We start from the raw sequence: 251,862 nt of genomic DNA on the forward strand, positions 1-251,862 counted from the left end.
AATTAGACCGATTCGATTAATGAGATATTTATCCTTTTAATGAATTCCTTCAACAGTTTTTAAAAGGTTCCTTTTTTAAAAAAAACCTCTTCATTTTATGAAATTGAAATTCAAGCCTTATTTCAAATAACCACAACTTTATAATTTCTTGACTATTTTCTGTAATTGAGGTATCATATTAAATAGCACATATTGAACTTTTTGAAAATGTGTTTTTTTTTCTTTTGAAACCCAGATACAGCCCGCCAGATTACTTTTTGGTATCACCTCGTCAAATTGTTTTTGCTCACTCATGCGTGAATGAGAAATAATCTACGTAATTTCAGATGAAAGTGGATATTCTAAGTTTTACAATGGTAGGTCATTTTTTGTAATCAAGTTATGATAAATCATCGATATATCTCGGTTTCGTTTTTTGTGGGACGCACTGTATATGGATATATATAAATATATGTGTGTGTGTGTTTGTGGGGTGTGTGAGTGTGTACATGTATGACATAAAAAGAAACAGAAATTTATCCTTATGTTCATATTTTATTTACGAATAATGCAAAGAAAGATGGCTAATTTGTAATGAAAACATAGAGGTTTCATAAGTTTACTCTGAAATAATGAATGTCATGAATAATGTATTTAGGGGTCAATTAGTTGAATAGATGAATTCTTGATCAATGATTGTGTCAAAATACACGTTCATGGTGAAATTTAGATCAAATAACACTTCTTTGTACTTATCTTGCAATGAAAAAAGTCAGGTAAATATGAAATAATTATATCTCAAGTAGCAGCATTCATACATCATAATATCTAAATCAAGTAGTCGTGTCTTTTTCTCTCCAACGATAGGTCACTTACCTGAATGCTATAAAAAAAATAGTTAAAATACTAGTCTTATCTTCGTCAAGTCACTTGGCGGGCTGTATCTGGGTTTCCAAAAGAAAACCCCATTTTCAAAAAGTTCAATATCTGCTCTTTAATGTGATACCTCAATTACAGAACAAGTTGAATACCTCTGGCTGTCTCACCTGCATCACGCGATTCAATATTGCAACAGTGCTGACTTTGAAAACTTCTATAAAATAATTATTCACAAAAAAACACCATTCATATAATGATACAATACTACGTTCATTGACATTTGACCTTGATCATGTGAACTAAAACTTGTCAGTGATACTTGATTACCCCTTTATCCACATTTTTTATACATTATATCTATAAGCTTTGAAAGTTATGACAACAATCCAATAATTACCTCTAAAATGGTCACAGTTCAATGACCTTGGACTTTGGTCATGTGACCTGAAACTCGCGTGAGATGTTCAGTGATACTTGATGACTCTTATATCAATTCAACAAATACCCTTTAACTTGACCAAAGTCCATTGACCTTTGACCGTGGTCATGTGACCCAAAACTCGCACAAGATGTTCCGTGATACTTGGTTACTCTTATGTAAACGTTTTATGAACTAGACCAATACACTTACAGAGATATGATGGTAATTCAACAAATACCCCCAAGATGGCCAAAGTTCATTGACCTTAAATTACCTTTGATGTTGGTCATGTGACCTGAAACTCGGACGGGATGTTCAAGGATACTTGATTACTCTTATGTCCAAGTTTTATGAACTAGGTTCATATATTTATAAGTTATGATCACATTTCAAAAACTTTACCGTAGGTTAAGATTTTGATGTTGAGTCCCCCAACATGGTCTAAGTTCATTGACCCTAAATGACCTCTGACCTTGGTCTTGTGACCTGAAACGCATGCAAGATGTTCAGTAATGTTTGATTAACCTTATGGTGAAGTTTAATGAACTAGATATATATACTTTCTAAGTTATGATGTCATTTAAAAAGCTTAACCTTCGGTTAAGAATTGGTGTTGACGCCGCCGCCGCCGGCATCCATCTTTGAGAGCAAAAAATGTGCACTTCCCGCCCCTTCGTCGTATGAAACTCTTATCACTCGTAACAAAATCTTGATAACTCGTTCATAGCTCGCTTTAAGTCGTGTAAAAGTCACTGCAACTCATACTAACATGAATAAGCTCGGTCTGACTCGTTTCGCGCTCGGTTCACTCAAGCATATTCCAGAAAAAAATGTAAATTTCACGCGAGCTTGTGCGAGAGGCGAGTTAGAGCTCGCGCAGCTCGCGTATGACTCGCAATTCCAACTCGCCAAAGTGGAAACCTTGCTTTTAAGAAATTATGCACTTTGACACCATGGTCACCAGCCTGTAATATTTCATCTGGGAGATACCATTATACAGTATATGAAAACGTCATTGACCATTGACCTTGAAAAAAGCCCCTTTCCAGTAGCTACCACCCATACCTACTCAAATCTGTTGAACAACCATTTCCAATGATTTTATTCCAGATGGTTACTAATTGCGATATACTAATGGAGAGGAATAGTCTGCTGATGTGCCTATCCTCCTTTCATGTTTAGGGTCTGAATTTGCAGCCTATAATGCCTTGTGTGTGTACTATGTTACTGAAGGTCATCTCGCTCCAGTAGGTTGTATAATGTCCTAGTCTTTGCGTGGAGACCCACTTGTTGATCAAGGTTTCATTCAGAGTCTGCGCCTGCAGACTAGGAGGGTAATGCCAGATTCAACCGCAGACAAAAGCCTTTTTGTGTTTTTCATTTTTCATATTCATCCCCACCCATCAATTCAATTATGCATGACTGTTTAAGAGAAGATTTTCAATAGATTCATACGCAGCAAACATATCAAAATTCGCCCCCGCTAGATGAACCAGTTAAATCGTAGCATGAAAATAAGGAAGTAACTAAAGTTTGGAGCTTATACAAATTCAATACTTTCTCAGCATTGCGGGGAAGCGGATGTGAGTTCAAGATGGAGTGGATAAAGATTATTTTCTTGATTGGAATGCTCAAGATTTTTCTTCTTGGAATGGCTACCGGTCAGAAGAATGTTATCACCCTGAATGATGGAGGTTATTCGAATGTGCTCATCGCAATCGACAGAAAAGTGCCAGAGAATCTGACCATCATCGAAAATATTAAAGTAAATATGATTCACAGTTCACGTTTCTAAGATTATAATATTCATTTTAATCAAATGTTAGTGCTTTCTAAGAGAAAAGGGAGGACGAGATATGACACTGAAATTCTGATCAAAATCAATCAAGGAATAACAAAAGTTATGACACTTTTTATATTTACATTATTTTGGTGAAACAGTTGTATGCATGTCATCAATATTTATTGAGCAAACTCATGATGTTATTATCCATCTTGTTCTTTGTGTTACGATACTGCAACAAATAATTAAACAAATGTTTAAAACAATTTTAATGAAAGTACCTTTTCTTTCCTATTTATTTACATACAACAGGTAAAAAATTGTTAAAACCAAATATTAGATAATGAATCATCTTACATATCTTGAAAGTTCCACTGTGAGTAATCCAAAATTATGATATTCCTGTATAAAATCCAAATTGGACTGCAAGTCCACAATGCAGGCGATGATGAAAGTTATGTTGAAACACGATGAATAATCACTCTAACGATTTGAATTGTCCGTAAAGACGAAGGTAATGATGATAAACAGTCAATTTCAGCAATCCACGGGTTGACAAAATGTTCTGTAGAAAAGATTGATGATCTTGATGAGAACTGAGAATTCCTCTCTCAGAAAAACTGCAAACAATTCATTGACGATGTGCAAATAATTCCACAGAAGATAAATGTTATATTTCTGTAGGAAATAAACTATGCTCTGACATGAAGTCTGGTGTGAAACTCCGAGTTCTGATCTGATGTGATGATCTCCTTGTAGAAACTACCAGTTTTATGTACATAAATTTATACTATCCTGGAAGCTTCCAGTATTGCCTTTGAAAAGAACATTCTCCTTCTTTCTAGAGCAGTTCAACTTCAGAAGACTCTTAAATTACCTCAGTAAAATTAACAATGTAAACAGCATGTAGCCAATCCTATATCGTACCCTGCTAACAGTCTCTATTGTCTATTATCATGATTATGTTTCTTCTAATTTTGTCCAAAATGATGATATCAACAATGGTGGTTTGACAACTGATTTAATTAGGCCTAATGCTTTTATATTCGTTGCTGCAACTTATTTTATTATAAAGGAGACATATTTTATGAAAATACGAACTAATTATGATGAAAAGTAGTAACAAGAAAAAGGAGAGCACACTGCAAAAACGCCGGTTTATTTAACACCAGCCTGATATCTGTATCAATCTACTCCAGAGAGGTGTTGAAACACCAGTTTGCCGTTAGGCTAACATCAGTTTGGCATTTAAGCAACACCAATTAGTGTTAAACCAGTATCGGTTTGATTCGTAACTAGTGTTGTTCCAACGCTTCTCTGATGTAAACCGATATAGATACCAGGCTGGTGTTAAATTAACACCGGCGTTTTTGCAGTGCAGGGACATATCATCAGCCCATCTAATGAATATTCATACAGCTGAATGTATATCGCTAATTTATATAGCTAGTCTTTAAAATTCAACAAATTTATTATTTTTTAGCTTATTTTGATTAAAATGTTCAGAATTTTGCTTCATGGATTTTACTCAATAACGTGTGTGGACTATCTAATTTCACAGAAATGTATATAGACACTAAATCAAGGTGGTTTCAGTTACGGCTCATTCATAGCAGTTTGGGAGTGAATATATTTCTTGTAAAAAATCAATACAATTGATGCAGACATGGCCCTGGGAAGCGGGGGTGCTGTGTCTATAACATTCTCCTCAGAAAACACCTCCTGGAATTCTTGTTGGTGTGAAAAATGGAGAAAATGTATCCAAAACGACCTACATTTTGTATAAAACACCCTCTTTGCTTGTCAAATTACTCGGGACCAAAGAAACCTTCATTTTGTTGTTGTTGTTGTTGTTTTTTGCTTATCATATTTACATCAGCACCCCCTTTAAAAAAATTCCCAGTGCCCCGAATTCAGGTTTATGTTCTTTCTGTAAAATTGAAGAAAAACATTAATCATTTGTTTGTTGGAACAAAGTTATACAATGGTTGAACGAACTATCGTATTTTATGTTCAGTTTGATCGGGGATTTGTGTTTACTTCCATTCAGCCGATTCATAGATTCATAGGCGGCGGAAGCGGGGGGGACGAGGGGGATATGTCTCCTCCCCCCCCCTGAAATTGAGGTGGGGGACGCCCCCCCCCTAAAATAAAATAAAAATGTTGATAATCTTTTTCTTTGCTTGTAATTTTTTCCCCTGTGTCCATCACAAAATTTTAGGTGGACCCACCCCCCCCCCTAAATTTTTGGGCTTCTACCGCCAGTGAGCCGATTTAATTTCGTTGCTTTTAATACCATCTTTTTAATCCCTCGTTTCCATATCTACCAAAAATATGTAGACGAACAACCCCAAATCAGATCTCCTTAAAGGTGAAGTAGAAATATATTTTGATCTTGAGGGGTATATTTTTGTGAAAAAAAACCAACGTGAGAAACTCCGTAATTATCATCACTAGTGCTCTTTCATTCACAAGAATATGTTAGATTATGGTTTGAAGAAAATATGTAAAAGAATCCGATTCGTTATTATTTTTGTTCCTTCATTATGAAATAAAATTTCTTTTTGATGTTTATGGAATAACAAAAAGGTAGGAGAAAGTTAACTCTTCGTTCACTTCTTTAACCCACTCTCTGTCAGACTATGTTTACATCAGCATCTCAGTGTCTCTACGATGCAAGTAGGAATCACGTCTACTGGAAACACATCAAGATCCTTGTCCCAAACACCTGGTCTAATCTGAGCCAGTTCAAACCTTTCAGGACGGAATCGTTTCACTCTGCTAATATCATCGTGCACCACTTCCGAGATGATGAGCCGTACGTTGAAAACTTTGAAGGATGCGGAAAGGGAGCTCTGAGCCTGATGCATTTAACGCCGAAATATATTCTGAATCAACAATATAGGGAAGATAAATTCGGAGAAACAGGTAATTGTCACATTTTAAGTGTCACATCCATGTACCGATATAACATGCTTAAGTGAATATCACGATTATAATTGATCCGACCTTTTTTTGCTCACTTCCTCATTCAACCCTCGAGTAAAAACTCAAAGTAATCTGGAGACCACAAACCCATAACCAGGGCCCAATTTACCTGTGATATGTATTGTTTTCTCTTTTTGCCATATTGATGACGAAGGGCCTATTTTGGGAAGAAAAACAATAGGATCAGTGAACGGAAGCCTGTATTTTGCTTGGTCATTTATGGTGTGCATATCATAATGCACCAATGATGAAAGGTTGGACCCATATAGGTCCGTATTCTGAAGTCAGGTTTGACTTAGACCATATGGTCTAACTCTGTGCTAAAATCATGGAAGCCAAAGGTGTCACAATTTTTATTAACTTGATTTTTTATGTTTATTGGGCTCTTTCCTGATTCTTCAATGGTAAAGAAAATCATCTATTTATACTTCCTACACAATTAAGAATGATTTGAGAGCCAAAATGAGGTGAAAGATTATATCTCTACTGTTAATGATTTATGTAACAATTGGTTATCGATACTTAAACCACAACTGTAAACCGGAGTTTAAGTTAAACCCGACTTCAGAATACGGGCCACAGTCTCACAATATTCATAGTAGCAAAATATTCTGTTATGACATATAACAAGACCGCTTTTTGACTTAATTTGATATTGCAAAACCAAATTAAAGTACATGTTTTAAAGGGGAAGTTTACCCTGAAGAAAACTTTGTTGTAAAAATAGCAGAAAAAATAATAACAAATATTGGTGAAGGTTTGAGGAGAATCCGTTAAAGATTAAGAAATTCATTAGAGTTCAAAGTTTTGTATTTGTGACGTCATAAAGGAGCAGCTGCCCCATTATGTAATAAAGAAAATGCGTGAATTTCAAATTTTATGGTTCCTGGTGACTTAATTTTGTTTTCTATTTATGATCGGGTGTGAAATGATTTGTCTATTGATATACAAATGGTACAGTGAAAACCATTTTCAATTTTCTGAGAAAATGACATTTCATTGATTTTTTACCATTCGCTATGTAGGAATGCAGGTCGCATATGACGTCACAAATCAAATAATTGAAATTCTAATAACTTTTTAATTCTTTGATGAATTTTTCTCAAACCCTCAGCAGTATTTTTTTCTACTATTTTTACAATAAACTTTTTGTCGGGGTGAACTTCCCCTTTAAATCAATGACACTGTGGCAATCATTATACACACTGGCGGACCCAGGGTTACAATCGCAATCAAAATTTCTAATGTTAATATGCCATTTTTATCCACATGGGCCTGCCCCCTCCTTTGGAAAGTGAGGATCTTGTTTGGCTTGTCAAATTTCTGCAGACGAAATGACCGACAATTTTAGATGAAAACTTTTTTTCTTTTGCTAGACAAATTTTCAGCGGAAAAATGCCCCATCCATTTGGGAAAATCCTGGATCCCGTATATTATCACGACAGTGTAAGAAGTAACCATAGCAATAAAAAACCAAACTAATTGCTGATAATCCAAATCATAACATTATTTTTTGGAGAGAAAGTCAACCTTTTGAATACTCTCCTGATTTGGACTTGTTTTAACTGGATCCCTACATTTGTGTTGGTTCATTTTTATACCAAGCCTTTTAATAAGGATTGAGGATCTTGCTGGACAAGGATGGTGCTTTTATATGTGTTATTTCAGGAGAACCATCAACTTTTTGTTTTCTGACTCCTGTTCTCAAAGCTACATGGTAGCCATACTTGAATTTCACCATGCACATTTACTTTGCGCTCCACAACCTATAGCCTGCATTCAACCTTTAAGAGGATTACCTGTGTGATTACCTCTTTGTGAACACAAACAATTACATTCACGATCATTGTTATCTCACTTTCACAATGGAGTGGTTAAGTTTCTTCCTTTTGTCATCCTGACCATTTTTGTGTGTACTGGACTACAAGATAATCAAGTAACTCACTACTCTTGTTCTATGCATAATTCAAGTACCTTCGACAACATTAATGTGACCAGGCACTTTCGATCTCGTATACCCTACTACAGTAATACCACTGCAACTTTTCAAGTTGCATTACTTGCTTTTGGTGATATACAGTCAAACCCAGGTCCCCCGGTCAACAATGAAAGAGATCATTGTGTAAAATCACATAGCACTATGCTAAACTGCCGACTGCTTAATGCTCGTAGTTTGGGTAACAAACTACAGGAGTTACAAGTCTTGGCTAAAACTGAAAACTTGGATATAATTTGCATTACAGAAACATGGTTAAACTCAGATTGTCATGATAGTGAGCTTTTAGACACGGATGCTTATCAAATCTATCGAAAAGATCGAAATCGAAATGGAGGTGGAGTACTATTTGCTTGTAAATCTGACTACCAGGCCACTCGTCGGGAAGATTTTGAAATACCCAATTGCGAAATGCTGTGGGTTCAAATTGCTATGCCGAATTCTCAAGGAAAATTGCTGATTGGGGTATGCTATAGACCTCCATCTTCTAAGGTGCAATTTAATGAAGCTTTTGAAAACTCTCTCAATCGTGTTGTCCCATATATTTCTTCCTACAAGGCAATTCTCTTGTGTGGAGATTTTAATCTCCAGCTACCGATTACGACTTCTGAAGATGATGTACCTAATTTGAATAAAAAACACAAGGGAAATTATAGACATAACCTCCTCACTTGGCATGTCTCAGTTGGTATCCTTTCCCACTCGTTCTGATTCCCTACTAGATCTTGTTTTCTGCAACGACCCCGATCTGATATCCAATATGAACCCTGGTCCACACATTGGCAATAGTGACCACGAAGACGTTTGTTTCTCTATCAACTTTCAGCATTCTCAGCAAACGCTTCCTCGTCTGTTTCATCAGTTCCACAAGGCTGACAAGGCTGACTTTCAGAGAACAATAGAATGCATCCCGTGGGATCTTTTTTTTTGACAAAGATAATATTAACGATACGTACGATAACTTTAAGTTATTGATCCATGCAGCTGTTAAAGATGTTGTTCCCATAGCGGTATCAAAAGGGAAACGCCGAACTCCTTGGATTACCCAAGAAATTGTTAACCTCTCAAGAAAGAAGAAACGTGCGTACAGAAAAGTGAAGAGATGTAAATCTGCAACTGGAAATCCTGCTGTAATTGAAAAAAATAAGAGACTCTGGACTAAATATCAAGAGATTTCTCGAGAAGTGAAGCGCGTATGTAAATTTTCCTACAATGACTATGTACACAACCTTGCCATAAATGCCAACAATGATCCGAAACGGTTTTGGTCGTTCGTTAAGGCGAAACGTCGAACTTCTAATGTCAACAACTTTGTTTATAATGGTAACTCGTATGATTCTGCTGATATGATCGCAAAGGCATTTAATGAGTTTTTCTGTAGCAATTTTTCTGATTGTACTGGATCTGTTTCCGATGTTAATGACATGACCAATAATTGTAATGCCCAACATGTTGGTCTAACCCCTTTCTCACAAATTCAGATTGAAAATGCAGATGTTCGAAAATCAATTGAGAATCTTAAATCTTCCAAACCTCCTGGCCCAGATGGTGTTTCCCCGGCATTTCTCAAACTTGCCGGTAATTCAGTTGTCCCCATTCTAACTCGCATTTTTAATCTCAGTTTGAATCTAGGCAATGTACCGAATGATTGGAAAGCTGCTCATGTTATCCCTCTGCATAAAAGTGGCAAACGGTCTTCAATTGAAAATTACCGACCTATTTCACTCACATCTGTACCATGTAAACTCCTTGAAAAGATTATAGTGCGCAAACTAATTGATTTTTCTTTGGACCATAAAATCATCTCTGACACTCAACATGGGTTTTTACCTAAGCGGTCTTGTGCTACGCAAGCCACGATTCTGTTTCACACCTGGGCAAAAACTTTAGATCGCACCTCTCCGCCGAGAGTAGATGCAATATTTCTAGACTGGTCGAAAGCGTTCGATAAAGTGAGTCATTCGGTACTTATTCGTAAACTACACAGTTTTGGGGTATGTCAGAATGCTTTGAAATGGATCTGTTCTTTTCTTACAAACCGGGTCCAGCGTGTTTTGTTCCAAGGTGGTCAGTCGGATTGGAGTTCTGTAACCTCTGGAGTCCCCCAGGGGAGTGTCATTGGGCCAATTCTTTTTTATTTGTTTACCGCAGACCTGCCTAACTTAATTTCTGCAGGTACTTGCTTGCCCCAATATGCTGACGACACAGTGCTTTATCGCACAATATGTACCCAGAATGACATTGAAGTTCTCCAATCTGACCTACACTCCATAATCATTTGGTGCAATAATAATTCCATGGAATTGAATGCATTGAAATGTAAGATAATGCACATTACTAGATCTCGAAAGGTTATGGGTGCGTTTATTCGACACTTTTTTACCCTAGAATCATGATTAGAATCATGATTCAAATCACGATTCTGCAGAATCACGATTGCGTTTAGTCGAAATTGAATATAATCATGATTAGAATCACAAACATGAAACACGAAAAAAGGGGCGTTTGGAAAGACGTTTCTGTAGAATCACGAACGAAAAGGGTCGTATAAACGATATCGTGATTTGAATCATGATTCTATGACGTCATTGTGTCGTGCTTCTTCCTGGTTCGACTCAAAGGCGCGCGCTGTGTTTCGTGCAGGTTAATTTTCGTGTAGCAGATTGCCAGTGTAATAGTACCGGTATATGCCAATTGTCATGTGCATTTAGGAATTATCATTCTGTGTATTGTACCCCGGGGTTGTACTGTAGCGTCATTTGTATATTTCACTCAGGGTGACCAGATTTCACAAAATGAAATACGGGACAATTGACAAACGAAGATCAACAAAGAAGCCCACACAAAGTGTGGGCTTCTGAGAATCCATAGTATAATAATAAGACTTTTGAAAAAAATATAAAGAATTAGAAGGGAAGGTGAACGAAAGAATGAAGGAGAGAAAGAAAAGAGATGATTGGGAAGGAAAGAAAATAAAGGAAAACAGAAAAAATAACAGAAAGTTAGAATAAAAGGATGAAAGAAATAATAAAAGAGATAAAAAAAGGTTTCCGTCATTCTTTGAAATGAATATAGAAAGAAAGAAAGAAAGGATAGAAGGGAAGATTAATGTCTCGCAAAATAAAGGAGACAATTAAAGGGGGAAAGGTGAGAAAAAGAAGGAGGAAAGAAAGAATGAATTAAGGAAATAAACATGTTTCCTTCATTCTTTGAAAGAAACAAAAGAAAGAAAATAAAAATAAGGGAAAAGAATAAGAAGGGAAAAATGAAGAAAGGAATAAAGAATGGAAGGGAAGAATGAAGGGGAAGAGAACGAAAAAATAGAAAATAATGGAAGGAGAGAAAGAACGAAAAGAAACAGGAGACGAAGAGAGAAGGAAGCCAAGGTAATTATAAGGAAAGAAAGAATGAAGGAAATAAAAAGTATATTGGATAAAGAAGGAAAGAAAGAAAAATGAACAGAGAGAGAGAGAGAAAAGAAAATGTCGAGGAAAGAAAGATAGGAAATAAAGATAGATGGAACAAAAAAGGGCAAGCAGAAAGGATAGGGTATATATAAAATAAAGAAAAGGGAAAAGTTCAAACTTCAAGTAAACAAAAAATCCAATCATCTAATAAAAATCATAACTTTATTTGGTGTTTTTTTAAATGTATTTTTAAAATTTTAAACATAAAATGTTTTAGAAATGAATAAAATTTCAAAGTGAAACATATTGTCAAACTTAAAAATTAGATGAAACATCGCGGCATCGTGCACACCAAGACTCAAAACGAAAGCTGAAAAAACTAGATCTATGAAAAGCCAATAACATTTTCCTCCGATTACATCTCCAAATCATTAAACTGAGAATCCATAGTATAATTATAAGAATTTCCCGCCGATTTTGTGATTATTTTGGTGGAAAAACTGTTTATCATGTGAGGTGTTTGCACCATTGAGAATTTGCTTCGATCCTCCATGCCTAGCTAGTAGCCTGCATGCCACACACAGGCAGGAGGCCAGTTCGTTTGCAATGTATTAGCAAGAAATCATCGCAGAACTTGCAAAAGTTTACAGTTATCGATTTAATTGTCCCTGCTTCGTCAGCTGTTGGTTATTTAATGAAAATTCGTCACTTTTAAATGTATTAGCTACATTTTGTTCAATATTCTGAAATACGGGACAATCCCGGGAAATACGGGACGTCTGGTCACCCTGATTTCACTGTTTTCATCAATCATGTCTTCAAGTTCCAAAGGCACAAATTGGACTGACGACGAACTCAGGGCTCTGCTTGTGCTTTGGGCTCAGCCTGAAGCACAAGCATCCCTTACCGGGATTCACAGAAATATAGACGATCTACGAGTCCCTTTCAGCGGCGCTTGCAAGGGAGGGATTTCAACGGAGATGTGGCACCGCCTGTCGAGACAAAATTAACAGAATTCGTGCCCAGTACTACGGCTACCGAACACCATTTTTGATGAACCGACAAGATTGAATACAAGTAAACAAAAACAATACGAGGTACAATACACGGAATTCTGGAAGTAAAAGATTTATTTTTCGGAAGCCGAGTTGCACTTGCACAAACGATCGCGCGTTAGCTCCGGTGGCAGCAAAAATCTAGCAGCCGACGTGAAGTTAGAAACACGCGCGAAAATGTTGACCTATACTTCTTGGGTCAAACTGCGCACTGTGATGCGCACTGGATCGGCCCGAATTCAGGGAGAAACAGCGTTAGAAAGATGGTCGTATAAACGCTGATTCTGTCGGATCGTGATTCATGTTGCTGTTTTGAATCATGATTCAAATCGTGATTCCAATCATGATTCTGGGTTGAGGTCGCATAAACGCAGCCTATTACAGATCAATACTTTGCTGGTAACCACGCTCTCGATGTTGTTGATTCTTATGAATACCTTGGCTTGGTTTTTTCACATGATTTGACATGGTCAAAGCATGTGAATCTTGTATCCAAATGTTCCAAACTATCAGGATTTATCCGCAGAATCGTGAATTCACGAAATCCTTTCATTCTGAAACGTTTGTTCTGTTCACTTTGTCGGCCTATAATTGAATACGGTATACCAGTCTGGCTACCCCATCAAAAAAACCACATATCCTCTCTTGAAGCTGTTCAACGTCGTTTCACACGCTTCTGCTTTCCTTATGATCAAGCAAATTCACTCTCTTATGATGAAAGATTACACAGCTTAGAACTCCCTCCATTGTATAACAGACTGGTCTACCTATCTACCGCCTTTGTTGTAAAATCGTTGTTTAGAACTTACGACATACCTACTCATATCTTACCCAGGCCAAGAACTCGGAACTGTCACAAGCTACTCTTCATCCATGAATTTGCACGATGTAATGCCCTGAAATTTTCTTGTTTCTTTTCTTTCCCCAGATTCTGGGAATCTATTCCTTCAGAGATCAGAGATCTTTGCCTTGGTGTATCTGTCACTCCTTTCCTTAATGCTCTACGTGAACACTTATTCTCCATGCCTCCAATTGAATCTGCGTTTTAATGGGACATGCAGAGTATTGTTTTCGTCTTGTCTCTGTTTAGACCTCTCCAATTTCTTTCTTTCCCTTCCTTCATCTTACTTCTCTCTGTTTTTCTCATTCTTTGCAGGCTAAATGGCATGTATTTAGCCTTATATACTTGGCTTCAATATGTACCCTTTGTTATGCATTTTGTTAATTACTGCCATGTAATTATTTGCTCTTGCACCGTTCATTATGTTTATTCCTATGCTAGTTTACCAACTGTACTCATGCAGATTTTTGTATGTCGATCATGCTTCTTCTCTTTATTGCCCCCCTCTCTCTCTCTCTCTTTCATTTCATTCTACCCCAGTTCTCTAAACTCTTTATTCCTCTTCTACTTCTCTCTCTCGATCTCTCTCTCTCTGAATATTGTATACATGTATTTGACAGTAGCTTTGATGCTATATTTTTGCTTTTTGTGTTACTTTGTAGCATGATAGTTATTGTCAAGTTCGTCTATTGTTTATTTTCTGATATGGTAACATTTACGTTTTTACAATATATTATACAATTCCACCTCCTCAGGCTTTACTATATATCTGATAATTGTTTGTTTAAATAAATACACGAACATTCCATATTGACTGGATATTATAATTACACATGAAAACAAACATTCCTTATTGTTAGGTTTTTGTTTTAATAAGTAATGTTTCTAAACATACATGTATATTGTCATTTTATACCGATTTTATTTTTGTATATTTAATTTTGTAAACCCCGATTAGTGAGGTGAGCTTCATAACAGAAACTAGTTTTTCTTTTAGTCATCCTCAGGCACTAGTCGGTGGTAATTTCTTCTTCTTGTACTTATTCTTGACGTCTTTTGCCTGGAAATAAAATAAATAAATAAATATTATAAATAATACTATCTTAGAAAAGAAGTCAACTGTGAAGTTCCTTGGTATTTTACTTGGCGAATGTCTTACAGAGAACCCCCAGTTTGAAAACCTTAAACGAAATGTATTACATACACTTGGCATTATGTCGAAGCTTAAATTATACCTTCCCTCTAAGGCAATGGTTTTATTATATAACTCTTTTATCTTGTCGTCATTGTCACATGGTATCATTGCCAAGGGAAACTGTTGCTCCAAACATAACATGTTGTTCAAACTACAAAAGAGAGCTGAAATTGTATACAGGGGAGCGTTTCATGAAAGGACTTGTCAGACGTTTTATCCGACAAGTCCTGTTTTATCCGACAGTTACCATAGTAACAGTGTCTCTCAGCGAATCAAAATCAAGGAAAGATGTCGGATCTGACAACGTGTCGGACAAAAATGTTGATGAAACGCTCCCCAGGATCTCATTATCTAGCCCCACAACGATCCAAACAGGGTTTGGACTAATATAAGTTACTGATATAAATATCATTCAGACTGCACTTTTCATGTTTAGATTGAAGAATATTGCCTCGCTAATTTGATTCAATGTTTACACGTAATTATATCAAATTCATTCATATAAATAATGTAAGAAGCTTGAAAAACTAGCAATAAATAAACTCCCGTACTCTGTTTACATTTAAATCAATAAGACATAGAGGTCCCGATGTCTGGCACTCACTTTCCAGTGAGATCAAACAATCTTCATTCTTATCGACATTTAAAAGAAAATTACAAAATCAAAATCTGTCTAAATATTATTCGGAAGAAAGGCAACTTTATTTATGTATGGGTGTCAGATCTTGGGACTTAAATTCCCAGTCTGGTAATAGATTTGGTTCTGCTTGAAACTAAAGTAGTTACCACTTGCAATAATCACACAATCATTCAATATCTATATGTAACATAAATTTAATTCAGAGCGACCAGCTCTATAAATGTACATATAGTTAAAGAAATTGAATAATCAGAATTAAATCATGAATCACATGCATATCAACATAACATCAAACTGTATTTAGCAGTTAGCATCAGCATGAATTAACCTATACTGAATATGTTGCAATATGTATCTAATGAGAGTGATTTATTTATATCTAATCAAGGCCTAATAATTCGGCATCCAACGTGACAATATTTTTGGTTATTAATTCCACCAATTAAGTTTCATCAAAAGAGGGTTTATACTTGGATGAATACCTACACTGGACCGTAGTATATCTAATCTGGTTATAATTTATATAGTTCAGAATAAGGACCCCTTCGACATCGTCAATGACTATCGTTGGTCCGATGAATATAGTCGTCTAAGACTAAGAGCGAGCTGCGGTGGCTTCGACGATGCGAAGTAAAGCGAGCGAACTCTCGACGAAAAGCCAGTCCAGATTCGCGGACGAAATGATGGGGGCTGAGAGCCACAGTACGAAGATTGCTACGATGAATCACAAGTCACGAACTCTGAGTTCAAGGATGAAGTACGAGCCCAGCTCGTCCCTAAAGAGAGTAAATAAATAACCATCTCCTAATAGACAAGGTCCAGTAATAACACTATAACTCGTCACAAGTCAGTTACGATATACTAGCTTGAATTCACTGAGCTACTTACGGAAAGTAATGTAAAACAAAACTACGGTATCTTTTATCCCGAAATAGCAAAAGGAAATCTCTCTTCTCATAGAAGTATAACTTCTCAGTTCAATGAATATTTACATCAACTATATCATATACAACATCAATACACTGATCCTGGCTATTACTCTTGTTCAGTTCACAAGCCATATATCACATAACTATCAGTTTAAAATATATGGGAATCGTCATTGTCATTGAGCGTATAAACCAACAATTCTTCCATAATAAAATGTCTCATTTGATAACATTTAATTACTTCATCTTTATATCAATACTTCATGTTTAGTTGGTTTCTCCTTGGTTTGATTTCACAAAGTTTTCATTTATGAAATATGATTTACTATACAATACAACAAAGCATTTAATATTCTTTGCACTTTAGTGTTCAATACTCTAACATTAATCATAAGCAAAATAATTACTGAATTTCTGTTTTCTTTGAAAACACTAAGTTTTGCTTTTAATTACAATAATTAATTATACCAATAAAATAGTGAACTTACAGTTCTTTGGAACAGTCGTGCCTGGTGAGATGAGGGCAGATGTGGTGGCTTTACCTGGCCTGTGCTGCCTGGATCCAGCCTGCCAACGATGGGGATTAAGACTCAGCTGTGCCTGCACTACACAGCCTGCAACATTCACCCAAAGTAATGGCCTACGAGAACCACACCCTCACACTCCGAGTTAAGACCAAATGTGGAAGGGTCTTCCTCTCCCGAGAATCAAACGATTTCTGATTTGCTTTTACTCAAACACCACTCCATCTTGACTCTCACAAAGACAAAGTCATTAACATTCTCAATATTCCTCTGCTTTACTCTTCCACGCTGAACATATCCAATTAAAACTACTTAACTATCCAAGCTTTAATTTCACCTATTCAAAACTCCCATCTCAAACATTCTCAACAATCTTTTCCTCTCATACATAAAAACAAACATCTATAGAATTTTAGAGACCCATTGAACTTAACAAAATATATCAAGTTAAATGACCCAATGCTCATGACCTAAGCTTGTCAAGAAGTCAAAGTAAAATTCTAATCCTTACACCCCAGCGGGTTTGATCACTTACTTAAAGATACAGTTGATTGACTCTGGGACTATGACAAGAGTCAACCACCCAAATTCCTTTTATTATATACAAGCTGAATGGTTACTAGGGGTTAACACTAAATAGACTTACAGTCGCATTGTGACAATGGGTGGGGGGAGTTAGGGATTTCTCTTGGGCAAGTTATTATAATTGCGGTTTCTTTGTATGTTATTTAATGTATACATATTTCGCAATCGTATTCTGTAACTGGGACAACCCCTTTTGCGTTCCTTGCAGCTTTTTGGTTTTCCCATATTTCTCTTACAACATAAGTTTTATAATTTCAAATTCGTATGCCCATTCACTATATTATTGATTCAGTTATGTGTTTATTCAATTATTATGTTTAAAATGTTCGAATGTACAGATTTTGTACTATTTTGATCGTGAGAAATGTAAACACAAGTTCCAATTCTTTTATAATTATGGTAAGCGCACAATACTAAATGAAATGCTTGCATGCACAGTTACTATTAACATGACTCAGTGGGATTCATTGCGGATGATGATCTTTTTCATTGGGGGACAAAGCCCATGATCGCACGGCAAGACAGAAAATTTTAAAGATTCCCACAGACATTGAACTGAGGCACTGTATATTCCTCTCATTCCTGTCCGATTATCTTGTTTATTAAGGGACCCGCCGGTAGCGCGTTTCCGTCTTACACCCTGGCGAAGGCATTTTCCGGAAAAGTAGCCAAAAAGCGACTAGTGAAGAGTCTACGTCTACGTTGTTTACATTATCAGCTGGGCGCGCGATCCAAAGTCCGCACCGAAGTTATCCGCAGAACACCGTACTTGCAAATGCAGCTGAGCTTATACTTTCCAGGTTCAATACGAATGTTTGCCTTGATAATTTGCCTTGCCGATTTGCTGATGTCTGTCTTTCTCTCTATCTGTCTATATATCTATCTCTCAAATTCTATCTCTATCTATCTATGTAACTGCAGTATCTATCATACACAGAAAAAACAAAATTATACAACCTGTATAAAATTTTATACAACCGCTGTTTACTATATGAACCTTACAACTAATGTTTAAAAATTATACAACCCTCGGTTGTTCAAAATCTAAACAGCAGGTTGTATAAATTTTTTATACAAATTATGTTTAAAACTTGGTTTTATACAGCGGGTTGTAAAAAGATTTTTATGCAATACTGATTAAATTTTGTGCACCTGTATAAACTATGGTTGTATAAAAAAAACTGTTCAAAAACGGTTGTATAAAAGAAGGAGGCAAAGAAGAAGGCAAAGGAGAAACTTTTATGCTTTCAGTTTCATTCAAGATATTTATTCTTGCATTTCACACCTGCACAGTAAAGTATGCATGTTTTACATTACATACATAGGAGGCAATACTCCCAAAACTTTTTTTACAAGGTATCACTTAAAACACTATGTAACACTGTGGAAGACTCTGACATACTATATCGGAACACGGACGAGTAGATTCAATCCTGCACAGGGAAAGGTAGAAAATTTTGAAATGTGTACAAAATATGAAGAAATGTCCATAACTTATCATTGACGTATTTGCTGCCCTCTTGTTATCAATATATATTTTTAAAAAGCAGAAATTTTCTTATTACTTGTTTCAGTAACAGTAATTTATTTTATTCCCCCCCGCTTTTTTTACAAGAAAATCAGACACCTGTGTGCTTTCACAAATGCGAAAGATTAACATTATCCTAAAAAGATGGGGATCCTTGTAGTGATCTTAAGTATGCAGAAAATCTCAATCCAGGCATTATATCTAAGAAGTACTATGATAACTAACTTGCAACAGTGAAGAATTCACATTTTTTCATATTTCAAATAGCTATTTGATACATAAATTAATGAAAATTACATTGAATATTGGCATGATAACTTTAGACAAAAATGTCATTACAATTTCATGAAACATTGCAAATAACAAGACTCATAAATATTACATCTATTTCAACCTATTTCGATGCCTAAGACGGGGGGGGCTGATAGTCTGATACAGCCCCTCTTATGATCTCGATCGCAACAAAACTTGGTACGAGTGTTACCCGTCGCATAATCTACAAAACTGCGAACAAGCTCATTGCTAATTAATTATGCTAATTTATGCGTAGAATCAAAATTTTGCTTTAACTAACTAAATAATGCCCCTAAAATGCAAATTTGGGGTACACAGACACTTTATATGAATCTGATCAAATGTACAAAAAAAAAATCAAAATCACATTTAATTTTTTTATGTATTTTATTGTTTTCTAAATTTCTTATGTATTTCTCAATTTTTTGTTGTTTTTCAATGGAAATTGTCGGGGACTTATTTGGACCATAAATAAGATGGAATTAATAAATTTCAATCAGTAAAAGGAAAAATAATGATACATTTGCCTAAAAACTCTATTTGCATTGGATTTGTACACAAATTCATATTTTTGTTAAATTTTGGGTCTGCAAGCACTTACGAAATGCGTTATTTCGGAACCGCGTATCCGGGGGTCGGAAATTTGGTCTCAAAAGTTGCGCGAGACTTGAATGTAAAGAGTCGGTGAGCGACGCGGTCAAAAAATTTTACACGGCAGCTTTATTACGAAAAAAATGTCGAGGGGGGGACCGATTCAGCTCCCCTCAAAATTTTTTGACCATGTCGCTCACTAACTTTTTACTTTCAAGTCTGGCGCAACTCTTGAGACCAAAATTGTGACCCCCGGGTACGCCGTTCCGAAATTACGCAACATTTCGTAAGTGCATGCAGACCCAAAATTAATCAAAAACGTGAATTTGTGTACAAATCCAATGCAAATAGTGTTTTTAGCCAAAATTCATAAATGTATCAATATTTTTCCTTTTACTGCTTAAAACCTATTAATTTTATCTTTTTTATGGTCAAAAGTCTCCGACAATTTCCATTGAAAAAAAGTAGATAAACAAAGAAAAACAAAAGAAATTTAGAAAACAATAGAACACATAAGAAAATAAATGTGATGTTGAAATTTTTTTTAAATAAATTTGATCAGATGCCTATCTAGAGTATGTGAAACAAAAATTAGCAATTCAGGGGCATTATTTTATTAATTAGAGCAATCTATGATTTTACGCATAAATTAGCATAATTAATGAGACATGCAATTTTTTGCAGAATTTGATGTTATAGTTTTGTGATAATGCCATGGGTAACACGTGTGCCAATTTTCGTCTCGATCGCGCCATCCACGGCGGAGATCGTAGGGGGGGGGCTGAATTAGCCCCCCCCCCTCCCCGTCTTCTTAGGCGTCGAAATAGCCCAGTCTATTTAGGGTGTAGCCACTGAATACTATGTGAGCAAAGCAAATATGAAATATATGTCCTATTACAGACCCAAGCTCAGCATTACTGCAGGCCAAAGTAAAATAAGTGTGCAATGGATGAAAAATTAGAGGGTGGTATCCAATTATGGTACAAAAGATCCTTCGGTTTTAATGCATTGAGCAAATGTTCAGTTGCAGAATATTTAAAGGACAAGTCCACCCCAACAAAAACTTGATTTGAATAAAAAGAGAAAAATTCAAAAAGCATAACACTGAAAATTTCAACAAAATCTGATGTAAAATAAGAAAGTTATGGCATTTTAAAGTTTCAACAAAATAGTTATATGAACGAGCTAGTTGCATCCAAATGAGAGTTGATGACATCACTCACTATTTCTTTTGTTTTTTATTATATGAAATATTTCATTTTCTCATCATTGTCATGTGAAATGAAGATTCATTCCTCCCTGAACACGTGGAATTCCATTATTTTAACATTTTGTGCTTCAGGCAAGGAGGTCCTAATTGCCAAATTCGTAAAAATTGACATATTGTATAATTCAAACAATAAAAACAAAAAGAAATAGTGAGTGACATCATCGACTCTCTCATTTGGATTTTACTGGCTCGTTCATATAACTATTTTGTTGAAAATAAGCGAAAAAGTGTCATAATTTTCCTATTTTACATCTGATTTTGATGAAATTTTCAGCATTGTGCTTGTCTGATTTTTCTTTATTGATTCAAATCAACATTTTTCTGAGGTGGACTTGACCTTTAAATAAATTCAACGATGGAACATTATAACTAGCATTGAGAAAGTATCGAAATGAGTCAAATTTATCCTGGCACAACAAGTTGGAATAAAGATTGTCATCTAAATGTTTCAGACATGCCTTAGAAGATTCTTTCTTGTATTTGCATGAAATCTGGAAAGATGATGTGTACTGGACTTAAAGTTCTTACAACAAAGATAACAAGAACTGTTCTTCTGCACCAAAAGGTGAAATTATTCAAACAACTCTTTAAATTAGCCAACCGTTATAAAAAATGCCATTTGACCTAAAAATATTTACATGTGATCAATAGAATAACAAACGAGTACTCCTCTTAACCCCAACTAGACCAGGCTTTTTTGGCTGCTCTGTGGGGGGGGGGGGTGCCCCGGGAGCCACTTACATTGACGAGTGGATACCATGCGCGACCTAAAAAACAGGTAAAAAGGATGTCTTTTTAACGACATGGCACGTTGCGTACGTAACGTGATAATGGTGTAAAAAACACAAATATAATGAAAAAAGGGTATCTATTTCGCTAGGAAAATCATGTGTTTAGGGTCAAATTTGCGGGGACGATAAAACACAATAAAAATGTTTCATAAAGGATGTCCTTTTTGCCCTAACACTTCGTGTTTAGAGTCCGATTTGCACGTAGAGTAGATGGGGTCGTACCAAACCAACTAAGGTAAAGCAGACAACCGAAGGACCCATAACAATAAAACATTCCTGTACTTGTTTAGGGGTTCATTTCAGGGAATATTTGCCAAGAGTATCGTTTTGTTTCCAATAGTTGTTAAGGGTAGGGTTTCACACGCCAATACTTGTTAAGGGGTGCATGTTCCGAATATGGAAATTACGTGTTTAGGGTGCTTTTCGAGACCCCATGGTCGCGCATGGTATCCTCGTGAATGGAAGTGCCCCTCCCCCTGCCGATCACGCGAGCAATTTGCACGCTGGTAGTGTGCGATGTAATCTACAAGGCTGTATGGTAAAATTTTCCAAATAATGATATTATTTTATATGAATTAATTTATGGGTAAATCATATTTTTTTGCTCTAATTCACTTCATACCATAAAGCTCCCAGAATGCTAATTTTTGGTAAAAATATTCTTTGTAGCATTCTTAACAATCGCAATTGAAAAAAACTTCAGTTTGGAAATCAATTTCTTATGTATTTTATTGTTTTAGGAATTTCTTTGTTTTTCAACCTTTTTTTCACCAGATTTATATTATAGCACAGCCTGTTTGAAGCATATAATTCTGCTAAAATCAATTGACTTCTGCAGTTTAAAGTAAAAATCATAGCTTTATGAATAAGATGAGAAAACTCAATCACGTTTTGGAACAATTTTTGGTCAGACATGAACTTACGAAATGTTGCATAATTTCGGGACAACGTACCTGGGCATCGTAAATTTGGTCTCAAAAGATGCGCGAGACTTAGTATAAACTCTTGAGAGTGGCAGGGTCAACAAATCTCCCGCGGAGGAATGATCGCAGATAATGTTGGGGGAAGGTTGTTTTAAACCCCCCCCCCCCCCTGGCCTGGTTAGGGTTAAGAAGGGGAAGTAGGTGTTAATTAGCACCTTTTTCATATACTTGCTCACAAAACCTAAAATACTGTATGTAAATGTCAATGAAAGGCTGCCAATACAAGGTTTAAAGGCAAGGTTCATCCTGACATTGCATGTTAGTTGGTGAAAATCCACCAAGAATAAGAGTTATGAAGTTTTAAATTTGTGACTTCACATGCGAGCAGCTCCCCATATTTTATGTGATATCAATTCTATACAAGTGCCTTTTCTAGGGAAATTGGAAAATGATTTTACCTGTGGATTCAATGTTATCAGAAACATTATTTCATACAAGCTTCTGATAAAAACCCATTTAATTATCATGAAAACCATTAAAAAATGGCAATTTATGGAATTTATATTACATGATTGACATATTGGGAGCTGCTTGCATGTCATGTCACAAATTTAAAACTTTGAAGCCTCATAACTCTGTTATTCTTTGATATTCGGCAAACTTTAATTTATTAATTTCTCTCATGGTTCTCCTTAAAACAGACTTGATGTCAGGGTGAAATTAGGTCCAAGGGTGCCACTGTGCAATCACTCCCAGGTATGGAATGCGCCATTGTCAATTCCTGTTCATCTTCTTTTTGTTCATGCTCCTTCCTAAATAAAGTGCAAAACAAAGAATCGAAGGGGGTAGAAGACCAATCACACAGACATCTAGTTGGATAATCTGTATTATACCTTACATACTAAGAGCAGGGTTGGTAATACAGGAGTGGGAAATACATGATATTTCGAAAATCATAATGACAAGGGTTCACAAAACATCAAATTACATCATTCTACCAAAAAAAAGAAATATCCAATACAATGACACTTTGGCTATATCACTGAAATTAAAGATCTAAATTGTTCTATTCTTTTTGGGCCATCATGTATAATGAAATGGGCAAGTGAATCTGGTCAACTTACGATTTTCAGCATGGGAAATCATGCGGCTCAGATTTTTTAATTGTGGTATTGTTAGCCAATATCTTCAAAGGGATGGTCAAAAGCTGAAAATATTCATGTCTTAAATACATAGAGTAGAATTCACTGAACAAAATGCCGAAAATTTCATCAAAATCGGATAACAAATAATAAAGTTATTGAAGTTTAGCAATATTTTGTGAAAACAGTCGTCATGAATATTCATTAGGTGGGCTGATGATGTCACATCTCCACTTTCTGTTTTCTTATGTTATTACATAAAACCATATTTTTTCATTATTTTATACTTGTGTGAATAATACAATGTATGTCTCCTTTATAATGAAATAAGTTGCAGCAATCAATATCTAATGCACTAAATGAAATGTCAATCCAATTTTTCTAGTTCTTGGAGGAAAAAAATTGAATAAACCTATTTTCATACAATAAAATACAAAAGAACAAGTGGATATGTGACGTCATTAGCCCACTTAATGAATATTCATGACGACTATTTTCACAAAATATTGCTAAACTTTAAAATTCAATAACTTTGTTATCCAATTTGATGAAATTTTTGGCAGTTGGCTCAGTGAATTCTACTCTATAAATATTTTCAGCCCAGACCATCCCTTTAAGAAGGACTTCTATTGCTCCCCCCCACAAAATAAATAACATTGATAACGTTGATCTCATTACATTATTGAGGTAAAACCATAGGAGGTATTTTTCTGAGTTTAGAGAACTGCATTTAAGGAGATTTCAAGTCTTCGCAAGATGTGCAGTTTTGCATAGACATCCAACAACCATGACATACATGCAGAATAGGTATTGACTAAGTCATTGTGTGAACTTATTCCATTGTTATGATTTGCGCTACAGAATTGAGATAGTATCAGGATTATTAGATAGAACAAATACAGTCAGATAGCTGCCCTGAACAGATTTCAATGTTGGGGTCAAAATTTTACTTGCCCACATTAATTTTTTTTTTTTTACCTTTTTGGGTAAGCAACTTAAGCACTTTGATATTTTCACTTGCCTTGGTCAAGTGAGCATGTGCTACAGTCAAACCTAAGTGCTCTCAAAGATTGCCAACAGTAACGTTCTAATATTGTTTAGGAAAATCAGAGCTTTAACCTAAATTGGCCAAAAAATAAATAAATATATAAATAAATAAATAAATAAAAACTTTGAAAAAGTAAGATGATAATCAATACTTACTAATTGGAGATTGATGAAAGATTCAAGACTTTGAAGTACGGCACATTTAATTTGCCTCATTCCCCTTTCGTTCTGCCGATCAAAATCCCAGGAAGTACTGAAAGCCAAATTTTCTTCATTGTTGACCTGTATAAATGAAAATACGGTTTGAGCAAAGAAGTGACCGGTGAAGGAAGGGAAAACAAAATAAGAATGGGAGCAAAGAAAATAGGAAAGAAAGATGAAGGTGAGGAGATATCAGCATTTTCAAACTAAATGTGTTTGCCTGCAAGTGAGATTCAATCTTACAAGTGGAATGGGTACAAGTATATAATTGAGATATTATAAGGATTGAAGGTAATAAAGGGATTCACCATGGTGATTTCAGCCAAAATGTGTATCACCCATTAATATACAACAAAATCATTTTATATTCAAAAGGCTTGTTGACCCCTGCCTGTGACCTTGGAACTGGAGGTGACCTTCAAATCTCTGAAGAACATCATCTCTCTTAGATTGGTAACAATTTATGAGTGATGATAGAAATTTAAACAAACAAACCAAAATCCAAACAATGAGCTCCAAAAGTTCTTCAACCCCTGCTGTAACATTTGACCTGGAGGTGACCTTCAACCCCCCCCCCCCACTCCCCCGGGGACATCTTCCATCCAAGTTTGGTAAAAAAATGGGCATACACTGTACATGGATCAAACGTTATGAGCTGTAATACAAAACTTGCCCTAATAGGCTTAACTTTGACCCATGCTCGTAATCAGCCTGACCCATGAGGTGACCCTCATGTTTGGTAAAATTGAAATAAATTTGCATATAACCATGCTTCTCTCCAAGTTTGATTAAAAGCCTTGATAAGTACAAAGTTATTCAAGTTTTGTCAGTGTTCCCAATTGAAATTCCTGCAATGCATTACTGCTACACAATCCGGGGGGGGGCACTCGACCCAAAAATTGGTGGGGTGTGCCGCGGGCGAGACAAAAAACGGGGGCCTTGGAGTGGGCTAATTGTAAAAAGGAGGGTCCTCGGAACGGGCTTCAGAACTACAAATGTTTGTGAAATCGGGGGTCCTTGGAACGAGTCGCCTGCATGTGAGTGCCTTCATGCATCCCTATGGAACAGGCATACGTGCATGCAGCTAGACCGGCAGCATGGGCGGCGGGTGCGCTAGCACAGAGGCAATGGTCAGACAGCGTTCATTGCAGCGGCTGCTTTTTCAAAATTACGACTCATTGTAGCAGATCGATCGGAACGGCATAACAGAAAATATGCGAAGTTTTGGAGCGGATTCCTTTTTCACGAGAAGAAAATAATATGCCTTGGAGTGGCTTTCTTTGTTCTTTTTCTTAATAGGCTAAAAATGCTATGCCTTGGAACGGAAATTTGAGTGTAAGAATGGGGGTCCCCTCCGCTGCACATACCCACTATGCATTATATACTGAGTGCCCCCCCCCTACACAATAATGCAATAATGGTGAATAATGCTGATAATGCTGTGCGCAGTGTTCAGCTGGTATTATGTTGAGAGTCAATTATCTCTCTTAATGGCTTGTGCAACACGATAGTAAAAAAAAAGGGTCTGTGTTACTTCCTCTTCAGAAATCATTACTCTGAATTGGTGTATGTTACTGTAGAACATCACTTGCTTGTTTCGATGAGGTCCATTAACTATACTAATTATGTTGGACAGGATTCGGTGTACATAAGAACACTGATTTCACTTTAAATTGTAAGCATTGTTATTCTTACACACCTGGAGAGGAAATATCCTCTTTTGCAGTTTAAATGCTAATTGATGCAGCTTTCTAAGTCTTCGCACTGCTACTGTAAGTTTGAATTGAGTATAACTATAAGACTAAAACTTACTCTGCGTCATTTTCTGGTCCACTCCAGCCCCTAGGATCTTTCTATACCCTGGATTAATCTTCTCCGCAAATTCCAAAGTCTGCCTGGACAACTTTGGCCACATTGTGAAAAGGGCACCAGGAGCTGCATCAATTGTTAAATCAAAGTCTTGATCAATCTGAAAATGAAATAAGTATTTATATATAAGCTGTATAACACATAATACAATTACCAGCAATACCATGTTTTCATACATTACCGGTACATTGTAATTAAAGTCATGCTAAATATTGCTCATTAAATAAAAAAATAAAACTTATCAATGTTTGTAACAAAAACCCTAGGTCACATGCACACACTGCACAAATCAAGTAAAGTCTAGTGAGCTTTGACATTGACCTTTCTAACTAACCATTTATCACATTTTTAAAAATATTGATCACTATTAGAGTAATTAACCACTGGAGGAAAATACTTAGTATTTGCAAAATGAGGGGGGGGGGGGAGTTAGGTGGGGAAATTAATATCCCCCCCCCCCCCGCCAGAGATTGACATTCATGGGAAGAAGACGTAACTTAATCTTTCCAATCGGATTTCAGAACAACTTTTCCACTAATCATAGAATTATGACAACTAAGATGCAACTGAATTTTTAACACTGAGGCAGAGTAAGTGATCCTATGATCTTGCACTATATTCTCAAGCAAGAAAGAGAATAATTTTGGAAATTCATAACCAAAAATGCTTCGTTCAACTTCAAACAATTAAATTATTTTTTTTTTCATAATGCGAATCCACTGCACTAAGTAATCAAGTTATTTTACCATTCCCAAAAGCTGTAGATATTTGTCAAGAATTTCTGCTGTGCTTGGTCGCGGGTTTCCTCTAGTCAACTCATATCTCAGTACCGAGGTTCGTCACATTAACAACAATGTTGTCAGGTGATGAGTAATATTGCATCCAGTAGGTGACTTCGTGCTCATCTTCTGCAACATTTAACTGTGATAAACATGAATCAAAGATCAAGAATAGTAACATTAATTATTACACAAGTTATCTGACTATTCTATAGAGAACTGATGGAATAAGTGGATAAATTGTAGAAATTCTCAATAAAAAATTCCCTTGTGCACAGTGGGGAATTTACATGAAGTCAACCTAAATGTAATTCCTGTATCTCAGATTCAAAATTAGTTTCTGATCATTCACAAACTGTACATACATCTGCAATTACAATGTAACATTTAGATCTGTTGCTATTTGCATGTAGGCCTTTCCTCGCTAGGCTGGCCAATAATAAGGGACTATTGGCCAAGCTAGGCCAGGATTTAGATCTAGGTTTGGACCTATAGTATAGACCTAGATTTTAATGGGGTTTAACATACACATATGTAGACGTACAAAATTGAATAAAGTTGACTAGAAATAGATCTAGCCAGGCCTACATTACACGTAGGCTATGTGCTTGATCATGAGGACGGCCCAGTCCGAGCTTGTACCGGACCCGGTACCTCGCGCATATCGCATCCGCATGCGATCATCGGCAGTGAATTATTTATGTGTGCTGAGGATCTTCATCACAGTTCATGTAGGCTATAATTCAAATCACCAATTTTGAGACTAATACTAATAGAAGCATGGAAAGAAGTGAAACTTTGTGTAAAGATCGCGATGTTGCATGAATTTCATATTTCACCCCCATAAAATCCCACCTTTTGTCACTCAGAATATCAGATCGAGTTCATGGTCTCGAAGTTCGTGTAAGTGGAGCATGGTGTAGGCCCTAGTGGTAATTAAGTGGAGTACGAGTGGATCCTGCACGAACTTCGCTCAAGGTACCATAGTCTGCGCACATGCGTATCTGCGCAATTCTAGTAGAATCTATAAGATACGCAATGCAAACTTTACACATCTAATGCATAGACAGATATTTATTGCAAAATCCGACTCAGATCACAAAGGTGGAAAAATAACCCTATGACAGCCTCAAAATGCAGCCTTTCTCATCAAAATCTCCAAATCACGTGCAAAAGTGAATGGGTGCGCAGACTGGGGCACCATTTTTTTTTCAATCTCAAAATGACTGCCGGCCGAGCCGAGGTTTTTCCAATAAAATCATAGGCCTATATATTTGACTTGGCGACCATCATATAGAAATACACACGTACATGCACACACAATAAAACCACTGCAACAACGGTTACAATGCATTGACTTTTGAGATTATTCATGAACATTCACTCGAAATCAAGCACTGAATTTACCTCTAAAGATTGGAACTAAATGTGGGAAGTCCCACTCCTGAAGCAGGTTTGTCACCCCCAAATCTTTCATTTTCTAAAACGGAGATTAAACACGATTTTTCCAGTGCACTGCAGCAGTCTCCGAGTCGAACATACTCAACGCCATCTTCCGACCACTAGCATAGCACTGCGCACGCGTACGCATGCGCTTTACATGTGCCGGTATCTTGTACAACCCCCTGTTCAAGCCTTCTGTCTACGGACCTTAAACAGGTCAATTCGCCGTGTTTTATACCGATATTTATCAAAGCTTAAACATGTGCTGTTCAAAAAATTATACAGCACCTCTTATACAGCGATATTTTGTACAGCGTTTTTACTGTGTATCTAATAATCTTCTCTGTCTCTCTCATTCTTTATCTAACATATATCTATCTCAAATTCTCTATCTATCTCTCTATCTATCCATCCATCTGTCTGCATGTCTTTCTCTATTTTTCTCTCTCTCTATACCTACCTATGTAACTACAGTATCTATCTGTTAATTTGTCGCTCTTCTCTCTCATTCTTGATCTATCTGACATCTATCTATCTCTCAAATTCTCTATCTCTCTATCCATCTATCTATCCATCTGTCTTTCTCTATTTCTCTCTATCTATTTATCTATTTTTTTAACTAGAGTATCTATCTATCTGTTGATTTGTTAATAATCTTCTCTGTCTCTCTCATTCTTTAATTATATATTTAATATCTCTCTCCCTCTCTATCTATCTATCTACCTACCTATCTATCTATCCATCTGTCTTTCTTATTCTCTCTATCTATTTATCTATCTATTTTGTAACTTATCTATCTGTTAATTTGTTAATATTCTTTGCCTCTCTCCCTCTTTATCTATCTAACATCTATCTATCTCTATCTGTATCCATCTGTCTGTCTTTCTCTATTTCTCTCTATCTATATATCTATCTATCTATGTATCTATCTATCTGTTAATGTGTCTATCTTCTCTGTCTCTCTCATTCTTTATCTTTCTGTCTCTCAAATTCTCTATCTCTCTCCTTCTCTAGCATCTGTCTGTCTTTTTCTCTCAATCTCTTTGTCCGTCCATATTTCTATCTACAACATCTCTCTCTCTCTCTCCATCTATCTATCTATCTATCCTTCTCTCTCTCTCTTTCTCTCTCTCCCCCTCTCCCTCTATATATCGACCTCTCTGTCTCTCCCCCTCTCTCTATTTATCTATCTATCCATCCATCTCTCCCTCTTTCTCTCTCTTTCTATCTATCTATCCACCTCTCTCTCTCTCTATTTCTATCTATCTATCTGTCTATCTTGTCTCTATCTATTTATCAGTCTTCTATATCTATCTTTCGGCAGCTTCTAAGTGTATCAATCCATCAAACTTCAATTTGTCTTTCCATTATAAGTATCTGTTTATTTTGATTTTGTCTGTCATTCTATTCATTTAGTTGATAATTTATTTTTAGAAAAAAAACTATCATAAACAACGCGACTGCAAAAGCATGTTCGGATTTCACTCCTGACTGCCGCTCTCTCTGTACATGAAGTGCCGAGGAACTCTGTGCTCTGACCAGTAACTGTGCAAATTGCATGCGGTGGTGGACTCGCCTGTGTCGCACGCTGCATGCAAACAGCGACGTGTGTAGACTCTTCACTAGTCGCTTTTTGGCTACTTTTCCGGAAAATGCCTTCGCCAGGGTGTAAAACGGAAACGCGCGGCCCGCGCTTAGTAACAATTCGTTGGCTTAGTATCCCAAATTTAATGTGGCTACCAACGAACGTAGAGGGCAGCAACACACGGCAGTGTTGCTTTTAGGAAGGTCCACTCCGCTCAGATATTGTGACCACTTAAGCCCCGCCCCTCACTCAGCGCACTTTTTTGGTAGATTGTAGAGTTGATTTTTTTCGTTTGTTGGATTTCATTATTTTTTAATGATACTGAAAACTCCACGAAATAATGCTTAATATTATTTTATATACAATCATTTATTTTTTTAAAAACGTAAGACAAAACGTAATCAAAGTTCTTTTTGTTTGCACGTCAATAGAAATACATAGTCCGATGAACTTGTATAACCCCTTTTCTGCTTAATTTCGCTGCCCCTACCAAGCTACGCCAGAGCCAATACCTTGATCTTCTGGCATGGCCGCGCCGAAACTTCCGGGACGCGTATTTTTTTTTTACACCACTGCTCCGCCAAAATATTGAAAAACCCCACAGAAACGGCTCGCGCTAGAGTCTAACACGTTGACCACACACGTTTCGTCGTACACATCTTGATTTCGTTCAATATGGTCATACAAAACAAACCTTATGATTTCAATATAGATATATAGCTTTTTAAAAGCGTTTAGTTTGTAGGGACCTAATCGCACTTATGGCACCTCCAGACATTCAGATACATGAAACAAAGAACTAGCGAGGGTTAGCTGCAGATAGACAAGATTTCTTTTCTTCGTCGATTAGAATTTTCACCTCTCTGATCTTCAGCACTCACCCTCTCTCTCTGAGTCTCTCCAGCATTCTCCGTTCTGATTTAGGCGACAGTGGTCTCTGCATTGTCCTCTTGCTTTTTGCCCAATACAAAAAATACTTTATTTTGTTGTCATTAAATCCCATTAAATTAGGCACAATCACTTTGTCGATAAATTTGGTCTGTAATTATTGATAAGTACACCTTGATACCTTTGCTTTTCTCTAGTTAATTACACAGCACATAGGGACTGCTTCTGCAGTGATATGCGCTCTAGAAATATGATTTTATATTAGTCATATTTTGATCATTATCATTATCATTTTTATTTGGCAGATACGATCTTCTCTCTACCTCTCTATTAATTCTTTCTTTCTCAGTTTTTTAAAGGAAAGTCTACGCCAAAATAACTTTTTTTTTCAACGGGACAAGAAAAATCAGATTGACAGAAAGGGCATAAAAAGTTTGAGGGAAATCGGACAACTAATAAGAATGTTATGAATTTTCAATGAAGTGAATATCACCAAGCGATTACCAACTTGCTGACATCATAGGTGCACGACTAACCATAGTTCATTAATCATTACTACAAAATTTATTTTTTTTCGAAATTTTGATTTCCTCAAAACTTTTTCCAGGATATCTAGATGATAGATATGCTTTTCATGTTTCCATTATTACAGACTTTATAGTTCTATTTAACAACCTTGAAAATATGAATTTATGATTCAATATTTATAATAATTGAGTGATTAAAGGTGTAAAAATATAGTCAAGCTCAATATTTTGAGTTCATTATATTTTAAGAAGGCCTACATAACAATTTATGTAAGGCTTGATTCGAGTTCTGAAAAAATCATGTGATGGGTCAAATAATGATTTTTTTTGCAGTATAAATACATTTGTAAACAAAATAAATGGTTAGTGGTGCATCCATGACTTCATGAAATCGGCAATTTGTCATGTGATTTCCCCATATTTTCATGTGATTAAAATTTCATAAATATTTAGATGTCCAATGAACGTTTTCGTTTTGTTCATCTGATTTTTCTGCTTGGGTAGACTCTTGTTTTGTTCCCCCACCCCTCTTGCTTAAGGTCCATTTCTTTTGATTTTTTTTCACAATATATTTTTTTTCCAAATCAATCTCCTTGTATCTCCTAGCTCTCCCCCTTTATCTCTATTCCTTCGCACTCCCCACCCTTATAGCTTCTCTTCTCTTTTCGGGCTCTTTTCATCTTTCTCAGATCACAGCTACTACTGAACTTTATCCAACAGGTGCACTACGTACAAATTGCTGCAAATGTATACTCTGTACGTGATTCTGAAAAGTATTTAAGGTTGGGAAAACCTCAGAACAAGTCAATACTAGAAGGCCTATATCAGTGGCGTACCTAGGATTTTTCACGGGGGGGGGGCAAATTCGTCCGCCCAAAAATTTGACAAGCAAAAAAAAAAAAATAAATAACTAGGTCTTCAACCACAAATATAGGATTTCGTACCAGAAAAAAAAATTGACAAGCAAAAAAAGGGCTTCAAGCTCGTCAGGGGGGGGGGGGGGGCAGGGATACGTCCCTTGCATGGTTTGTGACTCGTCAGGGGGGGGCAGACTGCCCCCCTGCCCCCCCCCCGTAGGGACGTTAGTGAGGCCTATACAGTGCGTATCAAAAAAAAGTTTACACTTTGAAAAAGCCCTGGGAATTTAAAAATACACAACATGTGGGTAATTTGTTCACATACAATCCTGAGTTTGGGTCTAATCTATCCAATGAAAGTAAAAGTTTTGACAGAATGTTACACTTGAGTGAGCACTGTCCATTTTTGTAAAGCTCGCAGAAATCTGTTTGCGCAGAAATGCCCGTTTGTACGCTGTGTCAAGGGGAAAGACTGAAATCAAACTTACCCTGTGAAACATTTCTCATACATTTCCCTTGCACTTTTAGTCAATTGAAATAAAACGGATACATTCAAGCATTTTCTAACAATTTTGCCACCCAAATTGAAATTTTATCACTTAGTATACACAACTTTTACCATGTTTGTGCCTGCTGGATCTGAGGACATAGCTGAATCTGAACCAAAGTTTATATCAGACATCTCTAGCACTTTTTCACTACGTTTTTATCATTTAAAGTGGGTTTACATTTCATTTTTTATTTAATACTTGTTTCTCCACACCTTTTCCAAGCTTGACAACGATTAAAAAAATGAAAATCAAGCCTAAGACATTTCATGTAATTCACAGCTCAGTGTAAAGCAAATATCGTCCCGATGGCCTCGCTGTGTGGGGGAGTGGGGTGTGGCGCAATGCACTCCTCGAAGTGGTTTGGGCAAAGAAACAAGTTAAATAGGTAAAAGATATCTTCAAATCAATTTTACTAGCTAAATTCCACGTGTTATTCATGATTAAGGTCTACTTTTAATGGCATAACTAATTCAAAGTTCTGCGCAAATCATTTTTCACTAACTTTTCAAAAGTAAGTGGTGCTCACTCAAGCGGAAATATTTTTCAACAGTTTTTATCGTCATTTGCTTAAATGGACCTGTATCAATGTTAAAATGTGAAAAAATCTTCAGGATATTACAAATGTATAATTTTACAGGATTTTTTCTAAGTGTAAACTTTTTTTTGATACGCACTGTATAGGGGAAGGCGGGTAAGTTGTGACAGTTTTTGCTTTTTGCATGTTAGAATTGATATGATTAATAATCTTGTCGAAATAAGTACCTTGCCTTGAAATTTAATTCTTCTGAAATATTTTCCACCTATATATAACTTTCTATCCCCACACTGAAAGTCATCGTGACCTTTGAAAAAAAATGATGTCAAATGGCTCAACTTGCCCCATATATGGGGTAAGTTTGAGCCACTTCTGGGGTAAGTTGAGCCACAAAAACTATGTACAAAATGTATGAGGGGAGAACCAGCATGTCAATTTATTTGTTTAAAGTCTTTTTACTTGCTAATTCTCTATAAATACTAAAATCCTTTAAAAGGAAAAGAGTAGTCATGTAAATTTGCTCCTTTCAGCCAGCATTTCAATCGATTTTTATGGTTTGTTTGTTTTTTAAGATATATTACCATAGGAATTACCATGGCTCAACTTGCCCCATGCTGTTCGGCTCAACTTACTCCAGTCCGAACTTAGTGCGATAATTTTGTATCCACACATTTATTATGCATATAAAAGACTATGAAAAGAATGAAGATCCATACATGGACTAATAATGTTGTTATCATGTCTTTATCATATTTAAAGACGTGTGTGTTTATAAAGCACTTATCTATTTCACACTCTTTTTTACTTTTTTGGCTGAAATTCATATTTTACCCTCTAAAAAACTACTTTTTGTTTCAAAGTTGAAAACAATGTGGTGGGGTAAGGGGTTATGCTATGGGTCATCAATACATAACACCACCACAATGTCTGACTCATTCATTACTGGCCTGGGGCTGGTGGCTCAACTTGCCCCTTTGCTCAACTTACCCCGCCTTCCCCTACTGTAGGAAAAATACTAAAAGTGCCCTCACCACACTTTCTTTCAGCAAATTCAATTCGCCACAAGACTTTGAATAGACAATATCCTTTACATCTTCATTGTCAATACAAAATCAGCTCAGTTACAAATTAAAATGGTTTTTAGAACCTTTTTCCATAATATCAACAATAACCTTAAGAAAATAATGTGGTAACGGGATGATTTCAGGTGGTTTTGGATAATTCATTCAACTTAATACACCGGGTTCATACACATCTCACGCGGGAATTCCGAGAGCTTTGCTTTCAAGAGCGCACAGATTAGACTTGCCCGCGAGTCGTTTCTTTCGTATTTCTGGGGATTTTGGCGGAGCAGTGGTGTAAAAAAAAAATACGCTGGCGGCGTCGGGACACATATCGGTGCGCGTACTGCGCAAAAGCAGTGCTGGCCGCACTAGCAGGACTGGCAGGATATCTCGACGCTACTCGACTTAGCCAGACATGGACCTGAACGATATGGACTTGATCTGTCATTGATGTGGCATTAACTGCCAGTTGCAACGATAGATGTTCAAGGTTAGAATCCTAATTTTCCCTTACAGTGTGGATCGGAGCATGAAAATATAAAATAATTATGTGATATCCACAAATCCGACCAAACTTTTTTGCAACTCATCAGGCAAAGATCGAATACGGACACCAGCCAAGCTCAAGCCCAGGTAAGTCCTAGTCTAAAGTTAGACCAAATTAACAGACCAAAATAACATGGCCCAGTTTCGAGCCGTATATGTTTTGACGCGCCTTGACTTGTGAACTATCAAGAGGCGGAGGTTTATGTCACAGCTGCTTTTTTCATTCTATAATTTCATCAAAATTTATAGCATGCACAAAATTTACCAGCCAATCGTATCGTAACTCCCCACCGACCGGCAGGCCTGGCGCGCCGGCGCGTTCAGCCATGGCGCTTACACTCAAGCTATGGCACTGCCGCTGGATTGTGTAGGCGCATTAATGTGGTGCAGCGAAATTGAAATGAAGAATGTTCAACCTCACGTATATTTGTTTTCATATTGATATGCGAAAGTCATAAATTTGTTTTCACCACCACGTAATATTTTAGGAAAAATAATGAAATAAATTTAGAATATTTTTAAGCGTGATACTTGCTGTAAAATTCTTTCAAGTAAAAATGTTGAAAATGAGGAAATGAAAAAAATCAACTCTACAATCTACTAAAAAAGTGCGCTGAGTGAGGGGCGGAGCTTAATAACGGTCACAAAATGAGCTTGACTAAATCGGGGTGAAATTAGCAGAGGGTTTATTTGATGGCCGTTTTACTGAAGAATTAAAGCAACACAAGAGAGAAATGTGGTAATATTTTTTAATTTAAAATGTGGTACATTTATTGTCAATCATTTTCATATTTTTGTATTTCTGTTACTGGAATTTAGCCTTGTCACAACCTGTTAGTTTACCTCTATTTTGCTATTAATCTTTGAATGTATTGCGTCGGTTCATGGTTTCGTTGGCATGCCTACCAAATTGTGCGCGGACTTCAATCGCATGCGCGTATCGAGTGGACCTTCCTAAAAGCAACACGCTTGTGTGTTGCTGCCCTCTACGTTCGTTGGTGGCTACTGTCAGTAACAAATCGTTTTCCACAAAACATCGAATATTAATCGAGGACATTTACACACACTGTGCACGGTACAGAACACGAGATGTTCAGACTTCTAGATGCCTGCCCAGATAGCGAAATCATCTGGGTCTAGTTGGTTTCATCTGGGCGCTAGATGGTCCCCAGATGATCTAAACCATATGGGACCCACATGGATCACAAATGGGATCCATTTAGCGTTTGACCCGGGTTCCCAAATTGGTTCCACGTGGGTTAGCCATCTGTGAACCCAACGTGGTTTCAAGATCGCGTTTTTGTTTTATCTGGGAACGACATTGGCCCCATGTAGATTCCCATATTGGATCTATGTACCGTGTGCACCTGGGTTGCCAAATGGGTTCCGCGTGGGTTTGAGATCTCGTTTTCATCTCGGTCCCATCTGGGCCCCATGTGGGTTCAAGCATGAACCTACTAGGTCCACGGTTTAAGTATCTTGATCCCATTGAGAAATACCCATCTATCACATAACTGGGATATATAGGCACAGACAAGACCATGTGGGTCCTATCTGCCTATTACTATCTTTATCCTGTTTTGAAATACTTATCTGTAACTCAACTCAACCCAAATAATGCGGCTTGTCATGGTTCAAAACCCCCCTACACCCGACAAATGAAATTATAATTGGTATGGTATCGAAAATCTGTCTATCTTACGGTCAGTCGGATCGGGGTCGCCCTAGTCACTAACCCGTCACTGTGATCTAGTGGTTAAGGCAAGGGCGTTCAAAGCTGGGGGCTCGGGTTCTTTTCCCGGCAGAGACATTTTCGGCATTGCCATTTTTTCCAAAGGGCAGATTGCTCTGGGGAACCTTGATTTAAACTATGCCTACCGTTGCTCTCTTCATCAATTTATTTAAATACTAATACATCACTAATAATAGTAGTAATAATAATAATAACAATAAAATAATTATAAAAATAATAAGACTTTGTCTTTCTAGTTGACTCTTCATTCTTCATAAATAAAATGTATACTCTTTTTCTTCAAACGTTTTTTTAGATTTTATCATTGTATTATTTACAATTTTCCCATGTAATGTATGAACCTTGTTTTATTGTTTTTATGATGAATGGACTAAATGCTATAAAATCTATAAAATCTATTGATACCCATATGTAACCTAACTGGGATATACTGGCACAGATAAAACCTACATGGGTCTCGTTTGCATATTACCATCCATCTATAGTAAAAACAGCTAATCGTTGGGATGAATTTCACGTTGAGATGACGGTGTTTTTCATACACCTGAAGAAAATGAAGTTTAGGAGTTGGAAGATTTACAATGTTCAACGTAACAAACCGCATGAGAACGATTGCATACACTTGCCTCTATTCCCACAGTCGTGCGATCTGTTACAAACGCCAGGATTTGCCTTCCGTAACTCTTAAACAATTTCGCAATATGTTTTTACCATTCATAATGATCTGATACGAACTGATACGATATCACTACGATTACTCCAGTTTTATTCGTAGCTGGCATCGTGACAGTGGGAACTAGGTATTAGTTCCAATTTGCTCCTCGATTGAAACTGTGGTATAAATCGTGGAGTAGTCGTAGTGATCGTGTCAGATCTTTTCAGATCTTAAGGCAAGTCGTCACAGTCGTAGTAATGGTAGAGAACGTTTCGGAAGGCTCAAACATGAATTGTGTCCCAATTAGCTACGAAAGGCCACTCTTAACGTATGCACGACAGTGGGAAGGAGGGATCAGCACTCACTGGTTTTCTTATCCTTTCCACCTCCACTTTGTAAATCTAGACAATGTCCTGGTCCGAAGTTGGGGTTACTACCGATGGGGATTGTTTAAGGAAAACTACGGGAAAGGACTCGAGATCAAAAGAAGTTTGTCGAAGGATTGCCACTTCATTTTTCATACAGAATCTGAACAGACGGCTAAACCATCCCCCGTACCTTCTGTAAGTAAAAGGCATATTCAAGGGCAACTCCAGGGTCATGTGAAGGGCCATGGAGAGGAGGGGGAGCAGATTTGATCCATTCCCTCGATTTAATTACAAGGGTTATAAACAGTTGGTCTGCCTGACGGTTGACGTTCTCCTTTCTTTTCTTTTCCCTTTTTTTCTCTCTTTTATCCTATTTCTATTTCTCTACTTGAAAAATCACACGTAACCTGCAAGAAAAAAACAAAGTGACACAAAGTGCGTTCACAGTGTGTTCACATAGTGCTGTAGCATTTGAATATTCCGAAGGTGTGTAATTCCAGAGACTCATCATTTCGAGGGTTTCGATAATCCGAAAACAAATTAAGGTTCGTAATTCCGAAGGTTCGTAATTCCGAAGGTTCGTTAGTCCGAAAACGAAATAAGGTTCGTTAGTCCGAAAGTTCGTCAGTCTAAAAGCGAAATAGGGTTCGTTTCTCCGAAAATGAAGTTAATCTATTTTTGTAACAAAAAATAGTGATGTAATGAAAAAAAAAATAAGATGATTTTTGTGCAGTAATAGTTTCAACAAAGGATTGTACATGTTTTTGTTGTGGTCAAAGCATGTATTGCATCAAAATGATAAGGGTTTCATCTGTTAGCGTTGTTGGATCAAACATCTTAATTTTGATTTTCTCTGAGCAATATCGAGCGAACGGTCTGGGACTACGTATTGGTCACATCAGAATAACCTCGTTGGTCACATTAGAATAACCTCAAGATAACTTTTTAGCTTTTTAGCGGAAAAAAAAATAGCGTACATAAAAATGCCCTTATTCGAAACAGAAAATGCCTATAATGTCCAGTTTTCTGGTTGGAATATCATAAATTTTCTGCTCGCGCTTCGTGCTTGCGTTAATTCTTTGGTTAGATACACATCTTTTTCATGATTATGATAACTGCTCGGAATGTTGAATTTTCATTTCTTATTGAAATGTTCAAAAGTTTGAGCTGACGATTAGCACTCACAACACATCGTGCGGGATGCCTTTTCAAGAGTATGGAATAGCTTAATTAGACTCTTTTGACCAAAAATCGAGTTTTAGAATGTCAGATTTATACATTTTTCCAAACCGCGTAAAAAGGTTAGATATGAAATAATAATAATCAGAAATCATTTTTAAAAAAAAGCTTGCTCAACTAAACTACTACAAAACACACAACGACGTGACGCAGATGATAATCTCATGGTGAAAATATCACCAAAAGGCCCATTTTGACAGAATAAGTGCCCTTTTCTGGTTCTGCCCCTAAGGAAAATACGCTCGGCCGCGCCCCTTCTTTCCCATCCTCATAACAACTGAAAATGAATCGGTGTTTCTACCCCCACCCCCTCCACCATGCTTGCCCTTCCGGTTTTCCCGGCTTCACCACAGATTATTTCATTTTTCGGATAAACGAACCTTCGGAATAGCAAACCTTATTTAATTCTAGGATGAACGAATCTTCGGAATAACGAACCTTATTTCGTTTCCGGACTAACGAACCTTCGAAATAAAGAACCTTATTTCGTTTCCGGACTAACAAACCTTCGGAATAAGGCACTTTATTTTGTTTACGGATTAACGAACCTCCGGGATCACGAAGCTTCGGAATAACGCCCCGAATGTTCGGGTTATCGAACCCTTTTTGTTTTCGGATTAACGAACATCTAGCATGTCTAGGTAGAGGCAATTTGCGTGTTCCAGAATTACGAAGTGAAACTATTATTCACATTGTTAAAAAACTCAAATTCAGCGGTGTGAAGATAATTTTACACTGTGCATGGACAATGCACCTAGAAAGTCACTGTTTACAGTGTGCAGCAGTCTGCTTGGGGTCGTTTCATAAAGTTGTTCGTTAGTTAAGAGTGACTTTCGGAACGACTGGTGATTTTTTCTTGTGGTAAATGGTAGACATCAAAATGTTCATTGGTGATTATTTAAGGCGTAAGAAAGGTTCACCAGTCGTTCATTAACTCGCTCTCACCTTACGAACAGCTTTATGAAACACCCATAAGGTCTCTATGCTATGGCGCAAATAGGCAAGATTTATATATCATCATTTTCCAGGGTTGTTACGTTTTCAAGCTTTGCTTTTGTGACGACCCTTGCTATTTTTTCGGACTTAAAAGCATGAAACCATTGTGGTATTGATAATCATTGAAGAATGTTATAAGTCAAATCAATTATATGGTCTTGACATAAAATACCCTGCCGAGAAATGTTCAGCTTGTGAATGGTTTATTACCTCTTTGCGAATTTAGAAGCCATGTTTAAAATTTTCCTAAAGTGAATTCTTTAAATTCTGTGACAGTTCGAATTTGTTGTCTTCAACCATCCTTCGTATTTCAGATTTGTGAATTCTGCGATGAAATCACTCACAACTAAGAGCCATTAAACCTCATGAACCTTCATTGCAGATTTTCAGCCGCTTGGAAGGTTATGACCGAAAACACCACAGACTTCGAGGGTGGTGTACAGTGGCCTTTACTCCTGTGTTCTAAGTATTAAACGGGAATCCAGCCTTTGCCATAGAATGTTGTGTTGGGAAGGAGAAAAAATGAATTAAACAGAATGGTGAAAGTTTGAAAGAAATCGAACAAGCAATAAGAAAGTTATAGCTGCTTTAAAATTGAGATCACTAATACCATGTAGATTTCAAATTGGCAACTGGGTAAGTAAATTATGACAAGGGGCAAGGACAACTTTCTCATAGGCCATGTACTTTATTATCAGGGATTTGTGGTTTTCTCCTATAAGTACCCATTCCCCTGGGGCAGTAATCTATATATATAACACAGGTAGTAGTTGTTTAATGTCCTCATGAAATATAATTTGAAATGAAATTTTTGGGGAAAATGACATTTTAGCCAGAATATGTATTGGAGTACAAGGAAGAGTAGTCCTTGCCTTACATCACTATGACATCACATAAGCGGCCAATTTGAATTCTCCATGGCTATAGTGATTACCAATATTTACAGCTTTAAAAATCATAACTTTCTTGTTATTTGTCCAATATTGTCCAAACTTTCACCTATCAACTTGTCTAATTTTTCTTTTTCTTATAAAAACAAGTTTTTATTTGGGTTGGATTCCCCTTTAACCAAATCAATTCGCTCCAAATAACTTACATGACATGTTTCTTGCCGAAGGGTTGGGCATCATCCATATCATTATTCTCTATTTCCTTCCCGTTGTTCCTCCTCATCGTGGTCGAGTATTTTTGTGCGGAGAATTCTCCAACGAAAGGCGTACTTAAAGGTAAATGCTAGTTTTGGTAACGATATCAAAATGAGTTCGTAGAGAATATAATGAAATAACCACCAAAGTGTCTGTTTGTATAAATAAAATGCATGTGCCAAAGGATTCTTGAAGAAATTGTGTAATTGCTGAGAAATCAGCAAATAAGCACAGGATTCGGGTAGGGCGTCGGGCCCGCTAAGCAATAATTATACATTGTCCCACGTGCGCTTATCTGTGTTGGGGATCTTCGGTGTGAACATTTTTCAGCGTAGATTTCAAGATTTGGGAAGATTTCACAAAGTTCAGTTAATGTAACTGTACCAGATCTAGATCCTCGATGATACACGGACAATTAAGCCTTGTTTTACAGACTTTCTCATGAAATCAGTGTTTACTGCAACTACTGGAATTTCTCTTTAATCCGCTAGCTGTAAACCTCATGAACATCAATTGCGGTGGCGACAGTGCATGGAAGGTCATGCTAGACAGAACACCAGACTTCCGGAATGGTACATCACTGATATCTAACACCATACCCAATTTTGAGGTCCTTCAGGTCTCTTTGGTCAGAAGTGTCGTCCTTGTGCTTGACATCAGTGATAGTATGAACGTAAGTTGCTTTTTTGTGTCTGTCCCTCTGATTTTTCTTCCCCTGAAACGTATTATTAAGCTCAAAGATAATGAACTAATGATGTTACTGGCACCATTTTTTCACGTAATATTTCGCTTCAGGTTCCTCTTGTTTTAGCCCTCAATTCCTCAAAGTGATCTTATCATGCAAGTATGTGTCTGTGGCTCTATAATTCTGAACTCAGGATTAATTCAAACTCTGATTTAAAATTGTGGTTTAACTATGGAAATCCATATGTGACATCAAATTAAAAATTTTAGATTTGGCAATGCATGAGAGGGATTCAAGTAAACACAAGAAGCATTAGGGTGTAAAAAAATTCTTGACACTCATAGTTTCCCATATTTTTAGCGGAGACTTGGACCATGGCCTAAGCAATTAATATTGGACTTCAGAATGCGAGCTTGTATTTTTTTAAACTAAAAACAACTTTATTTTCAATTTATCTGTATCTGTTGTCCCGTCCATTTACAATAAACACTTTGTTACACTCTTTTCCAATCTCATTTTTGGTTTAGGGAAATCGATTTGTTCGAATGATTCAATCATCTATTCATTACATTATGAATATAATTCCGGAAAACAGCAAACTCGGAATCGTTAGTTTCTCAACTGTCGCGGAAGTAAGAGCCTCTCTTACGGATATCACCGATACGGCTTCGCGAGAAGGACTCGTCAGCAACTTACCTTCAGGAGTGAAGGATAAAACCTGTATTGCATGCGGGATATCAACAGGCATTGAGGTACGGTCCTTATTATTCACCTATTACTGTGAAAAGAGCAGTGGCGGAAAGCCGGTTCGAGCAGGGGGGGGGGGGGTGATAGCAATATATTGAGCTGAAATTCAAAATTCTTTGGACACCCCCACACACTATGAACACGAGCAGGAATTGCTCTCGTTTTACTCTCAACAAAACGAGAGCCACTTCTCCCGAAAAAGTGTCTCATTTTGAACCATTTTTAACGGATTTTCATCTCAAAATTTTCGAGAGAAAAGTTAGTTTTTATGATCCTCTCGAAGGCCACACCTAGAATTTAATGGCCGTTTGGCCCTGAATGGCCCAAGCGAATCACTTCGCTGATGGGATTTACGATCCTACAGGGAGTATCCGTTCCCTCTCGATCGTGGCCACTAGTGCGCTTAATCTCAGTCCCAGGCTTTCATGAAATTAAAAAAAAAGTGCAGGCTTATGCAGTGAACTGTACATAAAAACCGATATAAAAAAATTATTAGAATAAGTTTGAAATTGAAAAGAGCTTTTGATAGACGGTGTTCTGCAGCATCCTTTGGCAGTATCACGTTTGTGTTGTTTTATACTTCTACGGATCTGAAAGGCCCAGAATTTTGTGGCACCGTCGAACAGGAAAGAAAATTGTGCTGTTAGATAGTGGCTGTTCTCATATCTGAAATTTACTAGGAAAACTCTTCATCATAATTGTCTTCGAATAGTATCATATCACAGCATGACTTCAATAATATTTCATGAATTTGTAAATGTTATTATAACTTTATCACATTTTAAATCAATTACTGTTCTGTGCTATTTTCCACAGATCCCTGTAGAAAGCGTAATGGCAAAAAAGGGTTAAAAGTTACAGTTGATTTTTCTTCAGTTCTTGTAAATTGAAAAAATAGATGCAAAAAAAAAATACAAAGTATACCCAAGTATATTTTTGCTTTGTAAAGTACATACTGCATGCGTTCATCGCATCTGTGGCTGAACAATCATTATTCGCAGCGAATAAAAAAATAAAGGAAACATTTATAGCTCAGACAACACCCTAAAGAATTATTACTCCCAGTTTTCACCTATTCGTTTTATTTTCAATTTTTAACAAAGTCAACAAAGTTAATGAGCGTACAGATGCAAATCATCGTGTTATAGCAAAGCAAACTCAATACAATAATCTCATATCGACATTTTCATAAGATAAACTAAACAATTCTGAAATTAGGCATATATGACATATTGAATGAATGCGTTTAAAATGAGATCAACAGCAAAGGAGCGAGAGGCTTATAACACTCAAAATGAACGCAAATATAAAACGGACGAAATTTTTTAGCAGATGGCCATGGATAAATGGGGTGGGGCTTCAATAAAAGAGAGAAAATGATACAACAGAAGAAGGAAACAACAATAATGGAGGCATCTAATCAAGGGGGCACGATCAAGCTACAAGCTAGTTCTATTGACAGGAAGCATTGGGGCGTAGTGAGTATAAACGGGTCCTACGTAAATGTTGTAAGAGTTCTTTGCAGGCAGGCGACACTTTTTCTCAAAATAAATTGTTAAAGGGATGATCCAGACTGGAGATATTTATATCTTGAAAAATAAAGTAAAATTCACAAAGCAAAATGCTGAAAATTTCATCAAAATCGGATAACAATAACGAAGTTATTGAATTTTAAAGATTTGCATTATTCCAGTGAAACAGTTCTAGGCATGTCTTTATAACATTCGGTAAGCTGATGATGTCATATCCCCACTTCTTCTTTTGAATTTTATTATATGAAATCAGGTTTATTCAAAAATTTTCTAACATGAACTAAAACAATTGGATGGACAACCGGTTAAATTCATTACATGTAGTTATTTACTGCCGCAACTTATTTTATCATAAATGAGAGACATGCATCATTTACACATGCATGGGAAAATGAAACACTTATGATCTCATGTAATAACACAAGGAAAAGGGAAAGTGGGGATGTGACATCATCGGCCACCCCATGACGATGTGCATATAACTGTTTTCACAAAATATTGATAAACTTCAAAATTCAATAACTTCGTTATTTGTTATCCGATTTTGATGAAATATTCAGCATATTGCACTGAAAATTTCACTTTATTTAGTTAGATATAAATATTTTCAGCCCGGACCATTCCTTTAAGTAGGGTAATTCTTGGTGGTTATACCCGAGTATATATGGCAAGATTCGATCGATAAAGGATGTTTGAATAAAAGAGACTGTCTAGGGAATGTCTAAAATTAAACATACTTATAATCTGCAGAGGTTTCCTTTTGTAAAATCGTGGTTCTATAGGATCCATGGTAAAAATTAATAATTCAACATTATGTTGCACTAATATTACGAATATTACGCGATGAGATTTGAGCAGAACTGACGATGAATATAGGTCAAATCCCAGGGTCAAATAATTTGTATGTGGGGGCGGGGTCCATTTGAGTGTGTGATTTGTGTGAGTGTGTTTATTACATATACACCAACATTTGTAAGTATGGAGGGACTATATCCCCCCCCCCCCCTGAATAGGGACAGGGGAATCCAGCGTTGATCATAAAATGTCGTGGTAGAAAGGGCAAAATAAATAAAACAGAATGGTGTAAAGGAGTTAGAGAAGCACTTTGTCCGCTATTCAACTTTCCCCTTTCAACTTGTCTGATTTTTCTTTTTCTTTAAGTCAAAACCGTTTGTATTTTGGTTGGATTCCCCTGAAATACTAGTAGGGTCCGTGATTAGCGACATCATCGGGCGCGTGCGACCTTCAACATGCCCACTTTAGATCAGATTCTACACAAAAAAAAACCAGGTAAAGATAAATCTCATCACGTGTAAGCCCTTTACGACATAGTCTGCTGTGCAAACCCTTACTCGAGTAAAGGGTCTGACTTGCAGCCTATATGCCTTGTGTGAAACAGAAAGTTTTGTATTTGCTAGTCTTTGCGTGGAGACACACCTGTTGATCAGTTTCAATCAGGGTCTGTGCCTGCAAATATTTAGGTCATTGTGTGCAGGGGCGTAACAGGCGTCGTTGGTGGAGGGGGGGGGGGCAAAAATTTACCAGTCATATCATGGTATGAACGGGCAGTGGTTTAAAGGGGAAGTTCACCCTGACAAAAAGTTTATTGTAAAAATAGCAGAAAAAATGATAAAAAATATTGCCGAAGGTTTGAGAAAAAAATCATCAAATAATTAAAAAGTTATTAGAATTTCAATTATTTGATTTGTGACGTCATATGCAAGCAGCATTCCTACATAGCGAATGGTAAAAAATCAATGAAATGCCATTTTCTCAGAAAATTGAAAATGGTTTTCACTGTAACTTTTGTATATCAATAGACAAATCATTTCACATCCGATCATGAAAAGAAAACAAAATTAAGTCATCATGAACCATACAAAATTTGAAATTCATACATTTTATATTATATAACACATGGGGCAGCTGCTCGTTTATGACGTCACAAATCCAAAATTGTGAAATCTAATAACTTTCTTATACTCTTTAACGGATTTTCCTCAAACCTTCACCAATATTTTTCACTATTTTTACAACAAAGTTTTCTTCAGGGTGAACTTCCCCTTTAATGAGGCAAAAATTTTGAGGGGGTCAGATATGGCGTATCGGAAAGAAATTATCTTTAAAAAAAAGTTGTGATGGAGCAAAGCGAGCAAACAAAAAAGATCAAATTTTGTGATAGATTTTGACATAATATTCAGAAAATAAAATATCATACTTCACCCTTATCTCTTTCCTTTTTTGGTCTTGGCACTTGCATAAGATGGCTATGGTTAGATATACAGTAGGCCTATATATTCTTAATGGATTCCTAAACTGTATTCCTCAAATGTCTCTGTTTGGGGTCATACACGAAAATGTCAGGTCGCGCTTCGCGCTTGCATTATTTGTTTAGCTAAACAGGTACGTATCGTGATTACAAAAATTGCTGTAATGTCCCTTTTTAGGTCTGAATATCAAAACTTGAGATTGCGCATCACGCTCGCATTATTTGATGAGTGAGATACATATCCGTTCAATGGCACTGTCCCTAATAGGTCAGTCAAAGTAAATACCTGGAATTTTTGCCGGTCCCCCCCCTTCAATGCCGCAACCCAAGGTATGCCAGTAAAGGAATATAACAATTTATGTGTAGCGTCTCCGGGAGAACTACTCTGTTACAATCATCCACTTCTCCAATATTTTATGTCTTTTGACACCATTATGTACATGTCCCTAGTTCCTGCTTTGTTATTTGTAGTTAATTTGCAAGTTTTCTTTTAAAGGCATACCACCCGCGCACATACACCCATACGCACACCCAAACATAAAATATGATAACTGATCCACTTACCGTGCCGGATAAGTTTTCCTTTGGCAGGGCATTGCACGTTTTTGCCACTTTTGGCGGAACGTGGTTGGTATTATTCTCCATATTTCATTAGCTTCAGTACTTTAGTCACTGAATGCTGGACTGACCATATTTGCAGGGCAGTGGCTGCTGGCAGAGTGACCGATCGAAAGGGTGTGGATGGGCGTGGCACAATTTTTAATGTATGTGGTTGGAACATGGTCGGAGTCACGAAAGCAATCTTGATATTTCTTTGGTTCAGTTCTGCTTTTGAATAACGGTGTACTGAGGGGAAAGTGTCCTTGACTTTTAAAGGCCAAGCCGATAACTATTTAGTCCAAGTTCTATATGGAGTAATTGGCTTGAAGCGGAAATGGAAGGCAATCTCCACTTACCGACTTTATGCGTCGTGTAGAGAAATCCGACAGACAATTCTTCAATGGTGAGTGGATACATTGGCAATTAGACCATGTGGATAGTGGAAAGGCTGATGGTAAATCATAATTATGATAGACGAGTTGGCAATTGGCTTGAGACTAATTGAAAATAAAGAGCTATAATCTTCAATGCCAAAACTTTTATTCATCCGAGGAAAGCAAATGAAAAACCATGGTTTGTTATTGTAAGAACATGCGAAAAAACAGTGGGACATACTTATTTTTGCCTGTAATATACCTATATGTTCACACCTTTGTCAGCTCGTTCTACAAACGTCGCGGTCTCATGAGATCGCGCGGCCTCCTGATAGAAGCAACATCATAACATGTAGAATGATTTGATTCTATTTTCTACAATACTCGATCGTGTTGACTTATGTATACAAGGCAGTGATTATTGGGGTGCATTCATTTGCAGCCTGTATACATGCTGAGTATCCAATTAAGTAACTTAACGATGTTACAGATGTATTCGGATGTTCATAAAGTGCTCCAAATGCAATTAAGGTTTCACTTCAAAATGTTTCTACCTGGTCACCACATTCCCTCGTAATAAAAGGGTGTCATTGACATTAAAACCCAATATCTTGCTTTATTCTGTATAATACATTTTTTTGCATTTAAGGGCTCTAAAATATGAGAATATCGCTCTTAAAAAAAATCCTGAACGTACCAGTCCCATGAATCCCAGCCCCCCCCCCCCTATCGTTAAATGCCCTAACACCCATTAGGGTGTTCTCAAGCATTTTGAAAGTTTGATTTTTTTTCGTCTGTCGGTCGCTACGCTCCCTCGCATATTACAAATATTTTAATGGAGGGGGTGTACAGCTTCTTGGTCAGTATAAGGCTAGCAGCAATAGGTCATTTTCAGTGTAATGAGTAAACCAACGTCAAAATTTTCCCAACTAAGCGCCCCCCCCCCTCACCAAATAAAAAAAAAACACTTTCGTCTAGAATCGCGCCTGTTCATATTGTGTCTTATGGCTATGGAGAGGCATCAATTAGCACTTGAACGTCTTTCAATAAATGGAAATAAAATTATCCAAATGATGAAATGAGTGATTGATTTGTTTATTCTTATTAAGAAACATGTTCAAACAATAAACCTTTTATGACTCGGTAATGACATGGTAAATAATTGTTAGTCACAGCATAGAGCTATTGTCAAATCTGTAAAGATTGAAATATTGTAGATTTCAAACAATAAAACACAATAGAAGTGGTGAGTGAGGGTGAGGGACATCATCGATTTTGTCATTTGCATGTGACTAAATTGTGCATAGGCCCTATAACTATATTTTGTGAAAAATAAACGAAACTTTAAAATGTCCCCACTTTCTCATTCTACATCCGATTTTGATGTAATTGTCAGCATTATTCTTGTCTGATTTTTCTTTGATTCAAATTACACTATTTTTTAGGTGGACTAGACCTTTAAGTTGTTCCCAATGTATTGCTCTATGGTCACATCATGGACCTATTACGTGGTAGGGTCCATGATGTAGGTAAACTATTCTCGACCTTAACCCTTAGCCTTTTTATGGGTACTTCAGAGGGAAAACAAAGGTGCCACTAGTCTGCTATGCAGACTCTGAATGGCTCGTGAGGTGGGATCTGCTACTGGTTTGCGAAGCAAACCAGCCTGAAAGGGCGAGCGAAGCGAGCCATTTCATCCATCTTCTGCAGCCTCATCCATCTTCTGCAGCCTCAGTAGACCTAGTCTGCTGTGCAGACTCGTTGAATCAGCTGAGGTGCAGATGTGGGTCTGCATGTAGACTAAGGTGCCACCGTCTCGAAAGATGGGTGTGTTTGGACCGATCACCATGTATATAAAAGTTGTGAACATGATCATGATTTCAATTGAACAGTGAAACGCGAATAAGACCGGGGAATAAGAACCTTGTCTATTTGTTGCTCTGGGATATGAAGCTTCAAATGCCATGGCAGCTAATAATGAACACGGTCCCTTTGCACATGATAGAACAAACGTTTAATACACAGTCCTCTATATGGCTTTGTGTTTTTTTCTTTCTGTCCAAAGAATAAAACCTATATTCCAGACGTTCTTCTCTCTCTCCATATAAATTTTGGTTTCCATTAGTTCCCACACCTTTTTTCTACTCAGTTTTCCCCTATCTTGCCAGAAATTGTAAAGTATACACGATGTAAGGGTATGAAAAGTATTTTTTTCATTGCACATAAATACACAAAATTTCGGCTCTTCTGTTCGGAGCGGATTAACACTTCCTTCACTCCCGAGTTCCAAAATACTATTTCTTCCGCTTTTCAGCAAGCAATTTTTGAGCAAAGTATCTGCTCACAGGGGCGGAGGCATTTAATTCGTGTCATGCTACATGAAAATGTATATGTGATGAAACTTTTTATATCGCTGCACATCCATCTCCTGTCTGTTTTGAATAGTGTTTTAATTATAGTTACAGAGGTTTCCATGCCTCGCCTGCATGGAAAAGTAAAAGTCCAGCATCTAGCTTGCATCATGCCGTTCATTATTATGTTGAGCTCTTTTTTTTCTTCGTAATCGAGTTATAAATTTATAAAAATATCAAAACTATAGAGCAGGTTAGAGTTTCAGAGAAAGTTCTAAAATTCAGAGCTTCTACGCCATTCGCGGGAAGGAGTATTTGCTCCCATTGCACATTTTACAGACAGATCAAGTGAAGATTATCTACATGAATTACAGAGATAACTGGATATTATGCAATTTGCATGACATCCATTAAAAGTTAATTTGCATATTTGAAACGGATTAAAATAGGAAACAATCAAAGTCGTGTAATTCCCTATCAGAACAACACATCACCGTGACACACTTCCAAACGTATAGGGTTTCTCAAATGTAAGATCTCGATAAATTCAGAGATTCAGTGATATACAGATCATGCAGATGGAGTTATTTTAATTATTGAACCGAAAGCCTTTTAAATGAATTCACATTTGTGAAAGGTGGGCCTGAATAGCAAACAGTTGTCAAACATTGTTGGTTGTTGGCAAGATATGATATATAGAATGTTTCCCATAATCCTAAAATGTTTGGCAACATGCTGTCCACACAACAATAACTGGTTAAAACTTTTTTTTTCAATTTTGTGTAGTTTTAAACCAATAATGTGTACTTTGGGTGAACGACTGTGTTCATTTTTTTCTTTAATCCGTTTCAAATACGCAAATTAACTTTTAATGGATGTTATGCAAATTGTATACTATCCAGTTTATATCTCAGTGATTCATATAAATAATATTCACTTGATCTGTCTGTAAAATGTGCAAAGGGAGCAAATACTCCTTCCCGCGAATGGCGTTGAAGCTCTGAATTTTAGAACTTTTTCTGAAATTTTAACCTGCTCTAGTTTTGATATTCTTTATATAACTCGAGTACATAACTCGAGTACGAAGAAAAAAGAGCTCAACATGATTATGAAAGGCATATACATGCTGCAAGCTAGATGCGGGACTTTTACTTTTCCATGTACACTCTAAATTACAGGGATTTAAAATATTAAGTCCAGATGGACTGTAGTTAGGGACCAATCGATTTTTGGACTTAGTTTTAATCACAAAGACTTAAATTTAAATCTCAAATGATTTAAATTTAAATCTTTCGAGATTTAGAAATGAATCTTAAGGATTCAAACTAAATCCGGAATTCGATTGGTCCCTAACTACAGTCCATGTGGACTTATTTTAAATCCCTGTAATTTAGAGTGTAGGCGAGGCTTGGAAATAACCTCTATATAACTTGGTTAAAAAACTTCAAAACAGACAGGAGATGGATGTGTAGATCTCGATAAATTCAGAGATTCAGTCATACAGATGGTGTTATTTCAATTGAACGGAAAGCCTTTTAAATGAATTCAAATTTTCGAAAGGTGGGCCTGAATAGCAAACAGTCGGCAAACATTGTTGGTGGTTGGCAAGACATGTTATTCTAGAATGTTTCCCACACTCCTAAAATGTTTGGCAACACAACAATTGGTTAAAACTGTATTAAATATTGTGTAGTTTTTGGGTGAAAACTACAGTACCGGTTGAAAACTATTGTTGGCCAATTGTGTGGACAGTTTGTTACCCAACATTTTACGAGCGTATTTTTAGTTATTATTACAAAAAATACAGTCTTATTCAAAAGAAGATATGGTTGATACTGCTGTATAATGGGGATATGGATCAAGATTATTAACTTTTATTCAAATTATAGCAATTTACAATTTCATTTGGGAAGTCTGTCAAACTTTGGATTGAATGCATGCATTTTACGTGTTCGAGAAGTGTATATACATGTGTGAACTTGTAAATTGAACGAAGGCACTAGTGAAGTATAATTAGACAAGGAAAAACATCATATTCGCTCTTTTACCAGTACATGCATAATTATAATGAAAAATGTATAGGCCTTTGACTTCAAACATCACAAAATGACCATATTTCAGAAGTTCTTATATATTGTATTCGGTCTTAAAAAGATGGAAAACGAATACACTATAATATCATTGCATTATGGTATAAAGGCATATTACTTTCAATTTTATTCATACTGAATCAATGTTTAACCATAGAATGTGTAAAATTTCAAAACAGACATATTTGTTTAAAAATCAGTAAATGCAAATAAAATCATACAAATAATTATGAAATAATTTATTGATTTGTCTAATCAATAAGAATAACAAATCAACCTTGCACGATTTGTTTTTATCGAATAGCGAATACTTTGTTATAAGAAGCTGGAGAAAGGTTAATTTTCTTACAGCTTTCAAATAACCTCATTTTCATACAGGCCTGGATATGTTGCATGTAATTTCAGAGGAGCAAAGTTAACGAAAACCCTGCTGAAATGACATTTGATTATATTGTTAAACGGGACAATCATACGGATCTTATCGAAAACAAGGAGAAAACATAAATATTACGTATGGCATAAAATCTTTCAAAATATCCAGCAGGAATGATGCCCGACCCGGACTGTAATTCCCCCGGAACTCAAGGCGGGATGTGTCAGGCGTAGCCGTAGAAGCAGCAGGCTGGAATTGCCAGGCTTGACATGATTTAGAATTCTTTGCACATTTTACAGAAAAATCAAGTGAAGATTGTTTATATGAATTATAGAGATAACTGGATATTATACAATTTACATGACATCCATTAAAAGTTAATTTGCATATTCATTGAAACAGATTCAAGAGAACACAAACATAGTCGTGTAATTCCCTATCAGAACAACACATCACCGTGACCCTTCCATTTAGGTGGTTCTCAAAGTGTAGGCTAAGGGCTATCTAAGAAATAAAACAGATGTCTATATAATGTATATAATATATAAATGTATTGATGTAAGATCTCGATATATCAGAGATTCAGTCATACAGATGGAGTTATTTTAAATGAACCAAAGTCTTTTAAATTAAATTTGTATTTGTGAAAGGTGTTCCTGAATAGCGAACAGTTGTCAAACATTGTTGGTGGTTGGCAATATATGATATTTAGAATGTTTCCCACACTCCTAGAATGTTTGGCAACATGCTGTCCACACAACGATAATTGGTTTAAAAAAAATTTCAATTTTGTGTAGTTTTAAACCAATAATGTGTGCTTTGGGTGAAACTACAGTACTGGTTGAAAATTACCCAGAATTTGATTTTTTTAATAATTGTTGTGTGGACAGTTTGTTACCCAACAGTTTAAGAGTGTATTTTTAGTTATTATTATAAAAAATACAGTCCTATTCAAAAGAAGATCTGGTCGATGCCATAACGGGGATATGGATCAAGATTATTAACTTTTATTCAAAATAATGATAGCATTTTACAATTTCATTTGGGAAGTCTGTCAAACTTTGGTTTGATGCATGGGTGTGTTTGAGAAGTTTATACTACAGTACATGTGTGAACCTGTAAATTTAAAGAAAGCAACAGTGAAGTATAATCAGACAAGGAAAAACATCCCATTCGCCCTTTTACCAGTACATGCATAATGTAATTGAAAAAAGTCGGCCTTTTGACTTCAAACATCACAAAATGACCATATTTCAGAAGTTTTTATACATTGAATCCAGTCTTAAAAAGATGGGAAAGGAATGCACTATAATATCATTGTATTATGGTATAAAATCATGTTACTTTTAAACTATTTTAAGAAAGAAAACTGTTACAATAATTCTATAATATTCATACTGAATCAATGTTCAACCATAGAGGGCGTAAAATTTCAAAACAGAAATATTTGTTTAAAAATCATCAAATGCAAATAAAATCATGCAAATAATGAAATAAATTATTGATATGTCTAATTAGTCAGCATAAAAAAAATCAGCCTTGTAAAATTTCTTTTTATCGAATAGCGAGTGCTTTGATTAAGAAGCTGGAGAAAGGTTGATTTTCTTTACAGCTTTCAAAATGACCTCATTTTATAGGCCCAAACATGTTGCATGTAATTTCAGAGGAGCAAATTTAACGAAAACTCTGTTGAAATGACATTTGATTATATTGTTAACGGGACAATTATACGGATCTTATCGAAAACAAGGAGAAAACATAAATATTACGTATGGCATAAAATCTTTCAAAATATCCAGCAGGAATGATGCGCGACCCGGACTGTAATTCCCCCGGAACTCAAGGCGGGATGTGTCAGGCGTAGCCGTAGAAGCAGCAGGCTGGAATTGCCAGGCTTGACATGATTTAGAATTCTTTGCACATTTTACAGAAAAATCAAGTGAAGATTGTTTATATGAATTATAGAGATAACTGGATATTATACAATTTACATGACATCCATTAAAAGTTAATTTGCATAATTGAAACGGATTAAAGAGAACACAAACATAGTCGTGTATATTCCCTATTAGAACAACACATCACCATACAGATGGAGTTATTTATGAACCGAAGCCTTTTAAATTGAATTTGTATTTGTGAAATTTGTATTTGTTGGTGGTTGGTAAGATATATTTTAAAAAAAATTCCACCAGTATGATCTGTTTAATATCAAGAATACAAAGTTATCCCACAGCTCTATAACAGCCAAGTTGCAGTGGTAATAATTGGTGGGAAGAGCACCGAAAAATGATTGATTGATTGCATTTATTCTTTTTCATTCCAAATTTAACAAAAGTTACAATGTAAAGCATAACACAAAAATATCATATACAGAAATGAAAAAAGGGAACCCACTGGAAAGCAAAGCTTGTTAGTATGGGTTCCCTGCAATAAATAGTTAAAGTATATATTTGATCGATGAAATTCAATTCGTAAATTAAAAAGGTTTGTACAATGAAAAAGAATACCAGTGGGGTCAAGCTTTTTATGTTTACTAAATAAGTTACAATTAACATAAAAAAATGTTATATCGTGCCCCTGCTGTATAAATAAAAAAACCTAAGTTCAGGAGTGTTTGAACAGACAATCACTTGGACAAGAGAGGACGAATACTAAAAACAAAACAAAGACAAAAACAAAAACGGCACACACACAAACAAAAAACAAAACAGAACAGGACAAGACAGCAAAAAAAGGAAAAGAAACAAAATGGCACACACACACACAAACAAAAACAAAACAGGACAAGACAGCAGAAAAAAGGAAAAGAAACATAACAAAACACACTACAAAACATAGACGGACAGAAAGATTATAAAAGCAATAGAACTAGACATAAAGATGACAGGAAGAGAGAGAGAAAAAAGAAATGTGAGAGGAGAGGGAGAAAGATAAGAAGGAAGAAAATAAGAAGGGAAGAAGAACAAAAGAGGTGGTAGCTGCTTACACAGAAATGTTTGAGTTCTGGGGTTTATACTGAAGGATAAAAATTTTCTTCAACCCTCGACCGAAACTTCAGTGTGTTGGTTTGTTACGTAATGATTCTATAAGGGAGTCCCATAGTTTGATACCTGTAAAAATAAATGTTTTATTCAAGAGGATTGTTCTAGCTCTTGGTGGATGAAAGAGCCCGGCAGACCTAGTAGGATAATGATGAATATCGACATTTTTAGTAAACATGGAATAAAAAATATTTGGAAGTTCATTTTTATCTAAACTATACATGAGTTTTCCGAGATTGTATACAAGTCACCAATCTTTAAAATATTATATTTATAGAAAAGTTCGTCAGTGTGTGAACGAAAATCAGCATGACAAATAATACGAATAGCCTTTTTCTGCAAAAGTAAAATTCTGTTCAGGAGGCAGTCAGCACAATTTCCCCATGCTGTTATACCATAGTTTAAATGAGGCAGGATCAAAGTTGAATACAAATTAAATAGTATATATAAAATGACTTTATATCAATGTGTTATTATTATTATTTAAACAAAATACAGTCGATCATATTCAAGAGAAAATCTGCATTGGTATACAATAACGGGATATGGATCAAGATGATTTAATTCAAATTACAGCATTTAACAATTTAATTTCAGTAATCTACATCGGTCAAACCATGCGTTTGAGAAGTGTTGTAAAACCCACTCTCAAAACTGTTTGGCAACATACAGTCCACACAACAATTGGTTAAAACTTTATCAAATTCTGGGTAGTTTTAAACCAATAATGTGTGCTTTGTTTGAAAACTACCCAGAGTTGGATAAAAATTTCAAATCAATTTTTGTGTGGACAGTATTTTTCCTAACATTTTGCATATGTGTACCTTTAAATTGAAGGAAATCAACGGTGAACTGTCATCAGACAAGGAAAGTCATATTTGGCCCGTATGGCTTAATAAGAGCTCACAGAATTCCAGGGGTGGTGGAGCGAAGTTGAAAAGGGGGAGGGTTAAGGGCACATTTTTTTCCCGAAATGGCACTCACTGCACTCACAAAACTTTGACATGAAACTAATGTACATAGCTTATCATTTGATTTTAGCAACAGCCTCGTTTTCCTCGAGGCTCGATACTAATATGTAGTAATTTAAAATGTGTGTTTCCAGAATCTTTATACATGTAGTAGGAAAACTTGTGCAAAAGGAAAAGGGACGCTATTAGAACATTATCAAATTGAAAATTTATCAAAAGTAATTAAGGGTATGTTTTAAGACTTTATGCAACGCTGTTTACTATATGAACCTTGCAGTATTTGTTTAACCATTTAAACAATCCTGTTTAATTTATTGAAGATAAGATATTGAAAATTAAACTTTGTTGCTTAAGAGTAAAACACTAACCCTTGTTTAATCATTTTACACAATTACTGTAAGGTTCGTATAGTAAACAGCATTGTATATATTTTTTTACTATGTAGGACAATCAATAATTTAGAGGTTATAGGGATGAATTTCATTATCAAAATAAATTTGTTCTCGTACACAAAGGCTCGAACAAGATTGAATTTCGATTTCATTACCACTACTTTGAACGCTAAGATTTTATTAGATGTAATGTTAATAAAATTTGCATCAAATGTTATTACAATTTATTTGCTTTTCGGATCGCTACGAATCGTTTTGCACCGCGGGCTTAAGGGGAATCCAGTCTTCATATTTTGTAGTTAAGAAATGTTGAGGTCCGTGCGGGGGTGCACCTTTATAAAAGTTTAATTACAGATCTATGGATTAACAATGTACAGAAAAGTAACCCATCAGTAGATTAAGTAAATTAAAAAAAGACCTCTGGAATAATATATCTTGTACGAGAAAACAATGATAGTTATTCAACAACACAATGATAATAACTGTGACGATAATGAATAATTCTTGGCCAACAGAAAGTTTGGGAAGCAACAAAAAATATCGATACAACGTTTATAGCTTTGATGAAAAATGAAACTGAAAAACGTAGGAAATATAGTATTCTGGCTTAAAATGTTTCACACAGCCTTAATATTACGATCATGGTTCCTGTTGATTGTTTTTAAATGCTAACTGTATTAAGCTATGCAAACCAATGTGGTGTGATTGCTGTACTTCTAATTATTTCGTTTAATCCAATACTGTTCGGCGCTAGGAGGACAGGATTCCTTGCAAATTTATAAGATCACTGACATACTGATGGGTTACACTCCCCGGGGTTACACTAGTCTACAAAATGTAGACCCACATCTGCAGTGTGTGTACCTCAGCTGATTCAACGAGTCTGCATAGCAGACTAGGTCTACTGAGGCTGCAGAAGATGGATGAGGCTGCAGAAGATGGATGAAATGGCTCGCTTCGCTCACCCTTTCAGGCTGGTTTGCTTCGCAAACCAGTAGCAGATCCCACCTCACGAGCCATTCAGAGTCTGCATAGCAGACTAGGGTTACACTCACGGTCTACATTTGATTACCGTATATTTTTTTCGGAATCTCAGCTGTAATTGACAACATAACAGAAAACAAAATCAGCTGAAGAAAAGAAAATCATTGCCCCTATGTCAGTGTGTATGTTAAAGTTATGCCTGCCATGACTCATGTAAAAATAAATCAGATAAGCACACGCACCATGATATCGACCAAAGATCGTTGCACGCTGCATATGCCTTTTGGCTGCCACATTTTTGGCACACCCGACGATCCGAAGTGGGGGGGGGTCTCATCCTTGAATTCTAAAGCAAAATATACTATTTTAGAGTCTAAATTTGGCGTGTTGGCTAAAAATATTTTTTACGAATCATTTAGGCTATAAACAATTATTTATGTTAGCAGGGAGTATTTTTTTAATAGAAAAATTATTTTGCCTCTCTCGTATGTTATGCAACTTTCTTTTTATTTTGTTTTCTTCTCACTGGTATAACAATCAAGGGGCTATGTTCCGAAAGAGATGTATAATATTAAGTGGTAAGCTTTGAAGCTCCATTTGCACCCCCTCTCCTTCCCTCCATGCATGTATAGCATGTAAAAAAATCTTCTCCTGCCAGAAAGTATAAATGCCTCAGACCATAGAGCTATTAATACTAGACCTCCCATAAAGCGTGCAGACCATGGGTCAGGGGGTCAAGGCGGGGTTCCATTATTGTTAGCACTGACTTCTAGCAAGATTTTATTGTTTACGAAACACGTCTACAAATTTCATGAAAGAGTTTCCCGACTTCGTTTGATCGCAGGAGATGGAAAGTTTCCCCCCCCCCTCGACCCAGATAGATTGTGCCTTTATTTATTTGATGGCGTAAATGATATAAATCAATGTGGGAACTAGGCGAGTGAAACAGTTTTCAATTATTACTACATCAAAGGACAGAATTATGTTGTCCAAACCATATTTCAAGTGTAGTTTACAGTATTTATCACACGCATATGGGGCTCCGTGAACAATAATACTACCATTTCTGAATTTAATATCGTGTTAACAGATAAGGCCTCTCTCGATTTTTTTTCCAGATGGCTATTGCTATGGAAATTAGATCTTTAGCAGCTAAAGGCAGAATAGTATCTAAAACGTCGTTCAAGGGGTATGTAAGCGAGCGTAGTGAGTGAGCCTTGAAGATTGCTTAGAAAGTAATGTGCATATTATTACAGAAGAAAGTAAGTGCAAGAAGAACGAAAACTTAAAGGACAAGTCCACCCCAACAAAAACTTGATTTGAATAAAAAGAGAAAAAATTCAACAAACATAACACTGAATATTTGATCAAAATCGGATGTAATAAGAAAGTTATGACATTTTAAAGTTTCGCTTCATTTTACAAATCAGTTAGGCCTATATGCACATCTCGGTCGGTAAGCAAATAAAGAACTGATGACATCACTCACTATTTCTTTTGTATTTTGTTATATGAAATATGAAATATTTTTTATTTTCTCATCATTGTCATGTGAATGAAGTTTTATTCCTACCTGAACACGTGGAGTTCCATTATTTTAACATTGTGTGCGTCAGGTAAGGAGGTCCTAATCGTCAAATTCTTAAAAAGTGAAATATTGTATAATTCAAACAATAAAATAAAATAAATAAATAGTGGGTGAGTGACATCATCGACTCTCTCATTTGGCATGTTTGGATGTAACTGGCTCGTTCATATAACTATTTTGTTAAAAATAAGCGAAACTTTGAAATGTCATTACTTTCTTATTTTACATCCGATTTTGATAACATTTTCAGCATTGTGCTTGTCTGATCTTTCTCTATTGATTCAAATCAACATTGCTCTGAGGTGGACTTGAACTCTAATAAGAATAGGAAAACGAAATATAAATTAGTTGTCACATCACAGTTGGCAAATAAGGATAAAAAACAAAAACAAATTGCTCTTTGAAGTCGAATCATTTAAGTATTAGGTAATTATTACAAATGTTAATATAATGAGCAGAACAAATTTCCATGTGAACAATAAAATAAAACTAAAATTGAAATGAAAACTAGTTTCCTAACTTTTTAGAGGTGAGATATTTAGACGATGGTTATCGGGTATAGGGATGTCTTATGAAATGATTATGCCATTACAGGCCACAACTTCAAACAAAAAACTTGGAAATATCACGATGATTAAAATGAAAAGGAAAATATTGCGAAAAGGACAGAGTTTGAACAATCTTTAAAACTATGCAGAGATGATGTAATTACCCTATAAAATGAATAAAATTGTAGAGATATGTCGGAAATGTTGTTGTCCTATCGTATAAGTGTTTCATTAATGACATTGATCATTAACTGTTTTGAAGTATTAAAAAAAAGAAGAAAAGAATATGTCACTCGCTTCCACACACACCGCTAACATCCACGCCAGTGAATGTCAGGATGGTTCGGTTCATGATCAAAGTTATATTATTAAAGTTAATGAAATCATACAGTTCATATACGGAGCCGTTAATGATAATAAGAAACATGATTGCGGTCATAGACTTAATTGTGCACAATATTATGTACACAGTAACATATGAATAATGAGAATCTGAAATGATTGATATTCACAATAAATTAAAAAAAAATATGTATACTTAAAAATCGAGATAAAATGAATTAGAAACAAAAAAAAATATTATATCATGATTGACTGCAAAAGCGGAAAGACCGCAGAGGAACTTTTCGTTTTTAGAATGCAAAATAATAGGCAAAATAAAACATTTTGAGTGCATTAAATTATGAATTCACGCGTTATTATTTGAACATTAATCAATTAATATTTTTTCTTTTAAGTACATTTCTCTTCACAAGGTGCGTATTGATTATCTCTAATGAAAATACTATTACTGGCGGGCAATGCTTGCATATATTGCCTACTTGGATGTGGAAGTTATATATCCATGTTCTGCATGACACAAGTCATGTCCAGTCGCTCCTGGCAGTGGTTGAGAATGGGGCTAATAGCTCCATGGGTCAAGGGTTTAACCCCTAGCTCAAACTACAAGGTCTGAAGTAGATGAAATGAACATTTGTATTATGATTTATTGGTCTATGGTCATACCGTGGACCATATATTGGACAAAATAAAGACGTCCAGATCTATAGACGAATGACTTTCCTCTATATGGATATTGCCATCCTCCAAGATGGTTGGATCATCTGGCACAAACTTACAATAATGTGAACAATATATGGATTAATATTTTCATTGAACAATCCATCATGCTTTCTCTCTCTCTGGCTCTCCATCCTCTAAACACATGTATGTGTGTATTTTATACGGTGAACCCAGCTGGGTTCACCCAGGGATATAACCCCGGGATGCGCGGATATAACTTTCGCGCGTAACGTGACTGTCAGTGGTGGCGGGAACTATCTCACTGGGAGACTCTGAGGGAATATGCTTTCGCGCAGGCTTCTGTACATTGTGATATATATCATGGCGACGAATTGTCCACCAGTAGCATGAATGACCAGCAGAACACGTGGATGTTTGTGAGTATACCTTTTCCCTATAAATTGTATTCGTCCCGAAGGAAAAGTAAATTTTAATATTATAACCACATACAATATATATGTGTTTTCGAAACATACGTCAACATAATAATGTAATTTTCACATGATTGGCGTCTCATAAATTAAAGCAGCTCGTTTATTAGGCCTGTTGCCTAATAAATCATGTAAATTGCCATTGTAAATAAGAGTAAATACAATTGAATGAATGAATGAATGAATATGCGCGAGCAGTATGATATCAGGAGGATTCATCATTTTGATGTTTTTGAGCGTTGGTCCCTTTTCCATGAAGGCGGGGAGTCAACATAAACTTTATTCAACTCAGTGGCGTGCATATGGAGAACTTAGCCTTGGGGCGCTTGCTCCTGACTAAAAAAATCACGACCAAGAAAAAAAGAAATTGAAAAGAGAGAAAGGTGAAATACATTTTCTGAATATGTCAAAATTTATCATAATACTTATGTCAGAATTTTTGCTTGCACGCTGACAACTTTTCATAAATGTTGTCTAATAAGCCATGATCCTTTTCACTTTTTATATTTTACCCCTCATATGATTCCAATTAGTGTATATACATGTTTTTTTTTTATATATATATATATATGTTGTCTCAATGCAATCTGTAGTTTTATGCTGAATTCCTTTCAATATTTTTACACTCTTATATTGTTTGTCCTCTTAAAATTGTATGCGTGCACCAGAATTGTGTGTTATGATGACAGTTTCCAATAATTACATATTCATTTTGAATCATTGTACCTATTTTATTATTCCTTGCTCCTTGTGAAATCCTTTTCAATAACGTGGTATCAGCCTAATTCATTCAATTTTATAAAATATTTAGTGTAAATTCTTGCCAAACTATTTAATTTTATGATCTTTTCTTATAACAACATATATCATGTCACTTTTGTTATTCTGTTTGATTTACCGTATATGTTCTATATGTGTTTACTTTTTTATTTGTATATATGGACCCATGAAAGAACAGTATAGTCATGTAGACTAAACTGAAAATGGGCTATCCATCCGTTTTGCATTTTTTTAATATACGGAAAATAAATACTTTACTATAGTATAATATCCAGCCCTTACAAAAAAATGGCTCATTATGCCACTTATTCAATTCAATTAAAGGGGTACTCCAGCCGGGCTGAAAATAATATAATTTAAAGAGATAAATAAAAATCAGGCAAACAATACATTGGATCCGAATGGGATAAGGAATAGTTTCGGCATTTTAAAGATTTGAATTATTTTGGTGAAACAGTTCTAGGCATGTCTTTATGAATATTCAGTGAGCAAGGTGAAGTCATATCTCCACTTGTTCTTTTGTATTTAATTATATGAAATTAGCTTTTTACATTCTTTTTCAAGCAAGAACTGAAAAAAATGCATTGACAACATATTAAGTGCATCAGATATTCATTGCTTCAACTGATTTCATTAAAAGGGAAACACATCATTTACACGTATTGATTTAATGTAATAACATTTAAAAAAAGACAATGGGGATGTGACATCATCAGCCCACCTAATGAATATTAAACGTGCAGATAACTATTTTCACAAAATATTGATAAAACTTGAAATTCAATCACTTCGTTATTCCTAATCCGATTTTGATTAAATTTTCAGCATTTTGCTCTGTGAATTATACTCTATTCATTTAGATGTAAATATTGTTCAGATTGGAGTACCCATTGAAAAATGAATTGAGAATTAAAAATGATTTATATTCACAATAGTAAATGATAAAGAAGAGAGATAAAATGTGTGCAATTGAAAATATAGATAAAAATGAATAAAAACGAATATGTTTGCTTAATACTATAAACGAGGAGAAGGCATAGAATACAGAGAAGCCTTATTGGTGCTGCCACCAAAAGAACAAAATAATGAATCTATATCAAATGTATTGGCATGAGGCTATGCTCAATGTGGAGAAAAGCTTACTTGTCAATTTTCTTGTTCAAAGTTTATCTAAACATAAAATTTCATATTTTATTCATTTTTGCATATTTTTTTCGAAATCGTGTAAATGAGCAATGGAAATAGATTAGCCATCTGTACTTCACCTAGTCCAATGACCTTCTATTTGGACCAGATTTCAGTTGCTCTTGTTTGTCCAGACCAGTCGGGAGGGAATGTCAGTTAAACAAAACAAAAACAATGGCGTTGGTGTTATATTTATTACACTTTGCTTCATTTAATTGCTAATTTAAAAACTGCATATTTAATTTCAGAATAGTTATTGCTGGTCAAATTGGTTGTTGTCATTATCTAGGATGCCTTATGAAATAATTATAATCCACCACAGGCCACAACAGGCTTATATAAATACGTGGAAATAGCAGGATGATTAAAATAAAAATAAAAATTTATAGGACAGATTTTAAACTTATATTAAAAAATGATGCAGTCACCATATATATTGGATACTTTGCAAAGATAATTATATGGGAAATATTGTCCAAACGTAATGTGTCATTAACGGGTTGATTTGATCAATGTAATCTCATCATACACTCTTGATTGCCTTGCAGTATGGGATAGGACTTTTTTTTGTAAAAAATATCATCCGCCTCCACAAAGATGACAGGGTATGACACCACCGCTTACATTCACGCCAGTGTGTCTATACTTTGATTGTTTGTCTATCTGTTTTATACTGGACAAAACGAAGTGTTTAGATCTACACTAGAATAAACAGAAGTTTAATGACTTTCTCTATCAATATTACCATAGAGCTATTAACAGATATTAAGACACTCCAAGCTCCAAGAGTTGGAGCACAAACTTACAATGAAATGCCAACATATGGATTGAATCAATCACGCATCTCTCCCTTTCTCTATCCTCTTTCACATACATGCGTGTATTCTCAACGGATGTGTCCATGGCGAAACCAAGGATATACAATAACTCAAAATTTCGCCCTTATAGTGTAACTGCCATAATAGTCCAGGATAGAAGAGGTGTAACCTTGTTTTTTCATATATACAATATTTTTTTAATGGTTTCTTGTCAATTCGAGGTTGCTGATTACGAATCTGAATGATGCCACTCGTGTAACCTTGAGCATTTTCCACAAATTGGCAAAATCCAATATGGCCGCCAAAATATGCAAATTACCCATAAAAATCCTAAAATTTTCCGCACATTTGCTACGAAATGCATGAAATTGTGTGGCAGGAGTAAGATACTCTCTGAAAAATTAATTTTTGACAAAATATTTATTTTCCTCATATTCAAAATGGCCGCCAAAGTCCATTGAATACTCTATTAAGCACAATATAAAGAGGGAAAACTAGCTTTCGCAAAAGTGAGCACGAAACTGCAAAAAGTCGCGATGTATGAACGAAGTGATATATGCAAATCATTATTACTAACGAGATATATCATTCATTATATCATAAATGGGAAGATTTCTGTATTTTGATATCTAAAATGGCCGCCACTGGCCCAAACAGTATTGCGTACAATGGCAATGGGGGCCCCAAAATTCACAAGAGTGATCACTAAAATGCATATTATTAAGAATACACGAGTGGAATACTGACTAAAACATAACTGTTAACGAAATATATCATTAATATGCCATGTATTGTGATGAATGTTGTATTTTGATTTTCAAAATGGCTGCCAAAGGCCCTAAAAATATTATGCACACAATGAGAAAGAGGGGCAAAGAAATCACAAGAGTGATCACTAAAATGCATATATATGTGATAAACTAATGGGATACGGTTTAAAAACATTTTTTCTAACGAAATATATCATTCAGGTTAAAAGTTTGTGTTAAATACTGTAGTTTTACTTTCAAAATGGCCGCCATAGACATTAACAGTATTATGCACAATGCAAAGTGGGAAACCAATATGAGCACCTGCATAAATGCAAGTATTAGTGATCTATGAGTAGAATTATTGCCCGAAAGCATAATTTATATTAAGAGATATCATTTATTCTGCCAGTTAGGTGATGAATACTGTTATTGGAAAGTCGAAATGACCGATACAGGCCCTTATGATATTATGCACAATGTGAATGGGTACAAATTATTTCAACAGAATTTGGCTTTGCTTGGCCAAATGGTGATGTATAAGTGAAATATCGTCTGTAAACACGATTTATAACAAAATATATCATCTCTTATGTAATTTAGGTGATAAATACTGTATTTCAACATTCAAAATGGCTGCCATATGCCCTTTTTGTGAACATTATTTGTCTACACTCAAATTGTATATTATACGGTAAGGGCCTATGGTGGCCATTTTCAATTTAAAAATGCAGTGTTTATCACCTTAATCAAATACACTACATTATGATATATCTTGTTAGAAACCATGGTTTTAGACAACATTTCACCCTTGCATCAGAATTCACAATTATAGGCAATATTTAGAGTCAAACAAAGCCAAATTATGTCAAAATTATATATGTCCAATGTTACAATGTACATAATACTTTTAGGACCTATGGCAGCCATTTTGGATTTCAAAGTACAGCATTTATTACCTCCACAACCAATATGTGATTTATTAAGTTAGAAATCATGTTTAAGACAATATTTCTACTCGTATATCACAGTCATATGCATTTTATGAATCTCACTCTTGTGAAAATTAGTTTCTCCATTCGCATTGTACATAATAAATATAGGGATTATGGCGGCCATTTTGAATGTCAAAATACCGCATTTATCACATAAACGGCATATTGACATTGATGTTTTTAGTCACTATTCCACTATTTTATCTTAATTATATGCATTTTAGTGCTCACTCTTGTCACTTTTTTTGCCCCGGCCATTGCCCTTGTACATAATAAATGGATAAATGATGATTATTTGGTGATAGCACGCGAAAGGGATTATTGTCGAAAGCAATTTAGAAAAACAAGATTAATTCATTGGTGGAATAAATTTCAGTCTTCCCGTAACAGAGCTAAAAACTTGATTAAAAATTTGAAAAAGAAGTATTATCAGGACAAATTTAAGGACTGCGAAAATGACAAAAAATAAAAATGAACTGGAACATTTTATCGAAGCTTCTACCCAAGAAAAATAAAACCACGAGTCATGATGTTAAGATAACAATTGATGATGATCAAATACCTAACAATGAAATAGCTCACGTTCTAAACAAAGCCTTTAATGAAGTCGGCTCAAGGTTGCAAGCCCCTTCGAATAATTTATCGAAAGATTTATTAAACAATTTACAAACTCTTTTTATTCCAGATTGTGAATTTAAATTTTTGTGCAATCAAAAAGGAGTATGTTTTGAAAGAGCTATTACATATGGATTGTTCAAAAGCGATCGGATTAGATGGCATTTACCCTAAGTTTCTTAAGCTGGCAGCTGAGAGTATAGCTGGACCTTTAACCCATTTATTTAATGCAACTTTACAAACTAGTGTTATTCCAGAAGATTTTAAGAGAGCAAGAATTGCTCCTGTACATAAGGGAGGATCTTTTGATATTGACAATTGTAGACCAATTTCTGTGCTTCCAGTCCTGTCCAAAATACTAGAGAGAGCAGTACATGATCAATTGTATAAGTACTTAAATGTAAATGATCTACTTGCAAATTGTCAGTCTGGCTTCAGACCGTCTTATTCCACTGCCACTTGTCTAACTGAGATTACAGACTTTTTGTATGATAAGATGGACCGAAACATGTTACTGGTGGTATTTTCTTGGACCTACGCAAAGCTTTTGATGTTATTCCTCACAATTTTATACTTGCAAAACTTAAGTACTATGGTATTACTGGCGATGAATACAACTGGATGGAATCGTATTTAACAGACAGAAGGCAATTTGTAATGATTAACAATTGTCGCAGTGAATTTTAAAGATAAAATCAGGTGTTCCACAAGGATCTATATTGGGTCCATTGATTTTTGTATTTTTATTAATGACATGTGTAATTTGAAATTGCATGTACATTCTAAAATGTCTATGCTGATGATACCGCCATTTTTAATCACGGTGAATCAATTAAGGAGGTACAAAAGTATTTGCAAGATGATTTTGATTCAATATGTAAATGGTTAGACTTAAATAATGTGCATTTACACCCGCAAAAAACAAAAGCCATGGTATTTGGTCAAAAGAAAAAGTTGCTCATTTGCCAGTGAATTTCAGGAACATACAATTAGAAAATGTAAAAAAGATTAAATACTTAGGTGTCATGCTCGATCCGGGCTTGACTTGGTGTGAACATATTACTAATATCGTTTGTAAAATATCTCGAGCAATAGGTTGTATAAGGCGGATTAAGCATTTACTGTCCTTTGATATCATGAAGAAGCTGTACTTTTCTATGATTTTACCTTACATTGATGACTGTAGTACATCTTGGGGAAGCAGTGCAAAAATACATTTAGATAAGATACAAAAACTTCAAAATAAATATGGCAGGATGCTTTTGAAAAAAACTATAATACATCACAAATTTCTTTGTTGCAGTCACTGAAGTGGCAATCAGTAGATCAGCGTATGAAATATCAGTGTGTTTTTGTATATAAAATAATGAACAATTTAGTTCCAAATTATTTAAAACCTTTAGTATGTAAACGGCCCGTGAAATACAGGACACGGTTTTCTTTGCGATGCCCCCTTCAGCTTCCCAAAGCTAGAACTGAATATAAAAGAAAATCTTTTGCATATTTCGGACCCAAATTATTTAATGCACTTCCTTCAAATTTACAAGCCTGTACCTCCTTGTTAATTTAAAAAAAATATGCAAAGCCTTTCATACGAATTGATGAAGAGCCAAATAATATTCCATTGATTTACAATGCTATGTACTTGTATGTTTAAATTGTCACTTCCCACTCTAAATTTTTTTTATGTTAATTGTTTCTGATGTTAATTAGTTTGTATTTTGTATTTTTGACGTAGATTGCTTTTTATGATATATTTCATAGTTATCTTGACATGTATTTTAAACTGCAGGGCGCCTTTATAAAGCAGTTTTAAGAACTGAACAGGGCTACCCTGCAGTATAAAATAAATAAAACAAAATAAATAAATAAATAAATAATACTCTTTATGCCACTGGTCGCCATTTTGAATGTTTAAATACAGTATTTATCACGTAAATTACATAAGATATGATATATTTTGTTATAAATCATGTTTTCAGACGATATTTTACTCATACATCACCATCTGGCCCGCTCGGTGTAAAAATGGCAGAGGTGATAATGGCAGAGGTAAAAATGGCAGAGGTAATAATGGCAGAGGTAAAAATGGCAGAGGTAAAAATTGCAGAGGTAATAATGGCAGAGGTAAAATGGCAGAGGTCATAATGGGAGAGGTAAAAATGACAGCTCTAGGTAAAATATGGCCAGCCTCAAACCCCGATGCAATGAATTGTCAAAAAGCCCCCGCATGTACATAGATTAAATTAGAAGTGCATGTCACGGTTAGGCATTTCATCATATCATTATGTCTTTATCGGCCTAACAATGCTATTTACGAATTCGTTGGAAGTGTACCGTGAAGGCTTTTTAAAAAGAAATCAAACGACAAATATTTTTTCATTCAATTCATCAGGAGCAAAATGAAACTGCACTATTCTCATTCATCATTGTATAACATTACTTTTTGTCTAGCTGTTATTTTTATGTCTAAAGTTTTGCCAGGTTTACCATTACAAAAAGGAGGAAGAGTAGACATAAGAGAGGTGGAGAGACAGAAAGGGTTAGGGGTGGGAAAAGAACATAGCGGGAAAGCTTAGACCTTGAAATTGTCACGAATGATTGTGGTTGAATATTATGTCGTTATTTGTATTGTCGTCTGTACTATTTTTAAATATTTGAATGACAATAAGCATGCGTTCCCAGGCTTGGCACTGAATATGTAACTGATTATGAAAATCAATAATAATCTTGAATGGTAAACCAATTTGGGGTCGATCGAGGGGTACCGTCTGGTTCAGATTCTTTTCATAAAAGAAGACCCTGAACCTTCTTTACCATTGCATCCAATATGATATAGACGGCTTGATGGTCATAACCCTTGGAAGCGGAAGTGCTGTTGGGTATTTTGTACACCATAAGCAGCACCCTATTGGTAACTAGCTTGGTATGCTAAAAAAACATTTATTATCTGATTGTTATTATTTTTGTTGTAATTCTTTTTCTGAGTCAAAAGAACTTCACTTAGCTGAAATAATTTTTTAAGTCATTTTCCCCCTTAACCAAATCCCTTTTGATTTTAGAGTGAAAACTTTTTACTTCTCGGCTTTTTAACAAACCAGCACCCCATATGTCTTTCATTTTGCTTATGCTATTTTTACCTTTGCCATTTTCAACTTCGCCATTTTTTACACTGTTAGAAAATGTATACTTAAAAAAAAAAAATCCTGCAACAGGGTCTGGAGAACACCTGTAATCTTACTGCACTGTGTAATCCTACATGCATGCATTTGTGTAAACTTACAGAAAATTTATATTATGTGCATGTACCCTTACAAATTTATTGTAATAAAACTGTTTTCCCCTTTTTAAAAACATGTCTGTTCTGTAAAATTGAAGAAAAATTGTGGAAAACCCTCCTGTTATTATAATCTTCAAAATTATTTTTTTATCTGTAAAACTTGTTTTTTATTTTTCTTCTGTAGAATCTACTGTTTTTTCTAATAGTGTACCTCGGCCACTTTTACCTCTGCTATTGTCACGTGTTCCATTTTTACCTCTTGTCATTTATGCCTCTGCTCTTTTTATATCTGCTGTTCTTACCTCTGCCATTTTTACCTCTGCCATTATTACCTCTGCCATTTTTACCTCTGCCATTTTTACCTCTGCCATTATTACCTCTGCCATTTTTACCTCTGCCATTTTTACCTCTGCCATTATTACCTCTGCCATTTTTACTTCTGCCATTTTTACCTCTGCCATTATTACCTCTGCCATTTTTACCTGGCACCATCTGGCCAAGCAAAGCCAAATTCTTCTGAAATAATTTGTTCCCATTCACATTGTGCATAATATCGTAAGTGCCTGTAGCGGCCATTTTGACTTTCCAAAAACAGTATTTATCACCTAACTGGCAGAATAAATGATATTTCTTAACTGCTTAATATAAATTATGCTTTCAGACAATATTTTACTCATAGATCACTAATTCCTGCATTTATGGTGCTCACTCCTGTGAATATTGGTTTCCCACTTTGCATTGTGCATAATACTGTTAATGTCTCTGGCGGCCATTTTGAAAGTAAAACTACAGTATTTAACACACACTTTAAACCTGAATGATATATTTCGTTAGAAAATATGTTTTTAAACAGTATCTCATTAATTTATCACATATATATGCATTGTAGTGATTACTCTTGTGATTTCTTTGCCCCACTTTCTCATTGTGGATAATACTTTTAGGGCCTTTGGCAGCCATTTTGAATATCAAAATACAACATTAATCACATACATGACATATTAATAATATATTTCGTTAACAATTATGTTTTTAGTCAATATTCCACTCGTTTAATCTTGATAATATGCATTTCTGTGATCATTCTTGTGAATTTTTTCGGCCCCGATTGCCATTGTACGCAATACTGTTTGGGCAAGTGGCTGCCATTTTAGATATCAAAATACAGAAATGTTCCCATTTATGACTTAATAAATGATATATCTCGTTAGTAATGATGATTTGCATATATCAATTCGTTCATACATCGCAATCTTTTGCGGTTTAGTGCTCATTTTTGTGAAAATTGGTTTTCCCTATTTATATATATTGTACATAATAGAGTATACAATGGACTATGGCGGCCATTTTGAATATCAGGAAAATAAATATTTTGTCAACAATTATTTTTTCAGAGTGTATTTTACTCCTGCCACACGCTTTCATGCATTCCATAGCCAATGTGCGGACAATTTTAGGATTTTCATGGGTAATTTGCATATTTTGGCGGCCATATTGGATTTTGCCAATTTCCGGAAAATGCTCAAGGTTACACGAGTGGCATCATCCAGATTCGTAATCAGCACCCTCGAATTGACAAGAAACCATCAAAAAATATTGTATATATAAAAAAACAAGGTTTAGTCAAGTTTCTATGGGGCCTATCCTGGACTATAAGTGGTGGCGGGAGTTACCCAATGAAAAAATAAACTGAGGAATTTCAATATGCTTTTGCGCCAGCGTCTGTACATGACTCTCATGGCGATGACAATTTAATGTATACGAACACTGTTAGAAAAAATAAAAGAAGTTCCTGCAGCGGAGTCTCGAGAACACCTGTAATCTTACCGAATTGCGTAATAATCATTCTGTAAATTCATAAAACAAGTATTTTTCTGCAATTTAACAGAACAGGTCTGTTTAAAAAGGGGGAAAAGGGTGTTTTATTCAAGGAAATTTGTAAGATTCCATACATCAAATACCAATTTCCTGTAAGATTACGCAATTCGGTAAGATGTTCTCGAGACTCTGCTGCAGGAACTTCTTCTATTTTTTCTAACAGTGAATTCTAGACCTGTACAAATATAGAATGCATGACCAGCGGAGCGCATTGATGCTTGAGAATATACCTATATATATATATATATATATATCCTATAGACCTAATATTGTATTAATTTAATGGAAATCCTTCCTGAAAGAAATATATTTGCATACTATAAGCATACGAATAGAGGTTCTCTAAACAAACGTCAAGAAATAAATGTAATTTTCACATGACTGCGTCTCTGCATTTAATCAAAACAGCTCTTCCGTTAGGCCTGTCCTGAACATTTTCATTGTACATGAAAATAGATAAATGATTGAATAAATAAGTAAATCAATTATTTAATGATTTAAAAATCATTTTTATTATTTTTTTTTCTTGAAAACAAAGCTTGCGTAATATTTTCAATGAATACGGATGCAGTACCATGATCATTATAATAGGTGGAATCGTGTTTATGGTATTTTAGAGCCTTATGCAGTTGGGCCCCTTTTCCTCGAAGTTTGGTGGGGGAGCTCAACTTAAAGCTTTATCATTTCAGTGGCGCACAGATGCCCCCCCCCCTACTTGGGGCGCTTTACCCCCCACCCAAAAGAAATTAAAATCACGATTAAGAATGAAAAAATAGAGAAGTGTCAAATTTATTATTTGAGTATTATGCCAACATTTATCACAATATCGTAAATTTTATTTTGAAATGTTGAAATCTTTTTCATAAATATACCCGAAAAGCTATACAGCTCCCTCATTTATTATTATTATTTTTTTTTTTGGGGGGGTCATTACGCCACTGATTTAATTCAATTCAGGCGAGGTTTATTGAAAAAAAAAACCCTGCTACAACCACCATAGTACCAGAATTATTTAGATGTTGGCGGAAATTGCTTTAAAAGTTTTAGTTGGTAAGCTTAATATTTCTTCATGCGAGAGATACACAAGAAATCGAAATGATTTGTGAAATGAGGAGACAGCTCAGAAGGCAGCAGAAATAGCCTTATTATGGGGCTGCCACCAAAAGAACAAAATAATAAACCGATACCAAAAGTCTTGACATGAGGCTATGTTCCATGTGCAGAAAGTCGACTTCTCGTGCATCAATTTCCTTCGTTTAAAGTTTGTTTTAACATGAAATTTCATACTCTATTCATTTTTTTACATGTTTAGTCGATATCATGTAAATGAGATAGGGAAATAATCATGATTAGCTAATTTCTATACTTCACCCAGACCAATGACCTTCTGTTTATATCGGGGCCAGACTTCATAGTCTACGTACAGTTGTTTGTCCAGACCAAATTGGTGGGAATGTCAGATAAAAAACAATAAACAATGGTGTTGGTGGAAAAATGAATTAAAGTATATGATACATTGATTCATTTCATTGTTAATTCATTAACTATATTACTTGCAGAATAGAAAATGCTGGCCATGTTGGTCGATGCCATTATCATATCCAATCCAATGTATGAATATACAGACTATTTGATGACCTATCTGGGGAGTGAGCGCCCTTCGGCCGCTCGTAAAAAGGGACATTAAATCGGGACGGTTTCTAGTGATTAAGCAATGGTTTACGACCGTTGTCAAAATTTGAGAGGAATTGAAGTTCTCTGACCTTCGCCATTGGCTCAACGATGTATGAAAAATCTCAAATATATCCTTTTTCCAACTTTTTTACAACTACCCCCTTTCACCCTGACGAGATAAAAACGAGTGATTTTGGCCAAGTAGAAAATTAGTCGAATTGGAGGCCATTCGTGACATTGATGAGTTAATAACGAGAGAGTATGGAGAGATTTTGGCCGGGGATGTGACATCGAGGGATGTCAAAGCCCGACTCACACGATCCGAATCTCAAAGAAATTGTGATAACATTTGATATGGACATTCCAACTAATAAAATCTTACGGATCAGAGTTCAGAATAGTAGTCGGACTACTGAAATCGAAATTCAGTCCAGTTCGAGCCTCCCTGAATGAATAAAAACAAATTCAATTTCAAATCGTAATGACGTCGTCATCGGCTGTGACTTGAAGCCGATTTGGACTCAACACCGACCCAAGGGCTAGCCGCAAAGTAAAGAAAAAAATGATTTGAGTATTCCTAACATTATGCCAATCTTTTTATGAAATAATTTTACTTTTCAGAACTTTTGCATTTAATGCAAAATGCGATTTCTTGAAAAATCGCGTCGCATCGGATCACATAATGTGAGCCGGGCTTTACTTTTGGTGATACCACCTAAAGGGCAAAATTTATATTTGAAATATTATTAAATTGTTGTGTTAATTAATGAGCTTTTATAAGTCTCCTATAAGAATAGATACAATTGTAAAGATAAATGACGTGGGATATATATTGCTGTCCTGACATGCCTCAGTGTTTCATTGACGGCATTGATGATTTATGTCATCGGTAACTCATCGTACGCTTAACTTGAAGTATGGGTATGCGTTGCATAATTTATTTTGCACAAAATTATCCGATGGATATGACACCACCCCTTCCAAACTAATTGGTTTATGATCAAAGTTTTAACCGTGTTTAAAACTCATTGGATTAATACAAGGACGAATCGTAACCATACTCTAAGGATGCAGTGGATCGATACGACGTTTGCACTAAAGCCAAACTAAGGATTCGTTATGGCGACGTGCATGTAAGATTAAGCGCGAAAAATGTCACTTTTTGGTGCAAAATTGGAGGCCTGGATTTATTAATATTCCTGATTGCACGTTGATATTGCATAATCGTTACTACTCGAATTCTGATTTTTTTTTTACCAGGTACTTCGACGTTATGCAAAGGGTGGATACCTCTTACTCCTCAGTGATGGTGGTGAGGAGGATAGATATCGGTACATCAAAGACACGTACGATTACATTGAAGAAGCGGGTGTCATCATTGATACCATCACCATAAGCAACGCAGCCGATCCGATAATGGAGGATCTATCCACAAGGACATCGGGCTTATCAAGCTTCTGCTCGGATACCGGAACTGGAACGTGTCTGCAGCAAGCGTTCCAGAGAACTGTCACAGAGAGGCCCGACATTGGCATGGAAACAGTCCCAACACAGGTTCGTTAATCAGGGTTGGCGGATTTAAATCACGTTGATTTAAATCGTGATTTAAATCGCGATTTAAATCACCGTGATTTTTTTTTTTAAATCATTGATTTAAATCACTTCCATTGAAAAATGTACAAATCATGGACAAAGTATTTGTTCAATGCAGTTTTAATTCTTCAAGTCAACTGAAAAACTTTGAATTAACTTTGTATCAATAAAAGATCAACAAAGTCTTCATATCTACTTAAAACAAATTAAAATCAAATTAATAAAATCAGGTAATTCCTTAAAAACTACAGATGTATGTTGTCAATAGGTACTCATTTTTTGTAAATTATGTCGAGTTTTTCTTCTGAAATTTTACATTCTTTGTCAGTTATTATTAGTCAATTTCTTTCTTAACATAAAGTTTTCACATAATCCAAAGACTTTTCAGAGAGCAGTTTGTAAAAAAATATATAATGTATAAAAGTCAATGAGAAAAGGTTTGTTGGCAGTTTTCCAGTTTTGATCCTTTGCCTACACATAACTACTTCTGTCATGTAAAATAAAAAAAAAAATGACCGGAATGTAATCAACATATTTAACATGCCTCTTATTTCGTATTGTTACATTTATCATACATTTGATGTTTTAAATAACATAATTATAAAAATCACATTAACATAATGTAGTACAGTCATAATTTGACTGTTGAGAAAAGCTTTCTCTTATAAACCTTTTAAATCACTGCAGCCCATTTTATGTTCAGTGCTACAAATAATGGAAGTTTTGTATCTGCATGTAATAATGGAAAGAGCTCTATAACAACAATTTGCAAAACTCAGAATAAACATTTAACACTGCATTTTAATGTTAAGATGCAGGTACTTCAGTTACAATCATTGGCAGTTGTAAGCTGTGTCTCATTTAAAATAAAATACTTCTTTTTGTAATACATATGTTGTAATTTAAGCAGTTTTGCAGTTTTTATCCTTTAAGTTAAAAGTAAGTAGATTCTTTTTCATACTTCATGGATCAAACAGATTTTTTTTGTAGAGAATATGGGAATAAAAATTGTAGATTAATGTAAAAAAAAAATCACAGTAACAGAATGTAGTATAGTCACCCTTTGACTAAGCTATCTCCTATATTGTTCTCCAAAACTGAGAGTTTTTCATCTATATCTGTAGCAAGAGAAGAGCTTTTTATCAAAAAGATCCTAAACATATACAGTTGTAGTCTCTCTTTGACTATTGTAAAGCTGTGACTAATTGAAAAAAATCATTGATTTGAATTATTTCTCTTACAATATACATGAATACTAGTAATTGGCAAAGGGTTTGTTGGCAGTTTTGATAAGGGATTTTTTCTCTTGGATTTTTAAAAAATTTGAATGAAAAATCCCAGAGGGGAATTTTCTCTACTCACTGGGAATTCCCTATGGAATATTCCTTCATAGGCCTATGTATGATAGAATTAAGTTCAGATACATGATTCCTCAAATTTATTTTTAATTGTCCATTTTTACTGGATTTTAATTACAAAATATGTGGTTAAGAACAATATTAGGGGTGAAATGTATAACATCAATATTGATGTCATTGTAAGAGTAAGGGGGGGGGGATAAGTACCCTTTTTTCAAAGGAACTTTTAAAAAATCAAAAAAATCAAAAAAATCTGATTTAAATCAAATAAATCCGATTTTTTTTATTTTTTTAAAAAAATCAAAAATATCGCCAACCCTGTCGTTAATATTCTAGATACTGCAGTTCCATTGCTTGTGATATTCATGTACTGAAGTACATAAAATAAACATAATCTGATGAATTCATATTCTATTCAATTCAATTTATTCAGGTCCATAAAGGAAATTTGTTTTGGGATTTACATACATTTCATGACAACATCTAAAAATACATAAGTGAAAGACATTCAAAAATATGAACGGCAATTATAAAGAAATAGTGCACTATTACAAATATATATATACAGACATAATATCAACACAGAAAAGAAAACTCCTACGAGGCACCATCTCCTCCCCCGCGCCTACCCCAAAAGAGGTGAAACAATGTGTCAGTGTGAAGAGAAAGAAAAAGAGAAGGAGAAAGAGGGGCAAGAAGTACAGGGAAGAGAGAGAATAAAAGGGGAGATTACCCAGGAGAGAAAGGGAGGCAGTGTAAGGGGCAAGACATAGCACTACCTATATTGCACAATGCCTTGAAATAATTAGAAATTGCAATTCATTCAAATTCATTTAAATTATAGTATAGTAAAATAGATAAATGTAAAGTAAAGCACATCTCTCCTAAACGTTTTCCTTCCCAGTTACATCAACTTTATACGTTTACTCGCAACTCTTTTTGTTAAGTCTTACCTCGAGAACAAGAGTATAGTCCTAGGTAATCATGCTCTTTATCATGGATTATTGGTCGCACGAAATTCCAGATAATAGGGTGAAGAAACTTTGCAAAATCACAATTAATGAAATAATTTTCCACTCGATTTTTTAACCGTTGATCCCACAAACATTGGTGTTGAAATTTTCCCTCTATTTTCTGATTTCATAATATAAAAAAACAAACGGTCTTAAACTCTCTCTTAAGTGAGAGATAGTACTACGATTTTCTGGTAGAGCGAAGAGATCGATCTGTTTCATTTTTTGTTAGAATTTATCAGTGAATTAATATAAGCTGAAAAAAATTAATTGTCTTTCTCCTTTCACTTTCTCTCGGAATTTTTTCTGCGCCACTTTTCTTTCAGCCTTTAGAAAGCCATTCTTTTCAGAAATCTTAAAAACACTATAGCAACATCGTACATCTATGATCATTGTCATTTTAAACTTATATGATGGTGAAAATATTCATCCTTTCTATCCAAAATTTACCTAGATATACGTTAATGAGCTCCTCATCAAGCCCATTCCCGGTATCTACAGTATACCCGTGGTCATCGATGAGGGCCTCGGCAAAGATACGGACGTCACAGTGGCATGGACGAAGCGCTTTAATCAGTCACCTACAAGAATACATGTCATACTCACTTGCCCAAACGGTACTACGATCGACCGTAATTATCCTGGTTATCATCACGATAACGCCAATCATCTCATCTCCATAAACATTCCTTTTACCCAGGTAAAGTTCTACTAACAAATGTAGAGGGCGTCAACATAAACGTGTAGACTCCCTTTAATTTTCTTGTTTCTCTTTTTTAAGTGCTACAATATTACATATATGATAAATATATCATTAAGCAACTTCTGTAGAACAAATACCAAATACGGGCTCTTGAGGTTGGCCCGAACAAATATATAAAAACTGGTAAAAATTTGTTACTGAGTTGATAATCTGACCCCCTCCATTCGTTTACTTGTTTGTTTTGCTTTCGTTTCAGAGCATCAGAAAAATGTCAACCGGTTTTGGGGTGATACAGTGTTTTTACCTTGTTTTTGCTTCTAAGGTTCTTTTAAAACATTTTGTAGACCAACATTTCATTATTATTATTATCACCGCAGTTCGATATTATATTCGATCTTTCTTTTTCTAGCAATTGTGTGAATGTGACATATTGTTGGATTCGAAGTCTTAATTCAAGTCTTTAATTCAATGTTTCCAAAAAATCAATCCATTCATAACTAGCCAACTTTTAAGAACTTTGCTGGCTCAGAACATATTTATATATGATGGACCGAAGTTATGGAACTCACTTCATCATGATATAACAACTGCAAAATCTTTAAACTCTTTTAAGACTAAATTCAAATTATCTCTATTAAAATCTTTTAATATACTCCCAAATTAAGTTTAATTCATCATCTCTGTCAAGTCATCATTATTACTGTAAAAAATATAATTGAAATAATCAATAATCATTATCCTTTTTTATTGAAAAAAAAAATCTGACACAAGTCCTTCTCAGATGTGCTCGTTATTGAACCTCATACATTATTGTGTAATCCTTTCCTCTATTTTCTCTCTCTTTCCTGTCCGCTCTCTTTCCTGTCCGCTTATCCTACCGGTTATTTGTTTACGGCATCAGTCACATTTTTCGTGCATTATATTCTTTCCAGGTTTATTTTATATATTTTTCTCCTTTTATACACATCATTAAATCCAGTTTGCTTGAGTCCATGATGGCATGTGTTTTTCTTGGGGGGGGCGGGGTTGGGAAGGGTGGATATATTTTAGGACGGGTTGTTTTGTCCTATATCAAACTATATTTTTTGATAACTTAGTATTTATTTTATGAGTATTAATTCTCTCTCATTTGATTACATATATCTGTAATTGTACTTTGTTATTTGTTGTGTTATCTATTTTTGAGGGGCCCACATTGTACAAGCATTGCTTTATAGTGGGTCCATCTTAATTTAATTTCTATTGAAAAATAGTATACATTTTTAAAACCTACAATGTGTTGCCAAATTGTCTAACCCTATGGTTTTTTTTTCACAACATAATTTTTTTTGCATCGGATACAAATATTTGTTTATATGGTATACAATTATTTTTGATGGAAGTGAAATAAATGAATTTGAATTTGAATTTGTCTTTAAATATTTTTTTCACAGATAAATGACGCTACAATTATACCTTTTATCATCATGATGAACAACCTTATCATTATTAGCATTTTATTATTTTACATTCCATTATCAATATGCATAAGTCCTCTTCTTCATTTTTCCTGTTCTTGTTTCTTAAAGGCTGGTTTGTGGAATTTAACCATAAATCTAAAAGGAGTTGAGGATAATGCTAGTATTTCTGTAACTTCTAAACCAACGACTCTAAACTATTCACCAATCACAGTAAGAGCATTGTTAGGATCACCTGTAAGTAAATATTTCATTTTTTCCACTTATCTAAGATTATTTAATCGTCGTAGAAGCAACTTTTTAAAATAGCATTTTGATATTGTTAAGTTTTATTTTACACATGATTACAGAATATAATGCTTGTGATTTCAAACGAATTTATTAGCTGAATTTTTGTTCTTGAGATTGATAATGTTGTATATTGTATAAACGGAGTTAATGATAATTGTGAAAATAATCCGCTTTTATACATCGTAACGACGTCTCTCAAGTGCGCTAGAGATAATTACCCGGTCATCTGATCCTTGCATGCCAGCACAAAAAAATCCATACATCTTCTCCACTTCATTAGGATCATTCCAACAAGAGTTCTAAATTATAGACAAATACATTTTTATATTGGAAATGATCGATATTCATTTTATCAAACAAATGCACGTAAAGCTAGGTTGAACGTGGGAGAGGAAGAAAATTGATCGTTATAGATTTAATTTTAAATCTTGTTCTCAGGACGTTATTCAAATATTAACTCGCTTGCTTACGCTCTAAAAAAATATTTGGGTAAAAGTGCTCCATGAGGGTAATTATGCGTCCAACCAACATTGGGCATTTCTTTTGGGCATTTTTACTAATCCTGTGTCATGAAAATTTTGCCCACTCTAAAGTAATTGCTACCTATATCCTTTAACCTTACTGGACAATATGCTCCCCGCATTGGGTAAAATACTGCCCCAAATTGGCTGGACATATAACTACCCTCGAGTGAGTAAAAAAAAAATTACCCAATTTTTTTACAGTGTGCTGTGCTTGCTTGTAAAATCTTATTTATCTAATTTTCTAAGTGCTACAATACGTCATAATAACTTCAAGAGTTGATATAAAAATATTCACCCTCCCGCCACTTGCGCTCAAGAAACAAATCACACTATAGTTCCAGCCACGATCTTTTTTTCCGCATCCCCTCATCTCTGGAACAATCTACCACAAAGTATAAAACAAGCAGATTCAACAGAGAAATTCAAATCCATGTTAAAAACCTACTTTTTTGTTAAATAGCCTTTCCATTCGCATGTGAAGCCCCTCAACTGTGTACAGTCTACCGTGAACCATACACTACTTTTTTTTACTGAGATTCCTTCTCTCTTTCTATTTTTCCTAAGCGCTTAGAGACATGTTGTGTGATAAGCGCTATACAAATAATGTTGATTATTATTGTTACTTGACATTAGATAACAACCATCATCAATGTTTACAATAAAAAAGTGCAGCTTTATACTGTCCCAATAATTTACAACTATTATAGATGAATAGATCTACTCAAGTCTTTTTCAATTACCCATTGTGCACTTCAATACGTAATTCCAATTTTCACCCCTCCCCATATGAGATATACTGTCAAGCGTTAGTAGCAGAAGTCCTATATTTATATGGTCGCATGTCATAAGGTGGTCCAATTTCGCGAACAGGGTGAAAATGGTCAGAAATTTTATTTTTTGACATGTTATAGCTATTACCATTCTCTAAATAATGAAAAAGTTTTAAGTCTCGAATACCTTTATTTTTCCTTAAAATGACTAATTAACAGCTAATTATTACATAGACGTCAATGTAAATGTGAATTTTGAAATGTGTTTTTCTCAAATTGGACCTTCTGCATATAAAATGGTGTCAATAGTTAATGCAACATTGGATCACCCTAGTATTTTGCAGTTATAATCTTTAAACATCAATAATTAAATCTGTACCAAAAATCAAATAATTATCTATTATTGTATGCATATTAATTATACTAATTAATTAACAGTATTTAATTTCACATTTTTGCCCCCAAAATACCTGTCAATGTATTTATATGCTTGGCAAAATGACAATATCATGGGTAGAAATGTTTATTGCAATGATACACAACATTTGTACTAAAAATTAAGATTACAAATTAGATAATTAACCAAACCTCTCCGGTTTACTAATTGATTAGGTTGCAGATCTGAGCTGACATACACATGTATTCCATTGCTGCATATTTTCAAAATTGTCAAATTTTTATGACATTTAGTTGTTCCCTGCTTTAAAACGCCCAAAAATATGAGGATAACAGTCATATTACATATTATAGTAAGTTATTAATTAGGTTTAATTAATATTTTATCATTTACCACATCCACCGGCTCCGCCACCCCTGTTACTTCAAACTTAATGTGCTATAGTTTTTGTTCCTGATATTGTATTGATTTAATTCATAGTAATATATTTAGCCTATAGTTCTAGCTTCAAAATGAGATATTACTCAATAAATTTGGTCAAGATGCTGTGATGTAGCAACAATTTATCCATGGCACCGTGCGGAAAATTGTTCATACGCCACCCTTTTTGCATACCCAGCTTATGAAATGCGACCATATGTACTATTATTTCGATTGGTACAGTTGAACCTATTCCTACCCCAAAGCCTTGGACGAAATGTCTCGATCCTGCCATTTTCTGAAAATATACTCTCCAAAATAAATGCATAAAGGAAACTGACTTTAAGTGCCCCCATGTATTTCATATACAGAACATAGCTCTCATTCATCCTATTTGTCTACACTTCGTAATTCCGGAGGTTCGTAGTTCCGAAACACGTAAATTGCCTATACCTTGATGTTCGTTAAACATTTGTGGCGTTATTCCGAAGATTCGTTATTCCGAAAGTTCGATAATCCGAAAACGAAATAACGGTCATTGTTCCAAAGGTTCGTTAATCCGAAAACGAAATGAGGTTCGATGTTCGAAGGTTCGTGAATCCAAAAACGAAATAAGATTCGTTGTTCCAAAGGTTCGATAATCCGAAAACGAAATAAAGTTCGTTGTTTCGAAGGTTCGTTAATCCGAAGACGAAATAAGGTTCGTTGTTCAGAAAACCGGGAAAGCAAAGGAATTGCAAGTGTGGTGGGGGAACACCGTTGCTGTTCAATATTGTTATGAGGATGGGAAGGCAAGGGCGGTCGAACGAATTTTCATCTGGGGGCAAAGTCAAAAATGACACTCGTACGTCAAAATGGGCACTTTGGTGCTATTTTCACCATGTGATTATCATCTGCGTGAAGTCATTGTGTGTTTTATAGCATTAAGTAGAGACAGGCCTTCTTGAAGTGACTTCTGATTATGGAAAGATGTATATTTAGGCTTTATTTTTCGCGAGAGAGTATAATGAGCGAGTGTTTTGGAAAAAAATCAAAGCTGAAGTAGGAGTTGTTTTGGGGGTCAATTACTGTTAAAATGGCATTTTTGCGAGGTGTTGCGAGCGTGAATCAGAAGCTCAAACTTCAGGGCATTTTAATAAGAAATGAAAATAAAAAATTCCGAGCAGGTTTCTACTATCATAAAAATGATGTGCATTTAACCATGGACCCTAGGGTCCATGATCTAACTAAAGAATTAACACGAGGGCAAAGCGCGAGCTTAGATATACTAACCAGAAAAGAAACCTGTTAAGGACTGCATTTAGTGACCTCTTTAGGATACATATTTCACCAATCGAATAATAAGAGTGCGAAGTGCGAGCTGAAAATTGTAATTTTCCAGCCTGAAAATTAACCTAAATTGTATACTTCAAAATAATACTTTGAAAAAAGGGAAGCTCCCATTTTTTAAAAATAGCATTTCCCTGTAATTTATTTTGGGGGTGCAAGTGCCCCCTGCCCCCCCCCCGGCGGATCCTACTTTCGCCAATAGGAGGGGGCGAAATCTTTTCACCCATATTTTCCCCGATCGGCAGCTCAAAGTTGATTTTTATTTGTTTGTTTGTTTCTTTGAAAGGGTAGTCCTAACAGACAATAATTAGCTTTATTCTTATAAAAAATAAAGTGAATATGCAATAATATCATAATCCCTTTTAAAATAATGCGAGCGCGAAGCGCGTGCTATAATATATTTTTTAAATATGATGGGCAATTCGTTTGTGATCTTTAAACAATATGCTTATGTAACTAGATAACAAATACGAGCAAGAAGCACGAGCAGAAATTTTAAATATAAGCTCTGACCTGATCTATAAAGGGACATGTTTTGCAGTTAGCAATGAATGGCTTTTTGCAGTTAGCCATGAAGACGATACATGTTTCAACCAGGGGCGGCGGAACGTATTTTCCTTTGGGGGGCAAAGCCAAAAAGTGCACTAATATGCCAAACGGGCATTTTGGTGTAAACGAATATTTTCACCATGAGATTATCATCTGTGTAAAGAAGTTGTGTGAATTTGTAGTAATTAAGTTGAGCAATTTTTTTTTAATTGATTTCTGATTGATAAGATATATATTGCGGTTTTATTTTTCGCGAGAAAGCGTAGCGAGCAAGCGGTTTGGAAAAAAATCTTAAGTTGTAAAAGTCGCTTTTTTGTAAATTATGGACCTGATTACTGTAAAAAGGGCATGCTTCTGAGATGTTGCGAGCGAATCACGAGCTCAAACTTTTGGAAATTTCATGTAGGCCTATTAAGACATAATAATAATATTGGCATTATTTACCCAGGGAAGCCACTTCAGTTCTGAAAACTGTTCTCCCAGCGGGCCCTCCTATTATTATTACCCTTGCTTTATCTGGGCTGCCAAGGCGCCCAAAGGAAGGCAATTGATAAATTTCTTACAACCGGGTACCCATTCACCTCACCTGGGATAAATTTCTTGCTGAAGAAAATTTTATTATGATCATCGTTTGGATTATTATGATTATCATTATTATTATTTTTATTTGTATTACCAGCAGAAGCTCTTAAAAATATGACGTCCCCTCCAATACAAATCCTATTATCTGGAGGTTACTTGCACGCGACCGACACACTTAATCTCCTGCATCCTTAAACTATTTACTTAGGCAGCAATCGCTCAGATAAAATCGAATTTAAGCCTATGCTTAATCGAGGCGCCTATTCTTAATGCAATACAAGCTTTGGTCACAACACAAACATGTATCATTGTTCGTTAATTATTGCATAATATCATGTTATCTTGTAATGACAACAAAATTGTTACCAAAATGAATTAATTTCATTTTCGGAAATACAAACCTCATTTCGTTTTCGGCAGTAACGAACCTTCGGAATTACGAACCTCATTTCGTTTTCGGCTGTGGCGTACCTAGGATTTTCCACAGGGGGGGGGGGGGCAAAACCGTCCGCCAAAAAAATTGACAAGCAAAAAAAAGGGCTTCAATCACATATAAAGGATTTCGTACCAGAAAAAAATACGTTTTTTGCATAGGTTGTGACTCGTCGGGGGGGGGGGCAGACTACCACCCCCCCCCCCCCCGTAGGTATGCTAGTGGTTTTCGGATTAACGAACCTTCGGAATTACGAACCTCATTTCGTTTTCGGACTAAGGAACATTCAAAATTACGAACCTTCGGAATTACGAATGTATGCGCTATTTGTCTACGTCCTAACCTTATCAATTTAAAGGGTATCAACATCATATTTGTTCTTGCATTTTCCTCTTGATCTGTTCCGTTTATATGCTTTAGGAGGTAAATTTCATCCAGAATCCTGCCGTGGCTATATATGCAATGGTACAAAAGGACTATCTACCAGTTCTCAATGCTAACGTCACGGCTTTTATTTCGGGCTCGTCCTCAACGACCACAATGAAGCTACTAGATAATGGAGCAGGTGAGTAGTTAGGAAGATTAGGATTTTGTTTTAAGGTGCCGTGTGAGACGAAACAACTGACATTAGGGAATGTCTGTAAGTGATGAGCCGATTACATTAACAAGGTGATTTTGATTTGAGGGAACAACGATTAATCGACCCGATGTCGATCGGGACGAGAACATCTTAAACATCTAGCATGTAATAATTTCAGAAAAGGGACGGTCCTTCAATTCCTGGGTATTTGAAAGCAGGGGCTAATTAATTTTTTGCCCAATCGAATTCATAGTCAGTATAGAGTTACCAACATATCCTTTTTTTTATGTTATTCGCTCTTCTCTTTTACATTTTCGGCCTCTTTTTCGTCATTATTTTCTCTTTTTCCCCACTAATATAAATACCATAGTGGCGGTTACCCCTCTGCCCCCACCGGAGAGCCGCACTCGGCTGTTCTTCATATTTCGTTGATTACACAGAAAAAAATGTTAAAATTTGTGTTTTTTTCACTCTGCATTCATCAGGATCTGATTTAACCAAGGATGACGGTACGTATTCAGGATATTTTCTAGAATTCACCTCTAATGGCAGATACAACGTCAAGATCGATGCCCTTGGATATAGTTCCATGGTGGAATCTCCAGACATTTCAAGAGGTTAGTAAAACCCATTGTATCTTTTTCGAATGAAATTAATGTTCTAGACGACGTTGCAGGAACGTTACTATTATGGGAAGTAACTTTGCCATAAAATTGTAACAATAATCAACAGCCGATCAGGATCAATGACTCCATAGAAGACGTTTAGGATGGCAAAGATGCCTCAAGAGTATAGGGTGTTTTCGCTCCCCGCAGAGAAATTCTATTGTCAAATGCACTTAGGACGACACTGTCGATCCGGTACACCATTTTTCGACAATACCCCCCCCCTCCCCCAGCTGTCCTTTGCCGCGTCATTTTAATGGGCTTTTTCAATACATTTGAACCCTTCATACGTCGCGGCGAGGAAACTAGTCACCTTTCGCAAACCTCAGGGACGGTAACATTAGGGTCCCCTATCACAAAAGTTAACAATTAATCATACACTTGATTTTGAAGATTGATTGTACATTATAATCAATAGAATCAAACGTAGAAAACTGCTCTACAATTATTGCGAACCTTTGTGTTACAGGCGCCCTATAGATCTGCTTTTCGTGTGCAAAATTCTTTCAGGCGACACCCGCACCATACATGCATGTACATTACGACTGATGGTCATCATCGTATGCCCCCTGAGTCGGCGGCGAGCCTCTTCTATGACAGCTGGCTGGAGATATTCGAAATGCAGCACCTACAATAGATTATGACATGGATAAGAAAGTGGTTTTTCAAACAAATCGAGTACATATTGAGTGAGGAAAAAACTTACTGAATTAAGGCGTAGATATAGATAATTACAATCCATCGATTCAATATTGCATTTAATGTGGATTATTGGTGAATCATTGGCAATTGATTCCATGGATCAGATCACCTCTCCAGCCAAAATCATTTCGGATGCCTTGATATGCACACAATGTAATGGGCATTATGTTTTACTCATTTACTCAGTTTCCCCCAGATATGGGGGATTAGATTCAAATTCCCGGGGGACTACTTCCATTGATGAGTGGATACCAGGCGCATCCATGGGGTTTCGAAAAGCACCCTAAACAAGGGAAGTAAGTCTTTTCAAGATTATGAAAATGCATCTCTTAACAAGTAAAGTCGGGTCGTGTGGTCCAGTGGTTAGAGCATTGGACTCATAATCGCAAGGTTGTGAGTACGAATCCCAACTCTGCTATTGTTTCCACTTTGATAAAAAGGCCCGAGAGTGATATCTGTCGTCTATAAAGTCAGCCACTATGACTGATTAACCTAGACGTAAAATGTTTCATTGGTAATTGGTTATATACCAGCTCGGCGTTTACCAGCAAAATGCTGTCCTGTCGAGTTCCTACGGGAGTTACAACAAACAGAAACAGAAGTATTTAGCTTGTGAAACCCTACAAGTATTGAAAATATGTCCCCTTTTTCAGTATTTTAAACATTGTTTTTGACACCCTTATAACATTACATAGGCCTATACGTAACGTACTTGCCCACTCTTTCCCTTTTTTCGCGTGGTCGCGCCTGGTATGAATTGCCCCCCCCCCCTGGCGGCCTCTCGAGCTCTGGGAGGAACCAAATGTGGCTCTCGAAAGTCGTCCTAAATTGGATGTATCGCTGTTACCAATGTAGCAACCAGAATTTTGCACACAAAACGCAGATTGAATGTTTCCGTTTCAGATGTGAAACGAAAAAAAAATCTCATGTCACACAATTTGCATTGCAGGACAGAGTTTTACGACCATGACGACGGGTCCAAAAGTCTCTTCCAAAATCAACTACCGTATTAAATAAGCGTTTGCGTTCTCCATCGAACGGTCGGGACTCTTAGTCTGCAACAGGGCCCATGACCCGGTTGAAATATGGATATATACAAGAAAGTTGTATTTCATTGGAAATATGATGGAAATTGATTCTGTCCGTTAAATCGTTTAATTTGTAGTGTTAAAGCGACGTGGTGTAGCGGTTCTGACTCTTGCCTTGTAACCAGACGGTCATGTGTTCGAATCCCACCATGGCCTTTATGCCTAGCATCATTTGGCAATGCTTCAATCACGAGTTTGTCACTCTCACCCTGACGCTAATTGGGTAACGGTTGCAAACAACCGTGATTGTGGTTGGTTTAGCAAGTGTGCGCCTATAACAGGCTGCTAAAATGCTATGAATCCAGTGACCGGGTAATAATGATTGCCAATTATTATCATCATTAGTAGCAAACAATAACAATATATTTAATTACAAATTCCTTTAAACGATGGACAGTATACACATTCGTCATTGATGATTCGTTAGATGATCTACACATAATGATGTATTGCATAGAGGAAAACAGTGTTTTATCTGCTTTCATTTAGTTAAAAGGGCCGCCCAGTTCGAAGAATGGGATGCAGCAACTGCTCCTTCCTTCATGCGTACAGCATCGGCAGGAGTCTTCAAAGTCGTAGGCTACACACCGAACGGTCCGGACATCCTACCACCCTCCCGTATCCACGACCTGGTGTGTACCTCATTCTCATGTGATGACAACTCAGTGACACTCAGCTGGACTGCTGTAGGAGATAACCTAGACCAAGGAACGGGTAAAGAATATGTCGTGTATTTGAAAGGGGTGTACATCTGCAGTACATTAAAATGCCCGTATGCGATTGATGTGGAACGTTTCCACGAAAGTTGCCCATTCAACTGTAAACATTTTTTCCAATTGATCAGATAGGAATTTGGTCTGTCTTGGTGATAAATGTCGTTAAACTCTTCCATTAATTTGAAAAGTGCTACTTTAAATGACTCCCCTCCTTTTTTATTCCAGTTAAATGCAGCTAATTAGGATTTCAGCACTCTGATATTCCTGATATTCAACTGAGAGAAAAAAAGTGACGCTGCATGGTTCGCTTTAATCTGTCCCCTCATCAAATAATCTTGTTTCCACCCCTTAAGCATGAGATGTGGTATTCCAACCTTCAAATAAGTTCTTTTCGTTTCCCTATCAAGCCTTATTCTGAAATATGAAAAAAAATCTCCCGTTACTTTCAAGTATTTTTTTAAATTGCCTTCAATTAGAGTTTCTTGAAACAAACCTTTTATTTATAGTGCATTCGCAGTTGAGCCTTAATCCTGTTCACACTCATCTCAAAATAGTGTTGTGAAATAATATTTATATTGGATTCAGAATGTTAAAAAGAAACAATAATTTCGTGCCAAGCGTTCCGATGATACAAACCCTATAGCCTAATATTTTGTTGTATTTTTTGTTACACATCAAACAGCGCTCAATTATGAATTTCGCTATTCAACGAACTACTCCTCCATCAGAACAAAATTCAGGAATTGCGTTGAGATCACACAGGATAAGGTCGTCTACGGGAGCCTCTCTAACATCAACCCTTCAGGGGTTACTGAAACCATCACCGTTACCCTTCCTGAAAGAGAACAAGATATTGTCTACTACTTCGCAATTAGGGCTTGGGACAAGGCCAGCAATGTAGGGGAGTTATCCAACATAGCCTCCTTGTCGATCCGGTATAAACCGGATAACCTCGGTATCATAATTGGGGTCTCCTGTGGAGTCGGTGCTTTTATCATTTTTATGTGGTATGTCAATGACAGATTACTATTATTTTTTTTTATCACCTATGTTAATCGGTACATTTTAGGAGGGGGCAACCAAAAAAATTTTGACAAGCCAAAAAAAAAAAAAAAAAAAAGGCTCTCAATCGACCCAAACATTTTTTTAGGGGGGGGGACGTAGGAAAATAAATTGAGAAGCAAAAAAAAAAAAAAAAAAAAAAGGTCATCAACAACAAATTTAGGGGGGGACCGTCCCCCCTCCTCAAATTTAGGGGGGACACGTCCCCGTTCCACCCACAAATGTAATAACGCCCACAAATGTAATAACACTTTACCCACACATGTAATAATTTTTGATCGCCCACAAATGTAATAATGACTTTACCCACAAATGTAATAAATTTGAAGGGATTTTTGGCGAATCCGTTCTAAACTAAAATCCTATAGTAATGCGTTCATATAGCACAAAAGTGCAAAGTCTTTTTTTCAGACCGGGTTAATAAAACATCAAAGTCCAAAGTCTTTCTTCCAGACCCGGTTGTTTCAAAAATTATAATATAAATCCAAAGTCTTTTTTCCAGACCCGGTTGTTTCAAGAATTTTAATAAGTCCAAAGTCTTTTTCCTGACCCAGTTATTTCAAAATTTATAATATAAGTCCAAACTAAGATACGATAATGATATTCCTGTGGAAAAATGGGAATCGAGCTTAGTCTTTTCTCCAGACCCAGTTAATTAAAACTGGTGGAATTAATGTCTTTGTTGTTGTTTCAACTTATACGGTGTATATTGTGAATATATGCACTAAGAGTAAATTGAGAATCAAGCGTAGTCTTTTCTCCAGACCCGGTTACCTGTTATCTAAACATTATGAATAACAGTTTAAAAACAGTATAAAGACCCCATAATCTTATTAATGCTGGATATATAGCGTAGTCTTTCAGCCCGACCATTTTTTCTTAAAAAAAAACGCTAATAGTAAGAATTTAAAAAAATCAAAGTTTAAGACCAAACAAACCTTCAACCTAAGAACCTGTTTTAAAAGAGGTTTAGAGTGTTGTCTTTATTCCAGACCTAAAACAGTTACGAAAAAAAATCTTCTAACATAAGACCTTATATTCTTATTCTCCTGGAATAACACGAGTTTTAAAACGTACTCTTTCCTCCAGACCCGGCTATTAAAAAAAAAAGTAACTGAAAAACTTCGAATCTAAGACCAAATTTCCAAAGTTTCACCCAGTAAAAATATGTCTTTTTTTAAATAATACTACTACCCCTACAAAACATTGTAATAACGCGTGGGTAAAGCAGACATCCTTTCTCCAGACTTGGTTACTATTTGAAAAATAAAATAGTTTTTACAAATATTCTAAAACGAATACCCAATAATCTAATTACTGTGGAACAACATGAAGACCGATTGTCGAAGATCGACTTTCCTCCAGACACAATTATTTCAGGAATAAAAAATCAATAAAACTCAACCCCCAACAACGAATCTAAGAACCAACAATCCTCCAAATTAAGACCATGCATGTAGAAAAGCACACGTTTAGAGCGTTGTCTTTATTCCAGACCCGGTGATTTAAAAATGATTTAAACAATCCTAAAAAAAAAGACTCATATTCTTATTCTTGTGGAATAACACGAGTATTATGCTTAGTCTTTCGTCTGGACCCGGTTATTTAAAAGATAAAGAAATATTGAAAAAAATGACAGCTGAGACCAATCTTCAAAATTAAACCCCTTTAAATGCTTGGGCTTAGAGTGTTGTCTTTACCCCTCACCGACGTATATTATAACTTTTGAAACGACCGGGTCTGAAAAAAAGACTTTGGACTTGCATTATAATTTTTGAATTAACCGGGTCTGGAAAAAAGACTTTGGACGTATATTATAATTTTGAAACAACCGGGTCTGGTAAAAAGACTTTGGACGTATATTATAATTTTGAAAAACCGGGTCTGGAAAAAGACTTGGACTTGTACTGTAATATTTCATTAACCGGGTCTGGAAAAAAGACTTTGAACTTTTGTGCTATATGAACGCATTACTATAGGATATTAGTTTAGAACGAATTCGCCAAAAATCACTTCAAATTTATTACATTTGTAGGTAAAGTCATTACATTTGTGGGTAAAGTGCATTATTACATTTGTGGGTAAAGTGTTATTACATTTGTGGGCGTTATTACATTTGTGGGTAAAGTGTTATTACATTTGTGGGCGTTATTACATTTGTGGGTAAAGTGTTATTACATTTGTGGGCGATCAAAAATTATTACATTTGTGGGTAAAGTGCTATTACATTTGTGGGCGTTATTACATTTGTGGGCGATTATTACATTTGTGGGTGTAACACACCCCCCCCCCCCCGCTTCCGCCGCCTATGCCTATGTTTGTTGCCAACTTTTCTCCGAATTGGCTGAATCAATTTGGCTGATTTTTCTGTCATATATACAGAATGTAGGGGAGTTATCCAACATAGCCTCCTTGTCGATCCGGTATAAACCGGATAACCTCGGTATCATAATTGGGGTCTCCTGTGGAGTCGGTGCTTTGATCATTTTTAGGTGGTCTGTCTATGACAGATTACCTCGTAATTTCGTCAGAATTTTCTTTATTATTTCTTTATTATTTATTTTTAGCACCTTTGTTGCCAACTTTTCTCCGAATTGGCTGAATCAATTTGGCTGATTTTTCTGTCATTTATAGAGTCTATCATAGAGACGGCATAGGCTTTTCAAGGTCATCTGATTACGATGACGTCATCTACGCGCCATTTTGTAAAATTCTCAATTTGATCATATCAACATAACGGATCATCAATAATCAACCATATTTACGTTTCATAAACTTAAGATTAAAGGTCATCTGTCAATGTCATCAAAGGTCATGTAAGGGTCATGACGCGCGCGTCAAAGCCAAAAAAATTCTCCAAATGGCCAATAAAAATTGTTGGGTACGTTTCAAGTCATTTTAAGCACTTTTCAAAAATTTGCGCACGCGTAACGCCATAAAGCATTGCAGAAACACAGTTTTTTTATATATCATTGCGTTGATGATATAATTCTGAGCAATTTGATACCTTGATCAACCTTCTACGACCATTAATAAGGAAATTAACACCCGTTAAAGTTTGCAGCACGTGTGCGCGCGAGCTCACACTACAGGCCATATATGGGCAAAAACATGTCTATTGAAAATTCACTGTAGCTCTTTAAATAGTCCGTTGACCCCAATTTTTTTTCATAGATCGATAGAAAATGAGTTGTAGATTTTATTTCATGTCACCATTGTCCCTCAATTTGATCATGACGTCATCAAAACTCCGCCTAAACTGAAAATTTAATTTTTTTCAAAAATGACGTCATCAAATTTATGCAAATTTGATTATAACTCCGTAAATATTGATCCTTTTTCGCCCAGATTTCGATATGTTGTAGTTAAGTATATAATCTTTCTCTCTATAGTTCCATAAATTTTCATTTTGAAAAACGCATCATGGCGTAAAACAGCGATGAAAAGAGGCATGTAATTTTTCCTCATTTTGCGTGTAATCTCTAGGGGACATGACTTTTTCTCAAAACTAGATTCTACATTTCTCTATTTCGTGAGCTATATCTCCATATTTTCTTGTAAGTTACATCTGAGCTTTTCGTATGTTGTAGCTGAGATTCTCAGCTTTCGGAATGTTGCCTTCATTCTCTCGATCAGATGCCGAGATCATGCCCGTTTTTCGCTTGCAAAATTTGATTTGTAATTCTCAATTTCCTTACGTGTAATCTCTATGGGAACGAATAATTCCTATGGGGAATATCGTGGCTCAATGGATAACGCACTTGACCAGCGTCCTCGGGGGCGCAGGTTCGAGTCCTGGGTGAACAAGATGACTTTTTTTTCTTTTAGTACCACCTCGTGCATGATCCTTTATGAAAATCAAAATGTATAAAAGTTAAAATTAAGCAAGATAAAACAGATTATACTTTTTTCATACTTCAATTGTCATATATTAATGAGACCTTTTTCCCAGTGCTTTATCATCTCCCCTCACCTCCCGTCTTTCACAACTATTCTATCCATAATGAACATTCCGTTGTCATCATGAAGATCATATTGATCTACATGAACATAGTGATCGTGATCATGATGCCGAGAATAAGGACAGACCACCTAATCCGTCCGCATGACGAATTAAATTCCAGTATTGATTTATGTTCATCACCGGAAGACAAGCAAGGTACAGGATGGAAAAGCGAAATCAGACTAAGGGCTACCAAACAGATGTGCAACATAGCCTCCTTGTCGATCCGGTATATACCGGTTACCAAGGATCCAACCAAACCGGATAACCTCGGTATCATCATTGGGTTATGCTGTGGAGTCGGTGCTTTGATCATCCTAGGAGCTATATTGCTTTACATTCATCACCGGAAGTCAAGCAAGGTACAGGTTGGACCAGAGAAACCAGAAGAAGGGCTACCAACTACAACTGTAGAGCACGACGATCCAAGCATTGATAATCCTACTTATTCTACATATTTATTTCCGATAATTACTTGAGAAAAAAATTGTTTATCGAGAAATAACTTTCGTAAACACCGTTTTTGGAGCATTTAGTGTTCATATCTCTCTCGGTGTCTAATACAGGAGTGTTACTACATATGCTCCTGTGACATAAATTGTTGCGGTCGTAAAATCTCAGAGGGCATAGGATTACAATTAGAATTGTTACAAAAGGTTTTGCTATAAAGAATAAGGATAAGGGTTTATATAGTTTTGGAGGTTAGATTTTTTTTAGTTTCGGCTTATTTAACGTGCAGAATTCCATTGGAGAAATTGTCGCGCGAGAAAGTGTCAGATAATATTCATGTATATTGGCAACCTTAATCAGGTATACGGTATAGGGCATGCAGGAAGGGTTGTGAAGAATTAATTGTAAAATGTCAATATCTAAATTGATGTTCTCAGAACTTGACAATATGTTGACTCATTTCTGGAAAAGAGTACTTTTTGAATTGATTTGTATGGGTGTGTGTATGTGTGTGTAAGTGTCTCTGTGTGTATTATGAAGTATAATGAATCTTTTTTTTCAGTTCAGTTCGTATTTATTTCATCTCTAAAAACAATGAGTACATATTTGCATCAAATATACACATCAAGTATACAGATTAATAATAGAACGAATAAATCATACAAAAATAACTTAGGATAGATACAATGATATAATTTGGCCTATATGGTCATAGAAGAAATGAAATAGGAAGACTTAAAATAAAGCCAGCAATGGCCTTGTGAGATAAAGTCTCCTTAACTATCAAATGCTTATGTGGAGGCTATACTTATCACTTATCGCTTATGAATACTTGATCCTTCTCCCTCTTCTTAATGTAAATATATGATTGTCATGTAAAAAAATGGTAGAAGATTGAAAAAAGGGTGTCGAGGAGTACGGAAGTAACGTCTGGTAGAGAAAAAAAATGACCACCTTGTTAAAGGGTAATCCAACCAATAAAAACTCATTTTTAGAGGGAAAATAAAATTCATATAAAATTGATAGGTGAAAGTTTGAACAATATCGGACAGACAATAAGAAAGTTATAATTTTTATAGTTTCAATAAGACAGTCATAAATTGTTGAAAGTTGTAAATATTGGTAATCACTATACCCATGGACTCAGATTGACCGCATGTGATGTCCTATTGATGTAAAGGCAAGGACTACTCTTCCATGTACCCCAATGTATATAATTGCAAACATTTTATTTTTTCAAAGGTTTTAATTCAAAATATATTTTTCTTTCATAAGGAAATAAACAATATACTACCTGGCCGGGTTATATTTAGATTAGTCAAAGGATCTTTTCACACGTAAATCTTAAATCATCATTGTAATGATGATTGCTATTTTTATTGTGACTGTGATTAGCGTTCGTGATTCTAATCATGTTTTAGCTTGGTTTCACACGTGCGAAATATTCGTCATAAGCCTTATTTTTTTTAATGGAATCATCATTCAAATTACGTTTCTTTTTTACCGTGTGAAAGGATGATTTCTCTAACACTGGCAGAATATCACTTTCCTTTACAGAAGTAAAATGTTATTTTATAGAATTATATGATTATTTATAGGGGTAAACTATTCTTACTTTTTTTTAAAAAGATGACATCTCTGGCATTGTTTAAATTAGAATAAAAGAAGGATTGGTCACTTCACCTCCATTATAAAGACACTAATTATGTTATGTGTGTCACGTATATAGATCTCAATATAAATTAGAGGTTTTACCTTGTGCTTTCAAGTATCATAGCTTCTTATCAGATTTTTCAACTTTCTCTTAATAATGACATTTTTCCATTTGAGGTGAATTACCGTTACATGTTTGATGGTAAATTTAAGGCAGGCACATCGTATTTAGCCAAATGCTGATTTATTAAGTAAATATTTGTATTAATTGTTGGGTAATTGGTGTATTACAATTTGTAGATAGGTTTTGATTAGACATGTACACGGCTGTGTACAATTATATTTTTAAACATACTAAATGACAATAGTTTTGAAAACATGACTTAATGCAGACCATATTTGTTTAATTCCGATTACTTTGTTATCATGATTAACACCAAATTCTTAAATGAGCAATTTTACAAAAATCGTTTCTTGCATTGAATGGAATTGAATTTATTAACATGTTTGTCTATCGATAGTGTGAAGTATAGGTGTACATGCATATTATACATACTTCAGCATGTTTTTGTATGTTAATTACTTGCACGAATAATGAAAAAGAAACAAAATCCATTTTGAATTTTATATCATGTTAGTTGTTATGAAATGATTATATCAAAAATGCACACCAACCCATACATACGGTGATGTTTTTATGAAGTTATTAAATTGAACAAAGCGTTTTCTGAATTCAGTGTAAGAACTATAAACGTCGTTTCAATAATAATAAAATATATATAATGGAACCATCTGTCGTTTTACTTCGGTAGTCTAAACATGAAAGTCTCTTTGCGTCTATTTCTGCATGCATGATTCGTTGTTTTGTTGAAATATGTAAATGTTCTTTTTTGAAATAATATACAAAAGGTGACACTGCAAATTTGTGCATGTAAAAAACATATGATACTCTTTGGCTGGTGAAAAGGGGCCCAAATCGTGTTCTAAGTGCAATATGTAATTAGTCTCATGTTCATTTTCTCTGCCAAAAATATACAATTTAGGATGCTTTTGTATGCCGGAAGAAGACGCGCGAGCTGAATTCTCTGGCTCATCGACTTGAACACAGTTTTTTTAAAGAATAAATCAATCAACAGATAATACAGGGCCACATTGAATACAGGCCATGTTTCATAACGACGATTTATTTAAATCTAAATCTTCTCTTAAACCATAACGTTTCTTAAAATGTATCTCTCTCTCTTAAAAAGTACTTTAGAGCTGAGAGAGAAAGTGTGTGGGTGCGTGTGTGTGTAAGGGGAGTTGGGGATAGTAAATTTCTTTTGCCCGCTACAATTATATATTTTGATCCCAGAGTTGATTATCATTTGAAAGGTACATTGTATACTCAAAACAAATTTATACATTTCAAAGATGGAATATACTTGCCTTATGTGTGTATGTATGAATGAATGAATGAATGAATTGATTAATTAAATTAATTAACTGATTAATGAGTGAATAGAAAGGGAGACTTAAAAGCCTCAGTGCACGCTAATTATCAAATGTTGACAGTTTTGGGAGTTGTAGAGGGTATGGGTAGGTAAATTTTGTAAAAGGTATGAAGGACCTACATTTCTGTTCGCAAAATCCCTTTGAACATTAATTGGGCTTATAAACTATAATAAGACGTAAATCCATCGCGCTTACCTTTTACTTTCGTGTCTTTTGCAACTTTTGATACCAAATTTGTGAACCCCGGAAACGCGGATCCAAAATTACGCAAAATTTCGTAAGTGCATGCAGACCCAAAATTGAACAAAAACGTGTATTGTGTATTTAGCAAATATTTGTAAATGTGTTATTATTTCTCCTTTTACTGATGTAACTAAATCAATATCTTGTTTATGGTAAGAACAAGTTCCCCGACGATTTCTATCGACAAAAAAGTACGAAAAAAACAGAGACATACATCAGAAAATTTCGAAAACAATAAAATAGTCCCTGCATAAGAAAATAATTGTGATCTTGAAATTTTTAACAGTTCATTTAATAAGAATGCTGTAGAGTGTGTGAATACAACATCAGCATTTTATGGGCATCATTAAGTTGATCATGTAATTTTTTTGACTATGTTGTGTTTGGTTCTTTAAGGGCCGTTTTGGCAAGTAGGCCTATGTATAGCCGCTTCAAGATTACCCTATTAATAAATTATTCAAGCATCATGCAGTATCATCATGATCATGAAGGGAGAAAGTCACCGTTGATCCCATTACCTCATCATGCATTATTCAAGTAATAATCAACAATAGATGTGCACCGAGTTACCACCCTGCTCTGGAGGTATAACATGGTTTGATCTTCTATTAACCTTCATAAGTTTAACGAATTTGGTCCAGAAGTATTCCTGCTCTTGTTCATTTTCCGTCCAATCGAGGTAGGTCCCATGGTCACTGAGGAACAGTCTCACACCAGGAAGGGCAGTTCCACATCAGGGATATCCTCTAGGAAGACCACCACCATGTTCTCAAGGTGTGACTCATTGACGTGATCTAGAGCTGTCCGGAACTTAACCAGAAACCAGTTGTTCCGGACAGCACTTCTGCTTAAAAGCATTACTGTTTTATAACTCCGCTCCACGATGTAGTGCACAGAGTCTAAATAGTGCATGCCGATGATGAGATCCTCATCACCATACACGTTCCTGTGGAAATTCGGTAGTTTCTCTTCTATTAGAGGTTTGAGGTGGTCCTTCATCCACTGGTCATCATCATCTTTGCACATGATGCAGTTGATGTCGTACGAGAACTCGTTGTGACCGCGAGCATCCTCCATCTCGTCGTACCCCAGGATGGCGAGCTTAAGGAGAAAGAGTTTGTATTTCAAAACCCATTGGTTACTGTACATTATGAAGGCGGTTACGTTGGCACCAACTCCTGTCAGAATGAGCAGGCTGATGAGGGTTGTGCTAGGACTGCAGAACTCATCAGGTTGGAAAGTCGACAGAGGCTTTCGTTTAAGATGATCAAGAGATGCGGATGAGCAGTAGCTTTGATCAGCATTTATGAGATGGATGTGTCCTCTTATCCATTCTACCAGCCACCCTATCTCACAGGTACAGACAATAGGGTTGTTATCAAGAGGTATTGCTTCCAAGGTGGACTTGTTCGGATCGAACGTGCTGGAATTGAAGGTTGTCAGATCGTTGTTGGTCAGGGTGAGCGTGGTCAACCGAGGAATTTCTCTAAAGACATCGTTAGAGAAATAGCTGATGTGGTTATTATCAACATGCAGAGCAAGAAGATTTACTAAACCTCGGAGATCAGACGAAAGGTGTGTCAGATAGTTCGTTTCCAAATGCAATTCCTTCATGGATCTCAGATCGGAAAACACTCCCATTTCAAGGAATGGATGTTTGCATTAAACCAGAGAGAGTTTTTCTAAGGAAGTCAGGTTTGAAAATACACCTACCGGAAGACCACCTAGAGGATTGTTGTCGAGGAACAGAACGCGTAGATATGTCAATCCACTAAAAGAGTGAAGAATTCCTCGAAGAATCCCAGAGACTGTTGACCAGTACAACGGATCCCGTCATGTCAATAAACTGGAGCAATGTTGTAATTTCAAATGTCTCTCCTGGAATGAATGCATCGTCCCCAAAATAGGGCGTCCGTTGGTGAATATCAAAAGATGTCAGGAGAGGTGTCATTAATGACATCACAATAAGGTTACATCCCAGGACATCAAGTTTCGCCAATTTCTAAAGCCCGAGAAAAGTTCCTATCTCAAGAGAACATAGGTCGCCATTGTTGGACAAGTCTAAGCGCATCAGATTTTTCAAACCATTAAAATTAAATGAATCTACGTGAATCAGCCTATTATTAAGTAAATACTATTCATGACCATCTACTCCACACTTGTCCCAGGAGGAATTATTAGGGTTTATGCTTTGGATTCTATTATATCCAAGGTCAAGAATCCTCAATTGTTTCATTCCTGCAAAGTGCTCGGGCTCTATCTCACAGATAAAATTGCCACTCAAACTTAGCTGGTGGAGGTTGGTTAAGTCTGAAAATATGGAATGGTTCAATGAAATGAAGTCATTAAAAGAGAGGTCAAGATTGGAGAGAGGAGCATTGGAGAGGGGAATGAATAAACCTGGTATGATTGTATCCAAGCCACTTCCGATGATTGAAATTTCCTTGATGGTAGAGATCACTGCACCTTGGAACAACTGAATCAACACCCCATTGGTCAAAGGGAAGGCCCCTAGGATGAGGTTCTGGACACGTAAAGGCGCGATGGCTGCAGGATCAATGAACATGATTGGGTTCTGCATGTCAATAGTATTCATAGGACACAGTATGGCAAATGTACCAGGGGTTATTCTTTCAAATCCGTTGTAGCCGATATTAAGATCAGGCAGTAGTAGGTCACTGCAAATTGTTATGTTCACAGACGTGAGATTGTTGTGGCCAATATCGAGGTTTAGAAACCTGGATGATATCCTGAAAACTTCGTCTGGAATCGATGTGAAATTGCAACCGTTCAACAAGAGAAGTTCCAGGTGATGGAGCCATTGCAGAGAATCGATCGATGACAGACGTGGGTTGTCACTTAGATCAAGGGTGACCAGGTTCTCAAGAGGTTTAAATGCTGCATGTTGAATTCTGGTGATGTCATTCCTTGAGAGATCTAGGAAGAGAAGAGCTGTGTATCTGATGAAAGACGCATTCTTAAGACTGTGGATGTCGTTCAGGGACAGGTCAAGACGAAGCGTATTGGTTGGTAAATCATCAGGTACGTGATCAAGACCAATGTGCATGCAATTGGCCTTCTTCGCAGTGACGTCGAAGTCCCACTTTTGCGAAGGTATAGCCGAAACGCTTTCGGGTACCTTCGTCGTCACCTTCTCGTTTCGACCACTGGTGATTCGAGGAACCAGCACCAGCAATAAACAAAGATGTGTCAGACAAGCCATTTCGTATGTGCGGTTGAAAGTCGATCCCTGTATACGAGACTATAAACACAATGAAAATGGAAAGGATGAAAATTAAAAAAAAAAATGGCAATAACATCTATCCGGAAGTTACAATAACAACTATCCGGAAGCTTCTTATAAAATCAGTTTGATGACGTCAGGTCAGGGGTGGATCTTGAAATTCTTCAAAGAAGGGGTACGCATGTCACTTTCATTTCAGAATTTTCTGACAAAAGATACAAAGTGCATTTGATATGTAGAAGAGACACATTTTTCATAAAAAGGTAGGGTCGATGGATCTATAGGGCTAAAATTGGACGTTATCTTCATAAGAAACGTATGAAAATAAACAATAAAATAAGCTTTTGCATGTAACCCCAATAGAGACTGCATTGGTGTAGAGTTTGTTCAGGGGGGAAAATAAATTCCAATACTTTGTCCATGTAACAAGCCACTCATACTTCCTAGATATAGAAAAGTAGAAACTAGATTGAGGGGAAGACCTGGAATCAATAGGAAGAGAGTGCCAAGACTGGTGTACTAAATCGAGACTTGGAGCAAGGTTGCTGCCCCCCTAAAAAAATAAATAAAATAAAATAATAATAATAATATCAAAAATAATAATTAAATAAATAAATAATAAAAAAAATGATACTAAATAAACAAATAAATGAATAAATAATAATGATAAGAATAATACTGATAATAATAATGAGGATAACAATAATAATACTAATAATAAATGAATAATGATAAGGATAGTGAGACAATAACAAAAATATAGAATGAGTAATGATGATTTCGATGAAGATGATGGTGATCATGGTGATAAAGATAATGATGATGATGATTATGATGATAATGATGGTGATAATGATGATGGTGATGATAATGATGATGATGATGATGATGATGATGATGATGATGATGATAAAAATAGATAAAACAAATAAATGAATAATGTTAAGGATGATTGTAGTGACTAGTGAGACAATAGCAAAGAAAATCTATGAAAAAAGTAATGATGATGGTGATGATGATAGTGGGATGATAAGAATAACAATCATATACATAAAAATGAATGAATAAATTGATTGATTAAAAAGTCACTAAGTGGTATTTTCTGAGAAATCATTGTATTGTATTTTTCAAAGTCATCTTTTATTTTCGAAATTCCTTTAATATTTCAGTTTTCACTTTTTAGAATTGAAGTCTAATACGCTCGCCGTTAATTCTGGACTTGTAACATATGTATATATATATTTGGCATAACCACATAACATAAAGACATGACAGGGATATTAGAAGAAAATACAAATGTAAAAAAAAAACAAATTTACATTTTGAAGATTTCTTCAATGAAAACTCATTTTCTAACTGGTTAGACGAGAATGGAAAGAGGGATCATGATTGTTGGGAATAAGGGTGTCTTACGAACATTAATTAGAGGAGATCAAAGACGGAAAATAAAACATGAAAAAACGTGAAAATAGCACAATGATGCAAATGAAAAGGATAAGTTAGCAGAAAGGACATATACTGAATGTTTTCAGTTTAAATTCATATTCAGAGGCTGTGCACTATCAGAATTCTGAGCAACATTTTATTCACACTTGAAATATTTATTACAGTTCTTAATAGTCTTATATAAAATTTGATATTGTAAAGATATCGGAAATATTGTCGACTTAGTGCATTGATTTGCTCAACAAAAGGTGGGGAACAATATTTGGAAAATAATGAAAAATAAAACTTTCAAGTCGTTTTTTTATCGCCCTCGCTTCGCTCTCACAATTACCTGGAGTGTGATAAATATTTGTTCAAGAGCTAAACGTGGTGCTAAAATGCAGATTATTCTGCTGGCGATTTGAGTTTCATTATTCTATTTCATCAAGATACGCATCTTGTGTTTATGATTAAAAACGAGTGTTGGTGCAAAATTTATGGATGAATGACGTGTTCAGCCGAGACTGAAGCTAGGAAAATTATTGTTTATGTAAATGTCAATCACAAACAGAATGCTAAAAGAGGGCATAGCGTTTCAATGAAATATGAAGGTGAAAACTGATGAAACCAAAACCTTACTACAAAGTTAGCAACATATCAATTTGTCATTCTTTGACTTTAACTTAATTTTACTTAACCCTATATAGCCCGGGCTATTTGAAATTGCATAGCCCAGGGGGCCTATTAGGCCCCCCCCCCTCAGATCTCGGCCGTTTATCGACCGATTGCGAACAAATTTGGTGTGTGGGTGTCTCATGTATTTTACAAGAATGCGTTGTCAAATTTGTGATATTTATTATCATTTTTTATTTATCTAATTAATTATGCAAATATTCAAATTTTTTCAAAGAATTTTCATTTTTTTTGTAGTTTTCCCCCCATTTTTTGAGAAAATGCAATGGAATCAAGCATGTTAGTAGCCAGTCATGTAGTCTAAAAGACAGCTCACTCAACTGTATTGAAATTGAATAATTATTAGATTATAATAGTAATTAATTATGCGCATATGCTAATTTTTCTCGATGATATTCGTTTCCTTCTGCGTTTCCAAATTCTTATGTATTTCTTTGTTTTTTATTTATTATGTATTTCTTTGTTTTGAAATCTCTATTTTTTATTGTTTTTTTAAATCTAGAATAGTTGGTGATAGCCCAAAAGAAAGTTATGTGAGGAAAAACAGAAAAAAAAACATTCATCTGACAACACTTTTTGTAAAACCCATACATTGTACACACAAAAGTCATTGGAAATTGCAATTTTCGGTGACATTGGTCACGAATATGTGCTATAATCTCCGCAAGTGTACCCCCGATTTTCGCAAACAGGGTCTCAAAATGTGCGGGAGATGTGAAAGAAAAAAGTCATGAAATTTCAGCGTATTATTTTTTGCATTTAGAAATTATCGCGAAAAATGTCGAGGGGGGGCCTAAAAGGCCCCCCCCCCCCCCCCGGGCTACATAGGGTTAAACTTGGCTTGATAAAGTGAAATACTTAACCTGTATACCCCTCCCCCCCTCCCTCCCCAGAGGCGTCGATTATGGGGGGCAGGGGGGGCGATCGCCCCACCAATGAAAATATTGGGGGCAAAACATATCGTTTTGCCCCCCAATAATTCCGCATGTGCTAAAAATAAAATAAGATTGTAATGTTTTACACAGAAATCAGCGAGCAAGATTAAGGTACACAACTCGTTCTTCGTCTAAAATCGTGCTCAAAATGTCCACTTTTCAGATTGAAATATCAAAAAATTTCAGCTCGCGCTTCGCGCTCGCATCATTTCTGTAACAAAAACCTATACTCTCCATGATTAAATAGGTCCCGTTTTCAGTTCTAAACCTCAAAAGAACTCCCACTTCGACTTGCAATAATCTTTTGTTGGATATATGATTAAAAACGTCCATTAAACTCAATTTTTTTTCCAGATCGAAATATCAAAATTTTCAGCTCGCGCTCGCATTAATCTGCTGGTGAGATATGTATATAAATATATGTGTGTGTGTGTGTGTATACATATATATATATGTACACATATATATAGGCATATGTGTGTGTGTGAGTTTGTTTTGTGTGATCGAGCGCTTTTGGTAAATTGATTCATGATTTTGCCCCCCCCCCCCCAATCTGAAAAATGGATCGACGCCCCTGTCCCTCCCCCTTCTGATCTCTGCCGCCGATCGCGCCAAACCTTGGCACATATATCCTCAAAACATGAACTACAAGCCCGTATAAAAAAACAAAATTCCTCACATCATTTTATGGCATCATGATAAAAATGTTTGTTCGTGAAAAACACAATTTGTATATCACCATGCGCCCCAGTCTTCTCTTTTTTTTCCTTTTTTTTTGTTAAAGCATTTGGTTAAGCCAGTAAAGTAACATACTAAGTAAAATACCGGTACTCGCCTAACCAATCATTGCATACCAGCCTTGGTTCCTGGAGATAAAAAAAACAATAAGGAAATGATACAAATATCAAAATATTGAAAAAAACTTACGAAAAACTGAAAAGTTCCCCCAAAGAGCGAAATATTTTTGATTGCTGGAAATATCCCACAAAAGGACAGTATACCTAACTTGATCAGCAAATGAATTCCACAAACCACAGTCGTTGTTTTGGAGTGAATGATACTTCTAATCACTCCAATCAGTTTTGATTCTCACTTGGAAATTAAGCGGAACAGGCTCATGAAAATGCGTCCAAACGGAGTATTAACTTAAAAGCATTAGTTTGTTATGGACTTGTTTTAAGAACTTTTAAATGATGACACTTGTTAGTTTGGGTCGATTTATATTGAATTTTTTTCAGTGGGCAATGGAGACTAGATATTACTGGCACCAACTCCCAACTGCATGGTCAGTACAGTACCCCCAAGCTGCCCACAATTAAGTAATTTCCATATATTGAAATGAATATTGTAAAAAGTTCTCCAGCCCCGGCAGAACCCCAGTTCTAGTCTAGAACCAAGCTCGGGGCTTTCCAATTTTTTAGTTAATGGTGATGATCAATCAGCTTTTTCTTTCTTTTCAGGGGTTTTGCTTTAGTCATTTTTAACCCTATCTAGGCCGGGGTATTTTGGGAGTTCATAAAGCCGGGGGGGGGGGGCCTCCCAGGCCCCCCTTAAGATCTCGGCCGTCGACCTCGCGATCGCGCCGAAAATTGGCACGCGGTTTGCCTGGGACATAATCTACAAGATTGTATAGTAATTTATTTCATGCGAATTGCTATTGAGTGATTATGCTAATTTATGCGTAATTAGTATGCAAAATCATACTTTTACCTCTAACTCCCTGAATAAAGCTCCAAATGTACTAATTTTTGGTATACAAACTCTTTGTGGTGTTTTTAGCAAGTGTAGATGAAAAAAATTGCGATATCAAATCATTTTCTTATGTATTGTTTTTTTGCAATTTCTTATGTATTTCTTTGTTTTTTGACCTTTTGTTTTTCATTGTTTTTTCAATGAAATTTGTTGGGGACTCTTCTGTGATCATAAAAAGCATAAAATAAATATATTTAGACCAACAAAACTAAAAATAATCATACATTTATGAATTTTGGTTAAAAACACAATTTGCATTGACTTTGTACACGAAATCACGTTTTGAGCAATTTTTGGTCCGACATGCACTTACATAATGTTGCGTAATTTCGGAACCACGTACCCGGGTGACGCAAAATTGGTCTCAAAAGTTGCGCAAGACTTGAAAGTAAAAAGTCAGCGAGCGGCGCGGCCAAAAAATTTCGCACGGCGAAATTATCGCGCGATTCGTTGAGGGGGGCCTCCGAGGCCCCCCCCCCCGGCCAAGATAGGGTTAAGGATCCTCCCCCCCCTCCCCAAGCTAGATATACCTTTCCCCATGTGTTCATCCTCCTCTGCCCCTTCCCCTCAATCACCCCCACCCCAACTCCACCTAATCTGTATGCACAAGTTTAGGTGCTTAAGTTTTCAGCACAAACAAAATATCTGTTCAAAAGGGTCTGAAGTTCGAGACTAAACACATGGAGATAATTCACATACATTTCCATTTGACTTAAATTGCATTATGCAAGTCTACAAAGTCAGTATTTTTTCAATGACTCTAACGCTAAGCGTGACAACATCCTAGGCTAGCTATTTTTTTTTATTTTTTTTAGGGGGGTCCTTCTCATGGCCACACTCACCAACAACAGCCAGCCAGACACACATTTCCTTACTAAGGGAAATAGATGAAAATTTTTCCGCTGGGCTGCTGGCGCTGGCTCTCGGAATAATTAACAAAATCACATAGAACTACAAAATCAAGGTTTTCATGTGTTTATGTTTATTATAAAATCATGTCCACATTTAATCATGGATAACTCTATCCATTATTTTACATTTACACTAAAGTCTACTAAAAGTTGAATTTACAGAAAAAAAAATCAACATTTAAACAGCATAATTTGCTAGGTGTTAACTTTTGTACCTGTATCAAATATGCTAATAAATCAAAGACTAGATTAAGATGTTTGACCAAATGCAAGAATACATAAGATAATATAAAAATGTTGGAAGACAGAATTGCACTTGTATTCAAAATACTTAGAACATCTCTTTTATAGCAGTAAATAAGAAAGAGGGGACATCAGATAACCTTTTCATGTATTAATAATACCCTTCATGAAATAATCAAGCATTGGTAATTTGAGGATATTATACCTTTCATATGAACTACAAAATTAAGAAAAATATTTGCAGGAAGTATAGGAGGTCGGACAAACATTGTTTTATTGAATTACCCAACCATTAACATAAGAGCTCTATATGGACTTCATCCAAATGTCTCTTTTGGCAACTGAGGAAATATCACCAGTATGATGAATTTTACATGACATTCATGCAGACTCCTCTTATATACTGAAAATATATCAAAGGCTTTTATTCAGATTCATAAAAGCCCCCAACATGATTAAAAATGTAATAAGCAAAATGTTCTCGTAAATATATTAAAAATACAGGTATACAAACATCTTTGAGAACAAAAAAGTAGTTCTGCCAGCATACAAAAAAAAATAGATAAAAGATTTTTTTCACAATACAGTGACACCTGAACATGACGATGTGCATGTTATTGGGTCTTTTTAAAATAACTTATTGAGAATGTGAATATAAGAGCAACCAAATTCCAAGACAGTTCATTTCCTAGTAAATCAAGAGAAATAAAATTATTTTTTGTGTTTGTCCTATTTTGCTCAGTTTTTCAATAATCTCAGGTATTTCTGGGTGGAATTCCAGGATAGAAATACACATAAGATAGGTTCATGTATTAGCAGCAGTTTCCAATGGTTAACTCAATTAGCAAGGATACGGGTTGTTCTCATAATCATACACTCGATTGTCAAAATATTGATATTGTCATGAAGAGGATAAATAACTCAAAAGGTGATATCTTGCAAAGTTTGGTGAATTTCATTGAGCACCAACTTATGAAGTGTTCTACTAAACATACCTTTTAATGGTCGGCCCTTTGAGACCTGTCTCATTTCTAGCAATAATAAGTAAATCGCTAAAAGATGTAGGGCATGAATTTTATTTCTCTGAGTCTTACTTACGTTTTAGAGCAGCAAGAATAAAATGCCACAACTTTAAATGTTTGAGATGGTCAGAGCTGCCAACCTGAACAAGAACATTTCAGTATTTTTAACCCTAAAAAGACTGGGGGGGCTGATTCAGCTCCCCCTCGACATTTCTCGCGATAAATCCGCCACGCAAAATTTTTTGACCGCGTCACTCACTGACTTTTTACTAACAAGTCTCGCGCAACTTTTGAGACCAAAATTGTGACCCCCGGGTACGCGGTTCGGAAATTACGCAACATTTCGTAAGTGCATGCAGACCCAAAATTACTAAAAAACGTGAATTTGTGTACAAATCCAATGCAAATAGTGTTTTTAACCAAAATTCATAAATGTATCATTATTTTTCCTTTTACTGCTTAAAATCAATTAATTTTATCTTTTTTATGGTCCAAATAAAGTCCCCGACAATTTCCATTGAAAAAACAATAAAAAACAAAAAGTCGAAAAACAAAGAAATACATAAGAAATTTAGAAAACAATAGAATACATAAGAAAATAAATGTGATGTTGAAATTTTTTTAAATAAATTTGATCAGATGCCTATCTAGAGTATGTGAAACAAAAATTAGCATTTCAGGGGCATTATTTTATTAATTACAGCAAACTTATGATTTTACGCATAAATTAGCATAATTAATCAAACATGAGACTTTTGCAGAATTTGATGTTATAGTTTTGTAGATAATGCCATGGGTAACGCGTGTGCCAATTTCGTCGCGATCGCGCGATCGACGGCCGAGATCATAAGGGGGGGCTGAATCAGCCCCCCCCCCCCCCCCCCCCGTCTTCTTAGGCATCGAAATAGCCCAGTCTATTTAGGGTTAAAGCTGAAAATCAGTATTTTGGCAAGGAAATCAGTATTTTCAAAAAAATACCATAGGACAACACATAAAACTGAAACTTGAGAAATCAGTATTTTGCATGAAACCATCGGTATTCTTCTCATTTTTCAGTACTAAATACGGAAAATCCGTACTACTTGGCGGCTCTGGATGGTGATTCACGAGTAATAGATATGAGTGCCATACAACCATGGGTGATCCAACAGTGTATATGCTAGCTGTAAAATCAACACCCATTGGCTGACAAGATCGGACCACTTTCCTTGATAATGGTTGACTGAAGAGCACATGTGTCAGCTAAACAGTTGAGAGTTCCCTCCATGAAAAGCTCCTCTAGTGTGGCTTCACAATCACAAATCCCTATACGTGGGACCAGGGGATGCTTCATCAACTTTTATCAGCTGTAAAAGGAACACCCATTGTCTGTCAAGATCGGACCACTTTCCTTGATAATGGTTGACTGAAAAGCACATGTGTCAGCTAAACAGTTGAAAGTTCCCTCCATGAAAAGCTCCTCTAGTGTGGCTTCATGATCACAAATCCTGACTAGGGAATGCTTCATCAACTTTTATCAGCTGTAAAAGGAACACCCATTGTCTGTCAAGATCGGACCACTTTCCTTGATAATGGTTGACTGAAGAGCACATGTCTCAGCTAAACAGTTGAGAGTTCCCTCCATGAAAAGCTCCTCTAGTGTGGCTTCATGATCACAAATCCTGACTAGGGGATGCTTCATTAAATTTTTATCAGCTGTAAAAGGAACACCCATTGTCTGTCAAGATCGGACAACTTTCCTTGATAATGGTTGACTGAAAAGCACATGTGTCGGCTAAACAGTTGAGAGTTCCCTCCATGAAAAGCTCCTCTAGTGTAAAAGGAACACCCATTGTATGTCAAGATCAGACCACTTTCCTTGATAATGGTTGACTGAAAAGCACATGTGTCAGCTAAACAGTTGAGAGTTCCCTCCATAAAAAGCTCCTCTAGTGTGGCTTCATGATCACAAACCCCTATACGTGGGACTGAAGGATGCTTCATCAACTTTTATCAGTGGCCGTCACCAGCTCGAACCATTGCCTCAATGCGTCGCTGAGAGTCTCTGGCAGAGCGTTGATGTTGCGGAGGATGATGTAGAACGGGAATGGAAAATGTTCCATGTAGGACTGGATCTCCGGCATCGCTCCCGCTTGCTTGAAGATGGGGACGCGGATATCCAAGATGGAATCCTGCATAGAATAGGCAAGAAATAGGTTTAGACTTTTGGTGTTTCTTTAACCAAGCATCTACAGGAATATCACTTTAACAATAGGACTCCCTCACATCAGTTAATACATTTCCCACATGAAAAGCTCATGGAGCACTGCTCAAAAGAAATGACCCCCCCCCCCCCAGAGCAGGGGCCCACTTCATAAAGGACTTGCAACTGTTGTAACTTTGCCATTATGGCAACTACCATGGAATCCTTGATTCTGATTGGCTGTTGAGCCCTGTTACTATCAGTGATGGTACTTGCCATCATGCCAAAGTTACAACAGCTGGAAGTCCTTTATGAAACGGGCCCCTCGAGTCATCCAATGGAATACCTTTTCCAAATGACAACCCCAAGAAAAGATGTAAACTCACCACATTCATGTGACTGGTATGACAGCAGGATCAGGAATTTGATTTGATTTCAAAAATAGGTACATGTATGCAAGGAGGCTAAATGGTCAAGGTAAGTATTCATATGAATGTTAAATGTTCTCTTCATTATTTCCATCCCCATTGCTATCATCATCATCATCACCATCAATTATCATTCATGAAACCCCAGTTCTTCTCAACACCATTGACTTCCTCATTATCACCACCATAATTACCATTGCCAACAACATCATCACCACCATCATCCCTATCATAATCATCAACATCATCATCATAATCACCATAAACAACATCAACACCATTATCATCATCATCACCATCAATAACATCAACACTATCATAGACATCATCATCATCCCAACCACTACCACCATCAACATCATGACCACCATTATAAACATCCTCCTCATAACCATCATCATCACAATCGTACCTTATTTTCTGGGTTGTCGATGACCACAAACATGAGGAAGATGTTGGCATCCCTGGCCGCTCTCACAGCGTTCTTCACAGTCTCCATGCCTTCCAAGAAGAGGCCTCTCCCATCAGAGACAATCACAAGCAGCTGAGAAGTCTCCGGATGACCAGCCACAGCGCCCCCTGGTGGCCGCATTGAGCGAGCCGTCAGCATGGAAGCTGAGGCATACTTCAATAGCTTTAGAAATAGAAATAGAAGGTAAATAAGAATTAGAAAAATAGATTTTCAACCCCGTACGAACTGGGAGTATAATAAACACTATAATTCTTGATTACTACTGTAAAGATGGACTTATCACATGTTCCTAAAAACCTTTCTGTTGTTACTACCCTGAAGACATGATGCAAACTGACACAAATTCATTGATCATGGTAAAGTGTCTATACATGCAGCAAGGATACTTATCTTTTCCATAACATATCTGATTGCAAATCTGTAGGACAAAAAACTTGTAATATTGAGGTCAGCTGAAATTAGATTTTTAGCTTCTTTCATGACATTAAAAACATCTCCTTTCAAAAAGTGTGCTTTACTCATAATCATAGGAACAAGACATCTAATTGGTGCTCATCCATGAGCTGAAAAATCATCCAGAAAATTTTGTCATAAAACATGAAATTCCTTCATTTCTAGAATAAATTGTTTTGTTTTAAAGTACATATAAATGCGTAGAAAATCATTTAAGATCCAACAGTTTTTCCACAGTACAAAAAAGGAAATCAAGGTTAAGAGGAATATTTACCTGAGCAATTTTTGTCTTCTTCTGGGCAAACGTGAATTGTCTGAGAATACTCGATCCTGATTGGTCGGAAAACTGTTCATGAAACGGGTGCAGGAGCTTCACCGACTCCCCAAAACTGAAACCAAAGAAAAGTAATATGCAAATAATAAAGAAATTTACTAGAGTCAAAAGGGGCCTAAGCTTTCGATCCTAGCAGAATCTTCGTCGGAGGCAAAATGACAAACATATAAAGTGGAACAACCATGATAAAGACCACAAACATCCAACAGCAACACTAGAAACAAGGAGACAAAAGGGGCATTAGTGAGAAGAGATGACCAATCAGGTTAATGAAGGGGAAGAAAGAAAAGGAGTAGGCAGACACAAAGGGAAGTAGGTGTAAGGCCAAAGAAAGACCTCAAGCCAAGAGGGATTAAGATATGAGGCAGGCAACATCAAACAGGATCTGGAACAAAACAGTGATAGAGGGTGTGAGGAAGAGATGAATAACAAGAGAGTTAGTGAGAGGTGGGTCAAACAGGTAGAAATTTACTGACGGAATGTGAGAATACATGTAATTATGACCTCAAGCAGTCAATATTACAATGAGGGACAAATCAAATCCAATTATTGTAACTCAGTAAATTCACACCTACAGTAGTGACATACATGTAAGCATTTACAGAGTCAGGTAGCACTCAAATGGGGTGATGCAGGAAACGTATGATCAATTACTTGCTGATTTGGGGTAAAAAAATTTATATAGAGGTTTTGTAACTGATTGTAAATTTGCACTGAACTGCTGATATGGGGTCTTTCTTTTGGGGGACGGATCAACAAAGAGCAAAGAATGCTTTGCTATAATCATTGATCTATCATTGGTGATACTGCTAAATTGCAAATTATTGTAAATTTCGTTCCTTAATACCCTATAAGTCTGGTAAATTATGAAATAAGCCATTAAATATCAATCATTTTTGTTGATGCACTCCATTTTGGTAATACAATAAATTATGAGCACGCTTATGTTCATCCTCAGTTGCGGAATTAGACAAAATATTTGTGACTCATTCAAATACAAAATTAAACATACCTGCAGACTGCCAGTTGTCCTGCTTCTAGCCATGTCAGTGCATTGCTGATCACAGCAAGGGATTCAAAGGCAAGCTAGTTGGTACAAAAGAAAAAATACAGAAAAGAAGGCATAAACTATCAGAGAAAAACGGATAGACATTAGGCATAGCTGCACAAGCCCCGAGTTTTCTCAACCACAAGATTTTAGCCCGATCGGCCCTCTTTGCGATTAATCTCGAGATTCAAGAAACCCTGTCTCCACCAGCGCAAGAAGAGCTATACGTGGCTTGAGTGAGGCAATGATGTAATGCATTATGGTGTGACGCCATAAATGAAAAATAATAAATAATAAACAGATATTGACTAATGGGGTGTGTAATATAAATATTCTTTGGACTGCCGGATTTATATTTTCCCGAGGGGTTATATTTTCCCCGAAGCGCGCAGCGCTGAGGGAAAATATGATCACGAGGGGAAATATTAATCCTTTAGGCGGTCCAAAGAATGTTTTTTTACACATCCCGTCAGTCAATATCTGTTATATTAGATAGCCTTTAATGATGTAGATAAAAGTGGCATAACGATGCGTGCAGCCTGTTGTTTACGTCGATAGTCACAGTGATTGATGGAACTGGTATAGATCTAGATGTAACTTTAGTCTACTACTTCTCTAATGCAGTGAATGGCCCTTTTCTAATCAAATCTAGTTTGTTTTAGGCCTAGCCCTAGATCTTAGTTAGAGTCCAGTCCAGACACTTTAGTCCCACATATTTTATTTCCGTGTAGTTGGTAACATCTTATCCACAAGAGGGCGCCATACGCGTAGAAAAATATATTCACGGACCGGTTGGTCAATATATTCATCGAAGGTGGACCGGCTGGGAAAATACACGGATTTCGATCATATCACGTGACGCGCAATTGACCAATCGCGCTTGGCTATCTGTCTTGGCTATCTAATATATATTTATAGTACGTCTGCACCACCCCCACCACTATCACTGCCACCACCATCATCACTACCACCATCACCTCCATCACCACCTCCTCCTCCACCACCACGTCCTCCACCATCAGCATTACCTCTTACCCTCTTGGACCTATTATCAGCCATACTGGAGGAATCATCCACTGACAGCATGACCTGATACTGTCTCTTTCTAGGCTTGGATCACTACCACCACCATCACCAACATCTCTAACCCTCTTAGACCTATTATCAGCCATACTGGATAAACTGTCCAATGCCAACATGATCCATTACTGTCTCGTCCATAACGAGGCTTGGATCACAATCACTACAAATATCAATGCCATCACCATTACCATCACCACCACTAGCAATACCACCACTTACCACCACCACCACCACCCCCATCTCTTACTCTCTTAGACATATTATCAGCAATACTGGAGGAATCATCCACTGCCAACATGATCTGATACTGTCTCTTGCTAGGCTTGGATCACTACCAATACCACTACCACCATCACCACCATCACAACTACCATCATCACCATCACCCTCTCAGACCTATTATCAGCCATGCTGGAAGAATCATCAACTGCCAACATGATCTGATATTGTCTCTTGCCAGGCTTGGATCAATATCACTACCAATACCACTGCCACCACTACCACCACCACAAACACTACCACCACGTCCACCACCACTTACCCTCTTAGACCTATTATCAGCCATACTGGAGGAATCATCCACTGCCAGCATGATCTGATACTGTCTCTTGCTAGGCTTGGTCCTCCTCAGCCAGATCTTGTCCTTGCGGAACCCGCTAGCGATGTACGGAATCACCTTCCTCATGTTCAGGCGCTTCCCGGTCCGGAAATCACCCCTACAAAGAGAAGTCAGAAAACAAAATTCAAAGAATAACAAATTGCAGGTAAGCTTGCATGAGTCGACTTTCCGTAAGTCAAACATTCACCCTATTGTGCAAACCATGTGTTGTACGTCTTCTAAGAAAAATCTCTACTTGAGTAAAACAGATATTGTTGGTCCCAAAAGATTGAGCTATCAAAAAGTTGTGAAATAATGGATCAAAATGTATTATTTTAGTTGGTTTTTCTTTTTGATTATCTCATCTGCAAATGTGCTTGTGGGACAAATACAGTACATATAAGTCCCAATAAAGACACTAATTAAAAGGCAACAAAAGACAATGGTTCGCACAGAAGTCAAGTAGAAAGTGTCTATTAAAGCTGAGTTACTGGAGCCAAAATTGGGGAAATTTAATAGCAAAATCAGTCTTCTAGGGTACCGTTGCATAAAAGTCATCATTATGGTAACTTTACCGTTCAGTGGAAACTACCAATCAAAATCAAGGATTCCATGATAGTTACCATTGGATGGCAAAGTTACCGTAATGGTAACTTTTATGCAACAGTGCCAAGGATGTGAATACATGTACACACATCTTGAACCTTGACATATTATTTGGAACAGCACCGAGATGTTCAATCACCAAGTGATAAAATAATGTCCTCAACAGCGATGGCAGATCATTGTCATCATTACCTGAGTTTGGATGCTTGGGTTGGTTCCAAGACCAGTCTGAGTTGCTCACAAAGATCCCTAGCTAAGGATGAGGTCACCGACTCACAGGATTGCCACATCTTCTCAGCTTCGTCACCCTGAAAGATGAAACAACAACACATAGAGAAAAGTGTGATAAATACATTAAAGTTTGCAAAAGTCAAATTTCAAACATATCTCCTAGAGGCTCTTTCATAACACACAAATATACTGCCAGTAAAGTGGATTTCAGTCATATAATTTTTTTTCAGGTCATAGCAATGGACTTCAAAGAACTACATTGACACATGGTACAGAAACCCTTGGTATAAATTGAAAGCATTTCCTTGAATTTCCAAAGCACATACACATGTGACCTACACAAGTATAAACTAATAAATGTCACTCATATCATCCAAGTACCACAATTATAAAGCCTTTAAGAGTGTGATTTGTTATCGATAGCAAATGTGTCGAATTCATTATTCACAATGACTTCCCGCCAAAAATTTGCTAAGTGCCCAACCTTCCAGTCTGTTGCTACTGAAAAATTGATTTTCACATTCCTCGGCTTTTTGGGGGCTATTTCCGGACCCCTGAAGAAACTTTGAAAACCCATAGCCTACAAGTGACAGCCTTCAAATACTTCAATAACACATCATCTTCATCTACCTCTCCATCGCCATGGCGATTCATCAACGCCAACTGCTCCTCCATCTCCCTCCGGAGCTTCTCCACCTCCTCCGGATCCATCACCGCTCCTGCTCCCTGACCCAGGTGCTCCACGACGGTATGGATGGTGGATTCCGTCGGCCTCTCTCCTCCCGCCTCCGTTTCCATGGTGTCATCATCTTCTCCCGCATCTTCATCCTGTGGGGCTTGGTCCTTGTCCTTGGTGTCTGGGTTGGCATCGGTGGGCGGGGCTTCCAGCTTGGTGCTGTCGGAGGCGGTGAGCAGGGTGTGCGATGGAAGCTCATCACTGACTGTAGGGTTCTGTGGGAAAAGGTCAGAGATGGCACTATACTACAGGCACACCAAAGAAACAAACTCCAGACCGACAAAAGTTATTCCATTATTTTCGGTGGCATGGCATCGGTCGGTTTGGAGTGGATTTAGTTGCTGTGGGAAAAGCATTTAATAAAGTTACAGGTTACCCTATGATATCAATGGCCCATGCTGTCACTGTGGTGGCAAAACATTGTCTCTCAAACTTTGGAGAAAATTTAAAAAATATTAATCTATTATGCCATGTCAAAGGGCAAGACTTCATCTATTTGCAATTTCGTTATACTGTCATTTGCAATTTCGTTATACTGTATGTGTAATGGCAGAAAAGTTTGAAAAATCAAAATATTTCATAAGAAAAAAAGTTTTTTCCCCCACTTCCCCATCCCCTATCCCATTTTCCCCCATCATCTCCTGTTAAAAATCATTCAAAATTATTGAGATTCTGGTCACAAAATATTGTGGGAATTAAAATTTGGCCTTTTGCCAAATTGTTGTCTAAACGTCAGTTTCTGTGGTCCCAGACCACACTTTTACAAGAGCTACAAAAAGGGTCTGGTCATTTGGTATCTGAATAATCCTCTTCCTGCCACTTTCCTGTATCATCTCCCTCCTGCTGTTAGGTATTCCCCATCATTAATAAGCATCTTTGAAAACTATTTTTGGCCTTCTGACACTTTCATGTATTCATGAAATGCAAGAATGATCATATGACAATTCTTCTAGATCTTTAAGACTTCCTCCAAAAAATGATAACTTGGATTTAAATTCAAACAAAGTTGCTTCCATTTCCTAAACCCACCTCTTCTTCCTTCTCCGCCTCCATCTTCATCTTCTCCTCATCACCATCTTCCAGTTCTTCATCTCCCTCGTCTCCTGCTGTGGGAACCGATTCCTTCTCCTTCATCTGCTCTTCGGTGGCTGCATCCATTGTCTGGGCGTCGTGGTGTGCCTCCGAGTCGGCGAGATGCTCGTACAGATCGGATTTCTCTGTTTCATTCTTAGGAAATCAAGAAATGCGAACGAAAAATTTACCACAGGCAGCAATTGAGATTGATATTCATAATCTCTCAATTGACTAAGTATGTATTAATGAGGAATTATAATTCTTTCCAATTTTTACAAGGTATGAGGCTGGATACCTATCAGCATTGAAAGCCAAAAGAAATAAAAATTCAAGTTAAAAATATTGAGATTGTATCCGTAACGATTACACAAAGATCACTCTAAAACAAACGTCTACATTCATTACGTCTTCTACAAGCTTGGCAGACATAGCAACAAGGATAAACATCCATTTACTAGATTCAAAGCATTGTATTTCATTCATTAATACAGTTAATACAGGTAAATGAAATACCTCATGATTTACTTTTTTTAAGTGACTGATATTGGACTGGGCATTGTTGGCCTACATGTATGTTACAAAGGACTGGAAGTGTGGTAGGACTCTGCGAGAGACACGATTCATCATACTGAATATGCCTCACCACTTAATACATTGCATTTTGTCATTTACATTTAGCCTTGATAAACATAATCTCTTCATTTCTCTCCCTTTTCTTCTTTCTGCTTTCTCCTCTTTTTCTCTCCTCTCCTTTCCATCCTCTCCATTTTATACTGGCTTACACCTTCATGACTTCAATTTATGTTCATCTGGTTTCCTTCTTTCTTTTCATTCACCTACAACTACATTCCTCTTTTTCTCCACTGCTATATTTTCAACGATCACATAATTTACATATTTGTTCTGTGTAAACTATTTTGTATGAAAACTTTGTATGCAACTTGCATGTTTGTAAAAATTGATCTCAATTCTGCCATAGGCTGCGATGTTCTTTAAATAAACCATTTTATCTATCTACCTATCTATCTATCGATCCATCCATCATTCCGTATATCAAACCCCCACCTACCGATTTATCTACCTTCCCATCTTTATTTCTACCTACGTCTCTATCTATCCATCCATCCATCCACCTATCTATCCATCCATCCATCTATCTACCTACCTACTTACCTATCTATCTAACTATATCCTTGGTGATATCAGAAAATTAACCACTTGACATACCTCTTTCTCCTTGCCAGTATCTTTCTTCTCAGTCTCTTCGCTGGCATCCATCGTCTTCAGACGTTTGTTGTATCTTTCCTGGGTGGAGCCAAGACTTCTCTTGCTATCTGATTGGCTGGGCTTCTTGCTTTCTCTGCTCTCCTCCCTGGCGCTCTGCTCCTGGGTGGTGACCTCCGAGGTCGCTGACCCCTCGTGACCTTTCTGGTCTTGACGTGACTCGGCAGTACCTGATTTGTGCTTCTGAAAGTCATGTTCACACAAAGTAAAAACAATTAATTGGTGTTATAAAAGAGAGATATTTTTCCCCACCAAATGATTTGCTGAAATAACAAAATAAAATAATAAAGGATTTGTATAGTGCACGTATCCATCTTGTTAGGTGCTCAAGGCGCTCCTATATTACTCAAGCTGCCTTCCAGCGCTCAGTGCATTCAAGGAATTAATCCTGCTGTGTACCCATTCACCTCACCTGGGTTGAATGCAGCACGATTTGGATAAATTTCTTGCTGGAGGAAAACACGTATATCAACTATTCTTTGAGTGATTTTCATCAAACCTTTACCAACACTTTCCTATTTTTCCGCTTTTATTCAACTTATCGTCAGGGTGAACTTCCCCTTCCACTAATTGATGCAGAAACCACTTACATCCTCTTCAGCATCTTCTCCCGACTTCCCCGCCTCCTCCTTCTTCTGTTCCTGTTCCTTCAGTGGATCCTCGTCGTCCGGTGCCTGGACCATGTCTTTGGAAGCCTTGGACCTAGCCATGGCCTCCGATCCTTGAGGGGCTTGGTCCGTATCATGGGATTCATCCGGGGCATAGTCGATCCCTTCCTCCTCATCTTTGGATTCTTCTTCGTTCTCATCTTCCTCTCCCTTTGAGAGATATAGAATTTGTTGTCATGTTAAATGTACTAACACCTCCAAATACTACGTATCATTAACTGTATCGGACATCTGAGCAGGGCAACTTTAATACATTGTTGCTTGATTAAGACTGTGATCAATAAGTTTCCGCTTGTTTAACCACGGACAAATTTATTGCCCGTCCAGGAAAGTCCACGAGAAAATGTGTGGAAATGTAGCGAGCAATAAGGCAGAGAGTAACATCCGCATATTCTACGCGTCCTTGATTCGCGCGGTGCAATACATCACAGTGTTAATCCAGTTGAGAAAACGCTGGACACTGTGTCCCCGGCCGGGGACGCGTCATTTTAAAAAATTTCAAGTACGTCACAATGGTAAAGTTTAGAGGCCCAGTCTGCTCAACATGACAAAAATAGATTCCCATTCTTAAACTCTGAAATATCTGAATTTTAACAATTTTTGCTCGAGATGCCTGATTTGGTTGAAAAAAGCAATATTGATTGGCCTGGGGGCAAAATATATATCGCCCTCAAAAAATTGATATCACCCTCGTCTAAGTCAGTCAATATTGCTTTATTGTTTGTACCTTACAGTATCTTACATTACAATAAAAGACTGACATTTTGTCATACAATCTTTTTATCATAAACAATTTTTGTATTCAATGATTTGTTTAATTTTTCTCAATAATTTTTTTCAACCAAGGTGCATTTCAGTCCTACAGGTTAGAATAATAAAGAATGATTGAACTCCTTTTCTCTTGTGTACTCTCCCTTCTGACAGTATCGAAATATTCAAATCGTCCCTTACTTCTCAATTTGATGGATTCACAATACAGTGCGCCATCTATCATTGCAGAGGACAGGCCAATATCTAACTTGGGGTCGACATTGTGCGCAGACGCAGACAGCGCAGAGTGCTAGTGTACTGTAATGTGACTGTGATGCTTCAAAAACGAAACTGTATGGCAAAAGCGGGGGAAGAATTAACGAAAACGGTCCAACTTTCTCAAGAAATATGCGGCAAATTTCTCTCTCAACTCCTGAACGGAGCAAGATAAATGCTGTGGATGATCATCATCATCAAGCAATTTAAAAATCATTCATATCATCATTATCTACACTTTGTGTTTCTGGGTCCTCGCAATAATATTTTTCACAGTATTTTATGAAGCAAGTATTCAGCTCTCACCTTGTCTTCGAATCCCTTCTTGTCATCTCCCATCCCCTCTTCGTCACCGTCTCCATCTTCCCGATTCTCTTCATTTGTCTCCATTGCAACAGGTTCCTCTTGGTTGGCGCCTTCATCTTCACCACCATTCTCTCCTGTTTCCATCTTCTCATCCTCCTTGCCTTCTTCTCCTTCCCCTTCTTGGTCTTCCTCCTTGTCCTTCGGTGCCTCATCAAACCTCTCCTCCTCAATGTCCAAAGGATTTGATTCTGATCAATCAGGGAGGGGAAGACATAGGATGAAATACGACTTAAAAGGGGAAGTTCACCATGACAAAAAGTTTGTTGTTAAAATAGCAGAAACTAGCACATCAATGATGTGGAGCTCATCCGGCATCTCGCAACGAAATTTAACACAATTTTAATTTCAGCCCAGTTGACACTGTAGTAAATTATATTGGTGACACAAATTGAAGATATAGAATAGAAATTGATGAAGAAATGACATACATGTAGATCATTTTTTTGTGATCTATGAATAAATTTCATATAAATTAAACATAAATAACTTTCTAGTCAAAATTTCTTGACTCTGTGTAAAACCTAGGTGAACCTCATGTAGCTCTCAGATGGAACAAAAATAATCAATATCAATCAACAAATAAATAAGTAATTTTTGTGAGTTTTTAAAATATATGAATAAATTAGCATATTTAATGAATTTCAAAATTCTGCGTTGAAATTTTGTACCACCACCTCGAGCTTTCATATAAAGAAAACAAAAATGAAATTGATCAACAAATAAAGAAGAAAAAACATTTTTTGTGATTTATGAATAAACTTTGCATAAATTAGCATAAATAATTTTCCAGACAAAATTTCAAAATTTCATGTACAAGTTTGGTGAACCTCATGCAGCTCTACCAGATGGAAGAAAAAAATCAAAATCTGTCAACAAATAAGAAGAGGCATTTTCTGTGATCATCTTTTCATCCTTATCTGTGTCAATATCATCAAGAAGGTCAATGTGCGTACATTTTGCATTCCCTGGGAAGTAGCATAAATTTAACAAGAGACCGTTCTCGTGTTGTTATTATTATACGTTTAGAGGTGGCCTCCCCTCAATCCAAATTATAGACCTTATCCATATCAAAGTCATCAGGAAGGGCAATGAGCATCATTCCCCACTCACTGGTGAGTATCATCATCAATAATATATTGCGATACATTTCTCTTTTTTAATAACCTCAGTGTTCTCCTCCTCCTCATCAATCTTATCAACCTCATCCATATCAAAGTCATTGGGAAAGTAAACATATGCATTCTCCACTCATGGGGGAGTAGTATCATTATTTTTAACAGACAACTTTCTCTATTATAATACACATGTACCTTCGGCATTCTCCTCCCCTTCATCCATCTTCTCTTCCTTATCCATGTCAAGGTCATCAGGAAGGTCAAGGTCACCTGGTTCAGGTGCTGCAGGTGGGTCGTTGGCCTTTCTGGGGTCAACCTCATCATCGTTGAATTCACTCTGCAACAGATACGTGAAATTAAAAAATAAATTATGTGGACAGATTTTTTCTACGTTCTTGGATTACTTAGGATATTACTAAGGTATTTCTTACACAATATCGTATATGCTATCATTACCAGGAATATAACATTTCTTGAAGTGAAAATGTCAAATCAATCTACCTGTGCAAGTGCACATATATAAATAACCATGAAAAAAATTATGATTCACAGTATTTGTACAGCATTTGAGTGAAAATATGCCGACACTGTAGGCCTATGCATGGCTAAAATCTAAAGGCCATATTATTTCTCTACAGACATCCTTGGCTTCTACCCAGCAAATAAAGATTGCTTACTCGAAGATGTCACTGAAAACAAGACAAATTTCCTAATCATTGATTTATATATTATTCAACTTTAACTTGCCAAGTATGATGCAAATGAGATAATGATGATATATAGCAGTTATAAGGTGCTGATTTATCTAGTTTCCTATTCAATGGCGCAGTTGATCCATCTTTTACTGGTGCAAAAATATGTTCTACTTACTTTGAAATCACAGAACCCATTTATGCAATATTTATCATCTAATCAAGTGTGATCTGAAGATACATGTATCTCAACAACTTGTGTTAGAAATAAAATGGAAGACCTACCTCATCCTTAGGTTCCAGGTTATTAGGGTCAGGAGGCTCTTCGTTGTTCTCCTTTCTCTCCTTCTTATCCTCTTTATCATCTCCCTCCGCATCACCTACAAGATAAAAAAAGAAATAAAATCACAAGTTGACAAAAGAAAAGGGACAATTATCCACCAAGTCTTACTCTTATGTCCAACTTTCATCAACAAGATCAATATAAAACTTAACCTTTGTTAAGATTTCATTGATATCCCCTTACAAAATCTAAGTTCATTGACCCTAAATTCTCTTTGACCTTGGTCATGTGACCTAAATCGCTGGCAGGATGTTCAGTTATACTTGATCACCATCATGTCCGAGTCTCATGAACAAGGTTGAGATTAATTTCAAATAGGTTAAGATTTTAGTGTTGTTGACGCCGTCGCAATAGTCAGAAAGGCGGCGCTCTGCTATGCAACGAAGACAAAAACTACAGAGAAACATATAATAATGTAACAAATAAAACAGAAATTACTATAAATTATTATTGATTAAAGAATCAGAATTTATTGACAACTATTTTTTTAAGAATGGCTATGAATACTCACCTTGATTCTCATCCTTAGCAACCATCCTTGATTCTTCCTCATCCATACCATCTCCAAACTCGTCTTCCTTCTCTTTGCTCTTCTCTCCATCTTCCTCCTCCTCTTCCTCATCTCCCCACATCCTCTCATCAAGTTTATCAGATTCCGGTCCATCTACATCCCCCATTTGTTTGTCCAGCTCCTCCTCTCCCTTTTCATCTTTATCCTCATTCTCTTGGTCTCCTTCTAAAAAAGGGGGGGAAAAAGGAAAAAATTATAAATAATTGAAAAAAAAATAGTGTGTGGTATTCTCACGACACTGATTCAATTCACCCGAGGGTAACTCAGCCCATGGAGTACCACTAGCTACATGTAGCTCATTCACCAGATATATTTCCTTTAAAAAAAAAAATAATGTGAGCATAACACTAATTTCAAAGAATTCTGCAGTACATCATTTTTTAATGAGTGTTGAATAAGGAAAAAAATGAAACCTAGCATTCTATAGAGGTGTGGATTAAAATGCTTAATAAGACTTAAGTAAAACCCAGGTTTTATTAAAAATAATATTACACATATTGAAAGATTCACAATTCTGTCATTTACAATAGACTACTAAAGTGATAAAATTACAAGGTTTGGTGTATTATATATGGGGATATTACATTTTTTTTTACTAAACAATATTTCTGTCCAAGCCTTGCTTTTCTCTCTGTATCAACTTCATTCTACAAACTGTCAAATCCAAGATAATTTGAGAGATTCACAACTTCTCATATGGAATAGACACCCAGGACAAGTCTTCATACTTATATACACAACTGAGTGACATGCTAATGAGAGTCGATGATGTTCATCACTCACTATTTCTTTTGTCTATTGTTTGAATTATACAATATTTCAATTTTTACAAAATTGACAATGTAAAACTTGACTGAACTACATAATGTTCAACAATGTTAATTCCACATGTTCACTGAGGAATAAAACTCGATTTCCCATGACAAGATGGAGAAAATCAGAATATATCATACATGTATAATAGAATACAAAAGAAATAGTGAGTGGATGATGTCATCAGTCCCCTCATTTGCATACCGACCAAGATGTGCATATAACTGTTGTGTGAAATTAAGTGAAAATTTATAAAGTCATAACTTTCTCATACATCCGATTTCGATGAAATTTTCAGTGTTACGCTTGTTGGATTTTTCTTTTTATTCAAATCAACTTATTGTTGGGGTGAACTTATCCTTTAAAGTACAGATATCTGCAAAACAAAATAAAGATTATAAATGACATCCATATACTGTATAAAGATGACTTTTTGTACATATTTAGGGAACATAGGGAAAGCCTCTGATGCAACCCAGAGTAAAAAATAATTTGGGAGGTCAGGATGTAACACTCTTTCAAACATAAATATAAACTTCCCCTACTTAATCCTTAAAGCTTTGTTGGGGTTTTTTGCTTCTCCCTCCCCTTTATTTATGAGCTAATTCGGTTTCATTACCTGTACATGTATGTACTAATGTATTTCATGTATTTTTTCATCGGGGATTGCCCTTGATCGGCCAATACCGCCTTTGTCAATCCCCAAGCATTTCAAATTTCCTCGGTATGATCTATTGTAACTGATTTTATACGGATATTGATTGTATTCATTTTTTTTCCAAAATTTGTGAAAATTACTAAAAAAAAATTTGATTGAACACATTAGATTCTTTTACAGATTTTCTTACCTGTTTGTTCCTGATCATGAAGCTTGCCTTCAAAGTCTTCTGACATCTCAATACCATGCTCTTCGTCCTTCAGATCTGGCTGCTCGCTGAAATCTTCTTCTTCTTTCTCCTTCTCACCAGGCATCTTGGTATCTTGTATCTGTTCAATTTTAAAGGAGGCACGATGGCTAATTCAATAGAGCAGGGGATTTGTATTCCAGTGACCCGGGTTCAACTCACACTTGGTGCGCTAGTGCCCTTTGGAAAGGCATTAATCCTCAGTACCAGGTCCTTCAGAGAGGACCTTAATCAGTCGGTCCTCTGGTTGCTTGCTTACAAGCATTCATGCTTTCTTAGCAATCGGGTAAAAAATCACCACCAATACCATTTAATCCATTTTTTATCATTTGCAATAGATATCAGAATTGAAATACTCCTAAAATTTATTTTTGCCCAATTGATCATGGGCCTGGCAGCCACTGTGCAGTGCCAGATCGACAAGGCTCTATCCCTTTAGTTGTTGAACGCCAAAACTCAGCAAACTCCCATCTTCTAACATCTTTTGGTCTGACGCGTCTGGGGTTTGAACCCCTGACCTCCCGGCTGTGAGATCGACGCTCTATACCAACTGAGCCAACACAACGGTAATTGCATCAAATACTATTATTTATTTACCCCTTTTTCATAAAGAAATAAGCTGTACAGATCAGTCACAAGTAGAAGAAAAAAAAGCCTACACTGATATCAAAATGTAGAATTATGTACAGTAATAATACACATAAACATATACTATGATAAGGAGTATGCAAAAATACAATAATGCGTGTTTAGAATGAAAATTACAAGATGAAATGCTTAAAGACAAGGAATATCATTGACTTGGAGTTTGTCATGAAATCACGAAACCACAATATAAAAGCTTTGACTGAATAAAAAAATGGACAGGTACATTATTTCATTCAAGTCAAAAACTAGCAAAACAAATTTTACTTTTGGGAATGTGAAACAATTCCATACTTGGCAATCTGAAAACTTAAGCTTATTCTCACCTGTGTCATGTAACATAATAGATAAAATCAACTTTTTAATTAAACATAACTGCAAATATACAACAAACTGTGTAGAAAATGTTGCAATCGATTGTAAATATCAAGTTTAACTTTATATGTTAGACCTACCTGGTCTTCATTCTCGATCTGATCACTGACATCCTTGGTCCCTTCTCCATCACCGATACCCCCACCCTCGATATCTTCAAACTCTGTAGCGCCCTCGCCTGCCATCTCGTCCGAGTACTCAGCGGGAAGACAGAAACCCTGAAAACAGAAACGAGAAAGACTTTCACAATGCACCTCATCATCTAATAGTCAAAAGAATGTTTTAGATCTCACACTGGCTCGCTGCTGTCTGGTTTGTATCGGTGGAGCACAGCATATTGAGACAGTGAATAAGTATAGGCACCATTCATGCATTTCGTAATACAAAAGGTGTAAATTGCACCCTTATTATCGCTTCATTTGAATACATTTTTTCATGACAGCAATCAAGGTCAATGGATATTTCTCTCCCATTGCGACTGTGGAGGACATGAGGTAAGGGGAGCATTTCATGAACAGATTTTTCAGTGATTTTCACTAACTTTCCCTCAGCCAATCAGAAGCAAGGATTTTCAATAGCTTATAACAGCAATCAAAAGATTATCTTCATGAAATGCTCTCTTGGGGAGTGTTTCATGAAGCAGTGAAAATCAATGACTAATTTGCTCTCAGCCAATCAGATGCCGGCTTTTCAATAGCTTAAAACAATTATCAGTGAAAAATCAATAACAAATCTCTTTATGAAATTCTCACCTGAAAAAAGTCCAACTTTCCCTTCTTACCTGAGATGCAAGGTCGGTGAAGATCGAGAGGAGGACAGAGAGAAGTTTGCTGGTCGCCCGGTGTGCTGCCACCATGTGGTCAAGGAACGCGCAGGCGAGGCCAAGGCACTGTTGCATCATGGGGATGAGACTCGCCGCCATGGAGCAACACTCGTTGAAAATCTGCATATCAAGTGAGATGATAATCCTTCAAATAATCCTGATATTATTTACGATGTTTATTCTAGGACTCATGATAATTCATGTCTGGACTTCATTTCATAAACATGAATAAAGAAGATCTTTAAATGTTTACAACTCCTGTACTAGCAATGTCCACAAGTCAGAGGTTGAAATATAACAATGGGAAGTTGTGAATTGTTTAAAAATACTACTTTACATAACATATCTTTCAGAGATAAACTGTAAAGAATGGCAGTAACAATACAGGTTCTGTAATGAATATGTATAACTTTTAATTTTTCTGAATTGCATTCAATAACACAAAAATTGGGGGAAGCTTATCTCATAATTTCAATAAGCGAGACTTCTAAAACTATAAAAAAAAATGTGTTCTAAAATTATCATGCCTTTCTACTAATGCCAACAGGCTTTCCTTAATGTTTGGTCTTGGAGGGCCTTTTTGGACCATTTTTTTTAAATTAGACTGGACAAAAAAACTCCACATACCTGTTCATCTTGCTCCGATCGGCAGCTTTCTCTCAGATTGTAGAGGATACTCAAAAGGTCTGATCCACAGGTCACGACCTTACTGACCTCCAATGACCTCTGGTCATGTGATAACCCTGATACAATCTTCTTGACTAGAAGACCTTCAAGATCGAGTTCGCTTTCCTCTCCTTCTGTGAAATTAAGAAAACACTTATAATTAGTTCTACTGTATAGTGTACTACATTGTAATCTGTAGAAACACAACTCTAAAGAGACAAGAGTTGGAATTTATAAACAGGTGGGCTTTTTATAAACAAAATAAATGTTACAATGGGGAATGTGAATAAAGAAACCAAACATGTGGTCCAGCACAGGTGGTTTATAAAGCAGGTGTAAAAAATGGGTACCTGGTAGGAAGACAGCCAAGCTAAAGCCAGGGTAATAATAACATCATGTTAAGCAGGGCCTGCTGGGAGAATGGTTTTTGGAGCTGAAGTGGCTTCTATAAGAAAATATGATATCATTATTTTTATTCTTATTCTTATTACATGTTTTTGATAAGATATATTAGCAAACTTTTGTCTATACTCAGATATCTCAGTTGACATTTCCACGATCTTTATTACCTTTCTGTTCTGAGGTCTCGTTCTTAGCATCTCCTTCTTCATCTGGCATAGTGGTTTGGTCTGTTTTCACAAGGGACTGGACACCAAGTAATATACACCGTATGGTCTCTTCCATCTTCAGTTTGGCATCAGAAACTGCATCTGACATGGTGGTGGCCACATCTGCATCTGCCATGAGTAAATAAACAACATAAATAAACAAACATCAAAATACTTTCATCATTATTACCACCAAGAAATAAAAAACTAAACTATGGGTAGAAGTGGGTAAAAAAAAGTACTGGCACATAAAAATGCAAAACAGGATAGCAGACAAATATCCAGTCAATACATTTAAGGTGTTTCTAGATCATATACTTTGAAAGTTAGACCATCTGAAACGCAATCATTTACAGAGAGCTTTTTAATTCTAATATTCTGCCTAAAATAACAGAAAGTTAATTCAAAACACAGAATGATTGCTTTCACATTGCCCAGGAACAGGGGAGTTTTTTTAAGAAAACAGTCATGTTCACTAAAGGATTTCAGTAGCTTATGACAGTCAGTGAAATCACTGATAACTTGTTTCATGAAATGCTCTCCACGAGTTCCGCATAAACAAACAACCTAAAGCCTCTGAGTCACCTTGATGAAAGCACACAATATTTGAAAGAAATTGGCAACATCATGAAAAAAAAAATTACTATTAAACATGCAACTTGGCAAATTTTCATTTAATTCCTGCTATATAATCATATTATTTGAATCATGTTATATCCACATTTTATTTCTTTCAAAGTATGAAAATCAATAGAAAATTGATGGCAGTTGCTTATTTAAGAAGCAGAAGCACATTATGAAAGGGTTGTTCCTCACTAAAAGGCTTTCTACCCAGTATTGTTTCTTGACCAGGCTTATGGATGTTACCTATGGAGATATATGCTCTGTAATGTTACATCTGGCGAAAATTATTGAATGTTTCAAATTTGAGCAGCAAAAGCAGATGAATCTTGGCCTCATGAAAGGGGTATTCCTCTATATAAGGGTTGCTACACATTATTGTTTCTTGACAAGGTTTATGGATGTTACTCATATAGACATATACTATATCTGTATTATGTTACCTCTGGACCTAGGTAATTATTACTGCCTATTTGAGGATCAAAATAAGATCTATCTTGGCCTCATGAAAGCGGTGTACCTCTATGGGTTAAACAAACAAGCAAGGGCCTCACCTGGTGTAAGCACAGACCTCTCCCAAAGAGACTGGTGCCCTGTCTCAAACTCTACACTCCAGCTCCTGATGGACTGTATGATGAACACAAGAGACTGGACAAGCTGTGTTTGTTCACCAGTCTCTGGCAGTGTAAATGCCTCTACCACCTTGCCCAACATATCAGCCATCCCAGTGAAGCCTGTATGACACTGCTTCAAGATGTCCATGCTTTCCCTGTGTGGATTTCATAATAAAAAAATAATAAAGAGATGCAATTTCTAAATGTAACAAGTGGAATGCCTCTGGCCGTCTCACCTGCATCACACGGTTCAATATAGCAGCAGTGCTGACTTTGAAAACTACTCTAACTCGCACAAGATGTTCAGTGATACATGGTTACTCTTATGTCTAATTTTTATGAACTAGACCAATAAACTTACAGAGATATGATGGTTATTCAACAAAAAAACCCAACATGGCCAAAGTTCATTGACCTTACATGACCTTTGACCTTGATCATGTGACCTGAAACTCGAACAGGATGTTCAGTGATACTTGATTACTCTTATGTCCAAGTTTCATGAATCAGATCCATAAACTTTCAAAGTTATGATGGTAATTCAACAGATACACCCAATTCGGCCAAAGTTTATTGACCTTTGACCTTGGTCATGTGACCTGAAATGCGCACAGGATGTTCAGTGATACTTGATTACTGTAATGTCCAAGTTTAACGAACTAGACCAATAAACTTTCAAAGTTATGATGGTAATTCAACAGATACCCCCAATTCGGCCAAAGTTCATTGACCCTAAATGACCTTTGACCTTAATCATGAGACCTGAAACTTGCACAAAATGTTCACTGATGCTTGATTACTATTATGTCCAAGTTTTATGAATCGGATCGAAAAACATTCAAAGTTATGATGGGAATTCAACAGATACCCCCAATTTGGCCAAAGTTCATTGACCCTAAATGACCTTTGACCTTGGTCATGTGACATAAAACTCATGCAGGATGTTCAGTGATACTTGATTAACCTTATGTCCAAGTTTCATGAACTAAGTCCATATATTTTCTAAGTTATGATGACATTTCAAAAACTTAAACGCAAGTTAAGATTTGGATGTTGATTCCTCCAACATGGTCTAAGTTCATTGACCCTAAATGACCTTTGACCTTGGTCATGTGACATGAAACTCTATTAGGATGTTCAGTAATACTTGATTAACCTTATGGCCAAGTTTCATGAGCTAGGTCCACATACTTTTTAAGTTATGATGTCATTTCAAAAACTTAACCTCAGGTTAAGGTTTGATGTTGACGCCGCTGCCGCCGTCAGAAAAGCGGCGCCTATAGTCTCACTCTGTTATGCAGGTGAGACAAAAACTAATCATTATAATCCATTTGAGATCTATCAAAACAAAAGGAAATATAATGGCTTTTCCCCAAAATAACTGCATGCCAACATTTGTCAAAACAACAAAGAATTTATAGAGTATACATTCTATCGTGAAAACATTATGAATAAACACAAATTTTAGATGTACAGAACAGTTAATTTTTTTTCTGGGATTGCCCCTCATTTCTTACCATGTAATGAGTGTGACTGATTGTTTCATGTTGGAGTGTTCAATGTGATGAGCAACTGGATCAAGATCAGCTTTTAATCTCTCCAACGAATCTTGGATGACCTGGTTGGTGACCAACGAGAGAGAAAAGTTTCAATCTATATTTCTCTTAACATGGATTCAAAATAATAAGTCAGACATTCATCAAAATATATCAATATATATGTATGTCATCAATTGCTGAAATACATGTATAAGTCCTATTTCAATAATTAGAAAAATGTTAATCTATCAAATTGACTGAGAAAACAAATAGATAATAATAAATAAAAAGAATTTGATCTTTACATCCATCATAGCAGAGGTAAGCATTTTGTCTCTCCTGCGCATTCCAAGCTATGTATTTGAAACGCTGTTCCCCCCCCCCCCAACTAACAATCAGTAAAATTTTGGAAGATTAACTACAATAACTGGTTCATGCACAAAATATATTAGAAAACATGAAGGAATGACTTAATATACATGGAATTTTTGAAATTATAAATTTGATAAGAACATCTTTGTGATGAAGTGCAAGTTCAATTCCGTTTCAGAAATATCCTTTATCTTCTGACCTTGATATTGGTCTTGATTTCCAGCCACACTTGATCACCCCTGAAGCATCGATCGGCCTTGGTCAAACTCTCCTCTGGAACCGGACTCAAGATCTTGGTCTTGGTGTCACCATCGACCTCGTCTCTCTCTGGGCAGCAGTCTAAGATGGTGGAGAACTGGAGAATGGCTTGTAGTGAATGGTCAATGGTGACCTTTGACCTGGCAATCCACGCTGCTGATTGCTCTTGAGGTGGGAGGTGACAGGCGTGTTCTGTTCTCGCTGAGGAAGAGTTTTTAGGAAGATGTTCCATCTCAGTCAAGATGTTCCTAAATAGAAAACAAGAGCAAGATGCTTTACCCTTATAATGCCCTCGCCATCAGCATCAGCATCATCATCAGCATCAACATCAGCAGCAAAATTAAAATCATCATCATGATCATTACCATTATCATCATGACCATCATCATAATCGACGATTATCAATATCATAATTATCATAATCACCATCATCGTCATCACCACCATCACCACCATCATCGTCAACATCATCATCATCAACATCATCATCATCACCATCATCATCACCACCATCACCACCATCATCATCATCACCATCATCATCATCATCATCATCACCATCATCACCACCATCACCACCATCATCACCATCATCATCACCATCATCATCATCACCATCATCATCACCATCATCACCACCACCATCACCACCATCATCACCATCATCATCATCATCAATGCCATCATCACCACACCACTACCATCACCACCGTCAGTATTATCATAATAATCATCAACATTTATTTCAGTCAGTGTTTCTCTCTTCGGAAGGATGAACGACTCTTGGTCCCATCAAACAGGTTCAGAGTTCCTTTCATCTTCAAAAAATTCTTCTTACCTCAGTTGGGAGATGCCCGTTGCCATGGTAGCCACGTCTCTTCTCTGGTCAAGCATCAGTTCGGAAAGATGTTCAGTGAATCCTTTCACTCTCTCAATGTTCCCCACACCAAGCTCCTACACAAGAGAAGAGAAGGCAACAAATAAATAGAAGACTAAGGGGTGTTGCAACAAATACTTGCAATTGATTGCAAGAAAAAATTGCAATCAATTGTAAATATCAGTTTTGAATTCATAAGTGATATATCAATTTTAAGTAAAGCTAAATCAATTTACACTTGTTGAAAGAAACAGACCGGGTGGGTGTTTCATAAAGCAGTTTGTAAGCTAAGAGCGACTTTAAGAAAAACTGGTGAACATTTCTTGTGGTAAATGTAATGCAGCAAAATGTTCATTGACGATGGTTTAGCGCGTAAGAATGGTTCACCACTCGTTCTTGAAGTTACTTTAAACTTACAAAGAGCTTTATGAAACGCCCCCCTGGAATCAATTACAAATTTGAAATTAATCAAAACACTTGTGATTGATTTGATGACCTAAAATTGACCCTTAAATTAATTTCTAGCAGTGAACCATAAGACAAAATATTATGCAGGCTAGAGTAATAAATAAAGCAGTATTTTAAGCCCCCTCTCCAGGTTAGTTTTGAACATAAGGATGCAGCACATTTAAACCATACTGATGCTGTAGCCATATTACAAAATTCATTCAATATACACAAACATCCCTAAGATTTGAGATTGAAGAGGTGTAGTGGTCTAATGGATACATCTCTGATTTGATATAGTTCATAATGTTTGGGGTTTCCATTCCACAGCGACAATAACATCCTTTGGCAATTTGTAAACAAATTTTCGGCATTACTCCTATGTATTAAGATCGCATGCTCGATCTTTAATGAAAGTCATAAGTCAGAAAAAATTGGAACCAGTGGGATTCGAACCTGCCATCTACTGCTTTCCGGGCAGCGACTTAACCACCAGGCTATTCTGGTTCACGGCTAAATCACAATTAACTAGAATTAAAATACCCTTGATCCCGTTTGGCAAGGCATTTATTTGTTTGCACACTCCATCCAGGTTAATGGGTACTTAGAATCAATTTATCCCAAGGAGTGTCATATACTACAGACATGATATCCCAGACAAGAATCACTACTGTTATTTCATGAATAATTATAATATTAGATATACCTTAGATGGGTTAGCTACAGCATCTCTGAGGGCTGCCCTTCGAGCCTGACATCTGAAGAAGTACTCATGACAACCTGGCCATGTCTCAGAAATGTGTGACGTAGACCTGCAACATGAAACAGATTAATTAAGGATGCTATAAATCATATTCTGTTTTAGTTTCTAATTTATTTTTTAAAATCTTTTATAATCATCATCGTAATCAATTTTTATTCACATGTATACAGCATATACATGGATATATACATGTACAACATTGTTCTTATCACCTGAGACATGCAAGAGTTTTTCATTTCATTCGAATCTTAGAACTGTAAAGTTATTAAAGGTTATTAAGTCAGCTTATTTGGGTTTCTGGCAGATATAGCAGTCAAAATATATCTGCATGATATAACTACAAAGTATAGCCAAGTTTAAATTAAAAATATTGTAGAATTGTTTCATTTTCATCTAGACATTCCAATCCATTTAGTTTTTCAGAATTTCAGGAGAAAAAGAAAATTGCTTTCCTGTATTCTTATAAAAGCAGTTATTTAAGTTTCAATAAATTACTTAAAGTTTTCAAACTTTTTTTATTAACCCAATACTAGTATGAGTGAAATATTATTTGATTTATATCACATCATTGCATATTTACACAGGCCACTGATCAGGTGATGAATCACATGACTTGAAGGTTGCCTGAAGGTCAACTGGAGGCAAGAATAGGAAGCTTTCTGGTTGATTCTTCTCAGTCTGATTGAGCCGAAGTAACCCCTTCTTGTAGGACAGTCCTGTGAAAAAAAATTAAATGTATTAATCCCAATCGGCATAAGTAACAGCAGTAGTACATGTAGCTGCACCAGCAAAAGTAGCAGCTCCATCAGCAGAAGTACACTCTACATGTAAGAGCAGCAGTAACTTACCATTGTCTTGGTCAGAGTTGTAGAAAAAGAAATAGTAGTGGTGGTGGTGGTGGATGTAGTAGTAGTAGTAGTAGTAGCAGTAGTAGCAGCAACAGCAGCAGTAGCAGTGTAAGTCATAGTAAAAGTAGTAGTTGTAGAAGAAGCAGCAGAAGCATCATTTTTTTAGTGAAAGGAAACTGTGAATGCTGTAGCAGTAGCCTAAGTAATATTTCAAGTAGAACTACATAGTTATCAATACTAGCAGAGAGCGGTGTTGGCTCAGTCAGTAATGCGTCTGCGCGTCGAACCAAAGATCGTGGGTTCGAGTCCACCCCGGGCGGATGACTGAAGCCAGTGCGCTGTGTAAATGTCTCTCCCATGATTCATAGATGCAGGCTATGTTACAATGGAAAACACTCCGTCCCTCAGATAGGACGTTAAATGGAGGCCCCGTGTAGAGGAGAGTCACCACCTTTGCACGTTAAGAACCCACTGCACTATTCGTATAAGAGTAGGGGGAAACCCTGGTGTAGTGGTCCACCTGCATTCCCCCCAATCAATTATATCGGGAGGAGAGACCTGCGGGTCATAGTGATTCAGTTCGCTTTTCGCCTCCCAGGCACAGGTGACGCCAAACAAATAATAATATCGCTAGTGGCAGCAGTAAAGCTGGCAGAGCAGTAACAAAAGTAGCAACGATAAGGAGATACATGTAAGGACACAAAGAAAGAGTACTAGTCAGAAAATGAGGGTTTTTTGGAACTAGACACAAAATAATCACATAATAACTTTGTCACTTACCTATTGATGTTAGATATTTGAAGAGTTCAGACAAGGCTTTTCTTTTCCTCTGATGAATATGTCTGAACTCTGATTTCTGCTTCTCTGGTTCTGCATCCTAAAATACAAAAATATAGAGTCATAAATGTAATTCAAGAACTAATCAACATTAAGTATAAACTACACACAGATAACGTATTAAAGATATTGAAGACATACATTATGTGAAATCTGGAAATAATCATGTACATTGTACTAAGCAATCATATTCATCTTTTCCCCATTTTGCAATTTTTTGGAATAATATCAGGAAACCAATCACAAGTTGAAATCAGCAAAAAATCTCTTGATATAAGTTGAACCAATTGTCAATATTATTAGCACTAGTTTAGGGCAAACGAAACAGTTTTTATAAAAGAAGGATGAATATTCAGATAGCTGAGACTGAGCTGATCAAAGTATACACCAAAAGAAACGTCTTGCAACTTATTCATCCATTTCGAGTCAGTTTAATCTTTTCATTCATCCACAAATAAAACTTGAAAATATTGTACTGAATTGAAAGAACAAGTGGAATGCCTCTGGCCATCTCACCTGCACCACGCGGTTCAATAAAGCAGCAGTGCTGACTTTGAATACTACTCTAACTCGCACAAGATGTTCAGTGATACATGGTTACTCTTATGTCCACTTTTTATGAACTAGACCAATAAACTTACAGAGATATGATGGTTATTCAACAAAAAACCCCAACATGGCCAAAGTTCATTGACCTTACATGACCTGTGACCTTGATCATGTGACCTGAAACTCGCACAGGATGTTCAGTGATACTTGATTACTCTTATGTACAAGTTTCATGAATCAGATCCATAAACTTTCAAAGTTATGATGGTAATTCAACAGATACACCCAGTTCGGCCAAAGTTCATTGACCTTTGACCTTGGTCATGTGACCTGAAACGTGCACAGGATGTTCAAAGATACTTGATTACTATAATATCCAAGTTTAATGAACTAGACCAATAAACTTTCAAAGTTATGATGGTAATTCAACAGATACCCCCAATTCGGCCAAAGTTCATTGACCCTAAATGACCTTTGACCTTAATCATGAGACCTGAAACTTGCACAAAATGTTCACTGATGCTTGATTACTATTATGTCCAAGTTTCATGAATCAGATCCATAAACCTTCAAGTTATGATGGGAATTCAACAGATATCCGCAATTCGGCCAAAGTTCATTGACCCTAAATGACCTTTGACCTTGGTCATGTGACGTGAAACTCGTGCAGGATGTTCAGTGATACTTGATTAACCTTATGTCCAAGTTTCATGAACTAGGTCCATATATTTTCTAAGTTATGATGACATTTAAACAAGTGGAATGCCTCTGGCCGTCTCACCTGCATCACGCGGTTCAATATAGCAGCAGTGCTCACTTTGAACACTACTCTAACTCGCACAAGATGTTCAGTGATACATGGTTACTCTTATTTCCCTTTTTAATGAACGAGACCAATAAACTTACAGAGATATGATGGTTATTCAACAAAAAACCCCAACATGGCCACGGTCAAGTTCATTGACCTTACATGACCTTTGACCTTGATCATGTGACCTGAAACTCGAACAGGATGTTCAGTGATACTTGATTACTCTTATGTACAAGTTTCATGAATCAGATCCATAAACTTTCAAAGTTATGATGGTAATTCAACAGATACACCCAGTTCGGCCAAAGTTCATTGGCCTTTGACCTTGGTCATGTGACCTGAAACGTGCACAGGATGTTCAGTGATACTTGATTACTCTAATGTCCAAGTTTAATGAACTAGACCAATAAACTTTCAAAGTTATGATGGTAATTCAACAGATACCCCCGATTCGGCCAAAGTTCATTGACCCTAAATGACCTTTGACCTTAATCATGAGATCTGAAACTTGCACAAAATTTTCAGTGATGCTTGATTACTATTATGTCCAAGTTTCATGAATCAGATCCATAAACTTTCAAAGTTATGATGGGAATTCAACAGATATCCCCAATTCGGCCAAAGTTCATTGACCCTAAATGACCTTTGACCTTGGTCATGTGACATGAAACTCATGCAGGATGTTCAGTGATACTTGATTAACCTTATATCCAAGTTTCATGAACTAGGTCCATATGTTTTCTAAGTTATGATGACATTTCAAAAACTTAACCTCAGGTTAAGATTTCGATGTTGATTCCTCCAACATGGTCTAAGTTCATTGACCCTAAATGACCTTTGACCTTGGTCATGTGACATGAAACTCTAATAGGATGTTTAGTAATACTTGATTAGCCTTATGGCCAAGTTTTATTAACTAGGTCCATATACTTTCTAAGTTATGACGTCATTTCAAAAACTTAACCTCAGGTTAAGATTTGATGTTGACGCCGCCGCCGCCGCCGTCGGAAAAGCGGCGCCTATAGTCTCACTTTGCTTCGCAGGTGAGACAAAAACTTAACCTCAGGTTAAGATTTCGATGTTGATTCCTCCAACATGGTCTAAGTTCATTGACCCTAAATGACCTTTGACCTTGGTCATGTGACATGAAACTCTAATAGGATGTTCAGTAATACTTGATTAACCTTATGGCCAAGTTTTATTAACTAGGTCCATATACTTTCTAAGTTATGACGTCATTCCAAAAACTTAACCTCAGGTTAAGATTTGATGTTGACGCCGCCGCCGCCGCCGCCGTCGGAAAAGCGGCGCCTATAGTCTCACTCTGCTTCGCAGGTGAGACAAAAATGGAAGAGCTCTTCAAAATGATGTCTCAGCCTTAAGTAGATCCACAAGACACAGAGACATACGAGACATCTGGTTTCCTTAATTACAACAAGGCTACAAATTTGAAGAACTACAATTCCATAGTTAAGTAATATCTAAACAAACTATTACAATCAAATCAAACAAATTGCCATACCTTGGTAACCTCAAGAGCCTGGAGCTCCCGGAGTGACGTGATAATCTCGCCAACGAAGTCATCCAGAGTCTCAGACATCACGGAGTAGTTCCTCTTGGTCAATACAGACGAGCAATGCTTCCTCATTCTCTCAAACAGGACCGGTATCCTAGCAATGAGACCGCCATCTTGAGGGGTCGTCGGTAGTGAAGGTGGAAAATATACCTGGAAAATTGAATATTTTGTAAGAGAGAAGTCAGTAAATGAGAAAACAAAAAAATGATGCAAACAATTTCAAGAAAAGATACACGGTTTCATGTTTTCAAACAGGAACAGTAGTCTTGCAATTATTCGGCACATCTAAACAGATTACCACAAGTAAAATTGATTTGATAATAAATATACCTCTATATAGTGTATATTGCCCAATCTATATTTTGAGGGAAATTAACATATTTTAAGATATAAATGTCAACCCATACATGCAAGACCCTCATAATATATTTCTAGTTCACACGAAATGCTCTCAAGTTCATATTGCACTATCAATTCACTGAAGTGTGGTAAAACAGAAGAAAAATTGGAGTTAAATGACACCATGAGATTTCACAGTCAGTGTATACCAATGAAAGTCTTCATATCTCTCTTACAGGACTGAGTGAACTACGCTTGCTTTGTCTACTGACAGTAGGTCTAATTGCCCTTTAGCCTATCCACCAGTTTGTCTTATTTCCGGTTAAGCTTTACCGATTTCGTCTGATATTCACTTGGTACAGCATCAGTCGACTCGATGGACCAAGCATAAGACTGTTATGAAAATTAGACTAAATGGGTATACATAAGACCAAATCAGCAACTAAACCAAATTGATTGTAGATCAACTGTTGTGGACCTGGGGAGCATTTCATCCATAATTTCTGTCTGACAAGCAGATAGAAATTAAATGGGAATGAAAAACTGTATTCTGTGATTAAAAAAACATATTCTTCCCAAAAAGTGTATTTCATAATGAAATGCTTGGCGCACTCGTTCATCCCGGTGCTCAAGCTGCATGCAAGCTAAAATGTGCACTGCTCTTGCAGATGAAAAAAAAACATTGAAACATGTGTATACATGTATCTTCACCCTGATTTAACAAAATGATTGAAAAAAAAAACAAGTTACCTGAAATTACATTCATCTAAAATCCATTTGTGCATGTTTCGTGAAATAGAGACATACAGAGATTTTTTTTTCAATAAATAATGATTTTGTAAAAAAACATACTAAATACGCCTAAAACATACTGGTTGGCAGGTCTGGACAAGTTGTCAGATCTGACAACTTTCCTTGATTTTGATTGGCTGAGAAGCACATTTCCAATAGTAACTGTCGCAAAAAACAGGACTTGTCGGATAAAACATCCGACAAGATCTTTCATGAAACTTTACCAAGATGATACATACCTGATATCTGCTATCATCAAAGATTATTTTCCATTCGTCCTTCCAGATGATGTCTTTGGCCCTGGTCTCATCTTTCTGCTTGTTTTGCTCTATCTTCTCATCAGCAAAGACAGCTTTCGCTGGACCTTGAAGGCAGACCTGGGGTGTGTAACATATACAGATATGCTTAGCATCAACAATATTTAAACAACAACTGGAAAACATATGTGTTCCTTAGTTTAAGAAATATAACAATAAATTGTTAGATGTTAACAAGTGGAATGCCTCTGGCCGTCTCACCTGCATCACGCGGTTCAATATAGCAGCAGTGCTGACTTTGAATACTACTCTAACTCGCACAAGATGTTCAGTGATACATGGTTACTCTTATGTCCACTTTTTATGAACTAGACCAATAAACTTACAGTGATATGATGGTTATTCAACAAAAAAACCCAACATGGCCAAAGTTCATTGACCTTACATGACCTTTGACCTTGATCATGTGACCTGAAACTCGAACATGATGTTCAGTGATACTTGATTACTCTTATGTACAAGTTTCATGAATCAGATCCATAAACTTCAAAGTTAGGATGGTAATTCAACAGATACACCCAACTCGGCCAAAGTTCATTGACCTTTGACCTTGGTATGTGACCTGAAACGCGCACAGGATGTTCAGTGATACTTGATTACTCTAATGTCCAAGTTTAATGAACTAGACCAATAAACTTTCAAAGTTATGATGGTAATTCAACAGATACCCACGATTCGGCCAAAGTTCATTGACCCTAAATGACCTTTGACCTTAATCATGAGACCTGAAACTCGAACAGGATGTTCAGTGATACTTGATTACTCTTATGTACAAGTTTCATGAATCAGATCCATAAACTTTCAAAGTTAGGATGGTAATTCAACAGATACACCCAATTCGGCCAAAGTTCATTGACCTTTGACCTTGGTATGTGACCTGAAACGCGCACAGGATGTTCAGTGATACTTGATTACTCTAATGTCCAAGTTTAATGAACTAGACCAATAAACTTTCAAAGTTATGATGGTAATTGAACAGATACCCACGATTCGGCCAAAGTTCATTGACCCTAAATGACCTTTGACCTTAATCATGAGACCTGAAACTTGCACAAAATGTTCAGTGATGCTTGATTACTATTATGTCCAAGTTTCATGAATCAGATCCATAAACTATCAAAGTTATGATGGGAATTCAACAGATATCCCCAATTCGGCCAAAGTTCATTGACCCTAAATGACCTTTGACCTTGGTCATGTGATGTGAAACTCATGCAGGATGTTCAGTGATACTTGATTAACCATATGTCCAAGTTTCATGAACTAGGTCCATATATTTTCTAAGTTATGATGACATTTCAAAAACTAATGACCTTTGACCTTGGTCATGTGACGTGAAACTCATGCAGGATGTTCAGTGATACTTGATTAACCTAATGTCCAAGTTTCATGAACTAGGTCCATATATTTTCTAAGTTATGATGACATTTCAAAAACTTAACCTCAGGTTAAGATTTCAATGTTGATTCCTCCAACATGGTCTAAGTTCATTGACCCTAAATGACCTTTGACCTTGGTCATGTGACATGAAACTCTAATAGGATGTTCAGTCATACTTGATTAACCTTATGTCCAAGTTTCATGAACTAGGTCCATATATTTTCTAAGTTATGATGACATTTCAAAAACTTAACCTCAGGTTAAGATTTCAATGTTGATTCCTCCAACATGGTCTAAGTTCATTGACCCTAAATGACCTTTGACCTTGGTCATGTGACATGAAACTCTAATAGGATGTTCAGTCATACTTGATTAACCTTATGGCCAAGTTTTATTAACTAGGTCCATATACTTTCTAAGTTACGACGTCATTTCAAAAACTTAACCTCAGGTTAAGATTTGATGTTGACGCCGCCGCCGTCGGAAAAGCGGCGCCTATAGTCTCACTTTGCTTCGCAGGTGAGACAAAAATGATAATCTGAGTACTAAGAATCTTGTTATAGGATTGGTGAAAACTTCAGACACGTGATAAATGGTAGTTTAGCCATCATCATCACCCTCTGGTGATGGAAATTTTGTGTTTCGCTGATTACTTCGGCCCATAGGGTCAAAACGTGTTATAAATTATTTGGGTATCTAGGAAATATTAAAGAGGTCATTGCCACTCAATTTTTTGCTCCATTTTGCTCCATCATATGCAGTGATGATCGCGCAAGATCTAGATGCACACCCTCAGTCTACATACATGTTATTAGTAGAACTTTACAAAAAATAAAAGTGCATTGCCCCTAAATTGTTTTTGTAAGGGAACAGTAAAGTAATTTGAAAGGTCACAATTATCTTGCTCAAGCAAGATCCAGATGCTTGTTCGCAGTTTACATATGCGCTGACAGTAAAAAAGCATCGACTAGAGTGATAATTTTAGGAAACCCTTTTCCTTTTTTTGATTAAAATCTCTTATTGTAGAGAAGTATGCATACTGTTTTATTCTTTTAACCCCATCAATTTTTTTGTACTCTTGCTTAGGACACCACAAAGAGTTTCTACAGCGCGTCCCCAAAAAAACTATACACTTTTGAAATGGCTGCCAAATAAAAAATGTAGCACTTTGGGGGAAAAGACTTATAGATATGGAAAGCCAATAAAGTCAACTTTCAAATGACACCAAAAAGTTGGAAAACTATTCATGCTTGAGCGAGCACTGCCCACTAAAACAAAGGGTATGAAAATTAGGGTGGGGTGGAATTAGCCTTCCAATTTCTTTCAGGTTTTTTTGTCTGGTACTTGCAAACTTGAGGGTTATTTGGTGAATTAAAGATCAGATGTGATCAATTTGTTGTTTGTGAAAATTTAATGCGTTATTGAATTGAAATTTAATGCATGAGTGATCATGAATTTTTAATTTTTAGTGCAGCATTTTGTCTTCATCATGTGGATCTGAACAATGTGTTCATGACAGTCAGGAGAAGAGGGGGTAATATGATTTAGGTAGGTGAAGTACGTTGATGAGATAAAGGTCAACAGAACATTTAGCAACCCCTCCCCCCCACACTTCTCTATTCCTGAGAGACTAAGCTTGGCTAGGCTGGGCAGGAATTAGCCTTACACTTTTCTTTTAGAGGTTAGTCCTTTGGAACTTACAAAGCTAAGGGTGTTATGCCATTTATGAGTGAGATAAGTTATGGTTTCTAAGGCAAATTTCATGAGTTACTAAATTGAAATGTAATGCATGAGTGAACAGGAATTGTAATTTTAGTGTAGCATATTCATCTTGTGGACCTCAGAAGTGTGTTCGTGAGAGTCAGAGTAATGTGATGGTACCTGTTACGCAAAAGGACGAGATATGCTAAAACTTGATTAAAAGGGCATTCCTCTTCTTTTTGTCCTTTTACAAATAAAAGTCAGATGTACCCTCCCCTCTCCACCTTCATTTCCCGCCCCCTCCCCCTCTGTCTCACTTCCTGGATTGTAGCCTATTTAAAACTGAACTGCCAAGTGACCAGTGGCTAATGGTCATTTTTGTTAATGATTACCAAGAAATTTAATGATGATTAGTGAAATAATTTATTGAAAAAAAACTGAATGTTTGATTGATCACATTGCACATTGAATAAGTTGATTTACTGATAAATTGTTGATTAAATGATTGATAGGAAAAAGTTGATGCCCCAATTCAGAAATAATCATTAAATCAACATTCTGCTCTGGACTTCACGCGGACATGACAATAGCCATCAGTCTCTCAACAGAAGGGGAGGGCGGGAAAGAGGGAGGGGGTGGGGGCTGAATGTTCTGTTGACCCTTATTCCATCAACCTACTTCTCCCATTTAAGTCCTATCTCACCCCCTATTCACCCGACTCCCATGAACACATTGCTGAGATCCACATGATAAAGTTGAAATGCTGCCCAAAAAGAGATCCAAATGATAAAGTTGAAATGCTGCCCAAAAAGTGCAATTTGTGTTCACTCATGCATTAAAGTTCCAATTTAATAATTTATAAAATTTGCATAAGCAACCAGAACTGGTCACGGTTGATCATTAATTTATCACAACGCCCTTAACTTTGCAAGTTCGAAAGGATTTGCCTCTCAAAAACTGCATAAATTGGAATGCTAATTCCAGCCCACCCTAATTTTCATACCCTCTGTTTCAGTGCGCAGTGCTCGCTCAAGCATGAATAGTTTTCCAACTTTTTGGTGTCATTTGAAAGTTGACTTTATCGGCTTTCCACATCTGTAAGTCTTTTTCCCCCAAAGTGCTACATTTCTTATTTGGCAGCAATTTCAAAAGTGTATAGTTTTTTTTGGGGACGCACTGTATACCAAAAATTAGTACATTTGGAGCTTGATTTAGGGAGTTAGAGTAAAAAGTATGATTTCACATACTAATTACGCATAAATTAGCATAATCACTTAATAGCGATTCACATGAAATAAATTACTATACAGTCCTGTAGATTATGTCCCAGGCAACCCATGTGCCAATTTTCGGCGCGGTCGCGCGGTCGACAGCCGAGATCTTAGGGGGGGCCTGAGAGGCCCCCCCCCCCGCCATAGGAACTCCCAAAATACCCCGGCCTAGATAGGGTTAAAGTTTCCAGATGTGGACTATAGAGCATATAATCACCTTTTGATTTCAGATGACAAGGCACACAATCACTTCCTTGACAAGCTGGATGCACTCATCATCTTTCCTCTGCTTTGGGTCAGAAAGACAGCTACATCCAGCTTGCAACAAAAGTGACAGTTTGCCTATCACCGTCACCAAAGTTGATTATTTACTGAACAATCATTTGTTGGAAATTACCTCATACTTCTTCTTGAACTTGATGAGAGTCTTGTGAGTCTTCTCCACAGCTTGTTTCATTGCCCAGAAACTTATATCATTCCATTTGGCAATCTTAACAAAGTCCTGAATGGAAAAAAAAATAATGGCAACTAATTGTTAACCATAGCTGGTTTGGTAGACTAGTGCATGTATCGGTCAATATATTTAAGATCGAGGCAAGATCAATGATTAAAATAAAGTTGTGTTTTTAATTGTATTGTTTTAGGGGAGAAAAGGGTATGACAATAACAAGTGAAGAATCAAATAAAGACAAAAGTTGTGAAAAAAAATTGCATCTAGTAAATTTTCTCTATATTCATTCAATTTTTAAACATAATTTCTCAATTTCTATTTTTATTATGACACAGCATACCACCTCTCCGAATGTAAGGGGAAAATAATCAAAATTATATGACTACAGCCTACAATGAAAAAAAAATCCAATATGTCAAATCAGCAAATCACTCTTAAGGTGCATCTTTTTTTCATGATTCTCAAGTTGGTTTAATACATGTATTTTTAATGCACTAACATGACCTGGAAACTTGACACAAAGAAGTGAATATATTGTATTGCATCTTATTTTCTTAAAATTTCCAATGCAAGTACATGTATTTTTATTTCTTGTACTATCATACTAACACCCTAAAAAACTCTTTTCAAATAACACACAAGCAAATGAAATCCTTCCACTTATTGGGTGTGATTTCACAGCAACCTGCAGAAAGATGACCTACTTTTGATAGAAGCAAAAGGACATGACTTGGTAAGAATGTAATTAACAACCCTTGTGGTAATAAACAACATGCCATGAAATTAACAAACTTGTCTGCCTTGACCTGCATTCCAAATCAACAACATTGTTAATTACATCAGCCCACCTGCAGCATGGTGTACATTTCACTAAAGCATTCCAATTAAAATACCAAACTAAAGAATCTATGTTGTTGTCTGTCCATCATAGTAACTATCATGATTTGTTTTTATCTTCTTTCATTTTATCACTAATTCAAACTGTCATTGTATTATACAAAGAAGTAAGCTAGAGTCTTCACCTTGGAAATACCTATATTGCATTTAGAAGGAAAATCACTATAAAAATATAACAAAAGGGAATAAAGGATATTCATGCAAGAATGGATGAAAGAACAGAAAATCAAAGCACAAATTGAGATTTTTTTTAAAGTTAAAGATTGTTCATTGCAGTTCAGAATACAAAGAGAGGGGAGGCATGGTGAGAAAGAAAATTGGAAGAACTGAAAAACAAAAGCAAATGGGTATTTAGAAAAAAAATAATATAACACTTGTTCCTTACCTTCAACTCTTTCTCAATTGGTTTCCTTTTATTCTCAATCTCCATGGAAACGGCCGTTAAGAATTGTCTGTAGTAGCAGTACATGTTCCACAGGATACAGGACAATTCTAACAATACAAGAAGAGGATAAAAACAATTTTCGAAGAATATCAGACCAAATTAAAATGTGACAATTAATCAAGAAATATTCAAGTACATGATCCAGACAAGAAAAAAAAATCAAACATATTGCTCTACATGTAGTCAAGTGTGAATTTTAAAATAATTTCTTTTGTTTTAGCTTTAATTATAGAGATAATGTTGAAATGTTCCTTGAATATGATGGCTAAGGTAATATAATAGAGACGTTCTTTATTAAAATATCTACAAATATAAAATTAATGACGTTTCTTTCCTCATTTCGCATATAACAAAATAAATGGCGCATAAAATGACCCTTCTGATTTTGCATACATCACATGTTACATGTACGTCAACAATCGTTTCATGAAAGTTATTTGGGTTATATGCGAATTAATGAAACAAATTAATCTCAATAGAAAAATCAATATCCTACATCTAATTTTAATGAAATGAGCACAGCAATTATGAAATAACACTTATTATAAAACGGGTTCAAGGATGTAGCCAATGGTGAGTGCGTATTCAAGTCACGTGTTCATGCTTTAATTATGCGCAACCTTCCAGTCGTGCATTTTTCGTGCAGCACTGTGCATTTTTTGTGCAGCACTATGCAATTTTTGTGCAGCATTAGTTCCAATAGCACGTAAAAACTGATACGCGTTCAGTAAGAGGCTGGCTAGGATTTTGATGCGCTTACTTAGGCGCGCATAGTAGATACGCCTGTGATGTCATAATTGATAGTCTTGTGATCTCTTCGTCTGTGCAATCGTACACAAGTTGGAGGGATTTGAACAAGATTTCCATGAAAAATTCTTTTGCCGACCCGTTTTATAAAACAATTAATGCACATTTTAAGATTCGTGATGTTAGTGACGATGCGAGCAACTCTCGGGCATTCACAATATTATGCAAAAGCACTCGGCGCAAGCGCCTCTTGCTTTCGCATAATTGTAAATACCCTCGAGTGTGCTGCATCGTCATAACACACTCATAAATGTGCATTAATTGTATATTAATCCTAAATTAGCAGTACACATCTCATAATACTGACCTGACGTCTCCTCGGTGGAATGCATCGAGGCAACAACCTGAGAATGGAATGCACGAAGCATTTCAAGCCTTGCGGCAAACTCTCCAAGACTGGCGCCCTCTATCAGCTTCTGCAGGATACCAACGATTCCACGGATAGTTGTCCCATCTTCCTCTTCTCCTTCATCATGACCACCAATTTCAACTTCAGCCCCACTTATTGGTTTCTGTGTGAGGTTTACATCCTCAGTCCCACTGCTGGGATTCTGTGTATGGATGTCAGCTTGAGATTGGGCGATGTATGTCTGGATGAGGCGATACACGTGGAACCACCACTTGAGGGAGCCCTCTGCCTGTGTGAAGGTCACATTGTTGAGCATTGCTACCCAGCAGCTGTAAAAGGGAAATGGAATAACATTGGTAAGACTATGCAGTAAGGCGAATTTGCATCGTTGTGTAATGTATTTATCAAGAACTTTTAACACCATGTATATGCAGTACATGGACAGTAGCTCCTACATTGCTTCGGATCTGAAAATAACTCCCTGGGGAGCATTTCATCAACATTTTCATCCGACAAGTTGTCAGATCTGATAACTTTCCTTGATTCTGATAAGCTGAGAGACACTGTTACTATGGTAACTGTAGAATAAAACAGGATTTGTCAGATAAAACATCTGACAAGTCCTTTCATGAAATGCTCCCCTGGACTATCTAACTACTTATAATATTAGTTTTGATACATTTTGTTGTGCAAAATATTTCTCTATATCCTTAATACTTCATTTCCTTTCTCTTAACCGCTTAGAGGCAATTTTGCAAATTTGTGGTATATAAAATTGTTATTATTTATTTTTACTTACATCATCCAGTCATGCAGTTGCCAAACAGACAAGCTAAGCTTATAGTGGCAACCCCTACAAACTTCTTTAAATGGATATGTTCTAGAAAACACAATTTTGTTCATTGTTTCGAGTGTCAGATATTTTGCTATGTAGCATTTATTATATTTTCTTTGCTAAGTTGTATGTATGAAAAAGTTGCAGAAATCAGTACATGAAATTAAAATAAATATAACTTTACACAACAATTTTATGAAACAGACCCAAAGTAATACATGTACATGTAGACCAACAGGCTATCAATATCAAGAAATGATACTCAAATTTAATGTTTTTAGTCCCTTTTACTTACTTTAATTCTAGTTTCCGCCATCTGATGATAGTCTGTGTGATCTCTTCAAGGTGGGTCTGAATTGAGACAGCCTTGCTTGCATTCGACTCCCATTCCTGATCAAAAATAAAAACAGATCATTGTTTCTCAAATTGGCAATAATGCTACTGTGTAATTCACAATATTAATAAAAAAGAACTAATTTAATAAAAAAATCATTCAAGAAAGCACTTAAATGCCATCTCTTTGTCCAGAAATAAACTTTTAATGAACGGTACATATTGTGAACTTATTCATATACAATGGTGCTCAATAGTTAGTGAAATCCACCAGAAAAAAGTACAGAGATTTACTGAGCTGAATCAAAGCTGGTGAGAAAATAAAAAAATTAAAAATTCTCTATAAAAGAAAAAAATTACCTGTGATTTAGAGAGCAGTAGCTCCAACCCTGTCACAAACTTCATGAGAGGACTGTCCACACTGAAAGATTGGATTCTCTCTATTAACATGGTTAGCTGTGGTAAACAAAACACACAAACAGCAAAATTATGTCAGAGGGAACATTCCCCAGATGTGTTTAACATTTACATGCAAACATCCATCTTTACAGACTGAGAAATATGAATGATTTGGCTAAAAAAATTAAAGAAAGACATAATATTTCCCGATGGGGCACAAAGTTTAATCTTCCACTATAACTATTTAAATCACACATGTGTTGAAACAAGAGTTTGGGGCTAAGAATTTTTCTATAGTTCTTTTCTCCCATAAAAAAAACCTTAGCAGCCTATAAATAGTTATTTCATATCACTTTCTAGGCAATAATGATGCAGAAATTAGGGAAACACCAATTTCTTTATTTCTTGTAAAATACCATTCTAACCTGCTTTAGAGTTGGGTGCTCTGGCCACTCAGAAAGAAGACCCTTTATTCTCTCCATAAAGTCATCCAGAACCGGTTTACACCGGATTGTTTCCGGAATGTTGGGGTCGTGGTAGATGTCATATGGCTTGGAAGTGTCGTCAGCTTTTCTGATGGGTTTGGATTTCTCATCAGATTGCTCCGTTGCTATGGCAACCTGGAGGTCATGAACTCTGACTAGATGAGCACCTATCAAGTGTTTGTCTAGGCAAGGAGCTACATTGAAAACCGAATAATCAAAATAGAAAAATCAATAATATTGCATTTCATTTTGTACATGTATATCAATATCAAGAAAAGAAAGCGGGACCGAAGTCTGAAAAATTTAAATAGATAAAAATCAGCAGCATTTTGATTTTATGAGTTTTCTGAATATATATGCATCAAATAGTAGAATTGTGAAAGTTTGAATACATTGTGATACTGTCTCACTTTATTTTCAAACAATTAATGAAATATTGATTGAAAAGTTCCTGAAATTGCAGCCTAGTCCAGGCACACAACAAATGGGTACATCAAATTTTGGTGCTGCATCAGGAATATCTCAGCAAAATAAATCGAAAAATTGAAATGCCAGCTAATTTAGGATGTGCATGTTCATGGTCATTCAAATCAAATCAAATCAGAAATCAAATGAAATAAAAACAAATCAAATCAAATCAGGATCAGATCAAATCAAATCAAATAAAAAAAATCAAATCAAAACAACCAAACTCACCCATTAAGGGCAGGATAGTATGAGCAAGTTCTACAGCAGTGGCATAGCCCAGCTTGGCCACATTCTTCACATCCACATCAGTGTTTGACCCTTGACCCCCTGACTGCATCCAGGGAACGTTGACCATCCCTGCAAACATCTGACCATGAGTAACCCTCAAGAGTCGCATGGTGGGCGTGTCCAGCTGCCTGGTGGATGTCGGGTCAGGGTCAGAGGTCGCAGTGTCATCTTCAGGCTTGGGCTGGTCATCCAGGCTGGGCTCGGCTGTGATGTCTGCAAACTCCTGAATTAGTGAAGAAAAAAGTTCAGTGTTGGTGTGGTAAAGGAGAATTTTATAGCTTGGTCACATTTGCTCTACGGCAACCATACGATGAGTAGAAAACACCCGTTTTATTCATTTTTATTCAAACCACCTATATGTAGCTCATACAAAAAAGGAACTCACCGTACGGCCGCCGTAGAGCAAATGTGACCGAGGTATTAGTGTTGATGTTTTGAAGGAGAAGTTTTGTCATGAGAGTGTGGTTTGGGCTGCTCATACTAGCCCATTCAATGGTACTCTAACCAAAATCTTGAATATTCAGCACTTTGATATGTCTAACACCAAATTTTCTCCATTTTAACTTCATTTCACAAAAAAAGTGTGAAAAATTGAAATTACTACAACTTTTCATACTAACTTTAATCCTAAAAAGACTGGGGGGGCTGAATCAGCCCCCCTCGACATTTTTTTGTGATAAATCCGCCGCACGAAATTTTTTTACCGCGTCGCTCGCTGACTTTTTACTTTCAAGTCTCGCGCAATTTTTGAGACCAAAATTGTGACCCCCGGGTACGCGGTTCCAAAATTACGCAACATTTTGTAAGTGCATGCAGACCCAAAATTACTCATAAACGTGAATTTGTGTACAAATCCAAATGATGCAAATAGTGTTCCTAGCCAAAAATCACAAATGCATCATTATTTTTCCTTTTACTGCTTAAAATCAATTAATTTTATCTTTTTTATGGTCAAAATAAATTCCCCGACAATTTCCATTGAAAAAACAATAAAAAAAAGTAAAAAAACAAGGAAATACATAAGAAATTTAGAAAACAATAGAATACATAAGAAAATAAATGTGATTTTGAAATTTTTTAAAAATCAATTTGATCAGATGCCTATCTAGAGTATATGAAACAAAAATTAGCATTTCAGGGGCATTATTTTATTAATTAGAGCAAACTTATGATTTTACGCATAAATTAGCATAATTAATGAGACATGAGATTTTTTGCAGAATTTGATGTTATAGTTTTGTAGATAATGCCATGGGTAACGCGTGTGCCAATTTTCGTCGCGATCGCGCGATCGACGGCCGAGATCATAAGGGGGGGCTGAATCAGCCCCCCCCCCAGTCTTCTTAGGCGTCGAAATAGCCCAGTCTATTTAGAGTTAAACATGACACAAAACATTTGAGGAAGATTACATATAGGGGGGCTGGATGTTCATACATGTACTGTACTTCATGGCATTGCTAAACATTGGCATATTTCTACTACAGCATAATAGAGTATTGCCACGACCCCCTTAAAATTACCTTTTCAAAAGACGGAAAACTCTCTCTAAGTTCCTTTTCCTCCATCTGCTCATCTGTCATTCCATCGCCATGGCTACGACTCTTGTATTTATACAAACTAGCCTCCTCTTCCTCCCGTTGTCTGGCAGCTTCCTCGGCCCGATGGTAATGAGACACAAAAGATCCCATAATGCCATGCAAGAGGTCAAGGGTCACAGGGGTGAGCTGGCCATGGAGGGAGGCATGGTTCGTGGTGTGGTGGAGAGCAAGCTTTAGGATACTATGATAAAACATTCAAATTGAGAATCATAAAAAAATAAAGTGGATTGATACTGTTGTCTGCTTTAGTAATACCTCAAACAAGGCTCTCCTGTAAATCATCCTGCTAAATGGGTCTGAAACTGAAGCCATGGCATGTCTTTTCCTATTTACGCTGTATTATGAGTATTTCTATAATACAAAGTATAATTTTTTATCACCAAAAGGGCATACAACTGGTGTATTTCTAATTCCCATCAAATGCCATAAGGTACATGTAATTCTTTACAAGAAACACCTCAAGACTAAATTTACGCTGATTGAATTCATAAGTTTGATTTATTTCCCTTTAAATAAGCACTGGCAATACATGTATGTGCAGTAATTCACAAGTCACAGGCGTACTTATTAAGCTCTCCTAATTTATGCATAATTTCTTTACTTGGAACCTAGTAACAAGGTACTGCTTTCTTTGTTAGTAATGTTAGTAATAAGTACAGTACTTGGAATCCAGTTTGTGTATATTAGCTTTTGCTATGTCAGGTAAGCCTCTGACAAGATATGATGTTGTCTATCAGGATATGTGTCTTGTATCTTGGCGAATATACAAAGAAAACAAGATGGCGGCGTAAACATTGTGGCAAGTTTTCCCTGTCTTTTCAGAATATTTTTCTCGATTTTTTAATGAATTCTTGTTTCAAAATGAAATCAATATTGTAATGTCGGAAATGAAGTTGTATCCCATTAACATGATTTAGGGCTAGATCTTTAGGAGGAAAATAGAAATCTCAGAGGCGAAAATTTGAGTTTTTTTCATGGTACATGCACATGAATGGGACCCAATCCCTGGCTCCGTGTAAAGTAAATACACGTTAGTGAATGATTTTTACTCTCTAGGAGCCTCCTGGCTAATGTTGTCCAGAACAATCAATGTTTTAAGAGTAGGCATAAAATTTTGTTGGAAAACTTGGCTACTAGCAACAAACCTGTGCATTAGCTGCTCCTGTTTGGCTTGACCAACTGACCACCTTGACCACATCTTCTGTAGGAGGGAGTGGACGTTCACTGTGGTCAGTCTCTCAGCCACGGACAGCCAGTTAGAAAACTCTGGCTGGACAGATGAAAAACCGGCAATGGAGACCACCAACTCCTCCACCGATGTGATCTAAGGAATATGAGTGAAAACTTGAAAATCATTCCTGGCGGCCTTGTGATTTAAATCATCAGTTATGATGCACAGCAGTGCAATGCATGTAACTATATACTCTGTGGCTCAGATTGCAGCTGTCAGCAAAGATTTAACCCCTTCTAATCTGGGGGGTCAATTTGACCCCCCCCCCCCTCGACAAATTTCGCTGACCCAAAATTGTGACCCCCAGGTACGCGGTTCCGAAATTACGCAACATTTCGTAAGTGCATGCAGACCCAAAATTACTCAAAAACGTGAATTTGTGTACAAATTCAATGCAAATAGTGTTTTTAGCCGTAATTCATAAATGTATCATTATTTTTCCTTTTACTGCTTAAAATCGATTAATTTTATCTTTTTTATGGTCAAAATAAAATCCCTGACAATTTCCATTGAAAAAACAATAAAAAAGAAAAAGTCGAAAAACAAAGAAATACATAAGAAATTTAGAAAACAATAGAATACATAAGAAAATAAATGTGATGTTGAAATTTTTTTTAAATAAATTTCTTCAGATGCCTAACAAAAATTAGCATTTCAGTGGCATTATTTTATTAATTAGAGCAAACTTATGATTTTACGCATAAATTAGCATAATTAATGAGACATGAGATTTTTTGCAGAATTTGATGTTATAGTTTTGTAGATAATGCCATGGGTAACACGTGTGCCAATTTTCGTCGCGATCGACGGTCGAGATCATGGGGGGGGCTGAATCAGCCCCCCCCCCAGTCTTCTTAGGCATCAATATAGCCCAGTCTATTTAGGGTTAAAGGAGTTGAATAAAATGTTCTCTTTGACAATCAAAAATCATTGTAATTATTTACCTGTTCTGGTTGCCTTGGCAACACACCTAACTGGAGATGCTGTCTGTGATGCTGGCATTGAACCGAGTGGGCAACTAGCTGCATCCCGTAGGAAAGACCAGCCACGCCCGTCAACATACCGGACCAGAGGTCCCTGTAGGAAGGGTACTCGCCCCTGATGCGGTCACTGAAGTGGTGCTGGGATGCTTGCCAAGCAGCAAGCCGGTCTCTCAGCATGGATGTGTCTTCGTCCGGCTTGTGGAGGATGTCTATGTGCTTTTGCAGCAGGTCCTTGATTGTCTGAGATGAACCGCTGGTGGTCAGGTAGACCTGGACATCTTTGATGATGTCATCAAACTGATGAAAGGTAAAGAGAAATATAATTGAAATTAAACCTTTACATGCCTCCAATTTTTGAATTATTTTCTTATATGAGCTTAAAAGAATAAATACTGGGAAATTATATTAAGTAATCCATCTTTTTGTATCGCACACCACATTTTTCTTCATTCTTATTTTGGCTCAAAAACTGGTTCAGCCATAATAGATTGAGAGCATTACAATTTACATCAAAAAGAATACAAAGAAAAGTTATTTCTGGAAAGGCACCAACAGAGGAGTTTGGACTTATTCCCTTTATGGAATTCCCGATTAAATTGTTTAAATCCCTTTTCGGGGCAAACAGGAACACAGATATTGCAAAAGCTAGCAATGTCTCTATTACAGCAAGGCTGTAAAATAAACTACCTCCTCTCCTAAAACCGTCACTGAGGTTAGATCAATTTAATAACAATATAAAGACTTAACCATTCTAATATCCTGATCATGAATGGACTGGACTTATATCAATATATTGCCACTGCCTGTTAATTTGTATACATTTAATCTACTATGCTAACCCTAGATTACCTCTCAAAGCATTTTCTATTTTGTGGAAAAGGCACTAAAGAAATATCTGGTGCAATGGATACATATGAGCGTTACGGCCCAGTCAATTAGTCTCCGGACTTTGAAACAGAGGGTCATGGGTTCAAATCTCAGCAATGGCGTAGTTTCCTTCAGCAAGAAATTTATCCACATTAGTGCTGCACTCAACCCAGTTGAGTTAAATGGGTACCTGGCAGGAATTTATTCCTTGAAAGAAATTCCTTGAGTGCTAGAAGGCTGCTTGAGCTACAGCAGGGGTAATAATATCCAAGTCCTTTGGAAGCACATAGAGACGTTATTCATAATGTGTTATGCGCTATACAAGAACTGACAATTATTATCATCATAATCATCATCATACCTGTGGTGGGTGTGGTCTGAATGCATTTCTCTTGGAAAGCTCCGCCTCCGTCTCCTTCAAAGCATCAAGCCTCTCAATCAAGGCATGGATGCGAGGATGGACCTCCTGGTGGCTAAACTCGAACAGGGACTTCCCCGTTAGGAACTTGGATGACATTCCCCTGACTTTCAGTTCAGCTTCTAATTCAAGGATCTGAAAAGAAGAAGATTCAAGTTGTTTTATCTATAAAAGCAAGCTGCATTTAATTAAATGTGAAGAGGTGGAGGAAGTGGGAGAAGACAAGGATTTGAGGAGGAGGAAAAGGGGAGGAGTAAGCAAATTAGGATGGATGGGAAGGAGGAGAGAGGGAAGGGAAGAGGAGAAGCGGTAGAAAGGGAACAGGAGGAAATTTAAAGAAGGAATGAGGGGCGGAAGGAGGAATGAAGGGAGAAAGGGGAGGGCAAGATGAGAGGTGGGAGATTGTTGGAGGGTTAGGAGTGGATGGGGCAGGATAACTGGTAGAAGTATGAGCGAAGGTTAGATGACGTTGGAAGGGAGGAGGGAAGAAGATGAGAATGAGAAGAATGGGGAAAAGGAAGAGGAAGAAAAGAAATAAGAAAAGAAAAATCAAGTATTTCATCAAATTTCCATTAAAGTCCCAGATGTCTCTTAGTTAGAATACAAGCATTTTCTAATAGCTTCATAATTCCTTTGGCTAATTACTTTGTTCAAGATTTCTCTAAATCAATAACACTATAAAGATTTTATATGGATCTGAATATATTTATACCTCTTCCTTGACATATCTCAACCTGATAGCATGGTGCTCTGCTGGGTCTACCGGTCCCTGTGGGGCTAAGAGCACAGCTTGAAGATGACCCAAGTGTATCCAACAGGTACCCAAGGCATTCAGTTCCATTGTAAAGGTGTCAGGCATTACAGTATCTGCTGAGGGAAAAAATCCAGTATATACAGTTGGAATCAGATATGTGAACAGCCACCTCAAAACCAACAATAAATTGCCCAAAATGAGGGTTTAGATTTTGAGATTTTTTTAGATTTTAGCACAGCATATATTAGTGTCAGATCCGGTATTTTGAAATAGAAGGGTACAAGTAACACCTCAAGGAGGGGGGGCCAAATGACAATTTTTTTTTTATTTAGCTAAATCAATGTGTGTGAACAATGGGAAAATTTCAAAATCTAGAAAAGGGCGAGGGCATGCACCACTTGTGCCCGCAACTGGATCTGCCACTGCATAATGTACTTGCTTCATTTCTTCATTCCAGGGAGAATGATGTCTCTCTTAGTTTGTGGTTGTCCGAGATTGGAATAAGTACAGATATGCATTGCATTTAAAAACAATACAGAGAAAGAATAAACACGAATTATTGATCAATTTTACCTGCATCTCTTCCCATCCAGCTGCTTAAGAACATCCCCAGATCTTGAAGAAGGCTTTCCACAAGGCTACCTACATTGTCAATCACTCTCAAAGCTCCACCCCTTTCATCCCTGACCAATGGCAGTGCCTCACTGTCTGTCTGGCTCCGCCCACTGTTGCACTTCAAGATCTCCCCAAGGCTCTCAATGGGTGACTGACTCCCTGGGGAGGGAGAGGGCCTGGTTGTAGTTGTTGCCATGATGACAAGGTTTGAGCAGGCTGCCAGCCATTTTGTTTTGTCTCCCTCATCAGGAAGTAACGAGGAGAAAGCTCTCAGAAGCCAGGCAGCGCTTGTGACAAGATACAATACACCAGATGCCCTAATGAAAAGAACATTTGGAGACAGAGGAAAAAAAATCCTTAGTTATATTGGATACAAATTTGAAATCAAAGGTTTGTACAGTATTTCTATTTTGTTTTGTAACTCAGAACACAAAATCTTTAAGGCAATTTACCAAAAGGAAATGCAGCTTTTACCATTTTTATGTTTGACTGAATTCTATTTAGTGCATGTGACAAACGTTGTGAACAAGAATCATTGGAATTTTTAGCGAATAAATGTTGCTTCCAGGTTCTATTTACTACACCTGGCTTGCTTGAAGCTCAGTGTAGATGGATTTCTCGAAAGACATGTCATGTGCAACAGCTTGAACACAAAACCTTCTGAAAGGCAAGATTTAGAACCACCAGGGGAGCGTTTCATCAATATTTTCGTCCGACAAGTTGTCAGATCTGACAACTTTCCATGATTTTGATTGGTTGAGAGGTACTGTTCCTATGGTAACTGTCGGAGAAAATGGTACTTGCCGGATAAAACATCCGACAAGTCCTTTCATGAAACGCTCCCCAAATACCATCGCTCCCACATCATCAATCCAATACATATTAAAATATGCTGCCATTTCATCTTACATGAAGTCATGTCCCCTGCTGCTCATCCATCCAGAGTTTCTCCATAGAACCTGCATGATCTCCTGTAGGTGTGATTGATGTGCCTCCCATGAAGCAAGTGGTACACTCTTGCCCCCCTCCTGCACCTGCTCCGCCCCATCTCTCTGCTTTCTCTCAGCTCTGGGTGTGGTCGTAGACGGTTGGCCTTGGTGCTGTTGGTGATCACAGAGTAAGCGGAACATGCACCTGGTTTGGACAGGAGTGTAGAGGTTGGCAGGACTCTGCAAAAGAGATTTAATACATGTATCATGTACATACATGATGGATTTCCTCATATTGCTCATCATACCAATAATAATAGTAACATGCAACACATGTGTGTTGGCTCAGTTGGTAGAGCCCCCGTCTCACAACCGGGAGGTCGGGGGTTCAAACCCCGGCCGCGTCAGACCAAAAGACGTTGCTACCCTGTTTGGCGTTCAACAATTAAAGAGATAGAGCCTCGTCGATCTGGCGCTGCACGGTGGCTGCCGGGCCCATGATCAATTGGGCAAAGCAAATTATCGGAGTATTTCATTTCTTGTCTATTTCGAACAATAAATTATGGATTTTCATTTTCATATTCTACACTCATGATGTCTTTTAAGTGTACTATTCTATCATCCTGGCTGTAGCATGGCTACAAGCAGTCAAGATACACATTTACAACACCTGGGTAAAGAGTGGAATATGTGGATAAATGCCTTGCATAAGGATACATCTGATGCGGTGAGATTTGAATCTAGGACCTTGCGGTTCATAGTCCAGAGACTTATCGACTGAGCCACAACACATCCAAAACAGACTCTTTCACGATTCAAACTTGCAATAAGAACTTATTTTAATCTTCAAGATTCTGAAAATTATAATGACTGGATATGTACCCATGATATTGTGTGATAGTTATAATCAACAGGTTTTGATTATCTCAAGGATCAAACTTCAAAATGTTTATTGTACTTTTTTAATTTCATGAACATAGCAATATTGATGAGTTTGGTTCTTTGTTGGTGCAAGAAAGATACTATTCTATAAGGGGTAATTTGACATATTGTATTATCCAACCTACTTTTGCTTTGAAGGGAAATGACAAAAAAATATCCTTATGAAATACAGAAAAATACTGTAATATGAAAAAATATTTACATGTAATTTTTCACAAAGTATGGGTTTCAACTGTATTACTGTTGGAAGTTTTTACCATAATAGAACTGCCGTCTTCCATTCCACAAGTCTGCATCTCTTCATCATCTCCCAAACATGGTTTCCATGACAACCACCCCTCCATTGCTGCCACTACAGTGTTGGACTGCACATGGGTGAGATGGGCTGATGCTACCTCAGCAATGACCCCAGTGTGACCTTGGACTGATCCCATCTTGCTATGGGGGTGCAAGAGGACCGAGTTGAGGGGATAGAGGAGGTAAGGGTTGAAGGGAACTTGGAAGCGGGTGAACTCGTACAAGGATTCCACTTCTCTCAGTTGGTTTTCGTTGTTGCTCTGGAGGCTGCATTTAAAGAAGAAAAAAAATGAATAAAATATGGAGATTCATCAAATTTACATTTATTATTTCAGTTCAGAATGCTTTCAAACATCATGCTTCATAATGAACTATGTGCGACTTAGCTTTGGCACCAATGCTTACATGATATTTCTGTACTAACAACATCATGACGTCGCTTTATACAGTAATGCCAATAAACATTGTTATAATAAGGCATCCATAATATTCCTTGTCCTCCCACCTTCAAAATTTCACTAAAAATTTTGGCTATTCAAACAAGCTTTTAAGTAAATATAATTCTTCCCATTCTTTAATAGGTTTCCATTTATTTTATTTTCTTAACTGTGCCATGAGCATCTTTTTATGATGGATACCGGCGAATTGAATGTCCATATCATCATTATTTATTAGGCCAATTTATCTAGTTGCCTATTCAAAGGCACACTATATATTACCTGAAGAAGCTGAAACCCTATCCTACAATATCATCCTCACTTTGGTGTTTCACTTTATTCACGATACTTACCCCACCTGCTTGAAGCTTTCAGACATCAACTCGGCAACCACCCGCTGAGAAGTGGTAATGGCCAAGTGCTCCTTCATGGGCCATAACCAAACAGTCATCTCATGAGCATCTTGGACTATACCATTTCTCTCATCGGGGGTGAAATCATGGTCCTCGGGATAGAGGGTGGGATTTGGGGGAAGGAGGCCCTCCCGGATCAGGTTGTACTCAATGGGGCCAACTGCTTCAGCTGCGACTGTCCAACAAAGTGGAGGTAAAAAATATTAAAAGTGAGAATTCCTGTCCAGGTTTTGCTCTACTTTGCAATAAAAATTACCAACATGAAGACAGCTTGTCAGTAAGTTGCTAAAACAAGTATGGAAGACTGTACTGATCCCTGCAGGCAATGTACAAAGAGTAACTGGACCAATTAAGGCTAATAAAGGACTTATGAAATCAACACAAATCAAACCACTTCAAAAATATAAGACTAAAGGGCATATGTATAGTAGGATATAAATTGCACCTCCTAGGATTCCATAAATCTGTTCACCTTAATCATAAAAATTTCACTAAAATGTAAAAACACTTTCTACATTCTTGTTTGAAAAAAGGCTAAGACTTAGCTTATCATATGACTTAAAGCTTTAACACAGTCACCTTGATCAGGCACTCAATTTGTCAAGGATTCCTTCCAACCGGGTACTAATTTACTACACCTGGGTGGAGAGTGGCAAATATAGATTAACATCTTGCCAAAGGATGCACTTTCTGCATAGGGATTTTAACCCAGGACCTTGTGGTAAAAAGTCCCAAGACTTGTCCACTGAGCCACAGCACCCCATTCCTTAATCATTTTGTCAAGTAGTAAATGACTTACATTCAGACTGGTCCTGTAGAACGAGAACCTTCATGAGGCTGTCTTCGAGCAATCTACACGTGAACGGTCCACGACTGCTCGACATGAACGCGATGCAACGGTCAGCATCCCGCTGCCTACCGATCACCTTCCCTCTGCCCTGCCTGATTACGTTCAACGACTGGCAGAGCCTGGAGACGCGTTGGCTGGTCTCTGCGACGTGGGCCGTCCGGAAGGGGAGTGGCTGGCCGAGGAGTCTGCATAGCTCCTCCCACTGGCCGAGGTCGAGGGTCATGGTGGAGGTAGTGTCAGTTTGGGTCAGCGAGGCATGCAGGCATTTCATGATGGTGTGAAGTGCAGCTGGTAAGCTAATCAGAGGGGGAGGGGGAAACAAAATCAAGGTAGGACAAGTATGAGTGCTAGAGAATTAAGCATATTTCGAGTGAATTATCATATAAATTATTACTAGCTTGCATCCAGTAACTCAAGATAATATGCTTGGTAACATTAGATTATCACTGACTATAAAATTGTGGTTTCTGTGTCATTATAGCAACTAATGGGTAACTGGCATTTGATTTGACTCCTTCTCCCTCTTACCATCGCATTGCTGTAATAGCAAGGTTCATATAATAGACTTATGCAGGGGGACCTTGGATCAACAATAAAAATTAGCAAGAACAATAAAAGCTGTGAAGACCATTTAAACATGACAGTATTCAACTTCTTTATGATAACCCCAATATCATCACAAAATCACCCACAAAAGAATGAGATTTATGCCCAGCAGACATTATGTAATGCCATTGGAAAATGCCTTATGGTAAATAAAATATAATCTTTCTTTCCCTAGCATTTTATTTATACAAGGTTATAAAAGAAAGCCTGGCTGAAGAATTTCTGGCTGTTAAAATGAAATTGTATTATCGATATTACACATGTTCCCAAGACTTTTCACAAGGTTTTGGGTCTACCAATAACAATTCATCCCCATAAAAGCTAATACCTGTATGACTTTACACAAACATACAAGAACAAAATTATATTTACCTTGAGGATTCATTTAGCGTTGACTTGACTACTTGGACAGTTTCTTTCAAGAACCAGTCCCAGTGGAGTGCTAGCTGACCAAAAGAGAATCTATCGCCATCTGTGATTGGTTGAGTGCATAGCCGCCATAACCTATCCCTCCAACCACACGCCACAAGAATCTAACGGGGGTGAAAGAAAATGATTTAATTGTATAATTTAATTATACAAAAAAGTTTCACATTTGAACATCTCATACTAATTTCATCAGCCTTTATGACATTTCTAGCGACTGATTGGGGGAAAATGATAAATAGAACATTGAAATAGTGAAGATATTTGTCTGACTCACATTAAGGCACGAAAATACATTCTTTTTAGCCTAATTCTAGAAAATTTATCTTCTTTGGCAAGTTTTAACTGGCAAGCCTTCATCATACATTGCCTAGCTGCAGATGTGAAATACAAAGTGTTAAAGAGATAGATGTATATTACTTAACCATATCTAGGCAGGGGTAGTTTGGGAGATCTTATGGCCTGTGGGGAGGGGAACCTGCAAGGCTCCCCCCCCCCCTTTGAGATCAACACAGAAATAGGACATCACCAATGTATAATTCCATTCCTTCAAGCTCAAATAGCAACTATGCCACTTAAAGTGAAGGTTTGATGACGGTTGCTGCAGAAAACTTACAAAAATATTTAGGTTTTCTTGGATTGTGTTTTTAAAATTTTTCTTAATGCCTGGCAAGTGGAATTCAAATGGATTTCATTTGGGTAGGTGGTTTTTCTAGGAGCTTTAGAGAGTACCAAAGTGTGACGTCAGTTGCCATGGTGTCATGGCGGGCTGGTTCTTAACAGAGTCGCAGAATGCACATTTAAAATAGGTTGCAAGTGATCAAATTCCGATAGCAGCCATTTTGTCCTATGAGAAACACACGCTTTCATTCGGCGGGTTCATTTGTTTAGAACCAGGCCACCATGAAACCATGGCAACTGACGTCATCGCTTTGGTACTGTATTCTCCAAAGACCTCTCCTAAGCAGCAGGAGATGCGCCCAGAGACTAATCATGTGTGGTTTGTTAACCTTCAAGGAAATCTGTCCTGTTCAGCTCGTAACTGTGGTTTTAGAACGGCAGAGGATAACTTGAGTTCATGAAAACTTCAGATTACCTGAAAGGCCTGATCCTCTGCCAGAGGTCCATCAAATGCGAGCCTCTCTGAGAAGAACTGGTCCCAGGCCTGGAAGAATGGACCAACATGTGCCACAGACTGATGAGGTAAAGCTTCACTACTTAGACGACCTGTATGAATCAAAGATCACAATATCGATCGCACGTTCAATCCCTTTTATTTTAAGTCACACATTGACGTTCCGAGCTCACGTAAGCATGAGTTTATAGTTTCCATTGCAAAGAAATGGGTGAACATGTCCCACTGGGAACAGAAGACCAGCAACAGGATGAGTTCAGAAAAAAATGTGTCAAGGAAATTCTTGTAACTTGTCCTTAATATAACTTTAAAACTTCAAACTGTGACAGTATGAAGGAAAAGTATTATTTTATCAGATAACCTGAATTTCCTGTTCTTTCCCTTTTTGAAGACCAAAATACTAATATGGCTATTGTCAAAAACCTTCCCTTACAACTTATCAATGGTTTGGGATGGGAGGTCACAATTGGGATAAAGGTAAAAAAAGTCTCTTGTATTCATAAGAAGGAAAAATATTGGTGATAAGAGTACCTTTTTCAAAAGCCTGAGAGAGTTGAAGGACTGTTGATGGCTTCCTCTTCTTCTTGCTCTTTGGTTCTTGGTTGGTTTGATGGGAAAGGCAAGATTCGGACAATGCTCTTCTCAGGAACACAAATAATCTGAACATAAATGCATAAGAATTGAAATCAGATACAAATTTGCATCCTTGTACCTAAAAGGATATGTGATCACTCATTGATTTCGTGCTATCGCTAGTCTTAATATATAGGTTTTGAGAAAAATATTAATACAGAAAATAAACAAGCCTATAATCCTATTTGCAAAGAGAAACAAATGTTTTAAAACTTGCTTTGCTACTTGGTAACACAATCACTGCAGTATGAAAGAAAAGACTAGTGAAGTAAAGTGTTATATTGCTTAGTATAAAACAAGGTTCATGTACAACTTTTTATCTCTTTTTGTTGAACTCCCTAGGAACTTGAAAGAGCAGCTTTCTGCCACATTAACAGCAAAATGGTACAAGCAATAGCTAAAACAATTCATACTTAAGTTAGTCATAAGGGCTGGCCTTACTGATGACAGAAAATACTCTTGGGCATATTTTGTGGAGAAAAAGGCCAAGCGGGGATCCACACTCACAATCTTACCATCATGAGTCCAATGCACTAACCACGAGACCACAAAACCCAACCGAATGTGCCATAGAGTGTCCAATTCATGCGAAAGTGCATTGCATAAGGGCATTTCTGCACCGATGCACTGTGTGAAAAAGTTTTGCGAAGGGCATTCTTGCCCCAACATGAGAAATCTCATTAACAAACCTTCTAGCTAGGGATTGGATTCTTTCCATCGGATTCGGCCCGTCATCTTCCATGCTCTCTTCTTGAGCTGATACTGCCCTCTGGAGGTGAACATTAAACAGTCTGTGTAACTGCTCGTTCCAGAGAATATCAAGGGGAGAGTTGATCAAGAATTCCTTCACTGAAAAACAAAGACAGAAAAAAATGTTAGTTTTATTTTCTCTTACATATACAATGAGAAGATGTAGAGGTCTACTTTCAAATCAGAGCATCCTACGATAGGAGACCTATGGCCCAGTTCACAAAACTTGTTATAATAATAAATTTGCAATAACAGTTTAAAGCTACTGAAATCATTCAGTTTGGCTGGCTGATATTGAACTTGATGTAGAAATTGAGAATTTGTCACTGTCACAAGTTTTCATGAATGAGGAACCAGGATTAGTGATTATTTTTCTAACATTGATTGCTTGATTTCTGGAAATTATCTGGACCTATTGCAGGCTTACTGTATCAATGTTCATACTCTGTTTATGAAACAAAACATAGGATTCCAGGAAATGCTGCTAAATTTCAGGAAATTAGGGGTTCACTTTCAGAAAATATTTGAGCTGTAGAAACCCTGCATGTGAGAGTCATCACTTTTAACTTACTCTGGTGACCAGAACACAGCTCCTTCATCTCCTTCTCAATCTGCTCCATGATTGGATGATTCATCAAGCTGTGAAGGACACCTTCAGCCAATGATCCAATGTCTAGCACCTTTCCTGGGCATGCAAGAGACTTCAACCAATCACAGCGCAGCTTACAGTCCTCAAGGCTGGCTTTCTCCAAGACAATAAGGAGAGCAGCTTTCAAGAGCATTTCTGTTGATGTGGCTCTGCAATGTGAATACAAAGGAATTAAATATAATCTTAGAGTACTTTAATATACCCAGATCAATATACACAGATCTAGAAAGAGATACTGAATTATCCAGTGTTATTGAAAAACTGCAACAGTCATATTTCATCTGTAGACCTATTAATCACAATATTCATGAACTTGTATATGAAAAATATTTGTTACACAACATACACAAGAAGCACAGAAAACATATATCCTAATATTTGTGTTACTACATGTATAATGCTCATAAATTCCTCATTACATGTTCTTTATGTTTCCAAGATTTGACAAATCTTTACCTTACTCATGTTTGAACAGATGAAGAACTACAGAAAGTATAATTGATATCAAATATAAACCGTTTAATATCATACCACACTGGGATTTTCGTACATGTAAATAATTTTTAGTGCTTATGCTAACCTGTCTGAGCTTTGTAGTGCTGTAAGGAGATGATGCAACACAGCTCCCTGTCGCTGGATGGTCACCAGCATCGGGTTGGTGCTTAGGTTCTTTGCATCAGTTAGAGGGTAGGCCTTGATGACATGATCCTCCAAATCATCATCATTGTCGTCGTCATCATCGTCGTCATCATCATCACCATCATCCTTGTAATCCTTGTCTTCTAATCCTTCACTATTGGCAAGGTGGGAATTGGTAAGAGAGTGCTCCTCAATCTCCATTGGAGAGTCCTGGTCTGCATCATTGGCTGTGCTGCCAGATTGTCCTTGCAGACATTGCTCAAGTACCTCTCTTGCTCTCTGTTCAAATTCAGAATATTTTGCATATTGAAGTATCTCTCATAAAATGTTAAAAGAGAATAATAAACCATATTGATAGGTCAAAAAGGAACTATAATTTTACAGGCTGTTTTCAACACATGGCAAAGATTTACCCCATTGAATACAAAATTCCCTAATTCCCTTAGTCTTGTACTGGGACAACACCTGTAGGCGATATATTAATAAAAAAAAAATCACCTGTTTATTAGCGATGAGGAGCTGCCCATTGACATACACCTCCATGCATGCCTCCCATACCGCCTTTGTCATCCCCGATCCATTCCTCGAGAGCTGCATCACCATGGAGGCTGCCAGGAGGAGGCCTGGTAACCGGGCGGAGTCGGTGCCCTGGAGATGGGATCGCATCTCTTGGTGGATGTTGATGAGGCTGGTGATAGTGCCTTCGGAAGTCAGGCCCAGGGAGTGTAGGAGGGTCCTTGTGTCTTGATCGCTGTATGCCCCACCCTCATTCTGTATACCACAGAGTTGAAAAAAATAATTATAGTTGTAATAAACAGGTGAGAGAGTGTGAGTGAACAATGCAATGCACTGAAATGTATAAGTAATGATGCCATAAGGACTGGGCAGGTAAATTGCCAATTCGTCCACTGAATTAAGTAATCAATCAAATCTCCATTTTTGGAAATGGGGAGAGAAAGTTTTTTTTTCTTAGCAAGGTAATATTCTCAGTTCATGTTACATTTTAACAAAGCCTTGAAACCATCCACACTCAAGGGTTTATTTCCAAATTTCCAGACATATATGTAACATTTTAACACGAGAAATATATAAGTTAAAAGCTCATAACGTAGTATACCAAACATTTTCTGAAATATGGAAGGTGCAATTTTGCTGATATCTTTTTTAATAATATAAGAAATGATTTCACCATAACTTTGTAAACAGCTGGTTTATATGTGCTGCCAATAACCTCTGGAAATTCAAACCTGTGCATTATTTGTTTTATGAAATATCAATACAGTTGACATGTTTGGTTACAAAAACACTGACCTGGAACCAATCAGAGTTGTTCTTTCATATTTGATATTCACTACAACTAGAATGCTCTGGTTGCACATACATGTAATCAAGAATTAGACTATGAGGGATGAGATGAATCAGAAAATAGATATAGCAGGTGAAAACCAACCGCCAATTTGAAATCAATGTGTATATACTCACCTCTCCTAACATGTATATCTCCACTCCTCTGTTTCTCATTGCTCTTGAGATCTCGCCATGGCGTGGATCCATAGACAGGAACAATCTGGATGAAATGTATAAAAAACAAATACTTCAGCATTTCTGATATTCCCCCAAAGAATTTTAACAATAAAATAATCATGACATCACCAAAAGTGCAGCCAGAAGTCCAACTTGCACCTCCAATAACATCAGATCCATATAGTCCATGCCTAAAGCTAGTGCCTTCAAGTTTAAAACTTGCCAAATGGAGTTAATAAGTTAAGCCCCCCCCCCCATGTCAGGAAGTAGAAATCATCTTCAAGATTAGAAAGGGAAACTCCCCATATACTGACTGTCATAAGTCTGGTATTCAATATAAATTTCTTTTATATCCATATTTTAATGTAATACACTGAAGATATTTAAAAAAACATACAAAGTAAATTGAATTTCAATCTAGCAAAAGTATTGCTTGCTAAAAATTTACCATATCAAAAGTTAACCCCCCCCCCGACCAACGTGGGGCAGGACGTAGCAACCTACATTTATGTAAAGGGAAAGTCCAAGAATGAGTGATTATTCACAAACCTAAATTGTGGATGAGGTGCGATGGCAGGGATCTGGCCGTCTATGACCCCTCTCTCGTTTATTGTCAGGACACCACCAGGCTCCAGTAAAGCATTCAGACGATCCAACACAGAGGGACTGAGGAGTTTCAAATTAGATGATAAATGATTTATCAGCATCTTCAGTCAACTTAACAATTAAAAATATACAGTGTTAACAAAGGTATATGAAATATAAATTTTGAGTAATACTATTTCAACACTGATTTTAAATGATAGTCTTATAGTTCTCTAAATTTATAAAGTATCTGAAAAAAAATATTTTGAAAAGCTTTGACACTGTAACAACAGTCAAAGTTGCATTTGCATCTTTCAGTTGATCTCCAACTCCACGTCTTTGCCAGTATTTTTTTTCAAAGAAGCAAAACAATTTGCAATGCCTTGATAATTGTCTCAAATAATTTTTTCAATGATCTTTCATGATGACCACCATACAAATATTTTCACTCAGTATCTCATGTTTAGATATAATTTGAGGAATCCCTTACATTTACATGTAGCATTTACTTATGGAGAATTGCAAAAGCTTGTGTTTGATTCCAAATTAATATGAAAGGGGGGTGTTGCAAGAAAAATTGAGGTGAAATTGAATGCAAGTCAACTACAAATTTGAGTTTCATCAAAGAACTTGCACTTGATGTAGGGACTTATTTGGAACCTAACATAAGTTTGTTTCAACAACCCATTAATGTTATTCTCTCAATTAGGATTGCCATTGTTACATCTGTTCAATAATGGTTTGCTGGAACTTATAATTATCTGTGCTTTATCCTTTCTTCATTTCAGAAAACTGAACGTAAGAGTTCCCACACTAACCTACAGAAGTTGACATTATCGATGAGGAGCCAGTCTCCATTCTTGAGGGCGTGGACCAAGAGTCCATCGACCCACTCAAACTTGCCTCCCCCACCAGGAATGGAACGGTCCTCTAATTTGCATTTGCTCTTCAAAGCATCAGCAGCTTCGACCACTGTGAAAACACAAGCAAAGGGAGGATCAATTAATGTCACTTTTCATTGTGTAATATCAAAATGGTCAGACAGCTTACTATTGCTGATATTAAAGTTACACAAACTTCACAAATGACTGGCATATGATAAGATAAAGAATTCTCTCAATTATTTGGCATCTGTGGTAATGTCCAGACTTCGATTATTATCTAAATTTGTAACAAGCATTGTTAGATCATAATTAATTGTTTACAACAACTGAATAGCAGTGTTAGCATGTTCATATATTTTATATTCCTGAAGCTCCAACTTTTCTTCCCCAAGCTTTAGCACATATATCCATAAATTACAAGATCAAAAGGACATGTACTTTATCAAAATATTTCGGCAATCAATAGCAAAGCCACACATAACTGATGAACAGTTCGGTTGAACACCCTTGTATCACTTTTATGACTGAATAACTTTAAGAAATCAATGCAATTATTATAACAAATGAAATTTTCCCCCGAGAGTTCTGAGCATGGTTATAATTGATCATTACTTGCAATTCCCCAAATTATTTGGAATAATCATTCTCTGATCGAAAAAAATACACAGCCTAGCGAATGAATCAAATACAATTCTAAATTATACATTTTCCATTTATTTTCTTATAAATTGTACATGTATTTCAATAAAGGAAATTCTGATTCACTCTGTACTTACCTATTGCAAGCTCTGGACCACCTTGCATAGTTTCTGAACAAGTCTGTAACTGTGCCAAGAGTTGGTCAAGCAAGTTGAGTTTCTGCTGAGTAGGAAAGAGGCTATCTTGTTCCCCTGAAAAAAGATGGTACCAATAATAATAAATAATAACAATGCTGCTACTAATATTGCTAATACTACTACTACTACTACTACAAGTACATGTACTACTACTCTACTACTACTACTACTACTACTACTACTACTACTACTAAACTACTACTACTACCATTTCTTCTACCGATACTACTATCACTGTTACTGCTGCCGCTGCTACTGTTGCCGCCACCGCTACTACAGCTACTGCTGCATAAATTAAGCAGGATCTGATTAATACGGAAAAGAAGCATTTTGATTATAGAAAAATCATAATAAATTTGAAAACTATGTGAATATACAACTGAACTTACTTCCTTCATCGGGCAATTTCAGAGTACTCAAGATTCCCATGATTCTCTTTGCTTTCAATCTGATTCCGGATGCATCACTGGTTAGCAGACTTCTGATGGTTGCCATAGCAACATCATTTATCATACCCAACAAACTCTCCCAATGCCGGTTCAGATCGGCCTAGAAAGACGAAAGGAAATACGGAAATGTAAAGTGAATGTCATCTGTGTGTTTCAAGGTACCAAACTGTTTGCTAGCATTTAAAGCAGATCCAGGATGCTTGTACTGAAACATCAGATCAAGTATAAAACATACTGATACTCTGATCTAAAGTTTAAACTTAATGTCCTGTATTTCTGAGCTCGGGTTTAGATTGAACTTTAGTCTAAAGTTGTGGTTTAAGTATACATGTAGATAGCCAATTGTGAAACAAATCTCTATCTGTACTGTTTAAATTCATCAACTCGTCTGTCACTCAGGTCATTCATAACTGTCTGGGAACAAGAACTGGAATAGTTTTCCTCACCATTATACCATGACAAAAGAAAAGAGTAAACATGAGAAATTTACAATGCTCAAAAAATTACATGACATTTCCAGCTCTCCATACTTTTAGTAGTGTTAGCCCATGGTTTAACTTAACCCAACTTCAGAATACGGGCCATTGTACATGTAGTTAGGTCCCTAGATATACTTTTATCTTAATTGTGAAAAAGAGGTACATATTCTTATGAAATCACTAAAAAAATAAATCTTATTCTTTAAGAGTCAAGACTCTTTCTTACCTGTTCAAATCCACCCAGTAGTTCTGTCGTATCCATAGCACTGTTCATGGCCAGGACCTGGAGCCGATGACCTGTCAGAGAAGCTAGGAGATGGACTAGCGAGGTCTTCCCACTTGAGCTTGGACCAACCTGGATCAAAACAAATGATTACAAGTAAAACTTGGTGTAAAAAAAAATTTTGAATAGTTCAGGCAGTATGCATGTACATGTATATTTCAATTTGTTCAACAAATTCTGTTAAAAAATACCTTCATTAGCACTCATTGTTCTAGCTGGAGCATGTTCCACAAAGAGGTGTGTCTGAACATAACTCAAAAAAGGTCAAGTGCAAATGCAAAACACATGCATCTGATTGGAGGAAAATCAAATTGTATTTGAATTTTGGAGTTGTATTTGATTGCAATGCATTCTGCAACAGGCCCCTGGGCTGTTTTGAGAATGCATGTGAATGTTCATTGATGTCCAACACACGTTCGTAATCTGCAAATCAGCACATACGGTACATTACCCACAGTATACATGAAATCTACAAAATTGAAAATAGAAGGATAAAAAATCCATGATTTAAGGATAAATGTCATAATCGTGTCAAATTATTGAATAAAGAAATACAGACTGCTTAATCTTACCAGAATGGACATCCAGTTCATCTCGACGCATTTCATGATAGATTCCAGTGTGTCCAAGTCATGGTGAAGCAGCTGAAGGGGTGACCTGGAGAGGGCGCTGTTCACATCACAGGCGGGATCACGGGCCAGGAATGAATGCCCAACCTGACAAGGATGAAAAGAGACCAGGACCCAGTAACATGAAGCTTAGCGATTGATTGTGGAGCTGAATTGGATGATTTATCAAACGCAATCGATCGTGGAAATCGGTCCTACGATCAATCGCTAAGCTTTCTGTTACAGGGTCTGGAAATATATGACACCTTAACAAAGGTAATCATGTCTTTCAGCAGGAATCCTGCATATTTTCTTTGCTTTTCCCCATTTCTATTCATGAACAATGGCAAAAGCCACTGCATGTAATGGCCCATTTTAACCCTAATTCTCCCGGGGGGGCCATAATGGCCCCCCCTCAACAATTTTCGCGATATATCTGCTGCGCGAAATTTTTTCACCTCGCAGCTCACTGACTTTTTACATTCAAGTCTCGCGCAAATTTTGAGACCAAATTTGTGACGCCTGGGTACGCGGTTACAACATTACGCAACATTATGCAAGTGCATGTCAGACCCAAATTTGCTCATAAACGTGATTTCATGTACAAATCATTATTTCTACTTTTACTGATTAAACTTAATTAATTTTGCCTTGTTTATGATCAGAATTATGTCTGGAACAATTTCCATTGAAAAAACAATAAAAAACAAAAAGTAAAAAAACAAAGAAATACATAAGAAATTCATAAAACAATAAAATACATAAGAAATTTATTTCCAAACCAAAGTTTTTTTGAATTACGATTGTTAAGAATGCTACAAAGAAAATTTTTACCAAAAATTAGCATTCTAGGAGCTTTATTTAGTGAATTAGAGCAAAAGTATGATTTATGCATAAATTAGCATAATTAATTCATATAAAATAAAATCTCATCATTTTGGAAAATTTTACCATACAGCCTTGTAGATTACATCACACACTACCAGCGTGCAAATGTTTGCGTCGCTCGCGCGATCGGCGGCTGAGATCTTAAGGGGGGCCATAATGGCCCCCCCCCCCTCCCGGAATGACAAGAATCAAAATACCCCGAGATTTAGGGTTAAAGGCCTTTCAAAAAGATTGTCAGCTGTTCATCGCTTACAAAGCAACAATGTACATTTGTAAATATCCATGCCCCTGAAAGAACTTCATGAATCGATTATAACGAAATAGAGAGCACCTATCAACAGTTTTTAACAAAGCGAATCTTTTTCATGGAAAACGTCTTTAGATATCATCGATACCACCATTATAACCTCATAAAATACAGGTATAGTTGTTGCTTTTTGTTCATTTCTTTTTTGTCCAAAGAATAGCATGCATTATTTCAAATATTGGGGGTTTTTTTATACATTGTGTTACATTTACTACTGTACTTCACTTTTTATAATCATGGTGGGCAAGCTCGGGATGCAAAAATGTCAAATAAAGTGTATGAAATCCTAACAATGTTTAGTGTGGTAAATGTAAGCTTGTAACCGATTTTGCAATTGGCAACCGATTCCATTCGATTTCACCACAATCGGCGATCACTTGCCGATCTTCTATCATGCCCCTTGAAGGAAAAAATTTGATTAAAAAATCGGCGTAGATATAGTTACAGTGCGTGATCGTTCAGAACATATTTCAAGATTGTTTTTGAGGTGCTAGCTATTTCGTGGTCACATTAATCATTAAGAAAGACGTGGTATTATCTCTTACGATGTTTAAGAGGATAGATATCTTCTCTTCCACCTTGTGGTGATAGCGGATGCCGCCGTGAAATTTTTAAAGGTCGTATTACTGACGGAGATCACTGCGCTACTCTCTTACATCGTTTATGATGATAGACATCTTCTCTTCAACCTCTTGGTGATAGCGGACGCCGCCGTGAACTTTTAAAGGTTGTATTATTGACGGAGATCACTGCGATACTCTCTTACATCGTTTATCATGATAGACATCTTCTTTTCAACCTCGTGGTGATATAGCGGACCCCGCCGTGAACTTGATAAAGTCGTATTTGATGGACATCTCGGCGCTAATTTCTTACATCGTTTATGATGATATCCATCTTCTCTTCAACCTCGTGGTGATAGCGGACCCCGCCGTAAACTTAATTAAATCGTATTATTAACGGAGATCAGTGCGCTACTCTCTTAGATCGTTTATGATGATATCCATCTTCTCTGCAACCTCGGGTGATAGCGGACGCCGCCGTGAACTAAATAAGCTTGTATTATTGACGGAGCTCGTTGCGTTACTATCTTGTATCGTTTATGATGATATACATCTTCTTTTCAACCTCGTGGTAATAGCGGACCCCGCAGTGAGCTTAAAAAGTTGTATTATTGACAGAGTTTGTTGCGTTACTATCTTACATCGTTTATGATGATATACATCTTCTCTTCAACCTCGTGGCGATAGCGACCCTGCTGTGAACTTAAAAAGTCATATTATTGACGGATCTCGCTGCGTTACTATCTTACATCGTTTATGATGATATACATCTTCTTTTCAACCTCGTGGTGATAGCGGACCCCGCCGTGAACTTAATAAAGTCGTATTATTGATGTACATCTCTGCGCTACTCTCTTACATCGTTTATGATGATAGACATCTTCTCTTCAACCTCGTGGTGATAGCGGACGCCGCCGTGAACTTAACAAGGTCGTATTATCGACAGACATCATTGCGCTACTCTCTTACATCGTACGATATCATTCCAATAATTCTAAATCGCTAGCACCTCACATAAAAATACTTATAAAAGATATCCCGCCGATCGTTTATTTACATGTGATCTATGAGAATTATTTTCATTTTATTCTCCTTTGCGTCTTTGCTCGGAAGATGCGTCATTTGTTTATCTTTCTAATAAAAATCACTCATTTTTATTAAGCAGTAACACCTCAAAACCCTTTTAAAACATATTTCAAATGATCGCGCATGTTGGCGACTTCCATTCCAATGCATTCGTCTTTGTGACCTTGTCAGGAAGATGCGCGCGACCGCAAACAAAATTTTGATGTATTCCTTTGTTTTTAAACATCGCCGATTCAATTTTCGATTCGATTTCGATTTTAGAAGCTTAACCGCCGATCCGATTTTCGATCTGATTTTTTATTCGATTTACAACATTAGGTAAATGTTTTAATTTATACACTCTATAATCAGACTTTACAAAATAAGTATTCAATGGAATACAACTGAAAATGAATTGACTGGTGGTTACTTACCTGGACATGTGAATGAGTGATATGGAATCGTCTGCTACTCCTATAGGCCTCTGATGGTAACTCTTCTCCCTTGGTTCTGAAGACTACATGATACAGCTTGTAAATCTGCAAGTCAAACATTTTAACTTGTATATGGAATAAAATGGTGGATGCAAGCTTCCTGAGGAGGCTAGAAACAGCACTGCTTGGTGGTAATGTGCGTTTGGAATCACTACAATCATCCAAATCATCCCTGTTACCACCACCAATACGTGTACCATGTCATCACTACCATACCACAAACACCACATTTTCAATCACCACAATCACGGCCATTATCACCATTACCACCACCACCAACACCAATACAGCATCACCACCATACCACCAACACCACAACATCATCTGCATGCCATAATCATTACCACCAACATGTCCAGTCCATCGCAACCACTACCATACTTTACTTTACTTTACTCCAAAAATGTTGTCGGACTAAGCCTGTTCGATGATTTAAGTAGAGATGTCCATTGCTGCTTTCCTTCAGACAAAATTATACAGATGCAATACTTAAGCACCATCACAAAGATTGTAATCACTAAAAGCACCACTTCAACCATCAATGGAAATTACCACCACATCACCAACACCAATATATTACCACCCCCACCATACCATCACCAGTACCTTCACAATAAATACCAATACAACACTATCACCTTTACCACCACTATCTCTATGCAAAGGCCATGAAAACGCCAAAACCATTACCAACACCAATACCAAACCATCATAATCACCACGAATACCACTACAATATCATCATCACCATCACCACAAGAATGCCATTAAAATTGCCATATCAACACCACTACCACCATCATCTTCGCCAACCATCATATAACCAAGGTCACCATTATCATATAAGATATTTATTCGTCTTTCTGTCTGCACATAGATTTTATCTTACAAGTGTGATTTCACATTCTACAAATGAAAATCAGTTAACCATAAAACATTGTTACAGTAGAAAAAAAGAAACACAGCAAATAATTACGTATTGAGAGAAAGACAAGGAGAACCCCTGAAAAAGCAGGGCTTGTAAGGCTAGGGTATCCTTTGTTTCAAGTACATGTACATACCTAATACCATGGTCACATTTGTTCTATGGCGGCCGTACGGCAAGTCAAAAACAGCCGTTTTAACATTTTTGTACAAGCTAAATATAGGTGGTTTGAATAAAAATGAATAAAACGGCTGTTTTCGACTCGCCGCACGGCCGCCGTAGAGCAAATGTGACCATGGTATAAATAGTATTCAGTGTGTACATGTAATATCTTTAAAGATACAAAAGAAACAAAACAACTAAAAAAAAGCAACAACAATATCATATGAAATCACCAACCTCACCACCGTCACCCATTTTCTCAATCCCATTCCTGGACCCACCTTCTCCTTATCATCAGCAGTCCTCATCCTATCACCGTAGACCAGACCCACATGCTGACCCGGATCCATCTGACCTTTGATCCCCATCTGACCTTCGACCCCTTGGTCATGCACCATCAGGTCACACCACCTGAAGAGGTCACGGAGGTTGAATTCCCATGGTCCTCCTCTCTGACCCCAGCGACCCTCGATCATCGTCTTCCTGTACAGCTGCAATCACAATTCATAATAATAATGATAATATCATATCAATGAGGATATGATTGAAAGTATTAGTGAGACTTCAAGCTGTATGATGCTTCTATGTGGAGGTATATACATTTTGAGTATTCACAAGTTATGCAGACATCTTTCTAATTCAAAATAATAATAATATCATATTCATGAGGATAGATATGATTGAAAATGAACAAAAAATTAGTAAGAATTAGAGGCTGTATGACTTTTCCATGTGGAGTTATACACATTTTGAGTATTCACAAGTTGTGCAGACATTCCTTTTAAGACTTAACAAGACATCTTCACACCCCGTTTATGCGTGCCCTATCATTTTTTGGGGATGTCATCCTTAGATTTTCTGCACACACATTCTTGGTCAAGTAAATCAATTGTTCAGTTGATTCAGTCTATTCCTACCCAACAAATCTAATATATATTTTTTTTCATATTGCAAAAGAGTTGGTACTAGCTACAAACTCATATTTGGCAACCATAAAACCCAAGAAAATGGGACAAAATGGGGAGAAAGAGTCTGAAAATAGGGAGATTGCAGGGCTACCTGAACATAAGTACATACAGATTTTTTCGCTTGAATAAACAGCGGTTGAACTGGCTTATCTTTCACCAATAATTGGGACTACCCCCATTAGATAGGGGCCATTATGAATGGTAAACCAACTCCCTTACAGAAATCCTAGGGAACTTACCCTGTTGCTGAATTCCACCATCTTCGACAGTACATCTCTGTCAATCACAGGATACAGAGAGCTGACTATGAAGAGCAGATCCCCTGATGTGAACGGCTCTATGTACACCTATACATAAATATAAACAAATAAAGGATACAAGTCTAACTTTATCTATGACTGCATATACATGTATCAAGATCAGGGGCGGTATTCTGAGGTCATTTTATCTTTAAAATATTTTATTTTATCTCTTAAAATGAAATTGGTATTCTGAGATGACATTTTATCTCCGAGATAAAATTTTCAATTTTATCTTGCGTATAAATTTTATCTTGCATAACAATAGATGATACGCAACAGAACAGTGCTTGCATAGACATACCCATCGCGTATCTCGGTATTGCAACGCGGATGATGTGCTTGCGCTCATGTTACTTTGAGGAAAAAAATAAAATAAACTTAAAAGAGGGTAGGGGCTATTTTATCTCCGCGACGTTGATTTCACCAATATTTCTAGGTGAATAACCCAAAATTTTGACATGAAAATGAAGAAAAAATACATATTTATTGAGAATAAAACCTTAAAGTTATTCCTATACAATCAGAAAGTAATCCATAGGATATATCTTGACTAATGTTGTCTTTGAAATGATGCTTGAAAAGATACGATGGAGACTTCGAAAAAAGATGAGAGTATTGTCCTTTTTGTTAAAAAGAAATCTCTGTAAAGACGCGCAAGCGTATCGTGCAAGCGTATTTCAAGTCAATAGGTTGACGCAATCAGTCCCCTTTGACACACCTCCTAGCGGAATGGATTTCAATTGGTTGAGTGACACGAGAGAGCTATAAAAGCGCGTTTCTAATTGGATATTGATTAAAAAGTAGGTGTCTCTTACAGAGATAAAATGAAGATAAAATTGTTATCAGAATACCAATTCAGAGAGATTTTAAGGGTATTTTATCTCACTGATTTTAACAGAGATAAAATATTTTATTTTATCTAAGATAAAATGGATCTCAGAATACCACCCCAGGGTTCCTAGCATTTCAAGAAAAACAAAATTCCCTGAATATTTCCTGATGCCTAAAATTTCTACAATAGTTATTTTGACTAGTTTCCAGTTTCACATGTTTTCTATGTTGTTGTTGTGAACTGTTTGCAGCGTTAAACAATGGAGTGTAAAATTTTGGATTTTTTTTTATTTTGGGACCAAACAAAATTCCATGATTTTATCCTGATTTATGGCATATTTATTAATTCCCTGACTTTTCATTCTTTTCATTGAGTGGAAAAATACTTTTCCCTGGTTTCCCTAATGGGCTGGAGACCCTAAAGATTCCTCTAATGGATACAGCTACATGTATACACATGCACACCGAACGAACTAGAGACATGGAACCAAAGAAAAATTGTTTATTCTCAGAGCTTTATATTGTTTACAACTTCAGACTCAAAACACTAACCAATGCCACTACCTTCAAAATAAGCTGCAGAGCCCACTGAACATTATTGCAAAAGAAGAAAAAATACCACATTCATTCATCATTAGTACTGCCATATACACCAGAGTCAGAATGTTTAACACTACACCCATTACCTGTGTGAACCTATTAAGGAATGACTTGGGCAGTCCCTTGCGGCCCCCTCCCTGCTTCAACGGGTTCTGGCATGCAAAGATCCTGGTCTTCTCGTGCTGGATCTGGAAGGATCGGCCCAGCTCGGGAACAAAGACCTCCGCCCTGTGGTCCAGGCAGGCATTCAGACCTTCCAGTACTGACTGGGATGCCAGGTTCAGCTGCAAAAATGAGTCAAAATTAGCTTACTATTATAAATATTACAATACATATAGGTATTTCAATAGAGCCATCTATCTAGATATATATAATCTATCCCAATGCAATGAACTGGATGATAGATAGATGGATATAAGTAAAGGATGAATGAATATTTACCTACCGGCAGTGGCGAACCATGACCAGGAGAAAACAATGATTGGAGGGGCATTGTATTGTTAGTGAACAATGCTGTGATCCTCTAATACTTTGTCTCTACCGGGTCATGGTCTGCCACTGTCTATCGGAATAAATGAATGAATACAATTCAAGGAATAATGCAGGAGTGAAGAAATGACATACTAAATAAATGATTGTGCAAACAAGAATATAAAAAAGAATCATCACTATGTTAATATTAATTACCTCATCAAGGACAACCCAATGCCCAGCTCGGAGAGCCTGCAGGAGGGGTCCATCCCTCCATGCAAACTGACCCCCTTCACCTCCCTCTACCGGTAGATCAGCTCCAAACAGGTCTGTGATATCCTGATAAAGAAAATAATGTGTTAAAGTTAGATTAAAATAATGATCTTCAATTCATGATAAGATGTATTGTAGACATTATCATAAATAGGCCGGTCGTAAAACCATTATCATCACTTATCCTCATCCCCAATTTTGTTTATCATCATCAAAATCATCAACACTGCTATCAACACTGTCACCTCTAACATAGTAACCACCGCCATCACCAGCTCAATTTCATTACCACCACTCCTAAACAGCCAATCAAACCCATGGACTCCGCACATTTACCACTAACAACAACAACAACTGACAATAATTATCAATGGCAAGATTCATACCAAGGGTACAAGAATATCAGCAGCAACAATGTCATAAAATTTATCAACTCTACAAACAAAATCATCATCACCACAAACATTTACACCATCAACACCACTATTATCGACAACATCATCATTAACACCACCATCGTCAACACAAACAGCAACACTATCCTCAGCATCATCACAATCAACATCATTACCATCATCAACATCAAAACCATCATCACTACCATCAACAACAACACAACCACCACTACCACAACCATTAATGCCACTAGCGACACCACCACCATCCCCCAACTTACCGTCTGCTCTGATAGATTAATCCGCACAAGTTCGTGACCCGACGCCTTGGCCAGGGCTGACACCAGACTGGTCTTCCCTACCCCTGGGGACCCTTCAAGGAGGATAGCTCTGGGCAGCTGCAGTGCACGCAGAATGCGCTGGGCATTGAGAGCGGTGGTCGGGGCATCAAGGGCGTAACCTACTGGTGATCTTGGCGATGGCCCTTTTAATAAAATATTTCAAGCATCAAAGTAAACTTTTATCAAACACTCAACTTGATCGTTGATCTCAGCAGCTGTAATTCTCTGGTGTCTGATGAGTACTGTTACTGAACTAAAAGTTCATTCAAATGAGTGTACAATGCATTTCAAAATTATAACAAATTATAGCATACATATATGTATCACAGCAAACATTATGTGTAGAGACAAAATTAAGGTGATAGTTTGGAGGCATTAACAGGTGAGACCCTATTATTATAATTCATTTCATTTTATCATTTTTCAACTAAATGAAAAGTAACCATTATGTAAATTTGTAAACAAAATCAGAGTATAAATAAACAAAAATATTATTAAATTTTACTAAGTTGGACAATAAAATAATATAATGATATAATCTAAAAAATAAGAAAAGTAGTATTTCTATTCTATACCTCTTTCAGTGAAGAAAGGTTGAATTCCAAATTTGTTCCCTTCACACACAATCCCTCCTCCATGACCTTTGACCTCCTTCACATCACTCAGGTCAGAGGTCACCAGGAGGCTGGAGAGGTCAATCTCTTGGTCTGTGAGTTGTTTGATCTGATCTGAGAGCCAACGGATGCATGTGTGTCTGGCTTGGGTCGGAGGCACTAGGGAGTTGCTGGTTGTACCTATTACACAAATGCGATAAAAAATAATATTATCAAAATCTAGAAATAAGTTCAAACACAATCCAACAAAATGTCCAATCGAAATAAAATTGTTCCAAATCATTTAGTAAGAAAATTTGTAATTGCAGAGAATTGAACTAAATTAACATGGTATTTGAGCCAAGAGCCAAGTCCCTTTCTGTACTTAACCATACATTGGTTGGGTAACACAAAGAGTAAAAAATATCTATTCATATTTACCTGAGCCTAGACCGTCCACAAAGACCATGCAGGCACCATGGATGTAGGCCACAGCCGGGTCAAGAGGTGAAAGGTCATCAGGTGAGGTCATGGGGTCATGATGGGAAGGGTCGCAGCAAACGTTTATGAAGTTCACCCATGACAGGATGTCCCGAATGCTGACAGTACACCTGAAAGTATGTGATGTAACAAGTATTTTTTCACTAAATGTATTTGATAACTTTTGTATATGTTGTGCAAATTTTTACACATACTGTATGTGTATATATCTATATATATAATAATCGATCCATTGTATTTATAGTTTCTACTGATTATCTCTATATTTGTATAATCAAATTTTTTAATGTTTTCACTTTCAGTTTCTTACTAAGCTATTACATCAGAAGCATCATGCATCAGCAAATACCTAATCCCCACAATCACAATCTTTATCATAAATTTATTATTAAAAAATAAGCAGTTGTTAAATCAGTGTTATTTTCAACATTAAAATTATTGGCATTATTGGCAGCATTATTATGATGATGATCATCATCATCACCATCATTATCATCTTTATCATCACCATCACAATTATCAGAATCATGACCATCACCATTATCACCATCAACATCATTATCATCGCCATCATCCCCATTATCAACATCATCATCACCACCATCGCCATCATCATCATCATCACCATCACCACCATCATCATCTCCGTCGCCATCAACATTACCATTATCATCATATCCATCATCATCATCACCATCACCACCATCATCATCACCATCACCACCATCACCATCATCATGATTATCACCATCACCACCACTATCACCATCATATCACCCCCAACTACCATCACAAAAGTCACCACCGAACTTACTTCTTCCCGACCTCATTGTTGGCAAACCATTCCACAAAGTCCATGACGGCGTTGCCGATGCCGCTGGAACCGTCCTCTTGGTTGCACAGCTGTACCCCATCGCACAGGTTGTGCTCTATGATAGATACCAGGTCAGTACGCTGAGTGTTCTGAGGGCACCAGATCTCAGTGAACCTGTTCCTCAGAGCCGGTGAAAGCTATGGAAAGAATGATTATAATCATACACAGATAATTGTTAAGTCAAGGGGTGAAGGCAAGAGGATCTCTGTTCTAATCCATATACAAAGAGACTCTCCTTTATCGGTATTCTTCATGCATCCCTAAACCTGACGTTATATAAAAAGGCTTAGCACATCACAGGTCCCAAAAATCTCTGATTACAGTGGAGAAAAACAAGGAGTTGCTTATCAGTAGCATCTAAGGTTTAATCTAGATTGGTTTCCAAAAGATTGCATAATCGTGTTACATCCTTCACCACCACCATCACCATCATGAGCATTATCATCGTCTTCATCATCACCATCATCATCACCATTAAAAATACCACCACTTCCAAAATTACCATCACTGTCATTATAAATTTTTTTTCCAGTCTTCATTACAATCTATCACCATTATTATTAACACCATCACCATCTTCATCATTCCCTATCATAATCATCATCACCTGCATTGACATCATCTGTACATCATCTTCTTCATGACCTCCATCTCCATTCCCACCACCTCTCCCATCACCAGCATCATCATCACCATCAACCCCCTTCATACTATTGCTATGGAAAGACCTCATGCTTGTGATAAAGCTGTCTGCTTTTACCAAACATCTTCCGCTTTTGTTATATCAAACAAAACTACCCTAAGCACCCCATCCATACCTCCTTCTTGCCAAAGTCTCCCCCAGGGTTCATGGTCGACACCACCCTGAATGACTCCTCCGCTTTAATCACGGCTATATCATCCCCGCACTCCTCCCCGCTGCCTTTCTCCGCCAGGAGCAGTGTTCTCTCGGGCTCCAGCACGCTGTTGAGACGCTCCAGGACGGAGTCGTCAGCCAGGGAGATCTCATCGATGAGAAAGACGGCTCCTTCCCTCATGGCCAGGATGAGCGGACCGTCACACCATTCAAATAGCTTCTTACTCTCCTCATCCTGAAAACACATGAAAATTATAATGAAAGATTTTTAATCTCATACAGCAAACAGGACATTAGTGATGATAATAATAATACTATGCAACATTTATACTGCACTTCCTATAGATGTTTCTAAGCTCTAAACATTATCCAGCTTCAGCGTGGCTACTCTGATCATTCAAGGAATTCTTTACTACCTTGAATCCATTTACTTCACTGTGGTTAGAGAGTGGCAGAGGGTAAATATGCAAACCTTGCCAAAACAAACACATGCATCAGTGGGATTTGAACCCCAGTCCTTGTGGCTAAAATCAAGAGACTTATCCACTGATCCAAAAGCCCTCTATACGGATCCACAGCACAATAAATATCCAGAATATTTCTATTCCCTATCTGCAGCAAATGTAAATCAAGAAAATATATAATGCTGAGTTTATCCTGTCTTATTTTTCTCTTTTTCATAAACATGTCTTTTTAATGGCTTTCAAAATTCATCTATGGAAAATTTTTACATACGTACATACAACCAGTTGGAGAACGAGTTTGCTCACATCTATGGAAAATGTGCGTCCGGCTCACAAGTTGGAAGTTTGACCCCAAGCCAAATCAGACCAAGACAATAAAAAGATGAGTTATTGCACCTCTGTCTAGCGTTTAACAATTCAAAGGACAGAGCAACGTTGATCTGTCACTGCTCAGTGGCTGCTGGGACCATGGTCCATTGGACAAAAAGAATTTTCTAAGGATTGCTATTTCGAACAATAAAATATGGAGTTTTGCTAACTAAAGTATATGGTTCCAGAGCCAAATTGTTGTTGACAGGAAGCAATATTTTGTAGAAGTCTATAGATTACTGGTATAGCAAACCGTATTATTAATTCAAGAATGGAACTGCATTAGCTTTTACTTACAGTTTCATCGCTATGATGCCTGACCGGACGTAGTCCTCCCAGGAAGTCAGATGTCTCTGTGTGAAGATGACAGTTGACTGCATGAAGCTTCTGACTAGCAAGGGCAGCAAAGAGCTGACATATGGTGGTCTTGCCACAGCTTAAAAAATATGATAAAAATATTCTGCTTTTATATAGCACTTTCCAGATCTCATGCTAAAAAATGCTTTCAAAGGATCCCCAAAAGTAATAATAATTACAAACAAATAATAATAACAATAGTGAGTTCTTGTATAGCGCATAACACATTATGAATAACGTCTCTATGCGCTTCCAAAGGACTTGGATATTATTACCCCAGATGTAGCTCAAGCAGCCTTTCCAGTGCTCGGCATTTCAAGGAATTCCTGCCAGGTACCCATTCATCTCACCTGAGTTGAGTGCAGCAAAATGTGGATAAATTTCTTGCTGAAGGAACCTACATATACACCATGGCTGGGATTTGAACCCATGACCCTGTTTCAAAGTCCGGAGACTAATCCACTGGGCCACAACACTCCACCTGACAAATAGTTTGACATGTTTCAAAGTAGACAAGATAAGGTAGTTTCAATTCACAAAAAAAATCTATTGAAAAATAAGAAGTACCTTTGAATCTGAAGCAATTGACACATACATGTAAGTGGCAACACATATTTTTCATAATCTAGTCAGAAAAAAATGTTTGACTTGGGCATTTATTCCACCTATAGAAGGGTAATTTAGGCAGACAAACTATATGGAAAGACCTTTGTCCACTTAATTAGGTGTGAAAAGGAAGGACTGTGGGCCTGTGGACTGTGGAATTATTCCTTGACTGTGGACCTATTCCCTACCCAGGCTACCTGGTTGGGTGAGCAAGGGTCCACAAATTGTTTCTATTCATTGAATTCTTTGATTACATGCTAATTTCTGAAAATGCCAATGAAAATAACATGATCCGCTTTGCATCTCAAGCTTACCCAGTTTCACCAACGAGAAGCACTGGTTCGCCAAACTTGAGGGCTTGTCCTACAAGAACAGCCAGTCTACGCATTCCATAGGTCCATACAATGTGGTTGAAGCCAGGAAGGGAGGTTGCAGATGTTACCTAAAAAAAAAATTCTGATCATTACAAGACATACAGTATAATCACCTGAGAAAAAAATACTCCACCATTGACACCTTGTACTTATGGCTTTCTTAATTCAAAAACTTGAGCATTCCACATACATTTACTCAGTCCAAGACATAAACTTAGCGGCTACTATAACCATAATTAATCCTGGAAATTTCAACCTCAATCAATTGAACTGTGGACTTAAAACAGGGTTCTAACAAATACTTTTGCCCAAATACTTTCTTAAAAAAAACAAATAATCTTGTAATTGTTTATTCTCTAGTATCTTCTTCAGTTTGAATACATACTTCTTAGGACAATCGTCCTGCATGTTGAAAGCAGTGCTTTATATGAGGGTGATATGTTTCTAAAGAACAGCTATTTATTATGTTTTCATCACATCTGACCAGCACATAGCAATGTTCATTTTGTTTTGTTTGTTCATGCCATGTAAAAATCATTATGTTATCGTGTATTTTTTTCATGATTTGGTCAAATAAATGATAACAATAGCAACATCTGTCTAATCTTCAGCAGAGAATAAAGTCTAAAAGATTGCTTACCCTGAGAAACATTTAATTTCTCATGAATTCATTTCAATCCTTTTTAATTCAATCTGCTTACATGCTACAGAAATGGAATAAGAATGGTGGTTGTTACCTTCTCGAGAATATTTCTTGTGACCGGTGAGGTGTGTTCTGATAGGGTAAAGAGCTGTTGTGGGTTCACCACTCTCTTGATGTTTTTCTCTAGAACCTCTCTGATCGTCTCTGCTTCCTCTTCTCTCCTCACTCGACCAGCAAGCAGGATGTAACCTAGAGGAGGAGAAAAGAAAATTATAAGTACAAATTCTTTGACAGTTTTCGTAAACGAAAGTGCCTTCATTATGCCTTTGCCATCAACAATCATTAACACTATAATGATCATTGATATTACCATCATTATCATCAACATCTCGATCATATCCATCACAATTTTCATCATCATCGTCATCAACATCATTTACTATAATCAACATCACGATCATTACTATCAACATCATCATCAATATTGTATTGATCATTGATATTAACATTATCATCACCATCATCATCAACATTACCATTATCATAATCAATATAATCATCATCAAGATAATCATTATCATCATTACAATCATAATCATCATCAGCATCAACATCACCATCACCATTATCATCAACATCACAATGATTGTCTTCATCAACACCGTCATCACCACCACCATCATCACCATCATGATCATTATCATCAACACTATCATCACCACTATCATCATCATTATCAATATCCTACACAAACTCAAAATTATTCTGTTTGAAGCATTTTATATGTTTTATGCAGTCATTGAATGCTTGTTTGAAGTGTACCTTCATCTGCTATATGTTGGTTCCAGTCATAAAACGCCTGGTCACCCTGGCTAGCATGTCGGTATCGTTCCGCCCACCTGAACAGATCCCTGAGAGTGATGAATCCTTGTTTCCCAGCGAACACACCCGATCCTTTACGTCTCATCTTGACAGAAGTAGAGAAACAGTATAAAGAAGAAAGAGAAATCATTGTATACACGTACTTAGTTCCCAATATCACGATTCTCAACATGATTCGTGACACAATTGAAACAGAGAACTTGCTCGTGGAGCCATGGTAGTTGCTGTATGAATTTGTATCTGATCATATGAAATCTGTCAGGCAATCGTATATATTGTAGGAAATGTTTGAATGATTCAACATTTTTCAAAATCAGATACAAAAGGCCAATCGTGGCATTTGCAATGGATCACATGACTGAGGGAGCGAAGTATAATACAAGCATTCAATAAAATTCTGTATTCATAAATGTAAAACAAAAATTGAATAAAATGGTAAAAGGAATAAAAAGATAGAAAGGTCTCTTGACTTGAAAACAAATGAAAAAGGAATATAGAGAAATGAACGAACAAGAACTATCTCACTTTGCAAAAAAGAGAATCTTGATTAAATAGAATCTTAAAAATCTCTGGGTAAGAGTACTTTCAGATATACTGAAGTTCAAATTTGGTGCTTGCAGATTGTCACAAGGGGTTGATACTCTGAATTCAACACATTTAGACATACCTGTAATTCCAGCATAGTAGCGACCATCTTGCGGCAGTACGAGACTGGGATCTGACATCGGTCATGAAGGATGGTCTCCAGTTCCCTGCTAGGGATTTCATCAAAGTGGAGTTCAACAAACCGGTTCCGGAACGCTCGAGATAACACCTGTTAAAAAATTCATAAAGGTATCAGAAAAAAAAATAGAATAAAGTAAAAATTAAAAAAATAAAACAATAAAAATTTTAGAAGATACAAATAAAATTAAAGTAGAATGAAAATAGAATAGAATTATCTCAGTTAATAACCTTACGAAGTACATATAAAATTTATTTACATGTTTATATATTTGGTCATTTTCAAACGTGAGTGACACGACAATCGGAGAGGTTTAAGGGCTCATATCTTCAAACTTAAAGGTTATGAATCAATCATGACTACTATATTATATACAATGTAGGACTGGCATGGGCCACTGTGAGTTTGATTTGAATTCAACAATTCGTTTAGTAGATATGATTAAAAAATGGTGCGTGAGTGACACGACAAATTTTGGACATGAGTTTCTGACCACTAACACATATGGTTGAATTCGTGCCCAAGTAGTTGTCATGGAGTACTGTGAGTACCAGTAAATGGACATAAATAGTGTACCTATCTAACACATATAGTCAAAATCAATCAAACCTTCTCTATGGAAAATGGTACCCTCCTATATACCGTGAGTGACACGACATCCAAAACGTGAGTGACACGACAAGTGCAAAAATACAACATTTATCTCAACATTGAAAGTATTTTTTGCATGATCTAGAAGAGTAAAATACCATTAACCAAAATACAAGCTTAATTACATAATAACTGCTTTCTTTTAAGTTCATAATATGTCATCCTGATGTTTTATTCTTGGTTTATGGTCATATTTGCCCATCAACTCACAATCCCTATACCATACCACATTGTCACACTAGGGCTTCTACCACTCTCCTCTTTAGAGGAGGAGGGGGCACTTGAAGGAGGTGTTATGAGGTCTTGGCATTGACATCAACTCAAACATTCTTTTTGTGGCCTGATATCATTCAACTTTAACTCTTTCTCCCTATCTGTATATGAAAGTTTACAGGTTCATACAATTCAGCATCCACAACGGATGGAACAATTTTTCCTTGTAAGAAAGGTATTCTCAATAGTCACTAACATCATCTGGCATGGTCTGGTAGCCAATGATGTCATGTATGACTCCTTTTTCTTGAAATATTGGATTACAATATTATCCTCCTTTAATATTTTAGGCATTGTCCAAATAGGACATGCCAGTTTCAATGTCTTTTTTGGTACCAAACCCCAATCACGTTGCTGCACACTTCAGATGGACTATCAGCAAATCCTTGAGAAACTTGGGAATTCATCTCAACAAGCATAGGTTTTCTCCTGAACACTGCTTGTATGTGGACCCTCCCAAGGCAGTACATGTAGGCACTGTACCAAAATTCAGAGCTATGCTTTTAGCTGGAATCTTGTAAGCACCTTTTCATTGCTAATTATTTGATCATATACCATACCACGGGAATCCAGGGAAAGCAACAAGGTGAAAGACGCAGTCAGTACCTGATTCTTGCAGTCTGCTACTATTACATAACAACTACAAGTCATTAGCCTTTCCTTTTCTAAGCCCTTGGATGTCACACTAAAATCCAATTCAGCATCTCAACCAGGCTCCCTTTATACCTCAATAGCTTTTTCCCCTCGAGGTCCAGCTCTGTTCTTATCAGGGTACACCCCCCAAAAAAAATTGATCTACTGGTACATGGCAACCCATCCAAAGTTGCTCAAATCAAAATGCGGTCTCGGTTGGGACTTGTTGGGACCTACATGAACATGCATCATTTTGTTGTAATGAATATGTGTAAATGCAAATCTGCTCTGAACACACATCAGCCCGCTTATGGTAGTTTGCTGTTCAGACCCTACATGTAGTTAATCACTAGCGGTATGAATGGTGGCCGAACAAATAATGATTTTGAACTTGGCATGTAGCTGCTTCAAGCAATATGTTCTATCAAATCTCAGTACATTCTCACCTGAAATGTTTATGTTTTCTTGCAAATTTGTTTATTTCATGTCCTGGAATACAAGCTTTATGGCAAATGAAAAGGTTGATTTAATCAATCAGAAGGAAAAGAAAATTATTTTCTTTTCCGAATTTGAAAAAATGTTTGGTGTTCATGGTGATCTCTTATATCTCATGTACACTACTTTACCACTAAATTTCTGCAAATTTCAAAAAAGGATCCCTGACTTTTCTAAAGCTCTATGAGTATAACAAAGAAATAACATTGCTGAAAAGAAAGGTGAACTTTCTGCTCATTTCTGTAAATGGAGACAGAGAATGTTCGAGTAATACCTACATGTAGGTATGACTTGAAACATCACCATCACCAACCCTTTATGCATTGTAAATATGTCCATTGCTAAAGTATAGTGGTTTTTCTCTTGATACATTCATAATTTTGTGTTGATTGATTATGTTGTTATATTCTTAATCACAGTACATTCACCAAAATATGAATTAGGATCCGAGTCTTCACACCAATGGAAAATTGTCAGGATTTTTTAAACCAAGGCAACCACGGAGAGGAGAGAAAATAGATGAACTCAATGTCAAATTCAATATTTCCATAAAAAGGAGTAAAATTAGGAAGATGGAGGAAATTATTAGCCTAAAATAGGCCTAAATGATGTCAGGAACAACATTTTGACTGTATCCCTGGTAAAACGCTTCAAAAATTACTGGATGTCCTTTTTCATACACAATATAATACCGTGAGTGACACGACATTTCGTGAGTGACACGACACAACTTTAACAGTTAATTTTAGCTTTACCTTAACACATTGGACCAAGTTACTTTATATACAATAAGGTACAGATAAACTGTATTTGCTCCAGTATTGGGATAAATTAATTTTCAGAATACACAGCTCTAGAAAACTTTTTGCATTTAAAACGTGAGTGACACGACAACCAGTTTTGAAAACTTCGAAACCCAATTTTTTTCAGAAAAACACTTCACAGAATTTTTTTTTGCTATTTAGGAGTTAGATACAATACACAGCTTGTATCTTGCCAACAAATGTGCTTCTAATACAAATTTTATATTGTGATAGGCAATATGTGAATTTTAATGCAAAAATCAACATTGTTGGCATTTCATTTCCCTTGCATAAAATTCACTGTATCTCAAGACATAATTAATACTTTTATGTAAATGAAATGGAAAAATATACTTTAAGATGTCTAGTTTCAAAAAACATTGATGCCTAATGATTTCTAGCAAGTTTTAATTTTCACCCCCATGTCCACTTTTGTTTGAAAATGACCACTTGTAAATTTCATATGCTAGTTAAAAAGATGTATATTGTTGTTGTTAATTTGTTTGTGATTTATCAATACAAACTATAAAAAAAGAGAGAAAAAAAATGGTGCCATAGCTTTAGAGGAAAAAAAATATAAAAAGGCAAAGACTGCTCAAAAAAGTTAGCAAAAATAACTACATGACCCTTATGACATGTATCCAATCAAGATGTTTACAATTTCCTGCATCTATTTTCAAGTGTGTATTCATTAATCTTTTTTTCATAGGAGATAATTCTTAATTCATGTTTTTATCAAACAATTATATTCAGCAACAAGCCTGCTAATCAACTCCATGAAGCTCTGAATCATCATGGCATCACATCCAACTGAGTGCCGACTCACCTTTCGGCCGCCATATTGCCCAGGTGGATTCTGGGTAGCAAAGAGCATGAACTTTGGATGAGCTGCGACTACTTCCTGTGTCTCAGGGATGAAGAGCTCTCTATTGTCATCCAGCAGCTGTTAAAGACCAAAATGAATTGTAAGGAAGACACATCACCACAGAAAATAAACAAATAACATGTATAAATGTACCAACTACTTCTGCTAAGAAAAATAATTACAATAACTCTTATTTACACAAGGTAGCCAATTCAGCACGAGCTGATTTTCCAACATGCCCTGCATACCATGTTATCATTGCCATTCTCTACTCTAACAGGTCAAGTGCCTGACAAAAAGGCAGAAGGCCCCATTTTTCGAAGTCTTTGGGAGGATTCGGACAGGATCGAAGTAACCCACCCATTCTGAGGTGGTCCCATGACATTTGCTCCGGCGACAATTGCTCCACTCTTAATTCCACACACTAATGAAATGACAAACCTCAACCCTGGCTTTAGCACTTTACCCTATCCTAAACCTAACATACACTTACTGCAACCCTAACCCTACATCTAAGACTAAATAAAGCCAGGAGCAAATATCGTTGTGATCAGCAGAAGGTCCCATCTTTTGAGTCTTTGGGTGGCTTTAGATGATATCAAACCCAAACCCTCCAATTCTGAGATGGGTGCCCTACCACTAAGCCACCATTATGCTGCAGGTACATCCTGACAAAGCAGCATGATCTATCACTAAACTTTGGAACAAATGGACCTTGATGACTTACCCTGTTGAGAGCTTCTAGGACATCCGAAGGAGCCAGATTCAACTCATCTAGGATAATCCAATGTCCCTTTCTCATGGCATCCACAAGCACACCTTGGATACAGAACATATAACATGACATGGATAACAACATAATTATAAAGCTTGTGAGCTTTGAAGGTTTGCATGGTGGTTAAGACTGGTTGGAAAGGCTTGCGGTAACACCAGGCAGGTTAATCTTGCTGATAATAGCTCTGACTTGAAAGAACTGTTATTCTTGACATTTCAAACACATACGCTTTGCTCCTTGTCAGGGGTGCTAACTTACTTGGTGTTACCGCAAACCTCTCCTACTAGTCTTAACCACCATGCAAACTTCAAAGCTCACATAATTAAGCTTATTTCTATATCTGTTGACTACTAAATACTGTAATACCCTTAAGCTAGGTTCAAGAACTGTAAGTTTGTGAGGTCAGTGTGTTGGATTGCTGACACTTACACATTGGTTACCGGTCAGCAAAGGACAAAACTGACCAATTGACCACTATAAGCAATGGCTAGTGGATTTAGGAGATAAATGGGAACACTAACCTTCCTTGAAGACCAGCTTGCCTGATTCATCCGCAGCATAGAATCCTACATATTCCTGGAGGTCAGTGTGTTCGTGATTGTTTACCCTTACACAATGGTTACCGGTCAGCTGGGCTAGGTAGTTGACCAGACTGGTTTTGCCGACAGAGGTCTCACCCTGGATCAGGACCGGGAATCGTCTTCATCAATGAAAAGGAATAGAAAGATTATGATTATTTGAGAATGAAAGCAGATGTTAATTCATACAAACAAATGTGCATTGGTTAACAATCAAATACAAAGCTTTCAACAGTTTTCAATTGTTCTTGTGCTGAAAATAGTGCTTATATTCGACAACGTTACACTTCTATAAGAAGATCACCATAAATCCATGAACATCTTGTTCATCCAAGCATTAAAAATTTTCAGACTCTTTGTATGTATCAAGGTTTGGTTGAGGGAGGAGGATGCACCAAACAGAGCAAATTGGAGGGATAGGACGCGGGTGATTTCTGTGACTGCGAGGTGAACCCTTGAACCCACATAGTCAGGGACTTACTATCAGATTTTAAACCTTGATTACTGCTTCTACTTTGAGGTCAGATGAAATGGGCTACATGTATCCATACATGTATATTCCATCAAGCAACCACCCCTCCCCCCCCTTCCCCAAAAAATACAATAAATCAGTCACATATAATTTATTTTGCAAACATTATGTTCATTTCATTTAATTTATTCTATTATTCTATAAATTTTATATAATTTTATTTAACTAATCATTTTATTTATTTTATTAATCTAATTTTATTCATTTTCAGATGCATGGAATATTCCTTATTCTTTATTGGTGCACTAACCCTGCTGATACTATCCTGGCAAGATCCCTCAAGTTAGCCTTCACCGACGGCGTGATAACATAGTCCTTGGGTTTATACCCCTCCTTCTCTCCCACAGCTACCCAGTATCCCTCCAGCTTCATGTACTTGTTCCCCCCTGCTGGAGGAGGAATGGACTGGCCCAGCAAGCTCTTGAGGTTGGATTTGCCAATCACGTGCTTGCAAACAAGCTTCTCCACTATGGGGTGGGAGGCGCGGTCAAGTTGGGTGAGGAAACTCAGACAGAAGCTCTGGAAAAGAAAAAGAAATTTTCAAAAAACTATTACTATTACTACATTATCAACATTATCGAATTACGAACTAATGCAAATAAAAAAATAAATACTACTAGTAAAGGAATTTAGGAAACGTGGACCAAGAAACTTCAAATTGCTTCAAAGAACACTGTCAATTGCATTTACCCTTTTTTGAGTTAAGTAATTTTTATTTAAATTTGTAAACCTTTGGGGCCTCCTCTTAGCATTTTTTAAATGAAAATATCTACATATGTTTTTAACTTCAATAGCACCTCATCTACAAGATAAAAAAATCACTGTTATCAGCTTCAAAAGGCAACATCCTCAGTTTGCTCTACAACTGACAAAGAATGACAATCAGATACTTCCAACAAACTGGCATATAAAGAGGAAATACATAATCTATAATGTAATCCTATTTTTTTGTTTATCTTCTGACCTCGTAAAGTGACCTCGGCACTGAATCACAGTGGTTTGTCGAGGCAAGCTTGAGGGCACGGCAAAGAGTCCTGAGGCTGTAGTGCGGCCGATGACCGGTGCCGTCGGTCAGTTTCTGAATGGCTTCCTTCCTTATGGACAAGTAGAATCTAAAATGAGAGAGAATAATGGTCAATAATACTGAAAAAAATATACGAAGCCAAATCTCTGTATGTTGCGGCAAGCCAAATTTTCTTTTATCTTTTTCATTTGCACACTCATCCTCACACGTCAAATCTAGCTCTAAAAATAAAGTACTGTTGTATCAATCATAAATAATGTAGATTGTATGCAACTCAGCCGTAGGGCTGCTGTGTGCAATGTTTCATATACCAAAATAAATAGACATCTAAATGAAAATGCAAATGTAATATTAACTAATAGGTAAAGAAACGTGCATGCAAGGAACAGCTTTATAAAACACCCAACAGATTCATTACTTAGTCAAATCATCTTTTCTATGTTTGATATGTTCTGAAAACAAATTTGTCTGAAATATTACTCTTTCATTAAAGGTCAAGTCCACCTCAGAAAAATGTTGATTTGAATCAATAGAGAAAAATCAGACAAGCACAATGCTGAAGATTTCATCAAAATCGGATGTAAAATAAGAAAGTTATGACATTTCAAAGTTTTGCTTATTTTTAACAAAATAGTTATATGAACGAGCCAGTTACATCCAAATGAGAGAGTTGATGATGTCACTCACTCACTATTTCTTTTGTTTTTTATTGTTTGAATTATACAATATTTCAATTTTTACGAATTTGACGATTAGGACCTCCTTGCCTGAAGCACAAAATGTTAAAATAATGGAATTCCACGCGTTCAGGGAGGAATGAAACTTCATTTCACATGACAATGACGAGAAAATCAAAATATTTCATATTTCAAACAATAAAAAACAAAAGAAATAGTGAGTGAATGACATCATCGACTCTCTCATTTGGATGTAGCTGGCTCGTTCATACTACTGTTTTTGTGAAATGAAGCGAAATTTTGAAATGTCATAACTTTCTTATTTTACATCCGATTTTGATGAAATTTTCAGTGTTATGCTTGTTGAATTTTTCTCTTCTTATTCAAATTAAGTTTTTGTTGGGGTGGACTTGTCCTTTAAGAAAAATAATCAAGAAACAGAAGGCATAAATGTATAGTCCAATTTAGTCAGTTCATGGCCGGAAAAGGCTTTGGCCTATGCCACCTCAGGGGTACCATGAACACAGAAACACTTCCAGACCTCTATATCCAGCAAGGCTGTCCCCAGTTCATTCATCTCTACATTATCGATGACTCATGACCCTGCTTCATGAGTCTTCAATACAAACTTAAACATTAATTGGCCAATCATGTAGCAGGATTTCAGTAGGTTACAACATTAACTGGTACATGTATCTACAGGGGAGCATTTCAACAACATTTTCGTCCGACAAGTTATCAGATCTGACAACTTTCCTTGATTATGATTGGCTGAGAGGCACTGTTACCACAGTAACTGTCAGATAAAACAGTACTTGTCATATAAAACAGTACTTGTCGGATAAAACTTCTGACAAGTCATATCATGGAATGCTCCCCAGGTCTTTGGCAATCAAGGCCATGTAATAACGTCACTTACTGCACGATGCCTTCCACTTGAGCCTCTGTGATGGAGAGAAGTCTAAGGTAGCTCTTTGTCAAGATCTTAAGATCTGGAACTTCTTCAAGCTCATCAACAAACAGCTCTGTAAACCTATAATAAGAGGGAGTTAAATACAAGAAGTGGTTAGTCACCCATTTGCCAGGCATAGCAACGAGTAAATGTCCATAAATTGAAGAGAAGTCTGAGGTAGCTCTTTGTCAGGATCTTGAGATCCTGAACTTCTTCAAGCTCATCAACAGCTCGGTAAACCTAAACAATGATTGAGTCAAACATAAGAAGTGGTTAGGTGTCTGTTTTCCAGACATAGCAACAAGTAATGTATGCAAAATGGAGAGAGGTCTGAGATAATTCTTTGTTAAGGTCTTTAGATCTAGAACATCTTCAAGCTAGTTGACAAACAGCTTGGTAAACCTAAATAATGATGGAGTCAAATATAGGCAGTTGTTAGGTGTATCTGTGTTAGAAATAGCAACAGATAACGCATGCACACTATGAAACAGATCCCAGTTTGTTTGTTTCTTACCTGTTCCTGATTCCTGGAGGCAGTTCTTTCTTGCCGACATCAGTGGCAGGATTCATACAGGCAAACAGTCGGAAGTCTTTATGCCTAATGATCGGCTTGGTATCCCTGTGAAAGTAAATCAAATTCATGAATAGCATATTTTGTTTGAAAACTCTTCTGTGCATATAAATCTTGAAAACAAGTCGAACACCAAGCCTCAGCCATTTTCAAGGAATTTCTTCCTACCAGGGACCCATTTACTACACCTGGGTGGAGATTTGCAAATGTCAATTAATGAATTGCCAAAGGGGGAAAGTGCCATGGTGGGATTTGAACCATGGACCTTCTGGTTCAAAGTCCAGAGACTCTATCCACTGAGCCACAAAGTGATGAGTGCCAATATTATCATACCTACCCTCTTTCCATGAGGACCACCGACCCCTCGGTACTCTCTAGGAGACAGCTCAAACACTCCAGGGTCTCGGCAGTTGCAAGGTTGATCTCATCCAAGAGGATCCAGTCTCCATTTCTGAGTGCTTTCACCAGAGTTCCCTAGATAGGACGTTTCACACACAAAAATAAGACTAGCACATGAAATGCAGATCATATTGCAGGGGAAGAAATTCTTTGCATAGAGCAAGCCATTTTATTTTAGCCTTTTTCTTGGGCGACACGACATTTGCTCCTGTGACAATTGCTCTGGGCTTAATTTTGTCTAAAATGTAGGGTTAGTGTTGCAAGAGGGTTTTATGTTTGGTTTAGGGTAGGGTATAGTGTTAAACCAAGGGTTGAAGTTGGTCACTCGATTACGGTATAGAATTTAGACCAGAGCAAATGTCATGGGACTATTTCTTGAATCAAGGAGTCCATTCTTTGTATCAAGAATTTCCCTTTCTTAACAAACACGAGTTTGGGGTATGAAGAAACAGATTATTTTACATTATGAACTAAATTCTCAATATCTGAATTGCTTGATATCAAGAACTGATATATTGAAATCTTGAATTCTTGATATGAAGAAATGCATGTCCAATCCAAACAACAATACCACACATCACACACGGCTCTATCGTCTAGGAGTGGCAGCTGCGTTACAATTTACCATCAGGGTTTTTTCCGATTCAAAAATAAACTGGTAGAACCCCGCTTTTTCTATGTTATCTCTACACAATTACGAATCCATCATTATTTCAGGTTACTTTACAAAACTCACTTCAACAAAAGAAAATGCCAAGGTATTCTCAGAGTGCTGTATTTGAAGTTGAAGCTGGTGCAACCTTTCACCCAGTGACCTCCACTGACCTCCGATGTCTTTCTTGTTTGCCCCACCTGTTACAGAAAGAATGGAGGTAACACAGCGAGAAAGAGAACACACATCAATAATAAGCGAAATAAGCGTTTACATATAGCCCTTGATCAATTGGGACGTCTCTAAGCACTTAAAGAGAAATTCCAGTAGTTGTAGTAAACGCTGATTTCATGAGAAAGTCTGTAAAACCAGGCTTAATTGTCAGAAAATCATCGAGGATCTAGATCTGGTACAGTTACATAAACTGAACTTTGTGAAATCTTGAAATCTACGCTAAAAAACGTTCACACTGAAGATCACCAACACAGATAGGCACACGTGGGACAGTGTATTATTATTGTTGGAATAAAGACCCGACGGAAGTGACCGAATCCGCGCTTATTTTGCTTATTTCTCAGCAATTACACAATTTCTCCCAGAATCCTTTGGCACATATTTTTTATTCATACAAACAGACACTTGGGTGGTGATTATATTAGATTCTGTAAAAAGTCATTTTGAGATCGTTACCAAAACTGGAATTTATCTTTAACAGATACATTATCAGTCATCAAAGATAATCAATGAAAAGCAAAGATGCATGCACTTTCCCTGCACCCTAGTGACCATTCTAAAAAGCTTCCAAACTCAATTGCTCAGCATACTCCATAGGGCCCAAGTTCAAGAAACTTTTACAGTATTGTGTTACCAACTACTGAAGTTACAGTTTTTTATTCTCCGAGAGCATTAGCTTTGAAAGTAGTTTATAAATCTATATCCAAATCAAATTTGACTTCAATCAGACCTTTCACAGCCAAGGTCTCAGACACCCCTCCTTCCCCGCAAAATCAAATATCCAAATTAAACTAGCAAACACACCTCCATTTTTGCCTTCTGCCTGTTCAAACCTCTTGAGGGCGGCCTGTTGACTGTGTATCATCAGCTGAACGAGCTCCCTCCACTGACGCTGCGTGAAGCACTTCTGGATATGACCCAAGAACTTGGTGTTCTGCTTCACTGAGAAAGTGGCACGGAAAGCACCCTCAAATGCCTCTCTGACCGGCGCAACGACCTGACGAAGGTCAACGGGCTTGAACCTGGTTGGGGAAAACATCAATATGGTGCCATAAATCATCTTTGAGAATTTACATTTTTATAACCTGCACGTTATATAAGGAACTGTAAGAGAGTGAGATTATACATTTTGCAAAGTCTACTGTTTAAACAGAGCTTAGAAGAGTATATGAAACTCGATATCAAATGGGGCTGTTAGTGGCAAACGTTTGAGCCCATTTGATATGCCACATTGTTCAATTGCTAATTTCATGTAACTTTGTTTATATTTCATATTATGGGATTCGATGCAAAATCAAAGAAAATACATGTAATAAATCAAACAAAATTTTTATCATTTTTCACCTTCATTATTTTATTCCAAGATCAAAAATCATTTAAGTAAAATAAAACTGAAGTCTTACCCTCCAAGCAGGTCAGTGCTGTCACTCTGCTGGTTCATATTGATGACCTTTAACCTTTGACCTACGAGGCTGGCCAGATACTGGATGGTAGAGGTCTTTCCCGTTCCCGTCTCTCCAACTAATAGGACCGGTTCGTTCTGAGCGATACAGCAGGCTACACGCTCTACCAGCACAGCGGCTGGTCTGGTGAAGGCAAACTGTGATGTAGTAGTCCTATTGGGGTTTCAGAAAGAAGAAACAGACACATGCATAATCAAATCATGAAGTTAGGCATAACTTTAAGAATAACTGTGGTGTAATATTTTGGTATACTATTGTGCACACCCATTCAATCTAGTCTGTTGCTATAGGGCCTCATAGGGAAGCATAAACTTGCTTTTATAAAGGCCCTGGCTTATGATTTTGTAATGTTTGTGATTGAAAAAGAATTTTATGTTAATTTTTAATGTTACCAAATAGATTCACGCAAAAATAATGCTGCCTATTCACAATACCAATACTGCCACTGGTCTAGTGAAGGCAAATTGACATGTTGCAGTCCTGTTAGTGTTTTGAAAATATACAATCAAAATTGCAAAAAGGTGTGGTGTTTCAAAGATGTGTCCATGAAGTTATGCACAACCTTATGAATAAATACAAATCCATATTTTATTGTTCAAACTAGACATAAAATTAAATACTCTGAAAATTTGCTTTTCCCAATTGATCGTGGGCCCGGCAGCTGCTGTGCAGCGCCAGATCGACGAGGCACCATCCCTTTAATTGCTGTGGATCAGCCAGGGTTTGAACTCCCGACCTCCCGGTTGTGAGAAGGATGCTCTACCAACTGAGCGAACACACTGGTTCTAAACATGAAAACAAGCAAAATAAAACAGTCTATTCACTTTACCAATACTGTGATGTAGTGGTCCTTATCATGGTTTTAGAAAGATAACAAGTCACAGTCAAACTAGAATGGTGGGGTTATTTTAGGAAAAATCTTATGAAAAATTGAAAAAACAAAGTGAAATTTGCAAATTACAGCTGCCCACTTGCTCTACCGTCATCCCTTGCTAGTTAATTGGTATTACACTGGGATATTGTGATGCATTGGTGACACGACATATGCTCTGGCGACAATTTTTTCAGGCTTAATTTCATCGAAGATGAATAGGGTCAGGGTTGCAATAGGGTTTTATGTTAGGTTTAAGGTAAGCAGAGCTGCCAACCTGAACAAGAACATTTCAGTATTTTAAAAGCTGAAAATCAGTATTCTAGTGAGGAAATTAGTATTTTCAAAGAAATACCATAGGACAACACATAAGACTAAAACTTAAGAAATCAGTATTTTGCATGAAACCCTCAATATTTTTCTCATATTTCAGTACAAACTACGGAAAATCAGTACTACTTGGCAGCTCTGGGTAAGGTATTGTGTTAAACACAGGATTAAAGAGAAATTGCAGTAAACACTAATTTCATGAGAAAGTCTGTAAAACCAGGCTTAATTGTCAGTATATCATCGAGGATGAAGATCTGGTACAGTTACATAAACTGAACTTTGTGAAATCTTGAAATCTACGCTGAAAAACGTTTACACTGAAGATCACCAACACAGATAGGGACACGTGGGACAGTGTATTATTATTGCTGGAATAAAGACCCGACGCAAGTGACCGAATCCGCGCTTATTTTGCTTATTTCTCAGCAATTACATAGTTTCTCCCAGAATCCTTTGTCACATATTTTTTATTCATATAGACACTTGGGTGGTCATTATATTAGATTCTGTAAAAAGTCATTTTGAGATCGTTACCAAAACTGGAATTTATCTTTAAAGTTGGTCATTTGATTAGTGTGTGGATTTTAGAGCAGAGCAATTTGTCACCGAAGCAAATGTTATGAAACAGATGCATGAATACCACATATTGTTCTCAGTCAAACGAAGAGCTTACATCTTTAATGTGTCCCTCTCTTTCTGCTGCAATATTGCCCTCCCCGATGTAATGGTAGAGTCCCCCTCTTCGATGTTTGGTTTGTACGTAGAGCAGTAGAAGCGCGCCTTCTCCTTGGTGATGTTTAGCTTTGCTCCTATCTGCTCAGCCACAGCCATACGAGTCTTAGGGTTGGTCAGAGCTGCACAGAAACAGTCTAAAGCCTGTAAACAAACACAATAATAAAAGTTTTGGTCTCTTGAAATTGTGAATATATTGAATCAATTTGGCAACAGGGTAGGGCATTTTCCTGAATGTACATATGTGCAAACAAATTGTACATTATACAGATTACTTTTATTAACATGCACATCATCAATAGATAATTCACGCATGACATTTCAAAGATGACAGAAATAATCTTCCTAATAGACAATTTATATCATTATTCATGTTTCTTGATCCATTAGGATATCAAACAAAACAATCATTAAATTGTGGATTAGCTATTGTTATGAGATAACAATCTATAGGGTATGCCAAAGGAGAAACATGCCACTTAGCAAAATACCTTTACTCTCTTCAATGATTGCTTAGTTTTGTGAAATAACAGTATTACCTCAAGAAAGACCATGTTAGCACTCTGTGATGAATTGATCTGGAAATCTCTCTCAATTCTCTCACACCACTTGATAAGATCTCTGAAAACAGAAAAAGGTAAAAATGTACAATTTTCATATCTTTTCAGTCAACAATTTGGTAAACAAGAACATAAATGGATATAGTCTAAGAACAACTAAAATAACAGAGTAAACAATGAAAATCAGAGACCAACAAGAAACTTGTGAAGAACTAGCAACTTATTAACAAACACAAAAATAATGTGCACATGATAATTAGAGCCGAGTCAAAATGTTTAAATGCTATTCAAACAATCATTAAAATGATAAAACTGTTTTCTATTTTGACAACCATTAGACCATACGGAAATAAAAATAAAAAAATCCCAAAAAGATGCTGAAATTTCTCATCTTACATCCATGAAAAGACCATCTTTTTCCATATTTCCTTTAAAATTTTGTTATTCAAGTTTGAAATGAAGAATGTCTTTTTTCTTGACTCTAAGAGATCATTTTGAGATGTTACACTCGATCAATACCATGAAATTCTACACATGGGAATTTAATAATGAAATTATTGTGGTCTCACATGCAGACGGTTATGGAGACAGGCATAATGGAAAATAATCATCTAAAAAAATATATCAAATAGGAAAATATTTTGAAATTATAAAACTACATGAAAAAAGACACTGCCTTTCAATAAAAAAATCAATATCATTTCCAATATTACCTGGTAGAAACCAGTCTCCTGTCGTGGGATCCCAATTCAATCTTGCCGCCAGCAGTCCTAGATCCAGCTTCACCAGTGCCAGGGCTGCTCTCAGTGTCTGCGGGAGAGTCCAGCCATGTCTGGTGACCAGCAGTCAATGTACAGAAGATGTCCAGTAGTCGGTTGGCCACAGTGGTCAGTTTGGGGTACAGAGTTGTGATGACCTGTGTCCAAAACCGAGTGGAAAACCAGGGTGCCGTTTCATAAGGACTTGTTATAATTACAATTGCACAATTTCTATGACAACTTCACTATCAGCCAATCAAATTGGATGATTTCAGTAGCTTAAACTGTTATCACAAACAAGTTTTATGAAACAGGTCCAGATCAAGAGATGTGCAGTTAAATGAGTAAATACAGTGATTTCTTCGTTGGAAACATGGACAGGCATTCCCGTTTTGCGCACGTGCGTGGATTCATGCAAGAATTTTCCATAGGCAATGCAATGCACGCACAAGTACAACTACGCTATGCTGCCTGACCGAAGCAATCATCACATGCGCAGCAATGTAAACAAAGTGACACAATTATGCATGCAATGGCAGTACTTGACGCCTTCGGATGAGTTAGCCACTGCGCGAGGTATTTTGCACATAGCTACATGTGTTGGCGCTAAAAAAAATTTGTAGTAATAAAGGACATAAGCATAGTGGCATAATTTGGTGTGAAAAGCATATAAATTATGCCATTTTCCTAATAGTTAGCAGCTCTGCTTTCATTAGCAAATAATTTTTACTCTCCAATGCCTGCTGGTTATCTAAATCATATCTAAATCACACAGATCTGTTTACCTGATGTAGTTCATCCCTTGACATGGGCTCCACCCGAACACGAGTCCACAGCTGATCAAGCATTGCACCATGGGATACGTGCTGTCTGTGAAGTCCCGCACTGGTACTTAGCAATCTAATAATAATAAATCGATAATATTAATAATGCATGAAATTTGTATAGCGCACTTTTCGTCTGAGCTAGATGCTCAAGGGGCTTCAGAGCAAAGAACAAAAAGGGAGAAAAAAAAAAAAAGTAAATTTGAACTATACAAATAAATTCACAAATTCATCATAAGAATATCAGGATCGAGCCAATTTGCATTATTCAGGATGTTTGTGAATTGTGATATGTATAAGGCACATTGTAAAAAGTTTTTACCACGTCTTATCATCAGGAAACTTGCAAATAGCCTTTCAATAATACATAAAATTGTATCGGGCACTTTCCATCTTAATTAGATGCTCAAGGCACTTCAGAGCTAATTGCAGAAAGGGGAAAAACATAGCAAATTCGAACTATACAAGGATAGCATTCAATACTTAGATGGTTGTCTGTCAGAAAGCGCCATTATACAGATATGTTTTGAGGTTGCTTCTGAAGGTGGTTGCATATGTCTGGGTTTACAAACCCTGTTGAAGAGATTTCTACAGGGTTGGCCCTGCATGAGCAAAAGCCCATTAACCCCAGGATCTCTTTGAAACCGGAACTTGTAAAAGATAAGAAGTTGAGAATCGTAAGTTTGCAGTTTTATCCATTTTCAATACGTAACGTTTACCTTTACATTTGTTCACTCATTCAACAATAAACCTTGGGCAGCAAGGAATTATTTTTAAAAGAAACCAAATCCCAAGATCAAAAGCAATTTTATTGGAAAGAGTATAATAAGAGTTTCATCAAACTCGGTTGTGAAATAAGCAAGTTATGGACGTTTGAAAAGTCTTGTACTTTCTATGGGGATCCTCAAATTGGCTTTAAAATGGCTGATTTTGTGGACAACTCTCCATTTTTTTGTACACAATTTTTCAGATTTTCCCTATCATCTTTAAAATTGCGTATTGCCTCATTCTGAGCATAACATATGCCATGGAGAAATATAATTCACACCACATACGTCATGGTCAGGAGGAGATTGTGCGAAATATATAAAAGGGGAAAATCTGAAAATATTGTGTACAAAACAAATGGAAGGTGGTCCACAAAATCAGCCATTTTGAAGAATGTTTACCTATTTGAGGATCCCATAGAAAGTACAAGACTTTTCAAACTTCATGAACTCATTTATTCTATAACTGATTTTGATGAAACTTGTTTTAAATTGTTTCTCTCATTTTACTATTTCCAATAAGATTGCGTAACTTCTTGGGTTTTGGTTTCCTTTTGATAGAATTGTTATTTACTGATTTTTTTTTCTGCATTACCTCTGTGTAGCAAAGAGCTGAAATCCTGGAGCAGCCTTGATGACATCACCATGGCCGGGATACATAGAGACCTTGATTCTAGGAGCGGTAGAAGGACAGAGATGACATCCATCGGGGCGTAGTCTATGTCCTCAAGGAGGATCCAATGACCGTGGGTTACAGCCTAAAATAAACAACATATAATTGAAATTGAGATGGACGGTCTGAAGTATACAGTAGAAAGGGGAAACCATGTCACGGGATACATAGAAACCTTGATTCTAGGAGCGGTAGAAGGAGAGAGATGACATCGATCGGGGCGTAGTCTATGTCCTCATGGGGCATCCAATGAAATTTTTAAGTCTGGGAGCCATACCTCAAATTGTTTAAAATCCTGATATTTTTCATTACCCAAACCCTTCCCCACTATCACATCCCATTCATGTTGGTTGGAATCCACAAACTTCAGTAATCCAGTGAAGCATATACTTCAGGCTAAATCAAATACAATTATGCATATTCCTCCAATCCTCCCTCCTTTCCACGCTGTCAATCTTTAAATCTGAACCAATGCATCCATACCTGAGTAAGGGCTCCAGCTTGCCAGACGAATTCTCCAGGAATATCCGTGCATCGATAGGTCCCAAGGAGAGCCTTGCTGTCTGTCTGGTCTCCCAGCTGCACCTTGATGATCAATGGGGGCGCTGTTCGACCCGTCTGGGCCGCAAGGTGCTCCACCAGGGCCGTCTTTCCGCATCCCACTGGGCCTTCGAGTAGGACTCCATTTCCTGCCGAGACGGCCAGGGCAAGACTTCGCAAGTTCTTCTTGGTTGTTTGGACCTGGACCAGCTTGGGAAATGAGGTCTGAAGTCAAAAACAATTTATTTTCCGTCATTTCAAATTGAATAACTCATACCCTTTCAATCAGAGATTAAGAAGATTTCACCAAGACTATATAAAAATACATGTATTTATCACATCAAAAGAAATTGAGATATCAGCATGAGTTAGAACGCACTATGAACACGCAACAATATAAGTGTATTTTAAATCTTGATAGATCGAGGCACATCAAGCTAATTTCAAATGTTGAATTCTATATATTTATAATACTGAATGTGCATGAAATACATTTTGTGTTTGATTATGTGCTTTGTGGAGCAATTTTGAATAAGGAATTTCTTTGAAAAAAAAAATATTGAAAAATCTAAATGATACGGAATGATCAACATTTAATTCAATGTTCATATCAGGATTCCCAGTTTTTCAAGAAAACAAAATTCCCTGATTTTTCCCCGATGAAGATTAAAAATTCCCTGACAATTATTTAAACCCATTCCCAGTTTTACATGTTTTCTAAGATGTTGCAGTGAATTACATGTATTTTCAGTATAAAAACAATAATGTAAAACTAATCAGTACCACCATAGCCAGTCATTCAATGGATGTTATTTTGATATGCAACAAAATATAACAGAGACTGGCTGATTTTCGACTTATGGGCCAATCAAAATTCCCTGATTTTTTCCCCTAATTTGAGGCATTTTTCCCTGATTTTAGGTATTTCTTATCAAATTCCCTGATTTTTCCTTGACTGGATAAAAGTGAAATAATTTTCCCTGATTTCCCTGATGGGCTGGGAACACTGCATATTCCAATTAAGATCATGCTCATATTAAAGTTATGAGTAAGGAATAGTATACAAATAATGCACGTAAGCGCGTGCATGCAGGGCCAAATAATGAACGATGTGCGAGAAGAGCCAAATGAAATACCGCACCGAGGTCTGCAGGACCGAGTGCCATATATCCATTTGGCGAGTCGAGCACAGAGTTCATTATTTAGGTCCTCTTTACACAAGAACGCGTGTATTGTTTGTTTTATACAACTCCCTCCTCTCCAAAGTTACTGAGTTGCCCCGAATGCTATTATTTGATTTAAATTTTAGATAATTCTAGATCATTCCAGACCTTGTACTATCCTGCACTCTGATGTCAGAGTGCAGGATAGTGCATTTTGGATGCAATAGTGCAATGCGCTGAATATCATGTGATTCGATTTGGACCAATCAGATATTGATTGAATTGCACATATTTACCTTAGCTGTATCCTGTACGTTGGTTCGGGGAAGAAGGACACCACACACTGACACCACATTGTCATGATGGTCTTGCACTAAGAGGTCATGACCATCGTTCTTCTGAGCAGAGTGAAGGTCAGGGTCAAAGGTCATGACCTCAGAGCTGCCCTGATCCATACATATCTGTTGATTCATAGTCTCTGCATCCCTGATCATTAAAAAAAAGAAAATTAATTTCTGATAATATCTTTAATAATAAATAGCAGTAAAATACAACATTTCTTAAATTAAAAAAAATAAGTTAAAGTTACATGTATTGCATGATGACATGCTAGATTTAGGTAATTACTTTGAGGAAAATTATTGCTAATTTGTATTTGACACATAGGCAATTCATATAGACTCAAACCCATTTGAAATGACTGGGTTACAAGATCCTTAAAAGCAGTTTTGCCATTTTATTTTTTCCTTTCTTCCAATTCATATGAATATTAGCTTATCAACCAATCATAGATAAGCTTATAGGGCGGTGGTCGGATGGACGGATGATGAATAGATGGATTGATAACTCAAAGAATAAATCATTCAAGGGGAGGGGTGGTCTGTCTTAGTTTATGATTTATATACCTACCTTAATTGATAAGAGCAGATTTCATCTTTGGTGAAGAGAGATGAGAAAAGATTAGAACGGTATCTCCCACCCATCTTTGTTATACAAGCCACTGTGTTAGCTGCATGCCTGTAAAGATGAAAAAAAATCATGAATCAATAAATGAATGTTAATTCATTGCTAATCCATTCGAACCCTGCTTAACTATATATATACACAATGTCATGTGTAAATAAGAGTAGGACAAAATTTCTAATTAACGGTAGGGGAATAATTTGGGGTAAAATATCTACATTAACCCAGGATCATTTTATCGACAATGCCTTGCGTTAGTATGCCATGGATGTATAATGGAAGAAGACAGAGCATTGACCATCACGAGTTGATTGGATGAAGATTTTTTAAGGGTGGTTACCAGTTAATTAGGCAAAAAGCAATTTTGTCACTAAGCCATGACAGTTCCTAATTTTTTCATTATTTCATATTATCAAATCGACTTCATGTCAGGGTGCACTGACTAAGAATTACTATATGCCTATTTATGACTACCCCCAAATCCCCATCCCCCACACACAAAAAAAAAGGTTACAAGGAAGCCCTTGTAATATAATCAATTGCTATTACTGCTTGGATACAAAAGGTCATTTATCATGAAGAGGAGAACAAAAATATTCCCAATATAAATCTTTTTTTTTCCTGCTAAATTTCTACAACACAGACTCACCATCTTGTTTCTACATCATGTGACTCTAGAAGACCAAGGAATGGGCTCCAGTCCCACATATCTGCATATGTGTTAGGGGAATGTTCAACAAGACGTCTTGCTGTCAGGGCTATGTCACGATAAGATGCATTCTTCTGCAAAACATTGGTAATCAAAATCAATTATAATTCATATTTAACGAAATAGCATCTATTTCAGATCGACAATAATCTCATTAAAACACTCAAGAGCTTAGAATTCAATCATTGTATTTGATGTGTCTTGTACAAAAAGGTTTTGGCAAGTTCAGTGTTGACAACTTGTCCAGCTCTTGATCATGTGACAGATAGCATGGAGAATATCATATAATGGCTTTAAAACAAGCAACTGATGGGTGTCTTAAATGGCGTACAAACCAGCAGCCTATGTCATCGACTATTCATTCTGTCCTGGTTCAAGACTCAATATGCAACATTCTAAAAGCAGTAGTCTTGTAACATAGACAAGGCTAACAAACTAACTGGCCTTTTAATCTCAAAAGGACCAAGTATTCATTATAAATTAGAAGAGAAGGTACCCAAAACGTTCCTACATTACTCATTGATGGTCTTAGGAAAATAAAAATGGAAACATTACCTTTGCTTTTGATTTGGTCTTCAGCAATCTCTCAAAGACAGGGGGTGATGTCTGAAGATACTTCTCAATGAACCTAGCAATGAAATGACGAGACGTAACAAACATCAGTCAAAAGAAAAATAAATGATTACTGCCTGTAGTATAAAAATAAAAACAAAAAAGTGATGATCATACATATTAGAGCTGCCAACCTTACCTATGAAAAAATCATATTCTTTATTTCTTTTCATTCTATTTTTAAGCCTAAAATCACTCCTTATCAAAAAATTTGAAAAATATACCACAAGGGTTAAGAGTTTCACGAATCCTTCTAATGGGGAAAAATCCAATTTAGTGTCACTTTCCCCTTTAAAATCCTACTAAATAGTATACAATCCTACTAATTGCCAGCTCTGTATAACTTAACTCTTGTGGAAGGAGTGTCAGAAAATCCCATGGGGGGCTCATCACCCCTCCCTCTTCCTCAGGAGAATTTTGCATTTAACAACCCCCGTGATGACACCTTCATACCCGTTTGAAATAACTGGTCAGTCGCTAGATTTGTTGGATTTAGATTGAGACAATACCCATAAAAGAAATATTCTTCTTTCTGAAACATTTTAATCTTATAATTCACATCTAACCCTAGTCTTATATTTTCCTGCATATATTACAGGGGTCAAATACGAGAGGGGGCTATAATTGTCTTCGATCTTCCCTTCTAACGAAGAAATTAGATTACAATCAATTGGAACTTTATAGGCCACTATATTAGTAATCCTAAATTCTGTTAACCAGGAAAGATTGAAAAGGGCCAATTTCCTTTGATCTGAAACTTTTGTTTCCTATAAGTTCATTTTCTCAAATATCAGCAACAAGGCACTTCATACTTCAGGGTGGGGTTAGGGGGTGTACATGTAGGTACAGCTTGTATTAAAAGAAACCAAACAGACCAGGGGGCAATTACCTAAAGGACACACAACTGTTGTAACTCTGCCATGGATTATGGCAACTACCATGGTAACAGGGTTCAGCAGCCAATCAAAAGCAAGGTTTCCATGGTAGTCGCCAAGAATTGCAGAGTTAAAAAAATTGAAATTTTTATGAAACAGGCCCCTGATCAGTTTCCCTACAAATTTAATTCCTTTATTTGATGCCATAACTAGTTGTAGTTAAAGGGGATTGAAACATAAGTAGGCTTTTGTCAAAACAAAACAAATATCAGAGAAACAGATCGACGAAACTTTGAGAAAAATCGGATAAACAATGAGAACGTTATGAGCATTTGAATATTGCAATCACTAATGCTATGGAGATCCTCCCATTAGCAATGCGACAAGGATGTGTGATGTCACATGTGAAAAACTTTCCCTTTGATAGACTATAAAATACCCCAAAAAATGTCTCTTTTTGCTTTTTCTTGTTCTAAAGGTTGTATTCTTATTTAACTTTCAGATATTCTACTCACATCTGAGCATCTGGAAAGGAACCAATCAGCCGAGAACAGGCTGAGCAAAGCCTCTCATGATGATCCAATGAAAACTGATTAGAAGATGACCTTTGACATGACCTCTCTAAGAGGTCAAGGAGAAAAGGTGAGAATGATGTTGCAATGGCAACTGTATTGTCTGGTACAATCAGCTTTTCACTCAAGTAGTCAAGGAGATTCTTCTTGTCAATGCTGCTTAAAATCTGGCAAAAGAAATATTGAAAATGAAAAATTTTATCAAAACCATTGAAATTATATACTTCACATACCTGTAACTAATATTTTCAGGCAACTCAGTTTATTGTGCAGGTTGTAAATACAGTTTTGGAAGCAACTGGTGCGAAGTTTGAACTGAAGAACAAACACAAGTCAGAAGAGTTTACAGAATAAAAGTAGACTTTTAAAAAAAATATATAAGACAAAGAAATTAAGATAAGGAGAAAAATAGACCAAACAACCAAAAAAGGACTAAGAACATGATACCTGTAAAAGAATTTAGAATGAAAAAAAGTAATAGAAAGAAGATACATGTAGAAAGAGAATGGGTAGAGTGAGAAATTAGAAGAGGGCAAACGAAACAACAAAAAATAATTTTAAAAACAGATGAGGAAAGATGAGGGGAGATTTAAAGTCCATGGTAAAGGTGGAAAAGATGAAGAGTGGGAGCAGGAGAGGTACTTCATAAAACTTAAAGCTAGGAAGATAATATGTATTAAGATGAGCACATGTCGTAAGAGACAAAGACACATGGAAGACCTTGACGGCATTTGAGTTGACCTTGAGCTCATTCTTGACTTTTGCTTTATTGGTTTATTTTCATTCAGTGCCAATTCATCCAAAACTCATCTATCATTTGCTCTACCATCATTTGTGCAAAATGAAAATAAAACAAATATTAGACCAACTGATTGTGAGACAAAATGATCAAACAGTGATTAGACAAAGTGGTGATTAGGCCAAATGGGCATTGGACCAAATGGTTGTGAGAAGAAATGTTGAAGGTAGACCATGTGGTGAGTGGACAAGTTGGCAGTGGACGAATTGGCAATTTGCCATTTCATATTTCATCATTTTGATTATTGATAGTGAAAAAATAATAAAAATAGACATAAATATAAAGGTCAAGTCCACCCAAGAAAAAAGTTGATTCTAATCAACAGAGAAAAGTAAAAAAAAGTATAACAGTGAAAATTTCATAAAAATTGAATGCAACATAAGAAATTTATATCGTTTTAAATTTTCAATTATTTTTCACGAAAAAAGTTATCATAACTGAGTGACATACAAATGATGATGTCTCTCACTATTTACAGATTTGACAAGGAAAAACTTGAATGAACCACAAAATGTTAAAACAATGGTAACACCACATGTCAATGGAGGAATAATACTTTTGTTTCGCAGGACAACAGGGAGAAAATTGGAACATTTCATATTTCATATAATAAAATACAAATGAAATAGTGAGTGATGTCACCAGTCCCCTCATTTGCATACCAACCAAGATGTGAATATAACTGTTCTGTGAAATAAAGAGAGTTTAAAATGTCATTACTACCTTATTTTACATCAGATTTTGATGAAATTTCCAGTTTCTTGATGGAATTTCCTCTTTTTATTAAAATCGCTTTATTGTTAGGTTGGACTTGTCCTTTAACCATAAAAAAGAACATTGACGTGCAGTGGTGCATGGACACACTACCAACCCAATCCTACTGCTGTACGTGAATGCACCCCATGCACTAGACCAAAAGCTTATTTGGTTGTTCAGCTGAACTCCGTTGGCTTCACTCACCAAATACAGAGACCGAACTCCGAAGTTCTAGCATGATCTTTACAGGGGACTCAATGGCCATATCATATGTTTATGTAGGTCTACTTAGTTCGGATAAAACAGAGAAGTGAATTTGCGTGACAGCCGAGGTACATGTAAGTCATTGTTTTTGTTCCTTTTATTAACTTGATTTTTTTCCACGTTTTTTGGCAATTAATGCCAAGAGGAAATATCAATTTGCATTTCGGTCACAATATCAATTAATAATTTTCAAAATTTTGATTCATTAAATTAAAAATAAAATAAAGACAAAAAGTTGAAGAGCCCCGAACGAAGGGGGGGGTTTGCAATTAAGTCCCCTAATAATGGCTGCACAATAGCAGTAGAGGCGCTATTAATTGGGATTGTCCCAGAAAACAAGGATATCCTCATAAACCAAGACAAATCATGTCTTGATAAATTGAGACTGTCCTTGTTTATGGGGACGTTTTTTTTTCACTTCCCCCTACGGGACAAAGACAGCAATTACGGAAATTGAGAGTGCTAAAAATAGATTCAGTGACCTCAATTCCCCCCTATTCACCGTCTATTTTTCATGACTTACCATCTTCCAATAATCTTGTTATGAAACCTGATATGTTTACATTGACTAGCACACTTGATTGGTGTCGGCACTTGACAGGTGAATGAACATTCCTGGATTTCTTGTGTGAAGAAATCCTTATAAACTGAGACAGTCCCTGTAAACTGGGACGATCCCAATTTTCTGACCAGCGCCTCTACTGAATAGCAAGCCCACTCATGGTTTCAAATCGTCTCGTGTGTGAAGGATTCATATGCACCTGGTGCACGCGAATCTTTCACACCATTTTTACTAAAATAACTATGACTTTACATCATAGCTATGAATTATAATTTTTCTATAACACTTACCGAACCATATATGGATCGTTTGTTGAATTCTCTCTGCTGTTTTTTTTAATAAAATAAGAGCATTTGTCGTGATCTTCACGTAGATGCCTCTTGATCAGCGTTGATATCAACTTTTGCCTAAAGAAGGCGCGCGGTATTATTCACCAAGCCGGTAGGCACTTAAGAACCAAGTTTGAAAGGATACTCGTAAAATTATGTCACTCTCGCCGATGAATATTCATTTGATCGTGGCGTGCGTGTTCAATACACACCGAGTGCATGCATGCAGAGAGTTTGTATTGAACACGCACGACCACGATCTAATGAATATTCATCGCGAGAGTGACATAATTTTACGAGTGTCCTTTCAAACTTGGTTCTTAAGTGCCTACCGTACCTTTGTTTACGGTGTTGCAAGCTAGCTGCATTCTAGGCGATCAGCATTATTTTCTTGCTCGTTCAATCCACTTTCATCATCATCTTGTCAAAAGATGGCGTACTTTACCAATAAGTATATACATGAGATGCAACCTGTTGATTTTTGGTACAATTTCCTATTACGCGCTGACGACCTGAATTGAGAATGTTCGATACGAAAAATTGCTTTTCGATTGTTGTTTGCGTACTTTCCACCGCAGTATTAAGGATGGATCGAACGGAGTATCCTGGTTGAGACTTGGAGGTAAGCGATAAAAACAGTTTTATAAATAATTTCCAATTCATTTTTTTTTTTATAAACTTAAACTATTAAAAAATAAATCATTAGTGGAGAAATACTGAAACGTTTGGCGTTTTTTATTCCCTCACATTCGTGTGATGAATGAAAACGTCAAAGTCCACTATGAAACAAACCACATGCGTTGTGCGAGGTTAGTATACTAACCTCGCATGTTGTGTGAGTGTAGCGAGCCGTCTGTGTACGAGGAGACATGTAACAAAAATAAATTTAAAAACTCCTCGAAACAGACGCGGCTGCCAGCTGTCTACCCATTCACCTTGTTCATTGAATGAGTGACCACTGCAGTCTGCAGTCTGCAGTCTGCACTGTACTGCTGGCATGGCAGCTTGCACCATCACCAATGTGAAAATGTATATACTTATATACAAAATTACATTGCTAAAGTTTATTAATGTCATGTTATCTCAGCAATAAAGATCTGTAAACCAAGCACAGCTCCGTCTAATCACACTCCCGTCACAGCTCGGGTCATCTCGTGGTACTTACGGAACTGCGCACAAATTGCACGGGAAAGTGCCGGGTACGTTGACAGCAGCATAACGGAGGAAAAATAGTAAACAACGTGCTCACTCACCTTATCTTCTCGTAATAATTCGCTTTCCAACGGCAACGAATCTCGTTGAATCGACGCTCGTAAATGTTTCAGACACTTCTGAATATCACTTCTGTCAAATAAATCCATGGTGAATTATTTTACATTAAATCATAATTACAGATTGTATGAACACCCTCCACGCATGTCGTTTTAGACGATTGCGAAATTCGCACATGTTAGAGAAAATTAGTCTCAAGGCAATGCATTGTTATAATTTTTTATTTTATCTGCAACTAGTCTCTATCGAAGGTTTGATGTACATTGCCCATGAAAAATGAACTTGATTTGAATAAAAATAAATGCCAGACAAGCATAGCACTTAATATCTTATCAAATTTTTGCGATATAAAACAAGAAATCTAGAAATAAATAACTAAACAAAATGCACACTCAATATCAATTTTAATTTATTTATTACTTATGGTATGATAACATTACGCTCAGTGATTACTATATAAAATGTTCTATTACTGAGGAAACAGACTGAAGGTCGTATAGAGGAGATATACTGGACAGTCAAAGGTTATATAGTAGCATAAATTAGATGCGAATTAAGTCCACCCCAACAAAAGGTTGATTTGAATAAAAAGAGAAAAATTCCAACAAGCATAGCACTGAAAATTTCATCAAAATCGGGTGTAAAATATGAAAGTTATGATATTATAAAGTTTTAAATAATAGTTATATGCACATCCCGGTCAGTATGCAAATGCTTGTCTGATTTTTCTTTTTTTATTTTAATCAACATTTTTATGAGGTGGGCCGTACCATTAAGAAGCTATATACTAAATAGGTTCATTATTGCGGATTGAAATAATCGCTAGAGGGTATTCATTTGTCTCGCAATCTACTATGGTCAACAAGGAAATTCGTGATCACTCTCGCAAAAAGTGTTCACTGGCTTTCTAGGAAATTCGTGATCACTCTCGCAAAAAGTGTTCACTAGCTTACAAGTTCACGAGCTTTCGAGTGCCGCTGCAACTCTTTATCAAGTGACAAGGATTGTCCGATATCGTTTATACTAATCTCCAAGACCGTACGCACAAGCGCGAGAAAGCTCGTGAACTTGTAAGCTAGTGAACACTTTTTGCGAGAGTGATCACGAATTTCCTAGAAAGCCAGTGAACACTTTTTGCGAGAGTGATCACGAATTTCCTTGTTGACCATAGTAGATTGCGAGACAAATGAATACCCTCTAGCGATTAAGAAGCTATATATTTCACAAATTAGCTTTGTGATTTTTTTCTTCACTACTACTTGTTACGTTTCACAATTATGGTAAACTATCCTACACGAATTCTCTTAATTCGCATGGTTGGCTTCTATTCTCCTCCCGGGGGGGGGGGCACTTCCATTCACGAGTGGATACCATGCGCGACCATGGGGTCTCGAAAAGCACCCTAAACACGTAATTTCCATATTCTGAAAATGCACCCCTTAACAAGTATTGGCGTGTGAAACCCTACCCTTAACAAGTATTGGAATTAAACAAAACGATACTCTTGGCAAATATTCCCTGAAATGAACCCCTACACAAGTACAGGAATGTTTTATTGTTACGGGTCCTTCGGTCGTCGGCTTTACCATATTTGGTTTAGTACGACCCCACCTTCTACATCTCGTGCAAATCGGACTCTAAACACGAAGTGTTGGGGCAAAATGGACATCCTTTATAAAATATTTTAATTTTGTTTTATCATTCCCGCAAATTCAACCCTAAACACGTAATTTTCCTAGCGAAATAGATACCCTTTTTCCAATATTTTTGTGTTTTTGACACCCTTATCGCGTTACGTACGTAACGTGCCCTATCGTGAAAAAGACATCCTTTTTACGTGATTTTTTGGTCGCGCATGGTATCCCAGGACCAAAATCCAGTTGAAACCAATTAGAGCAAAACCAATTGAAACCAGTTGGCCAACTGGTTTCAATAGGGAAATTGGAACAACTGGTTCCAATTGAAAACCAGTTGCCAACTGGTTCCAGTTAAAACCAATTAGGCAACTGGAACCAGTTGGCTATTGCTTTCAATTGGTTCCAGTTGTTCCAATTTCCCTATTAAAACCAGTTGAATCCAATTGGAGGCAACTGGTTTCAATTGGTTCCAGTTGAAACCAATTGGAGGCAACTGGTTTTCAACTGGAACCAGTTGAAACCAATTGGTTTCCAACTGGATCCAATTGGAACTTCCAGTTGGAATGAACTTAATTAGTTACAAATTAATTAGCATTTGCACTAACTATTGCTCATGCCAACACAGAAGCAGTGTTATTTGTCTATCAATACCAATGTAAAGGGCATTGATAAAATACAGACTTTCATATGTATATATTCATATTGGAGTTCTTCAAATATATGTATTTTTATTTGATGTAATTTGGTAACAGTTAGTGGTGTACTAATTATCTTTGAATCTGTTTTAATTATAATCTATAACATTTATGAACATGGTTTTCACTGCTAAGTATTGGAAACACTTATCTGAAAAAAGTGTGGAACTTCAAATTGAAAACTATCAAATAGATACATTGTAAATTATGATGAATCTCATAAAACATTAATCTGTGCACACTGGCAGAAAATATGCAAATTAACTGGTTTCAATTGGATCCAGTTGGGTAACTGGAAAATTTCCAATTGGAAACCAATTGGAAATCATTTCCAGTTACCCAACTGGATCCAGTTAGGATTTCCAGTTACCCAACTGGTTCCAGTTTTATTTCCAGTTACCCAACTGGTTCCAATTAGAATTCAGTTACCCATCTTTCCAGTTAGAAGTCATCTCCAGTTACCCAACTGGTTCCAGTTAGAAATCATTTCCAGTTGGAAGTCATTTCCAGTTACCCAACTGGTTCCAGTTAGGATTTCCAGTTGCCCAACTGGTTCCAGTTAGGATTTCCAGTTACCCAACTGGTTCCAGTTAGAAATCATTTCCAGTTGGAAGTCATTTCCAGTTACCCAACTGGTTCCAGTTAGGATTTCCAGTTGCCCAACTGGTTCCAGTTAGGATTTCCAGTTACCCAACTGGTTCCAGTTAGAAATCATTTCCAGTTGGAAGTCATATCCATTTACCCAACTGGTTCCAGTTAGGATTTCCAGTTGCCCAACTGGTTCCAGTAAGGATTTCCAGTTGCCCAACTGGTTTCAATTGGTTTCAACTGGAAATTGTTAAATTCCAGTTAAAACCAATTGAAACCAGTTGAAACCAATTGAAACCAATTGAAACCAGTTGGAAATCCAACTGGTTTCAATTGGATTTTGGTCCTGGGATCCATGCACTCGTCAATGTAAGTGCCCCCCCCCCCCGGGACTCTCCTACATGACAATTGAGCATGAATAAGAAACTTTACAGATAAGATTAGCCGATGTCTATCATATGGGCGCTGCCCCCCCCCCCCCTAAAAAAAACTACAGGAAGAATCACTTGCACTGTGGCACTTTTATTGTAACTCATTAGGGGCCGGTGAGTTGGAACACTTTGACCCATGCACTTCTTTCCGATAATGCATTTGTCTAAACTTACAAATGGATAATGAAATAAAAAAAAAAAAAGCAACATGAGCAGCCAACCATTTTAAGAAGCTCTATATAGGCCTAATGGCACAGTCACATTTCCCCTACGGCGACCGCACGCGGCGAGTCGAAATAATCAGTTTTGACATTGTTTTTTGTCCCATGCTGCTCATAATAAAAATGACTTTATATATAAAAGGCTGTTTTCGACTCGCCGTACGGCCGCCGTATATAGGGGAAATGTCACAATAGCGTTATGGTATAGGCCTATATCAATTTCATTTTGATTCATAATACTTCTTTGCTCGCTCACTTCGCTATCTCAGGGCTTTCAAAAAAAAAATGCACATCACTGGGACCACAGCAATATGATGGTGTTTCATTATCATTTTCTTTTTGTTAAAACTAATTGCAAATAGGCCTATTATAGGCCAATATAGCCTACCATCACCGGCTCTTCCAAGAGAATAGATACGAACTTGATGGAGCGCAAAACTGATGGGAAATATGCAAACTTTTGATAAGCAGGCCCTGGAAATGTGTTTCAGTCTCGCTTTAAGCGTGGAAACCCGGCTGTGATTATTTTATCGAGGAAAAAAGATGTGGATTCTTTTTTTTTTACTAATGAAAAATGGGAGCATTATATATATATATATATATATATATATATATTTTTTACAAATTTCACATCATGGAAGGAGGTAATGGGTTGGGCGACAGGTGTCATAGGGAATGAAGTTTCATCGAAGTTTGAAAGAATGAAAAAAAATCATGAATTTTATGCCTGCCTCTTTTTATACTTGCATGGAAATATGGTTGTCTATAGTTATAAGCTGAAAGCGGGATAGCCTATCATGAGTATTATTTTGTTCATTGTTATTATTGTTAGATTTTTCTTTGGGCCTGATGTTGCCATCCTAAATGATGGAAAGTTCACTGGCCTATGAATGCCATAACCGCCCAATCGCTACCGCCCAAAAATGAAATTATTGCACACAATCCGGGGCAAAGGGGTGGGCTATGTTCCTCGCCCTGCTCCCCCAGCAATAAAAAAGAAAGTAAATTGAGAAAGAAAAGGACATGGAGAAGAGAAAGGGAAAAGGGGCATAAAAGAATGGGGAAATAAAAGGAAAATGTACTTCCAATGACTTTTAAAAAAAATCAATAAAGTAAAATAAAAATAGCGAGGGAGGGACTCGTTCCTACACTGCTAGGTGCATGTTGCATGGGCCGAAAGAGGAGCAAAAATATGGAGGAATCATGTTAATTGGCGATTTGTTTATTTTTTAAACATTTTTTGTGTGCAAAACTTCAAATCTGCAGGTGGAGTTAAAATAAAAATTATGTCAACTGTTCACTTTATTGTCCTTCCATAACGATTGCATGCCGTTAAAATGTATCGCTTTCAACCCCCCCCCCCCCTTCTAGTCTTTATCTAAACCTGTCTCCCTCATCCACTTCCTCGTTCTTCTCCGGTCTTGATCTCTCCCTCTCTCCTCCTCTCCCCCACTCCATTTCCTGTATCCCCCATCCCAACACACACACCCACACAACCTCTCCTCTCTCTCATCCTTTCTCTTTCCTTTTCCCCCCCATCTCTTTTCTCCCTATCCGCTCTTTGTAATTACACATGCACACTGGAAGAAATAATCATTAGTCCACAATGGATGAACAGTCCCATATTTTATTGGCATATTTTTTTCTCCAAGATTTAGGTCACTTTCAAACTTTATACAGGTGAATTGTCAAATTCTCTACTATCAAAGTCCTAACACAAATATCAATCTCATTTGTCACTGTCTTGTACAAAATTGTGTTCCTATAAAAGAAAAAAAAAGAATATTCACATTATCTTACCCCAAACTTGCATACTGGTTATCACAATATTTCTGAATAATACATATATATACATCATCATAGTTCCATGAATTGACACTTCAAACATGATGCGAAAAAAGTGATGTCTTGTTTAACCTGGGCAAGCGTGAATTGAATACTTACAAATCATAAACAGTGATAATAAAGGTACCAGAAACATGCTCATTGCAAGGATATTCTGAATAAATAGCGTATATTCCACTATTCCACTAACCGAATTGTCCAAGCTAACTCAGATTTTTTTCCTTTTCCAAATAAGGTTAAATAGCTTCATTAATACACATGTGCTATGACCGTTATGCAAATGGCAACTTAGGAAACTAAAACCTTGTATTGATAACAAATGAACATGCAATATGTAAATCTGCAGAAAGAGAGACTATTTCTATTTTCATCATCCTACATGTCTCATTAAAGCTTAAAGGTCAAGTCAACCCAAGAAGAATGTTAATTTGAATCAATATATAAAAATCAAACAAGCCTTACGCTGAAAATTTCATCAAAATCAGATGTAAAATAAAAAAAAGTTACAACATTTTAAAGTTTCCCTTATTTTTCATGAAAATTCCCATCCACTACACTACTAATCTTATCATTTCATTCCACTTTAGCTTTTTGGAGCAGCAAGAGGAATTATCTCATTAAGTGTAGTTATGTTGCAGATTTAGGCAGGAGGATGTGAAAAAGTTGTACAAGGGATAGATGCTGATATCATTGTGTAAGTCCAGTCATGTACCGGTACTCTTAAAGCAGATGTCAAACTTGGCTAGTTTGGAGAAAGTATGTTCCAAAGACATGATACAAGATATTGAAAATACTTGACACAAGCATGTTTTTTTTTTTTAAGATTCATGTGTGGATGCAGATGTGGAACTCATAAAATATATTAGGACCTGTTTCATAAAAGTAACCATTATGGCAACTTTGCCATGCAAATGTTTACTATGATGGAATCCTTGATTTTGATTGGCTGTTGGGCATCGTTACCATGGTAGTTACCATTGGATGACAAAGTTACCATAATAGTAACTTTTATGCAACTGGGCCCAGAAAGAGTATTAATTTCACCTCATAAAAAAATACATAAAGTGAACCATAAAAAAATGTCATTTTATTGTCATTCCCTAGGCCTACTCATTTACTGTTTTTCCTATCAAATATAGATAAAGGAAAAGTTTATATCATATTGTTGAAAAACAAAAGCAAAGAGAAAAGAAGGACTGATGGATTTCTGAGGGGGAAATATAATTAAAAAAATACAATGATGCATTCCAAATACTCAGAACACTGCGGATAGAACATGATTGAAGGTTTTCCAATGAAATATTGACAAATGATACCAGAAAAAAAAAGATAACCATACCTTAATCCATTTATGCATTGAAACATGCAGAAACACACACAAGAGTATATAGTATGTCAGCTTGTGAAAGTGAGTACCAATTCATCAAGTACATTTAAAGTTATTACACACAAATATTTCTCCCCAAAATGCAATTCATCCATTTCTGATTAAAACAAAGTTATTGATGTTATATTTTTCAGGTATAGGACCTGAACAAAAGTGTATACTTAGTTTTGAGACAGCAATTGGAAAATACACTTTTGATCACTTTCCATTCTGTCTGTACAAAATATAGTGCACGAATGCATTTCTCTAAATTTACAAAAATGGATGAAGTGCCTTTTGAAACAGAATTCTCAAAATTTACATTTTGTTGTCCAATTCAATCAAAAACCTTGTCAGTTCGTGTGATATCTTCTGTGTTCTCTAAGAGAAGTAATGTGCAGAAGATCAAGTCCCGTTCACAGAGATTACAATCATTAAAGGGGAAGTTCACCCTGAAGAAAACTTTGTTGTAAAAATAGCAGAAAAAATAGTAAAAAATATTGGTGAAGGTTTGAGGAAAATCCGTTAAAGAGTACGAAAGTTATTAGAGTTCAAAATTTTGGATTTGTGACGTCATAAACGAGCAGCCGCCCCGTGTGTTATGTAATATAAAATGTGTGAATTTAAAATTTTGTATGGTTCTTGATGACTTAATTTTGTTTTCTTTTCATGATCGGGTGTGAAATGATTTGTCTATTGATATACAAAAGTTACAGTGAAAACCATTTTCAATTATCTGAGCAAATGACATTTCATTGATTTTTTACCATTCGGTATGTAGGAATGCTGCTCGCATATGACGTCACAAATCAAGTCATTGAAATTCTAACTTTTTAATTATTTGATGAACTTTTCTCAAACCTTCGGCAATATTTTTTATCATTTTTTCTGCTATTTTTACAATAAACTTTTTGTCAGGGTGAACTTCCCCTTTAACTACTCGCATTTCCTGAATACATCCTATACAGAGGTATAAATTGGGGGAGGGGGGGCACAAAGAGATACGTCAAACTCTCCAATGTGCAAATTATATTTAACGCATAAATTATCTAATCAATTCATACACAATAGATGCCATCTGAAGTGTGATATGAACAATGCAACAATTCGCTATCATATACACTACATGCAACTGGGAATTCAATTGCAATTTTTTTTTTAAAGTCAGACTTGAATCTTTAAGATAAACCTCCCCTTCTCTTAACATTCACATCAAGTCACAAATCCCCCCAAAAATGCAACTTCGCTGGCACGTTAGAAGCTAACCACAGACAACAGGTGAAAAGCATCAGACATGTATATAAGGCACTTCACATTAGTCTAAAGAGGTATTTGTCTTCTACCAGTTTGGTAGTTAATATCCAAAATATTCCCTCTAAAAAAGTGGTACAGTAGATAAACTGACTTGAACATAACTGCTAGAAAGTTAGTGAACCCCGTCAGAAAATGCACTCGTTCATGCCGAGTGGTGAACGTAGACAGCACCACTGCAATGTTCGGCGAGCCCAGAAAAAATACGCTTTACTGAATGTTATATTTTATCAGCTGACTTCACAAATAAAGATCTGAAACATGGCAGAATTTTAAACACTTGAAATATGTTCTAGTGGGGTTCATTAACTTTTTAGCACCACTGTATAAACAGCCCATTTGAAGGATATGGATTCAATAGCATTGATGAAAAACATAATTTTAGAGCATGTAAGAAATAAATGTGGAATAGAGACATAACTCACCCCCCCCCCCTCCCCCAAAACACATAAAAATAGTCAATACTTTGATGTCCAATGAAATAAGCAGATAAGCTACCTCATGTGAACATATCAGTACCTTTACGAGTGCTAAACATAATCAATTACAAAACAAAAGATGTGTTAATATTCAATCTTTAAATCATTGAAATATACCTCACTCAAAGCAATAACTTTAAAGAAACTACTTCTATCTAAAATCTCATGCAACATCTGATGGTACCATATTTGAGGTATTTTTCTAAATCAGAAATTAACATTTTATCCTGAAATCAACTTTTGTCAATCTTCATTCATTTCACATTACGAAAGACAAAACATTACTTAACGATGATTTGAAATAAAAGACAACATCAAATGTCACTTCAAATTCGTCAACAGATTAAAGTTACCACAAATCAAGAGCTAACTGACAATCAATGACAATAATAACATCACGAATGCACAAAAAACACACAAAAAATGACATCTAGTAAACCAAATGTAAATGGGTTTTTAAAGGTGAAACATGAAAGCCATACCGGTATATGGATAACATTAAAGACCCCATGACTAATTGCAAAATTGACTGGATTCACAGAAACCAGAGACGCCAAGTTCAGAGAACAGGGGGTGTTTCACAAAGTTTAAGTATGACTTAGGTCGCACTTAAATGCCAACGCGTACATGATATGCAACGCGCAATCTCATTGATCAATACGCAGTAGTGCGTGTCCTTCTTAGCATGATCTGACCAATACTGTCATGTCTTTTATACCACGCGCAACTAGACATTTAAGTACAACTCGAAGTCATACTTTGTGAAACACCCCGCAGCTATGCATGAGATTTTCTGTGACCAGCATGAGATCACAGGTATTGTGTATAATGTATATGGGGATAGGCTGTGATAAGGCGGGAGACAGAGAATTAAGGGGATTAGCAAGGTTAAGAATCTCTAATGTAATGCAGAGTCTCATGCATTATGCATCATTGTATGTTTGAGAAACGAAGTCACAGTACACCGACCATTTACTACTGACCAGAATAATTTCAAGCATGGCGCTGGTTGTTCAGCATTGGTGTTAGAAGCAAAAACTTGGATGCTGAACTTCATTCAAAACGGATCTTGGGGTACTTATGACGATGATACTAACATCTGTAAGGCGCTTAATACGGGTGTTTCTAAGGCTAGGCACTCAATTTCCTGAATCTAACAATATAAAGTGTAATTAACTAATGTATGTTTTGATTCATCCAGGAAAAAGGTCAAATTTTACGAAAGAGATAATAAATGCATTTATCCTTTTATTGAAAGACAGAAGTTTCATGTTCAATCCAGGACACTTCTTCAGCTTGAATTGGCGGGAAATCGTTCCAAACTGACCCAGACGCAGAATTCAGACGAGCTGAAGAAGTGTCCCGGATCAGACATGAAACTTGTCTCAGTTTCAATAAGTGTAAGTCCAGATGAATAGATTATTTTCTGTTCTGTAATTAAGTGTATCAATCAAATCAATAAATAAATCTGTAATTATCAGAAAAAAAAGAATGATATTGTGCAAAAGAAAGCTCAATATGAGGAAGTTGTTTTTCATAGAGTTAAGTAGGATGCACCTATTGAATAAGATTTCATTTCAGCATATATTTGTTTATAGAGCCAAGTGGGTCACAGAATAGCTTAGTGCGAATGTGCATTGATGACTACACAATACTCACTTTCCAACGCAGTGATATATATATTGCGGCAATCTTGGAGTTTAAACAAACCACTTTTAGATAAAAGAACATTAACATCTTATAGCTAATTAAGTGATCCATTCGCTGTTAAGGCAATGTTCAAGATATTGCACTTGGCCTAACAGCTTTATCCAGTAGCTCGAACATAGCCTCAACTTGAATGAGGATAGATTACATGTTCATGCATTACTTGTATAATGGGGCAATTTCCTTTCTACACTCTCAACTGTGCAAAGTGAACATGATTTTCTAGCATAACCGGTACCCTACATTTTGAAAGACTATAACCACTCATCTGAATTTTATTCAAAAGAGCTCCCAAAAAGATTTATGCTACTATAAAGAGCAATTACGGGTTAAACTACATGTTCCCTCCTCTGTATTCAATAGTTAAATATTTTTTTTTGGAAAGAGCTGACATATCACCGACAAAGTGAACATATCAATGCACAAAGTACTAACATTGATCAAACAATAGACAGCACTATCAACATATTCAATATCAAATATCAGTTTGCCATCTCCTCCAAACATTGGGATATCATCCATCAGCTACTGCAAATGAAACCAAAAGGAGTGAATTGCTTACATAATCCTTCAAAACTATTCTAGAAATCTATTTTGCCCTACTTTTACAAAATGAAGAAAGAAGCAAATGTGTTATTTCCTTTAAAAAGAACAGAATTGTGTCTGTCATTTACATAGACAAGACATCCATGAGTTAGCATGACGATAAACAAGCCATATCTCATAGCAGAACCAGTGTTGTTCTATGAAATTTGCCCGGAAGAAGAATTTTGTTTGTAAAATGTAAACAGATTAAAACAGAATTCCGGCTGATATGTCACATGCTTCCTTCGGTCAAAATAGGGAATAGTAACTTCTGAAGGTTTCCATGGCAAAGAAGAATAGTGCAGTGGTTTCATGGTACACCATAGTCCCATGGGCATACATGAATGTTAATCCTGAAAAGGGCAACCCAAACTCAATGGTATGACAAGTGTATTCATTCTCATGAAGATGACAAGAACACACTTGTTAAAAAGTCAAGTTTGGGCAGTCCTTTTCAGGACCAACATATGCCCATGGAAGAATACATGGTGAACTGTAAAACCACTGCACTCCAGGGATGTATTCTTCACAACTGGCTGCAGAGAATTCAAGCAAATGCTTCAGTGGAGTTTACTTAAGACTTAGCTGCCTAATACAAAGCCACAATCTTTGAAGGATTTCAATTTTGCATTTAAACTGTTTTCCCCCATAATCCTTACGAAACGAGGGCCTACAGTTCTTTCTCATGTTAAGATGATATACCACTGAAAATCAACACGAGAAATATCAAGAATCAAAGCCCCCCATTTCACCAACTTTCAAATGCTCTCCTTGCCCTACCCTGTATTACATAAAGATACGATCAATTTTACAATTAAGTGTAACTCTACCTCTATGGCAAACCCTGTACTTAAAGTTACAATATAATAGTAAATATTAGATAGCCAAGACAGATAGCCAAGCGCGATTGGTCCATAACGCGTCACGTGATATGATCAATATCAATGTATTTTCCCAGCCGGTCCACCTTCGATGAATATATTGACCAACCGGTCCATGAATATATTTTTCTACGTGTATGGCACCCTCTTGTGGATTAGATGTTACCATGCATTATCGGCCTGCATTGGGTCCTGGACCTGGTCTGGGCTCGAACTTGGATTTAGATCTATAGGGCTAGGCCTAAACAAAGTTGATTTGAATAGAAAAGGGTCATTCACTGCGTTAGACTAACGTTACTTAGATCAAGATCTAACGTTAGATCTATACCAGTTCAATCAATCACTGTGAATATTATAAACATGCTGCACGCATCGTTAAGCCTAACTTTATATTCATCATTAGAGGCTATCTAATATAACAGATATTGACTGATGGGATGTGTACAAAAAAACATTCTTTGGACCACCTAAATGATTAATATTTTCCCTTGTGATCATATTTTCCCTCAGCGCTGTGCGCTTCGGGAAAATACAAATCCGGCGGTCCAAAGAATGTTTATATTACACACCCCATTAGTCAATATCTGTATAATATCAAATGTATCCTTTTATGTTAAACTCCCAGACATAACTGATAGTGGATTAGCAAATTCGAGGTTTCATGGTTTTACCCCACCCCCCCCACAATATCCAGACTACTTAGAGGCTGCTGTTAGTAGGTTAGCAACCAGATGACCTTAGGTTTAACATCCTCTTTGAGGGACCGAGTAATGTGGATAAACACCTTATAAATACGACAATATTGCATTGACCCAACCTTGAAACATGACAGCTGAAATGAGAGACCATACTTTTCCAAAATTTTAGCTCCCTCTCACTAGATCAATTGCCTTCACATAGGCACGTTTAATAGTTCTGTCATTTCCTGTTATATTCCACCTGTTGTTGATGACGACGTTTCACACAATCAATGCAAGTGTGATGCCATAACAGATTCAAAGGTGCAGATTTCTACAACAAAGTTATGTCCAAGTGTCTGGCGAAAAATTTGAGTTTTTGAGTGATGCTTGAAATAGATCCTATTGCTCACCTGTTCTGACTGCTTAAATGTGAACTTGGACATGGGCCTTGAAATTTTGATTTTGAATAAAATTAGCTTTTGAATGGGTAAAAAGAAATCACAGACAAACAAATTTCAAATGGTTTCCTTTGCTTTACATTTTCTCAAAATGCTTAGTTTCTGATGGTCAAAACACATATGTATTGTTCTTTGTCAAAACACTAATCCTACATGTAGGCAACTTTCATTTCAATATCAAACCATGCAAAGAGGGAAAAAATAATGGAAAATAGATGAAAAGTGGAATCAAGGCTTCGTGTGTTAAGCCAAAGGTACTCACACAATAAATCATTTCAGTGATTTATGAAAACATGATTGGAATTCATTATATTGAAGGGAACGCAAAGGATATGAATGACAAGCTGATTTTCCAAGAGCTCAAATTACATCCCTTGGCCAGGCTTCACAAAAACATGTTATCGATAAGCAATGTGAAATCTTTCTGACAAATCTGATACCAGCCAATGAGATACCACAATTTCAGTTGCTTGTAACAGCAGCTTTTGATCACAAGTTTTATGAAACAGGGGACCATTTCATGAACCTTGCCAGCACCAACAAGACGTCTCTCTGACAGATACCATAGCTACAGTCGGAGATCAGTGCTTCTCAGCCAATAAAAATCAAGGGTTTGACTGAAATTGACAGACCTGACAATCTATTCAGTGCTGACGTTCTTGATGAAAGTGCCCCTCAGGGATCTAGTTGTGCAATGGCATATCCTATGCTTCTGATGACACAGGCAATTCTACTTTGGTATCCTCGCTACCTTCATCATTTGCTTCTTCCATTGCTTGATCATTCTCCTCTACGCTATCTTTCGTCTCACCATCCTCCTTTCCCTTCTCTCCATCCCCTTCCTCCACTCCAGCTGCTTCCTTCTTCTCCTCCTCCTTTCCACTTCCTCCTTCACCTCTCCCTCCGTCGTCCTTGTTCCCTCCATCCGCACTCGCTGCAGCGCTGCTATCCCCTGAAGGGCTACTCTCTGTCGGATCGGAGGCAGGGCTAATCTCAGGCTGTGGGTTTGAGATGATTTCCCCGTTGCAGGTTGGTTCTTGGGCTGAGTTGAGTTCTGTCACTAGGTCTGATGAAGGCGAGGATTGAGAACCATCTGAATATTATATACAGAGAGGGATAATACATCATTTAAATAAATCATACATATATGAAACTATTCAGCCTAAAGCGCACAAAAGTCGCCCAAAATGAATCTGTGAGATTTTGGTCTGAAAAGCTTATCCAAAGCTTTTACATATATAGCTTGTCCGAAATGGATAACAGTAAACCTATACAAGTACTTGATCGAGCAAAGAAGAATTTCAATAAGAACCTCAAAAAATAAGGAGAAAATACAGTGTGAAGCTCAATGTTCTGTAAAGCAAGGGATGTGCATGCTGTGCAATATATGTGGAACTTTTTTTAGCAGACTGTAAAAATAGTGCAAGAAAACACCTACATCTGTTTTTTTTTCTTCACCTTTAGATCTTGAAATTTTGGCAGTATGAAGAAATATCATATTTTGGACAAGCCAATTATCTAAGTTAGAATTTGGAAGACAAAATGACTATTTTCAAAATAATTGTTTCAAGGCCAAAACAATCTGGAGGGTGTTTCACAAAGATTTACGTATGACTTCAGTAGCACTTAACCCTAAAAAGACTGGGGGGGGGGGGCTGATTCAGCCCCTTCCTCGACATTTTTCGCGATAAATCCGCCGCGCAAATTCTTTTGACCGCGTCGCTCGCTGACTTTTTACTTTCAAGTCTCGCGCAACTTTTGAGACCAAAATTGTGACCCCCGGGTACGCGGTTCCGAAATTATGCAACATTTTGTAAGTGCATGCAGACCCAAAATTACTCAAAAACGTGAATTTGTGTACAAATCCAATGCAAATAGTGTTTTCAGCAAAAAATTCATAAATGTATCATTGTTTTTCCTTTTACTGCTTAAAATCAATTAATTTTATCTTTTCTATGGTCAAAATAAAGTCCCCAACAATTTCCATTGAAAAAACAATAAAAAACAAAAAGTCGAAAAACAAAGAAATACATAAGAAATTTAGAAAACAATAGAATACATAAGAAAATAAATGTGATGTTGAAATTTTTTTTAAATAAATTTGATCAGATGCCTATCTAGAGTATGTGGAACAAAAATTAGCATTTCAGGGGCATTATTTTATTAATTAGAGCAAACTTATGGTATTACGCATAAATTAGCATAATTAATGAGACATGAGATTTTTTGCAGAGTTTGATGTTATAGTTTTGTAGGTAATGCCATGGGTAATGCGTGTGCCAATTTTCGTCGCGATCTTCTTAGGCGTTGAAATAGCCCAGTCTATTTAGGGTTAAATGCTGACGTGTACATGATATGCAACACGTGATCTCATTGATAGATACGTAGTAGTGCGCGTCCTCATGACTCGATCTAACCAATGCGGTCAAGCCTTTCACATCGTACACAACTAAGAGTTTAATTGTGTGCCGAAGTCATACTTAAATCTTTGTGAAACATCCCTCAGGAATATGACTTACCTTTTGATGATCTTGCTTTGCCTATTAGAGCATTCCTCTCAGCTTGTAAAGCTCGACATAGATTCTCTAGTCTGTTGATCTTGATCTTCCTGTCTAACAGCTCCTTCTCGTGCCGCCCTTTCTGTAAAAAAAAAAAAAAAAAAAAAATGATGAAAATAACGACTGCATTTGTCAAAATGAAATAATGAACTACAACATAAAAACATCAAAATAAGCTCAAATTTCCAATTTTTATTGGTTTTCATCTTAATTTCTTCTTTCTCCGATTGAAAAGCTGGAAACGATAAAATCTGATGACCTACAAAATATATATTGGGATTCCACTCTATAGGCGGTATTTTGATGATTAAATTCAGGTTATACCCTAGTCTCAACTAGAGTTTTAATCCATGCTTCTATGGAATGCTGGGCTTCACAATATTTCTTCCATATTCATGGCAATTATAATGTATCAATTAATTCTGTCAAATTCATGATTTTTTTTCCCTATTTTTAAGAATATTTTTTTCTTAATTGGTGAATGAGTTGACAACTGGCATTCCATAAAAGTGTGGTCTAAGTTAACCCAGGTTTAAATAAACCATGGTTATCAGAACACCACCCTATTTGCCTAGCTGAGATTGATATATGGACCTTCGACCTTCATAAAATCCCATAGCAATGATCAAACAACTCACAATGAAGAAGCCAAGATGGAACTCTTTATCTTTTCTATCATTGCCATGAGAGATACTAGATGACATTGAATGTTAGACCTTCATAAAAGCCTGTCCCTATACCGTAAGTAACGGTGTATTAACCGCACCCGTGTATTAACCGCACCCCCAACTTTGGACTAAAAAAAAAAAAAAAAAAATCTTACATTTACATGCATATTTGAGGTACGAAGAAACAAAATCTAAGTTTTTAAGATTTCAAAGTATCCAAAGAGATTACCGGTATGCGGAAATCTGCTGTTCTTGATCAATTCATCTACAAATGTTAGAAAGAAAGAACGGTCCCGACAATATTGGCAACTTACACACTCACTCACCTCACAGTCACAGTGTACACGCACACACACAGCACTGCCATTACATTGCAAACTACGATACAGTACCAGTCATGCCAGTACATCAAATTATGATCTGTGTCTTTCCCAGCGTAGGAGGAAGAAACATTCACATTTCTTGCATCACAACCTCACAATCACTTTCGGAAATTTGATGTCTTAGCATGAATTTTGGATACGGGATTACAGGAAGATTCAAGAAACAAAGAAATTGACATTTTGTCCAGTTGTTTTTTACGGCTTCATGCCGTCTCTCTCGTGCATGGTTTATATGGTATCTTATGAAGAGCAAACAGGAAGGCAAAAAAAAAGCTGGTGCGAAACGGGACTTTGAATGGCGCCAGCTTAAGTCGCATTATAACCACATTCCAACGCGATCTAAGCAAGCTCACTCAACTCTCGCTCATCGGTGACAAAAATATTACCGAGTATGCTTGGCGTCCCTTTTAAATTAGCCAGGGAACTTCACTACTTTGAATCGAGAATAAAGTCAAAATTAGTGTCATGAAGGTGGGTGCGTTTGTTATGGACATCATTTAATTAAGATCGTTCGCTTCCCATTACCCGCGGCTCATACCCCTCTAAACGACATTGCCTGGGCGGCTACGCCCGGCCACTCGATGTGTTGTGAACTGGCAGACATCGTACATGTACGGGAGGGCCGGCGGGCTGGCTCGGACCCGTCACCGTGTATAAACCGCACCCCCGACTTTTGCTTCTATCCCGCAGAGAAAAAGGTGCGGTTAATACACCGTTACTTACGGTAATCAAACCACTCAACTATAATCCACCAGGTTTGGTCTTATCTCTTCGACCATTGTCATAAGTGATTTATTTCTGGTTTCTTAGTGGACATTGAACCTTGGACCTTCATAAAAGCAGTCCTAATGATCAAACCACTTGACTAAAATAAATCAAGATGGAAGCCTTACCTCTTCGACCATTGTCATGAGTGATTTATTACCGATTACCTGGTGGATATTGAACCTTGGACCTTCATTAAAGCAGCCCTGATGATCAAACCACTCGACTATAATAACCAAACATTAGACTTACCTCTTCCATCATTGTCGTGAGTGATTAATTACTGGTATCTTAGTAGATATTGAACATAAAAGCAGCCCAAATGAGCAAACCACTTGACTAAAATGAACCAACATCAGACTTAGCTCTATAACTATTATCATGAGTGAAAGCAGCCCAAATAATCAAACCACTTAACTAAAATAAACCAACATTATTCTTACCTCTATGACCATTATCATAATTGATTTATTTCTGGTTTCTTAGTGTGCATTGAATCTTGGACCTTCATAAAAGCAGCCCTCATGATCAAACCACTCGACTTTAATAACACATCATTAGACTTACATGTACCTCTTCCACCAGTGTCATGAGTGATTTATTACTGGTTTCCTAGTAGATATTGAACCTTGGACCTTCCTAAAGCAGCCCCAATGATAACAAGTGGAATGCCTCTGGCCGTCTCACCTGCATCACACGGTTCAATACAGCAGCAGTGCTGACTTTGAATACTACTCTTACTCGCACAAGATGTTCAGTGACACATGGTTACTCTTGTGTCCACTTTTTATGAACTAGACCAATAAACTTAAAGAGATATGATGGTTATTCAACAAAAAACCCCAACATGGCCAAAGTTCATTGACCTTACATGACCTTTGACCTTGATCATGTGACCTGAAACTCGAACAGGATATTCAGTGATACTTGATTACTCTTATGTACAAGTTTCATGAATCAGATCCATAAACTTTCAAAGTTATGATGGTAATTCAACAGATACACCCAATTCGGCCAAAGTTCATTGACCTTTGACCTTGGTCATGTGACCTGAAACGTGCACAGGATGTTCAGTGATACTTGATTACTCTAATGTCCAAGTTTAATGAACTAGACCAATAAACTTTCAAAGTTATGATGGTAATTCAACAGATACCCCCGATTCGGCAAAAGTTCATTGACCCTAAATGACCTTTGACCTTAATCATGAGACCTGAAACTTGCACAAAATTTTCAGTGATGCTTGATTACTATTGTGTCCAAGTTTCATGAATCAGATCCATAAACTTTCAAAGTTATGATGGGAATTCAACAGATATCCCCAATTCGGCCAAAGTTCATTGACCCTAAATGACCTTTGACCTTGGTCATGTGATGTGAAACTCATGTAGGATGTTCAGTGATACTTGATTAACCTAATGTCCAAGTTTCATGAACTAGGTCCATATATTTTCTAAGTTATGATGACATTTCAAAAACTTAACCTCAGGTTAAGATTTTGAAGTTGATTCCTCCAACATGGTCTAAGTTCATTGACCCTAAATGACCTTTGACCTTGGTCATGTGACATGAAACTCTAATAGGATGTTCAGTAATACTTGATTAACCTTATGGCCAAGTTTTATTAACTAGGTCCATATACTTTCTAAGTTATGACGTCATTTCAAAAACTTAACCTCAGGTTAAGATTTGATGTTGACGCCGCCGCCGCCGTCGGAAAAGCGGCGCCTATAGTCTCACTTTGCTTCGCAGGTGAGACAAAAACTAGAATTAACCAAGGCGAGTCATACTTCTTCAACCATTGTCACAAGTGATTTAATACTGGTGTCTTAGTAGATATTGAACCTTGGACCTTCATTAAAGCAGCCCTCATAATCAAACCACTCGACTATAATAACCCAACATTACTCTTACCTCTTCCACCATTGTCATGAGTGATTTATTACTGGTTTCCCATCGACCTCTCCATAGGTTTGTCTCTTTCTCCAGTTTCTTGATTTTCTTTGTCATCTGTCAAGCGAGAGAGAAACAGAAATCAGTGTTACATTTTGAGATTTGTCTTGGGCTGTTTCATAATTGCTGTTTGTAAGTTATACATAGTTGTTTGGCATTTTCTGTACAGAGATACCCCAAGTTTTCCAAGTTTTAACATAATAGGAATGTATTTCCTGTAACCCCCCCCCATGTGATGACATGCAGACTTTCTATTGATCAGGCAAAAAAAAGAGAATGGTCAAGTAAAAGAATGCATTGCTTATAGAGCTGGTATCAGGGGAAAAAATAGTTCCTCTCCCTTTCCTTTCCCTTCAAAAAACATTTTGAAATCAAGTTATGTCAAAATGGAAAAGGTCACACAACTTTGTCACTCCATGCTACACATGCTCACCCAATACAAGTTTCAAAATGCACTCAACTTGTCATACACATTGTTGGCTTGAATTCCAACTTATATAAGCCAGTTCGTAGTTCCTTTCTGCGCATGATCAAAAGATTCTACGCATGATCAGAAGAAGGTCATTTGTACTAAAGTGACATGGTGCTTTAAAATCTAATGAGATAAGCACCAACTTTGATGTCTTGATTATTCATATATTCTTTTGAATTGTCGTTTTCATTTACATCCACAAAAAACAACAATGCTTCCACGAACGACTGGTATTTCACAGTTTGTCAAGTATATTGTGCAACATGCTTTCAAAGTAGGAATGCAACAAACACCTTCATTAAGTGTCCATTGGTGTGCTATTCTAGTCACCTGGTCTATTCAATTTCTTCATCCTGCTATGTAAGGCAAGCTTACGTAATATCTTGCTTTGAAATCTGCCTATCATGATGAAAGAAATGAAAGGTCATTTGACCAAAATTGCCCATGAAGTAATTACGAACTGGTCTATTATGATCACTACCACAGGTAAAATTATTTTTAATCCATAGACGATCTTAACACAACATGGATATTTTCTTACCTTGTCCATTTCCTGTTTAAACGTCTGGAAGACCTCATTGCTCTTTGTTAATGTACTCTGGAATTCTTCAAACTTCTCGGTATATACTGCCAACTGTGTGACAAAGAGACAAAAGAGATCTCATATTTATTCATTCAGCATTGATGCAAGAGAGTTACCTTGATAACAACAAGAAACAAGACTGGAGAGTTGCAACTTTCACCAACATCTACTTGGAGAGTGGTTATGTAAGACACATGTCTTTTTGCCTTTGCGTTTTATGGCACTTATGTGACAACCCTGGCCAGATGGTGAAGTACATTACAAACACACAATCACACAAGAGATGGCAATAAAAATATGATTAATAAATGCAGACCTGTCAACCTCAGGGATTGAAAAACTGTATTCTGTGATAAAAAAAACAGTATTGTTCCCCAAGAAAGTGTATTTCATACTAAATGCTTGGAGCACTTGCTCATCACGGCACTCAAGCTGCATGCAAGCTAAAATGCACACTGCTCTTGCAGATGAAAAAAAACAAACATGAAACATGTGTATATCTTCACCCTAGTTTTAACAAAATGATTGAAAATAAAAACAAGTTACCTGAAATTACAATGATCTAATAACCATATTAGTGTTTGTTTTATGAAATAGAGACATGTGGAGATGATTTTTTTCAATAATTACGTTTTTGTAAAAAAAAATTTTTTTTTTTTTTTTTTTACAAAAAAACACATTTTTTAAAATGTACTGCCATATTTTGGATGCAAAAACGAACTTAATACACCTAAAACGTACTGGTTGGCAAGTCTGTAAATGTTATAGGTACCTACTTCAGAGCACACATCTGGAGAGTGTGTGTTCTATACACATGCATACTGTGAAACACTATTTATGACACCCCCCCCTGGCACCTCTCACAAGACATCATTTCCTGATTTATCATACATAGATAACCCGATATATTTTGAAAAAAAAATCAAATAAGGCCAGCCAGCATAGAAATGGTAAATGGAAATTTTTTTATGTGACTGCTAAGAAAGCATGAATGCTTGTTAGCAAGCAACCAGAGGACCGACGGCTTTAAGTCTTCTTTACAGGACCTGGTAATGTGAATTAATGCCTTGCCAAAGGGCACTAGCACACCAAGTGAGAATCGAACTCGGGTCATCGGAATCTGGAAACCCGCTCTACCGAATGAGGCATCGCGGGAGAAGAGTAAAGTGGTACGACTAAAACAATTGATTTCTTTACTTTACATGATTCACCACAGTTTCCTGTTAAGCTAAATTGTGCAATTAAAGATAAATTCCAGTTTTGGTAACGATCTGAAAATGACTTTTTACAGAATCTAATATAATGACCAACCAAGTGTCTGTTTGTATGAATAAAAAATATGTGCCAAAGGATTCTAGAAGAAATTGTGTAATTGCAGAAAAATCAGCAAGATAAGCGCGGATTCGGTCACTTCCGTCGGGTCTTTATTCCAGCAATAATAATACACTGTGTTGGTTATCTTCAGTGTGAACATTTTTCAGCGTAGATTTCAAGATTTCACAAAGTTCAGTTAATGTAACTGTACCAGATCTAGATCCTCGATGATAGACTGACAATTGAGCCTTGTTTTACAGACTTTCTCATGAAATCAGTGTTAACTGCAACTACTGGAATTTCTCTTTAAATGCACCTTTTATGTAACAGGGCCCAAGTCAAATAAATGCAAACCTCACCTGAGCTTTCAACTGTGCTTCTTGTTTTGTATACATTTCCAACCTTCTTTTTGAATCTACCGATTCTGTCAATAACTGGAGGAATGAAAATAAAGAGAAAAATATAATGTTAACAAATGTGAAGATTATCAAATATTTTCAACACAATACACATACCCAGATGTAAGAATGCAGGTCATGTTATGGAGTTATTTCAATTTTTATGATTGTATGTTACATATTGTACAAAAGTTGAATCCCGATGTGTCAGAAGTTTTGGGTAGTCGACTTATTTATGTTATATTGTTTATTCTTTTCTGTAAGGGAGCATCTCGTTTGACAAGCATAGGCTTCTTGAGGGGTTACCCATTTCAACCTTCATACATTTTATATTGCAACATCTGAATATAAAGAAATTTAATAAAACTGAGTTGAATATGATCCATATATCTGCAAATCAGAGCAACTATAATGATAACTACATTTTTGTATTTCATTACTCAAAAGAATTACAAAACTAAGTTTCATAACTGATACTTACTAGTTCCATTTCTCGTTTATTCCTTTCTTTCTCTTCTGCTAATGCTAGATTTGATTGTTGTAATTTAGCATCATAGAGCTGTGATTCGAGGTCTTTATGCTTGAATAACTTCTCTATGTGCTGTGGAGGGAGACACAAAAGAGGAAAATAATAAATTTGAAGTTGATAAGATAATCCACTTATTACTCATTCATTCCTTCAATCAATCATTTAATCAATCATTTTCATCCATCCATTCATTAATTCATCCATCCATTAATCCATCCTTCCATCTATCCATTCATTCATCCATCCATCCATCCATCCATTTATTCATGAATGAATTAATTAATAAACCCATTCATTCATTCATTTATTCATACTGTCATTCATTCATTTCTGATTTTCATACATGAGGAAGTCACTGTGAGTGCTACTGGCCATGGGTGATTATAATAAACACACTTCTAGTCTAGGATACCATTAAACTGTCAAGAATCAAAAGACACCACTTGCAAATGTGATGCACATGACATATCTCTGCCAATAGCATAATTTGGTCTTCAAAAAGTAATATTTTGGAATCAGCATATCTGAAGAGTCATTATTCTTCTTCATACAAGAGTTTATTTGACACCATTTTTGCCCCGACTACTTGGAAGTTTCACCTGATTGCAGAGTGGACACCTCATGCTTGAGTGAACCAAAACTTCAAACCTTGTTCTCCTTTATCCTTTCAAATGTTTACTTGAATCCTTCTACATTCAATCAAGTACTGGTGTGGGTTATTGCTAATAAATTTTAACATGTTGTGCACCGTTCTAAAGCTTTGGATGTGCTTTTCTAAGCTCAACAAAAATCTCAAATTTATATTGAGCAACTTATTGTATTTTTCCTAAGGTGGCAGGTCACATATGATAATAAAGTGCACCTACTTCTTCTCTCCTCTCATATTGTTCAACAAGATTCTTGAGTTTGGATGCCAGCTCAATGTTTTCTTCTTTTAGCTTGATATTCCGAGTGTGATTATCCTGCATTTGTGTTGTGATCTCATTGATTGTTTGCTGCAACAGACAGAAAAAAAATATTCATGAGTACCATTTTGTAAATAAAAGAAAATGCTACATAGGTGCATATAATAGAATTGCTTACATGTACAGTACTTTTGGCTATTCATATAACAAGTCATTTATCAGTGTCTGCTCTATCGTAGGTCCAACACCTAATGTGAGTTTACAAACATTATTCAATCATATTATTGATACAGTGTAGCTCATCACCTAGTAAGATTCATCCCACAATCATCTCCATTTCAGCTATAACATGAAAAGCGATCCTGCACTATGGTCTCCAGCTTTCCGTGATACAGGCCATTCCCAAAAAAGCGCAGTACAAATTTTCCAAATGACTGAGGCCTTTTCGTAATTGAGAAAGGATGAAATAATTTTTTTCTGACAGACAACCACATTGCATGGTGCAAATATTTGTTGATCTAACAACAAAATTTAACAAAGTAGGAGTGTACAATCATTCTTAGAAATCTAAAACCAATCAGGAACTTCTTGAAAAATTCTGTGAGCTGGGTTGAGACCATTATGAGACAGGTTATTTTCTTTACCCTACTGATGAAAGGTTACATGGTGCAAATGTTTATCTCACATGTATCCAACTTGACCAAATTATGAGTGTATCATCATATCTCATCAATGTCAAATCTACCTGGAACTTATTGGAAACCTCCTTCCTCTTTTCGTCTTCCTCTCTGGCTCTCTGAAGGCTCTCTTCCTATAAAAGAAAGAAACATACAATATGTTTACATCAATGTTTGGTAAATCCTAAGAGAGAATCTTACACACATGATGAAAGTTACCAAACATAATAATATTCAAACTTCAATAAATTTTTCAAAAATAGATGGGGGAGATTTTCAGATTCATAAAGAAATCAGAGAAATAGAATATTGGCAGCTTGGTAGTCATATTTTCCATGAATAAACAGGAAAACACGGGAGTGTTCTCCCATGTTAATTTTTGGGACTTTAACCAAACCAGTTTAAACTGCTTGAATCAGTTGTAACCAGTGGGATCTGCTTACCCTGATAAACTTATTGTGCCTTTGGAGTTCCCTGCACAGACTATCTGGCTTGCTCCTGGCCAGGAGTGCTCTGCTATGCTCACTCTTGAGACTTCAAACAAACCAGTTTAAACTGCTTTGGAGCAGTTGTAACCAGTTGGAATATCTTGGTAGTCATATTACACACATGGTGTTCCCCGCATAGACTCTCCAACTTGCTCTTAGCCAGGAGTGCCCTGCAATGCTCGCTCTGGAGATTTAAATTTCACAATCACCAGTTTGAACTGATTGAATTCAGTAGTAACTTTTTTGATCTGCTTACCTTGATAGTCTTATTGTGCCTCTGGAGTTCCCTGCAAAGACTCTCCAGCTTACTCTTGGCCAGGAGAGCCCTTCCGTGTTCACTCTGGAGATGATCTCTTTCTCGTTGGATCTGAGAAAGCTGCTTAGTCTGTGTCTTGCTTTCCCTCTGAAGGGACTTGTGCTCACCAAGCTAAATGAAACAAAATTATTTCATCAATTAAAGTAAGAATTACATCATAACCAGAATAAAGTTTTGTGAAAGATTAAATAATGTGACTTACATTGGATCACCATTGCTTCTATTATTAAGAGGTTTAAATTTTGAGAATTTCATGAATTGCTGTAAAGACACAAATTTACTAGATTGAAAAAAAAGATGCAATTCATCACATGCCATGTTTGTGAAAAATTAACAAATTGCCATAGTAAACATTTTAATGACAATTATTTAGGGTGGATTTAGTACAATATAAATTTATAAAAATGGGAAGACAAGCCAGGTTATGGAGTCCATTTAAACATTGACAGAATCCCAAAAAGGGTTATCAAGGCAAATATGATAGCATTAAAGGTAAATGCTAGTTTTGGTAACGATATCAAGATGAGTTCGTACAGAATCCAATGAAATGACCACTAAAGTGTCTGTTTGTATAAATAAAACGCATGTGCCAAAGGATTATGGAAGAAATTGTGTAATTGCTGAGAAATCAGCAAATAAGCACGAGATTCGGGTAGGGCGTCGGGCCCGACGCCCTAAGCAATAATAATACACTGTCCCACGTGCGCTTATCTGTGTTGGGGATTTTCGGTGCGATCATTTTCAGCGTAGATTTCAAGATTTCACAAAGTCCAGTTAATGTAACTGTACCAGATCTAGATCCTCGATGATATACTGGCAATTAAGCCTTGTTTTACAGACTTTCTCATGAAATCAGTGTTAACTGCAACTACTGGAATTTCTCTTTAAGTACATTCTCTTACAATCTAGTCCTGCAAAATCTGTATACACTTTGACACCATGGATTGTATAGTTATTATGTCTGAACTTACCAGCTCTGCATATTTTTTACATAAGGCAGCTATTTTATCCTCTGGTGTTTCCAGTCCATTCAAAGCTTGCATGATGGCACGGCTCATGTGTTCAGCATCTTTGCCTAAGAAATAAAAGGCAAAGTTTTCATAACAATAATAAATGAATATATAGAACATAATTCTGCAACTTATGCCACTTTGTCTTAAACCAAATGATCTATTTTATATACATCAATTTTTAATTTTAAATCTAAGAACAGATCTTTTGGGACCACTAAAACCTGTTAGACTTCAGAGAAATTCATAAATAGAATAAATAATTCATTTTCCACATAACATCGTCTAAAATAATGCTTCAACATGGGCGATTATATTTGACAAATGTTTAGTAATGCAAGTTTGCCTTTATAATTCTATTCTATAGTAATAGTATCACACCAGTTTGTATGTGATTAATGGGAGCTTTGTGGTTGAAGATCATGACATCTGCCCTATATCAAACTTGCCTTTCTTGACTTTCTTTCCTTCCTTCTTGGATTCCTTGGATGCCTTCTCCTCAGCTACAACCAAGGTTGCAGTCTCGGCTCCTTCTGACAACACCTCTTCTGTACTGGTCTCCACGTCTTCCTTGCCTTGAAGATCACCATTCACCTGTTGACTGGATTCAACCGGTTCAGACTGCACCAGGATGGATTCAACAAGTGGACTCTCCTTGCTGACAATCTCCTCAATTACTGGCTCTGATAGAACAAGAGAATGGATATTATAGGAACTCCAGGGGTGATACCAGGGTATTTTGATAGGGTGTTAACAAGGCCAGTTTATTCTCAATTGAATTACAGCAAATATAGAGTTACACATTTATTTGTTTGCTCCTTCCCCCCCTTTCTTCCTTTCCCTACTATGAGAAAAAAATAATATCCCCCTGCCCCTGATATATGAAAAAAGTGGAGGAGCCCAGGAAAGTAGGGGTTAGTGCCTATTACAATTTTTGCAAAATAATGTATTATCAACTCTCAGTCTCCAAAAAATATTTAGCACACATTCAAATCTATCATTACATGTTTCATAAACAGTAAAATTTATTAAAGGATAAACGTGTCAAGGGTAAATGAAATATAACTTGGACAGTGAAGGGGGGGGGGGGGGGTTGAATTGACCAAATACAACCAAATTAATTTACCGTAATAAAATCTAGGACTTGTAACATAAAACCATCAAAGATTGCACAATTAAGTATAACTTCAAGTCTATGGCAACCCATGTACAAAAATTAAAATAGATAGTAAATATCAGTCATATTCCTTAATGCAACCCCCCCCCCCCCCTTACCCCCTTGATCAAATCTAACCTTCCTGAGTGGTTAAGGCATCTGTAAAGTTCTCTGATAGGTTGTCCACACTCTCCTCCCGAGGAAGCTCTGGGACGTCCCTCTCACTGGATGGATCCTCACTGGTCAGCAGCTCCACTGAGCTGGACTCCAGCGAGGTTGTATCTCCGGTCTCTTCCATTTCCATTGATTCGCTTGTCTGTTGGTTGGTGCTCTTTGAAAGCTGCATGTTGAAAAGAATGGCAAGTTTGTTAGTCGGTTAAATAAATTTTTGTTGTGGCAAGTTGTGGTAAAAATCTCAAAATGCTTGTACAAAAAAAAGATAGAAAAGAAGAAAAAAAGTGTAAAATTTTGCTTGAAATGAGCAAAATAAGCATGGTATTCCACCAATTCCAGGGCTCAGGTGAAGGGTCTTTTAAGAAAAGGAGAAGTGATAGCTAGGGATAGGAACCAAACAACTTAACCAATGCATTGATTAAGTGGGAGTTGAGAGGCTTGAGATGATGTTTACTAAAGATGTAGCCAAGTCCAAGTCTAATCACATCAATACTTTGACTTATGTGCCTTCCCCTCCTCTGTTTGTTCTACTTCCTCTTCCTTCCTTTCTTCCAATCCTCCTTCAATAGTACCATCCCTTCATCATCTCCTTTTATAGTGTCCTCCTTCTCTCCCTTTCAGTTCCTCTCTATATTCCTTACTTTTTCTTCATTTTTCTTCATTTTCCCCATTTTGTTTTGTTAATTTTCCTCCTCATCCTCCCCTTGTCCTTTTCTAGTCCTCTTATTTCCTTCATCAAATTGATTCCTCAATAGTCAATATTAATAATATTGTTCTCTTCCAGTTGTGTAGGATTGGCCTCATTGTCATCCTATCTTTCTCACGTTCTTCTCTTCTTTCTTTTTAAATCTTTATTTTTTTCCTCCCATTTTTCCCCTTTTCCGTTCCTATTTATTTTCTTTACCTTCATGACCTTAAATTTATTTAATCTTCATTTTCCCAAAACGAGTTCTCTCTTTATCATCTTGTTCTTCTCCTTCTAACTGTTAATTCCTCTTTTTTTCATCATACATCTCATTCTTGTTACCTTTCCTCGATCCTCTCTTTCTTCTCAAAATGACTAGATCTGTAACTTGTTAAACATGTTAAAACTAAAATCTATATCAATGCAAAATTTTGCAAAATTTTGCAAAATATGCAACAAAAATTATGACAAATTAAATATGATCATTCATATACCGGTATAAAAATCATGATTTTTCTAAAACCCCTTTAATTGGTTTTATTTAATTCTCTTATAACTCTGACATTCTGTCAGTATCAGAAAGATATTTTAGGTTGCATGCGAGAATCGGGATTTACCGTTAGCATTACGCAATTGTGCTTGCCCGACGTCCGTGGTCAAACTAGAGCTTAAGCAGCGGAGCTGGAGAGAAACGTCTCGCCATAACGACCCGGCTATATTTGGCCATGTTATGCTACAATACTCGCTGCGCAGCAGAACGCACGAAAGTGAACTACGAATACAAATTCAAGTCATGCCAAAAGCAATTATTATTGATATGGGCAAACAAAAGATCAAGTTATAGACAAAAAATGTAGACATGATGGAAATATCAATAACTTGAACGAAAATATATTCCTCAACGTATGCACAAGACGAAATTAAAAGACTAAATATCTCTAAAACCTTACGTGAGAAAGGATACTTCCCATGCTCTCCGCCATCGCGATTTTCATGATGAACTTGGTAGCCCTCTGCGTTGAATTTTGTCACAGTGTAAACTGAAATTTTGAACGGCCGCGCTAGCAGACCCGAGAAAGTCTCGCGATTCAGTTTGTCGATTTTTAACCGTAATTTTGGTGAAATCGACTCATTTTTGCTTATGTTTCGAAGCTAACAACAAGATTAAACATTTGGATGCTTCAGATTTTACTTTTATTAGAGAATTTATCTTCCTTAAGTGCTCCAAAAAATAGGTGCTGCATCTCTTCTGATAAAACTTACGTCGAATTGAATACGTGGGAACACAAATCACAAAATAAAAACAAAGAGCACGTGCTCGCCGCGTCTCATTGACATTGAGCCTGGACTAGATTCGAGGTTTGTTCGACTTGGACTAACTGTTTAGAACGTCCAGACCAGACTCGCTTAAGACAATGGGAGAAGACAAGTCTGACAAAAGTGACAGTTCTGTTGGATCAAACAGCATTGAGGAACCAGAGTATGGATGCCAACTCAAGATTTTAAAATTGAACAACCAAATTCATGAACTGCAAACACTCATCAGAGATAAGTGAGTCTAATTTAGGAAATGGAGCTCATCTACACTACAAGTTCAACTTCAAATGATATTGTCTTCTAGACCAGAGCTAACATGCCCTAACTAAAACCAAGTCAGGCTGTCAATTGTCGCTCTAAAGTCACCTGTTTTAACATTGATGATTGAATTTGAAAAGCCTGATCAGGGCTAATAGTAAAGTTAATGTTACTGTTAGTCAAGTTTGGGATTTTTTTTCTTCTGATGACACTGAAAATCACCTGCTTAAAATAAGTGCAAAGCAAATGATTTTTTTAATGAAAACTCAAAAGCCTATTAAATCCTTGCTTTAAAGTCTAATCTTGCATTGTTTTGATAGATTTACAAGTCTTAAGTGTTGTTGATGTCCCTATCGATGCTGCTTTTGGATATTGTTGTTTGGCACAACAAAATTCTCATACATGTAAATTAGTACATTTTCATTCATGAGTCAAGGACTTGTTTCATGAATGAACGTTCTCTTTCTTTACTCGCGACTCTAGTGGGTTTTTGGGGGGCTGTTTGAAGCCTGTTCTGTGTAATATTTTCATTTTCATGAATAATGGTTCCAATTACTGGAGGAGCTAGGTCTTTCTTTCTACATACAATGTAGTAGATCTAGGTCTACATGTCATTATTCAACATGTAATTCTACTCTCTTTTTATAACTCTGTTTTGTTTTCTTTCAGGACAACTTCTAGAGGAGACTTTGTATTCTATGCAAACAGGCTGGTAAGATCCATGTATCTCTGTTAAAAACACTTCGAAAATAATAGTGTTTCTTCTAGTGATTTCATGTTTACTTAAAGGGAAGTTCACCCTGAAGAAAACTTTGTTGCAAAAATAGCAGAAAAAATAGTAAAAAAATTGGTGAAGGTTTGAGGAAAATCCGTTAAAGAGTAAGAAAGTTATTAGAGTTCAAAGTTTTGGACTTGTGACGTCATAAACGAGCAGCTGCCCCATGTGTTGTGTAATATAAAATGCATGAATTTCAAATTGTGCATGGTTCCTGATTACTCAATTTTGTTTTCTATTCATGATCGGGTGTGAAATAATTTGTCTATTGATAGGTACAGTGAAAACCATTTTCAATTTTCTGAGAAAATGACATTTTATTGATTTTTTACCATTCGCTATGTAGGAATGCTGCTCGCATATGACGTCACAAATCAAATAATTGAAATTCTAATAACTTTTTAATTTGATGAATTTTTCTCAAACCTTCGTCAATATTTTTTATTATTTTTTCTGCTATTTTTACAATAAAGTTTTTGTCAGGGTGAACTTCCCCTTTAAGTGCCAATGTTTTCTAGTTCAGTATTTCTCTTGCCTGTGTAAAATTCTCATTGAAAATTTCCTTCATTTAGTTTATGATCATTTATATTTTATCAATTAGACAGTGCTTTGGTTTTCTGTTATAAATAGTAGTATCTGTTCTAGTATCAATTATCACGTTATATACATGTACATGTATATTTATGATTTTTCAAATATGTTCTTAGATCCGATTGGTCGTTGAGGAGGGCTTGAACCAGCTACCTTACAAGACATGTGAAGTGATCACACCGACAGATGAACCCTTTGATGGAGTGGAGTTTCTTCATGGAAATTGTGGTGTCAGCATTATGAGAAGTGGTGAGCTCTCCTTTGTTCTAATTTCCCCTTTCTCTTTTCTCTTTATTTTTTTTTCATTTCTTCTAAATTTCTCGTTATCTCTTTGTATCTTAATCCTCTTCTCTTTCTCTTTTTCCCCTGAAATCTGAGACTTTTTCCTGGTGAAGTAGATAACATTAAGAAAACCAATCCTACCCGAACTTTACAGATTAATATTCAGAAATCTTGTTTATGTTTAGAATAATTAAAAGTTATCAAACGGTTTACCAGTAACAAGCATTGTGTTCATTCCTAGGTATAGAGCATGAATTTCAGTTGTTGCATTAGTGTTTGCTGACAATGGTAGGTCACTAAATGAATTATTATTTTTTTTCCTCCTTCCTCTATTGTCTTTGTGCTTCATATTAAGGCGAGGCAATGGAACACGGTCTGCGAGACTGCTGCAGGTCGATACGAATCGGCAAGATTCTAATCAAAACAAACGAAGAGACAGATGAGGCAAAGGTGTACTATGCCAAGTTTCCTCCCGATATTAGTAGACGAAGAGTGCTTCTCATGTACCCTATACTAAGTAAGTCTTTGCAATCCATTTCTCCGTTCATTGTATACCTATGCTCATAATTATTATTTCTTATTTGGGGCCTATAAATCACAAGCTTATAGCTTTCAACTTTGACACCTAACCTTCACTAATATGAGGGGTGTTGTGGCTCAGTAGATCAGGCTTCGGACTTTGAACCACAAGGTTTGGGGTTCAAATCCTACCACATTACTAGGGTCCCTTTGCAAGGCGTTTATCTACATTTGCCACTCTCCACCAAGGTGTAGTAAATGGGCACCCTATAGGAAAAAATTACTTGAATGCTCAAGTGTTCGATTGGGGCAGCCATGCTAAAGCCAGGGTAATAATATGCAGCGCTTAGAAATATTTGTAGTAAGGTGCTTTATAAGTGTTGCATATTAATATTCTTATCGGATGTATGGAAAATTTGAAATGGGTAATAAGCTCTTCGGGTGGGGTTTTAGGTTTATGCTTTGCATGCTGATTTCCTGCATGATTTTTTTTTTAAGCATTCAGCAAATTTCACAGCTAATCATTTTATGAATATGGATGTCAAAGTCATGAGATAATTATGCAGTTAAAAATAAATGCCAACATACTAAGGCATCTTGTGAAAAGCCAGTCATGTTTTCTGCACAGGGATCCCACTAAAATTTTAACATTTGATAAAAAGCTTCATGAAAAAGGTCACTGGCCTTTATATTTATCACTGCTGTTATAACATATTATTATTTTGAATTTGTATGGAAAATTGAAGACGCTGTTGTGCCAAGAGTCATTTATTGACTTATATTTGTTCGATTCTCTTGCAACCAGACTCAGGAAATACTGTAATACAAGCAGTAAGGGTCCTCCAAGAACATGGTGTTGATGATAAAAACATTCTTCTTCTCACTCTCTTCTGTACTCCACATGGTAAGAATAGCTTCATTTCCTCTTTTCTTTGTTTGCAAGATCAGCAAAAGTTTAAAACTCGACAGCTCAAATGTCACTTATTTATGACCCTCCACCCCAAAACCAAGAATAAGTCACCTGAAATGATTTTTCAAAATTTTCACCAAGTTTGAAAAAGCACATCCTAAGCTTTGTAATAATAACTTGTCAAAATCGATCAACAATACCTAACCACAGAAATATTTGACTGAATGTAAGAGCTTCAATAGTAAACAAGGTTTGAAGTTTGAGGTTCACTCAAGCCACTGATTTGATTACCGAGTCATCTAAGTGAAACTTCCAAGCAGTCCCCCCAAAATGGTGTCAAAGAAACTATTTTTTGTATCTCGTTTCTCATTTACTTGACAACTTTTCTTTTTACATTATTGACCCCCTTTGTTAAAGTTTGAAATGAAGATTCCATGAGTGTAAAGGGCAAATCTGTGACAAAAAAAATCAAACTTCTGTATGCCTGATCTCCATTTTCTCAACTAACTTCACTTCATGACCTACTGAAGCCATGCTAATTTAAGAGCAAAACACCTTTTTATATGATATCCAATGCAGAGATGAATCATTATAGGTTCTGATTATAAGTTATCGGGGTTGGATAAATACTTTATGGGATTGCCCTATATGGAGTTTGTTTATGTTTCAATCGTTTAACTATTTGGATGCTTCCATTTTGTTGTGGTCCATTTCATATTTGCCTGCAGGTGTGGAAACTGTGATCAAGGAATTTCCAAACATCACCGTCTTGTCATCGGAAAAGGACCCGGTTCCACCAGTCCACTTTGGACAGAAATATTTTGGGACAGATTGACAATCCACTGACCAATAAAGAAATAAAAGACAATCATTCATTGCAATAATGCAAGAATACCATTGGAATTCATTGAATTTCATTCAATGTATTGTTCCTCCATGTACAGGTAGCCTTGCAGCACTGTCTTTGCTGTCAAGTGAAACATAACCGACGTGTGTGATACAGTCAAGCATTATAGGACAATTATAAGAATGGATTATTTCAAGCTTTATTTTAAGATCTGAAGCAATATCTTTCTTCACTCCACTATACTCACTCAACTTCTGACGTTACTCTATCCATCAATGCTCGAAGGTCCAGACCTATTCATAAATGGATTTTTTATACGTGTTTGAGATTGTTACACTAAAGCATCATTATTTCCCCAGTTATAGCTACCTTTTCCTAATTCCTGATTGGGATTGGATGTATTAATTTAGTATTTTCTTACTACATAAATAACAAGGTATTTGACGGCAACATACATGACATACATTATTGTGTTTTTAAGGTACCTCCACCCTTCCTATCCCATTGAATTTGGCTGAAGTATATATTCACTGATCATATTTTTTTCTATACACTGTATTTAAAAAAAAATCTTATACACAGAAGAGAAATGCAATTATACAATTATGTATATTTCATTGTCATTTTGATTTGAGAATCCTAGTTTAAATGAATTTGCCAAATTATATTGCTTTCCGCTTATCAACATAATGCCAAAACATGATCGATTGATCTCCCAAACTCCATAATCCATAACAGTGCTCAAAAGGAAATTCCAAGATCTTGTGTGGTTGTGTCTATTTCCACAATGCCCTTTTTCATGTACAATTTGGTGATGGACTTCTGGCATTCCAGCATACTTTTTTCTATGGAGCAGAGAATTTTGTATGAAGATTTCTCTTCAAACCCACATATCGGATTCCATCAATTTGTCATTTTGTTAGGCATCTTCCTTGACAAGACAAGGGGAGCATTTCATCGAACATTTTCCATCTGACAAGACGTCAAACCTGACACCTTTCTTTGATTTTGATTAGCCGAGAAGCACATTTTCTGTGGTAATTGTCTGATAAAATAGGACTTGTCAGATAAATAATCGACATGTGCTTTCTTTGATTGCTCCCCTGCTATCAGTTATTTTGAGATATTGAATGTACATATATTGTCATTGGCAACCTTATACTCCAGTCTTTGTATACTTATCTTTAGATTATCTAAAGGGATGCTCCGGGCTGTGAATATTTGCATCTAAATAAATAGAGTAAAACTCACAGACCAAAATGCTGAAAATTCCATCAAAATCGGAGAACGAATAACAAAGTTATTGAATTTTAAAGTTTATCAATATTTTGTGAAAACAGTTATATGCACATCGTCGTGAATATTCATTAGGTGGGCTGATGGTGACACATCTCCACTTTCCCTTTTCTTATTTTATTACATGAAATCATAATTGTTTCATTAATTTCATACTGATGTGTTAATGATGTGTCTTAATTATGATGAAATAAGTTGCAGCAATGAATATCTAATGCATTAAATCAGTTGCCAATGCGATTGTATTAGTTCGTGGTAGAAAATTGTTGAATGAACCTAATTTTAATTTAATAAAATGCAAAAGAACAAGTGGAGATGTGACATCATCAGCCCACCTAATGAATATTCATAATACATGCCTAGAAGAACTGTTTCACTGGAATAATGCAAATATTTAATATTCAATGACTTTGTTATTTGTTGTCCGATTTTGATCAAATTTTCAGCATTTTCTCTAAGAATTTTACTCTTTTTATTGAGATATAAATATCTCTAGCCTGGAGCATCCCTTAAAGTTTCGATATGGTGCTATTGCTATCAAATGGGGAGTCCAATTACATTCAATCTGGCAGGCTAAAGATCTGACATGACATGAACCCAGAAATGAGATCAAATGTCTCGCCAGATTACTAAGTTTGAAGTCAATCTTTATTTTCACATTAAAGATTTAAATAGTAAGCCTATCTAACTGGACTCCAACAGCTGTACATTTGCGTACAATGATTTTGTGTGTTACTGAATGTGTTGTATCGGCATCTGTGTACAATGTGCATACGCAAAGTGATTGGATCAAACAATCCGATCTGTTGTAGACTCTTTTCTGCTAGTAGTTGATTGATTTCAAATTGTCAGTGTTGACAGGTAGTATGAGGGTTACTTAATACTGCTGGAGTTTGTAATTAAAATCAACTTGATTTCAGAAGGGACTCTCCCTAATATTTGAGGTCTTTTTTTTTAACCTAATATTGTACTAAAAATATGTATTCATATTTAGTAGAGATATTACATAAAGAACAAAAATAGTGTGAATGAAAACAATTATGTTCACTTATTTCATTTCTTCCATATTGTTAATAAAATATGTATGAGAAAGTATTGTCTGCTTTCCTTGTCATCTTTGTTTTGTGTTGTGTATTTCCTTTTCACATTTGGACTCTATACTTTGTGTTTGAATTAATAATGTGGACATTGATATTTCATGACAAGGTATTCCTTTCCAGCTACTCCTTGGAATCCCTGTTGCATACATTGAATGTCGCTATGTTGGGCAACTTGTCATGAATGACCTTCCGTTTAAAAATGTTTGAAATTTGAATGTTGTTAAACTGGCCTGTGAGCATACTTACCCCACATTAATGTTTCTTTCTTCACTCCTTGAACCCATTATTATAAGGGGGAAGTTCACCCTGACAAAAGTTTTATTGTAAAAATAGCAGAAAAAGAAAGACATCGCCGAAGGTTTGAGAAAAATCCACCCAAAAAATAAAATAATTAGTTTGAATTATTTGATTTGTGACGTCATATGCGAACTTTCCTACATATGGTAAAATATCAATGAAATGTCATTTTCTTAGAAAATGGTTTTTACTGTACCTTCATTATATCAATACCCAAATCATTTCACACCCGTTACTGAAAAGAAAACAAGAATAAGTCGTCACGAACCATTCAAAAATTGAAATTTGTCCATTTTATATTGCATAACATGTGGGGCAGCTGCTCGTTTACACCGCCGCAAATCAATTCAAACCTTCACCAATCTTTATTCTTATTTTCTGGTATCTTCACAACAAACTTTTCTTCAGGGTGAACATTGAATTGCATTAAATCCTCCCAAATGCATCTTCCACTTCCTCATTCATTATTAGATTATACGCAAGTGCATGCCCTAGAAGTGTAATGTGGAGGATATGAAAGAAAAATTTGTTATATTCTTGGATATTTCCAAGTTATCCATGAAATATATCATGATTTGATGCCCATTTTTAAATTCTGTTTTGTATCAACCTATTCCGAAGCATGGTATGGGCTGAAAATTTCATGATATAATCTTTTACATTTGCTTTCAGAATCGACATATCACTAAATTTGTGAGAAGGGTCCTCTTTTAATCCCTTATTTTTACTTGGCCATTTCAGACCAGGTTATTGCTGGGAAGGGGGGGGGATATTTCTGGGGCCTGTAACAAACGGCACAGTAATGGATCTTGGAAGCTAGTTTTCCGAGGGGGGGGGGGGGGTAGCCAAATATATTGCTGTGGCAGCTCTACTATCATTGTAGCTACCTTTGAAACCTTTTACAAGGTTGTTGCCATAGCAAACTGCCAACTTTAATATTCATCTTTCTGGGGAATTAATAAAGGAAGATGTATTTTGATTACACACAATCCAATGAAAGTAATCAATGTGTTAATCAGGGGGATCTTGCGGAGCTTCACTAAACTTTTCAGGGAGCCTCTGACAATGAGACTTTAAAGGACAAGTCCACCCCAACAAAAAGTTGATTTTAATAAAAAGAGAAAAATCAAACAAGCAGAACACTGAAAAATTCATCAAAATCAGATGTAAAATAAGAAATCTATGACATTTAAAGTTTCGCTTAATTTCACAAAACAGTTAAATGCACATCCTGGCTGGTATGCAAATGAGGAAACCGACGTCGTCCACTCACTGTTTCTTTTGTATTTTATTACATGAAATACTCTAATTTTATCCTTTTTGATGAGTGATACGATTAATTCCTCCCTGAACATGTGGAATATATGGTTCAGTCAAGTTGGTCCTAATTGTCAAATCTATAAAAAATCAAATATTGTATAATTCAAACAAAGAAACAAAAGAAATGGTGATGGACATCATCGACCGAGTCACCTAGTTGTGTATATCACTGTTTTGTGAAAAATAAGCAAAACTTTAGAATGTCATAACTTTCTTATTTTACATCCGATTTTGATGAAATTTTCAGCACTATGCTAGTTTGGTTTTTCTCTATTCAAGTCAGCATTTCCTGGGGTGGACTTGACCTTGAACAGCAGGGTTTAATCCAATAGATAAAATTCCAATTCATCCAATTAGTAACTTGTCTATCATTTGGTCTACCATCTGTTTGTCCACTATCCACATGGTCTAATTGCCATTTCATCTAATAACCAGTTGGTCCAATAGCCAGTTAGTCTAATTGGACTCAGTGTTAATTGGGGAAAAAAATGAAATAAAAGAGAATGGGTATTAGACCAACTGAAGAGGTGACCGGCATTTGCTCCTTGATTTATTTTGCCTAATATTTAGGGTTAGGGTTGCTTGCAATAGGGTTGTATGTTGTTTTAATGGTGCGGGCTGAAAATATTTTTATGTAGATCTACAGAGTAAAATTCCCAACGCAAAATGATGAAAATTTCATCAAAATCGGACAATAACAAAGTTATTGAATTTGAAAGTTAATCAATATTTTGTGATAAGTTATATGCACATCATCATGAATATTCATTAGGTGGGCTGATGTAATATCCCCACTTTCCTTTTTCTTATGTTATTACATGAAATCATAATTGAATCATTTTTTTTCATACAATGTGTAAATGACGTGTTTCCATTATGATGAAATAAGTTGCGGCAGTAAATAACTATTATAAATGCACTTAATCAGTTGTCAATCCAATTGTTTTAGTTCTTGGTAGAATTTTTTTTGAATAAACCTACCTAATTTCATATTGTAAAATTCAAAAGAACAAGTGGAGATATGACATCAGCCCACCTAATGAATATTCATCGAGACATGCCTAGAACTGTTTCAACGGAATAATGCAAATCTTTAAAAATATAATAACTGTTGTTATCCGATTTGATCAAATTTTCTGCAGTTTGCTCGGTGAATTTTACTCTTATTAAGATAAAAATATCTCCAGCCTGGACCATCCCTTTAAAGTTGGTAATTCCACTTGTATGTGGAATTTACAGCAGAGGAATTGTCGCAAGTGCAAATGTCATGGAAGCCCACAAGACACTGGTCAGTATTATTCTATTTATCATGGATTTTCTGTACATAACCAGTATCTGC

The 251,862-nt window shown here is 36.6% G+C and overlaps 5 protein-coding genes and 1 long non-coding RNA gene across 6 annotated transcripts; 1 reads left to right on the top strand and 5 right to left on the bottom strand.

Annotated features, from left to right (window-relative positions):
• Positions 1-22,613: 22,613 nt before the first annotated feature.
• LOC121414448 lies at positions 22,614-29,421 on the bottom strand. Its single transcript, XR_005969861.1, has 5 exons — positions 29,065-29,421; positions 27,625-27,799; positions 26,822-26,978; positions 24,965-25,090; positions 22,614-23,431 (listed from the first exon to the last, which is right to left on the bottom strand). It is a non-coding gene; the product is annotated as an uncharacterized LOC121414448 (long non-coding RNA).
• Positions 29,422-98,607: 69,186 nt separating this feature from the next.
• LOC121413140 (leucine-rich glioma-inactivated protein 1-like) lies at positions 98,608-99,513 on the bottom strand. Its single transcript, XM_041605904.1, has one exon. It carries the CDS (start codon positions 99,511-99,513, stop codon positions 98,608-98,610), a length of 906 nt encoding a protein of 301 aa, XP_041461838.1.
• Positions 99,514-100,033: 520 nt separating this feature from the next.
• Positions 100,034-101,122, bottom strand: LOC121413141 (toll-like receptor 3). Its single transcript, XM_041605905.1, has one exon. The coding sequence runs from the start codon at positions 101,120-101,122 to the stop codon at positions 100,034-100,036; it is 1,089 nt and encodes a 362-aa protein (XP_041461839.1).
• Positions 101,123-109,937: 8,815 nt separating this feature from the next.
• On the bottom strand, positions 109,938-213,265 carry LOC121413142 (midasin-like). The gene is given in 98 exon segments (XM_041605906.1): positions 109,938-110,295; positions 111,147-111,368; positions 111,934-112,048; positions 113,006-113,079; positions 114,666-114,840; positions 115,521-115,636; positions 116,190-116,510; positions 117,325-117,522; positions 118,597-118,836; positions 119,244-119,471; positions 120,654-120,901; positions 122,024-122,165; positions 122,806-122,900; positions 123,375-123,599; positions 125,096-125,234; positions 126,253-126,390; positions 126,954-127,115; positions 127,623-127,797; positions 128,230-128,410; positions 129,445-129,659; positions 131,022-131,122; positions 131,614-131,920; positions 132,511-132,626; positions 133,703-133,808; positions 134,340-134,475; positions 135,388-135,484; positions 138,327-138,530; positions 139,751-139,888; positions 144,578-144,682; positions 145,914-146,020; positions 147,088-147,458; positions 148,260-148,354; positions 148,658-148,753; positions 149,122-149,375; positions 149,878-150,160; positions 151,458-151,716; positions 152,681-152,859; positions 153,711-154,046; positions 154,978-155,169; positions 155,747-155,904; positions 156,362-156,720; positions 157,313-157,572; positions 158,532-158,838; positions 159,362-159,596; positions 160,221-160,567; positions 161,250-161,410; positions 162,400-162,530; positions 162,970-163,097; positions 163,761-163,920; positions 164,393-164,619; positions 165,051-165,388; positions 165,608-165,880; positions 166,592-166,676; positions 167,183-167,299; positions 168,037-168,190; positions 168,879-168,992; positions 169,328-169,487; positions 170,093-170,221; positions 170,722-170,865; positions 174,015-174,119; positions 175,443-175,652; positions 176,369-176,476; positions 177,949-178,146; positions 178,550-178,672; positions 179,283-179,491; positions 179,918-180,136; positions 180,377-180,546; positions 181,251-181,447; positions 182,129-182,401; positions 183,297-183,435; positions 184,277-184,404; positions 185,074-185,228; positions 185,802-185,946; positions 186,529-186,675; positions 190,267-190,383; positions 191,033-191,124; positions 191,602-191,780; positions 192,441-192,709; positions 193,155-193,302; positions 194,811-194,924; positions 195,358-195,462; positions 195,752-195,888; positions 196,550-196,665; positions 197,504-197,721; positions 198,103-198,315; positions 200,037-200,239; positions 200,635-200,716; positions 201,369-201,571; positions 202,199-202,313; positions 203,600-203,663; positions 203,666-203,762; positions 204,161-204,442; positions 205,677-205,866; positions 206,290-206,397; positions 206,993-207,126; positions 207,608-207,680; positions 209,055-209,278; positions 213,075-213,265. Coding segments are annotated over 98 exon segments (17,184 nt in total). The 5' UTR covers positions 213,183-213,265; the 3' UTR covers positions 109,938-110,106.
• Positions 213,266-226,473: 13,208 nt separating this feature from the next.
• Positions 226,474-242,009, bottom strand: LOC121414449 (alpha-taxilin-like). The gene is made up of 13 exons (XM_041607629.1): positions 241,962-242,009; positions 240,291-240,492; positions 239,446-239,679; positions 238,958-239,061; positions 237,927-238,097; positions 237,251-237,316; positions 236,467-236,595; positions 235,553-235,672; positions 235,033-235,107; positions 233,318-233,410; positions 232,266-232,361; positions 228,497-228,617; positions 226,474-227,070 (listed from the first exon to the last, which is right to left on the bottom strand). Exons 1-13 carry the CDS (start codon positions 242,004-242,006, stop codon positions 226,682-226,684), a joined length of 1,845 nt encoding a protein of 614 aa, XP_041463563.1. The 5' UTR covers positions 242,007-242,009; the 3' UTR covers positions 226,474-226,681.
• A 35-nt stretch (positions 242,010-242,044) lies between these two features.
• On the top strand, positions 242,045-247,293 carry LOC121414450 (uracil phosphoribosyltransferase homolog). The gene is made up of 6 exons (XM_041607630.1): positions 242,045-242,563; positions 243,256-243,298; positions 244,069-244,201; positions 244,590-244,751; positions 245,559-245,657; positions 246,392-247,293. The coding sequence occupies exons 1-6, from the start codon at positions 242,427-242,429 to the stop codon at positions 246,496-246,498; spliced, it is 681 nt and encodes a 226-aa protein (XP_041463564.1). The 5' UTR covers positions 242,045-242,426; the 3' UTR covers positions 246,499-247,293.
• Positions 247,294-251,862: the final 4,569 nt, after the last annotated feature.

Source organism: Lytechinus variegatus, chromosome 4 (genome assembly GCF_018143015.1).
Source record: "Lytechinus variegatus isolate NC3 chromosome 4, Lvar_3.0, whole genome shotgun sequence".
NCBI lineage: Eukaryota > Metazoa > Echinodermata > Echinoidea > Temnopleuroida > Toxopneustidae > Lytechinus > Lytechinus variegatus.

Excerpts from the sequence above, each read along its gene's own strand:
- LOC121413140 (XM_041605904.1), bottom strand. The coding sequence starts at position 99,513 with ATGAAGGAATTGCATTTGGAAACGAACTATCTGACACACCTTTCGTCT.
- LOC121413141 (XM_041605905.1), bottom strand. The coding sequence starts at position 101,122 with ATGGCTTGTCTGACACATCTTTGTTTATTGCTGGTGCTGGTTCCTCGA.
- LOC121414449 (XM_041607629.1), bottom strand. The coding sequence starts at position 242,006 with ATGAAAATCGCGATGGCGGAGAGCATGGGAAGTATCCTTTCTCAC. Across the intron at positions 237,317-237,926 it reads GGCACAATAAGACTATCAAG|GAAGAGAGCCTTCAGAGAGC; the intron begins GTAAGCAGATCA and ends TTTCTTTTATAG. Across the intron at positions 232,362-233,317 it reads TTAAACAGGAAATGGACAAG|ATGACAAAGAAAATCAAGAA; the intron begins GTAAGAAAATAT and ends CTCGCTTGACAG.
- LOC121414450 (XM_041607630.1), top strand. The coding sequence starts at position 242,427 with ATGGGAGAAGACAAGTCTGACAAAAGTGACAGTTCTGTTGGATCAAAC. Across the intron at positions 244,202-244,589 it reads TGTCAGCATTATGAGAAGTG|GCGAGGCAATGGAACACGGT; the intron begins GTGAGCTCTCCT and ends CTTCATATTAAG. Across the intron at positions 245,658-246,391 it reads TCTCTTCTGTACTCCACATG|GTGTGGAAACTGTGATCAAG; the intron begins GTAAGAATAGCT and ends ATTTGCCTGCAG.